Genomic DNA, 271,362 nt, shown 5'->3' on the forward strand with positions numbered 1-271,362 from the left:
CATGGCAGAAAGCAGGTGAACTCAAATCCAAAACACCTTTTAGACCACATCCAGATTTAACACAAAACACAATTTAAAGAAACCGGTAATATTACAGTTTTTAAAAATCAGGTCATCGATAGATCATGTTGTGTCCCTTGAAAAGACAGCACAACAGATTGAGAAGGCATCAATAACTAACTGAGTACATCCAGTAGGTCATTGTTTTACTGACCGTTCCCCTCCGCTTGCTTCACTAAAGAGGTAACTTTGAACTGCAAAGTCAATTTGAATGTCCAACAAATCAATGATACAAAAGGCCAGGCCGTGACTGATTGAGAGAAAGAATTGCCACACGTGTGCTATGCAAACATTTTTGTTTATTCTTTTAAATTTTCTCGCAGGTTCTGTTTCAAGCCTTCATGACTTGAGTGCTCATAACTTCAGTAAGATTGTCTCTGCGTTCATGCACAAGAAAATCGGTGACTTACAATTACTGATACTGTACACCAGAGAACAATCATTAAACAGTACAGCCACACCTGTTAAAGGCATTAATGGAGGAAACAGTACAATGGGCAATCATTCCAAACTGAGCTCTGCCCACTGTACACAACCTAGATCACAAAATATCGAATGCAAACAAATAAAAATGCAGGCTCAAAATGTTAGTCCTTTCTTTGACGAGCAGGCAAATATATCATTAGAGTAAAGAAATCTACCTTAAAAAAGCTGAGTCAGGTAACAGACATCAAATATCCTCTCAGTTAAACACATTTTTAATAAAGGTAAATAATGTGTGTTTTATAAAGACAAAGACTAATGCAAGACCATTTCCATAATAAACACAAATCAGATATATGGGCAGAGGTATTAAACAAAAACCCATAGGCTTAGATTGCAAACAATGCCCTTCTTGGTAACTCATAGGCACTTGATATACTAAGCTTTGGGTTCATTTGGAGGAGGAATCTTCACATCAGAGGGCTCCACCCCCCAGATCTCTCTAGCATACTGCTTGATGGTTCGATCACTTGAGAACTTGCCAGAGCACGCAATGTTCTTAATTACCGTCTTGGTCCATTCCCTTTGATTCTGTGAACAAATAAAATTGATTTGCAAAACATGACCGGAAAAAAAAACTTGGTAAAATACACAAGTGGGGCTAAGCCAGGGCACAGACGCAATGTAGCCTGACTGAAATGAGGGAAATGTAAAAAGGGCTTTTAACCCCACTTTGCAAAACTCAAAAGTTTACATTTCTTCCCAGAGATAGAATATTGAGCGGTGGAGTGGGTTAAGTGTTCACCTTGGGAAACGGAGTTCAAATCTAGCACTGAGGGAGCTGATTAAAAATCACCTTTGTTAACTATCAAGGTCGTAAATTAAATTAATCTGTACTATTTAAATTCTTTTTTTTTTCTTTTTTTAAATTTAGAGTACCCAATTCATTTTTTCCAATTAAGGGGCAATTTTAGTGTGGCCAATCCACCTACCCTGCACATCTTTGGTTTGTGGGGGTGAAACCCACGCAAACACGGGGAGAATGTGCAAACTCCACACGGACAGTGACCCAGAGCTGGGATCGAACCCTGGGACCTCGGCGCCGTGAGGCAGCAGGGCTAACCCACTGCGCCACCGTGCTGCCCTTACTATTTCAATTCTGATCATAGACTGCACCTGGTGAAGATCCATGTTCCAACACCATTAATCCTCTCTGTGATGAGCACAAACTCAACTGATTAACGCAAATCAAATACCTGATCGGCAGGCATTCTACTGGCATCCCTGCGTGCCTCGTTAGCTGCTTGACTGAGGAACTTCTATTTCTCCTGTCTCTGCTTGGATATAACTTAATTTTCTTCACTTGACCCACCTTTGCTTCCACATTCACATTTAGTTTCCTACTTAGGATGGTGATTTGCCTTTTTTGTTGGTGGTATGATATCTGATGCTAAACCTTAGCCCTCGTTTCTGGGTAGGGCAATACCGGCGATGAACAACCACAGCACTTCCTTTAATAAGTCTGCCCCTAGCATTAGCAGCCATGGATGCAGATTTCAATTCACGCAATGGATATAATGGCTTTAGAGCACAGTAGATTGTGCTCTATCATTGTAGCTATCATGAAAGAATAACTGATGGTCTGGGTGACCAATGGTGGAAGGACGAGGCTGGAGTAGTTGGAAGTCATGCGATGCATGCTTCCATTCGTCTCTGCCCCTCACAATATAGCCCAGAGTTGACAAGTCAAGGAGTGATTCACCAAGTGTATTTGGAGACTGCATTAACCTGACAGCAAGCCCTGTAGAAGCCTCACCTTATAAAGCTCACTAACTTTCTCTTGACTTTTGATGTATGCGCCAAAGTCAGCAAACACTTTAAACCTGAAAGAAATGAAAGTGAAGTTTAAGTGCCCAATACAGAGATCCTGCAAACAACCAGTCCAAAGAGATGGATTAAACAAACCAGTACTGAAAAACACAAATGACAGACAGTTAATTGGAATAAATAATCAGCTTGTATACATATGGCCAGGGTTTCAAATGAGAATTTTAAAAACAAAATGTGTCAAAAAGCATTTAGTATGTTTTCTCTTTTGATACCCCAGCTAAATTAATATCTGCAGAATGGGTGTAAAGCTTGGAGACAGCACTAGCTGACTCTTTATTGGGGTGGAAATTGAGAATCTGGTGGCGAGGAGGAAGGCGGTTTCTCACATCAGACACAAAAAAAAGCTGGTGAATCAGAGGATTCTAAAGTAACATCCAGGGTAAATATTTGGATATCTAATATGTAGGTTCATTGTGTTTGGTATCTCAATGGCTTTTGTTAAGAGGATTAAATCATATCATGGCAGGATAGACCTATTCAAGGCATCTGAACAGAGCTGGGACAAATATCCTTCGGAGCAGGTTAACGTATGCCTTGGAGGATGGTTTAAACTATCTTTGAGGGGTTTGAGAATAAAACTGCAGTATCATAAAGTAAAAACCAGGTGCACAGAGGACTGGGAGAGACTGTGTTAAAAACAATAAAAAGAGTCACGTAGGATCATAGAAAATATAAACAAGTCTAACTAATGTTTGGAGTGCATGTGTGTAAATGAACAAAGTATGGTTAATGGGCTCAGTGTGCTGTTGGCAAAGTAAAGGTAAAGTTGCCATAGTCCCAGATTACCATAGGCTGCTTCCCCCTTGAGGGGAAGAGCCGACTGGTGGTGATTTAACCTGAGGATCACCACACCTCAGGTTAGGGGCAAGGTTGAATAACATCAGCCAGCATGGGAATTGAAAGCGCGCTGCTGGCCTTGCTCTGCATCACAGACCACCTCTCTCGCCAAGTGAGCTAAACCGGTCAAAGTCTGCCAGGCAGAAATGTAGCAGGAAAATGGACAGCCTGTGAAGAGGAGGTAGATTGGGTGCCGTTTAAGTCCATTCCCACTAAAGGTAAAGGAAGGGCTACGAATGCCTGAACATTTTATGATGAAGGCACTAGTGGGTAGGATAAGGTAGAATGTATACTGGTCGTATGATAAATATTAGCTGTGATGAATGCAAGAAATTGTTATATATTAGGTTTCATATTTGTGGCAGTAATGTTATTGATAGAAATCAGATTTTGTGGTTAACTGTAGATAAGATAGATAAAAGGTTCAGTGAAGAAATCCTGGTTGGAAAAATCCTTTAATCCTTAAGAGTAATTAAATAAATCAAAATATATTAACCATGAGAGTGAGGAAAAAGCTGACCAGCTGTGAATTGATCAGATAAGACACACCATTCTCACATTTTGCAAGTTATTTGAAGACTGCTAGCGAATGCAAGGCAAAATAGCAGAAAAGACCCTTTTGTGTTATGGAGAACTGGGCTGACATCCCAGTTCCTTTTCGATGGTCACGGCTAGTCAGCCCGTAGTGATAATTTCTTGTGGGAAACGTGTTTCGCTCAGACCATCATGGAAAATTACGGCAAATCGGTTATCTCTTAAATTTGACAGACACTTTGGTTGAATTAAGTGAATTATAAATTAATTAAAGCCAATCATAGCTGCCAAGAGGACAAAACTTTAAAGATAGTAATCTCCTTAAAAAGTTCAGTTGTCGGGATGAGAAAATACCCTTTTTCTAATCCGGAATCACTCGAACCCATTTTCTGAAACCTGTTCTGCCAGCTTCTGCTAAATCGCCATTTTTCTTTTGTTTAAATCACTCAGTCATTTTTAATAGTGTGTATTTGATTTGAAGAATTACAGAGTTGTATTTTAGAACTCAACCACTTGCTAAAGACAATCGATCTGACTAGCTTGTTGCTGGGCTAGTTGGAACTTCCTAAATTTTGTATTGAAAAATTGACTTTATCAGTAGACACTAAAGCTGACGAATAAAGTTTCAAATAACTTTACCAAGAAGCGCAGTCTGGAATCTCTGTTATTTGGGAACTAAAAAGGGATAACGCATATACAGGGTTCTGAATAGACGCAGAGATCCAGCAGTTATTAAGAACCCTGGTTTAAAATACATACAGGGTGTCTGTGTGCTAAAGCTGTTATTAAGGAGTCGTAAAATGGGAGGTCAGGATTGATTCCAACCACTTACTGGATTACAGATAAAGGGCTAATTGATATTGCTGATTGCTAGAGATTGCCTGGAAAGTAGATAATGTATTATGGGTTGTATTTAGAGCTAGCTAAGCAGGTCATGTGACCTCTTAGTGGGATACAGATAATGTAATTAATGAGAGGAGCCAGGTCTGTCTGTAGTTTTTGAGTTTTCCTAGGATAATAATAATAATCGCTTACTGTCACAAGTAGGCTTCAATTAAGTTACTGTGAAAAGCCCCCAGTTGCCACATTCCGGTGCCTGTTCGGGGAGGCCGGTACAGGAATTGAACACGCGCTGCTGAACAAGCCAGCTGTTTAGCCGACTATGCTAAACCAGCCCCTAATTTGAGATGGACAAGGCTTTAGTTTTACCAAATGCTGCTTGGTTCTGCAGGAGTGTACTGAATCTGCTCTTGAAAGGAACTCTCTCCAAAGGTCTTCACAGCTAAGCAGTTTTGTTACCTTTATTTATAGGTGGATTTGAACTGCAGCCGGTATAGATAGCAAGTTTAAGTTTTTCTTGTGCTTATGAACTGTTTAACAGATAATTGCAAAGCTCTTTCTTTGATGTTAATGTGGTTAATTCTGTGTTTAAATTAATAAAGTTTGCTTTAACATAAAAGATACCTATTAGTCAGAGTTATCGCTCCTGGAGTGAAGTATCCTTTCCTCAACAGTTTTTCAAATTTAAAAAAATAAAATTGTTTGGGGTTCTTGTCTGACTTCCTAACAAATGCTGGAGTCTGATCCGGTATCCTAACACAGCTTAATATGAGGAACAGTCGGGCTGAATATAAAAAGTATGGAGTAGTGAAAATTAATTAAGAGCAAACACACAAGGGGATAGATTGGCAGCTGACATAAAAGGAAATCCAAAAGTCCTCTATCGGCATATTAACAGGAAACAGGTTGCCAGAGCCGCAATGGGGCCAAATGGAGACCTTTTGGTGGAGTAAGAAAACACAGCTGAGCATTTTTCACTGGTGTTTATCAAGTAAGAGGACTTTGTCAAAGCTATGGTAAACAAGGAGGCAGCCAGATAATGAAAACAATAGATTAGGAGGTACTGGAAAGGCTAGCAGTAATTAAAGTAAATATGTCATCTGGTGCAGATGGGATGCATCCTAGTTTCTGAGGGAAGTAAGGATAGAAATGAAGGTGGTTCTGGCCACAATCTTCCAATCCTCCTTTGATGCCAAAGGAATGGAGGGTTGCAGATGTTCAAAAAAGGGGAGAAAAATGAATCTGTAATTTTAGGCCAATCAGCTAAATGTCAGCACTGGGAAATCTTTTAGAAACTACATTTTTGGGAGAAAATGAACAGCCCCTTGGACGAGCAAATAAGACCAACACGGATGTTATGGGCAAGTCCTCACTGTATTTTGAATGTGGAATTAACTAACCTTCTGAGTTAATCACAACAAGAGTTTGCTGTGAGTTGTGAATAAATTGGATTACACAAACCAAGGATTTTGGAAAACATGCCACAGCGTACTTTAAAAATAATTCAAAACACCTTCTGCTAATGGACAATTTGAGAGAGGAATGAAGTGCAGATTGCCTTTCTCTCTGCTGTTCGTAACAGAAATTGGGGGCTCGTCTGGGATTGGGCCCATTACAAGCAAACCAAAAGTTGATCAAACAAGAAAATCTGACCAAAGAATTTGAGCAAAGTCCAAATCTAAGACAACAGTGGAGTCAGATATACAAGGAACCAACTAGACACTACGAGGACAAAAAACAAATCAGTGTATCATGAGAGGGAGATATTAGAAATTTGAGTTCAGAAATGGGCCCAAAAATAAAGACAATTTAAAGATTTAAACAGATTGAAGGAAAATGCAGTTAGCTTGAACTCAAAGGGATATGCCCATACCTGGTTCAGTCACATACTCCCATTCAGGCTTAAAACTTGTTAGGAAATGCACAATGTGATTCACCAAAGATTTATCATCTTTCAGGACATTCCTGCATGACAAGCCATTATCCCATTAACAGAGTCTGATTACCTAATGGCCTATCAGTGGAGGGAAGCTGCATATGAATGGCATAACTCTGGCCTTTTGTGTAAACAGGAATGGACTATCAGCCAAATAGCGAGAATCAATTTAGGTTTGTGGGAGAAGTTGTGTCTGAAGGACTGGGCGGAGCTTAGAGAGAGAGAGAGAGAGAGAGAGAGAGCGAAAGCAAAATATTTTTGGAACTAAGGCAGAAGCAGAAGGACAGCCAAGATGACAGGTCAGGAAACCCAGAGGCAGAAGGCTGTGGAGAGCAGCCAGTCAGGCCATGAAGCCTGCTTGCTTAAAGATGTAAGCAGTCATGGAACAGCTCATGAGAACTGCCACAGGGCGAGAAAGCTTTGAAAAAGGATTCTGAACTAACAGAAGAAAGATTGCTTTCTAAGTGAAAGTGCTGCCGTTGTCTGCATATGTAAGTGGGATGATAGCTGTTTTTTTTAAATTTAGAGTACCCAATTCATTTTTCCAATTAAGGGGCAATTTTTTTTAGTGTGGCCAATCCACCTACCCTGCACATCTTTGGGTTGTGGGGGCGAAACCCACGCAAACACGGGGAGAATGTGCAAACTCCACACGGACAGTGACCCAGAGTCGGGATCGAACCTGGAACCTTGGTGCCGTGAGGCCGCAGTGCTAACCCACTGCGCCACCGTGCCCAGAGAACTGTTTTTTTAATACAAAGTTTTGATTAATGGAACCTCCGGTGTTAAAGTGAAGAAACTGCATTTAATCTGTTATGTTAGAACTGTGAAGTTTGAATGTTTAAACATTCTTTTCTTTTAATAAAGTTTTGATTATAAAATAACAAAGCCCAATTTCTTATATTACCATTCCTGGAACAAATATATCTTTTCTTCACAGTCTTAAAACTTAAAAATGTCATGCGTCTGGTTCAGTATCTTAACCTTTGTTGAGAGCTGACCAGGCGTCTGTAACAAGTGGCTGGCTTTTAAAACCCAAGAAAATTGCCACAGCAAATTCCCTTCATTGAACGCGAAGAAAATGGATAAAACCAAGAGACTGAACACAGCAAAACATTAGCATCCTTAAGCACAGAACAACTTTGAAAGCTGTAGCTAGGGAGATACAATTGGAACCACCTACCCAGCAAGGTGAAAAGAAGTGAACTGATCTAGTTGCAGGTCGAGCATTTGAACCTTACCCATCAACCAGGTTAGGTAGATGGGGAGTTTAACCCCGATTCCAAACCCTTTCCGAGGTGGGAAAACTCAGAATGCAGCTAGAGTTTCAGGTGAGAAAAAAAGAAACTCAGGAGAGAGAAAGAGAGAGAGAGATTGATCAGCTCAGTAAAGAGATTGAGTGAGTGAGGGAGAGAGAATAATTCAAGCTCTGAAAATTAGAAATGCAGTTCGCAGCTCAAAGGGAGAGAAGGATTCCAGACACAGCTGGAAACTTCCAAGGGAAAACCTCTTTCTACCTGGTGTGAGCCCCCATCTGCCTATCCCAAAATGAATCACGAAGGCCCTTAGCTATGCTACATTTATTCCCGGATTTGGAGGTAGTGACGTAGAATCCCTTTTTTGCCATTTTTAAGGAAGTAGCAGAGCTTCTAAAATGGCCATTAGATTTCTGGACCTTTTTAATTCAAGAACAGCTATCAAGGAGACCCCTGACGTGGCCACTAATTATGAACAGACCAAGGCTTCTATCCTATGAGTTAGTTCCGGAGGCTCACTCGTTAGAAACCCATGGAGACCTAGAACCTGAATGGCTGAAGAAAATTATGTTTTTCTGATAGATCCACTATTTAAAACACAGCGCACCAATGAGGGATTATGTGACCGGATAATACTGGAAGAATTTTAAAACTGCTTACCCTCCAAGGGTGCACTTGGAGGAGCAGGGGAACCTCATGGCCAGGAACGTAGTTCCCACAGCAGGTGACTATGACCTCACCCATAGACCTGGAAACTCAGGTCAAACCACTCCTCTATGAGTGGTACCGTCCAAACCCGCAACCGCTACCATATAGAAAGACAAGGGCAAGCGCATGGAATCCCATCCACCTACAAGTTCCCCTCTTAGCCCCACACCATCCCAACTTGGGAACTATATTGCCTGTTGTTACTTTACTGCCGCTGGGTCAAAATCCAAAACTCCTGAACAACACCCCATGGACTGTAGCGGTTCAAGGTGGTAGCTGACCAGTGCCTTCTCATGGGCAATAGGGATGGGCAGCAAATGTTGGCTTTGTCGGCAAAAGTTATTTCCATGAACAAACTTTTAAAAAATGCACTGCATAAAAGAAACAAGAAAACCTATGATACTAGTTAAAGCTTCCCGTCTCATTTGATACAGTGTCAGAACTAGTCATGTGGCTGAGCCAAGCGCAGAAAAATTACAAGGAGCATTATCAAAATATATGCAAGCGTATAGATTGCTTGAATTTCTCACATAACCTAATTTAAATTTAAAGAGAAGGCAGCAGAAATTGTTGAAGATGAAGATGCATAAGAGATACTTCCTCTCTTGGACAGCTGAGGTGTTGTTGGATCTCTAAGGTTCAGTGTTTTGACTGGTCTATTTTGTTTGGTTTCTCATCTCAGAGGTACCGGATGACAACACAAGACCTTTCCTGGACAGGACCCTGTACCAAGCATCAATCCAACTCAGAATCCAAATTATTGGTGCACTGAGTACCATACAACACTTAGCTCTCGCTTAGCACCTTTGACCTGGCTCGGTGAAATGCCATGGGTGATAGCTTAGCGTGAAATTGTAGCCATCATTACTATCATCAGGTGCACATTTTGTAAGACAGTATTAAAAAATTAGTTTGGAATTGTGTTCTGAAATCTGAGATTGGTGCAAAATTCTGTTGGGGAACTTTACAAGAGCTCTGAATTTCAATATATAACAGGGAGGTATAAAAGCTAGGTGTGCACTGCATCCACAAATAGCATATTATTACTGCAATTAATATGGGCATCTCTGGCAAGGTCAGAATTTATTGCCCAAGTCTGGTGTAACCGGGTGCTTTCAGGTCACCTCTGACTGAGAATTAACCACACTGGTGTGGGGCTGGAGTCACATGTAGACCAGACTGGCTAAGGACAACCGATTTCCTTCCCTAAAGGACACTCGTGAACCAGTTGACTTTTTAACACTGTAGTTAGCACTGTAGCTTCACAGCGCCAGGGTCCCAGGTTCGATTCCCCGCTGGATCACTGTCTGTGCGGAGTTTGCACATTCTCCCCATGTCTGTGTGGGTTTCCTCCGGGTGCTCCGGTTTCCTCCCACAGTCCAAAGACGTGCAGGTTAGGTGGACTGGACATGCTAAATTGCCCTTAGTGTCCAAAAACGATAGGAGGGGTTATTGGGTTAAGGGGATAGGGTGGAAGTAAGGGCTTAAAGTGGAACGGTGCAGACCTGATGGGCTGAATGGCCTCCTACGGCACTGTATGTTCTATGTCTATTAACAACAGTTTCATGGCCAGTTTTACCAGATTTTTAAACAATTCAAATTCTCCATCTGCCATGGTTGGTTTTGAACTTGTTTTCTGGATTACTCATCTAATAACATAACAATGGCAGTGGGTAATCCATCAGTGGTTCATCTGTCTGATGCCAGTTACCTGTCATGATGCATCAACATGTTAACTATGTCTTTAAACTGCTCTGGCTCTTTAGGGGAGTAGTATCCACTACTGATCTGATCCATGGCTTGTCTCAGCTCTGGCAGCTTATCGAAGTAGTCTTTGGCATTGTACCTGCACAAGACACAAAATCAAAGAGTAACTTATACACAAACCTTTTTTTCAAAAGTGCAATTAAGGAACTTTAGAAAGATGAGGTCGTCTATCAAACTTTTTCATTCTTTAGTGCTCATCAGCATCTCACCTTTACCCACCTTTTCGCAATAAGTTGCAGATAAACCATTTCCTGGGCTGGCTTTTAGGGCCATTTGAAACAGGCGAGGTACTAAAAGTGCCACAGAGGAAAATAGGAAATACTTTCACTGCAATGCTCTTCCTCTAACCATACAGGAAGAATATTGATGGGACAAGATTTTACTGTGTCATTTTTACAAATACTTTCATGGTATAAGTGGCAGACAGAAAGAGGTGTTGACAAATAAATAAATTCTTGTATTTATTATAGTGCTTTTCACAACCTCAAGGTTTCCCAAAGCATTTTACAACCAAGGAAGCTTTTGAAGTGAAGCCATGTAGGAAACACAGCAGCCAATTTGTGTACAGCACAATCCCACCAATGGCAATGTGGTAATGATCTGCTTTTAGAGGTGCTAATTGAGGGATAAATTCTGGCCAAGGCACTGGGCAGAGTCCCCCCAGCTCTTCTTACTCTATTAGTGCAGGGAGATGGTAGATGGGGAATTTATTTAATGCCCCATCCAAATGATGATGGCACTTCTGACACAGTAACATGCCCTCAGTACTGCAGTGGAGTATCCACTTGTATTTTGTATTCAAGTCTTTGCAGTGGAGCCTGAATCCATGCCCTTCTGACTTAGAGGCAGTGATCAGACTACTGAACCATGGTTCAAAGGGACAGATGGATCTAATCGTTGTGATAAAGCACATTGTCATCTGCTAATTTATTACCAACCCCTTTTTATCAAGTGCCTCGACATCGTCCACTCTCATCCCAAAGATGAAGAGGTTTTCCTCTCCAGCCTCTTCCGCCATTTCTACATTAGCACCATCCATGGTTCCTATTGTCAGGGCTCCATTCAGCATAAACTTCATGTTCCCCGTGCCGGAGGCCTCTGTACCAGCTGTTGAAATTTGTTCGGACAGGTCGGACGCAGGGATCACTGTTACGAGAAATGAAGGGAGAGGGAGAAAAAAAAACAGCAGCTTAGCTTCTATTGTTTAAAAAAGTTGACAATCCTTAATTCCTCTTTTGCTGGGTTCATTCTTTTTAAATAAAGCTCATGCTACAACCACAGCAAATTACATTTATATAGCATCTTCAACATGGTAAAATGCCAGGGTGGCACGGTGGCGCAGTGGATAGCACTGATGCCTCACGGCGCCGAGGACCCAGGTTCGATCCCGTCCTTGGGTCACTGCCTGTGTGGAGTTTGCACATTCTCCCCGTGTCTATGCGGGTGTCTCACTCCCACAACCTAAAGATGTGGAGGGTAGGTGGATTGGCCACGCCTAAATTGCCCCTTAAGTGGAAAAAAAAAAGTATTGGGTAGCTTAAATGTTTTTTTTTAATAAATGGTAAAATGCCCCAAAGTCCTACACAGACATAAATTGACACCATGACATAGGAGATATTACAGCATGACCAAAACCCTGATCCAAGAGGTGGATTTTCAGCAGCATCTAAAAGAGGAGAGAGGTTTAGAGAAGGCCTAGATAGCTGAAGGTACAGCGAAGCACTCAAACTTGGAGAAATACTTGTACCAGTTCTTGTGAGCAGTTGTTTTATTGTCACATTATATATATTTTTCTTACCACATAACATCCAAAAGCATTTTGTAATTATACACAAGGTAGTATTTTTCTTTAATGTTACTGGAAGAAAGGAACAACACCCTCTAGGGGTTCCTTTGATGAAGTGGTTGTGATACATTTTTCCATAAAAGCGAAAGAAAATCACGTTTCATTTTTGTGTTGAAAGTTTGCATTGACTCCTGGAAGGAAAATAACTCTTTATGAGCCACCTGAAAGATTGGTGGAACTAGATTCAATAATAACATTCAAAAGGTTACAGGGTGAATTCAGTGCAGTGGGAATAATTAGATATCTTTATCAAAGAGCTGACAGAGGAAGATGAGCTGAAATGCTTCCATCTCTGCTGTATTATTCAAAGTCAACTTTTCTGCTCTATGGAAACGGCCTTTTTCCCTACAGGGTTGGCGTTGATGGGGCAGAGCCCGCTCTACCCACTGTTTTTAATGGCCTTCAACTTGGTAACAGCCTGGAAACAGATATGGAGCCACCCAACCATAGGACAATGCAATCCCTGCTGCGTGTGTGCACTATGCCCCAGCACAACCTGTGTTCAGGGGCCAGTAACTTTATCTTTAGGGATATCACCCAGCTCTGCCTCTGTCCATCTGCTCTTGATAACCTGGAAGTCATACATTTCTTGTCTCATCTATTTCTTGGTTGCCCATCCTCCACCGTCTCTGTAAACTAAATCTTCCGAAATAACACAATTCCTTCCCTAAACCCATCTGCCTCTAGCTTTCTCTCCTCCTTTAATACACGCCAAACATCTGTTTACCTGCCTCAATATCTCAAGAATCATTTTTTGTCCGACAATGCTCCTGTATATCACAGTGCACTGAAAAGTACATTTAAAGGTGTTTTACGAATAGGTTGTTGTGGTTTACGTTTCCAGTCAATGCAAAGTGTTCACAATTTCTCAGTAGTATTTGAGCAGGGCCAGAAATGTTATTCTAATTTTTTATTGGTCACCTGTGCAGCCAGATTTAGAATATTGTCGTGAGCATTTGACACACTATTGTCACAACACCCTGGATTACTGCGCGGTCAATTCCAGCCACACTTCACCCGGAGTCGCAACACAGGTGAAATTGGATTTTATTTAAAACACCCGAGGGCCTTGATTGAACCCAATAAACTACAGCCACCAGTATTATGTACAATATTATAATTAAATGGACAGAAAATGTAACTGACCCCCCCCCCCCACTTTTCTAACTCGCCCCACTTTCTACACGCAAAAGGGAACAAAGGTGGAGAATATTACAGGGCAGACTGTAGCGCTAGCAAGAACTAGGAGACCAGAGATAAACACTGCTGTGGGAGCAGGTGTGGAGAATTAGGAAGGTGAGAGATGAGCAGGGTTTCTATCTATGGCGAAGATCACCCCATTTTCATCAAATGATGTACCCAAATGCCTAACTATTTTAAGGGCCACGGGTGCTACGCAGGCCTCTTAGTAGATAAGGATTTGGGTTTTCTCTACTTATGGAGAGTTAGTTCAATGAAAGCTTCTTAAAAATAAATTTAGAGTACCCAATTAAGGGGGAAATGTGGCCAATCCACATCATTTTTGGTTGTGAGGCTGAGACACACGCAACCACGGGGAGAATCTGCAAACTCTACACAGATAGTGACCCCGGGGCCAGGATGGAACCCGGGTCCTCGGCTCCGTGGAGCATCAATACTGACCACTGTGTCACCGTGTTGCCCGTAGTTTCATGAAAGCTAAGGTGTGAATGGGATAAATTGAGATTATAGACGGGATTCTCCATTCTGGAGACTAAGTGCTCCCACCAGCAGAAAATCGGGACTGGTCTCCGCTGGCGTTAGGAGCAGGAACCAAGTGAGAGTCTCACTCCTGAACCATGCAAACGTATGCATCGCAGAGAGCTCACTGGATTCCATGGGGATCTCGGTATCAGGCCATTTTGAACGGGCGACTCAATTACAGTATAGCGGCAGGACCCCTCCTCCCATAATGCAAATCCTGACACCACTCCCTGCTGGGGGGGGGGGGGGGGGGGGGGGGGGGTGGCATAGTAGTTAGCACTGCTCGCTCACAGCGCCAGGGGTCCGGGTTCCATTCCGACCTCGGGTGACTGTGTGGAGTTTGCACATTCTCTCTGTGTTTGCGTGGGTTTCCTCCAGGTGCTCAGGTTTCCTCCCGCAGTCCAAAAATGTGCAGGTTAGGTCAACTGCCATGCTATATTGCCCCATAAGTGTCCAAAGGTTAGGTGGGGTTAGGATGGGGAATTGGGCCTAGGAAGGGTGCTGTATTGGTGGGTCAGTGCAGACTCAATGGGCCAAATGGCCCCGATTCTATGACAAGGAGGCCCCCCCCCCAACCGGAATAATGGATCAAGCCCCCCCCCCAACACCACACTCCCATGAGTGTGCCCACCCCCCGCACCCCAGGTTCCACCCATCAGTCACCCCCTTCAGTCACTGCCCCCTGACATTGGTACTGCACAAATATCGTAGGAAAACACAGTGGGTGGTACATGAGATACCAATGACACTACAGCTGTGAATTTGGAAAACTCAGGCAGAAGTCAACAGACATTTGTCCTGGCCAGAACTGCGTAAGAATATAGTTCAATTCTGTAGAACCTGTCATACACGTCAGGTACTAGGTAAACCACAACATGTATTTAGACTTTGGAAATGAAAGGAATGCACTCTCTCTCTCCTGCTTGAAGTGAAAGAACTGCTCCATTGTTCTGAAAGCAGCGATTGCCTGACACATCCTTTGCTATGAAGTGAAAAGATGCAGAGTCTGCAGAGAAAGTAGACAACCTTGCCAGAGAAAACCACCTCAAGCTGAGAAGTACCTCCAAAATAACGGGCTGAGAGAGAGTGTGAGAGTAAGAGAGAGAGAGAGAGAGAGAGAGAGAGAGAACGAGAGTTGGGAAAGGAGTAGTCGATAGTCAGTTACATTTTCTGTCCATTTAATTATAATTCTGCACTTAATGAAAGGTGAAAGGTGTTTTAAAATTACAGACAGGGGGCGGGATTCTCCAAAATGGAGGCAGAGTGTCCATGCCGTCGCGTTTTACGACGGCATGAACAGGCCGCTCCCACGTCGGATTCTGGCCCCTACAGAAAAAAGAGAGGCCAGCTCGCCGATCCCTGATTACGGGCCAGACCCCATCGGAGGCCCCCCCCCCCCCCCCCCCCCGGGAACGGAGCCCCCCTTCCTCCCCCACAGGCCCCCCCCCCCAAGCCTTCGCGGTGAGTACCCACCGGCAGCGACCAGGTGTGGACGGCGTCGGCGGGACTAGGCCGTTTACGCCTGGAGAATCGGTGGCCCAGCCGCAGATAGCGACCGGTGCCGTGCCAGCGTCGATTCGCTGCACCTCGGAGAATCGCGCGCCGGCGTCAGACCGCCGTCACGCGAAAAAATGGCACGACCGCCGATTCTCGCAGCCGGCGCGGCTTCGGAGAATCCCGCCCCTGGTGTCTGCAGTTTATTGGGCTCAACCAAGGACCTTGGGTATTTTAAATAAAATCAAATTTCACTTGTATTGCGACTCCGGGTCTAGTGAGGCTAGAATTGACTGTGGACTAACCCAGGGTGTCGTGACACTACTTCAAATGACACTAATGCACCGGAGAATTAAGGCTTAAAAAAAAAAACTGACATGAAACAATCCAGGCGTAGGTCTCTAAACTACAAACAAAGAATCACCAGAGCTGAAACTGCTTTCACAGAATGGATTCAATAATTCATATGCAAATGGCCTACATATATTACCCAAGAGCTGCGATCAAAGAACATAGGTTTGAGGTTGGCAAGCCTCAGACAATATTAAAAATTCCATGCTCCCCTGCAGGACCTCCTCCCCAATCCGGTAAATAAATACTCTTTAAAATAGTATTTGATGTTGATTCCCTCGCTCTTCAGATTACAAGCACCAAGAGTGCATTGGTAACTATGAACCTCCATATTAATATTGTCCTCAAGGCGTGGATCATTTTCGTTAGTGCCACATGCATCCAGTTTGCAAGGTTCTTTAAAAAGATTGTTTTTTTTATTAAACCTCAATCTCCTTTACCATTGATCTTTCCCATCAGCATCCAGATTTTCTAAATCATGATTTCTTATTATGTGCCTAAGAAATTCCAACTGTCTCTTCCTGATTTTGATCAGCAGAGTTCATTTGGTCTCAGATTTTACTCTGGCACATCTTCATCAAAGTGTGACTTTTCCAAGATATCTTCACTTTTTGCCTCAAAAACCACAACCCTGCAGTCTCAATTATTTTCTGCGTTGTTTCATTAATCTTCCAGCACTCGTTTCCACATTGATGTGATGTAGTATTCCAGGATTCACAGCATTGTTTCCATTGTTAATTTTGAGTTGATCATCTTCATTTTTTGAAGCACTTGCTATCTGATGGTCTGATGTTAACATACTTCCTAGATAACAACATTTGTGCACCCCTTCGAACTTTTCTTTTTCAAGGTCATCTTATTTTCTTGTATGATTTTCTTGTTGGACACTGCTGGACATTTTATTTTCTTATAATTTATGCTCAGCTCTTTCTTCTCACTTTCACTCAGTGCTCTATTCAAAACCTTTTGCAATAAGAGTGGTGTCATCAGTGTAACTTATATTACTAAGGTTGTAAAAGTAAAGTTGCCATAGTCCAAGATGACCATAGGCTGCTTTTCCCTTAGAGGGGGAGAGCTGACTGGTGGTGATTTAACCTGAGGATCACCACACCTCAGGCGAGGGGCAAGGTTGAGAAGACAGGGCCTTCATGAATAACCTTAGCCAATATGGGAATTGAATTCACGCTGTTGACCTTGCTCTGCATCACAAACCAGCTGTCCGGCCAACAGAGCTAAATTGGCCTTTGTAACCTCCAACTAATAATCGAAGAAGGTCTTCAATCTCTAAGAACATTTTCATTATAGAAAATGAATAAATCGGAGGAGAAAACACCACCTGTCTGATCCTCTTTCAATCTTCATAAAATTAGATCATTTTTAACTTGCACAGCTTTAGTTTGTTCCCAATAAAGATATTTTATCACTCTTAAGATCTTTGTCATCAAGAGTCCAACATGCTCATCAGTTCTTCATGTTTTACTTGGTAAAATGCCTTACCGTAATCCATATAACACATGCATATATCTGATAGCATGCATACCATGAAGGTAGCATTTCTCAATCCTGTATCTTGTACAAAACTTTGTGCAAGAGCTAAAATTTATGGCCTGATCTTGATCCTGGCCCAATTCATCCGTACCCAAAGAAGGATTTAGTAATGGGTGGCATAGTGATATTGTCACTGGACTAGCAAACCAGAGACCTAAAATAATGCTGTGGGTACGCAAGTTCAAATCCCACCACTGCAGATGGTGAAATTTGAATTCAATTAAAAACAAAATCTGGAAACACAAGTCTAGTGATGACCATGAAACCATTGTCGATTGTTGTAAAACCCATCTGATTCACTAATGCCCCGGTATGGCCTACATGTGACTCCAGATCCACAGTAACATGGTTGAAGGTTAACTGCCCCCTCAAGGGCGATCAGGGATGGGCAATAAATGCTGGTCTAACCTGCGATGCCCCCATCTCATGAATGAATTTTTTAAAAAATCATCAGACCGATAAGTGTGATGAATTCACATTCAATTGCTCCGGGCCTTTTAGGGGGCACAATAAATATTGATTTACATAATTCTTATGGGATTTCTCTTGTATCGTAAATTTCATTAGAGATGAGAATCAGCTTGTCTATTCCAAAGGCTTCTAAACTTTTAATTGATTTGGTCACTATTGGCTTTATTGTTTTTCACTTTATTTACTGCTGATCTTACTTCATCTTTCACAATCTTTGAACCAATGTTGTTTTTTCTTTGTTGTCCTCAAATAAGTCTGCTATGTATTCAGTCCACCCTGCAAGCACTATGTCCACGATGACTTCCTCAGGTCTCCTTTCGATGTACTCGACTTTTCCTGTGATTTTCCTATGTCTTTATGCATTGTCCTTGACACTCTGCTTTGAACATTTCTCATGTTGACTGGTGTCCTTGGTCTTCAATTTGTTCAAATCATTTTGAACTTCCACTTTTTTTTATTTTAAATTGAGCTCTCTGTATTGAATAGTTTAATCTAGACTCTTAAACGTCCCTGTTTTTTTTCCCAACTTCAGCTTTATTTTAATAATGCAAACTACAGGTACATGGTCACTTCCGCAGTCTGTGCCCGGGTAGGACTTTGTTGAACAATGTTTATTACTTTCTTCAAAAATGTGCAGATGAATATCTGATTGAGGATGGGATCACTGATTATATATCTGCGATAATAAATAATGGTGTGTTTAAAGCTAATTCTCATTTAATCATTTATTGTCCATCTCCATGAGAAGTTGGTGATGTAGCTTCTACCTGTTTGGTACAACTGAGTGGCTTGCTAGGTTACTTGAAAGGGCAGTTAAGAACCGACACATTGGTGTGGGACTGGAGTCAAATACAGGTCAGACCAAGTAAGGACCTCAAAACCCTATAAGGACATGAGTGACGCTGGGCTTTTCTGACAATCTGAGAGTTTCATGGCCACTTCCATGGATTAAAGCTGGTTATTTACATTGCTTTTAAAAACTGCATTTCTACTCATGTTGTACTGATTATGAGTCCAAGGTTCTTTTTGGATTATTAGCTGTAACAATGTCAGCAGAAGTTGCCGTTGGGCAGAGAAGTGAGGTGGATGAAGTTCCGAAGAGGAGTCATTTGGAACTCAAAATATTAACTCTGCATCTCTCTTCACAGATGCTGCCAGACCTGCTGTGTTTTCCTAGCATTTTCTGCTTTTATTTCAGATTTCCAGCAACTACGGTATTTTGCTTTTATTTCTATTGAGCAGGAGGAATGTTCTGTCCCGGATTTGTCTCTCGAGATCAGGGAGCATTTACACAGAACATTTCCTTGGGAGACTAAATAGACAGGATAGGGTCCACAATTGGATAGTTTGAAGCTAGACTGTGGAAAAAGCAGGATAAGAATGTTGAAGGGCCGCCCCGATGGGGGAGGTTAAGCGCAAATGGGAGGAGGAGCTGGGAAGGGAGGTGCGGGCCGGGATGTGGGTAGAAGCATGGCGGAGGGCGAACGCGTCCTTGTCGTGTGAGAGGTTGAGCCTCATTCAGTTTAAGGTGGTGCATAAGACCCCATGACGGTGATGAGATTGAGCCAGTTCTTTCCTGAGGTGGAAGATAGGCCTGGGCAGTATGCGTGGAGATTCTGGCAGGGGTTCTTGGATGTTATGTCCAAGATTCTGGGTGTGGGGGTAGCTCAGAGTCTGCAGGTGGCGATATTTGATGTTTTGGAAAATCCGGGAGTCCAGGTGGGAGAGAAGCCGATGTCTTCGCCTTTGCCTCCCTGATAGCCCGGAGACGGATTTTGTTGCGTTGGCGGGACTCGGAGCCGCCGAATGCGGAGGGTACGGGTGAGTGACCAGGCAGAATTCTGCGGTTATAGAAGGTCAAGCTCGCTTTGTGGGAGTCAGAAGGATTCACCCGGAGGTGGAAACCATTCATTGATTTCTTCAAGGAGGATTGAAGCATCAGTGGGGGGGGGGCGGGGCTGCTGATTTGTGGTTGTTTGTTCAGGTTGAGGTTTTTGGTCTTCTGATATTTGTGTATATATGTAAAAAGCCTTGAATAAAAATATTTCTAAAAATAAGAACATTGAAGGACTTTTCTCATTCATACTTTGCTCTTGAGAGTTGAAGATTTTCCAAACAACTGTATTAGATGTCTTCCCTTAATCTATTTCCTCTAGTGGGGAGTCTAGAGCAAGTGGGCATAACCTTAAAATTATAGAGCTAGGCCACTGAGAAGTGATGTCAGGAAGTAATTTGTCACAAAAAGGGTAGACAATATCTGGAAATATTTCCCCTCCATCCCAAAAGCTCTGTTCTTTTAAAAATGTGTTCATGGGATGAGAGCCTAACTGGCTGGGCCAGCATTTATTGCCCCTCCTAAGGACACGTAAGAGTCACCCACATTGTTGTTGTATCTGGGGTCACATGTCGGCCAGACCAGGTAAGAATGACAGATTTCCCTTCCTAAAAGGACATAAATGAACTAGATGGGTTTTTACGACAATTGACAATGGTTTCATGGTCATCATTAGAGCTTTAATTCCTGATTGTTACTGAATTCAAATTCCACTATCTGCCCTGATGGGATTCAAACCCAGGTCCCCAGAGCATTTCCTTTGGTTTTTAAGAGTACTAGTCCAGCAACAATACCACTACGCCACTGCAGCCCCTACTGAGATTAGGTCAGTTCAAAATGTCAAAAGTGAGATTGATGGTCTTTGGGTTGTAGGGCTTGATGCACGATCAATGACCACTACAGAGAGGTTGTAGTCCAACTGAAGGTTTTAATAAGCTAGATGTTTCCCCCAGCAGCTCAGGTACAGAATGAAGGCTGCTGGGGCGGCACGGGCTCTTATACCCCGCCTAGCAGGACGGAGCTACCATACAGCTTGACCAATAGGAAGCATACAATTTCTACCAATGGTGTTCCAGCATTACCAGGTACCGTAATACCTCTACTACCACATTCACCCCCTGTTAAAAAAAAAAGAGTCCGGCGGGGGTGGTAGCCTGATACTACAAACATGGCAACGTGGTAGAATTAGTTATGGAGGTACCGTAATACCTCCGTACAGTGTTTTGTAACTATTTACAATTCTAGTAACTATTTACAATTTAGGATTTAAATTTACAATTTAAAATGAAGCAATCAGTCGATCGGGGGCCTTGGTCGTCCTCTGTGATCGTCGGAGCTTCGATGGTGACTCCGGTGGAGGCTCAGGCGCCTGTGACTCTGGGTGCGTGTCCTCGATCTCTGTGGCAGCTTTGACACCCCTAGACGGCGCTGGTGGGGAAAATGGTTGACCTGGGAAGGGAGCGCCTGTGGGGTGTGTCGGTGGGTGGGGGGGCCTAGACGGCGGAAGGACCGATCCTCCTGTAAGGTGCCCTGGTGGCGGGGAGGGTGGGACTGGTGGCTAAGGTGTGCGTGGGGCTCCGGCGGGCGTCGCTCATAAAGGAGGACCCCCCTATCACTATGTATGTAGGCGGGGAACCCGAACAGTGCAAAGATACTACGGAGGGCCTTGATGATGGTGGTTGCGGCCATGTCGGGGCAGGGGATGGCGAATGGGAACCGGGAGTACTCATCAATCACGTTCAGGAAGTACGTATTGCGGTCGGTGGAGGGGAGGGGCCCTTTGAAGTCCATGCTGAGCCGTTCAAAGGGACGGGAAGCCTTTATCAGGTGCGCTTTCTCTGGCCAGTAGAAGTGCGGTTTGCACTCCGCGCAGATTTGGCAGTCCCTGGTGGCTGTCCTGACCTCCTCGATGGAGTAGGGCAGGTTGTGGGTCTTGACGAAATGGAAAAAGCGAGTGACCCCCGGGTGGCAGCGGTCCTCGTGGAGGGCTCGGAGGCGGTCCACTTGTGCGGTGGCACATGTGCCGCGGGACAGGGCATCAGGAGGCTCGTTTAGCTTCCCGGGACGATACAAGATCTCGTAGTTGTAGGTGGAGAGTTTGATCCTCAACCGCAAGATCTTATCGTTGTTTTTATCTTGCCCCGCTGTGCATTATTGAACACGAAAGCAACCGACCGTTGGTCAGTGAGGAGAGTGAATCTCCTGCCGGCCAGGTAATGCCTCCAATGTCGCACAGCTTCTACTATGGCCTGGGCCTCCATTTCGACTGAGGAGTGGCGGATTTCGGAAGCATGGAGGGTACGTGAGAAGAAAGCCACAGGTCTGCCCGCTTGGTTGAGGGTGGCTGCCAGAGCTATGTCAGACGCGTCGCTCTCGACCTGGAAGGGGAGGGACCCGTCGATGACATGCATTGTGGCTTTTGCAATGTCGGTGTTGATGCGGCCGAAGGCCTGGCGGGCCTCTATCGACAGGGGAAAAGCTATGGATTGGATCAGGGGACGGGCCTTGTCCGCATAGTTGGGGACCCACTGGGTAGTAACTGAAAAACCCTAGATGTGCTTCAGGGCCGTGGAGCAGTGAGGGAGGGGGAACTCCATAAGGAGGCGCATGTATGCAGGGTTGGGGCATATAACTCCATTTCGCATTACGTAGCCGAGGATGGCTAGGCGGTCGGTGCTAAACACGTATTTATCCTCGTTGTATGTAAGGTTAAGGATCTTTGCGGTCTGGAGGAATTTTCGGAGGTTGGTGCCGTGGTCCTGCTGGTCGTGGCCACAGATGGTGACATTATCGAGATACGGAAATATTGCCCGTAAACCGTACCGGTCAACCATTCAGTCCATCTCGTGCTGGAAGACCGAGATCCCGTTGGTGATAGAGCCGCCCATCTGCCTCGAAGGCAGTATATTTGTGGTCACTAGTGCGGATGGGGAGCTGGTGGTAGGCGGACTTGAGATCCACCGTGGAGAAGACCTTGTAATGCGCTATCCTGTTTACCAGGTCAGATATGCGGGGGAGAGGGTACGCGCCCAGCTGCGTAAACCTGTTGATGGTCTGACTGTAGTCGATGACCATCCTTTGCTTCTCCCCGGTCTTTACCACTACTACTTGAGCTCTCCAGGGACTGTTGCTAGCTTCAATGACTCCTTCCCTCAGTAGTCTTTGGACATCTGACCTAATAAAGATCCGGTCCTGGGCACTGTACCGTCTGCTCCTTGTGGCGACGGGTTTGCAATCCGGGGTGAGGGTCGCAAACAGGGAAGGCGGGTCGACCTTGAGGGTCGCGAGGCCGCAGACAGGGAAGGGGGGGGGTATAGGGCCACCGAATTTGAAAGTTAGACTTTGGAGATTACACTGGAAGTCTAAACCTAGGAGTGTGGCCGGGCCGAGGTGGGGAAGGACGTAGAGCCGGTAATTTTTAAACTCCCTTCCCTGGACTGTGAGGTTTGCTACACAAAACCCCTTTATCTCTACAGAGTGGGAACCGGAGGCCAGGGAGATTTTTTGATTAACGGGGTGGACGAGGAGAGAACAGCGCCCTACCATGTCAGGGTGTATGAAGCTCTCAGAGTGCTCCCAGAGTCGATTAGGCAGGATGTCTCGTGCCCGTTGATAAATACAGTCGTTGTAGCAGTTGAGAGTGTTCGAGGCCGGGACTGATCCAGAGTCACCGAGACTAATTGCAGCAGTTGAGAGTTCTCTTCGGGCAGTGTGTGGTCAGCCGAGCTGGGGTCCTGGGGGTCCATCCAAGATGGCGGCTCCCATCGGTCGCACATGGCTGGGGTGCACAAAATGGCGGCGCCCATTCATCTAACGTGGCGTCCTCAGGACAAGATGGCGGGGCCCGGGTACCGCATGTGGCCCTGGATTAGGAAGATGGCGGCGCCGGCTGGCCGCACGGGGACCGTGGAGCGATTTGTGGTGGCGGTCCGCATTTGCCGCCGGAGACCGCGGCAACCACACGGGCCTGGCATACCACCACGAAATGGCCCTTTTTACCGCATCCCTTGCAGGTGGATGAATGGGCCAGGCAGCGCTGGCAGGGGTGCTTGGCCTGCCTGCAAAAGTAGCAGCGGGGCCCCTTGGGGTTGCCAGGCCGCCTTGCAGCGCAAGCTTGTGGGGGGATGGGGGATGTCTCGGGGTCGGGTGCGGAGGGGTTTCACGCTGCCCAGGGGGCTGCTGCGCAGTCGGGAACGCAAGCGCGGGCGTTTCTGGAGGCCACATCCAGGGAGCCTGCGAAGGCCCGTGCCTCCTTGAGACCTAGAGTGTCTTTTTCCAGTAATTGCTGGCGGATTTGGGGGGACAGCATACCTGCCACCAAAGCGACCCGGACCAAGAGTTCAGTGTGTTCGCTCACCGAAACTTGCGGGCAGCTGCAGTTTCTTCCCAACACCAGGAGTGCACGGTAGAATTCTTCCAGCGATTCCCCAGGGATTTGTCGCCTCGTCGCTAGCAGATGTCGGGCGTAGACCTGGTTTACCGGGCGAATATAATGTCCTTTTAGCAGCTCTATTGCCGCATCGAAGTCTTCCGCTTCCTCAATGAGGGTGTAAATCTCCATGCTCACCCTCGAGTGCAGGACTTGCATTTTCTGTTCTCCCGTGGGTGTGTTTTCGGCTGTCCCTAGATATCCTTTAAAACACGCCAGCCAGTGCTTCAAGATTGCCGCTGAGTTCGCCACGTGGGGGCTGAGTTGCAGACACTCCGGCTTGATTCGGAGCTCCATCCTTTTAAATCTAGCTTATTAAATTGATGCACGATCAATGGCCACTAAAGCGAGGTTGTAGTCCAACTGAAGGCTGTAATAAGCTAGATGTTTCCCTCAGCAGCTCAGGTACAGAATGAAGGCTGCTGGGGGCGGCACGGGCTCTTATACCCTGCCTAGCAGGGCGGAGCTACCATACAGCTTGACCAATAGGAAGCATACAATTTCTACCAATGGTGTTCCAGCATTACCAGGTACCGTAATACCTCTACTACCACAGGGCTAAAGTGGGTAGATGGAGTTAAAATACAGATCACAATGTTCTAACTGATATGTAGAAATTTGTTAGGACTAAATGGCATATTTCTTGTTCCTACATTGCTCTTCCACTATACCGTTATATACATTTATGGCCAGGAGTTTCCAAAAACTGGCTTGGCAGAACCTGTTCTTAGTTTTTGTTCTCTCCCTGGCACCAGCCAACAGATTTCAATACATGCACAACAGGGTATGATTCCTGTGGCTCTTGTCGGCAGTACCTTTCTCAGCCAGTGACACCCGGTAGTTCTCCAGGAAGATGACCTTCAGTCGATCACCCACAATGGGGTCATTGTTAACAACATTCCCAACAGAAGTGATGAGTTTGATAATCATCTTGGCCATGTGATAGCCTGGAGCTGCCTGTAAAGAACAAGGGAAATACATTAAGCAATGGGGCAGCCTGTGGAACAATCTTCACGTGCGTGCAAACCAAGATGCTTGGTACACCGATAAGCCTGCCAGACATCGACTCGTCACTGTCAAGGAAGATGGAGAAATCCAGCTCGAACATGGTACAGAACAGCCCAAGGAGCTTGGAATCTATCCATTCCACTGTGGAAGTGTTGGCCAATACCTTGGGGACCCAACCAGAATGCAGGATCTGTTGGCTGCCCTCTCAGCCAATTGGAAACCACTTAACATTGCAGTGGAAGCTCAGATGGAATATATCAGATTCATTCTTACTGCCATGCAGAGTGCTGTCATCATGGCGACGGATCTGAGTGTTCAAAGGGGGACAGCAAACTTTCACAGCACTCCAGCAATAGATTACTAAGATTGCGGAGATATTATTGCCATGGGCGAGTATGAGGTCATTCACTTTGCTCGCAAGAATAGAAAAGCAGAATTTATTATAATAAAAAAGCATGAAACTTGCAAATGTTGATTTTCAGAGATCCTTGGGTGTGTTCTTACCAGGATCTCAAAGTTAGCATGCAGGTTCAGGAAGCAGTTAGGAAGGAAAATGGCTTGCTGGTCTTTACCGCATAGGGAATAGAGTATGAGAACTGCCTTGTTACAATTGTACCAGACTTTGGTGAGACAATTCCTGGAATACTGCTTGCAGTTTTGGTCTCCATATTTGTGGAAGGACATGGGTGGCATGGTGGTTAGCACTGCTGCCTCACAGTGTCAGGGACCCGGGTTCAATTCTTCCCTTAGGTCACTGTCTGTGTGGGGTTTGTATGTTCTCCCGTGTCTGCGTGGATCTCCTCCGTGTGCTCCGGTTTCCTCCCACAGTCCAAAGATGTACAGGTTAGGTGGATTGGCCATGTTAAATTGCTCCTTAATGCGCAGGTTAGGTTACGGGGATAGGGCGGGGGTAGCCCCTTCAAAATGATCAGTGCAAACTCGATGGGCCGAATGACCTCCTTCTGCACTGTAGGGAGTCTATGGTATCCCTGCCTTGGATAGTACAGCAAAGGTTGGTGCCTGGGACGACAGGCTAAATAAATTGGGCCTAGATTCTATGAAGTTTAGAAGAATGAGAGGTTATCTTATCCAAATAAACATGATTCTGGAGGGGCTTGACATGGTAGACACTGAGGGGTTTATGCTGGTTGACAAATCTAGAATGGGGTGCAAAGTTGAGATGAGGAACAATTTCTTTATTCATAGTGTTGTTAACTTTTGGAATGAACGTTATGGATGCTCCATCATTGAATATATTTAAGTTTGGGTAGACAATTTTGATCTGTCAGGGAAGCAAGAGATATGGGGAGTAGGCTCCTGCCTGTGGAGTTGCAGCTCAGGGTTGCACTGAATGGTGAATAGCTACGATTTGCCAGCTGTGTCGCATCCCAAGTCAGACCCGATACGGCTGCTAGATCACGCCCAAGATCTCTTGGTCTTTTGCTTTTCCTTACCTTCCCTCCGATGAGGACTGTCCTTGGCACAAAGGTTTTATTTGGGTCTTTTTTGATACCTGAAAGAAAAGAGAGATCATTCCAAAGTAAAATGCTATTGTTGGTATCTTTGATCTTGTGTTTACAATTAATATGAGAGCATCTATGATTATTAATTAAAATTATTATTAACTCAGCATTGCCGAACTTTAAAAATCCATTTTTGGCATTACTGGCAAAGTCAACAATAATTGGCAATCGCTAGGTGTCCTTCAGGAGCTGATGGTGAACTGCCTAGTGCTCCTGCAGTCCAGGACTGTGGCCCAACCACGATGAAGGATTGGTGATAAATGTTCCAGTCATGATGTGATGTGACTGACCAATGTATAGAGGACACAGAATTCTTAAAATATGTTCAGGAGAACCTTTTTTAAGCTATCATGTAGTAAGCCCAACATGGAGCAGTTCTGGACTTAAAGAAATGCAGCTGAGCAGGTGGACGGAGCATCAATGGCGAGCATTTTGATGATAATGATCATAATTCAGTTACCATAGCTGTGAGAAAAAGGCAAAGGCAGACTAAAAGTAAACGTTTTCAATGAGAGAAACGGCCAATTTTGAAAAGCTGAGAGATGCTATGGTAAAAGCAGATTGGGGATGGTTAACTGAGGGTAAATCAGTGAAATCAGTGTCAGAACAGTGTGAGGCATTCGAGGACTTGATAGAGAGAGAGGTCAGAACAAATATTTTCCTGGAAAGAAAAGGGGTGTGACTCTCAAATAAAATACCCACGGATGTCGAAGAGCAGAGTACAATAAGGCAGCAGAACAAATAAGAATGAACCCAGCAGCTCAAGATTTGGTACCATAAGACGTAGGAGCAGAAATAGGCCGCTCAGCCCAATGCGACTGCTCTGCCATTCAATGAGATCATGGTTGATCTGATATAATCCTCAACTCCAACTCCACTTTCCCACCTTATAGATAAGATCTTATTATAAGACCATAAGATATAGGAGCAGAATTAGGCCATTCGGACTATTGATCATGGCTGATATGTTTCTCATCCCATTCTCCTACCTTCTCCCCATAACCCCTGATCGCTTTATTAAATAAGAACCTATCTAGGTCTTAAAGACACTCAGTGACTTGGCCTTCACAGTTTTCCATGGCAATGAGTTCCACAGATTCACCACCCTCTGGCAAAAAAATTCTTCCTCATCTCAGTTTTACAGGCTTGTCCCTTCAGTCGGAGGCTGTGCCCTCAGGTTCTCCATGTCCACTCTATTCAGGCCTCTCAGTATCCTGCAAGTTTCAATAAGATGCCCCCATATCCTTCTAAACTCCATAGAGTACGGACCCAGAGTCCTCAACCGCTCCTCCACATGACAAGCCTTTCATTCCCGGGATCATTCCCGTGAAACTCCTCTGGACCCACTCCAAAGCCAGTACATCTTTCCTTAGATATGGGGTCCAAAACCACTCTTAATCTTCCGAATGGGTCTGACCAGAGCCTTATACAGCCTCAGCAATACATCCCTGCTCTTGTATTCCAGCTCTCTCAAAATGAATGCTAACATTGCATTTGCCTTCCTAACTGCCAACTGAATCTGCATGTTAACCTTAAGGGAACTCTGAACTAGGACTCCTAAGTCCCTTTGTGCTCCAGATTTACAAAGCCTTTCCCCATTTAGAAAATAGTCTATGCCTCTATTCTTCCTACCAAGGTGCATAGCCTCACACTCTTCCACATTGTATTCCATCTGCCACTTCTTTGCCCATTCTCCTAGCCTGTCAAAGTCCTTCTGCAGCCCCCCTGCTTCCTCAATACTACCTGCACCTTCTCCTCCTCTACTCTTGGCAACCAGCCCATCCAAGAACGTCTCAAACCCTCCTCCCAAGTCGGAGACTCCGATTTATACAGCCTTGGCTAGAAGGCCTGAAAGACCCCATTCACCCCCCGTGGCTCCAACACCACCATGCCTCTCTCGTCCCTCATCCTTCCAATCTCTCTCACTGCCTGCTTCCTGAACTGATGCGTCAACATCCTGTTCGCTTTTCCCCCCGATACTCATAAACCGCCCCTCTGGCGCTCCGCAGCTGCCATACCGCCTTTCCCATGCACTCCAGTACAAATAAATCTACCCGGGAGTGTACATGTGAAAAGTACAAAAACTCCTTCATCCTCGGCCTCCCAAACCGCCACTGGTCCGCCCCTCCCATACGTTCCATGAACCCCATAAACTCTTTCGTCGTAGCCGAAACCTTCAGGGACCTTGGGCACGGCCGGTCTAACTTAGGATTCAGAACTGTATTTAAATCTCCCCCCATAATCAGCCGATGCGTGAGGCCTCCTTCCTCTGTTGCTGGAACTTGTTGTTCATGAGCTGCTCTGCAGACCACTGGGCAGGCAACGATGCTCCAGCGCCTTCTGCCTTTCCATGTCACACCTAGACTATTCTCGTGGTCAAGTTGCTGCTTATTATTTGGTAAACTCCTCGTCTGGTAAGCCATATACCGGCCGCACCAGTGGAATATTGCAATTCTTCAGTCCTTATGCACCAGCAAAACACCCCTCAAGTTGGGTGGGGAAGGACCAGAAAATTCCACCTCGAGCGGGAGCCACCAAATGTGCGACCACTCACTCCATGGCCGCCACCAGAAGCCCCTTCCAGATCGTTAATGTATATCATGAATAGTTGTGGTCCCAACATGGACCTCTGTAGAAGACCACCAATCACCAGTTGCATCCTGAAAAACACCACTTTATCCCCACTCTCTGCTTTCTGCCAGTCAGCCAATCCTCTATCCATGCCAACACCTTGCCCCGAACACCATGGGCTCTTTTAAAAAAAATTTTTTAGCAGCCTCCTGTACGACTCCTTGTCAAAGGCCTTCTACAAATCCAAATAGATCACATCCAGACCCATAGGCTCTTATCTTATTAAAGTAGCCTTTTGTGTGGTGCCTTACCAAACGCTTTTTGGAAATCCAAGTATATTACACCTACCTGGTTCCCCTTCATCTACCCTGCTCGTTGTGACTTCAAAGTATTCTAACCATCTTCAGCTGCTTCTTCCATGACCTTCCCTCCATCACAAGGTCAAATGATTGCACAGTGTTCAGTACCTATTGAGAGTCCTGATATATTGAATCAGTCAGTGCCCGCATGGAGCATGATTTGGATAACGTTCAGGTTTGAGCTGATAACTGGCAAGTAACATGCACACCATTAAAGTGCCAGGCAGTGACTATCTCCAACAAGAGAACCTAACCATCTTCCCATGCTGTTCAGCAGCATTACCATCACTGAATCCCCACCATCAACATCCTCAGCATTACCATTCACAGAAACTTCACTACAACAACACACCATGGCTCCTTCAACAGCACCTTAGAGGCCACATAAATACAACAGAAGGTCAGAAGCTCACCTCCTGACTTCCCAAAGTCTGTCCACTATTTACAAGACAGGAGTGTGACAGAATACACTCTACTTGCCTGGATGAGTACAGTTCCAACAATGCAAAATGCTAGACACCATCCAGGGCAAAGAATCCCATTTAATTAGTACCTCATTCACCACGTTAAACAGTCACTTCCTCCAGCAGCAGTGCAATGGTAGCAGTGTGCAGCATCTGCAAGATGCACTACAACAACTCACCAAGGCTCCTTCAGCAGCACCTTATATTCATGAGGCTATGTTATTTGTGGAATATGGGGCTTAATTTCCCTTTATAGCATCTGACAGACAAGGTCATGTTTTTTAAGGATCATTACAATGTGAAGTACCCTCTCCTCTACCATCACAAGTTAAAACAACAAAATGTACTGCACCGTTGAGGCATTTTCCATTTTCTTCATTAGTTATTCCCATGGCTAGAGTGAGATTGTCAAGTTGGACCAATTTTACACTGCAGCATTTTCATGAAAGATCAAACTCATAGGGCTCTTATCAGAGCTTAATTGTCCTCCCAAATGTCAAAACAGTATGTATAACAGTACTATCTCCCCATACCACCAACTTATAGCAGATGGCAACTAGCAGTAGCTATGCAAGTAAGGGGCTGAATGTGAAGTCTTTAGTCTCCTCTCAGCAAACCAATGTTTCATCATTGACAAAGAATGCATCATGGATGTGACGCTATATGAACCATTCGCAGATTGTGACTTACGGTTGTAGAGAGTGATAACATGTAAACAGTTCAATAGCTGCCTCTTATACTCATGGATCCGCTTCACATGGACATCGAAGATAGAGGAAGGGTTTATTTTGACCTTGTACTCATTTTCCAAATAAGCGGCAAATTTCAGTTTGTTTTCCTGAAATAAAACAATGTCACCTCACCAAATAATTCATTATATTGCATATGTAAGTGCAGTCACTGTTATAATGCAGGAAACACAACAGATAATTTGCACAGAGTAAGGTCCAACAATGATGAGGCAAGTGTTTTACGGATGTTGGTTCAAGGACAAATATTGGAGAGGACACCGGGGAGAATGCCCTTCCTTTCCTTCAAAAATATGCCAGGGTATCATGTACATTCATCCAAGGGAAAAGAAAGAGCCTCAGTTTAACGTCTCATCTGAAAGACAGCAAAGATAGTAAGTCTCTAGAACAGGATTTGAACCCACAATCTTCTGACTCAGCAGAGTGCTACCATTGAGCCAAGGGTGATACCTAAGGATGTGTTGATGACACCTTGCAATGTGTGATCTACAATTTCACACAACTCAAACTACAGGAAAACAGCTCATTTAATTGTTAATTGCACCTGTTTAACATTGGCCACATCTCTAATGAAAGCTTCATTGTTAACGTGTTTCAACAATTCCTTCAGCTGGTCCAGGTCTGTGATGAAACTCTCTCCGATCCTCTGTGGGGAAAAAGATTATGTTATTCTCACTGGCTAAATACAAAGTAGACTGAGACAAAGCAGGGCTTTTTGCAAAGGGCACGCTTCCTCACATTGTAATAACTGTAATATACTAATGAAAGTCATTAATATTGGAAAGCATCCCAAGGTGCTTCGCAGGAGATTATTGATTAAAAAAAAAGGCACCATGTTACACACTCATGTATTAGGGCAGATGACCAAAAGTCTTGTCAAAGAGATAGGTTTTGAAGAATGTATCAAAATAAGAAAAGGGTAGGGGGTACTGGGATGGTTAAAATCACAAGGCAACAACAAAAGTTATTTTTCGTCAAAACTGCTCCAATATCTTTTAAGCTCTGCAAATCTACAGTTGTCAAGAGGACCTATGGATTGAATGATCAAGAGAGAGTAGAGAACTGTCATTGCTCCCAATATATTCCTATTTCTTTCCTAGGGTTCCTCCTAGGAATCTCCTAGGTTATTCATGAAGGCCCGCCTTCTCAACCTTGTCCCTCGCCTGTGGTGTGATGATCCTCAGGTTAAATATTTTTTTTAAAATTCAGAGTATGGCCAATCCACCTAACCTGCACATCTTTGGGTTGTGGGGGCAAAACCCACGCAGACACGGGGAGAATGTGCAAACTCCACACAGACAGTGACCCAGGGCCGGGATTCAAACCCGGGTCCTCAGTGCCGTAGTCCCAGTGCTAACCACTGTGCCACCTTAGATCCTCAGGTTAAATGACCACCAGTCAGCTTTCCCTGTCAAAGGGGAAAGCAGCTTATGGTCAACTGGGACTATGGTGACTTTTAATTCCTAATTTTAGAGACAGTTTCCAAGGCTTGATTGGAAACGCAACTTATACAGAAAATGAAGTTGGTAAAATAACTTAGAGGGTTAAACTATGAGGCCAGGCAACATAAACTACACTAATTTTCCCTTGATTATAGGAGACTGAGGGGTAATCTAAATGAAGTGTTTAAAATTATGAAAGGATTTAATAGGGCAGAAACAGAGAAAACTTGGGAAGATAGGTTTAAATTTAGATCTAGGTTATGGAGGAGAGATAGCAGGATATAAAAGGGGGGGTGGCACGGTGGTTAGCACTGCTGCCGAATGGGGCCGAGGACCCAGGCACAATCCCAACCCTGGGTCACTGTGCATGTGGAGTTTGCACATTCTCCCCAAGTCTGCGTGGGTCTCACCTCCACAACCCAAAGATGTGCAGGGTAGGTGGATTGGCCACGCTAAATTGCCCTTAATTGTAAAAAAAAATTATTTTTTATTTTTTTAAAAAAAGGAAATAGAAAGGGTAGTAGGAATTTGGAACACACTCCACCAAAATGTTCTCTTGTTCCGATATCTCTCTGCCCTTCCAATTCACTACAACCTTTTAACACTAATCTTTATTAGTGTCACAAGTAGGCTTACATTAACACTGCAATGAAGTTACTGTGAAAATCCCCTAGTCGCCACATTCCTGCGCCTGTTCGGGTACATGGAGGGAGAATTCAGAATGTCCCAATTCCCCGAACAAGCAGGTCTTTCAGGAGGAAACTGGAGCGTCCGGGGGAAATGCACGCAGAAACGGGGAGAACGTGCAGACTCCGCACAGAGAGTGACCCAAGCTGGGAATCGAACCTGGGACCCTAGGACTGTGAAGCAACAGTGCTAACCACTGTGCTAACAACCCACTGTTAATTTAACTTCTATCCCAATCTCTGCCAGGCAAAGATTTCTTACCTCAGCTATGATATCTGCAAGGCCAGGGTTGCATAACAATAGCCAACGTCTTGGAGTGATCCCATTTGTCTTATTCTGGAACTTATCTGGTTCAACTTCATAGAAATCCTTGAAACTGGAAAATAAAACCAAAGATTAAAATAAGGAGAGGTATTATTTTCATGTTTGCATGGCTAACCTGATTTTGTGGTGACAGAATAGAGTGGAAGATGTGACAAAATAAAATGCTTAGAAGTAAATTGCATCCTGTCGCACAGATTGTTTTGGTAGGTTATTCAAAATGAGAAAAAAAAGACATAAGAACATAAGAACTAGGAGCAGGAGTAGGCCATCTGGCCCCTCGAGCCTGCTCCACCATTCAATGAGATCATGGCTGATCTTTTGTGGACTCAGCTCCACTTTCCGGCCCGAACACCATAACCCTTAATCCCTTTATTCTTCAAAAAACTATCAAAAAACTAACATGCATTTATATATCTCTTTTCATGACTTTAGTACAGCCAAAAACACTTCACAACCAATGGATTAATTTCAAAGAGTACACACTGTTGCAACGTAGGGCTAAAATGGTGCTAAATTCAGGGCTAGGATTGCAGCAATAAGCGGACAATAGAATTATTATATCTTTTTAAAATCTGCTTTCTATTTGTAGTGCAGCGTTTTAAACATAGTTGGATGATTATTTCCTCCACAATCAAGCATAAGGAAATTGGAATGAGGATAATATGTAGTTAATTCTCAATTTACTTTGTTGCATAATAATAACCCGATTATTTCAAATTAAATTGTAATATCAACAAAAGCAAGTATCATAAATAGCTCATTCATGTAACAACATTCACCCATACCAGTTTTTAAATGGACTGTCACAAGTAGAATCTGAACCATATTCTATATATAAACTGCCCAACCATTATCCCACAAATAATTCATTTAAAAGAGGGTTGCAACTTAACATTGATGGTACAATGTAGCATCAATTTATAACATGTAAAAATGGATCTAAATAAGTGCCATGCCAGTCATAAAAATTGAAGCAATTTTTAAAATGTTTAAATTTAGATCTAGATCATAAGAAGAAAATTTAAAATTAAAAGCACTCTGAAGTTACAGAAATGTTACATTTAACAAGTGCAAGTTTATTTCCCAAAAGTAGATTTGCGAATGTCATCTTTAAACCATGATAAAAACAAAGGTAAATTTCACTTTACTTTATGCTCTATACTTAGGCTTTATCAGTTCGCATTTACCCAATGCATCAGACTGAAATACAATTGTCTAATTGTACGAAAGGTTCACCAATAGCTGAGACTTAAAATAAATGTTTATCTATACAAACACAGACTTCCTGTTGCGGCTATGCGGAGCTAAGCCGCACGATTCGGCAGCTCCCGCGAACACGGACTTTTGGGCTCGATAGAAGAGCCCCAACGGAACATTTTTTACAGCCAACCCGTGGGGAAGAGAGGAGAGAGGTCCCCTACTAACTTGTATGGACCGGACCCGCAGCGAAACGGCCAAAAAAGTGGTATTGGAGCAGCGGGAGAAGAGGGAAAACAAGCAAAATGGCGGCGGCCGGGGACAAAGAGGAGATGCAGGAATTCATCAAGCGCTGCTTCGAGGAGCTGCGGAAGGAGATGGTGGCGCCTATGTTGGCAATAATTGAAGGACTTGGGGCAACCCAGAAAGCCCACGAGGTGAAGATCCAGGAGATCCAGGACAAAGTGAGTGAGAATGAGGACGAGCTCTTGGGCCTGGCGGTGAAAGTGGAGCGGCACGAGGCGCTACACAAGACGTGGGCGGGAAGACTCGAAGACCTGGATAACAGGTCGAGGAGAAATAATCTGAGGATCCTGGGTCTCCCAGAAGGAGTGGAGGGGGCCGACGCCGCGGCATATGCGGGCACAATGATCGGGTCGCTGATGGGCGTGGAGGCCCCCCGAGGTTGCTGGAGCTGGAAGGGGCGCACCGGGTGCTGGCGAGGAAGCCCAAGGCAAATGAGCCGCCAAGGGCGATGGTGGTGAATTTCACCGGTTTACGGACAGAGAGAGGGTCCTGAAATGGGCCAAGAAGGAGCGGAGCAGCAAGTGGGACAATGCAGAGATCAGAATATACCCGGACTGGAGCATGGAGGTCGCTAAGCGGAGAGAGGGTTTCAACCGGGCCAAAGCGGTGCTGCATCGGAAAGGAGTGAAATTTGGAATGTTGCAGCCAGCGCAACTGTCACATAATGGCCAACACCACTACTTTGAAACGCCCGAAGAGGCGTGGACCTTTATACTAACTGAAAAGTTGGACTCTAATTGAGGGTTTGTGAGGGTGGGGGGTGTTTGAGGGTTGAAGTATGATGGTTGTTGTATATAGGGGGTCAACCACGCGCAGGGAATGTTATATGGGCTGGGGGAGAGAGACAAGGCTGCAACAGGAGCTGCGCCAGAGGGGGCGGGGCAGGCGTTGGAAAGCGCGGGGTTCCTTTCCCGCGTGCGGGAAGAAAGGCGGGAAGGGGAACGAAGGAACGTATATTGATGCGGAGACTCCCATACAGGGGGGGTCAAAGGGATGGCGGGGGAAGCCGGGGTCAGCTGACTTACGAGAGTGATATGGGGGGAGCAAAAAAGCTAGACAGGGATCTAGCGGGGGGGGGGGGGGGGGGGGGGGGGGGGGGGGGGGGGGTGAAGAGGGGGGAAAAAGGGTTGCTGCTGCACTGGCCGAAAGGGAATGGGACACAGAAGAGGTGGTCGGGACGGAGGTCCCCCGGCTGGGGGACTGGAGACGCGGACACGGGATTGGCCCAGAAAAGGAGATGGCTAGTCGGGGGGGGGGGGGGGGGGGGGGAGGTACAGTGCTGGATCCAGCACTGGACCGCTCCAGATCAAGGACGGGAAAGAGGCCGGCGGCGGCCAAGGTGCTCAGGGGGTTTATGGATCAGATGGGGGGAGTGGAGATGGAGGTTTGCAAGACCGCAGGCCAGGGAATTTTCTTTCTTTTCCCACGTGCACAAGATCTACTCCCGGATAGATTTCTTTGTTCTGGGCAGGGCGCTCATCCCGAGGGTGGAGGGGACGGAGTATTCGGCCATAGCCGTTTCGGACCATGCCCCGCACTGGGTGGAAATGGGGCTGGGAGAGGAGAGGGACCAACGCCTGCTGTGGCGGCTGGACGTGGGACTGCTGGCAGATGAGGTGGTATGTGGGAAGGTGAGGACGTGTATCGAAAGGTACTTGGAGGCCAACGACAACGGGGAGGTGCGAGTGGGGGTGGTATGGGACGCGTTGAAGGCGGTGGTCAGGAGAGAGCTAATCTCCATCAGGGCTCACAGGGAGAAGACAGAGGAGAAGACAGAAAGGGAGAGGTTAGTGGGGGAGATTTTGCGAGTGGACAGGAGATACGCAGAGGCCCCGGAGGAAAGATTACTTGGGGAAAGACGACGGCTCCAGATGGAGTTTGACCTGTTGACCACGGGGAAGGCGGAGGTACAGTGGAGGAAGGCGCAGGGGGCGACCTACGAGTACGGGGAAAAGGCCAGTCGGATGATGGGAGGGAAATAGGGGGAATCAAAGATGGAGGGGGAGCCACGGTTCAGAGTGCAACAAAAATAAACAAGGTATTCAAGGCCTTCTATGAAGAGCTGTACAGATCCCAGCCCCCAGGGGCTGGGGGGGGGGGGGGGGGGGGGGGGGGGGGGGGAGAGAGAGAGAGAAGAGGGGATGAGACGATTCCTAGACCAACTGCGGCTCCCGAGGGTGGCGGAGCAAGAGGCGGCTGGTTTGGGGGCACCAATCGGGTTGGAGGAGCTGATTAAGGGTTTGGGGAGTATGCAGGCGGGGAAGGCCCCGGGGCCGGACGGGTTCCCGGTGGAGTTCTATAGAAAGTACGTGGATCTGTTGGCCCCGCTACTAGTGAGGACCTTTAACGAGGCAAGAGAGGAGGGGACCCTGCCCCCGACAATGTCGGAGGCGACAATTTCCTTGATTCTGAAGCGAGACAAGGACCAACTGCAATGTGGATCGTACAGGCCGATTTCGCTCCTCAATGTGGACGCTAAGTTATTGGCAAAAGTGCTGGCCACGAGGATTGAGGACTGTGTCCCGGGGGTGATTCATAAGGACCAGACGGGATTCATAAAGGGCAGGCAATTAAATACTAATGTGCGGCGGCTCTTAAACGTGATAATGATGACATCGGAGGAGGGAGAGGCGGAGATAGTGGCAGCTATGGACGCGGAAAAGGCCTTTGACCAAGTAGAGTGGGAGTACCTCTGGGAGGTGTTGCATCGGTTTGGGTTCGGGGGAGGGTTTATTAGCTGGGTTAAGCTCCTGTACAGCGCCCCGGTGGCGAGTGTGACGACGAACCGGCGGAGGTCGGAGTACTTTCGGCTGTACCGAGGAACGAGGCGGGGGTGCCCGCTGTCCCCCCTGTTGTTTGCATTGGCGATCGAACCCTTGGCCATGTCACTGAGGGAGTCTAATAAATGGAGGGGGGTGGTCCGAGGGAATGAGAGATTGTTTGAGGGGATGGAGGAGCAGGAGATAACATGGAGGGTGGGGGAAACTGGCACGTGCGGGCGAGAGCCAGTGTATAAAACTATGTAAATATACCATTTTGCCATGTATATATCTTGCTCAGTGTGATTTTGTGTTATTTTGTTACAGGGGAGGGGGGGGTTATTGTTTGTAAGGGGAAAATATTGTGTTGTTAAAAAACTTTAATAAATATATATTTTTTTTAAAAATCTATACAAACACACATTTATCTACTTTGACATATGCATATATATCCATACCGCATAGCTAGAGAGACAATTTGCTTTGCCCTGGTATAAAATTGAGCTTATTTTCTTCGTTCACTCCCTCCTCTCCTGTAAAACGATTTTCACCAAAATCTCTAATTTCTGCATCTTTTGATCACATTCTTAGGATGTGGGTGTCACTGGCAAGGCCAGCATTTATTGCCCATCCCAAGTACTTATGAGGGCAGCACAGTAGCACAATTGCTTCACAGCTCCAGGGTCCCAGGTTCGATTCCCGGCTTGGGTCACTGTCTGTGAGGAGTCTGCATGTTCTCCCCGTGTGTGCGTGGGTTCTCACCTGTGTATCAGTGGTGGAGGGAGTGAATATCTGTGAATGGGGTGCCAATCAAGTGAGCTGCTTTGTCCGGAATGCTATTGAGCATCTCAAGTGTCGCTGCAGCTTTGTCCATGCTGATGAGTGGAGAGTAATCCATCACATTCCTGACCTGCACCTCGTAGATGGTGGAGAGGCTTTGGCAACTCAGGAGGAGAGTTACTCACCAGAATGCACAGCTTCTGAGTTACATAGAAACATGCATAGGAAATAAAAGGAGGCAATTTGGCCCTTCGAGCCGAGCCTGCTCCGCCATTCAGCTGATCATAAGAGGTCAATTCCCTGATCCCGCCTTCCCCTCATATGGCTTGATCCCGTTAGCCCCAAGAGCTATATCTAATTCCTTCTTGAAATTACACAAATGTTTTCATCTCAACTACTTTTTGTGGCAGCGAATTCCAGATTCACCACTCTCTGGTGAAGACCTTTCTCCTCACCTCAGTCCTAAAAGGTTGACCCCTTATCGCCAAACTATGACCCCTAGTTCTGGACTCCCCCACCATCGGGAACATTTTTTCTGAATCTATCCGGTCTAATCCGGTTATAAATAATTTTATAGGTTTCTAAGAGACTTGCTTTAATAGCTTGTGTAGCTGGTCAATGGCAACCCTTTTTTCTAATGCCTTGTTATCACTCACCCGCTTTATTGAATTACAAAAGTAGTAATGGTTGGTAAAACTACATCACTTTCATAAGACATAGGAGCACAGTTAGGCCATTGGGCCCATTTGGTTTGCTCCGCCATTCAATCATGGCTGATATGTTTCTCATCCCCATTCTCCTGCCTTCTCCCCATAACCCCTGATCCCCATACAAATCAAGAACCCATCTATCTCTATCTTTTTAAAAAAATTATAAATTTAGAGTGCCCAATTCATTTTTTCCAATTAAGGGGCAATTTTAGTGCGGCCAGTCCACCTACCCTGCACATCTTTTGGGTTGTGGAGGCGAACCCCACACAAATAAGGGGAGAATGTGCAAACTCCACATGGACAGTGACCCAGAGCCAGGATCGAACCTGGGACCTCGGCGCCATGAGGTAGCAGGGCTAACCCACTGCGCCGCCCTCTATCTCTATCTTAAAGACACTCAGTAACTTGGCCTCTATAACCTTCTGAGTTCCACAGATTCCCCACCCTCTAGCTGAAGAAATTCCTCCTCATCTCGGTTTTAAAGGATCATCCCTTCAGTCTGAGGTTGTGCCCTCAGATTCTCCTACCAGTGGAAACTCCGCATTCACTCTAGCTAGGCCTCTTAGTATTCTGCAAGTTTCAATGAGATCCTTCTGAATTTCATCAAGTACAGACCCAGAGTCCTCAACTGCTCCTCATATGACAACAGCCTCAACAGGCTTAAGCATTCTATAAAATGCATCCCTTCATGAAACCGACTGTTTAGTCTGACACACTGATTTCCGTGCTCCAAAGATCCTCCAACTATGCAAACGTGGAGATGGTGATGAACAGGCCTTCAGCCAAATCATCACATCTTAGCTATGACAAGATCATTGAAAGTGATTTGCTACGATGAATAAATATGTCAAAACCTTGTTTGGTACTCGGTAGTGACGAGGTTTGATGTTTGCCTCAAGTGGCAAGAATTTTTTTTATTTTTTTTAAATTGACTTTTTTCTTTGGCGATGCTGAACATTTGATTTTTATCGTTTCATTAAAAACAATCCCAAAGCAATTACAAGCCTTTAAATCGCTGCCCAAGTGCAATAATTATGCATGAATGAACTCTTAATACACAGGGCAGCATTATCAATTTTTGCTCAGCGTCTATCACCCCATCAAAACAGTCAATCATGGTGGAAGGTTTAAAACAGAAAAAGTTAAGATTACAGCTTACAACAGAGGTTCAACTAGAAATGCAACTGCAGCGCCTGGCTACTTCAGCTGCAAAGAAGACATCAGTTGCCCTTTTCATAAACCAAAGGTGTGGCATCAAAAGGAGAGGGTCTTTAGCTCCAAAGCACTTCAGGGATATTTAGCCAGATTTATGAAGGATATCCTACTTAAAATTAAAATAAATGACAAAAGTATTTTATTATAAGGACTAAGTATACAAGTTTGATACGGTGATACAGTAAGGGACATAGAAAGATGAAGGGAGAAGGAAAGATTTCTTCTGGTTCCGGTTTGGATATACGCCTTTGTTTCGGTGGACGAGGGAAATTGGTTTGCATACTTGATAGTATTCTGAATATTTTGTCTGGAAATCAGGAGGTGCAAAACTAATTTAAATAAACAAATGGAATGCTAATCCTCATCTTAAGTGTCTGAAGTATTAAGAGGTGGAAGTTAGACTTCAGCTATATACAGCATTGTGCAGACACCATCTAGAGAGAGAGTGCTGTGTTCAGTTTTAGACATCACACTTCAGGAAAGGTATAATGGCCTTGGAGGTTTGTTCATCAGAATAACGCTGGGGCTAAAAGGGCTAAATTATGAAGAATATAGGAAATTAAGGGGTGATCTAATTGAGATTTTAAAAATGATTAAAGATTTGATAGGGGGCAGAAAGGTCAATGTTTTCTGTGGTGGAGGCAGCCAGGACAATTGGCATAACTTTCAAATTACAGCAGGGCGTTCAGATGCAATGTCAGGAAACATTTCTTCACAACAGGAATTATGGAAATCTGGAACTCTTTCAAAACATTGTTGAGGCCATAACAGACATTAATAAGATAATAGAAAGCCAAGAGAACCAAAGCAGTAGGGAACCAAAGAAGGTAACGGGAGTTAAGATACAGATTAACCATAATCTAACTGAATGGCGGAACAAGCTCGAGGAGAGGAATGGTCTACTGCTGTTCCTATATTCCTCACTGCCGAGAGATATGTGGTATCTCTCAAGGCTGAGCAAACAAAGAACTTGTGGCCTTTGCTGAACCACGTTATCAGCTAAAACACTGTGCATTTAGTAAGAGGGATTCCAGTCAGCCAATGTGACCAAAAACTCACTTAAAAGCTAAAGTTAACTCTTCCTTTAAACAAGGACAACCATTTATCTGTTGCTTAGACATCACTTACACTGTGCTTTTCACAATTTCGGAGTGGATTTGTGCAACGCCATTCACAGCATGCGATCCAACAACGCTCAGGTGCGCCATGTTAATCCTCTTGGGATCTCCCTCTTCAATTAATGACATGCGTGCCAGGCGGTCCATATCACCAGGATACAGTGCAGCAATATTCTAGAACAGAGAGTGAGTACTTGGGTCAATCTGAACTGGTAAACATTAAAAGATTATTTTAGTCCTTTATCCTAATGAAAGAGCTGAATGGGTTATAACAAGGGACATCTAAATAGCAGAGAGTAGGGAATGATACACAACCTTAGAAAAACCCTATAAGCTGGCAAACAACGTAGTTAACATTGAATCTTAGGTTACTATGTTCTCCGCTACACTCCGAAAACATGTTTAAAAACTGACCATGCCCAAGAACAGCTTCAGCAAGACAACTAGGACTGATGGTGTGAACAGACTTTGATCTTATTAACAATTATAATATGGGTGCAAGTGTTGCTGGATTTAACTTTTTCCAACTGACTGTAAAAAAGCTACGAACAGTTACATTTTCCACCAAATTTTTAAAGGGATAAAGCACCATTCTTTAAATATACAATGTTTTGACAAAAATAAGTGTTTAAAATACAACAGAGCCATGACCGAAATATGGGTGTAATCAATTTTGAAGCGAGGGACCCTGCTGTCCTGGATTGGTGCTCAATCTGTAGAAGATGATCCATATCCATTACATATCCTGGAGTAAATCTTCACCTTAATTGCATGATTGACAATTTAAACCCAATTGTCACTCCACTAACATAGATAGAACTTTATATTGCACCTTTTCTGACAGGATGTTCCAAAGTGATTTACAGCTAAAAAAAATACTTTTGAAGTGTGGTTATTGTTGTAATGTAGAGAAAACAAGTCAACTGTCTCACAAAGTCCCACAAACAGCAACGTGATAATGACCAGATCACTCTCTCGCTCTCTCCCCCCCTCGTAGCTCTAAGAATATTTCAAGGCGTCACTGTGGTGGAATGGTGAGGTTGGCTGAGACTGGAGTGCATGATGTAGGTCATGAAGTAAGCAAAGAGTTTGCGGTGTAAGGAGATCAGAGTGGATTATGAAGTACGAGTGTGCAAACAAGGTAGCCTCTCATTGTCTCAGCCATTTGTTTCAGCCTCAAGGCTTGGGCTGCCTTTTCTTCTTGCCTTTTATGTTTTTACTGCTACATCTTCCTTCTTACCAAAGTGTCAGTTGCGCCACCTTGGGGAATTTTAACTGTTTGAAATGCTTGGATATGGGGTGGGGGAGTGCAGTAGAATACAGAAAACCCAGGAGTCTGAATTCTCCCATATGTTGTAAAGTGTTAACTCCATCACTGATAAGTTCCCTGCCCAAAGGTTGACTTCCAGTTAGGCAGAGAATACTGGAGAAGAGGCCGCAGAACTAGGTAGGTCTGATCGCGAACCCAGGGGATAACATATTTAAAATACCAACACCTCTTCTGGGAGTGGGTTGTGTTCTGCCGGAGTAAAAGCCAAACGTTGGTGGGTTAGAGCCAGCTTCCTGACATGTTTCCATTATCTTAGCCATTTAAATCACACTTGCGCCCAATCTGACCCCCTCACCCATGTTATAACTGTCTCCAAAGGCTGCCTCTTCTTACTGTATTGTGATAGTGATTTATTTCCTATTCACCCCTTCACATATCTGTTAACCTACAGGATACCGCGAGGCCTGGATAGAGTGGACGTGGAGAGGATGTTTCCACTTGTAGGAAAAACTAGAACCAGAGGACACATCTCAGATTAAAGGGTCGATTCTTTAAAACCGAGATGAGGACGAATTTCTTCAGCCAGAGGGTGGTGAATCTGTGGAACTCTTTGCCGCAGAAGGCTGTGGAGGTCAAATCATGGAGTGTCTTTAAGACAGAGGTAGATAGGTTCTTGATTAATAAGGGGATCAGGGGTTATGGGGAGAAGGCAGGAGAATGGGGATGAGAAAATATTAGCCATGATTGAATGGCGGAGCAGGCTTGATGGGCCGAGTGGCCTAATTCTGCTCCTATGTCTTATGGTCTAATAGGGCTCGAAAGCTGGGAAATAGGGTGTTATTCAACACAAATTGGAAACCAGCTGTTTGCTCAGTCTCAAGAGTCCAACAGGTTACTTCCTGAATTCCTTAGAAGGAAGAAGGACTTCACACGATCAGAGACCCAGTATTATCTTTGTTCATGTACAGGCCAAACTTCAATTCATCCAATTCTCTGTATCTTATCCCGCTGGCCCATCGCCCCATCTCATTCTTGTCCCCCAATTCCTAAAGTAAAATTCTCATCCTCACTTTTTGCTCCTACAGATCTATGCCTTGTCTCATCTCTGTAAAAGATGGGATAAAGGGGGTAGGGATGCACAAGAGGCCTTCATTGGAGGAATGCAAAGTACTTGGTGAGTTCTAAAGCTGGAGAACCCGAGAAAGATGGAGGGATGAGGCTGTGAAAGGTTTTAAATACAAGAATGAGAATTGGGCGGGATGGACAGTCAATTTAGGTCATGGAGATGAGTGAACAGGATACGATGTAGGATTGAACGTAGCCTGTTGATGAGTCGAAGGTTTTAAGGGGTCTGCCAAATAAAAAAAAGAACATGTAGAATAAGGGTTTTGTGCAATCTACCGATGCCTCACTTACCCCATCTCCTGAAAGAATTTTTCACAATCTTTTAATTCAGCCAACGGTCATTTCATAGAATTTACAGTGCAGAAGGAGGCCATTCGGCCCATCAAGTCTGCACCGGCTCTTGGAAAGAGCAACCTACCTAAGGTCCACACCTCCACCCTATCCCCATAACCCAGCAACCCCACCCAACACTATGGGCAATTTTGGACACTAAGGGCAATTTATCATGGCCAATCCACCTAACCTGCACATCTTTGGACTGTGGGAGGAAACCGGAGCACCCGGAGGAAACCCACGCACACACGGGGAGGATATGCAGACTCCGCACAGACAGTGATCCAAGCCGGAATCGAACCTGGGACCCTGGAGCTGTGAAGCAATTGTGCTATCCACAATGCTACCGTGCTGCCCTACGTGCCATTAACTGGGCTCTGCCATTCATGCAGACGCAAGACAGCTTGTGCTGTATTTCCTCTCTACACCCTGAATCGGAACCCCCATTGGTGCCAATTCCCCTCATTCGAGCTTTGATCTGATGCCAGCAATAAGTTTCACAAAGAAATGTAACATCTGATGAGGGTACTTTCAGTAGAGTGCATACTTCTGCCAAGCTGTGTTAATTCAACGTTATTACAATTACGCAGCTCTTCATTGAGATTTTTCCCTGCCTGGAAGATGCTCTGTAGCTATAGAACTGAATTAAATTTTTTTTTCCATTTCATAGGAGGTTTCAGGCCAATCTACTGACTGAAAATTCTGCTCATGTTTTGGCAGCTGTGACAAATTCCAAAACAGCAGCACAGACAATACACAATCTTTTAAATTAAAAAAAAACCCTCAACAGCTACTTAAAAACTCAATCTGCCCCATTTCTCAAGTTTCCTGGAAATTCCAAGATCTGGATCCACATCTTTGCCAAGAACGAATCAATTCTTCCTTGGGCCATACCCAGTGTACTATGCTTTGTTGAAATTTGTCCCTTAGGTTTTGAGATAAGCAGCTCACAGACAAACTGACGAGGAGCAAAAACATTACCTCTGCCCAGCTTCACTGGCAGAGGTAATAATAAATATATAAAGTTTAATTGTACAACTAATTTTCATAACAAACATACTTGTGCTTTGGTTTTTTTAAAAATTTAGGGTAGCCAATTATTTTTTCCAATTAAGGGGCAATTTAGCGTGGCCAATCCACCTAACCTGCACATTTTTGGGTTGTGGGGGTGAAACCCACGCAGACACAGGGAGAACGTGTAAACTCCACATGGACAGTGACCCAGGGCCGGGATTCGAACCCGGGTCCTCAGCGGCGTAGGCAGCAATGCTAATCACTGTGCTGCCCTTACTTGTGCTTTGTTATTGGAGTCTTTAGAACTCTTAAAAGGCTCATGCTTCCCTTCCCATCTCATTTCTGAGTGATGTTCTGATTTGAAAACACGGAGTCAAGTCTCCCTAGACAACAAAGCACTTAGGCAGTAGAATGAAGCCGGAAGGTGACGATACCAACTTGATAAGAAAAGGGAGAACCAGGTGGAATATAAAAACTGTATAGTAAGTACAAAGTGGAAGTAAAACAAGTAATAAGAGGGTAAAGACACAATACGTGAACAGATTGTGGACCATCATAAAAGGGAAACTAAAAGCCCTTTTCTGTTAATCGGCCTGTAGGAGAAGCTGTGGTGAAAATTAAAAAGAGCAAAATGGATATCTATTGGTGGAGGCAGAAGGCATGGCTGAAGTATTGAAGGCGTACTTTGCATCAGTGTTTCCCAACCTAAAGGACTTTATCAAAGCTTCAGATATGAGGAGGTTGCCAGGGTACTGGATGAGTGTAAAATAAAAAAGTTGCAAATGTTGCCAGTCTTTCTGGTACACAATTAGTAGGACATCTGACTGAGGGAACTGTAGAAATGCAGAGGTGCTGGCTCAATCCTCCTTGGATATGGGGCTCGTGCCAAAGGACTGGAGGATAAACCTGCCAATTACCGGTTTAAAGCTGGTAGGGGAGGTTTTTGGAATTGATATTCCAGGGGAAAATTAACAGCCTTTTGGACAAACACATACTAATAGAGGGCAACCAGCATAAATTTGGTATGAACAAATGGTGTTTGACTTGACAGAGTTTTTGGTGAGCAGCAACAATGGACGAGGACAGTGCAATTGAGGTGTAAAAGAACTTCTCTGCGATAAAGTAACACATATTAGGTTTTTTAACAAAATTGAAGCCCATGGGATAAAAGATACAACAGGAGCTTGGATACAAAATTAGCTAAGAAATAGAAAGCAAAGTATGGTGGTGAATGAATGCTTTTTGGATTGGAGGGAGGTCTAAAATGACAATCACCATGGTTCAGTACTGGGACTACTGCTGTCTTTGGTGTACACAAATCACTTGACCCTGGGGGCACATGGCAATTTCAAAATTTGACGATGATATAAAATTTGTGGTAAGCGTCGAGGAGGATTGTAATAAACTTCAAATAGACACAGCAGGCGTCTGGAATGGTGGATACATGACAGATGAAATTTAATGCTGTACAAAATTTTGGCAGAAAGAGTGAAGAGAGATAATACACGCTAAGTGGTACCATCTCCGGAGCTTCTGCTCAAAACCTTGGAGGTGGCAGGTCAGGATAGCAAAGCAGTTAATAATGAATTCAATGAGAATGGGGGACCTGTTCATCGATGGGACGTTTGCGAGCCTAGGGGCGCTGGAGGAGAAGTTTGGGCTACCCCCGGGAAATGCTTTCAGGTACATGCAAGTGACGGCGTTTGTGAGGCGACAGGTGAGGGAATTCCCGTTGCTCCCGGCACAGGGGATTCAGGACAGGGTGATTTCGGGTGTATGGGTCGGAGAGGGCAAGGTGTCGGCGATATATCAGGAGATGAAAGAAGAGGAGGAGACTTTGGTAGAGGAGCTGAAGGGCAAATGGGAGGAGGAGTTGGGGGAGGAGATTGAAGAGGGTCTGTGGGCTGATGCCCTAAGTAGGGTTAATTCCTCTTCCTCGTGTGTCAGGCTTAGCCTGATACAGTTTAAGGTTATTCACAGAGCGCATATGACAGGGGCAAGGCTGAGTAGGTTCTTTGGGGTGGAGGACAGATGTGGGAGGTGCTCAGGAGGCCCGGCGAACCACGCCCATATGTTCTGGTCATGCCCGGCACTGGATGAGTTCTGGAGGTGTGTTGCGAGGACTATGTCTAAGGTGGTGAAAGTCCAGGTCAAGCCAAGTTGGGGGCTAGCACTATTTGGAATGACGGACGGGCCGGGTGTGCAGGAGGCGAAAGAGGCCGGTATCCTGGCCTTTGCGTCCCTGGTAGCCCGGCGGATGATCTTGCTATTGTGGAAAGACGCGAAACCCCCCAGTGTGGAAGCCTGGATAAATGACATGGCAGGGTTCATCAAGCTGGAGAGGATAAAGTTTGCCTTGAGAGGGTCTGCGCAGGGGTTCTTCAGGCGGTGGCAACCATTCCTAGACTATCTCGCGGAGCGTTAGATGGAGGTCGGTCAGCAGCAGCAGCAACCCAGGGAGGGAGGGGGGTCTCTTTCGGGGGGGGGGGTATAAGGGTGGGCGGGGAAAGAGGTTTTTCCTAGGGGCACTTGAGAAAGGAAAAACAAAGATATGGGAAAGTCAATATGTGCGGGAGGAACCCATTGTACAAGTTCTGTATTATGTTGGATTGATATGTTTATGTCTTGTTCTGTTACTTTTCTTTTCTTTTTTGTTACGGGGCGGGTTTGAATGGTTGAAAACTTTTGTTGAAAAATTCTGAATAAACATATTTAAAAATTTTAAAAAATAATGAATTCAATGGAAAGTAATATTGGGTGCGGTGTAAAGGCAGTGTGTGACCCATTGAATTAGATCAAAATGATCCCCTGTGCCATCAGCGGACAGGTGGCAGCGCTCAGGCCCTTGCCAATAGCCATTTTGGATTCTGTTGTTGGGAGTTGGGAAGTGGGCAGACAAAATCACAAACCTCAGCTAAAGGAGAGCACCCATTCAAATTGCCCTTTCACCCTTGAACTAACTTTTTGGCCTCTTCTGGGTCCTCTCCAGTGGTAGTTTCCTGAATGACAGAATAACTTGATGGGGCATGTGGCCTATCCTTGTCTGATATTCTTATTAAGTTAATCATGAACAATTTTAAGGTGAATGATAGTTCCAGCTACTACATTTCCTCCATGGCAGATGCACCTTTGTATTGCAATGTTTTCAGAAAATAAATGTATTTGTTTTAAGAACCTCAAATATGAGACAACTGTATTAAGTGACAAGTTAATTCTTGTAAAGATTTGTAAATCCAAATGATTTCTTACTCTGCTTTTTTCCCCTCCAAAATAAAGAGCTCCTGAAACACTCTTCCTCCAAAGGCTGTGGATGCTAGGAAACACTTAAATCTTTCAAGGCATATCAGTAAGACATATATGGGACAAGGCAGATGTTGAGGTAGAGATCAGACATAATCTAATTGACTAGAGAACTGGTTAGATGGGCTGAATTGTCTAATCAAGGCCTATAGTGTAGAAGACCTCCGAGATTGGATAAAATAAGACAAGGAATCAATAATCAGGCGAAGCTAAACCTGGGTAATAAAAGCCAGAAAGTGTAGAGGATAGAAGAACATAAGTGATAGGAGGAAAAGACCATATGACCAATCAGTCTACTCCAGCCGTAAATATATTCAACGGTGGGCCATCCACAACCCCCTGGGGCAGGGAATTCTAAAGATTCACAACACAGAGTGAAGAAATATCTCATTTAAATCCTGAACAATCGTCACCTTATCTCAAAATGGTGCCCCCTTGTTCTAGATTCCCAAGCCAGAGAAACAACCTCGCTGTATCCACCCCATCAAGCCCCTTCAGAATCCCTCGGATTCTTCTAAACAACAAAAGGGATAAAAAGTTATTTTTCGGAATCGCAACCGGTGACGAGTGGTGTCCCGCAGGGTTCAGTGTTGGGGCCACAGCTGTTCTCTTTATATATTAACGATCTAGATGACGGGACTGGGGGCATTCTGGCTAAGTTTGCTGATGATACAAAGATAGGTGGAGGGGCAGGTAGTATGGAGGAGGTGGGGAGACTGCAGAAAGATTTAGACAGTTTAGGAGAGTGGTCCAAGAAATAGCTGATGAAATTCAACGTGGGCAAGTGCGAGGTCTTGCACTTTGGAAAAAAGAATAGAGGCATAGACTATTTTCGAAACGGTGACAAAATTCATAATGCTGAAGTGCAAAGGGACTTGGGAGCCCTAGTCCAGGATTCTCTAAAGGTAAACTTGCAGGTTGAGTCCGTAATTAAGAAAGCAAATGCAATGTTGTCATTCATCTCAAGAGGCTTGGAATATAAAAGCAGGGATGTACTTCTGAAGCTTTATAAAGCATTAGTTAGGCCCCATTTAGAATACTGTGAGCAATTTTGGGCCCCACACCTCAGGAAGGACATACTGGCACTGGAGCGGGTCCAGTGGAGATTCACACGGATGATCCCAGGAATGGTAGGCCTAACATACGATGAACGTCTGAGGATCCTGGGATTATATTCATTGGAGTTTAGGAGGTTGAGGGGAGATCTAATAGAAACTTACAAGATAATGAATGGCTTAGATAGGGTGGATGTAGGGAAGTTGTTTCCATTAGCAGGGGAGACTAGGACCCGGGGGCACAGCCTTAGAATAAAAGGGAGTCACTTTAGAACAGAGATGAGGAGAAATTTCTTCAGCCAGAGAGTGGTGGGTCTGTGGAATTCATTGCCTCAGAGGGCGGTGGAGGCCGGGACGTTGAGTGTCTTTAAGACAGAAGTTGATAAATTCTTGATTTCTCGAGGAATTAAGGGCTATGGAGAGAGAGCGGGTAAATGGAGTTGAAATCAGCCATGATTGAATGGTGGAGTGGACTCGATGGGCCGAATGGCCTTACGTCCGCTCCTATGTCTTATGGTCTTATGGTCTAACAAAGAATACAGGTCCAATCAATTCAGCCTCTCATCATAGGGCAACACTCATCCCAGGAAATGGAAAACTGAATCAGACAATGATTTCTCAGTGAGGGAAGCAAGGGAAAGTGAAGGCGAGTATGTGGAAATTAATATTTCATACTTCCAAATGTTTCTGGTTGATTGAATAGATGATTTGTAAGTGTCTCGGCAGAAGGTGCTCGAACATCTGAACTGGCCAGCGTTCCAGAGCCTCAGGCAGCACCGTATGGTTGGTATAAGCACAGGTCCGTTTGGTTATATCCCAGGCCTTTCAAGAGAAAAGGAAAAAAGAAATCATACAATGTAAGAGTTACTTGAGGCACAATAGATCATAGAATTTACAGTGCTGAAGGAGGCCATTCCGCCCATCAAGACTGCAACCGCCCATGGAAAGAGCACCCCACCCAAGCCCACACCTCCACCCTATCCCCACAACCCAGCAACCCACCTAACCTTTTTGGACACCAAGGGCAATTTAGCATGGCCAATTCACCTAACCCGCACATCTTTGGACTGTGTGAGGAAACAGGAGCACCCGGAGGAAACCCACGCACACACGGGGAGAATGTGCAGACGCCGCACAGACAGTGACCCAAGCCGGGAATCGAACCTGGGAACCTGGAGCTGTGAAACAACTGTGCTACCCACTATGCTACCGTGCTGCAATAAGTGTAACATGCTTTGGTGATTCAGGTAACTTTGGTCCTATGATTCCCAAACCTCTCTACCATTAGTGCTTTCCTCATCTCATGTCTGCGTACGTTTTGGACTAATTGGTAGAGATTAATTGCTATGATTAGTCAACAATGCAGCTAGCAGCATGGTAGACGATGAACTAGATGGCCTATGTACACAGTCGGCATTTTTATGTTAAATGATTCCTTAGGCAATCATCTTGCCATTCTCACACAATAGATTCCAGTCCTTTCTAAATAAAAAGGGCAAATTAGTAGTATCCCCCAAATAAGTGGTGACCACTGGCAAAAAATTAATCACAAATGACTGAGTGGAGCCTCCGCTTATGTGGAATAATTAGGAATACAAAAATCACCTCTTTAGTTAAGTTGTATCATTTCAGAATCACTCATCGAGATGAAAGTCTTCCTTAGTTAAAGCAGTCTGTTTTAGGCTAGTAAAACCCAACTGCTTCACTTATGTCCTTTCAGGGAAGGAAACCTGCTGTCCTTATGCAGTCCAGTTTATATGCATCTCTTAATCCCACATTAATATGGTTGACTCTTAACTGCCCTCTCAAGTGGCCTAGTTAGCCATTTATTTGTGTCAGCCCACTATCCAACCCAGGCAGTAGCAGTTAAAGATGAAGGCTCACCACCATCTTTTCAGGGCAACAAGAAATGGACAATAATTGCCAGTGACGTTTTTATCCCAAGAATGAATAAGAGTGAAAACTATTGTAGATTACAGATGAGCAACACTGTAACAGATGTCTCACACCAAAAGGTTTTCTTGACATAAATAATTAATGGATTTCTTTCCTAATTCATAGAGTCCCTCCGTGCAAACCGACCCTCTGAAAAAGGTGCACTTCCCCTCCCTCTCCCCGTAACCTCACCTACCCTGCACATCTTTAGGCTGAGAGGAAACTGGAGCACCCAGAGGAAACCCGTGCAGACACAGGGAGAATGTGCAAAAGCCACACAGTCACCAAAGTTCGGAATTGAACCCGGGTCCCTGGTGCTGTGATGCAGCCGTGCTAACCACTGTGCAGCCGTGCCGCCCCAATCAATTCAATTAAAAGTGCACTGTCGAAAAAAAAGGATGGTGCAAGTTGTGTCAGACACAATGTGATGATGTACTTCCTCACTATGCTGTTAACTATTTTCTCCCTTTTCAAACAAAAACAAATACTCTTAACTGTCTCTAATGGTTGCATGTTATTGATGGCAGCTGTGTTTTCAATTTCAGATGAATTTAAGTATTTTGTTTTGAATGGTTGTTTTTAAGGATTCAATCTCTGGATGCCCTGATAAAGTTTTATACAATTGAGTAATCACGAGGAGACTTCAAAGGATAATATTGTTCTGGAATTGGATTCGCATGTAGGCCAGAGCAGGTAAGGATACAGGTTTCATTCTCCAAGAACATTAGTGAACCAATTGGGTTTTACTGGCCAAAAACTAGCTGGTTTCAGCAGGAAGACCATTGGTGCAATAGCACAGCGACGAGGCTGCCTCTCTGCTTTGAACCCAAAAGTGGCATTTGTCAGAACACTCAGCGCATGGAATTTCGAGCAATAGGTTAGGTCACAACCAGACCAGATCCAACAAGGAAATATTCACTCATGTAAACTAAATTTTGTTTTAAGATTCCTGTACAGAACATTAACTAAAGATTCAATAGGATGGACAGTCAGCACCGCAAACTGAATTAAACGTCTTGCTTATGAAATATATACGAAACCCATTTCCCTTTGGTTACTTTTCCTAATATTTCTTTTTGATGGACAATGTTCCTGAGAAACATCTTTGGATGTTTTACTACATTAAAGCGACTATATAAACACGTGCTGCTGTTGTTGCAAAGTGCCAAGGATGGTGTTTATTTGTTTGAAAATGAGAAATAGAAATTATTTGTCAAACCCATACCTTTTCCCAATCCAGCTTCTCCACATCTACTAGGATTCTCATCAGCTCAGGAATGGCCAGTGCTGGATGGGTGTCATTGAGCTGAATGGCCACCTGTGAACAAAGAAACACCAACTTTAATACCTTTTAATGAATCATAGGATCATCAGGCTTACTGAAGAGTGAAGTGGGAAGTGAAGTAACAAATGCAACTTTTCATTACGAGTTTGACTCCAAGTCAGTCCGTTTATGGGACAATGCGATAGGACTGTTCATTCTCTAACTTGTCGGTTGGCAGCATTACTTCCTCTACTTATATGCAAGTCATTTCAGTATTACCTTGAGGCTCAGTGGTGACTACCACTTTTGCCTCAAGAGTCAGAAGGTTGTCGTTTCAAGATCCACTCCAGAGACTTGAGCACGTAACCTCCACTGGCACACCCGGTAGGATACTAAGGAAGTTCTTCAGTGTCGAAAGTGTAATTTTTCAGAGGCATCAGTCCTCAATGGATGCAAAAAGGTTCTACAGCGTTATTTTGAAGAGCAGAGGCATTTTCCGTGATGGTCAATATTTATTCCTCAACATCACCAAGAAAACAAATGATCTGATCACCATCCCAACATGGTTTGTGGGAACTTGCTGCGTGGAAATTGGCTTCCATGTTTCCTACATTACAACAGTAACCGCATTTCAAAAGTACTTCATTTTATAGCACCTTGGTACAGCCTACAGTCATGGAAGACACTATATAAATGCAAGAGTTTTTTTATTTACATTCTGCACGAGTCTTCTCCATCATGAAATGTGCCCTGCTACAAAAAGAACACATTTTACATCCTGAAGTGTGAGGTGTTTTATTTTGGTGAGAAGAAACAGAGGCAATATAAAATAAAAATACAATTCTAAAGTGTAGGACCAGAGGACCCCAAGGGCACACATGCACAAATCACTGAAGAATTGTAGGGCAGGCTGAGGAAGCTTCTAATATAGCAGACAAGATTTAGGGCTTTATAAGTAGGGTTTTAGAGTACAAAAGCAAGGAAGTTACAATAAACCCGTATAAACACTAGTTCGACCTTAACTGGAGTATGGTGTCCAGATGTTAGGAAGAATATCAAGTCATTGGACAGGATGCAGAAAAGATTCATGAGAATAGTTCCAGGAATGTGGAGCTTCAGTGATGTGGATAGACTGGAGAAGATGGGATTTTTTCTTTTTATACACTTTTTAACTAATGCCTGTATGATTATATTTTATGATGGCGGTAGAGCCAAAAACAGATCTCCACTTTTGTGTGGGCAATAAAGTTCTATTCTATTCTCCCATGAAGAAGAAAAGATTAAGACGAGATTTAATAGAGGTGCTGAAAATAGAGTCTGGACAAAGTTGATGAGGATAAAATTAACTGTTGTCATTGGCAGAAAGATTGAGAACTAGAATGTACCGATTTGACCCGAGGGCAAAACCTCAGACCGAAGGAACGATCCGTTAAAACAGAGAAGAGGAGGAATTTCTTCAGCCAGAGGGTGGTGAATCTGTGGAACACTTTGCCGCAGAAGGCTGTGGAGGCCAAATCACTGAGAGTCTTTAAGACAGAGATAAATAGGTTCTTGATTAATAAGGGGATCAGAGGTTATGGGGAGAAAGCAGGAGAATGGGGATGAGAAAAATATGATTGAATGGCGGAGCAGACTCAATGGGCCTAATGGCCTAATTCTGCTCCTGTGTCTTATGATCATAGGTGATTGGCAAAAGAAGTAACCATGACATGAGGAATTATATTTTTTTAGTGCAGTGAGTAATTAGGTTTCTGCTCTGCCTGAGACTATGCTGGGAACAGATTCAATCATGGCTATCAAAAGAGAATTGGACAGTTATCTGGAAGAGAAAAAAAATTACAGGGTTATAGGAGAAAAACACAGGCAAGTGGGACCGGTGGTGTTTTTTTCTTTAATATTTTCATGGGATTTGGGCATCTCCTTTGTAGCCCATCCTAATTGTCCTTGAACAGGCACGGTGGCTTAGTGCTTTGCACTGCTGCCTCACGGTGCTGAGGACCCGGGTTCGATCCTGGCACCGGGTCACTGTCCGTATGGAGTTTGCACATTCTCCCAGTGTCTGCGTGGGTCTCAGCCCCACAACCAAAAGATGTGCTGGGTATGTGGATTGGCCACGCTACATTACTCCTTAATTGGGGGGGAAAAAAAGAATTGGGCACTTCAAAACGGAGTGGCTTGCTAATTTCATTTTAAATTCCACCATCTGCCGTGGTGGGATTCAAACCCGGGTGTGCAGTGCATTACCCTGGGTCTCTGGATTACTAGTCCTGTGACAATACCAATACGCCACTGCCTGGTAGAGAGCCAGCACAGCCAAAACAGGCCAAATGATCCCCTTCTGGGCTGCAGCCATTCCATGAATCTATAAACTTGCTGCCAATTGCAGGCACACAGCTCACAACTCTCATTAATTTAATCTGCCCTTCCTGCTTGGCAGAGCAATCAGTGCCATTAGCAATCGAAGTCCATCGATTGTGGCATCAAAACAATTGCTTATTTATGTACTTTGTTCATCCTGTTGAGTCACCTACACCAGTGCAGCTGTTTACTTTTTAAATATCAGGAATAAAGCCAGCTTCATTGACTGGGAAGAGGAAAAAGAGAATGAAAGAGACACAGACAAACAGGTGGATGGAATAGAAGGACAGAGAAGAAACAGAGAAACATATTGTGTGGGGCATTGAGCCACAGCGGCACTGAAGAAATCCATTTGGTCCATTAAGTTCCATCCCAGCTCTCAAGAGCAATGTAGTCAGTCTCATCCCTGCTCTATCCACGTAGCCGTGCAAGTTTATTTCCCTCAAGTGCACAACAAACCTTCTTTCGAAATCAATTATTGATCATTTGTGCCTCCACAACTTCCATAAGCAGTGAGTTCTAGGTCATTACCACTCTGCATAAAATTGTTCGTCCTCACATTTTCCCTGTGCTTCTTGCCCAAAACCTGAAATTTGTGTCCCCTCATCCTTTTTCAAAAAAAAAATAAAATTTAGAGTACCCAATTATTTTTTTCCCAAAAATTAATTGATGAGGGAAAGGCAGTGAATGTCATCTGCATGGACCTTAGTAAGGCGTTTGACAAGGTCCCCATCATGGCAGACTGGTACAAAAGTCACATGGGACTAGGAGTGAGCTAGCTAGGTGGATAAAGAACTGGCTTGCCAACAGGAGACAGAGTTAAAGTGGAAGGGAGGTTTTCAAAATGGAGATCTGTAACTAGTGGTATTCCATAGGGATCAGTGCTGAATCTATGCAAATGACGGGTTTGTATGGACCTGCCAGTGCAGGGTGCAAACATTGATATCGCTGCCAATGAGGAACCGAGCATGGCGTCGGAATTGGCACAAACCTCGATTTTATAATTCCCCCTGATTCTCTGCTCGATCGCGATTCCAGCATTGCGAAGCCAACATGTTTGGTTGTGGTATGAACACACTTTCCTTAGCCATCAAATCCTGGAGTGCGACTCAAACCCAGAGTTTCTGCGTCAGAGGCAGGAACGTCACGGAGTATGCCACAAAACCGCCACATCTTCTTCCTACTCCTGTAAATTTGACTGCAGGACTTTTGAACCTTCCTCTTTAGATCACCGGAACTGACATGCACCACAACTTCTGGCTCACTCACTTCTCATTGAAGAATGTTCTGCATTCTTTGTGATCTCCTTTACCTTGGCACCAGAGAGGCAACACACCCTGCGGGACTCATGATGACTGTCCCAAAAATATCCATCTGTCCCCCTAACTATGGAATCGCCGATAATAACTGCATCTCACTCTTTGCTGTTTACCCCTGTGGAGCCCATTCCCCATAGACATCATGAGCTGGACTGCAATACTTCAAGGTGTCATCATTCCCAGCAGTCTGCAATGCGGAGTACTGGTTTACACATGAACTAGGAGCAGGAGTAGGCCATCTGGCCCCTCGAGCTTGCTCCGCCATTCAATAAGATCATGGCTGATCTTCTTGTGGACTCAGATCTATTTACTTGCCGGCTCACCATAACCCTCAATTCCTTTACTGTTTGGAAAGTGGTACACTCCCCAAAGACACCTGAACTTCCTGACTCTTATGGATGGCGCTCCATCCACTATCCTGCTTCATAAAGCAGCTGCAGACACTCCTATATTGATCATGGGGGACCATTATTTTTTTTTTTAAATGTTTTATTTTTCCAATTAAGGGTACATTTAGCATGGCCAATCCGCCTACCCTGCATATCTTTGGGTTGTGGGGCTGAGACCCATGCAGACAGGGGGGGAATGTACAAACATCACACGGACAGTGATCCAGGGCTGGGATCGAACCTGGGTCCTCGGTGCTGTGAGGCAGCAGTGCTAACCACTGTCAGTGTGGAGTTTGCACTTTCTTCCCGCGTGTGTGTGGATTTCCTCTGGATGTTCCGGTTTCCTACCACAGTCCAAAGACGTGCGGGTTAAGTGGATTGGCCAAGCTAAATTGGCCCATAATAATTGACAGGGTCACAGGGATAGGGTGGTGGAGAGGGTCGGTTTAGACTCGATAGGCCGAATGGCCTCCTTCGGCATTGGAGGGGTTCTATGGTGTCCCCTAGTTCTACACTCACCAGCCAAGGGAAACATCCCATCGACATCAACCCTGTCACAACTTCTTCTAACTGTAACCATTCTATGTTTACTGGAAATATTAGTGGCTTTTGAAGATTATGTTTTTTAAATACTTGCATTTATATAGCACCTTTTATATCCTCATAACACCCCAATAGTGCAGTAACTGTTACAACGCGAAAATTTCAGGAGCCAATTTGCACAGAACAGAGCAAACAGCAAAGTGATAATGATCAAATGATTTGTTTTAGTGATGTTGAGATGAATATTGTCTTATTTTTTCATAATAGTGGGTCTTTTAAAAATATGAATCTTATTTAGTCTGCGCATACAATTGGAGAGAATTCCTGACTTGTGCCTTGCAGTGTGAAAGGCATTAGGGAGTCAAGAGGTGAGTAACACAGTGTTGAATTCCCAGCCTCTGACCGGCCCAGTACTTATGTAGCAGGTACCATTACATTTTTGGCGAGTGGTAACCGTCAGGATATTGATGGTGATATACTACAAAGTAGATTCAATTATGCTCCACATAAATTCTGCTAATGCATCATCCTTGGGAAGCTTACCTTGTCTGGGAAAGTTTCAAATGAAGTTCGGACTGGATCCCGACAACCAAACTTTGAAGACTTGAAGCGACGGATAATGTCCTGGAGTGAGGCAGCTACCACAAAGTATTCTTGCTTTAAACGGAGCTCTTTACCTTCAAAGAACTAAATGATGAGATTTAACATTGTAACTTTCAGTCAGAAAGCCAACTACAAACTTAAGACAAATGTACTAAAACAGCGATATGGTCCCAATCATTTTGTGGGGGGTGGGATGGGGGAGGAGAGCAGGAGGAAAGCGGGGTTACTAAAGGTGGGACGGATGGCCCTGTCTTACCGCCAGATATTACATAATTATTATTTCAGACAGAAGACGACGACATTCGATCCATCTATCTCCCGTAATCAAGCAAGTCGCTTGGCTCATTTCGCTTAACCCTGAATCCAACTTGTCCACAAGAGTACATTCAGTAGCTTCTTGAAACCCATAAGGGCTTTTTTTTGTCCCACCTCTCATGCCAGTTCCCCATACTTACAATCCTCCTGGTTTAAAAAAAAAATTCCTCTTGCATTTCCAATTTTCTTTTGTAAACATGACCCACTATGCTTAAATTCTGCATACAGCAGAAAAGCTTACTCGGATTAAAGCTGTCCAAACTGTTCAAAATATCACACATTTCTATCATATTCTCTCTCAGTTTTTTTTTCAGGTTAGTTTGCGTTTAGAAAAATCTTCCCTCAGAGAACCTTAAAATTGCTTCAGGGTTACTTGCATTGATCTTGATTTTTCTGTTCCAGATTTTAAAAACGGAATTCAAGTTTTCAAACTGCCAATTTTGCATTTCTCTGGATTACTAATCTAGGCCCCTAAATTATTAGTCCAATGATTTACCATGTGCTGTAACATGGTAATTGAGGTTGCACCAATTTTGACTACTTACCTCAAGTGCTCAAGGTCAGATTTTCCAAGACCACAACAGTGATCAGCTAGCATGTGCTGCTTTATGGAGTGGCCATCACGAAGGCCTGGATTTTCAGAATGATGTACAGCTCCGCCGCCATTGAGAAAATGGTGGAAGAGGCTGAAATACAGAAACTGATACCCGAACACATCACCTCTCAATTTCACAGGGGCAGGTCAAGATTTGCACATGCGCATTCCATGGGGGCACGTGTCCATATAAAACAGCAGCTGCCTCTAGTGAGGTCTGAGTTTCATTAGCATGCGCAGATTAGATCTGGCAGTAGATCTGGCAGTAGCAGGTCTAAACTTTATAAAGTCCTTTGGATAAATGGGGCACCCTTTGGATATGGTCGCAGGACACCTTTAGAGGAGGTCATGTGGGAGAGGCGAGGTGCCCTTTGGACATGAAAACAGCGTAAAAATGCACAAACTCCTTCCTTTTAAATCTTTGAAAAAAACCATGGTGGTAAAAAAAAAATTGTTTGCTATTTAATTGTTTAATTTAGCCGAAGCCTGAGGGAGCTATAATTGCTGGATTAGTGCTGTATGACTGATTTCACAACCTACCATTGTCACAGCAGTTTTCTAAGAGATTTTGTAGTTGAAGGAATGTAAAGATAGTGAATGTTTTTTTAAAAATGACTTGTTATTTTAAAATATAAAGTCTGCAACAGACACATAGAACTTTATTTTATTCAATCTCAGCATAGGTCCTGAGGTCTGTTCATGATGGATACTATAAGAGTCGGCATGTAGGGTGTAAAGGGTGGTTGGGGTGGGGCGCATGGATTGGCACGAGTTGGAACTATGCTGGTATAGGAATTATAAAGAACACAGCAGCAAAAAATCAGGCCTAAAATAAAGTGTCCGCTCTTTTCCTTAGAATTGCATAAAATGGAAGGAAACAGGGTATTGAGCTCCTCCCACATCTCTTAATTTAACCCTTTCAGCATATTCTCCTAGTCTTTTCCCCTTCATATGCTTAGCTAGTTTCTCTTTAAATATATCGATGTTATTCGCCTCAATCTCTCATCGAGGTAGCAAGTCTTGTAGTTTTGCCTGGATTCCCCAAATGGAAATATCTTCTCTAAAGCTACCCCATCAAACCCTTTCATAATTTTTCAGACTTCTATCAGGTCACTTTTCAGCCTCTCCTTTTCTGGAGAGCATTTGAAATACAGGAAGTACTTAAAAAGGGAACAACTGGAGAGCTATGGAGAAAGAATAGAACGGGACTAACTGGTCAGCACATTGAAAAAGCTACCCATGCACAATGGGCCAAATAGCCTTCTTGTGTTCTTTAATATTCTACGATTTCCCGCACTGAGAACAATGTCATCTTTCTTTCATCAGCCAAGGTTACATCCTCCTCCACCCCAGTCTTTCCTTTTCTCAATCTCGGACAGGTAAAGGAAGGGCACAGGTACTTTACTAAAACATTTCTCAAAGCGACAATGTAATTCTTCTAGGATAGCTGGCACCATCCTGAGACAGGAATTAGTACAGTGGCTTTCAGGGCACACCTTGGTGTTGGTGGTTTCTAGTAGTGTAACTGATTAGAATTTAATGGAGCCTGCCAGAGCGGGCATGATGGCAGGGGCACATGGAGAAACAGGTGGGAATACCCACATCCAATTCCCGGCGTCAGGAGAATTTAGTTTGGGGGGGGGGGGGGGGGGGGGGGGGGGGGGCGGCAGCCCCGAGAAGGACCAGGTATGGAAATTCTGCCCACTGGTAGCAGGACGTCAATTAGGGTCATGAATGAGCCACTTAAGAAGCAACCATCCCAGAGCCTGTTGGATTTAATTGTGGATCAGGGATTTAACGGGACTCGCAGTTTTCTGTGCCAGCCAATCTGAAAATCCTGTTCGGTCAAGGGACCCAACATCGGGAAGGGGATGGCCACTGAAAAAGCCACCCCATTTCCTTTGCATCAAAACCCCCCTGCTCCCCACTCATTGGGATCCAGTAATAATTCATTGTGAAGGCTGCAGAATTATTGGCACCTGGTGGTGCTGCAGGCAATGGAGTGCTGCTGGTCTCTGACTGGAAGCTCCTGGGGCCTTGATCGCGTTGAAGGTAGATGCTGGCCGGTTAATTGTCCAACTACACTTTAATAGTGCCGAGACACCCAGTCAGAAGCAGCATGGGGTTGCCATCAGTTCTCATTGCCTACCAAAGTGGGGGAGGGATGTGCGGCCCACAGAAAAGTTTGGAACTGCCTTGATAAAAGCAGAAGTTTAAGCTGGCATACTTACATTGTCATTGGGATACAGCACTCGGGATATATTCTCAGCCAGGTTTCGATCCAACACAGCCTGGATATAGTCACCAACATTAACTATAAAACAAAACGTTTCCCCATTTAATACCACCAGAAATTGAAGATAATTTCAACACAGGAAAAGCAAAACTCCTGTCAGGGTTTTGACCTGTCCGCAGAACTATAGAAAGGTTACGATGCAGCAAGAGGACATTCGCGCCTGCGCTGGCCAAAAAAATAAACTAACCATCTTACCACTATGTCAGGACTGTATTCCCTTTGCCACCGCCTCTTCTGGATCTGGCCTGCTGGTTGTGCAGGAGACAGGACATATCCATGGATGGTGTTGGAAGTGTCTGGGACATTGCCTCCAAAATCTGATTCTGAGTACACGACTATGTTGGGATATTGCTAGACTAGCATGCGAGACAGCTCTCCCAATTTTGGCACAAGGGCCCAGATGTTAGTGAGGAGAACTCATCAGTGTCACCAGGGCTGGGTGTGCCTTCACAGTGCTTGGGGCCCAGGTCAGTGCTGCGTGGTGGGTCTGGTTTTATTTTAATTTTATGGTTCTCTCACTGTTCAATACAACTGAGTGGATTGCTAGGCTACTGCAGAGTGCAGTTAAGAGTCAACCACACTATTGTGGGCCTGGAGTCACATGAAGGCCAAAGTGGGAAAGGGCAGTATATTTTCTTCCCTGAAGGAATTAGCAAACCCGATGGGCTTTTATCGCAATCCAGTCATTTCATGGTCAGTGCTACTGAAATTAGCTCTTTATTCCACATTTATTTAATTGAATTTAAATTCCGGTAGCTGCCATGGTGGGATGTCTATGTAACATTAGTCCAGACCTCTGGATTACCTGGTCAGAAACATTGACACATCAGATCCCCTTAGTCTACCACATGAGTATTTACAACAATTCAACAATGTCCCAGTTACTTTTACAGGTACCAGTTTTAAAATCATATTTAAATTCTCAATCCGGGATTCAATTCATGGGACTGGATTTTCCCTTTAGAGGTTGATGTGTTGGGTGCTCTGGATCCGTGGAACACATACAGGCCACCAACACTTAAAATAGTGCAACACTATTTTATTAAGTTAGAAACTGTTGAACATACTTTCACTGTGGGTTGACACGATGTTCGATTAAACTAAAGACCTATGCCTGTCCGAACCAGTCTCTGCACTCAATACATGGTGAGGATCTGTGCTGTAAGCTCTGTCCTTGTAGGAGGCTGCATCCCGAATGAGCGGGAACTCTGATGCCCCCTGTCTTTATAGTGGGTGTGCTCTAACTGGTGATTGGCTGCGGTGTTGTGTGTGTTTGAACATAGAAAATACAGCACAGAACAGGCCCTTCGGCCCACGATGTTGTGCCGAACCTTTGTCCTAGATTAATCATAGATTATCATTGAATTTACAGTGCAGAAGGAGGCCATTCGGCCCTTTGAGTCTGCACCGGCTCTTGGAAAGAGCACCCTACCCAAACTCAACACCTCCACCCAACACCAAGGGCAATTTTGGACACTAAGGGCAATTTATCATGGCCAATCCACCTAACCTGCACATCTTTGGACTGTGGGAGGAAACCGGAGCACCCGGAGAAAACCCACGCAGACACGGGGAGGACTGTTGATTGGTCTTGCTGTGTGTCCATCAGTATGTGTGTATCTGCACCATGATATACTGGTGTATATTATGACAGAGGTGAGAATTGTTCTGCTTTAACTTACTTTTAAAATTTGAAGCAACTGGAAACTGACAGGTTCGGAGGAGTGGGAGGGAGATGCAGTGTAACTGATCGGAAGCTCCAGGCGCATGCAAATCCTATAGTCTTGTGCAAAGCTTTCTGTTCTTGCCAAATTCCCCTCCAATAAAGCAGCAACTTCAGAAATAAAGGAATCAAACTAGGTTGCATGGGAGAGGTTGGGTAATGCAGAGCAGGTACAACATCCTTGCATGCACTTATGTACACTAGATACCACGCATTGTGCAAGGGTCCTACCAGTGCTCATGGCTTCCCTATAAGTATGGATATTTGTACATATACAGGGCTGAAGTAAAACTGCCTTGGCTAAGACTTGGAAAGATGTATCTCCACTTCTACATTTGGTAGTCAGCTAAAACCTGTTATCAAGGGAATTCAGTAGCACAACAACAAAATGTTACACATCCTACCCATTCCTAGGTTTTATTTCATGTTGATAGTACTCAAATATCAAAAAGGTCCTTGTTTCAAGCCCTATTCCAGAGACTCGAATACAGGCCCTCTAGGCCTGCACTGCAACAAGAGGACAGCACGGGCGGCACAGTGGTTAGCACTGCTGCCTCACAGTGCCAGGGACCCAGGTTCAATTCCGAACTTGGGTGACTGTCTGCGTGGAGTTTGTACGTTCTCCCTGTGACTGTGTGGATTTCCTCGAGTGCGCCAGTTTCCTCCCACAGTCCAGAGATGTGCAGGTTAGGTGGATTGGCCGTTAGTTTCCAAACATGTGCAGATTAACTGAGGTTACGTGTGACAAGGCTTAGTTAGAGTGCTCTTTTGAAGAGTTGGTGCAGGCTAGGTGGGTCAAATGGCCTCTGCTTACACTATAGGGATTCTATGAATCTAGTTGAAGAAAGAGTTCTTGCAGTTCCTGGCCAACATTTATTGCTGTTAGTGGCTCATAAACATAGAACTCCCCCTTCTAATTGCAGTGTGCATGCGCCGACAATGCATCGACTGCCGTGGTTCCAGGCGGCGGCTCACCAGCACCTTCTCAAGGGCAGTTAGGGATGGGCAACTAGTGCTGGCCTCATTAGTGATGCTCACATCCCATGAAAGAATTTAAAAGGTACTGAGGTAATGCAGTTCTGCTGGAGATCAGGGGCAAAATTCTCCGACCCCCCGCCGGGTAGGAGAATCGCCGGGGGCTGGCGTGAATCCCTGCCGGAGACTTCGGCAACCGGCGGGGGCGGGAATCGCGCCGCGCCGGTTGGCTGGCCCCCCTGCTCGATTCTCCGGCCCGGATGGGCCGAAGTCCCGCCGCTAAAATGCCTGTCCCGCCGGCGTAAATTAAATCACCAACCTTACCGGCGGGACAAGGCGGCGCGGGCGGGCTCAGGGGGGGGGGGGGGGGGGGTCGCGGGGCGATCTGGCCCCGGGGGGGGTGCCCCCCACGGTGGCCTGGCCCACGATCGGGGCCTACCGTTCCGCGGGCGGGCCTGTGCCGTGGGGGCACTCTTTCCCTTCCACCTCCGCCACGGTCTCCACCATGGCGGAGGCGGAAGAGACTCCCTCCACTGCGCATGCGCGGGAATGCTGTCAGCGGCCGCTGACGCTCCCACGCATGCGCCGCCCGGAGATGTCATTTCCGCGCCAGCTGGCAGGGCACCAAAGGCCTTTTCCGCCAGCTGGCGGGGCGGAAATTCGTCCGGCGCGGGCCTAGCCCCTCAATGTTGGGGCTCGGCCCCCAAAGATGCGGAGCATTCCGCACCTTTAGGGCGGCGCGATGCCAGTCTGATTTGTGCCGTTTTGGGTGCCAGTCAGCGGACTGCCATTTCTGGAGAATTTCGCCCCAGTTTCTCAGATGGGATGTCATACTCAAGCCCCATCTGCCCTCCCAGGTGAATGTAAAAGATCCCATGGAATTATTGGAAGCATAGCAAGTCACATTATTGTTTGTGGGAGCTTGCTGTGTGCTATTTGGCTATGTTTCCATAAATTACAACAGTGATTACACTTCAAAAGTACTTCATTGGCTGCGTTGTACTTTGCGACATCATATAACAGTGCTCCCTCTAATTTCCCTTCAAACGCACGTGACTACCGCACATCCTTTGTGCGGTAGAGCATGCGCCCATCTTAAAAAGGAGCATTGCTTGTGCGCGTCCTGTTCCTTATGTCGCTCCTGATTCTGCAGGGCCATGCACCCACACAGCTTAGAGGGATCAAGGTTATCAATGCAAGTCCTTTCTTTGGGAGTAAACAGCCTTTGTTCTGATGCGGTGCACCCAAGATATTTTTATTTTAAAAATCAACACGCTGAGGAATCTTTAATTGATTCACATATTGCCTCCATGTTATTATGTTCAAACTGTGAAGACCAGGGGCGTCATTCTCCGACCCCCCAGAGGGTCGGAGAATGGCCGTTGGTCGCCGTGAATCCCGCCCCCGCCGGTTGCCGAAGTCTCCGAAGGGAGAAAAGTCGGCGGGGCGTTAATGGCGCCGCTGCCGCGGAGAATGTCACGGGTCTGCGCAAGGCAGCCGATTTTCGGCCTGCCGATATTCTCCCTTCCGGATGGGCCGAAGTCCCGTCGACGTGATGACCGCTCACGTCGACGTGAATCAAACCTCCTTTTCATCGGCGTGACCCGGTGCTCCAGGCTCACGCCGACCAGCGTGGAGGTGAGTGACGGCCTGGGGGGTTGGCTCTGGGCAGGCAATGGCGTGGCCGCAGTCTGATTGCGTGAGGAGAGGTGTGTCTCGGGTTGTGTGTGCGTGTGCGCGGCGGGGGGGGGGGGGGGGGGGGGGGGGGGGTGGTGGTGGTTAGAGTAGGCTGGGCTCCGGGGGAGTGCCGGGAGGGGGTCCGTGCCGGGGTGGAGGCTGGTGGGGGGGGGGGGGTTTGTGCCGGGGTGGAGGTTGGGGGGGGTCCGTGCTGGGGTGGAAATTGGGGGGGGGGGGGGGGGTCCGTGCTGGGGTGGAGGTTGGGGGGGGGGGGATTCCGTGCCGTGCCGGGGTGGAGGTTGGGGGGGGGGGTCCGTGCCGGGGTGGAGGTTGGGGGGGGGGGGGTCCGTGCTGGGGTGGAGGTTGGGGGGTCCGTGCTGGGGTGGAGGGTGGGGGGGGGTCCGTGCTGGGGTGGAGGTTGGGGGGGGGGGGGGGGGTCCGTGCTGGGGTGGAGGTTGGGGGGGGGGTCTGTGCCGTGTCGGGGTGGAGGTTGGGGGGGGGTCCGTGCCGGGGTGGAGGTTGGGGGTTGGGTCCGTGCTGGGTGGAGGTTGGGGGGGGGGGGGGGGGGGTCCGTGCCTGGGTGGTGGTTGGGGGGGGGGGGGGGGGGGGGGGGTCCGTGCTGGGGTGGAGGTTGGGGGGGGGGGGTCCGTGCCGAGGAGGTGGATGGGAGGGCAAGTGAGTTGGTCCACCTGGCCAGGTGCCAGCCTCCAACAGTTGGACCCATGCGGTCCATACCACCTGGCTGGGGGGGGGGGGGGGGGAGGAGGGGATATGGGCAATGATGACATGTCGTCGTTCCCCTCCCCCCCACCAGGCCGTCATGTTTTCAGATCATCCAGCGATGTTGGCCGCCGTGGTGGCAGCTGCTCATGTCTATGTTGCCCTGGATGAGGAGGAGGAGGAGGAGGAGCGTGCCAGAGAGGCGGCGCAGGCTGCCGCAGAGGGGCAGGCGGCAGCCGCCCAGGCTGGAGGGACACCTGACCGACAGGACGAGGAGGGGGAGGAGGACGTCGCGGCCCCACGGCAACGGAGGCACCCGAGGGCACCCCGTGTGTACTGGCCCCAGCAGTCATACCAGGACCTCACGGACCGGGAATGCAGGAGGAGACTCCGGATGAGCCGTGGCACACATCTGCCACCTGCTGGCACACCTGTCACCGCGTGGCACTGGCGGGGGGGACCCTCTCCCCGTGTCCGTCAAGGTTACGGTGGCCCTGAACCTTTATGCAACGGGGTCATTCCAGGCACCGAGTGGGGACCTGTCCGGCATATCGCAGACATCGGTGCACCGGTGCATCCGGGCAGTGACAGATGCCCTATATGCCATGGCACACCACTACATCCGCTTCCCCGTGGACCGGGCCAGCCAAGATGCCCGGGCCGTGGGCTTCTCTGCCGTTGCCGGGTTCCCCATGGTCCAGGGCGCGATCGATGGGATGCACATCGCCGTGCGGCCACCTGCAGATAACAGGGCCGTGTTCACTAATAGGAAGGGGACCTATTCGATGAACGTACAGGTGGTCTGCGACCACCGCATGATGATCCTGCACGTCTGCGCCCGTCACCCAGGCAGTGTACACGACTCATTCGTGTTGTCGCGGTCATCCATCCCCGGCATGTACGAGGGACGCCATCCCCGGCTGAGGGGCTGGTTGCTGGGCGACAGGGGCTACTCATTGCGATCGTGGCTGATGACGCCTATACGGAGGCCACGCAATGAGGCGGAGAACCGCTACAATGATGCCCATGTAGCGACAAGGGGAGTGATTGAGAGGTGCTTTGGTGTGCTGAAGATGCGTTTCAGGTGCCTGGACCTCTCTGGGGGCGCCCTCCAGTATCGGTCAGATAGGGTCGGCCGCATCATTGTGGTGTGCTGCGTCCTGCACAACATAGCCCAGCAGAGGGGCGATGTGCCGCAGGCAGAGGACGGCGGAGTGGAGGAGCAGCAGGAAGAGGCCCAGTCCTCCCCAGATGAGGGGGATGGGGGCAATGGTCAGGGCAGACGGGGTAGACACAGGCGGGTGGCTGTCCACCGTTACCGGCTGGCCCAGCGGGCACGGGACTGACTGATAGACACCCGCTTCACTGACTAGATGGGCGTGGGAATCGGGTAGTATGGCCACAGACCGCACACCATGGCAACAGCCGACCACCCACACCCCCCACCCAGCACCCTCACCCCCCTCCCCAACCCCACCCGCATGCACACCACCCCCCCGCCCCCCCCATTGCCGATCCACCTGCGGCACAACGGGCCGGGCTCACACAGTTGCGGGTGGACGCGTGTCTATCGCAGGCCATGGAGGATGATGACAACCCGCCCTGCGATGAGCTCCTGGCTCTACATCGTTGGACTATGTCTGACCCATGGCCACAGTACCACCATCCACCCGGACCATCCCTGCATGCGGCTGTGACACTGCAGCGCACGGTCCCGTCCTCTGCCCGGGGGATGTTGATGGCGGCCCAGGGGGAAGGGGGCAGACTCACCTGGGGCTGAGGTAAGACCACCCCTCACACACACACACTTGCGCTCAACGTACATGACACCCCCGCACACTTTGGACAGAGCACAAAGGCAGCTTCGGTAGGTGTAACATTGACTTTAATAACCAAAGGAGTTCATGCACGTGCCCTAGCCCCTAAAACTCATCTGTGCCCTGCACCCGTGCCAACTTACTCAGTGTCTCATTGTTTGGCCTTACGGGCCCTTTGACTACGTCTACGTGGTTCCCCAGACGGTACAGCAGAACTGGAGGTGGACCCCTGTGATTCCTGCCCTCTGACACTGGATCCCTTTGGCGGCCGTTTCCTGGGGCGTCCTGGCCTAGATGGGCCAGGCTGCGGCCCGGGCGACTGGGATGGCGAGCTGCCAGCCTGTCCTGCCCGTTGCCCATACGATGCACCTGGGACGGAAGGCGGGGGGGGGGGGGGGGGGGGGGAAGAGTCCGAGGTGTCGCGGTGTACTGGGACCTCCCCTACAGAGGGAGCCGGGACGGACCACAAAACCTCCTCCTCCCTCGGGGTGCCCGATGGCCCCCAGGCCTCTACATGGGTGGGGGATGCGAACGGACTGGCCATCCGACGCCCCCCCCGACATCTGGCGCTGCCAGTCCTGGAGGCCCGTGCAGGTATCGACAGGGGTCTGCAGGTTTGCAGCCATGGAGCCCAGGGGGTTGGCAAACCCTGTCTGTGACAGTGCGACGCCGGCTCGCACATGGCCACTGGCGCCGATGCCCTCAGCGATGGCCTGCAGAGACTGGGCCATGGCCTGCTGAGACTGGGCCATGGCCTGCTGAGACTGGGCCATGGCCTGCTGAGACTGGGCCATGGCCTGCTGAGACTGGGCCATGGCCTGCAGAGACTGGGCCATGGCCTGCAGAGACTGGGCCATGGCCTGCAGAGACTGGGCCATGGCCTGCAGAGACTGGGCCATGGCCTGCAGAGACTGGGCCATGGCCTGCAGAGACTGGGCCATGGCCTGCAGAGACTGGGCCATGGCCTGCAGAGACTGGGCCATGGCCTGCAGAGACTGGGCTATGGCCTGCAGAGACTGGGCTATGGCGTTGAGCGCCTCTGCCATCTGGCGCTGGCTCATGGCCTCCTGTGAGAGGGCAGCCATTTCCTGGGCCACAGACGCCGCCTGCACGGAAGGCCCCAGGCCTCGCAAACCGTTCCCCATGTCTGACACCGTCGCACCCATTGCCTCCACCGCGGACGCCACCCGTGCGGTGTCAGCCTGGGTGGCAGGCATGACCGGCACCATTCCCAGCTCCTGGACGCGGGTGGACTCCTCCACCTGCGACCGCAGCCGCCGCAAGCCGCCCGTCACCCTCTTCGCTCGTCTCCGGGTCGGTGGGTGCATCGGATCTATGTGTGGGTGTGGTAACTGCAGGAACCCGGGATCCATCTGGGCGGCAGATGTTCGCTTGGGCTGGGCTGCCCTCCGACCGCCCGGTCCCTCTGCTGCTCCTACCTCCACCTGCTGTACCGGGACGGCTGTGTTGTGCGCACCAGTGAGTGTACCAGACGCCTCATCACTCAAGTGCCCAACCGTGGTGAGTGTTTCTGCGATGGTGGAGGGTGTTGGTGACAGCAGTGGCGTTGTGTCGTGCTCTTCGTCCCACTCTGAGTCCATGGCACTTTGGGGTGGGGGTTCGTCTCCACCCATCCACTCTGTGTCACTGTCCGGTATTTCGTCTTCCTGGGTAGTGCTGTCCCGGGTAGGGGTGTCCTGGGTAGTGCTGTCCCGGGTAGGGGTGTCCTGGGTAGTGGTGTCCTGGGTAGTGGTGTCCTGGGTAGTGGTGTCCTGGGTAGTGGTGTCCTGGCTCAGATGTGACGGGGGCCTGTGGCTGCCCCCCTCATCGCTGGGTGGTCGCTCCCGCACGTGACGGGGGTGTCGTCTCCCTGTTGCTCCAGGTCTCTCTGTCTCCCGTGGCGTGCGAGGGGCATCCTGCGGGCGTCGCATGCTGGAGGGTCCGCGTCTCTCAGTCTCCCGTGGTCTCCGAGGGGCATCCTGCGGGCGTCGCATGCTGGAGGGTCCGGGTCTCTCTGTCTCCCGTGGTCTCCGAGGGGCATCCTGCGGGCGTCGCATGCTGGAGGGTCCGGGTCTCTCCGTCTCCTGTGGTCTCCGAGGGGCATCCTGCGGGCGGTCTGCATCTGCGGGGATGGGTGCCTGGACGTTTGGTCCTGCGATACACAATGAAGCATGCATGGTTAGACATCAGGCAGTGATCAGGTGATACGGGGAGGGGGATATAGGGGAGGGGGGATATGGGGACGGGCTGTCGGTGGCTCACTCGCTAGTACGCCCCCGACCTCTGCATCAGCAACCTCCCGGTCCTCAGGTCCGCCAGCCAGTTCCAGGGCCCTTTCCTCGTGTACGGTCAGTGGCCTCTCATCAGCGGGCCCTCCTCCAGTCCTCACATGCTCCCTATTGTTGTGTGCGCGCTTCTCCTGTGGGGGGGGGCAGGCGTAAAAGGCAACAGTGTTCGGCAGGTATATGAATGCACGCCATCGGTTGCGCGTGCATTGCAGAGGTTAAGGTTAGGGCTGGATTCACTTGGGGATATGGGGGAGGGGGGATATGGGGGAGGGGGGATATGGGGGAGGGGGGGATATGGGGGAGGGGGGGATATGGGGGAGGGGGGGATATGGGGGAGGGGGGGATATGGGGGAGGGGGGATATGGGGGAGGGGGGATATGGGGGAGGGGGGATATGGGGGAGGGGGGATATGGGGGAGGGGGGATATGGGGGAGGGGGGATATGGGGGAGGGGGGATATGGGGGAGGGGGGATATGGGGGAGGGGGGATATGGGGGAGGGGGGATATGGGGGAGGGGGGATATGGGGGAGGGGGGATATGGGGGAGGGGGGATATGGGGGAGGGGGGATATGGGGGAGGGGGGATATGGGGGAGGGGGGATATGGGGGAGGGGGGATATGGGGGAGGGGGGATATGGGGGAGGGGGGATATGGGGGAGGGGGGATATGGGGGAGGGGGATATGGGGGAGGGGGGATATGGGGGAGGGGGGATATGGGGGAGGGGGGATATGGGGGAGGGGGGATATGGGGGAGGGGGGATATGGGGGAGGGGGGATATGGGGGAGGGGGGATATGGGGGAGGGGGGATATGGGGGAGGGGGGATATGGGGGAGGGGGGATATGGGGGAGGGGGGATATGGGGGAGGGGGGATATGGGGGAGGGGGGATATGGGGGAGGGGGATATGGGGGAGGGGGATATGGGGGAGGGGGATATGGGGAGGGGGGATATGGGGAGGGGGAGATATGGGGAGGGGGGATATGGGGGAGGCTCACCCTGCCTGCTCTGACGAGGTCGTTCACCTTCTTGTGGCACTGGGTGCCTGTCCGTGGTGTCAGGGCCACAGCGGTGACGGCCTCTGCCACTTCCCTCCACAGACGCCGGCTGTGGCGTGGGGCAACTCTGCGGCCGTGCCCGGGATACAGGGCATCCCTCCTCTGCTCCACCGCGTCCAGGAGCGCCTCCACATCGCGTGACTCGAACCTCGGGGCTGAACGACGGCCAGCCATCCAGTCGGGTGTTGCGGTCGGGTGTTCCGGTCGGGGTGGGGGGGGGAGCAGCGCGGCCTTAAGAGCCGTCACGCCGTGCAGCGTGTATGACGCTGCACGGCGTGAACCACTGCGCAAGCGCGGATCCCGTTACGTCGCTGCTAGCCCATTTCGGGCCGGAGACTATCGACCCATTTTTCCGACGTGACGCAAGTCGGATTTGCGCCGTTTTTTGCGCCGATCGGCGGACTTTCCGCCGATAACGGAGAATTTTGCCCATAGTCTCCATTTCGGAGAATCGCGCCCTAAGTGCTCGCGCTGTCGTGAACAGGCAGTCGGCACGGCGCTGGGAGGTTCACGCCGCTCCAGCCTCCCCCTTCCCGGCGCCAAATGGGTGCCGCGCCAACCCGCGCATGCGCGGGGGACTTCTTCAGCGCACCGGCCCCAACGCAACATGGCGTGGAGGTTCAGGGGCCAGCGCAACAAAGTAGGCCAGGGGGGCTGGGGAAGAGGCCTGCCCACCGATCAGTGGGCCTCGATCACGGGCCAGACCCCATCGGAGCCCCCCCCCCCCCCCCCCGCCGGTGAAGGAGCACTCTTTCCCACCCCACAGGCCGCCCCCCCCCCCCGACGGTACGCGCAGCGTTCCCGCCGGCTGCGAGCAGGGGTGAACGGCGCCGGCGGGACTCTGCCCTTTCCGTGCGGCCGCTCGGCAAATCCGGGCCAGAGAATCGGCGGCCCGGCCGCGGACAGCGGCCTGCGCCAAATGCGGCGGTGCAAATGCAGACGATTCTCCGCACCTCAGAGAATCACGCGCCGGCGTCGGGGCGGCGTGGCACGGTTGCAGCGATTCTCCGGCCCGGCGCGGGGCTGGGAGAATCGCACCCTAGATGTCACAACAAACAGTTCATAGCACAGTGCCAAAAGTTCTCAAGTTTACAATCTATTCAGTGGAGACTCTCAGCACTTCAGGGAGCATGTCACTCACCAATACTTACAGCACCATATAAAGGAGAAGAATGGTCAAGCTTTTAACTACCTCACTTCTGTACTGGAAACTAACAGCAATTCAATTTGCTATCACTAAGACTGGATAAAGTGTGTAGATTAGTTCTCCTTGCTGGAAATTTATGTTTTAAAGCCAGTACAACAAGAGCTAACTTTTATCTAGCATCATAACCAAGCAAAAATATGCTATGGCACTTCAAAGAGTGTAAATCAGATGACAATTGATAGCAAACCCAAGAAAATACGATCAGGATGAGATGACTAAAAGCTTGGTCAAAGTGATTTATGGAGTATCATGAAGGAGAAGAGCAAACTAGAGAGGCAGAGGGTTTTAGGGAGAAAAGTCCAGAGCTCAGGACCCAGATGGCCAAGGGCACTGCCACTAAGGGAAGAAAAGGAATTGGGAGATAGACCAGGGGTCAGAGTTGAAGGAAGTTGTTGGTCTGCTGTAGGCCTGGAAAAGTTCAGGGTGACAGAGAAGAGCAAAAATCAAGGAGGGATTTGAAAACGAGGCTGATAATTTTGAAGATCGTGATGTGGACATAAACAATCCCGTGGCAACTATTTAAAGAGGAGCGGGGGATGTTTTGCAGTGCCCTGGCCAACATCTATCCCTCAACCAACAACGAAAATAAATTAATTTTCCAGTTATTTGTCAGGAGGCCACCGGAAATGCGATCAAAGTGGGAATATTGGTGCAAACCAAAATGGAGAAGGCTCATTCAGGAAGGCACTGAACACAGAAAAATACTTTTTCAGGAATGTGCAGAGGCAAAGTCAAGGCATCAGAGAGAACGCTCAAACTCATCTATCCAACCCTTCAAGCATCACCCGCCCCACCTGTGATAGGGTCTGCAGGTCACACATTGGATTTATCAACCATCTCAGAATCCATCTAACCGGTATAGAAGCAGGTCATCCCCACCCCGGAGAAACTGCCTAAGGAGGAGGAAGAGGATTGGTGCAGCAGCAGAAAATTCAGAATAATGAACTATAACCTTCTAGGATTGTTAACCATTTGGAATTGTTCAGCTATCTCCTGCAATGAAAGATTATTGTCCTAGATACAGTTGAAAGCAATTTTGTTTCTTGTTGTAAAAACATTGGAGATGGGGCAAAAAAGGCCAGTTGAGTGTGAGTAAGAGTTATGAATCAGCCAATCAGATAACGAAGATGGAGTTCACTTTTCAATTGACATGGAAAGTAGGGTGCCAATAGAACGGACACGCAGTGGCAGGTGTTGGGACAGTGCAGTTGGAGGTCATTAGATGACAGTTTCTGGAATTAAGAGTTTCCCAGCGTGGTGACCCACCAAGGGTTCACGAGCAAATGTTATTTATTTGTTGCCCTACAGGCCAAGTTCGCCACATTTTAGTGTCTTTGAAAGGAATGTCAGTTAGCACACGCCTTGAAATAGAATGTGACTTGACACAAATCAGGATTGAGTAACAGGAATGGAATCTGTTTCACTCTTTGTTTAAGCAGCATTGTTGGCTCTACACCAACACCCATCAACGATGGGCTTGTTTAATAGAGTGCAATCCTGCTTCCGAGGCTGCAACCGTCATGGTGTTGTCTCCAACAATTCTGTGGTCAGAATCTGCAGATCTTGGTGAAGGCTGGCAGCCAGTGGTTGAGGAAGATCTTTTAGAAGCTCGGGAAGCTATTCAGACCGGTTTTAATTTAATGGATTGACTTCACAAACACAATGGAACAACACTCGTCACAGCTTTTATTCAGCAGCTTGCCTGCTTGGTGGTGACCTCAAGCATCAACTGATGTTGGCAGGTGACATTCCAGTGCAGTACTAAGGAAAGCTATCCTGTCAGAAGTACACATTTCCAGATGGATGTAAAAATCTTCCCTCTCTGGTACACATAAATGATTACATATTTCAAAGAACATCAAAAGCATTCTCCCTGGTATAATCGCAAATATTTATCCATCAACCCAAGCTAAACAGATTAATCGGTCATTTATTTTATTGTTATTAGTGGGATATTACTATTTATAAATTGGCTGAAGTATATTTTTATCCAAATAAACAAGGTTCCTTTCAGTCACTGGCTGTAACGCACATTGGAATGTCCCGAATTGATGAAAAGGCACTGCATAAATGCAAGTTTTTCTTTTTAAACCAATTTGATTTCATGTGTTGGACCAAAGGTTTGTCTTTTCTGGTTTAGGCTACATTTAGGAGTCCATGATAAAAATCTAACTCAACAGTTCTACACAAGTATGAGCTACCATTTGTTTGTATTATAAAGTTTACAGGAGTGCTTTATCTGGGATGTAACAACAGCATGCAGCCCATGGATTGAAGTTAAGACTGGTGACGGCATAGTTGTACAAGTGTGTTTAAAGAGGTCACCCTGGTTACTCCTCAACCAACACCACTAAAACAGATTATATCATCCAAACACTAAAGCAAAATACTGCAGTTGTTGGAAACCCTAAAACACACAATGCTGGAAATATTCAACATATTCACTATATTTAGAGAGAGAGAAACAGAGTTAATATTGCAAGTCTATGAGCTTTCATTCTATCTGGTCAGCAACATATGGTTGCAAGATCTTGCAGTGCACAACTTGGCTACATCTTTTCCGATGTTGCAACAGTGATTACACTACAGAAGTACTTCATTGACAATGAAGATTTTGAGACTCTCTAAGACGGTGACTGTCCTTTCTTTCCTCAAGACTTAGCTCTTCAATGCTGGAGGATCTGCACGGATTATTTGACCTTGTCCACCTTGGTGAACATTGCTCACATTTGTGTTCAAATCAATCAGGGAGAAATATTATAAAGGCAATAAAAAAAATTCTTTCTTTTTTTATTAATTCTATATATTTTTGTTTAAATTAGAGATGGGGATAATAGCTGTTTGAGTGGAGTGGTTAGAGGTTGTGTGCAGTAACTTGCTGGAACAAGTCAACACGAGTTGGCAATCCATAAGAAACACAATGTGCTGAATTTACTGCTGCAGCAAAACTGGAGGAGGGGGTCACCACTCCATTCCCATTGGACTCTGGATGTCAACCTAGAATTCCGAGGCCTGAACTCATGGGGGCTGGGAATGCAACTAACAGCATAAAAGATTTGATTCTCAGCCAACTGTTCCTCTGTACTTATTTTAAAAATAGATCTGAAACTTGCTAGTTGTACAACACTCAGTTTCATGCAAATAAACAAGGTCTTTTACAGTTCTTCTGTAGCCGTATATTGTTATTCAGGTGAAGGAACAGTTATTTACACTTGGCATTAACTGGCAATCATGTCCTAAATCTACAGCCCTGCATCTTTCTATTACCACCCAGTTTGACCCATTCCCTGCCTTCAGATAGTTGAAAGTAATTAGCAACCCTTCCCCTCCCTACACTGTGGATGCCTCATAGTTCAAAAAGGCTTTAGCACCTTCCTTATACATAATGCATTCAATATTTCCAAACACTTTTAGAGATAATGCCTCCTTCTCACACGCATGGTGCCTCAGATAGTTCAAACTCTCTATACTGACAAATCTGCTTAAACACAGGGGCCGTGATTCTCTGCCGGCGGGATTCTCCCTTATGCCGGCACCCGGGAGTTTCCCGACGGCGTGGGGCTGCCCCACAATGGGAAACCCCATTGACCGGCTGGCGTAACGGAGAATCCCGCTGGCCGGTCAGGGGAGAGGTGTGGCACGTCGGGACGGAGAATCCCGACCATGGTGCCTCAAGTGGTTCTAAGAGTCTGGGGAGGGTTAAATTTAATCAGGCGAGATGGTGGTGGGTGGGTCCCCATCACCTCCATTGTGGGAAGACCTATGGACTGCTTTTCTGTCCTGCCCCAATTGAAGCCCTTAAGTGGGCAATTAAGGCCCCATTAGGCGCCTCAACCCACTATATCTGATATTACACCAGTAACAGACAGGCCTGTCGCCATGCGGAATCGCGGAAACATGAAAAGCAAATAGTGAAAACTGCTTGTGGTCTCTGAGGATGCATCTCTTATTTAAAGGGACTCATGCCCGACAAAGGGTCTCGACACTGGGCAGTGGGCCATTGAGAGCCATCCTCTGTCCTTATTGCTGACCCCCGGCACCAGGCATTGTCAAACTCGGGGACGCGACCCGGTGGGTCGAGGGCGGGTGTCGGGAGGGTCGCGGTGCTCCCGATCGCGCAACTCTGTGTGCAACAGCCGCAGAAGCCGGCTGTTAATAACGCCGGCTGCAAGCGGCCTTCAAAATGGCCTTGAACATGTAAAAAAAATGCAGCCGCATTGCATGTACGTGCCAGATCATCGGCGCGCATGCGCAGTGCAGCCGCTTTTTTTTTTTAAATGGCCACAGCTTTTAGTTTTACAAATTCGGGGCAGTTTTATTCATTTATTTTATTCTTTTTTTTTTTTACAAGTTCAGGGGGGGTTTTATTTGATAACATTTTATGTGAAAAAAATGCAGAACTTTGGACAGATGGAGACTCAATACTTTCCGACACCAGAAGGCTTCATCTTCATCCAACACGTTCCATTGGAGGAGCGTGTACGAGGGCCAAAGGGACCCAAAACCATTTCCTCCATTTTTGTCAGCAGCAAACAAGGTAAGAGAAAATGGTGGTCGCCGCGAAGGTCGGCCGGGTTGGGTCCCGAAGGTTGGCCGGTTGGTAAAAATGGGTCCCCGGAAAAAAGGTTTGAAGAACACTGCCCTACACCATACCAATCCCCCATGACACCAGCAGAAACCCAACCCCACCATCACTTACCTCTGGCCTGGGTCTCTCTGTAATCCTGGGCCTCCTGTGGCTGTATTTCCCTCAATGGCCAATGCCTTCCCAGTGGTGTTGCCGAGCAAATGAACTGCTGGCCACTGAATGGTTGGTTGCTCTCTGCAGGTCTTCCCGCTCTAGGTCCTGATCGCATAAAAAGCTCACCAATGGCCTATTAATTGCCTGATTGGGGAAGGCCTACCAAATTAAAAGCCATTGGAGGAAATCTGGGTCAGTGGCGGTGAGCCCAGTTACCACAATAAAATTCCCATAATGGGTGGAGAATTAAAACCCAAGAAAAACAATCAGGTTTGAATCAGGTGGGAGGTTCAAAGTCTGATATAGCACTTTCCCAATCCTAACCTACCACTGAGGCTGGATGGCGAGCAGGTAATCAACACGCTCCTAGAAGGTAGGTTAGTACCTGAAATGTGATAATGAGCTTATATGTGGTAGCTTTATCAAGATGACAACTTGGTGGATTCAGGAGTTGAGTGCCTTCACACCTACCTCCCAGATCCACATGCCTACCTGCAAACTGGCATCTCCCAACAACCTTCGCTCTAGAATCTCAGACCACCAGGCCCCCCAAATTCCTACCCCATCAATCCCTGGAGCTCTCCAATTCCCCACCCCTCCTACAAGCCCAACCTCTCCATTCACAGGATCAACAGTTCATCTGATTGGCCTCACCACCTCTGCTCCAATCAACTCCCTCCTCAGTCCAGCCCTCCTCCTCCAGCGCTTACTTATCTGCTCCTGTGGCCTTCACTGCCCAGCTCCTCTCACGACTGAAAGCCATCCATCAATGAGGCCGTCAGCCAAGCTAATTCATGGATACATGTAGAGTTAAACTCCATAGTGTGGAGAAAATCCCCAATCACAGGTTCCACTCTACTTTCTGACTAAGCCATTCCCTACAAGTAAGAATTCCCCCAAACATCTCACAGATAGTTCAAACAGCCATTTGAGAATATCTCACTTACTCTTTACACATAGAGCCTCAGATACCTGCAACAGTAACGCTCCGCCAGGTGCATCGAAGACAACGGGACGAGGGAAGCAGCTGTCTGCCTCCACCTCTGATGTGCATCTTGGGAAACACCAAGACGTAGTGGTAGAGCTAGGAGGGCGAAGCACGTTGACGATCACTGAGGGCATAGGGGAGGGCGGTACCATCGGGAGTGGGGTATTATACGACACATTAAACACCTTTTTGCACAACCATTATGGTGCCTCTGTCACTTTCTTCTGCAATGCGTGCTGACCCCTGGACCCTTTGCCCATCTCTCCATGCATCCCCCCCCCCCCCCCCACTCTCCCTGTGCACCCACCCTCCGGCCATAGGCACGCCCCCGGAGCTGTGTCCCATCCCCTGGGTGTTCAGATGTTGCATGTGCAGTTGTGCCTCCCACAGTGTTCAAGCACAGTGTTCAGGCATCAACGTGTGATTGTAACGCTAGGCAATGACTCCCACTTGAGGAAGCCTCTAACACTTCAGCAGCTGCTGCTTTAAACACTTGTCCTGAGGCAAGTGAAAATGCAGTGATGTTTCACTCAGATGCTTGGGCTGCTCTTCAGCTTTTAGGCAGGGCTGGCTGGGGTGGTGGCCCCTGTCTGGGGGGAGGGGGTGCCTGTCCAGGGATGAACCATTATTCCCATGGTGCTGAGGGGGAGGATGCCCTTACTTGTCATGGGACAGGGTTGGTTGATCAGCTAGTCCTTTCCAGACCATCAATTGTACCCATATGCAATTCTTGTTGGGATATGGCAAGTCACTTTTAGACTACTATTGGCTGGCCAGCCTGCAAGATTAATGTCACTCTGAATATTGCCTCTCTAAATCCCCTCTTTGATTAAAAACTGAGGAGCAGTCTATCAAAACTGCAAATGTTGACCAGCTCGTTAGCATTGTAAGGACTCCAGTTTAGAAACATACTTCCCAAACTAGGATATCCATTGGTGCATTACATCTAACACCATAATCACTCACATACTTGTATGATTATTTTTCAATCAGCATTCATAAAATGTGCTAAATAGATTCTGACCCTGGGAAACATTTCAGATGCGTGTTGCAGTGACTTGTTTGGCCTGGCCTGCATTGAAGAACAACACATGACACACCGGTTTTCCTCCCTTGCACACAAAGAGAGGTAAAAAAACCTTCACAATTCCATCTTCAATTTGACTAAGTGCCATGGAAACCATCCAGAACTCAGAACAGATGAATAGAGCCATTGCTTTAAGTTGGCAGAATCAACCACTTACAATTGAACAAAAAAAGGCCACAAATGATTTGCTGTTATTGTCTCTTTATAGCTGGGGGAGGTACTTTAAGAACTGGGTCAACTGCTACACCAACCGGCAACCCCCCCCCCCCCCGCCTCCCATTCTTTTTCACTGCTCTCTTCAATAATATAAGTTTACCATTCGAAAAAGGGAATACCAATACTGTCACCTATAATTTATTATACTTTGTTACTGTTCAGAGGAGGAGGAAAAAATAAAAAAAACTGATACAAAGTTGGCGAGGCAAGAAATGGAGGCCTGACTGTAGCAATCAGTTAGGAATTCAACGAACAAGGAAACAAGCCTCCTTTCATTTAACTATGCCAGCAAATGTTCACCTGATAGCAAATAACAATGAACGACTTCTCCAGAAAGCTAGTGCAGGCATTAAGATTCATCCTCTCATTTTGCAAATACTTAATGAAGAGGCCCACACCAAAAGTATCTTTTAAATGTTCAAATGGATTCAAGTAAATGCTTGTCAGGGCGGCACAGTGGTGCAGTGGTTAGCACTGCTGCCTCACGGCACTGAGGACCCAGGTTCGGTCCCGGCCCCGGGTCACTGTCCATGTAGAGTTTGCACATTCTCCCCGTGTTTGCGTGGGTCTCAACTCTGCAACCCAAAGGTGTGCAGGTACGTGGATTAACCATGCTAAATTGCTCTTCAATTGGAAAAAATTATTGGGTACACACATTTATTTTAAAAAAGAACAAAGAAAAGTACAGCACAGGAACAGGCCCTTCGGCCCTCCAAGCCTGCATCGACCATGCTGCCCGTCTAAACTAAAGTCTTCTACACTTCCGGGGCCCGTATCCCTCTATTCCCATCCTATTCATGTATTTATCAAGATACCCCTTAAACATCATTATCATCCCTGCTTCCACCACCTTCTCCGGCAGCGAGTTCCAGGCATCCACTTCCCTCTGTGTAAAAAAAACCTGCTTTGTACATCTCCTCTAAACCTTGCCCCTCGCACCTTAAACCTATAACCCCAAGTAATTGACCACTCTACCCTGGGAAACAGTCTTTGACTATCCACTCTGTCTATGCTCCTCATAATTTTGTAGACCTTTATCAGGTCGCCCTCAACCTCCGTCGTTCCAGTGAGAACAAACCGAGTTTATTCAACCTCTCCTCATAGCTAATGCCCTCCATACCAGGCACATCCTGGTAAATCTCTTTTGCACGCTCTCTAAAGCCTCAACATCCTTCTGGTAGTGTGGCGACCAGAATTGAACACTATACTCCAAGTGTGGCCTAACTAAGGTTCTATACAACTGCAACATGACTTGCCAATTTTTATACTCAATGCCCCGGCCAATGAAGGCAAGTAAATGACTGTCTTAAAAAATGTTAACCTGACTTTAGGTTTTATGATTTATCATACTGTATGATCACATATAATTTTATCATACTGTGAGGCAGTAGTTAGCACTACAGCCTCATGGCCAGGGATCCGGGTTCAATTCCTGCCTCGGGTGACTGTGTGGAGTTTGCACATTCTCCCCGTGTCTGAGTGGGTTTCCTCCAGGTGCTCCGGTTTCCTTCCATTGTCCAAGGATGTGCGGGTTAGGTGGATTGGCCATGCTAGATTGCCCCTTAGTGTCCAGGGATGTGCAGGTTAGGCTGTGGGGATAGGGTGGGGTGAATGGGGGAAGTGGACCTGGGTAGAGTGCTCTTTGAAGGTTGGTGCAGACTCGATGGGCCAAATAGCCTTCTTCTGTACTGTAGGGATTCTATTCCGATTCATTGTTCTAATATCAACACTTTTGAAACAAGATTTATTGGACGTTTTCATTGTTTTAACAATTCATTGTACAAATCAGATACACCCACTAAAATGTCAGCATGAAACCTTTAAGTTTGGTAAATTTTGGGTGGGATTTTCCACCCCCAGGCGTGTGTGCCTCAGCAGCCTGCTGTTCGCTGGTGGAGTGATTCTCTACTCCCACTGCTTGTCAATGGGATTTCCCACTGACGCCACTGGGAAACCCGCGGACGGGGGTGGGAAAAGAGAATCCAAATGGATGGAGAATTCCGGACCTTGGTGAAAAGCAAAATCTATTGGTTTTTGAAGCGTGATTTATAAGGATTTCCAAATTTTTTAATGGATGTATGATTTACCTGACTTCCTAGAAGTACTTATGCAAATGGTTAATCAAAATTATTGTACTTACTTTAAAATATTCAATTTCTTTAAATGAATTATTTCAAATAAATCCAATTTAATCCTTTGCTCCAGTGCCTTTTCACTTTAGCCGCCCACACCTGCCTACGAGTTTCACTTGCACTATACAGTGCAATTGGGTCTTACTGTAGCTGATGCTGAGAGAGAATCTTTCCTGCTTCAAAATGAAATTTTCACCATGGGTTTCCTGGTAGGTAGTTGATAAATTGATTTGAAGTCCACAGCAAGTGCTGCCCCCCCCCCGCGCGCCCCCCCCCGCCCCCCCCCCCCGCGCCCCCCCCGCGCCCCCCCCCCGCGCCCCCCCCCCCCGCGCCCCCCCCCCCGCGCCCCCGCTCCGGCCCCGCCCCCAAAATCCAGCCCCTAGTTTTCTTTTCAGTTCAGAGCACAAATCCATGTCTGGCGGGTCACTAAGATCGAATCTCTCCTCTGGAACATGTTTAAAACTCAACCACATCCCTCAGGATGCTGAGAACCTCACCCATGAACAAATAACTGCTCAGGAATCAAATGCAGTGAATATTCTTCCCTGGCCTCCCCATCTGCACACTTCACAACTCCAGATATTCCAGAACACTGTGAAGAAGGGGACATTGGTCACAAAGTCCACCCACACTTAGTCTTCCCTAAATTACACCATCACCTGGAAGTTTCTCTCCAAGCCACCCACCATCCTGACTTGAAAACATATCGCCGTTCCTTCACTGTGGCTGGTTCAAAATCCTGGAACTCACTCCCTAACAGCACTGCAGGTGTACCTTCACCACATGGTCTGCAGAGGTTCAAGGAGGCAGCTCACTACCACCTTCCCAAGGGAAATAACTGCTGGTCTAGCCAGTGACGCCCACATTCCATGAATGAATAAAACATGTAAGGACCAGATAATCTGTTGGGAGTAATGATGGTTGAGGGATAAAGATTGTTCAGAACACAGAAGAAAACTCCCCAGCTGTTACCTTGTAACAATGCTGTGTTCTTCTTTACATCCAACCGAGATGGAGATTCAGTTTAATGTGCCATCTGAAAAATGAAACCTCCCAGCAATACAGCACTCCCTCAGTGCTGCATAGAGTGTATCAGGCCAAATTTATCAAGTCTCTGGACTGAGATTTGTACCCACAACCTTTGAGTCAGAGTGCTACCACAGCATGTCTTTTCCAACCAGTTTCCACAACTCCTCTTGTTTGTACCTTTATGCATCTGTTCCCTCATTGAGGCTGGATCCCACAGCCATTAAAAAAACATCCTTTCTTCTCATTATTTCTCTTCAAAAACCTCCTGCAAACATTTTCAAAATCATGGCTTTGATCTCTCCTCTCGTCCCTTCAATCCCTGCTTAGATGCATTCTTTCACACAAGGACCACTAAATATGTACATGATGGCAAAACGCAAGCCATTCATTGTACAATGCATACAATAGTTATATTAGCTTGTATGATACCAGGGACAAGCTTTTCACAACGGCAGTGAAGTTTTCTAACAACTTACAGTCTTTCAGATTGAAGTCGTTGGGAGCCTTGGCAGACCACAGCCTCATGGTATTGACAGTGTTGTTCTTGAATCCTGGCACTGGAGTGTCATAGGGCATGGCAAGGACAACCTGTTTTCATTAACACAAGGTCATTATTTGGCACAGAGAACTCCTAACCAGCAGCAAAGATGCAATACTCCCCTTAGAAACAGGAGTCGATGATTCAGCCCTTTGAATCTGCTCTACCTTTCAATGAGATTGTGGCTGATTTGCCCCTCAACTCCAGTTACCCTCCATTGTTCTATTCCCTTAGCTAACAAAACCCTATTGATTTCAACCTTGAAACTCCATTTGCCTCCCAGCATCTACAGCCTTTGATTATAGATCATAGAATCACTACATTCTTTGATTTAGTTAATTAACTTAAAAGTTGCTGTTTGGTTTAGAAGAAGGTGAATTTTCAATCAGCTTTAAACAGGCTTCTACTTGTAGGCACTTGCAGCTGGAGCTTGTTAATTAGTTAATTGGATTAGGCCAGTTTTCAGAGGCTAGATTCACAGTATAAAAGTGATCCCCTACAGTGCAGACTTTGTTTGCACTGAGTGCTGAATTTGGTGCTTTTTGAGTGCTATAGTAAGAGTTTGGTGACCGAGGGAGTTAGGTGAGGAGGTGCTCCTTTCATTTTGTTTCCGACATTTCCGCAAAGAGTGCGAAGAGAGCCAGGAGTTTACAGAAAGTGTAGCTGACTGGGAGCAGAGTCGGAGGGCGGAGATCTAGTTAGTCCACACGGCAGCTATATTCTGTAAGGTAAGAGGGGATGGAGGCTAGGCCAGTTGCATGCTCCTCCTGTAGGATGTGGGTGGTGAGGGATACCACCGGTGTCCCCGCTGACTATACCTGCGGGAAGTGCACCCAACTTCAGCTCCTCAAAGACCGTGTTAGGGAACTGGAGCTGAAGCTGGATGAACTTCGGATCATCCGGGAGGCAGAGGGGGTGATTGAGAAGAGTTACAAGGAGGTAACCACACCCAAGGTACAGGACAAGAATAGCTGGGTTACAGTCAGGGGGGAAAAAACCAAACAGGCAGACAGTGCAGGGATCCCTCGTGGCCGTTCCCCTTCAAAACAAGTATACCGTTTTGGATGCTGTTGGGGGGGGATGACCTACCGGGGGAAGGCCTTAGCGGCCAGGTCTCTGGCACTGAGTCTGGCTCTGGGGCTCAGAAGGGAAGGGGGGAGAATAGAAAAGCAATAGTTGTAGGAGATTCAATGGTTAGGGGAATAGATAGGAGATTCTGTGGTATCGAGCGAGACTCCCGGAAGGTATGTTGCCTCCCGGGTGCCAGGGCCAGGGATGTCTCGGATCGTGTCTTCAGGATCCTTAAGGGGGAGGGGGAGCAGCCAGAAGTCGTGGTGCACGTTGGTACCAACGACAGAGGTAGGAAAAGGGGTGTGGAGGTAATAAACAAGTTTAGGGAGTTAGGCTGGAAGTTAAAAGCCAGGACAGACAGAGTTGTCATCTCTGGTTTGTTGCCGGTGCCACGTGATAGCGAGGCTAGGGATAGGGAGAGAGTGCAGTTGAACACGTGGCTGCAGGAATGGTGTAGGAGGGAGGGCTTCAGGTATTTGGATAATTGGAGCGCATTCTGGGGAAGGTGGGACCTGTACAAGCAGGACGGGTTGCATCTGAACCAGAGGGGCACCAATATCCTGGGAGGGAGGTTTTCTAGTACTCTTCGGGAGGGTTTAAACTAATTTGGCAGGGGAATGGGAACCGGATTTGTAGCCCAGCAACTAAGGTAGCCGATATTCAGGACGCCAAAGCATGTAGTGAGGCAGTGGGGAAGGGAACACTGACAAAGGAGAGTACTTGCAGGCACGGAGATGGGTTGAAGTGTATATACTTCAATGAAAGAAGCATCAGGAATAAGGTGGGTGAACTTAAGGCATGGATCGGTACTTGGGACCACGATGTGGTGGCCATCACGGAAACTTGGATAGAAGAGGGGCAGAAATGGTTGTTGGAGGTCCCTGGTTATAGATGTTTCAATAAGATTAGGGAGGGTGGTAAAAGAGGTGGGGGGGGTGGCATTATTAATTAGAGATAGTATAACAGCTGCAGAAAGGCAGTTCGAGGAGTATCACCCTATTGAGGTAGTATGGGTTGAAGTCAGAAATAGGAAAGGAGCAGTCACCTTAGGAGTTTTCTATAGGCCCCCCAATAGTAGCAGAGATGTGGAGGAACAGATTGGGAAACAGATTTTGGAAAGGTGCAGAAGTCATAGGGTAGTAGTCATGGGCGACTTTAACTTCCCAAATATTGAGTGGAAACTCTTTAGGTCAAATAGTTTGGATGGGGTGGTGTTTGTGCAGTGTGTCCAGGAAGCTTTTCTAACACAGTATGTAGATTGCCCGACCAGAGGAGGGGCAATATTGGATTTAGTACTGGGTAACGAACCAGGGCAAGTGATAGATGTGTTAGTGGGGGAGCATTTTGGAGATAGTGACCACAATTCTGTGACTTTCACTTTAGTAATGGAGAGGGATAGGTACGTGCAACAGGGCAAGGTTTACAATTGGGGGAAGGGTAAATACGATGTTGTCAGACAAGAATTGAAGTGCATAAGTTGGGAACATAGGCTGTCAGGGAGGGACACAAGTGAAATGTGGAACTTGTTCAAGGAACAGGTGCTACGTGTCCTTGATATGTATGTCCCTGTCAGGCAGGGAAGAGATGGTCGAGTGAGGGAACCATGGTTGACAAGAGAGGTTGAATGTCTTGTTAAGAGGAAAAAGGAGACTTATGTAAGGCTGAGGAAACAAGGTTCAGACAGGGCATTGGAGGGATACAAGATAGCCAGGAGGGAACTGAAGAAAGGGATTAGGAGAGCTAAGAGAGGGCATGAACAATCTTTGGCGGGTAGGATCAAGGAAAACCCCAAGGCCTTTTACACATATATGTGAGAAATATGAGAATGACTAGAGCGAGGGTAGGTCCGATCAAGGACAGTAGCGGGAGATTGTGTATTGAGTCTGAAGAGATAGGAGAGGTCTTGAACGAGTACTTTTCTTCTGTATTTACAAATGAGAGGGGCGATAGATATTGTTGGAGAGGACAGTGTGAAACAGATTGGTAAGCTCGAGGAAATACTTGTTAGGAAGGAAGATGTGTTGGGCATTTTGAAAAACTTGAGGATAGACAAGTCCCCCGGGCCTGACGGGATATATCCAAGGATTCTATGGGAAGCAAGAGATGAAATTGCAGAGCCGTTGGCAATGATCTTTTCGTCCTCACTGTCAACAGGGGTGGTACCAGGGGATTGGAGAGTGGCGAATGTCGTGCCCCTGTTAAAAAAAGGGACTAGGGATAACCCTGGGAATTACAGGCCAGTTAGTCTTACTTCGGTGGTAGGCAAAGTAATGGAAAGGGTACTTAAGGATAGGATTTCTGAGCATCTGGAAAGACACTGCTTGATTAGGGATAGTCAGCACGGATTTGTGAGGGGTAGGTCTTGCCTTACAAGTCTTATTGAATTCTTTGAGGAGGTGACCAAGCATGTGGATGAAGGTAAAGCAGTGGATATAGTGTACATGGATTTTAGTAAGGCATTTGATAAGGTTCCCCATGGTAGGCTTATGCAGAAAGTAAGGAGGCATGGGATAGTGGGAAATTTGGCCAGTTGGATAACAAACTGGCTAACCGATAGAAGTCAGAGAGTGGTGGTGGATGGTAAATATTCAGCCTGGATCCCAGTTACCAGTGGCGTACCGCAGGGATCAGTTCTGGGTCCTCTGCTGTTTGTGATTTTCATTAATGACTTGGATGAGGGAGTTGAAGGGTGGGTCAGTAAATTTGCAGACGATACGAAGATTGTTGGAGTTGTGGATAGTGAGGAGGGCTGTTGTCGGCTGCAAAGAGACATAGATAGGATGCAGAGCTGGGCTGAGAAGTGGCAGATGGAGTTTAACCCTGAAAAGTGTGAGGTTGTCCATTTTGGAAGGACAAATATGAATGCGGAATACAGGGTTAACGGTAGAGTACTTGGCAATGTGGAGGAGCAGAGAGATCTTGGGGTCTATGTTCATGCATCTTTGAAAGTTGCCACTCAAGTGGATAGAGCTGTGAAGAAGGCCTATGGTGTGCTCGCGTTCATTAACAGAGGGATTGAATTTAAGAGCCGTGAGGTGATGATGCAACTGTACAAAACTTTGGTAAGGCCACATTTGGAGTACTGTGTACAGTTCTGGTCACCTCATTTTAGGAAGGATGTGGAAGCTTTGGAAAAGGTGCAAAGAAGATTTACCAGGATGTTGCCTGGAATGGAGAGTAGGTCTTACGAGGAAAGGTTGAGGGTGCTAGGCCTTTTCTCATTAGAACGGAGAAGGATGAGGGGCGACTTGATAGAGGTTTATAAGATGATCAGGGGAATAGATAGAGTAGACAGTCAGAGACTTTTTCCCCGGGTGGAACAAACCATTACAAGGGGACATAAATTTAAGGTGAAAGGTGGAAGATATAGGAGGGATATCAGAGGTAGGTTCTTTACCCAGAGAGTAGTGGGGGCATGGAATGCACTGCCTGTGGAAGTAGTTGAGTCGGAAACATTAGGGACCTTCAAGCAGCTATTGGATAGGTACATGGATTACGGTAAAATGATATAGTGTAGATTTATTTGTTCTTAAGGGCAGCACGGTAGCATTGTGGATAGCACAATGCTTCACAGCTCCAGGGTCCCAGGTTCGATTCCGGCTTGGGTCACTGTCTGTGCGGAGTCTGCACGTCCTCCCCGTGTCTGCGTGGGTTTCTTCCGGGTGCTCCGGTTTCCTCCCACAGTCCAAAGATGTGCAGGTTAGGTGAATTGACCAATGATAAATTGCCCTTAATGTCCAAAATTGCCCTTGGTGTTGGGTGGAGGTGTTGAGTTTGGGTAGGGTGCTCTTTCCAGGAGCCGGTGCAGACTCGGGGGGCCGAATGGCCTCCTTCTGCACTGTGGATTCAATGATAATCTATGATTAATCTAGGACAAAGGTTCGGCACAACATCGTGGGCCGAAGGGCCTGTTCTGTGCTGTATTTTCTATGTTCTATGTACAGTGCAGAAGGAAGTCATTCGGCCAATCGAGTCTGCACCGGCCCTCTGAAAAAGAATCTTATTTGACAATAAGCGATTATTATTACCTAGGCCCATTCCGCCCATCCTAACCCTGTAACCCAGTAACCCCACCTAACCTTTTGGAAATTAAGGGGAAATTTTGCAAGGCCAATCTACCTAACCTGCACATCTTTGGACTGTGGGAGGAAACAGGAGCACCCGGAGGAAACCCACGCAGACACGGGGAGAACATGCAAACTCCACACAGTCACCCAAGGTCGGAATTGAACCTGGGTCCCTGGCGCTGTGAGGCAGCAGTGCTAACCACTGTGCCCCCATGCCACCGGGTGGAAAGAATTCCAGATTTCCATTGTCTCTCGCAAATCATCCCTCAATCTTCTAAACTCAAGCGAATTTAAGTCATATCCGCAACCTGAATTTACAATTTAATCCTCCAAGTCTCACGATTTTGACATATCGGCACGGTATACTCTCCAAAACCAATATATCCTTCCTGAGGTACAGTGCCCAGAACCAAACGCTGTACTCCAGGTGGAGCCTGACCAAAGCTCTGTACAATGGCAGGATGACTTGCTTCCTTTTGTATTCCAGGCCCTTCAGGTACAAAAAGGAATGTTGGCCTTCATCTTGCTGGGAATTGGCCAGTGGTGGAAAATTATTTTGCTTTCCCTGGAAAGTAACTTTTTTTTAAAAATGTACTGCATTTTCTTCCTGCGCCATCAGTTAAAGACAAAATCTCTTTGTCTTCAGACTTACAATGCTTAGTTACCTACCCAAGGTATAAACACCTTTAAAGCATTTCAACATACTGACTGTTCACAAGTTAATAGCACTAACACCTTTTTTCTGGCAAGAATTGAGTGTTGTATCATAGAATGGTAAGTTATAGATTTGCGGGAATGAAATTAGTTTTCCTGTCTCGACATGAAGTATCTTGCTTTCTCTCATCAACTTCTCTGGTGGCACAAAGATCATTCATGCAACAAAGGCATGAGCACAAACTGGTTAACTTACCACCCCATGCCACTCTACTCCACACCAATACATTGCTTTCCCTCTCCTTTTCCTGCCAGGAGTCATCTTAAAGAGACAACTATCTGAAAAATGCAGTAGATACAGATTCCATATAGGGTCAGGCTGACAAGGCACTTAGGCCACGAACAGAAACTGTCACGAGGCCCTGGCTGCAAACAAAACTGACCATCTGCAAGAGCACTCAAGTCAACACAAACTCGTTATCGCTATATGGGTTTTGTGATTACCCACTCTGTTTACACAAAAGAACAAGATCATACTATGAATATGTAATGAACTTCTAGACACAGGTGATCAACTTTGCAGCAGGACTAAGGACAGACAAAAGAAGAATCAGACTCCATAAGGGGCTGATGGCTGGTCAGACGAGGGTGTTTCAGAGGACAATGGGTCTTGATTGAATCAACCTGGATAAACAGGGGTATCCTGTTTTCCCCATTAAAGTGTTGGGGTATTAAATGGCATTGGAGGAAGTTCAGAGGAGGTTCACTAGGTTGATTCCAGGGATGAGGGGTTTGTCAAATGGAGAGAGATTGAACAGTTTAGGCCTATCCTCTCTAGAGTTTAGAAGAATGATGGAAGAGAAAATTGAGATATACAAGATGATAAAAGGTATGGACAAAGTAGACGTGGAGCGGATGCTTCCTCTTGTGGGGCATTCTAAAACAAGAGGTCATAGTCTTAGGATAAGAGGTAGCAAACTTAAAACGGAGTTGAGGAGAAACTACTTCTTCCAAAGGGTTGTGAATCTGTGGAATTCACTACCCCAGAGTGCGGTGGATGCTGGGACAGTGAGTAAATTTAAGGAGGAGTTAGACAAATTTTTATTTGGTAATGGGTTGAAGGATTATGGCAGGATGGTGGACTTAAGGCCAGGATGAGATCAGCCATGAGCAAATGGCAGAGCAAACTCGATGGGCCAAATGGCCTAATTCTGCTCCTAGACCTTATGAACTTATGGGAAAATGGCCGGTTGTGGCCGGAGACCTATGACTCAAGCTAGCATACTAGTACAAAGGAAGGAACATTTGGAACAGATCTTTAGTGGTAACCTGGGAGTCCCAGGCACAAACATCGCAAGAAGAAGGGACCTTGGGTTTCGAAGTCCAGAGAAGACATCAACATCAAGTGACTGTAGCCTGGCCAGCCTCCTTCACTAAGTGCGGGAGACATTGCTCAGCTGTGCGTCGGAGTCATACTTGTTGAGTGAGAGAATTGTGAATAAAATTGAATTAAGGCGTGTACCTGTTTTATTCTTTGTTCATCTCGCAAATAAGGGCACCGGTGTAAAACTTGATTAATACACTGGTCGAAGTTTCTGAATTGGACAGATACACCACATAGTAATTTTCAAAAGGGATATGTAATTGAAAAGGAAAAATCTGCAAAATTATGGGGAGAAAACAGCCAAATTGGGACTAACTAGATAGATCTTTCAGAGAACTGACATTGGAATTATGTTTTTCCTGTGTGGTTTGATTCTATGAATACTTTTCTCAGTTTTTCCACAAAAAAGGTAGTGAATATCTGGAACATTCGCCCCAAGAAAGCTATGATGATTCGAGGAGCTGAAATGACGGATTCCTATTCTTTTGGCAGAAAGTTCCCACGTTGGTAGAGTCAGCTGCTTTGATGGTGTGACTGCAATCTATCATTCTCCCCTAAAAATTCTACAATTTGCAGTTTAAGCAGTACATACCTGAGTATCAACCCATTTGTTGTCATCTGCGGAATGCTCAACCCGCCCATAGAAATGAACAGGGAGCATGTATTCCGGCCGTGCCTTTTCCCAAGGGTTACCATAGCGCAGCCAATCATCAGCTTCTTCCACCTTTAAATTAATAAAAGTAAATAAAACAAACAAATCAATGGAATGGAATGGCTACAATTTATCTCCTACGGATCTCTGCCCTAAGGAAAGCAAAGTTTTATCTTTGGGACTGCCCCAAAGAAAGCAATGATAAACCTGTGGGCAGCAGGGTAGCATTGTGGATAGCACAATTGCTTCACAGCTCCAGGGTCCCAGGTTCGATTCCAGCTTGAGTCACTGTGCGGAGTCTGCACATCCTCCCCGTGTGTACGTGGGTTTCCTTCGGGTGCTCCGGTTTCCTCCCACAGTCCAAAGATGTGCAGGTTAGGTGGATTGGCCATGATAAATTGCCCATAGTGTCCAAAATTGCCCTTAGTGTTGGGTGGGGTTACTGGGTTATAGGGATAGGGTGGAGGTGTTGACCTTGGGTAGGGTGCTCTTTCCAAGAACCGGTGCAGACTCGATGAGCCGAATGGCCTCCTTCTGCACTGTAAATTCTATATATCATATCTATATCAAACCATTCATGCTGCAGAGCAGGGGTTTGGGATTTCAGACCTCTCTGCGGGTACAATTTATCTGGAATTCTCCGATTGGGGACAGATGGTCTCCCTGGTAAATGGTAAAAATGGGCAACAGTTTGTAGAAAAATTATGGATACCTACAACTTTGCAGACCCTACTGGAGGTAGCAATATGGCCTCAGAGCTCATTGCATTCGGCCATGTTCATTGGACCAAGGCAAGAAAAATCATTTGCGTGCATGTGAAGGGACTAGGAACCAAGCCATTGGCAGTCCCAGCAGAGTCTCTGCTCCAGAGTCACTGTTGCACTCTTAGAACTCATGACCTCAGTTGCTTATCCTGTGACTCCACTGGAGGTCGCAACCCACTGTTTGGGAATCCCTGGTCTAGTCTCATACCTTTGTAAATCCACTGTGCAAATGTTATTTCTGAGAGCCAGCTGTGGCTCTGTGGTAGCACTCTCTCACCTCTGGGAGAGGAAGGTTGTGGATCAAAGCCTACTCCAGAGACCTGAGCAAAGTCATAGCTAATAATTACTCCTCAAACGAGATCACTGACCATTATCACATGCCTGTTTGTGGGGCCTTACTGTGCACCAATCTGGTCAATGCCAGTGAAGAGTACAACATGAATTTAGCACTGGATTTTAATAAGGGACCTGGGTGGGAGGGGGTATTCTAATTTAGGGGCAGCACGATGGCACAGTGGTTAGAACTGCTGCATCACAACTCCAGGGTCCCAGGTTCAATTCCGGCCTCGGGTGATGGTCTGTTTGGAGTTTGCACTTCCCCGCCCCCAGGTCTGTGGGGGTGCTCTGGTTTCTTCCCACAGTCCAAAGATGTGCAGGTTAGGTGGATCGGCCATGCTAAATTGTGCCTTTGTGTCCACAAGGTGAGGTTACTGGGTTATGGGGATAGGGTGGAGGCGTGAGCTTGGGTAGGGTGCACTTTCCAAGGCCGGTGCAGACTCGATAGGCCGAATGGTTTCTTTCTGCATTGTAAATTCTATGATCTAAATTGGGTAATTACTGAAAATTGATGCAGGGCTTGCAATGTGTGATCAACCCACACACATTCATTGCCATACGGACAGGACACCACTTGAACTTCATTTTCCTTAATTAATATGGTGCTGTGTAAGAAATAATAATGACTTGCTAATTGTACATTAATTGTTTCTAATTGTAAGCAGAGTGTTTTCAAAAGCTATATTGGCACTCTGAGTGGAGGGGATTACTTCTTGTACCTAACTACTACATTTTAATGACTTGTATGCATGAGCCCCTGAAACACTTTGACCCTCCACATTGCCTAACTTTTCCCTCAGTGATAATCAGATTGATCCTATTTTCATCTAAAATGGATGACCTCACACCAAGTTTACTTGCTCAATTTAAAGATGCCTCGGGGATTACATTTTCAGAAATTTTCAGCACTAGATGAGCTGGGACAGGGGCAAAGTCAAGTGATGGCACAAGTTTGAGGTCAGACGTTTATCTCAAGATCAATGAGCAGCTCGGTAACACAGTGGTTAGCACTGTTGCTTCACAGCGCCAGGGTCCCAATTCCGATTCCCGGCTTGGGTCACTGTCTGTGCAGTCTGCACGTTCTCCTCATGTCTACGTGGGCTTCCTCCGGGTGCTCCAGTTTCCTCCCACAAGTCCCCAAAGACGTGCTTGTTAGGCAAATTGGACATTCTGAATTCTCCCTCAGTGTACCCGAACAGCCGCTGGAATGTGGCGACTAGGGGCTTTTCACAATAACCTCATTGCAGTGTTAATATAAGCCTACTTCTGACAATAAAAATTAAATTAACCAGCGTCGAAATCCACCTGCCACAGTTTAATACACTTCCTTAATCCATCAATCCCTCTGTAATCTTACGCTCTTGGATTACTTGCTACACTTTTAAAAAATAAATTTAGAGTACCCAATTTTGTTTTCCAATTAAAGGGCAATTTAGTGTGGCCAATCCACCTAACCTGCACATCTTTGGGTTGTGGGGGTGAAACCCACGCAGACACGGGGAGAATGTGCAAACTCCACACAGACAGTGACTCGGGGCCGGGATCAAACCCGGGTCCTCAGCGCTGTAGGCAGCAATGCTAACCACTGCGCCACTATGCCGCCCATTACTTGCCACACTAACCAATTTTCTGTCCTCGGCAAACTTAAGATACATGGCTCTCTATTTTGTGACCCAAAGATAAAATTAAAGTTGAGGCCCCATTAGGGACACTGATCTCCTCTTTCCAATTAAAGTTATTATCTAGTAAACCTTCTCTGTCTTTGATCGATCACCTAACCAGTTCAATGATTTTCTTCATTCCAGGAGCTTTAATTTTAGCTGTCAGCAAGCTAGACTGCAATGTTAATTGTGTATCAGTTCAGTTTTAATTATTTTTTATTTTAACTTTTTTCTAAATTTAGAATACCCATTCATTTTTTCCAATTTAGCGTGGCCAATCCACCTGCACATCTTTGGGTTGTGAGGGCGAAACCCACGCAAACACGCGGAGAATGTGGAAACTCCACACGGACAGTGACCCAGGACCAGGATCAAACCTGGGACCTCGGCGCCGTGAGGCAGCAGTGCTAACCACTCCGCCACCACGCTGCCCTATCAGTTCGGTTTTAATTGTATTCAGGTGGTGAGTGTTAATTTTGGACTCACCTGTGCTCATGCATATAGAAACAGAATGAAAGATTGTTGGTTGGTGTTGTACCATAGTGTGTGTTTCTCGGTGTATAAAAGCTTATAAGTGCATAAAGGTTAGGCTTCAGTGTTCTTTCCTTCACCAGCTAGATACAGCCTGTTAGTGGGCAGATAGCTGTATGTGAAGTAGTCAAACATCAATAACAAATACACTTATTTTTTACTCTTTTGTTCAATAGATCATTTAATCATTCCAGCAAACTCACCTGCCAACCATTATGAATCTTCTGATTAAAAATACCAAATTCATAGCGAATTCCATAGCCATATGCTGCCAAACCCAGGGTGGCCAATGAATCAAGGAAGCAGGCTAAATGCAAAAATAAAAACAATCAGCAAAAGTGCCAGCATTGGTTTATCGGTATATTAACTTTTCAACGGTAGGTCACGGTGTTACAAACAGAACATAGACCATACAGTGCAGGAGGCCATTCGGCCCATCGAGTCTGCACAGACCCACTTAAGCCCTCACTTCCACCCTATCCCCGTAACACAAATAATCCCTCCTAACCTTTTGGGACACTAAGGGCAATTTAGCATGGCCAATCCGCCTAACCTGCACGTCTTTGGACTGTGGAGAAAAAACGGTGCACCCGGAGGAAACCCACGCAGACACGGGGAGAACGTGCAGACTCCGCACAGACAGTGACCCAGAATTGAATCGAACCTGGGATCCAGGCGCTGTGAAGCCACAGTGCTAACCACTATGCTACCGTGCTGCCCAAGGAACAGCTTCCAATCTGTTGTGCTTGTTTTTTTTGCAGTACAATTTACCTGAAATTGTACAACCCATCGCAAAAAGTCTGAAGAATTGAAACTGCAAGTTGCACCCATTGAGTTTGTGAGATCTTTTGAGCTGGTTTAAATAAAAACTGTGCAAGAAGATGGCCCCACCCACAAAACTGGCCACATACTGGCTTGAAAAAATTTACAATTTTTCCAATTAAGGGGCAATTTAGTGTGGCCAATACACCTACCCTACACATCTTTGGGCTGTGGGGGTGAGACCCACGCAGACACGAGGAGAATGTGCAAACTCCACACGAACAGTGACCTGGGGCCTGGATCGAACCAGAGTCCTTGGCGCCGTGAGGCAGTAGTGCTAACCACTGCGCCACCGTGCCGCTCCCTCAAAAAAAAATATGACCAAAAAGTAATTTGAGATAACCGGAGGTTGTGAAAGACTCTATACGTATGAAAAATGTCCCGAATGTTTTTCCAACAATGTATTAGGACAACTACAAGAAAATGGCTGCTGCCTGGCTGTCCCAAACAACTGCTAGGAGAGATTTCCTCTCCTCCTCCAGCACCCCCCCCCCCGCCCCCCCCCCCCGCCAAATAAAAGGCCCATTTAAAAAAAAAAGGCTATTACAATGCTCACTCCACATTTAAGCCACTCTCGTTTGCACCTTGGGAGCCAGACTTGGACACATTGCTGCCAACTGGAAGGGGCATGGGAGATAGCACAGTGGTTAGCACTGTTGCTTCACAGTGTCAGGGTCCCTGGTTCGATTCCCGGCTTGGGTCACTGTCTGTACGTTCTCCCCGTGTCTGCGTGGCTTTCCTCCGGGTGCTCCGGTTTCCTCCCACAAGTCCTGAAAGACGTGCTGTTAGGTAATTTGGACATTCTGAATTCTCCCTTTGTGTACCCGAATAGGTGCCGGAATGTGGTGTCTAGGGGCTTTTCACAGTAACTTCATTGCAGTGGTAATGTAAGCCTACTTGTGACAATAAAGATTATTATTAAATAGACACATTGGCAACAACTCACTCAATCCCAGATTTCCCACAGTGAGTTACAGTATTAAAGCAAAGTCCACATTGGGTTTGAACATAGCTCCCAGAGGTTTACACACATAAATGTAAGGGAACAGCAGAGAAAGAAATAGAATTCAAATAAATATGTCTTAAACCAAATTCTAAAATATTTTGTTTTGTGTGTGGGCAGAAAACACAGGTGGAAATAGATCTTATAGACTCTTGTTAAATGAGAACTCTGACTACCTGCCAATCGACCAAGACCTCCATTGCCAAGTCCAGCGTCTTCTTCAATTTCTTCCAGTTCTTCAATGTCTAAACCCAGCTAGAAGTTAGGAGGAGGGAAGAATAGAAGTTTCATCAAATAAGGATCAATCTTTGCTAATATTTCCTGTTCACACAAAGGCAAAATACTGCAGATGGTGGAAATCCAAAAAGAAACAGAAAATGTTGGAAACACACAAGTAACAGAGTTAATATTTCAGGTTGATGATCCTTCATCAGAACTACTCCACCAAGTTTTATTTTCATTCCCCTTTTTCTGTTCATCTCGAGTTACAATTGGTTCAAGGGTAAAACATAACTGCAGACCTGCCCTAGCTTTCCTCTGTCCAAATTCTTACCAGAATTCTGCATCAAGACAATTTTGCTACTGCAACTCAAAGATGCTATTGCACATTTTGCAATTTCCCCCATTCATCAGGCGTAGCTATTTTGTCTCTCATGCTGGCCTAGCCAGTGAAGCCCACATTCCGGAAGTAAATTTAAAAAATGCCTATGTCAGTGCTTTGCTGGGACAATTTAATAGAAGTGTTCAAAGTTGTGAAGAGTTTCAACAGAAGAGATGGGACGAAATGGTTTCAACTGTTAGGAGGGCATGGGTAGGGATGGTCAGTAACCAGTGGGCACAGATCGAATATAATTGGGAAAAGAACCAAGGTGGAGATTAGCAGAATTTTTTTTTTTTTAAATGAGCAAGTTAAAAAAAAAAAATCAAGCATCTGCTAGCTGAAAGGGTGGTGGAAGCTGATTCAGTCGTAACTTCCAAAGGTAACTGAATATTTGCTTGATGAACATAAAAACAAGGAGCAGGAGTAGGCCATCTGGCCCTTCGAGCCTGCTCCGCCATTCAATGAGATCATGGCTGATCTTTTGTGGGCTCAGCTCCACTTTACCGCCCGAACACCATAACCCTTTATTCTTCAAATAACTATGTATCTTTATCTTGAAAATATTTAATGAAGGAGCCTCAACTGCTTCACTGGGCAAGGAATTCCATAGATACACAACCCTTTGAGTGAAGAAGTTCCTCCCAAACTCAGTCCTAAATCTACTTCCCCTTATTTTGATGCTCTGCCTCCTAGTTCTGCTTTCTCCCGCCAGTGGAAACAACCTCCCTGCATCTATCCTATCTATTCCCTTCATAATTTTATATGTTTCTATAAGATCCCCCCTCATCCTTCTAAATTCCAACGAGTACAGTCCCAGTCTACACAACCTCGCCTCGTAATCCAACCCCTTCAGCTCTGGGATTAACCTAGTGAATCTCCTCTGCACACCCTCCAGCGCCAGTATGTCCTTTCTCAGGTAAGGAGACCAAAACTGAACAATACTCCAGGTGTGGCCTCACTAACACCGTATACAGTTGCAGCATAACCTCCCTAGTCTTAAACTCCATCCCTCTAGCAATGAAGGACAAAACTCCATTCACCTTTTAATCACCTATAAACCAACCTTTTGCAACTCTTGCACTAGGACACCCAGGTCCCGCTGCACAGCAGCATATTTTAATATTTTATCATTTCAATAATAATTCCTTTTGCGGTTATTCCTACCAAAATGGATAATCTCACATTAGTCAACATTGTATTCCATCTGCCAGGCCCTAGCCCATTCACTTAAACTATCCAAATCTCTCTGCAGACTTCCAGTATCCTCTGCACTTTTTGCTTTACCGCTCTTCTTGGTGTCGTCTGCAAATTTGGACACATTGCACTTGGTCCCCAACTTCAAATTATCTATGTAAATTGTGACCAATTGTGGGCCCAACACTGATCCCTGAGGGACACCACTAGCTACTGATTGCCAACCAGAGAAACACCCATTAATTCCGACTCTTTGCTTCTATTAATTAACCAATCCTCTACTTTACCCTTAACGCCATGCACCATTATCTTATGCTGCAACCTTTTCAAAAGGCACCTTGTCAAAAGCTTTCTGGAAATCCAGATATACCACATCCATTGGTTCCCCGTTGTCTACCGCACTGGTAACGTCCTCAAAAAATTCCACTAAATTAGTTAGGCATGACCTGCCCTTTATGAACCCATGCTGTGCCTGTCCAATGGGACAATTTTCATCCAGATGCCTCGCTATTTCTTCTTTGATGATAGATTCCAGCATCTTCCCTACTACCGAAGTTAAGCCAACTGGCCTATAATTACCCGCTTTCTGCCTACCTCCTTTTTTAAAACAGTGGTGTCACGTTTGCTAATTTCAAATCCGCCAGGATCACCCCAGAGTCTAGTGAATTTTGGTAAATTATCACGAGTGCATTTGCGATTTCCCTCTTTTAGTACCCTAGGATGCATTCCATCAGGGCCAGGAGACTTGTCTACCTTTAGCCCCATTAGTTTGCCCATCACTACCTTCTTAGTGATTACAATCGTCTCAAGGTCCTCATCTGTCATAGCCTCATTTCCATCAGTCACTGGAATGTTATTTGTGTCTTCCACTGTGAAGACCGACCCAAAAAACCTGTTCAGTTTCTCAGCCATTTCTTCATTTCCCATTGATAAGAAGGAATGTGCAGATATATGGAGAAAAAGCAGAGGAAATTGGAAGAATTGGATAACCCTTTCAGAGGGATGGTCCAAATAACATCCTCTTGTGCTTTATGATTCAATTGGAGGTGCAGTCCAATGCAGTCTCTCTGTTCATTAGCTAGAATGACTGCTCTTGGCTCATGAAACTGTGTGCTGAATGTCAATGTTTTAGATGTCGCATAAATCAATATAACGTCCCAAGTAATGAACATATGGTGCAGCAATAAAATCCTCTTTAGGTTGAAGTAGTGTGCTCATTGCTGCTAGGAAACTGCGCTTGGCAAGAAAATATTGAAGGACGCCGAAGCATATTACTGCAAGCTGCAATGAGGTATAAAACAGAAAGACGATTACCACCTGTGCAATTGTAGATTACCGGTACATTAATTTGTTTCATTTATATGTTTCAAAATGGGATTTTTATAGCACTATGGTCAAAGGGAGCTAAAAAGCAATCTTTGGAGCGAGTACCAAAACCAACATAATTTTAAAGTTGTACAATAATTTTATTAAGTTATGAGCAGAAACACATACCTAAAAGCAAAAATGAAAAATATTCAGCTTCAATGTTAAACTAATCCACCTAGTAAGAACAGTGACTTGCCTTCCATAAATTTAAGCTCATACTCACTTGCTGACCTACAGTGACTCCTGGTCCAATTGAGACATGATCTAAAAATTCTCATCTTTCATTCCCTCGCTCCTTCCTCCCTTACCCTGCAACAAACTTGAGCCCCACAAACCTCTGAGAACTTGGAGTTCCTCTTAGGTTGGGCACTTGTGGGCGGTACACTGGCGCAGGGTCACTGTCCGTGTGGAGTTTGCACATTTTCCCTGTGTTTGTTTGGGTCTCACCCCCACAACACAAAGATGTGCAGGGTAGGTGGATTAGCCAGGCTAAATTGCCCCTTAAATGGGAAAAAAAGCATTGAGTACTCTAAATTTATTTTTTAAAAAGTTGGGCACTTGTGCATCCCCCACTCCCTTCACTCCAACATTTTCAACTGTCTATGCCCTTTGTTCTAGAATTCTCTCCACTGCTCTTCCTTTCAGACGTTTCTCAAAATCGACTGCTTTGAACAAGCATTTTAGTCACCGGTCCGAAGATGTCTTTCTTCAGGCTCAGTGTCACTTTTTGTCTGATTTACACTCCTGAAAAGTGGCCTGCGGTGTTTTACTATTTTAAAGGCAAGTTGTTATTTTTAAAAATAAATTTAGAGTACCCGCAGCATGGTGGCGCAGTGGTTAGCACTGCTGCCTCACGGTGCCGAGGTCCCGGGTTCGCTCCTGGCTCTGGGTCACTGTCCGTGTGGAATTTGCACATTCTCCCTGTGTTTGCGTGGGTTTCGCCCCCACAACCCAAAGATGTGCAGGGTAGGTGGATTGGCCACACTAAATTGCCCCTTAATTGGAAAAATGAATTGGGTACTCTAAAGTTATAAAAAAATAAATTTAGAGTACCCAATCATTTTTTCCCAATTGAGGAGCAGATTGTAGCATGGGCAATCCACCTACCCTGCACATCTTTGGGTTGTGGGGGTGAAGCCCACGGACAGTGACCCGGGGCCGGCATCGAAACTGGTCCTCAGCACCATAGGCAACAGTGCTAATAACTGTGCCACTGTGCCGCCCGGCAAGTTGTTATTAACATAGAACGTCACTTCACAGAAACAAAACAGATCCTGAGCAGTGGATGACCAATAGTAGGGTGAGAGAAAATGCATGAGTTTTGAAATATGGAATTAGAAAAGGAAGAAGTTTTCAGAAAGGGATTTCCAGAGAATTGGGCCACGGTGGCTGAAATCTAAAAATAGCTCAGATGGAAGGGATACACAGGAGGACAGTGAACCACAGGGTAAAGGCTGGGGAGAGGAAGAGATTGCAGAGGAATGCATGATGCCGATAAGAAATTCCAATTAAATATTCTAGTAGAAAGGAGCATATGGATAATAAGAGACCCTGATGAGGGTTTTGGAGTCATGAAGTCCGAAGGCCAAAAACCTGAAAGAGAGACAATATTGAGAAACAGTTGTCTCGGTGATGTATGGTGTTTGAAGGTCAAAAGTTGAATGTAACAGAGAAGTGATCGAGAGATAGAAAGTAGGCTTTCCACAGTAACTTCTACTTGTGACAATAAAAGATTATTATTATTAAACAGGTGGGGGAATAGGAATGGAGAGAAAAAAACATTTATCAAACTAAGGACATACACAGAAACATACATACATAGAAAATAGAAGCAGGAAGAGGCCATTCGGCCCTGTTCCGCCATTCATTTAAAAAAAAACTTTTATTGGCATTTTCAAAATTATATACTTGCTGTTCGTTTTCATTTATTGTACAGCCACAAAAGGTTCCTTCTTAGATTTCTCTACTTACAGTCTACTGTTGCCGTCTGGCTTGCTCAGCCTACAATCCTCCCTATCCCGCTGCCCCCCCCCCCCCCCCCCCCCCCCCCCCCCCGGGGCTCCTCTCTTCTTGACCACCCCACCCTTGCTTCGCCTCTTTTTCACTACTGTTCCCCATTTTTTCTTGCTGGGTTTTGCTATCTCGCCTTGCTCCCCTCCCTGCCACTCCCCGGTCCTTCCTCGCTTTCCTCTTTCTATCTTGTCCTGGCTATTTCCCCCTGGCTACTGGCTATTTATTTATTTATTTATTGGCCACAAACAGGTCTCGGAACAGTCGGGTGAATGGCTCCCATGTTTTGTGGAAGCCCTCTTCCGACCCACGGATGGCGAATTTGATTTTCTCCATTTGGAGAAATTCCGATAGGTCGGACAGCCAGTCTGCAGCTTTAGGTGATGCTTCTGATCACCACCAAGCAGGATTCTACAGCGGGCGATCAGGGAGGCAAAGGTAAGGGCGTCCGCCCTCCTCCCCATGAAGAGATCTGGCTGGTCTGATACCCCGAAGACCGCCACCTTCGGGCATGGCTCCACCCTCATCCCCACCACTTTGTACATTGCCTCGAAGAAGGCTGTCCAGTACCCGGCAGGTCTGGGGCAAGACCAAAACATGTGAGGTGGTTGGCCGGACCTCCTTGGCACCATTTGCATCTATTCTCCACCTCTGGGAAGAACCTACTCATTCGGGTTCTGGTCAAGTGGGCTCTATGTACCACTTTTAGCTGCATTAGGTTGAGCCTCGCGCATGTGGAGGTAGAGTTGACCCTGAGCAGTGCTTCGCTCCAGAGACCCCACCCTATTTCGGACCCCAAGTCTTCCTCCCATTTCCTCTTTGTCGTGTCCAGTTCGGTGTTGGCCCTGTCTAGCAGTCGATCGTACATGTACGAACCTCGTACATGTCACTGCTCCGCCATTCATTATCATGGCTGATCATAAGAGTTCAATTCCCTGATCCTGCCTTCCCCCCATATGCCTTGATCCCTTTAGCCCCAAGAGCTATGTCTAATTCCTTCTTGAAATTGCACAATGTTTTCGCCTCAACTACTTTCGGTGGCAGTGAATTCCACAGATTCACCACTCTCTGGGTGAAGAAATTTCTCCTCACCTCAGTCCTAAAAGGTTCCCCCCCTTATCCTCAAACTATGACCCCTAGTTTTGGACAACCCACCATCGCAAATACTATTTCTGAATCTACCCTGTCTAATAATCCTGTTAGAATTTTATAAATTACTCTGAGATCTCCCCTCACTCTTCTAAACATTAATCAATATAATCCTAACAGTTTTAGTCTCTCCTCGTATGACAGTTCTGCCATCCCAGGAATCAGCCTGGTAACACTTTGCTGCGCTCTCTCCAAAGCAAGAACATCCTCCATTAGGACACCAAAACTGCACACAATACTCCGGGTGTGGCCTCACCAATGCCCTATACAATTATAGTGAAACATTTCTATTCCCAAACTCAAATCCTCTCACTATGAAGGCCAACATACCATTTGACTTCTTTACTGCCTGCTGTACGCTTATTTTCAGTGACTGATCCACAAGGACACCAAGGTCTCACAGAGTATCTGCTAGCTTACTTTCGTAATCAATCCTTTGGTCTGCCTTATCTGAATTTGAAACTGTTCCTAATCCTCTGGTCTATTACTTTTTCTTGTTAACTTATATGCCTCTTCTTTGAATCTATTACTACCTCTAATTTCCCTTATAAGCCATGGTTTGGACACAGTTCCCTTTCTACTCTTGCACCAAATAGGAATAAACAACTTTTGGAGTTCACCTATTTGTTCTTTAAATGCCTGCCATTGCCTATCCATTGTCCTTCCTTTCGGTAATGTTTCCCAGTTCGTCATAGCAAACTCATGCCTCATACCATCATAGTTACCTTATTGAGATTTTGGAATCGTTTTAGAATCAACTACCTCATTATCCACCATGATAAAGAATTCTATCATATTATGGTCAAAAATCCCCAAGGGTCCTGTCACAACTAGGTTGCCAACTAATCCTATCTCATTGTGCAACATCTAGTCCAAGATGGCCTGTTCTCTTGTTGGTTCCTCAACATATTGATCCAGGAAACCATTCCGTATACACTCCAGAAATTCCCGCTCTGTTGTACTGTGACGAATTTGATTTACCAACCTACATGCAGATTAAAGCCACCCATAATCACAGATGTTCCTTTGAAACATGCATCTCTGATTTCCTGTCTAATGCTATTCCCAACATTACCACTACAGTTTGGTGGGCTGTGTACCACCTCTACGAATGGTGTTTCTTGACTCAACCCATACAGATTCCATATCGTCTTTGCTAATATCATTCTTCAATATTGTATCAATATTTTCTTTAATCAACAATGCAACTCCACCACCTTTTCCTTTCTGTCTGTCCTTCCTAAAAACTGAATAGCCCTCAATATTTAGTTCCCATCCTTGGCCATCACGGAGCCATGTCTCCATAATCCCAAATATATCATACCCCTTTACATCTATATGCGCAACTAATTCATCTATTTTATTTTGAATGCTCTGCGCATTCAGGTACAAAACCTTAAGGCTAGTCCTTTCCTTGACAAGTCCCTACTATTTTTTAACAGTATCATTATCTGATAGTGGCCCTTGGTTTCTCTGCCTATTATTTTTCTTATTCTCCTTGCTGTGATTTTTCTCTTGTTCTTGATTCCCTCTTTTCGGTATCCTTACATAGGTTCCTATCCCGCTATCCCCCTTCCATATTTTTTTAAAATTTAAATTTAAACCCTCCCCATCCGCTCTAGCAAGTGCCCCCCACACACAAGCAAATAATCAAAAACAGAATAGATTCACTTTAATGAGATTTTGCTCCTGTTCAGTTGGCCAGTTTGAATGTATGTAGAATGTCATAAGACGCCTAAGCAGTGGAATTAAAAACCATATGACAATATGATAATTAAACAACACTGTGAAAAGAAAAATTACAGCACCATTACCCTTCATTATATAATTCTAAAGTAGCTTGAACATGCCTCAACCTAACCAATAATAGGCTCTTTTAATTCCACATTGGCCTATCATGTCTATGCATCAAATTGCTGAATATGAACTAGGTAATATTATACTGCAATCCAGACGAGGTAACAGAATACTACAATCCAGCCAGCTGCACTGTTGTTAGGCACCATACCTGATACATGGCCTCATCACTGGCATTCTCCAGCCCCAGGTTCACCATAGTGTTCTGCAAGGTTCGGCCCATGTAAAACTCAAGAGACAGGTAGTAGATACGCTGCAATAAGAAGGGGAAAACAGTTTATTATAGCAGTGAAGAAAGGTGATAATAAAAGGGTTACATTTATATTGCACCTTGTGTGATCTGAGGGAACACTGAAACATTTTACAGTGAGAAGTACTGTGGGGAAAGGCGGCAGTTAGCTTGTGCACCAGAAAGCCTGAAAAACAGCAGTGAGATAAAGGCCAGATGATCTTTTTATCGATGCTGATTAAAGTTTTAAACATCTGTAGTAGAATCATGGCATAGTGAAACCCATTCCGGGAACAGAAATGACTTTCAAAACTTCAAATGACAATGACATTTGACTCCAAGAAGTGACTACTCAAACAGCACTGGATACAGAACATAGTGGCAATGATTCTGTAATCCAGAGATCTGCATTAATAATCTGGAAAACATGGGTTTAAATTTAGTTTCAGATCCCAAAACTTGGATGAATTCTAGGACAGGAATCTGGAGGACACCATGAAGGGACCATGAAGGAGATTTGAGCAGGCGGTCAATGAAAAGGACGCCTCCAAGTGCCCCATCCAATTAAGGACAGCAGGCAGCCTCCACGACCAGGAGGGCCAATAGGAGCAACTAAGATTCTGGATGGCTGACAGCCACACTGGGAGATGTGTGTTGCCTCTTTAGATAGGAGGTCATAAGGACACCTCAAGATGTAAGTGGTCTCTGAAGACTTGTAAATAATACAAAATATGCTGTGGCTGCAGCTTGTCAGACCATCATAGCAGAGGGGGGAATCCTTACTCAGCAATACATTCTGTGGCCCTCCTAGTGTTGCAGGATGTGCCGCTGGCATGTCACTTGGTGGCTTTCCTCCTATGGGCTCCAGCCATATAAATGGGCCCAAGTGGCTGCTCGGGCGTACTTTTCTCAGTCACTTCACAAGCAAACACCAAGCCCAGTTCAAATGATGTGTCCTGTATGCCAAAAAACACATGTGAAGTAAATTCCTAAAGGGTCAATTAATCATATCCTTTGTTAAGTGGCCACCGTCTTACTTATTTTTAGACCAAAAGCATTCAGTTTAGTTTGGTCACATGATAGCTCGAGTAACATAAAATGAAATATTGCTTTTTAAAAAATCAGTATCTAAACAGCTTTCTATCAAAAAGGACATGCTCCATGATTGTGGTGAACTATCCCAACTTGTGCTTCATGACCAGTCTGCAGCTTTTCACATTGTTGATCACATTATCCTTCTCAGATGTTTTTCTTTGTTGTCTAGCTGGGGATGAGAGTATGGGGGGCGGGGGTGGGAGCGAGGGATGGTGCTGTACTCACCTTATTGAATTCTTATCTGTTCCGTTGCAGCCACGCAATCATTGCAATAGCTTCTCTTGACACTGCCCTATCTATCTATCCTTCGTCCCCCATCCTATGTTGTCCCACGGTGATATAATCTTTTTTTTTATAAAATAAATTTAGGGTATCCAATTCGTTTTTCCAATTAAGGGGCAATTTAGCGTGGCCAATTCACCTACCCTGCACATCTTTGGGTTGTGGGGGTGAAACCCACGCAAACACGGGGAGAATGTGCAAAACTCCACACGGACAGTGACCCAGGGCCGGATCGAAACTCGGATCTCGGTGTCGCGAGGCAACGGTGCTAACCACTTGCGCCACCGTGCTGCCCTTCGGTGATATAATCTGATCACAAATTAAAATTTCATTTGTAATCTGTACCTCATGACTACATCTCTCGACATTTCCACCACCTCTTAAGTTGTCAGGGTGCTCATCAATTATCCAGTCCTGGATAAGTAGAAATTTCATCCAACTAATATTGGGAAGGCAAACCCAATGCCTTTGGTCTCTATTACAAACTCAATTTCTCTCTTGGCAACCACCTGGCACTGAGTCAGACTGTTCAAACCTTGGCATTGTATTTGATCAAAGATGAGTTTACAATCACATTCCAGGGCATTACTAGGACCACCCAGTTCTGTAATATCACTAACTCTGCTCCTTCCCTCAACTAATCTGTTGATGAAACCTTGATCCATGCCTTTGTTATCCCCAGGCCTGACTATTCCAATGCACTCCTGGCCAGTTTCCCATTTTCCATACAAAATTCTTCTGCCCATATCCTAACTCACATCAAGTCCCACTCAGCAATCACCCATGTTTTCCGACCCACACTTGTTGAGCAAGGTCTTCATTTTAAAATTCTCATCCTTATTTTCAAATTCCTTCATGATCTCGCCGTCATGAACCTGCAGTAGACAGTATTCAAAAGGGTCTTAATTGGTATGCATCTCCCGGTAACGAGGTTCGAACGGCAGTTTATATAATAATCAAGTGTGAACAGTTTATGGAGAAGAAACAGATTATACACGATTGGGAGTTTTACATATGTTAATGTATAGTCAAGGAAGTTAATGGGGACAGACATCTGAATACACAGAAGGCATAATCAAAGAACAACAAAGGTATAATTGACCAGGCTCCGTGAAGAATGGGAGGCAGTTACCATCTAGCAGTTTCAGAAACCGGACAGGTCAGTTTCCAGTCACCAAGCCTGAAGGCCAACTTTACTGCAAACAAACTTCTAAATCTTAGAGTCAAGGCAGTGTTGAAAACCTTCATAACAAGTTTTAAAATATCTTCAGTGGACCAAGAAAAAGACGATTCTCAGATTTGAACATTCTCCCTGTACTGTGTTGTAACTATGGCTGGCTATTCAATTTGGATGTTGTTTGGGAACAGGGGAAGTCTCAGAGTTCAGGTATCGTATGTTCTATAGAAACAGTGTGTGTTTAATAATTCATAAATCTTAAATTGCGCAAGAGTAGAGTAGACTGGTTTGTGTGTATATCACTTTTCTTTACTTTAATAAACAGTCTTTAATAATGGTTACCCGCCGACTAGGCTAATTATTCTCACTGGGGTTTCAACTTGCGGCTTCATAACAAAATTTAAAAAAAACTATACACCCCTCCTCCTCCACACCAAAATAACCCCCCCCCCCCCGAACCAGTGTTCCAAGTTGGGATACCCTCACAGATGTTTTGTTTTTTTTTTAATTTAGAGAACCCAGATTATTTATTTTTTCCAATTAAGGGGCAATTTAGCATGGCCAATCCACCAACACTGCACATTTTTGGGTTGTGGGGGTGAAACCCACGCAGACACGGGGAGAATGTGCAAACTCCACACGAACAGTGACCCAGGGCCGTGATTTGAACCCGGGTCCTCAGAGCCGTAGGCAGCAATGCTAACCACTGTGCCACGTACCTGGGATAACCCTCACAGATAACATCAGTGTGCTCTGTGATATTGCTTCCTTCCTATTTCTGAAATCGCGTGCAGCCCCATAAATCCATCGAGGTACATTCCTCCAAAGCCTCTTGTGCATCCTGATTTTGTGCTCCACCAGTCGCAGTCGTGCCGTGAGATGTCGGAACCTTAAAAGTTTTGTAATTCCTTCATTAAACCTCGCTACCTCTTTCCTCCTTTTAGATGCTTCTTACAACCTAACTTTACACCTCCTCAATGCCTAATACATCCAATAACTATTCCTCATCATTTTCTACTCATGTCTGGAGCATGAAAGGGACAAACCAAACATATTTATCCATCTGGCAAAGAATGAGAACATGTCAAAGAAAATAGTATCACTATATTTATATGTTTGGATATCCAATGACACAAAGATAGATGGCATTGTAGGCAGTAAAATTATAAGATTAAAAGTGAATGGCGAAAACTGTGGCAAATGGATTTTTATGTAGGCAAATTTGAGGTCATCAGCCTTGAACCCAAAACAGATAGGTCAGGTACGCTTTAAAATGGGAAAAAACTTAGAAACCGTGGAAGTCCAAAGTGGTTTAGAATCTGGTTAATGGATGATAATATCTTAGAAAGGGTCAGAAAATAATCAAAAAAGCCAACAAAATGCTGGTCTCCACATTTAGAAAAGTAGAATACAATGGGTTAGATGTTATGCTCCAGCTATGCAAAGTCCTGGTTAAACCACACAGCTGGAGAACCTGGAAACAGTTCTGGGCCCCACACCCAAGGAAGGATATATGGAGGGAGTGCAGTGTAGGTTTACCAGAATAGGACAAAATTACATAAGTGATTACACAAACTGGATTGGATTCTTCGGCCGCACACGCCGCGGACGGGACGTGGACCATGTTAACCTCGGGGAGGAATTTCCGGTCGGTTTTCGCTTCATTGCTATCTACCTCATTTCTGCTGTTTAGAAAGTCTAACACTAGGGAGGATACCTAAAAAAAATATGCAACCTTCCAGGAGTAAAATGTGGAAATACCTTCACACACAAGGGTGGTTGAGGTTGGAGGCTCTCTTTCACAAACAGCAATTAGTGGCATATCAATTGCTAATTTTAAAATCAGAGAGTTTGTTAATCCAAAGTATTATGGGATATGGGACAAGGTGCGTAAATGGAGTTAGGCACCAGATCAGATATGACCTCTTTGAATGGTGGAATATGGTCAAGGACCAAATGGTCTATTCCTGATCCCATAAAATATTTTTGAGTTCCGATGAAAGATCTTAAACTATCATGTTTCTCGCTATATTTGGTTATACCCATTGGCGTTTAGAAGAATGAATGAAAGATAATCTTATTGAAATGTGCAAGATCCTGAAGGGACTTGATAGGCAGGATACCAGGAGGATGTTTCCTCATGTGGGGTAGTCTGGAACTAGGGGATCCAGTTTAAGGATAGAGGTCTCCCTTTTAAGGTGGAGATGAGGAGACTTTCATCTCTCTCAGAGGGCCGTTAGTCTATGGGAATTCTCTTCCCAGAAAGCAGTGAAGGCTGGGTCACTGAATTAATTCAAGGCTGAATAGTTAGATTTTTGATCAACAAGAAATCAAGGGTTATGGGGAAAAGAGAGAAAAGGGAAGTTGAAACCACAAATAGATCAATCATGATCTTATTGAATGGCAGAGCAGAAGCTTGAAGGATTGAATGACCTACTCCTGCTCCAAAGGTCTATAGTCCTTATGTTTAATTTGGATAAGAAGTGCAGTAAGTTACGATAAGTGATCAGCACAATTCTGTATTTGTCAGGTTGAAAATATTTGGGGCGGAATTTACCGGCTGTTCATGCCGGCAGGATACCGATGTCGCACCCCCTCCTCAGGTTTCCCAGTGATAAGGTGTGCATTGAACGGGGAGTCCCGTTGACAACGACGGGATCAGAAAATCACATTTGCGGGCTGCCTCCTCCGCCGAAAAATGCGCAATGGGTTGCTCAGTAAATCTCGCCCTTCGTTGCCCAAACACACATTGGGTGCCAGGGCACCCTACAAGCACATGAATCTACACTGGTATCATACCTTTAAAATTGGTCATAGTTTTCCTATTTATAGTGAGTTTATAATATTTAACTTCTACAGGTGAAAATAATAGTTATCACGAGATAAAGCACAGTAGGGCAGCAGGGTGGCACAGTGGTTAGCACTGCTGCCTCATGGTGCCTAGGTCCCAGGTTCGACCCCGGCTGTGGGTCACTGTCTGTGTGGAGTTTGCACATTCTCCCAGTGTCTACGTGGGTTTCGCCTCCACAACCCAAAGATGTGCAGTATAGGTGGATTGGTCATGCAAAATTTCCCCTTTATTGGAAAAAATGAATTGGGTACTAAATTTTTTTATTTTTTTAAATTGGCACCAGTGACCCACATAGGCAGGAAAACAGAAGGCAATTACTTAGGTGCCTGTTCCTAAGCACTATCCAATCCTTCCAATTGGACGCTGCATGTGTATGGCGGTGTTGGGTAAGGACAGGACAGGGCTAATCAACTTGCATTTAAATAGAGCTTTTAACATAGCAAAATATCAATAAAATTGTGTTTTAAAAGAATGTTATCAGCGACAAATTGACAAGGAGCCACAGAAGCAGAACGCCACGGGTTAGCCGTGTAGAACGGAAAAATCCATTGACCTCGGGTGGGATTCGCCCGTCGCTGGGCGAATGCGGCTGGAGATTTGAGAATGAAAAAAAGAGAAAGGCTGAAAGTTTGGGGAGAGAATTACAAATCTTAGGACCCAGATGAGTGATAGCATGACGGTCAGTGTTGGACTATGGATAATATGTTAGAATTGGAATTACTGAGCTCTGACGGTTGTACGGTTGATGGAGTTTACAGAGCTGGGAAGGTTGAAGGATATCAACAATTATTTTTGGAAGTCAAGATGCTGGCAGACTAGGAGCCAATGTAGGTTGGTGCGCACAGTGCTGATGGGTAAATGGTGCAGGTAATGACGTATGCTGCAAACAGGAGGCTGCTCAGCTGTGACAGTCCTCCAAAGTCAACAGTCTATTAACACATAAAGGAAGGCAGTTGCACAGTGATATTGCCATTGGACTATTAATCTAGAGACCCACAGTAATGCTCTGACGATCCAGGTTTGAGTCCTACCACAGCAGATGGTGAAGTTTGAATTCAATTTTTGTTTCAGTGTGGAATGTCTAGTGAGGACCATGAAACTATTGCCAATTGTTGGAAAGGCCCATCTGGTTCACTCCTGTCCTTTAGGTGAGGAAATCTGCCATCCTTACATGGTCTGGCCTACATGTGACTCCAGATCCTACTGCCCTCTGAAAATGGCCTCGGCGTTCAGTTCATGGGCAGTTAGTGATGAACGATTAATTTAAAAAAAAAATCAATTTAGAGTACCCAATTTATTTTTTCCAATTAAGGGGCAATTTAGTGTGGCCAATCCACCTAGCCTGCACATCTTTTTTGGTTGAGGGGGCGAAACCCACACAAACACGGGGAGAATGTGCAAACTCCACAGACAGTGACCCAGAGCCGGGATCGAACCTGTGACCTCGGCGCCGTGAGGCAACAGGGCTAACCCACTGCACCACCGTGCTGCCCTAGTGATGAACAATTAATGTGGCTAATGATGTCCACATCCATGAAAGAATGGTAAAAAAATACTAGGGATGGACTTTCACCTCCGCAGCCCCCCCCCCCCCCCCACCCCCCACCCGCACCACCACTGCAATCAGGCTCTAGGCGCACAATTTACATAAAGCCCACCCAGTCATAATGTGCACAGTTGCAAGCAGGCCCAGGGGATGCAGACAGCCATAGCAGCCAGACCCAGGTAAGCCCTGAATTTTGAACAAGTAGAGATCAGGGAGCTAGAAAATGGGGTGAGGCCTGTGAAGACAGTGATGTGGGTGGACTTTTGAAGAGTGGGATAATATTGTGTGTGTTGGAGGGGTGGGGGGGGGGGGGGGGGGGGGGGGAGGGGGAGTGAGAAATGTGCACCCTGAGGCGCCCCCTGACTGAAGTGCACCCCCTTTCTTCCTGCCTTGTTCACAAAGTTTAAGAACAAAAAATGGCCTTCTCGCTCCTGCCCACGCCAACTATATTATGCTCTGGGCAGTGTAATATTTGGGTCAAATGGCTTGATAATAAAGCAATGAATGTGCCATTGTGGTTGGGGCCATTGTGACTGACACGCAGTCTATTTGTTGCCAACTGGAAGCTGAAAATTAAGCTGCTTTATTATTTTAAAGCTGAGCTATGTTTGAATGAGTATCAAAGCAGAAAGAAAGAAGGAGGAACTTGTGTTTATATAGCACTTTTTATATTCAAACTGCTTATAGACAATTAAATACTTTTTTATAGTGCAGTCACTACACTACAAAAGTATTTCACAGACTGTAAAATGCTTAAGGTGTTGTGAAAGCATTATAAAAATGCAAGTTCTTTCTTCTTAAACAAAAGCAAATTATCCACCCCATTATTCAAACATAAAAGCTGTTCAAAATGATCAACTGACTAGCTTTGCCGTGTCTGCGTGGGTCTCACTCCACAACCCAAAGATGTGGAGGGTAGGTGGATTGGCCACGCTAAATTGCCCCTTGATTGGAAAAAAAGTATTGGGTACTTTAAATTTATAAAAGAAAAAAAAGACTAACTCTGAAAGAATATGCACTGTCTCGGCAATCCAGCACAGTGTCTTAAAGAGGTGGTCAAATAGAAATATCAGGTGGTATTTTAGCAAACTGTTTTTAAAATATTTTTATTCAACGCATTTTCACATACACAAAAAGAATCAGAAGAACAAAACAATTCAATAAACAACCACATCCCACCTACTCCCTGATGCCAACCCCACCTCGCATCCTGCCTTCCCCATTCTGACCCCGTAACGCCCCCCCACACCAGCTGACCCTTCAAACCTCCTTAAATAAATCAATAACGGCTTCCACCTCCAGGTGACCTCTACCGACCCCATCAAAGCGAACTTGACCTTCTCCAGGCTCAGGAATTCCGCCAGGTCGCTCACCCACACTCCCGCTTTCGGCAGTTCTGAATCCCAGCACCCTAGCAAAATCTGTCTCCGGGTTATTAGGAAGGCAAAGGCCAAACATCGGCCTCTCTCAACCCCTGGAATCCCAGACACCCCAAATTATGCCACCTCTGGACTCGGAACCACCTCCACACCCAGCACCTCGGACAAGGGTCAGAGAACCCCTGTCAGAACCCCCTCAATCTCGGACACGTCCAGAACATGTGGATGTGATTCGCGGGCCTCCCCACACACCACCCACACTATCCTCTACTCTCACAAACAACGTACTCATCCTCGCCACTGTCATATGAGCCCTCTGCACCTCTCTGAACGGGATGAGGCTTAATCTTGCACATGACGAGGACACGTTCACCCTCCACACACATCTCGGCCCTCCGCTCCCCTCCCAGCTCCTCCTCCTATTTACGCTTAATATCCCCCACCAGGGCTCCCTCCCACTCCATCAACTCCTGATAGACATCCGACACCTTCCCCTCCTCTATTTCGTCCTTCGACAGCACCTCGTCCTGCAACCCCAGGGTCGGCAGCTCAGGCATGGATGGCGCCTCTTTCCTTACAAAGTCCTGAACCTGCAGGTACCTAATGTCACTCCCTCTGGGCAACTCATACATTTCCTCCAGCCCTGCGAATTTGCCCCACATAAAAAGTCGCCAAAGCGCTCAATCACTGCCTGCCATCACTCCCTCATCCTCGCATCCAGCCCCATCGGAGCAAACCTATGGTTATTACAGATCGGCGCCCACACAAAGGCACTCTCCAGACCCAAATGTTGCCTCTACTGCCCCCACACACAGCCTGAGGGCCGACACCACTGTTGGGCTCATGGAGTACCTGGCCGGCTGTGGTGGTATGTATTAGGGGTAGTACGGTACCCAGTGATGCCGAGAGGCTATTGGTGGATAGATACTGGGTCCTGATTGGATCTACCACCTGCTGGCTCCTCCCAGTAAGGCAGAGTACAAGAACCCGGGTTCTCCCAGCAGCCGCATTCTGTAACCGAGCTGCTGGGGAACAAGTCTGCGTAATAAAGCCATCGATTGACTTCATCTCTTCTTGCCTCGTGAGTGATTGATTGTGCTACACCGGCAAGAACGGTAAAGGCGCCAACAACAAAGCCCTCAAACACCTACTTCCTGCACGATACTGCCTCCACCGTGCCCCCACAACGACCCCTCCCCCTCGGCCCATTTCCTAACCATACCAATGTTCACTGCCCAATAATAGTTCATCATATTCGGCAATGCCAGCCACCAGTCCCCTCTCAAGAAAGCCCGCCGGACCCACGGGGTCTTCCCCGCCCACACAAACCCAGATACCAGCCCATTGACCTACCTAAAAAACGACTTGGGAAGACTGGGAGGTCCTGAAATACAAACAGAAACTCTGGCAGCACTGTCATTTTCACTGTCTGCACCCACCCTGCCAGCGATAGCGGCAGCTCATCCACCTCTTCATCTTCATCCCCTCCACCAGTCAAGCAAAGTTCAGTCTGTGCACCCAATTTTGCGCCATCTGGAAGCCCAAATACCTGAAACTCATCCCCACCACCCTAAACTGCATTCCCCATGTCTCCTTTCCTGCCCTCAATCAGGAACACCTCGCTCTTTCCCATATTCAATTTGTATCCCGAAAGCCGGCCAAATTCCCCCAGGATCTCCATGATGCCTCCGATGCTGCTCACTGGGTCTGAAATATATAACAACAGGCCGTCCGCATACAATGAGACCCAGTGCTCGAGGCCCCCCACCCCCGCTCAATCTTTCTCCAGGCCCTCGACACCCTACGTGCCATTGCCAGCGGCTCTATCGCCAAGGCAAAAAGCTTCAGGGAGAGCGGGCACCCCTGCCTCGTCCCGTGATGCAGCCCGAAGTACCCCAAGCTCACTTGATTCGCCCACAAGCTCGCAACCGCCGCTGTAAAAAGCAGCTGGATCCAATCCACAAACCCCTGCCCAAAACCGAACTGACCTAGCACCTCCAGCAAATATGCTGACTCCATCCTTCTCCGCATCCATCGCCACCACTACCTCCACCTCCTGCCCCTCCGAAGGCACCATAATTACATTGAGTAGCCTCCTCACATTCGCCGACAACTGCCTCCCCTTCTCAAAACCCGTCTGATCCTCACCTATCACCCCCCGCGACACAGTCCTCAATTCGCGATGCCATCACCTTCACCAATAACCTGGCATCCACATTCAGTAGTGATATCGGGCGGTACGACCCACACTGCTCTGGGTCCTTGTCCTTCTTCAAAATCAGAGAGATGGAAGCCGGCGACAATGTAGGGGGGAGTTACCCCCTTCTCCCTCGTTGCATTATGCATCCTCACAGCAGTGGCCCCAGGTCTGCCCTAAATCTTTTATAAAACACTACTGGGAACCCGTCCAGTCCCAGAGCCTTCCCTGCCCGAATCGTCCCCATACCATCCATCACCTGCCGCAGCTCAATTGGGGCCCCCAGTCCCTGAATCAGCCCCTCTTCCACTTGGATTGGATTTGTTTATTGTCACGTGTACCGAGGTACAGTGAAAAGTATTTTTCTGCGAGCAGCTCAACTGATCATTAAGTACATGGGAAGAAAAGGGAATAAAAGAAAATACATAATAGGGCAACTTTGGGAAACTCAAACCCATCAAGGAGCCACTGCATCCCCTCCCATCTGGCTGGGGGCCCCGTCTTGTAGAACCTCCTATAGAATGCCTCGAACACCCCATTCACCCCCTCCGGGTCCATCACCACCTTGTCCTTATCATCCCTAACCCTACCCATCTCCCTCGCCACCTCTTGTTTTCTCAGCCGATAGGCCAACATCCTGCTCACCTTTTCCCCACGCTCATACCGCTTTCTCTGTAGAAACTAGCCCATCTCCATCTGAGTCACTGCATCTCCTTCAACTGCCTTGCCTCCGAGACCTCAGAATATCTCCTGTCCACCCTCAAAATCTCATCCAATTGTCTTGCCCTCTCCTTCCGCTCCCTTTTCTGCCTATGCGCCCAAATTGATATGAACTCCCCCCTAACTACAGCCTGGAGTGCCTCCCACAGCGTGGCAGCTGTGACCTCCATGTCGTTCAGCTCCAAGTTGCCCCGAATGGCAGCCCTCATCCACTCACACACATCCTCATCTGCCAGCAACCCCACATCCAGCCTCCACTGCGGGCACTGCCACCCCGCTACCCGCAAATCCACCCAGTGCAGCGCGTGGCCGTAAATCACAATCGCGAATACTCCGAGGCGGCCATCCTGCCAGCGACGTTTTGTCCAACACAATCTGTGAGTACACCCGGGGAGTACACCCGGTGCACATAGGAAAAGTATGAAAGCTACTTCGCCCTCGGCCTCCCAAATCTCCACGCGTCCAACCCACCCCCCCGTGATCCATAAACCCCCACAACTCCTTCATCACTGCCAAAATCCTAAATGACTTGGGACCTGACCGATCCAAGGGCGTATCTATGACTGTGTTAAAATCTCTCTTTCCCCCACCCCCCCCGCGACCGTTTGACCGGCCCATTCACCCCCCTCACGTTCTACGTACCGCGTCACGTGACCCTCAGGCCCACCCTGATGTCTACCGCCATCAATCCCTTCCCAACTGCCCCACACCAACCACATCCATGTCAGCAACCCTCCCCTCAAACAAAGAACAAACTCCATCCCCCATCCCCCCACACACACACACACCTTCTTCCTGGCAAATCCCCAATTCACTCCCGTTAACAAGCCTCCAATCATCCTTTCTCCCTCCAGTCATCGCCACCCCCCCCCCCCCCCCCGCCCCAACCGTCAACTCATAAAGACTAACAAAAAGGCTCATCTACCATCGTTGCTCCCCCATTGGAACCTGGCAGTGATTCTCCAGATCCTTCAACTTCTCCCACATGGCCCCCACCACCGACATACACACAGACCGACACACCAACATACAACCTTAAAATTAGAACTAGATCCGATGCCAGGAATCATAAAGGGAAGTGGAAAGATGGAACGTCTCTCTCCTCCAAACAGTTCTTGAGGTAAGGCCAATTGAAAATTTCAAGACGGAGATTGACAAGAGTTTTGTTAGGCAAAATAGTGTTACGGAATCGTGATAAATAACTGGAGTTAAGATACAGATTAATTATGATCTAACTGAATGGTGGAATGGATTGAAGGGTCTGAACAGCCTATCCCAGTTACTATGTTTGTTCTTTTGTCTGTTGCTTTGAACAGAGATATCCATTCCAGTCCTGTCGCTCTTTATTCACAAAGATCTATATTTGAATGAAACTTTTCAAATACCCAAACCATGCCACATTGTATCCTAGAAACATTTGCCAGCTTGATTCAGTAACATTACATACCTGAATGCCACAGCTGCAAAGATAAATCCAGCACCTCTGCCAAGAGGATACACCGTGCAAAATTAGCAAAACTTGCGAGGAACAAGCCTCAGTTTTCTAAATTGCCAAATGAAGTTCACAGGTGACTGCATCACTTAGTTCCTTCTTGAATGTGTCCTTTTTCTCAATACATTTATGAAAACTTTTGATGAGTGTTGCTTTAATATCAGCCCAAAGAATTTTTAAAAATGTAAATCATTTGAGTATCGCAAAGTCGAGCTCAGTGATAGCGCACTCACCCTTAATTCTGAGATGGTCATGAGTTCAGATTTCCACCCCAGAGACTTGAGCACATAATCCAGCCTGAGACTCGGGTGCAGTATTGAGAAGGTGCCAACTTTCAGATGAGACATTTAGCACACAGAGGCTGCCCCATTTGGTGGGCATAAAAGATCCCACAGCACAATTTGAAGAGGAGAGTACTGTGCCTTGAATAATAATTGGCATTAACCAATACCACAAAACCTGCATTCGTAGAACTACATTAACCACAGTGCAAAAGTATGTTATTATCTGTGCTGCAATTTGGGATGCCCTGAGGTTATGAAAGTGATTCAAGTCCAAGTCTCTTTTCTAAAAACTGACTCTTCTCTACCATGCGCCCAGAGTTGCCAAGTTGAAGTGCAGCAATACACTGACGGATAGCAATTAAATCAGCACAGACAGGGCAGCACGGTGGCGCAGTAGGTCAGCCCTGCTGCCTCACACGCCGAGGTCCCAGGTTTGATCCTGGCTCTGGGTCACTGTCCGTGTGCAGTTTGCACATTCTCCCCGTGTTTGCGTGGGTGGGTTTCGCCCCCACAACCAAAAGATGTGCAGTGTAGGTGGATTGGCCACGTTAAATTGCCCCTTAATTGGAAAAATGAATTGGGTACTCTAAATTTATTTATTTATTTATTTTTAAATCAGCACAGACAAGCCAAATGAAGTCAAGACCTAGCTGTTCTCATAACGGAAAGTGCGCCAGCGCAGTCTCTCTCAATGCAAATCCAACTTTAACTCCCTAAGCATTTTATCATTTTAATAACTTGGTTATAATTGAGTTTCCAAATTTCAGTAATGCATTACACTGCTCATTCAGTAAGTGAGATATTTTGAGTTGGTAGAGAAGTTGTGAAAATCATATTTCAAACAGAAGTCATATCATATTTCTGAGACAGCTTCTTCAATCATTACGTCAACTTGGCATATTAAACTGGCGACCATAAAACAGAAGTGTATCAGAAAGGAAATAATTTGAGCTCTATAACCTGTAGTTTGCAAAACTTGAAAAAAGTGCCAGGACATAGGGTTCAGCATTTTAAAATGTTTACACGAAGATGCTAGTCAATTAGTGCAAAGGTGGAGTTTATCTAACAGTACATGGCACATCATACAATAATGCAAACAAACGTTCAGAGACAGAAGATTTTGTTAATCAGTTCAAGGATAAGAAACACATGAATACAGCAGCATACTTAAATAATTAAATCTGCCTGGACATCAGGCTCTCTCCTGCACGTAAGCATTTCTAGTTTCTGCAATTTATTCAGGTTGAATCTCATGTGTGGTTAGTTTTGAGGCCAGATTTAGATTAAGACCATTTAAGGCAAATAGTTTTGTTCTTCCACTCCACAATGATTCAGCAACAGTTGCAATAATAATTTAGTGTCAGCCTTAGTTCAGAGGTAGCCCTGTGTCAAGAGTTCAACCTCACTCCAGACACTTGAGCACAACATCCAGCCGAGCACCCCTGGTGCAGTATTGAGGGAATGCTAAAGGTCCCCTCTAAACAGTGGCCATGTCTACCTCCTACGGTGAACATAAAAGGTCCAACTGCACTATTTAAAGAGAAGGGGGGGGGGGGGGGGGCAGGGGCTGGAGGGTCAGGTAGGGGAAAAAGGAAGGTCAAGGGATTGATTAAAGGGCGGGAGAGATTAAATGACAAAGATGTCATGGACAAAATGCAACGGCAATGGTTATAGTAAACAAAGTATTGGTCCGGAGTAGGTGTTAGTGGTAGAATAAAAAACAGCTCTCTGTGAATACAAAACATTAAGAAGTCTTACAACACCATGTTAAAGTCCAACAGGTTTGTTTCAAATCACTAGTTTTCGGAGCACTGCTCCTTCCTCAGGTGAATGAAGAGGTAGGTTCCAGAAACATATATATAGACAAAGTCAAAGATGCAAGACAATACTTTGAATGCGAGCATTTGCAGGTAATTAAGTCTTTACAGATCCAGTGAGAGGGGGAATCCAGGTTAAAGAGGTGTGAATTGTCTCAAGCCAGGACAGTTGGTAGGATTTCACAAGCCCAGGCCAGATGGTGGGGGATGAATGTCATGCGACATGAATCCACGGTCCCAGTTGAGGCCGTACTCATGTGTGCGGAACTTGGCTATAAGTTACTGCTTGGCGATTCTGCGTTGTCGCCCGTCCTGAAGGCTGCCTTGGAGAACGCTTACCCGGAGATCAGAGGGTAAGCGTTCTCCAAGGCGGCCTTCAGGATGCGCGACAACGCAGAATCGCCGAGCAGAAACTTATAGCCAAGTTCCGCACACATGAGTACGGCCTCAACTGGGACCGTGGATTCATGTCGCATTACATTCACCCCTCACCACCTGGCCTGGGCTTGCAAAATCCTACCAACTGTCCTGGCTTGAGACAATTCACACCTCTTCAACCGGGGATTACCCCTCTCTCTGGATCTGTAAAGACTTAGTTGCCTGCAAATGCTCGCATTCAAAGTATCGTCTTGCATCTTTGACTTTGTCTATATATATGTTTCTGGAACCTGCCTCTTCATTCACCTGAGGAAGGAGCAGTGCTCCGAAAGCTAGCGATTTGAAACAACCTGTTGGACTTTAACCTGGTGTTGAAAGACTTCTTACTGTGCTCGCCCCAGTCCAACGCTGGCATCGCCACATCATGAATACAAAACATGAAAGACAAGGTACAGATTGGCACTTGGCAAAAGACAAAACAAAATGGGAGTACAGATTTCACAGCCTGAAGTTGTTGAACTCAAATGTTGAGTCCAAAGGTTGTAAAGTGCTTAATCAGAGGATCAGTGTTGTTCCTCACTGGGCTTCAATGGAACATTGCAGCAGGCCAAAGACAGAAACATGAGCATGAGAGCAAGGTGGTGAATTATTTTCCCCTAGAAAAAGAGCCATATTGGTCTTGAAATATTAATTTGGTTTCTCTTCACATAGATGCTGAGTTTTTCCAGTACTTTGTTTTTCGTTCAAATTTTCAGCATCCACAGTATTTAGCTTTTAATAATAATCTTTATTATCACAAGCAGGCTTACATCAACACTGCAATGAAATTACTGTGAAAAGCCCCTAGTTGCCACATCCAGCGCCTGGTCGGGTACATGGGAGAGAGAATTCAGAATGTCCAAATTACCTACCAGCGTGTCTTTCGGAACTTGTGGGAGGAAACCGGAGGAACCCACGCAGAGACAGGGAGAACGTGCAGACTCCGCACAGACAGTGACCCAAGCCAGAATCGAACCTGGCACTGTGAAGCAATAGTGCTAACCACTGTGCTACCCATGCTAACACAACCATATCAAACCTGCTGAAAAGTGTGGTGCTGTTGCTGTCTGGCATACTGACCTCTACCTAGCAGAAAATGAACTCCAACTCTCCAAATCTTCCTCCTACCCTACTCCCTCCAGACCATGACCCCACCTTAGAACATCAAAGTATTGATTCCAGGACTGTCAGTGACTCATCTCCTCATGAGACTTTCTCTCCACAGCCCCCAACCTCAGTCCCCTGTCCAAGCTAAGCCCAATTCTACCTCCTTCTCCATGCGCGCAATTCTACCTCCTTCTCCATATGCACAAACAGGATTATCCTGGTAAACATATTGTTTCAGCCAACTCCTGCCACATTGAACTGATTTCTTCCTATTTGACTATATTTTTACTCCTCTTGTCCATTCTTCACCCCATCTACATCCGTGGCTTTTCAGCGATTTGACAGTTTCCAATTTCCTGGCCATAAGCCAGCAGCTCTTCACCATGGGAACCCTGTCCCCTGCAACCCCAACCCCCATCAAGACAGGCTGAATGGTCTCTGCTTCTTCCTTGAAAGACGGTCCAACCAGTTTCCATCCAGCACTAGCCTCCGCTATCTGACCTAACTCGTTCTCTCATTAAATGTCTTTTAACTCATTTCACTTCCTCCAAATAAAAAGTGTTGCTATAGGGACAGTACCCACATGAGTCTTGTTTATGCTTTTCTGTTTTTGGCATATGTGGAACATTCCTTGTTCCAGTCCTATTTGGCGCCCCTTCCCCCAACTCTTCTTCCAGTATATTGATAACTGCATTGGTGCCATTTCCTGCTCGTCCCGAATTGGAAAACTTCAACTTTGCTTCCAATTTCCATCCTTCTCTCACCTTTACATGGTCAGTCTCCAATTTTTCACTTCTATTTCTCGACTTCTCTGGCTCCATTTCTGGGGATATTCAACCAATATTGATTATAAACCCAGTGACTCCCACAGCTACCATGAGTACATATGCTCACACCCTGGAAGGATTCCATTCAAGTCTCTCAGTTTCTCCACTGCACCGGTTCTGACGATGCGATCTTCCATACCAGCACTCTGATGTGTCCTCTTTTCCTTAACTGAGGGTTCCCCACCCCCCAACCATATTTGAGAGGGCTCTCAAACGTATCCGGCCCCAGTTCCAACACTTCTGCTCTCACCCTTTCTCCTCTCTCCTAGAACTACAATACAGTTCCCCTTGTCCTCACCTTTCACCCCATCAGCCTTCATTTTCAATTGATCAGCTTCTGCCGTTTTTGCCAGCTTTGATTTTAAATTTTCCATTTAATTCACCACCTTGGCCTCATGTGACATCTGCCCTCAGCCTAGTGCAGAGTTCCAGTGAAGCTCAACAAGCTCGTGGAACAGCACCACATATTTTGGTTTGTGGCAGAAGGAATACCATGTGGAAAAGTGAGGTTATGCACTTTGATAGGAAGAATGGAGACATAGACTATTTTTTTAAAATGGGAAAATGCTTAGGAAATCAGAAACACAAAGGTACTTCAGAGTCCTAGTTCAAGATTCTCTTACGGTGAACATGCAGGTTCAGTCGGCATTTAGCATTCAAGTCGAGATGGCTCAAATACAAGAGCAGCGATGTACTTCTGAGGCTCTACAAGGCTCTGGTCAGATCCTATTTGGAGTATAACAAAGAACAAAGAAAAGTATAGCACAGGAACAGGCCCTTCGGCCCTCCAAGCCTGCGCCGACCATGCTGCCCGTCTAAACTAAAATCTTCTACACTTCCGGGGCCCGTATCCCTCTATTCCCTTCCTATTCATGTATTTGTCAAGATGCCCCTTAAATGTCACTATCATCCCTGCTTCCACCACCTCCTCCAGCAGCAAGTTCCAGGCACCCACTACCCTCTGTGTAAAAAAACCTGCCTCGTACATCTCCTCTAAACCTTGCTCCTTGCACCTTAAACCTATGCCCCCTAGTAATTGACCACACTACCCTGGGAAAAAGCCTCTGACTATCCACTCTGTCTATGCCCCTCATAAGTTTTGTAGACCTCTATCAGGTCACCCCTCAACCTCCGTCGTTCCAGTGAGAACAAACCGAGTGTATACTTAAAAAATATATATATATTTATTAAGAGTTTTTTAACAAAATTTTCAACCATACAAACAAACCCCCCCCCCCCCCCCCCCCCCCCCCCCACCACGTAACAAAAGAGAAAGAAAGCTCACATAGCAAGACATGAACATGGCAAGTCAATATAATACAGAACTTTTGTACGGGAGGAATCCAATGTACATGTCAGTTTTCCAGATCGTTCATGTGTTTTCTTGCTCAAATGCCCCCCAGAAACAACCCCCCCCCCCCCCGTTGCTGTTGCTGCTGTCCGACCTTCATCTAAAGCTCCGCGAGAAAGTCTAGGAACGGTTGCCACCGCCTGTAGAACCCCTGCGCAGACCCTCTCAAGGCAAACTTTATCCTCTCCAACTTGATGAACCCTGCCATATCATTTATCCAGGCCTCCACGCTGGGGGGCTTCGCCTCTTTCCACATTAACAAGATCCTTTGCCGGGCTACTAGGGACGCAAAGGCCAGAATGCCGGCCTCTTTCACCTCCTGCACTCCCGGCTCATCCACTACTCCAAATAGTGCGAGTCCCCAGCTTGGCTTGACCCGGAATTTCACCACCTTAGATACTGTTCCCGCCACTCCCCTCCAGAACCCCTCCAGTGCCGGGCATGACCAAAACATATGGACATGGTTCGCCGCACTTCCTGAGCACCTCCCACATCTGTCCTCGACTCCAAAGAACCTACTCAGCCTCGCCCCCGTCATATGCGCTCTGTGCACTACCTTAAACTGTATCAGGCTAAGCCTGGCACACGAGGAAGAGGAATTAACCCTACTTAGGGCATCAGCCGACAGCCCCTCCTCAATCTCCTCCCCCAGCTCCTCCTCCCATTTACCTTGCAGCTCCTCTACCAAAGCCTCACCCTCTTCTTTCATCTCCTGCTATATCGCCGACACCTTGCCCTCCCTGACCCATACGCCCAAAATCACCCTGTCTTGAATCCCCTGTGCCGGGAGCAGCGGGAATTCCCTCACCTGCCGCCTCACAAACGCCCGCACTTGCATGTACCTGAAGGCATTTCCCGGGGGTAGACCAAATTTCTCCTCCAGCGCCCCTAAGCTCGCAAACGTCCCATCGATGAACAGGTCCTCCATTCTTCTAATCCCTGCCCGATGCCAGCTCTGAAACCCCCTGTCCATCCTTCCTGGGACAAACCGATGGTTATCCCTAATCGGGGACATCACCGAGGCTCCCAGCGCTCCAGTGTCGTCTCCACTGCCCCCAGGTCTTTAGCGTTGCCGCCACCACCGGGCTCGTGGTGTACCTTGTCGGCGAGAGCGGCAGCGATGCCATCACCAGCGCCCCCAAGCTCATTCCTTTGCAGGACGCCATCTCCAACCTCTTCCACACCGCCCCCCTCTCCCTCCATCACCCACTTACGGATCATCGCCACGTTGGCTGCCCAGTAATAGCCACCCAAATTCGGCAACGTCTACCCTCCTCTATCCCTGCTACGCTCCAGGAACCCCCTCCTTGCCCTCGGGGTCTTGCTCTCCCACACAAAACTCGTAATGCTCCTGCCTACCCTCTTAAAAAAGGCCTTGGTGATCACGATTGGAAGGCACTGGAACACAAAAAGAAACCTTGGGAGGACCACCATTTTAATCGACTGTACCCTGCCCGCCAACGAGAGTGGCAACATGTCCCACCTTTTAAAATCCTCCTCCATCTGTTCCACCAGCCACGTCAAATTAAGTTTGTGCAGTGCCCCCCAGCTCCTAGCCACCTGAATCCCCAAGTATCGAAAGCTCCTTTCCGCCCTCCTTAACGGTAGGTCGTCTATCCCTCTTCCCTGATCCCCCGGATGCACCACAAAGAGCTCACTCTTTCCCATGTTGAGCTTATAGCCCGAAAGATCTCCAAACTCCCTTAGGAGTGCATGACCTCAACCATTCCCTCCACTGGATCCGCCACATACAGCAACAGGTCGTCTGCGTACAGCGACACTCGATGTTCCTCTCCCCCTCGGACCATCCCCTTCCATTTCCCCGACTCCCTTAACGCCATGGCCAAAGGTTCAATTGCCAATGCAAACAGCAGAGGGAACAGGGGGCACCCCTGCCTCGTCCCTCGATACAGCCGGAAATACCCCGACCTCCGCCGGTTCGTGACCACACTCGCCACCGGGGCTCTATACAGGGGCTTGACCCAACTAATAAACCCCTCCCCAAACCCAAACCTCCTCAATACTTCCCAGAGGTACTCCCACTCTACTTGGTCAAAGGCCTTCTCCGCGTCCATGGCTGCCACTATCTCCGCCTCTCCCTCCACCGATGGCATCATTATCACATTTAGGAGCCTTCGCACATTGGTATTTAGCTGCCTACCCTTTACAAATCCCGTCTGGTACTCGCGAATCACCCCCGGGTCACAGTCCTCAATCCTCATGGCCAACATTCTTGCCAGCAACTTAGCATCTACGTTAAGGAGCGAGATCGGTCTATACGACCCACATTGCAGTGGGTCCTTATCCCGCTTCAAGATCAAAGAGATCGTCGCCTCCGACATTGTCGGGGGCAGGGTCCCCCCTCCCTTGCTTCATTGAAGGTCCTTACCGGCAACGGGGCCAATAGGTCCACAAACTTCCTATAAAACTCCACCGGAAACCCATCCGGCCCTGGGGCCTTCCCTGCCTGCATGCTCCCCAGTCCTTTAACCAGCTCCTCCACCCCAATTGGCGCCCCCAAACCAGCCACCTCCTGCTCCTCCACCCTCGGGAACCCCAGTTGGTCCAAGAATCGTCGCGTCCCCTCTTTTCCCCCTGGGGGCTGGGACCTATACAGCTCCTTGTAAAAGGCCTTGAATGCCTCATTCACTTTCATCGCACTCCGCACCGTAGTTCCCCTGCCATCCTTGATTCCACCTATTTCCCTCGCTGCCATCCTCTTATGGAGCTGATGTGCCAGCATCTGACTGCCTTCTCCCCATATTCATATATCGTCCCCTGTGACTTCCTCCACTGTGGCTCTGCCTTCCCTGTGGTCAACAGGTCGAACTCCGTCTGGAGACTTTGTCTCTCCCGGAGTAGTCCCTCATCAGGAGCCTCTGCATATCTCCGGTCCACCCTTAAAATCTCCCCCGCTAACCTCGCCCTTTCCCTGCCCTCTCTCTTCACCCGATGAGCCCTGATGGAGATTAACTCTCCCCTGACCACCGCCTTCAGCGCCTCCCATACTACTCCCACCTGCACCTCCCCGTTGTCGTTGGCCTCCAGATACCTTTCGATGCACCCCCGCACCCTCCCACACACTTCGTCTGCCAGCAGTCCCACATCCAACCGCCACAGCGGGCGTTGGTCCCTCTCCTCCCCCAGCTCTAGCTCCACCCAATGCGGGGCATGGTCTGAAATGGCTATGGCCGAATACTCCGTTCCCTCCACTTTCGGGATCAATGCCCTGCCCAGAACAAAAAAATCTATCCGGGAGTAGGCCTTATGTACGTGGGAGAAAAAAGAAAATTCTCTGGCCAAAGGCCTGGCAAATCTCCACGGATCTACTCCCCCCATCTGATCCATAAACCCCCTAAGCACCTTGGCCGCAGCCGGTCTCTTCCCCGTCCTAGATCTGGAACAATCTAATGCTGGGTCCAGCACCGTGTTAAAATCCCTACCCATTATCAAGCTCCCTACCTCCAAGACTGGAATACGCCCCGTCATCCGTTTCATGAATCCAGCATCGTCCCAGTTCGGGGCATATACATTCACCAGTACCACCTCTGTCCCCTGCAACCTACCGCTCACCATCACGTATCGGCCTCCATTGTCCGCTACTATGTTCTTGGCCTCAAACGACACCCGCTTCCCCACCAATATTGCCACCCCTCTATTCTTCGCATCCAGCCCCGAATGGAACACCTGTCCTACCCATCCCTTCCTTAACCTGACCTGATCTGCCACCTTCAGATGTGTCTCCTGAAGCATGGCCACGTCTGCCTTCAGTCCATTCAGGTGTGCGAACACTCGGGCCCTCTTAAACGGCCCATTTAGGCCTCTCACATTCCACGTGATCAGCCGGATTGGGGGGCTACCCTACACCCCCCCCCCCCTCTCCCCCCGGCCGACTAGCCATCTCCTATCTTAGGCCAGTCCCGTGCCCGCACCTCCCGCACCCTCCAGTCCCCCCGACGGGGAACCCCCGCCCCGACCATCTCTTCCATGTTCAGTTCCCCCTCGGACAGTGCAGCAGCAACCCTAATGTCCCCCCTTCTCCCCCCCTCCCCGCTAGATCCGCATCTACCACTTTTGCTCCCCCCATATTGCTTCCGTGAGTCAGCTAACTTCTGCTGACCCCTGCTTCCCCCGCCTTCTCGTTGATCTCCCCCGTGTGGGAGTCCCTCTTCCTCCTTACCTTCCTCCTTCCCCCAGCACGGGAAAAAGCTTGCGCTTTCCTGAGCCAGCCCCGCCCCCTGTGGCGCAGCTCCTGTCGCGGTCATTGTCCCAGTTCCCCCATCCCCGAGTCTCACCTCCCTCCAGCACCGACGCCCACATTCCCCACCATCTCGTCTACAGAAAAAAAAAGACTTTTAACCAGAACTCTACCCACATCCCCATCCATCATCCCACCCACGAAATATTCTTTACCCATATTTACAACCCCATATACAACCGACCCCCCCCCCAACAACCACATCCCCTCAGTTCGAGTCCAGTTTTTCCATCTGAATAAAGGTCCAAGCCTCTTCTGGCGTTTCAAAATAATGGTGTCGGTCCTGATAAGTGACCCACAGTCGCGCAGGCTGCAGCATGCCGAACCGGACTCTTTTTTTTAAATGCAGCACCGCCTTGGCCCGGTTGAAGCCAGCTCTCCTCTTCGCCACCTCCGCGCTCCAATCCTGGTAGACCCGGATCACCGCATTCTCCCATCTACTGCTCCGCACCTTCTTGGCCCATCTCAGAACACTTTCTTTGTCCGCGAAGCGATGGAACTTTGCCACTATCGCCCTTGGCGGCTCATCAGCCTTGGGTCTCCTCGCCAGGACCCGGTGTTGATAGAGTTGATGTAGAGAGGATGTTTTCACTGGTAGGAGAGACTAGAATCTGAGGCCATAGCCTCAGACTGATGATCCTTGAAAACCAAGGTGAAGAATTTCTTCAGCCAGAGGGTGGTGAATCTGTGGAACTCTTTGCCGCCGAAGGCGGTGGAGGCCAAATCACAGTGTCTTTGTGACAGAGATTGATAGGGGATCAGGGGAGAAGGCAGGAGAATGGGGATGCTAAACACATCAGCCATGATTGAATGGCAGAACAGATTTGATGGGCCAAAAGGCCTCATTCTGCTTCAGTGTCTTATGGTGTGGTACTTTGTAGCCTCCTATTGAGCCCAACAATTGAGCCCAACAATTTCAGATCATAATCTCTGCCCCACCATGGCCTTTTCTTCTCTGCAGATTTTGTTATCTTGCTTTTCTCATTTTATTCTTTTGGGACAGCAGCTATTCATTATTCCACCATTTACACCTCATTTGGGCCCATCATTGTTTTTTTACTTGTCCCACTAACATTCCCTTTGACTATGTGCATCATTTCTCACATATTTAATGTCTCCCATCTTCTGCCCAATCACATCCACCTTTTCCCATTTCATCTCCTTATAAGCCATTACATTTCTTAACAGTTTTGATGAAAGGTCATGACCTGAAATGTTAGTTCTGTTTCTTGCACCACAGATGCTGCTTGACTTGCTAAGTATTTTCAGCATTTTCTGATTTTTTGATAAATGGAAATGTTTAACTCACTTGATTGAATTTCACTGATTAAGTAACAGGGAGGGTTGATGAGCGTATTATGTTTGAGGTGTTTATGGACTTCCAAAAGGCATTGATAAAGTATCACATAGGCTTGCTTACAAAGTTGAAGCCCATTGAATAAAAGGGAGAGTTGTAGCATGGATACAAAGTTGGCTGAGTGACGTGAAACAGAGTATTAGCAATAGTTGTCCCCCTCCCGCCCCGCCATCTGGAAGAAGGTATAAAATACGGTTCCCAGGGATCAGTGCTAGGCTCCTTATTTTTATTGATCTATATTAATGATGCAGACTTGGGCGTACAGTGCACAAATTCAAAATTTGCAGATGACACAATATTTGTGCTTGGCGAGGGGGATGGTGATGGACTTCAAAAGGACGTAGAAAGACTAATGGAATGGGTGGACACAATGATGGATGACACAATGCAGAGAATTGTGAAGTGATACATTTTGAAGAAAGACAATGTGAACTAGGCAATGCAAACTAAAATGATACCATTTTAAGGGGATGGTTGTACACATTAATCTGAAGTGGCAGGGCAGGTTAAGGCATTCAGGATCCTGTGTTTTATAGAGGCACAGAATACAAAAGCAAGCAAGCAAAGATGAACATTTATAAAACACTTTTCACCTCAACTGGAGTATTGTGTGCAATTCTAGGTACCACTCCTTTGGGAAGATAGTGAAGGCTGGAGAGATGATTTCAGAGATGCAAGGGACTTCAGTTAATTAGGCAGATTGGAGAAAATGAGGTTGTTCCCCTTCAACAGAAAGTGGAGAGGTGATTCAATAGAAATATTCAAAATCATGAAGGAGGGCAGATAAGAGCAAAAATTAGTTTCTAGCGGCAGGAGGGTTGGGAATCAGAGGACACCGATACAATGGCGAACAGCAAAAGAACCAATGGCAACACGAGGAAAAACATTTTACATGGAATGGTTAGGTTTAGAATGCACTACCTCAGAGTCTGGTGAAGGCAGATTCAATTATGGCTTTCATAAATAAATTGGACCAAGCACCTTGAAGAGAAGGCAGGGCTACAGAGAAAGGACTGGGGCTAGCTGATCTGCTCTTGCACAGAACCAGAATGGCCTCCTTCTAAACTGTAGCCATTCTGAGATTCTAATCAGAGTCAGGGTAAATGAAGCGGAGTACCTTTCTAAATGCGTTTCTGCTATGGGGCATTCATTTAAAGATTTACTGTATAACCAAACTAGACCAAACCCACACACGGCAAATTCAGGTCAAATCCATGCCAGTTCCGATATAAACAACCCTCAAACTACAAACCCAAGAGAATTTCACAGTATTTAAGGACTGCATTTGACTGGATTACAACGGGGTACGTGGGGGGGGGGGGGGGGGGGGGACTTGTTTCGCCAATAAGTCGAAGGCTTCCTGTAAATATTTTTAAACATAGTCATCGAGTTCACTACAACTCTCCAAATTATATTTTGTACTGCAAGAAGAGGATTTAAAACAAAAACCACAGAACATGTTGATTGTAAAGTAGAATGTGAAAAAAATATATTCAAAAGCTTTTTAGATCCACATTCACCCGTTTTAAAACTAATTTGACCATGAGCCTGAGGGCGTTGTTGCATAGCCATTATATAAAGTTCCTCATTCTCACACACTTTAATTGCAAGAGGGGTCCATTTCCAATGCAGTGTTGTGCAAGCAGTATGTCAACGGTGGAATAAGCGGAAGGTGTAATGATCCCCGTCCGAGATGGGACGTGACTGGTGGATTATAGTCCATTACCCACCTTAGGGTCCTTCTCGTAGTAGTACTGCTGGGTGCGGATCCACCGTCCAACCAGGTGGTCGCGGATGGTGTGAGCCAGGGCGAAGTAGTAATCCCGAGGGGTGGCGACATTTCTGTCCTTGACCAGTGTGAAATGCAGATGCCTGTTGAAGCTTTTCTTCAACTCCACCACGTCCCCGAGCTCGGCGATCCCCCTCACGCTTATTTGCTTCCTCTTATCAAAGTCTGTCAGTGGGGTGGCCATGGTATCCTGTTGAGTGGGTGGTGGTGCTGGGACTGCAGTGCGAGGCAGCAAGGTCTGCAGAGGACTGCGGCTCAGCTCAGACTGAGCACAATAGTTGGCTGCGCCTCGTCCTTCCTGCTCCGAGACGTGCTGAGTACGTACGGCTCTGGGCACAGGAAGGGGGAGGAGGAAAGGCAGAACATGGAAAACGATTGCGAGCCGAACGCATTAATGCGTGGAGTGACAAATGCATGATCGCAGAGAGCGAGATTACAGATTGCGCCTCGCCAAAGATGAAACAGAGGGAACGCCCTATAACAACCGATTGAGACAGAATGTGCCTCAACTGAAGCAGATTGCCCCCCCCCCCCCCCATATGGGTATGGGTACCAGAGTATGGGTGGAGTGGGGAGGAGAGAGCCCCGGGGGGTATGGGCATAGCTGAGGGGTTCGGCCGCTATTGGTTGTATACCCATCACAGGGGCAACTTCACCGAACACCCTCAGGGCAGAGTCCCGTGGTAATATGGTGAAGGTCACTTTAACCCCCACTGACCATGCCGGCCTCTGGCTGCACAGCTGAAAGCTATTGCTAATAGGGATTTGCCCATGTTAGTAATGGGAGCACTTCACCACTCCCAGTGGTGTTTTATGTGTGCTCCTGCTTTTGGCTGCAGAAGCCAAAGGCCTAGTTTTTATTTGCTGCTGCCTCTCCTGCTTCCAGAAGACACAGGGAGGCAGGCCTTCTACTAGTCTACAGAAGGGGAAGGGGTGCTAATTTAACTCTTCTGCTATGCGCTGTGTGGCTTTCAGGTAATGATTGTTCCTTTCTTGAGAGTGCTGCTGGGAGCTGCCAGAGGGGGAGAGAGGAGGTGTGCCTGACTGCTGTTGCTGCCACTTGGAAACTGTGTGTCATCTTGCTGCCACCTCTTTTGCTTCTGTTGCCTGGAGTGATGAAGGGGAGTGAGATTCAGCTACTGCCAGTGCTGTCGAAGGGAAAGGGTGGCAGCTGATTCAACTGAGCAGCTTGCTGCAGGTATGAAGAACTGCTTTGCAGCATGCTAGTGCTTTTATTGTACTGCTAACTGTTCAATGTTTCATGTCTGGAAGCCGTGTGTTCCTTGCTACTGCCTCTTTTACTTCTGTGGCCTGGACCAATGATTGGGTGGAGATGGTGACCAGATACCATATTACAGGAGTGGAGGGGGGTGGCTCGATTCGACTGCGCAATTTGCTGAAGGATTAAGGGTTTGCTCTTGCAGCTTGCTGGTGCTTTGTTGTACTACAGACTGTTTCATGTTTGGAAGTGTCTGTTGCTTGCTGCCTCCTTTACTTCTGTGGCTTGGAGCAAAGACTGTGTGGAGTTGATGACCAGATGCTGGTGTTGCTAACTTTTGGTTGGCTCTTAAATGTTGCCCGTTGTATGTTTAATTTGCTCTGCTTCTATAACCTTTGCTCTAGAGTCGCCAGGTATCTTTATGATACCGCCCCGAGGTTCAAGTTCAAGTACTGATCAATAACTCAACACACCAATTAGTAAGATTCAAATCAAAACACATTTATTATACACAGTAAATCACTACTCATGCATAAACTCTACTTTCTAGACTATTCTCTATCACTAAAAGGCCTATACTTAGCTTCGGAATTGGCCCACCAGGTCAGGGGAACAAATGGCCTTTCGTTCGATCTGAGTCAGCAGGATTCAAAAGCTGGTATGGACTGGTAGCTAGGAGCGCCTATCTCGTAGCGTGCGTTGACTGGAGACTTACTTGGTTGATGCGACAACTTGGGCAGTTCACTCTCAAGGGTTGATTCGCTGCTGAGTGACCCTGCCAAGAAGGACGATTTGAACTTGGGGACTCTATTTTATAGTCCCCAGGGGCTTCCCGTCCCTTTGGGCGGACCCCGTACCTGGTTCCAAGTGATTGGACAACGTTCCGATCACTTGGATCGATTTCTCCAATACTGGAGTTGTTCCCTTTGTCTTGGTTCCTGCTGGCGCCGAGGAGTCTGGCTTGGCCTTATTCATCTTAAATGTTTCGATTGTTCCCGGGGATCGCTCATTAGTATGCAGATGGCTGTGCATTTCAGTGCTGTCTGGGCTTTTGCAAGTTCCAATTCACAGGATTTCTGCAGTTGCTAGTTTTTGCCTGTGTTGGCTGAATTTCCCTGTAGCTTTTGCGGACCTCCATTTTAAGTTGGGAAGTGGCCAACCCAGGTGGCTACACTCGCTCCTTGTGATCCCTAATGCGAAGAGTGAAGGATCACAGAACTGCGTTGTCTTCATTCCCTGACCCAGCGAGCACTCTTCCGTGGCCTCTACACTGACCGTAACTATGCAATGAAAATGTTAACTAACATTCTAAGTGGTGCTATGTCAAAACAGGGACATGCATTACAACATTAAAAAAAACGGTATCTCTAACTATCTCTCATAAACTACACTCACTCAAACATCCAATCATACTAACTTCCTAACAATACACAAATAGTAGCAGCATTCACATTTTTCCTCTGGCCTGGCAGTCAAGCACAGGGGGGTACAATATTTTCGTTGTAAACGAAACACATTTCTTTATTTACAAAAAGAACGCAAACGAATGTCCTTTATTGTAGATCATGGGGTTCGGGGTCCTGGTGATAACCGAAAATAGGGGATCTTATCCTGTATACCGGGGTGCGAGAGCGGTAGGCTCTCCTTCGCCATTTCCTCATGCGGATAGTCTGCACGATGCTGCAGAGTATCGCCAATACTAGAAGGGATTCAATTACGTATGATAGTGAATACCAGGTTATGAACGTATCACACCACGTCGGTGTATCGGTGACTATCTCGGGGTTAACTATTTCAGGGTGTAGTGTATGGTAGGGATGGGAATCATTCACGGCCTGTGTGGTAGGGGTCAGGGGGTTCGCATTCGCGCGGAACCGGATACAAAGTACAATAACGACAAAAAACAAGTATGACGTCTTCATTGTTGTCTTTCCTTTTCGTCTCTTCCTTTCCGTTTCTTCTCTCTTCCTGGAGCTTCTGGAATTCTGTGGATCAAGCATAGTTTCTGTTACTATCTTGGTTAATATCTCGTGCGTTAGCATGTCTGTCTTGTAGTGCCAATTTCCCTTTATAATTTGTCACCATGTGTGACTCCCTCTTTTTTTTTTTTGTTTAAACCGAAAATTTGGACTGGACATCTAAGAAAAAAAAATACTGAAACAGTGCGAGCCGTCTCGCAGGCTGTGCGATTTACCATCCAAATGTTTGAGGATGTAAATAGCATAAGGATGGCAACCTAAGGGTTGCCCGAAAACAAAACAAAACTTTTTGAACCAAGAGTGCCGAAATGAGGTGCGTATGGGCCGCAACGGGTAAGATTTGGATGGAATCCCCGGGTAGGACGGTGATCAATGCCGTATGTGCTCTACCCGAGCGTAGCTGACCAGAGGGGGGGTCCTCAGGCAGGGCAGAGACCAATGCCATTTCTCCACTGCCTGAGCAACCGGCAAGAACGGGCAAAAAAATGTAGTCATCGTGGGGGTTGCTGTAAAGGTTCTACCGTCGAACCAGAAGAGTAGTTATGAACGGGGGCTGGCAAGCTCTCAGCGGTTTCTGCCGATAAGCGTGCTGGCAAGTTCTCATAGGTTTCTGCCGACAAATATGGCATGTGGCCGTACAAACAACACTTAACAATAACACTAACAAACAACACTGAACAACATGCTGCAGGTTCCATCAGAAAGGACACCGTTTCTCCCAAGTGGTTCCTTTTAAACCATCATCTGGACACCTCAGTTATCAGTTGTGAACAGGGTCGCAAAGGGGTTCTCGTTTTGGGAGTCAGACTCAAAGTCATCCTCTTCACCCGGATGCCACACTCTGGAATGGATGAGGGTTGATAAAGCTGCATGGTGTGACTTAGGGTCCATCTTGTCGTTTCGGACGAGCCTGTATGAATTATCGCGGTGCCAAAAAGTTGTGTCTAATTCTGTGGGGACGGAGTCAGGGTCGTCATCATAGGGCGGTGGTCTTTGGTGGTGTTTATTGAGGAATGTGACGAGGAAGGGATCACTCGAATCATGTTCAGATTCGCTGGGTGTGGGTCCTGTTGCATGGGGATAGTAGGGAGGCGTGCTGTGGCTATTGTCTGTGTCACAGTCTCTGTCTCTGCTGCTGTCTGTGGGCGTTCCAGGGCGGAGTCTAGAGTTCGGGGGTGGAGTCGAGGGCGAGTCCGTGGATGTGGTGGGCATGTTGGGGGAGGGTAGGGATTCGTTAGGTGTGGGTGGGGTGTGGTCTGCTGCATCGAGCATGACGTGGTGTGCGTGGTTGGACTGTGGACCATATGCCTTAAGCTGGTTAATATGGAACCACGCAGTCTTTCCGTTGGGTTACTTAATTTTATAGACGGAGGGGCTTACTTTGTTCGCAATGGAGTACGGACCCGAATACTTCGGTGACAGGAATGTGCTGGGGTTGTAAATGGAGAGCATGACCTGCTGTCCTACCCCAAACTCAGTCGCATGCACTGTCTTGTCAAAACAGGCGTTGCTCTGTTTCTTTCTAGTGCCTAATCTTACTGCGGCTGCTAGCTGAGCCGTTTTTACATTTTCAACTAACTTTTACTACGTTCTTGTGTGTGAGGGCCGTCACTTCGGGGCTGGTCAAGTCAAGTCCTAATAAAAATTCTGTGCCTTTCATGGGGCGTCCGGTCATGAGAGTGTGTGGGGTGTATCCTGTGAATGTCGAAACAGTATTTCTCAAAAACATCAGCGCAAAAGGGAGGACTGAATCCCAAGTGGTGCTGTTTTGTTAGACCATTTTTCTGAGGGTTGCTTTTAGGGTCCGATTCATTTGCTCCACGATACCACTTGACTGGGGGCGGTATGCGATGTGGAACTTTTGGGTAATGCCAAATATCGTGAGGACGTTCTTCATGACACATCCCGTAAAATGGGAACCTTGGTCGGATTCAAAGCTGCGGGGGAGTCCCCATCTCGTAAAGATGTGGTGGGTTAAGATCTTGGCTGTGGTCTTTGCCATGTTAGTTTTGGATGGGAATGCCTCTACCCATTTTGTAAAAGTGTCTATGATGACTAATACGTACTTGTAACCATTCGTGCAAGGGGGCAATGGTCCTATAAAATTAATCTGGAGGTCAGTCCAGGGGCCAATAACAGGGCGGGTGTGGCTAACTTGAGCTTTCTTTGCATATCTGTCCGGATTGCTTTGGGCACAGATAAGGCAATTCTCAATGTAGTGCGTTACGTCTTCTTTTAAGCTTGACCACCACAAAGCTGCCTGAGGTGGGCTGTAGTGGGATCAATTCCCTGATACCCATGACAGTCATGGAACAAACAAATAAGCTGATTCCTGTCCTGTTCAGGAACCACATAAAGGGTGTCTTTTAGGACCACACCGTCATGTGTGGTTAGTGCGTTTTTAAATCTTAACGTAAGGGGCTGGAAAGCTTCCTTTTAAAATCTCCCTGAGATTACTGTCTTGCTTCTGGGCCTGCACTAAACCCTCGATATTAATCTGTGAGACCTGAACTGCATTCTCTGGGGCGCTTTCGGGGGGGTTCCAAAATTATCCCTGCCTGGAACCTGGAGCCAGTGTGTCGGCTTTTACATTTCCATGTGGGGAGGAACGGTGGTGACTTCGAACTTTAACAATTCTGAAAATCCTGTCCTGTGCTTTATCTAAAATGTGCCTGAGCAATGGGGCTGAAGGGAGGGGTTTTCCGTCTGTGGAAACAAATCCTCCTTGCTTTCCACAGGGGTAGGAATTCTGTAAGGCTGTTGCAGACATAGAGGCTGTCCGAGTATATGTCCGCTGGGCTGGAGAAGGAATCTGGGTGATCCACAATGTACGCAACGGCTGCTAGTTCTGCCGCCTGCGCGCCTAAGTGTCCTGGTAGTTTTAAGGAGATTTCTTCTAGGGCATGTCCCTGCGCGTCCTCGACATAAATGCCGCATCCTGTAATGGGCTTCCCTTCTAATACAGTGGAAGAACCATCCACATATATCCTTAAGGGTTCGCACGTGTCTGTGTGCTGGGGGCTCTGGGGTGAACTACCTATCTTTTTGGGGGGGTGTTTTTGCGATAAAGGGGCCTGTGTTGTGGTGCGGTGAGATGATTTCACATTCGTGGGGGGTGCCTGGGTACTGAAGGTTGTCAGCTAGGAAAGTGTGGGTCTTGGTCCTTTCAACAGTGATGTCCCGTCTCTGCAAAAGAAGGGTCATCTGGCTGCTCTAATCTGGCTTACTGTACCATCCTTAAGTCGTCTGTCTAGTAAGAGTTGGGTGGGGGTGTGTTCCGTGAGGATTGTGATGGGGTTTAGTCCGGTTATGTCGGAAAAATACTGAACCGCCCAGAAAACTGCGAGCAGGTGCCTTTCACAGGCCGAAAATCCCTGCTCCACAGGATCTAAAAGTCTGGAGGCGTAAGCCACCAGTCTTTACTGTTCGTGCCGTTCCTGGAGGAGCACGGCTGAAAGGGTGCCGTCAGTGCTAGCTATCTCTATAGTATAGGGGAAAGCGGGTCTGGAACCTGTAGTGCGGGGGGTGCAATGAGGGCTCTTTTCAAAGCATCCACAGCATCCGTATGCTGCGGAAGCCATTCCCAAGGGGCTCCTTTCTTTAGGAGTTCCGAGAGGGGTGCTGCCTTGGTGGCGAAACCGTCAATGTGGTTTCGGCAGTAGCCAACCAGTCCTAAAAACGACCGGAGGGCTGAAACATTCTGGGGAAGGGGCAATTTGACAATCGAGTCAATTCTTTTATGCTTGATCTCGCGTTTACCATGCGTGATAATCGTACCCAAATACATCACTTTGTTTTCCAAAATTTGGGCCTTTTTGGGGTTTACTTTACAACCAATCTGCTGTAGGAGTTCCAGGAGTTCGGACAGAAGCTCGATGTGCTCTGCCTTGGTGTCTGTCTGCAGTAATAGGTCGTCCACACACTGGACCAGACATTCGGGGCGAGAAAATTTTGATAATCCATTTGCCAGCTGGCGGTGGAAAATGGAGGGGGAGTTGTGGAATCCTTGTGGAAGGCATGTCCACGTGTACTGCTGACCTTTAAAACTGAAGGCAAATTTGTATTGGCACGCTTTTGCCAATGGAATGGACCAGAATCCGTTACTGATGTCCAAAACCGTAAAATATCGTGAGTTGAGTCCCTGTTTAAGCATGGTCTCGGTACTTGGGGCCTGCTGTGGGGGTGATTTTGTTGAGTTCCCGGTAATCGACGGTCAGTCCCCATGATCCATCGGGCTTTCTCACTGGCCAAATCGGGGCATTATTAGTAGAGGCTACTGATCTAAGTATGCCCTGCTCTAATAAGCTATCGATAACTATTGAGATTTCTCCCTCTGCCTCTTGGGGAAATCCGTATTGCTTTTGGGGTCTAGGGTCAGGTCCTGTGATTTGAACGGAACCAGTCATCCGGCCACAGTCATGTTTGTGGGTCGCGAATGCTGTCCTGTGCTTCTCAGAACTACCCTAACCTGCTTGTCTGTGCTAATCGTGGTCGGGTCAAACCAGAAATCGCCAACTGCGCTAATCTTGTTTGCATACTCACCTACTGTGAGCGTTGCGGAGGCTCTTGCCATTTTCCAGACACATTGGTTTACTGGATCAAATGAAAGGTGGTGGGAGTTCATAAAATCAAGGCCCAAAATGTGTTCTGCTGTGTGGGGTAGATCGACTAAAACTATGGGGTATCTTGTCGTAATATTGCCAATTTGAATGGGTACAGGGGCTGTGATGTGTCCCTGCTGTGAGTGGCCTGTGAAGCCGCTGAGGGTATTGTGGCTGTAGTGGGCCACGTGTCTTTTTGGAATATGGTGGAGGAATTAATCGTGGTGCGGGACCCTCCTGTGTCCCAGAGAAATTCGATGGGCTGTCCCCATACTTTTGCTGCAACTACTGATCGGCCGGACCTATCCCAAAGGGTGTCACAGACCCAGGTGGGGAAGCCAGAATACCGTCAGTCAGTTCCGTTCATGTCTGTCTGGTCTGAACGAGTGCTCACACTATGTATGGGCTCTGTCCTATTCTTATTCAGAGTGCCTGCCGGCTGGGCTCTCTGTGGCTTTCGTGGGGCATTGCATTCTCTTGCAAAGTGTCCCAACTGTCCACAGTTGTAACACTACTGTGGCTTTTGTGGGGGGCTGTTCCTGCCATCGTTCACCCTTGCGGGGTTCTGGTACGTTTTCACCGCTTGGATGTCTGCTTCTGCCTGCTGTTCCTCGGGTTTCCTAACTGCGGGTGTGTTTTGGACAAATTGCTCCCAGGCACGGGACAATCTCTTTAAAACCCATTTCTCATTATGCGCTTCTTCTGAGGGGTCATAGTTGGTACAGGCTTTTTGTCCTGCCTCTGTGGCATGGGAGATAAGGGTGCGGGTCCATTTGGCCATACCTTCTTGGGACAAATGGGCGCGTTCCAGATTACCAAAAACGGCTGTGAAATGGATCCACAGGCATCCAGCAAACATTGTGGGGTATTCTGTCTTTTTCTGCCTGCACTTATTCAGGCCTTCTACTGGGTCACCTCTGTTGTAGCCGATCACATCTAGGATCGCTGTGTGCATTTCTGCGAGGGTGCCTCCTCCTACATTCTGTGGGTCAGGAAGGGCTGCTACGACCGAAGGGTCTAAACTCAAAACTGTGAGCTTCACTTGCTCTCGCTCATCCAGGCCATACATGGTCGCCTGCTGCTTTACTCTAGCAAAGAACTGGTGGGGGTCTGAGGTGGGGAGGAACGGTGTGATCTTTTCGCACGCGTCCCGTAATTGGGTCACGGTTAAGGGGGTGGTGTAAAGAAATTCTGCGTCTCCTTCCGATGTGACTCTGCGGTGGGTAGTGACTGGATTCATGGGAACCTGATCTATTTGCTCTGTGGGGGATTGGGGTGCTTTTCTCCTTTGGGGCTTTCCTTATGCACATGTTCCCTGAACATATCTATGCGTGGTTTCATTTAATTCTTGCCAATCAGGGCCGTCTTCCTCATCTAATTGGGATCCAAAGGTGCTCTGAAACCCATTCTGTACTGAGAGCAAAGACTGCAGTTCCGCAATCTGCTTCCTGCATTTCGCATGATCTAATGAGCTTTGTCTGTGCTCTGTGGTGGCAGCATAGAGTGCTCTTAACGCTGACTTTAAATCGCTGCACTGCCTTTGCAATGCCTCTACCTGTTTCTCTGTCTCTTCTCTTACCAGGACTGCATGTTGCATGTCCTATAGGCCTTCTCATATTGAGTTTGGAAGCTGCTCAGATGCGCTTGACAAGACTGGTGTGCCCACTTGACGTCATCCACCTCTCCGTCCTTTGCTGCCAACTTCCTTCTTAACTCTATATTCTTTTTCTCGATCTCGCTAACATCGACCTTGCTCATTCGAGGTGCCTCCTCTATCTCTCTGCGGAGCATCCGAACGACTCCCTCTGTGCCTCGCAATTGTGCCAAACAGGACACGATTGCCATTGGCTTGCGAGCTTTCCCTAAGATTTTCTTATGGATCTCTGACATGTTCTCCCACCAAGTATGTCCTATACTCCCGGGTCCTGTTTCCTCATTATCTCAGAATTCACTCCAAAGGGGCCATCCTTTCCCTGTGAGATATTTTCTGATCTCTTCTTCCCAAACGGGACACTGTCCTTCTCTGCTGCTGGTTGCTGCGACCACAAATTCTTCAGGGTTCATGAGGCGTTGCATTGCCTGCATTTCCATCTTTCCTCTCTAAATACTCTCTTAAAATTTGGAACGAGGGGTACTAAGGCGGTGCAGTAATTACGGATACGGCTTTCTCTATTTTCCAGAATACAAACTCCCGACAGTTTTTCGCAACAAAAATCTATCAGTTTTATCTTAGAGCCCTGTTAGTTATGCATGCATTAACACACTTCCGAATTATGAGGATTGATCAGAACTGCTTGAACACTTGTGGTTTTTCTGTTCCCAATTGGATTCTAATTCAAATTTTTGGGTTCTCCCGGAGTGGTTATGCCACTTCTAAGTTGGGTTCCATCAGGATGTCGCCAGTAATATGTTGCTAACCTTTGGTTGGCTCCTAAATGTTGCCCGTTGTATCTTTAATTTGTTCTGTTTCTATAACCTTTGCTCTAGAATCGCCAGGTATCTTTATGGTACCGCCACGAGGTTCAAGTTCAAGTACTGATCAATAACTCAACACACCAATTAGTAAAATTCAAATCAAAACACATTTATTATACACAGAAAATCACTACTCATGCATAAACTCTACTTTCTAGACTATTCTCTATCACTAAAAGTCCTATACTTAGCTTCGGAATTGGCCCACCAGGTCAGGGGAACAAATGGCCTTTTGTTCGATCTGAGTCAGCAGGATTCAAAAGCTGGTATGGACTGGTAGCTAGGAGCGCCTGTCTTGTAGCGTGCGTTGACTGGAGACTTACTTGGTTGATGCGGCAGCTTGGGCAGTTCGCTGCTGAGTGACCCTGCCAAGAAGGACGATTTGAACTTGGGGACTCTATTTTATAGTCCCCAGGGGCTTCCCGCCCCTTTGGGCAGACCCCGTACCTGGTTCCAAGTGATTGGACTACGTTCCGATCACTTGGATCGATTTCTCCAATACTGGAGTTGTTCCCTGGGCGGTCCTTGAGTGTCCGTTGGCCTTCCTTTGTCTTGGCTCCTGCTGGCGCCGAGGAGTCTGGCTTGGCCTTATTTATCTTAAATGTTTCGATTGTTCTGGGGGATCGCTCATTAGTATGCAGATGGTTGTGAGTTTCAGTGCTGTCTGGGCTTTTGCAAGTTCCAATACACAGGATTTCTGCACTTGCTAGTTTTTGCCTGTGTTGGCTGAATTTCCCTGTAGCTTTTGCGGTTCTCCATTTTAAATCGGGAAGTGGCCAACCCAGGTGGCTACACTGGTACTACAGGAGGGGAAGAGTGGTGGCTCGCTTAAGCTGAGCAACTTGAAGATTGTGAAAAAATGCTCTTGAAGATTGTTGGTGGCTTATTGTGCTGGTGACTCTTTACTATTTCAGTTTGGATTGCATGCAAATTTCTGGTGCCTTTTTGTACTGTTTCTTGTTTACATTTAATGTTTAGAAGCTGTTATAATGCCTGGAGGCGGTGGGCTTGTTTGCTGCAGCCCCCTTTGCTTCAGTGGCCTGGAGTCTGGTACCTCTGCCAGTGCTGGAAAGAGGTAGGGGGTGTTCTCTTGTTTTCCCGCTGCGCTCTGTGTCGGTGTGACTTTTCCAGTGCATTTGCTCATTCCTGATCGACTTTCCACTGAAGTGGGTTTACTGCTGGAGCTGGGGATGGGGAGGTCTTGGGGATGGGTCACGGGAGTGGCGGGGGGAGGGGGCACGAGGGAAGAATTCTTGGACTGTTGCCTCTTTGTAATTTAATGTTTGGAGGCAGTGTGTTTGTCTGCTGCAGCCCCTGTTATCCATGGCAGGAGTCCGGAAAGGGCTGCTCTCTCATTCTTCTGCCATGCTCTGTATCAGTGTGACTTTCTGGTTCATAAGCTCATTAAAAAAGGAGCAGAATTAGGCCATTTGGCCCATGAGTGTCTGCTCCGCCATTCGATCTCCTCCGACCTGCCTTCAAGCCATTCAACATAAATCGAGTGAGAGATAGTGACCCCCATACCCAGTGAGATAGACTGCACCAATTAAAATGTCTTACTCCTCCTTAAGTTTACGCACTGTCCCAGCATCCACCGCACTCTGGGTAGCGAATTCAGATTCTCAACCCGTTAGAAGTAATTTCTCCTCAACTCTGTTTTAAATTAATGCCTCTTATCCTAAGACTCGGACCTCTCATTCAGGAATGCCCCACAAGAGGAAGCATCGCTCCACATATCCTTTATCCATTCCTTTTATCATCTTGTATACCTCAATTTGATCTTCCCTCATTCTTCTAAACTCTAGAAAGTATAGACCTAAACTGTTCAATCTCTGGTTAGTCTGCTGCTGAGAGCTGTGGGAGGGGGAGGGAGGATTAGGTTATTTCAGAAACTGATAACTTCTTTGTACTGTTGATTGTTCATGTTTAATATGTATTTAGTTTCTTTGTATAACTACACTGTTGTGGCTTTGTGTTTGTACTGATATTTTGTAGTGAACAGGTGCCTGTGTGTAGGGTACGGTGCCTTTTCTTGTTGGTTCATGGTTAATATAATAAGTGGACTGTTGTTTGTTTTTATCTTTTGGATATTGTTGACTGCTAATAAACAAAATATTCCCAAATGGATTCCTCTGGGTACACGTGCCATGTCAAAGGCGGGTGTTACTGCTTCAATTACACTGTGAGGCCTGGACACTAGAAGCTTCAAAACCACAGGAGCAGCAGCCAACAATCGAACATCCAAGAGATGGGCCGCAGCACTGGGGACCAGAGGGGAGGTATGTGGATCGTGGAAGGGGTATCCGAGTCCAGTCCCAATGCTGTTCCTGGCGGGATTCTGAGGTCCGGTGCCCAGGGGCCCCTGCTATGGCCGGGGATACACGTGCAGGGTTGGGACCCCCAGCACAACCGGGTCATTAGATGGCACCATGAGAAATAGGAGAGAATGTCAGGGTGGGGGAGGCTTGAGGGATTCAAGGTTAACTGGGTGGAAGCCATAACTGATTGTCGGTCGGCGCCGAGGTCCCAGGTTCGATCCCGGCTCTGGGTCACTGTCCGTGTGGAGTTTGCACATTCTCCCCGTGTTTGCGTGGGTTTCGCCCCACAACCCAAACATGTGCAAGCTAGGTGGATTGGCCACGCTAAATTGTCCCTTAATTGGAAAAACTGAATTGGGTACTCTCAATTTATATTTTAAAAAATAACTGATTGTTGGTCTCGCACCCGCTCCAATTTCTTCTAGACGTCACAGTATGGACGATATTGTGGACCTTGTAGCAACTGCCCTCACGATGGCAGTCCAGGCAGCGGCGGCGTCATCAGAGACTCAACATGGCAGCCGATGTGTAGGGGTCCGTCCCACACCCTGAGGACCCTGCCACCCACCAGGCCAGGGGGAGACTGGCAACAGCCCAAGGTGTACAGGCATTGCTGGTCATTTGAAGAGACAGCATATGCCGCAGGAGGCTTCGCCTCAACAAGGGGACAGTGCGGCACCTGTGTCATGTCCTTGCAGTCTGGCATCATGGGAGGAGGATTCTCGCTCCCGGTGGCTGTCAAGGTCACCGCAGCCCTGAACGTTTAAGCCTCGGGATGATTCCAGGGCTCCAACGGGGACTTGGGTGGCATTTTACAGGCAACAGCCCACAAGTACATCCATGAAGTCACAGATGCCCTGTTTGCCCGGGTAGCTGACTACATAAGCTTTGAACTGGATCAGGACCATCAAGACGCCTGGGCAGCAGGATTCTTCATCATCGTCGGGGTGCCCCAGGTCCTGGGATAATAGGTGGCATTCATGTCGCACGTCATAGGACGTGGCTTCATTTGTCTTCTCACACTCTTTCCTTCCATCCCCCTTCCCCCCAACTCATCCTTGTTCGCTTCTCATAGGATATGGCTTCATTCGTCTTCTCACGCCCCACGCCCCCCACACACACACACACACCATGTCTGTCTTACATTACCCCAGGGTGATGGGCTTGTGTTGGCACTGTCAGTGGATCAATATACAAGACAGGAGGATGATGATAACCCACTGAGGTGAGCTCTGATGATCCTCAATCTATGCCACAGTCTGACTCCTGACTGCGGACAGCGCGCTCACACCATGGTGTGCCTTGAGGAGGGGGGGAGGGGGGCGGCAGATCTAGGACCACTATGGATGGGGGCTGGGCCTCAGTGCTCTTCTGCTATGTCTAGGTATGTCCCCAGGATGCACATCAGAGGTGGAGGCAGCCTGCTGATTACCACGTCCTGTGGCCTGTTGAGGGCCGGGGCTGGAGGGCCCGCTGACCCCAAGGATCGCTGTTGTCAGTAGAGAAGGACCCGATGAGAGGTGTTGACTGCCTTTGACTCCCTGTAGGACGGCTCTGGGTCAGCCTCCAGTGCTCCCTCGTCCCAGTCAGTGCTCATAGAGCCCTAGGGGTCACCTTGAGATGGAAGGGCAGCTTGATTGAGCTCCAGCGATCCCTATGCTATCTGGCTCTGCCAGCCCTGGCAGCTCCTCATTGTCGGTACCGTGGTATCGATGATCCGTGACCGGGCCACACTCCACAACGCCTCAGCCAGGTCCACCAGAGTCTGGGACATGGAATCATGGAGGCTATTCGGATCATCGAGTCTGCACTGGCACCCACTGAAACCCACACCTCCACCACATCCCAGTAACCCCACCTAGCCCAAGGGCAATTTAGCATGGCCAATCCTAACTTGCACTTCTTTGGACTATGGGAGGAAACCGGAGCACCGGGAGGAAACCCACCCAGACACTGGGAGAACGTGCAGACTCTGCACAGACAGTGACCAAAGCCGGGAATTGAACCTGGAACCCTGGAGCTGTAAAGCAACTGTGCTAACCACAATGCTACCGTGCCGCCCATGCTTTGGCGCACCTTGACAATGTCCACCTGAGACCGGGACATGCTGTCCATGCCCTAAGTCATGGTCGTCACTGACTGAGCAACTCCTTGGACATCACAACTCATGCTGCTGACGTCATGCTCCAGGCTTTCCACTGTGGTCACCACTCTAGAAGTGTTGGCATTGACGGCACTATCTCCTGCACCCATAGCCTTTGGGTCTCCTCCAATCAGCTATTCACTCACTTGAATGTCACTGACATCCCCCTCTGAATTTCACCACCGCACCTTGGTGTCTGCATCAGCTCCGGGATAAGCTTGTCCAGAGGCTCAACATCAGATTGGGACCTTGCTCACCCAAGAAGGACAGGCACCATCGGATGGAGATCCTGTGGGAGCATGGTCAGTGGGAGGGAAGATAACTATGTCTGGCATGAACAACACAGGTCATCCGGGTAGGGGCCAGTGGATACTCACCTCTGCGGCCCAGACCAAGATCGATGTTGGTGACCAATCTGTCCTTGGCCACCCCCGCAACCTCCAAGGCATGTTCCTCATAAGGGGATGAGGACTTGGATGTTCGACACCCTGCCGCCCATCTGGGCCCTGTCCCGTGTTGTAGACCAATTTGTCCTGCGGAGAGGTGCGCAGGTGGGTGCCAGGGTGTGCTGGGGCACTGGCACGGTACCAACCGCAGGGCCTTCAGGGGGTGCCTGGGGTGGCAGGCGGGACCGGTGCCAGGGGGCAGTTTTCAACTCTCATATGTGGGCTGGGGGAGGTAGTTTAGATTCTTACAACATTGGGTGGTGGTCCTCCTGCATCCCAGGTAGCACTGCGGCTGACCCTCTGGGGAGAACAGGGTTCCGTCTGGACTCCACCGTGTCCAGAGTCAAGCCCGGTTGGTATCACTGGGTTGGTCTGCGCAGAGGTATGGCTGTGGTTTGTTCTGAGGGATCGGTTTAAGAGTTGCTCCTCGTTAGCGGGGAGGTGCCAAACACGGTCCAGGCAAATCAGCTGGCGGGACAGTCATTTCGGCAAAAAGACCATGGTGCATCATTAAATGCCCTTATTAGGGTTAGATACTGGTGAAGATTCGGCAGGTCTGCCGTCGGGGGCAGTGGAGCTTCAGAAGCAAAAGATTTGAGAACCTTTGTTTTTCTACCGCATCAGGAGATCAATGATTAAGGTTAATCTTGTGTGGGCAAATCCAATTATTTTTCACATTACTGCAGCTTCCAAATACTGAAGTAGTTGCATACCTTTTGCGATAAATTACTATCAGAGCTGTCGTTAAGAGGCTAAAAAATTCAGCAGTCTCAGTAAGAAGACAAGGCATTAAATTAATAAAATGGGGCATGAGGTGTGATGATTCAGGAAAGGATAGGCTCAAATGCAGCCAGGGAAATGGCACAACTTTAGAGTAGAGCAGCGTTTGGGGTAAAAAATTAAAAGTGAGTCAAGAATGGGCAGTGAGGTTGACAGCGGTAATAGGGTATCAGTGACTAAGGTCCTTCAGAAAAATTTGGAACAAAATCAAAGCACCAGTGGGAGCACATGGGATAGGAGGCAATATACTGTCATGGATTTGAGGATTGGCAACCGGCAGAAGACAGAGAGAAGGAATAAACTGGTCATTCTCACGTTGACAGACTGTGAATAGTGGGCTACTGCAAGGATCAGTACCCAGCGGAACATGGGAGGGTAATACCTGGGTGGGTGGGTGGGGGGGGCTCTAATTTGGCCAGGGGACTCATTAACAAGGGAGCCCTCCGCCGCCAACCTGCGCAGGGAAACCTGTCAGGCTGACCAATTGGCATTGGCTTCTCATTGTCAGTGAAATCCTCAATTGGCTACCGGTGCACGACACTAACCCTGCTGGATTTGACCCCCCGCTTCCCCATCTACCTTCAAGCCAACCACTATATCTGAATGCATGAAGCATTTGCATTATATCAAATTAATAGCAAAGGTAGAAAATAATAGGTTCTATGTAACAACAATTACAAAAACAGAGTTGCGAAATGGCTAAGTTTGCGATCTAAATATTCCAAGATAGTTAGTTTTGAAGAGGTTGGGGAAGTAACAAAAATAAACATATGCTGAGACTGCTGAATTTTTTAGCCTCTAAACGACAGCTCTGATGGTAATTTATCGCAAAAGGTATGCAGACTACTTCAGTATTTGGAAGCTGCAGTAATGTGAAAAATAATTGGATTTGCCTACACAAGATTAACCTTAAGAGGCAGAGCCAGGTAAAATTATAAAGAGGAAATAAGGAAATAGCAGGGACATAAACTTGTGCCTCATATCTGTCTTCATAGTAGAACCTACAAATTACGTACATATAAAAACATTGCGGAAATAATGAGGAAACATGTATCTATTCAAAATGATGAACATAAAGAAATCATTATAAGCAAAGAAATTGTACTGGAAACATAATGTGGCTAAGTGGCAAATAATCCGCTTGACATAATGATCTGCATCATAGGGTTTTAGAAAAGGTGGCTGCAGAGATAGTGGAATCAATGGTTTTGATTTTCCAGGCTTTCTTAGATTCTAAAACAGTTCACAAGATTGGAAGATATAAAACATTTCCCTGTTGATTAAGAAAAAAGGAAGAGAAAAAACAGTAAACTATAAAGCCAATCAACCTAACACCTGCAGTCGGCAAAATTCCAGGATGTATCTGTACAAGGTACTCCTAATATGATTAAATAAAGTCAACAAGAATTTCTGAAAGGGGAACTATGTGCACAATCTGTTTCTTTTTTAAGGATGTAACTGGTAGGTTGGATAAAAGGAAAATGGAAGTAATGTATTTGGATTTTCAAAAAGTGGTTGATAACTCCACAAAATTAGGATTCATAGAATAAATATGGTTGAGGATTAGTTCAATCCATAGAATCCTTACAGTGCAGAAGGAGGCCATTCAGCCCATCAAGTCTGCACCGACCCTCTAAATGAGCACTCTTATCTTGGCCCACTCCTCCGCCCTATCCCCGTAACTCTGCACATTGATCATTGCCAATCCACCTAGCCTGCACATCTTTGGATTGTGGGAGGAAATCGGAGCACCAGGAGGAAACCCACGCAGACACTGGGAGAACGTACAGACTCCGCACAGTTACCCAAGGCCAGAATCGAACCCAGGTCCCTGGCGCTGTGAGGCAGTAGTGCTAACGGCACTGTGATGCAGTAGTGCTAACACCGCTGCCACTGTCCATTAATGAATAGAAAGCAGAAATAAATGGGACATTTTTGGATTGGCTGGCTGTATGAGGGAATAGGTGATGCTGATGCCCATCAAGACCTTATGGTCTTATCTAATAATTAAGGGCTATGGAGAGAGAGCGGGTAAATGGAGCTGAAATCAGCCATGATTGAATGGTGGAGTGGACTCGATGGGCCGAATGGCCTTACTTCCGCTCCTATGTCTTATGGTCTTATGGTGCAAAGTTAGGTGGGGTAATCAAATTCCTCTGGTATGTACAGCCAGCAAGGATTTTTAAGAATTGTTCTTTGGCAATTCTTTTTTTTAAATTATAAATTTAGAGTACCCAATTATTTTTTTCCAATTGAGGGGCAATTTAGCATGGCCAATCCACCTAGCTTGCGCAATTTTGGGTTGTGGGGGCGAAACCCACGCAAACACAGGGAGAATGTGCAAACTCCACACGGACAGTGACCCAGAGCCGGGATCAAACCTGGGACCTCAGCGCCGTGAGGCTGCAGTGCTAACCCACTGCGCTACTGTGCTGCCCTTTCTTCAGCAATTCTAAGCAGCGATTGGAAGTGTATCCTGAAAGTCTGCAAGAGCTGGGCCCCTTTCTCTTGGAAGCATTGAGCATGAATATTTCAGAGAACCATCTAAGAAGAGGAATCTATTACAAATCAAGATCTTTTAGGATTAAAACATAAGAATCTGCTCTGCACAGCTACACCGAGGAAGACAACTAAATAAAATGGTTGCAACATAGAATCACCGCATCAAGACCAGCCAAATGCCAGTTAAGTGTATATCACTTTTGATTCTTTATTTTCATTACGAAGTGTAAAATGTCTTATTCTCCCATTGTTACTAGTATGTATGTACAGGTCCGAAGGAATGTATTTGTGCATAAACAGTGGTTGCAATTGACTTCCGGGTGCGGCGATGACCAGCTAAGTCGCACGTTTCGGCAGCTCCCGGTGGAACGGACTTTTGGGCTCTTAATAAGAGCCCCAACGGCAATTTTAACGGCTAAAAGCACTGTGCGGTAAACCAGAAGGGAATCCCCCCTGGATACGGATGGAAAAAGGAGAGGAAAGTGGCCGGATTGCGGTGGATCCTTTAGAGCAGCGGCAAGGAAGGCAAGCAAAAACCAAGATGGCGTTGGAAGGTGGCATTTTAATATGGGGCCCTGAACAACACGAGTTTTTGAAACGCTGCGTGGAAGAGCTTAAAAAGGAGATGAAGAAGGAGCTGTTGGCCCCGATATAAGAACATAAGAACTAGGAGCAGGAGTAGGCCATCTGGCCCCTCGAGCCTGCTCCGCCATTCAATGAGATCATGGCTGATCTTTTGTGGACTCAGCTCCACTTTCCAGCCCGAACACCATAACCCTTAATCCCTTTATTCTTCAAAAAACTATCTATCTTTATCTTAAAAACATTTAATGAAGGTGCCTCTACTGCTTCACTGTATTACAGGCGATCGAAGGGCTAAAGGATGAGCAAAAGACCCAGGAGCGGGAGCTTCGGGTCGTGAAGGCAAAGGCTGCCGAGAACGAGGACGATATACAGGGCCTGGTGGTGAAGACGGAGATGCACGAGGCACACCATAAACGATGTGTGGAAAGATTGGAGGTGCTGGAGAATAACGCGAGGAGGAATAATTTAAGGATTCTTGGTTTTCCTGATGGTGCAGAAGGAGCAGACGTCGGGGCATATGTGAGCACGATGCTGCACTCGTTAATGGGAGCGGAGGCCCCGGCGGGTCCGCTGGAGGTGGAGGGAGCATACCGAGTGATGGCGCGAGGACCGAGAGCAGGAGAAATTCCTAGAGCCATAGTGATGAGATTCCTCCGTTTTAAGGACAAAGAGATGGTCCTTAGATGGGCAAAGAAAACTCTGAGCAGTAGGTGGGAGAACGCGGTGATCCGCGTATATCAAGACTGGAGTGCGGAGGTGGCGAGAAGGAGGGCGAGCTTTAATCGGGCCAAGGCGGTGCTTCACAAAAAGAAGATAAAATTTGGAATGCTACAACCGGCAAGACTGTGGGTCACATATCAAGGGAGGCACCACTACTTTGAGACGGCGGATGAGGCGTGGACTTTTATTGTGGAAGAAAAACTGGAATAAGCGGGTTACTAAAAAAGAACGTTTGAAACAAAGTGGTGGGGCGCGTATGGGGGGCGAAGAGGGGGGAAAAAGGGGGGGAAAGATGAGTTTTATGTTATTAATCCTGCGATGCGGTAACTTTTCTCTCTTCCACAGGTGGTGGTGGAGGGAGGAAGGGAGGTGGAGGAGATGGGGAGTTGGCCATGGGGGGCGGGGCCAAAAGGGAAGCGCGGGCTTTGTTCCCACGCTATGATAATCATGGCGGGAATAGGGAAGCAGGAAGGAGGGGGCGTCGCGCGGTGCGAGCCGAGGTCACGGGGGAAGCCGAGGTCGGCCAGAGTTTGCTGACTTCTGGGAGCAACATGGGGGGTCTAGCGGGGGTGGGGTGGGAGGGGGTAGTTACTGGGTTGCTGCTGCTGGGGAGAGGGGGAGCCGGAATGGGGTGGGGTGGGCGGGGGGGGCGCCGCCTGGGGGGGACACAGCTGCGTGGGAACCGGGTAAGGAGCTGGGAAAAAGGGGATGGCTAATCGACAAGGGGGGGGGGTAAAAAGCCCCCCAACCCGGTTGATCACGTGGAATGTGAGAGGGCTGAACGGGCCGATAAAGAGGGCACGAGTACTCGCACACCTTAAGAAACTTAAGGCAGACGTGGTTATGTTACAAGAGACGCACTTGAAACTTATAGACCAGGTTAGATTACGCAAAGGATGGGTGGGGCAGGTGTTTCATTCGGGGCTAGATGCGAAAAACAGGGGGGTGGCTATACTAGTGGGGAAGCGGGTTATGTTTGAGGCAAAGACCATAGTGGCGGATAGCGGGGGCAGATACGTGATGGTGAGTGGCAAATTACAGGGGGAGGCGGTGGTCTTGGTAAACGTATATGCCCGAACTGGGATGATGCCAATTTTATGAGGCGTATGCTAGGACGCATCCCGGACCTAGAGGTGGGAAAGTTGGTAATGGGGGGAGATTTTAATACGGTGCTGGAGCCAGGGCTGGACAGGTCGAGATCCAGGACTGGAAGGAGGCCGGCTGCAGCCAAGGTGCTTAAAGATTTTATGGAGTAGTTGGGAGGAGTAGACCCGTGGAGATTTAGCAGACCTAGGAGTAAGGAGTTTTCGTTTTTCTCCTATGTCCACAAAGTTTATTCGTGAATAGACTTTTTTGTCTTGGGAAAGGCGTTGATCCCGAAGGTGAGGGGGACGGAGTATACGGCTATAGCCATTTCGGATCACGCTCCACATTGGGTAGACTTGGAGATAGGGGAGGAAACAGAAGGGCGTCCACCCTGGAGAATGGACATGGGACTAATGGCAGATGAAGGGGTGTGTCTAAGGGTGAGGGGGTGCATTGAAAAATACTTGGAACTCAATGATAACGGGGAGTTCCAGGTGGGAGTGGTCTGGGAGGCGCTGAAGGCAGTGGTTAGAGGGGAGCTGATATCAATAAGGGCACATAAAGGAAAGCAGGAGAGTAGGGAACGGGAGCGGTTGCTGCAAGAACTTCTGAGGGTGGACAGGCAATATGCGGAGGCACCGGAGGAGGGACTGTACAGGGAAAGGCAAAGGTTACACGTAGAATTTGACTTGCTGACAACGGGTACTGCAGAAGCACAGTGGCGGAAGGCACAGGGTGTACAGTATGAGTATGGGGAGAAGGCGAGCAGGTTGCTGGCCCATCAATTGAGGAAAAGGGGAGCAGCGAGGGAAATAGGGGGAGTGAGGGATGAGGAAGGAGAGATAGAGCGGGGAGCGGAGAGAGTGAATGGAGTGTTCAAGGCATTCTATAAAAGATTATACGAAGCTCGGCCCCCGGATGGGAAGGAGAGAATGATGTGCTTCCTGGACCGGCTGGAATTTCCTAAGGTGGAGGAGCAGGAGAGGGTGGGACTGGGAGCACAGATCGAGATAGAGGAAGTAGTGAAAGGAATTAGGAGTATGCAGGCGGGGAAGGCTCCGGGACCGGATGGATTTCCAGTCGAATTTTATCGGAAATATGTGGACTTGCTTGCCCCGATACTGATGAGAATCTTTAATGAGGCGAAGGAAAGGGGACAGCTGCCCCCGACTATGTCGGAGGCAACGATATCTCTTCTCCTAAAGAAGGAAAAAGACCCGCTGCAATGCGGGTCCTATAGACCTATTTCCCTCCTAAATGTAGACGCTAAGATTCTGGCCAAGGTAATGGCAATGAGGATAGAGGATTGTGTCCCGGGGGTAGTCCATGAGGACCAAACTGGGTTTGTGAAGGGGAGACAGCTGAATACGAATATACGGAGGCTGCTAGGGGTAATGATGATGCCCCCACCAGAGGGGGAAGCGGAGATAGTGGTGGCGATGGATGCCGAGAAAGCATTTGATAGAGTGGAGTGGGATTTTTTGTGGGAGGTGTTGAGGAGATTTGGCTTTGGAGATGAGTATATTAGATGGGTACAGCTGCTGTATAGGGCCCCGATGGCGAGCGTGGTCACGAATGGACGGGGGTCTGCGTATTTTCGGCTCCATAGAGGGACGAGGCAGGGATGTCCTCTGTCCCCATTATTGTTTGCACTGGCGATTGAGCCACTGGCAATAGCATTGAGGGGTTCCAGGAAGTGGAGGGGTGTACTCAGGGGAGGAGAGGAACACCGGGTATCTCTTTACGCGGACGATTTATTGGTATATGTGGCGGACCCGGCGGAGGGGATGCCAGAGATAATGCGGATACTTGGGGAGTTTGGAGAATTTTCAGGATATAAGCTGAACATGGGGAAAAGTGAGCTGTTTGTGGTGCATCCAGGGGAGCAGAGCAGAGAAATAGAGGACTTACCGCTGAGGAAGGTAACAAGGGACTTTCGCTACTTGGGGATCCAGATAGCCAAGAATTGGGGTACATTGCATAGGTTAAACTGAACGCGGTTGGTGGAACAGATGGAGGAGGACTTCAAGAGATGGGACATGGTATCCCTGTCACTGGCAGGGAGGGTACAAGCGGTTAAAATGGTGGTCCTCCCGAGATTCCTCTTTGTGTTTCAGTGCCTCCCGGTGGTGATCACGAAGGCTTTTTTCAAAAGGATTGAGAAGAGTATCATGAGTTTTGTGTGGGCCGGGAAGACCCCGAGAGTGAGGAAGGGATTTTTGCAGCGTAGTTGGGATAGGGGGGGGCTGGCGCTACCGAGCCTGAGTGATTACTACTGGGCTGCCAACATCTCAATGGTATGTAAGTGGATGGGAGAAGAGGAGGGAGCGGCGTGGAAGAGATTGGAGAAGACGTCCTGTAGGGGGACTTGCCTACAAGCCATGGTGACGGCGCCGTTGCCATTCTCACCGAAGAAATACACCACAAGCCCGGTGGTGGTGGCTACTCTGAAAATTTGGGGGCAATGGAGACGGCATAGGGGAAAGACGGGAGCCTCGGTGTGGTCCCCGATAAGAAACAATCATAGGTTTGCTCCGGGGAGAATGGATGGGGGATTTGGAACATGGCAAAGAGCAGGAGTAACACAATTGAGAGATCTGTTTGTAGATGGGACGTTTGCAAGTCTGGGAGCGCTGGCCGAAAAATATGGGTTGCCCCAAGGGAATGCATTCCGGTATATGCAACTGAGGGCTTTTGCGAGGCAACAGGTGAGGGAATTCCCGCAGCTCCCGACGCAGGAGGTGCAGGACAGAGTGATCTCAAAGACATGGGTGGGGGACGGTAAGGTATCAGACATATATAGGGAAATAAGGGACGAGGGGGAGATTATGGCAGACGAGCTGAAAGGGAAATGAGAAGAAGAGCTGGGGGAGGAGATTGAGGAGGGGCTGTGGGCTGATGCCCTAAGTAGGGTAAACTCATCGTCCTCGTGTGCCAGGCTAAGCCTGATACAATTTAAGGTGTTACACAGGGCGCATATGACTGGAGCACGGCTCAGTAAATTTTTTGGAGTAGAGGATAGGTGTGCGAGATGCTCGAGAAGCCCAGCGAATCACACCCACATGTTCTGGTCATGCCCGGCACTACAGGGGTTTTGGGTGGGGGTGACAAAGGTGCTTTCGAAGGTGGTGGGGGTCCAGGTCGAACCAAGCTGGGGGTTGGCTATATTCGGGGTTGCAGAAGAGCTGGGAGTGCAGGAGGCGAAAGAGACTGATGTTTTGGCCTTTGCGTCCCTAGTAGCCCGGCGCAGGATACTGTTGATGTGGAAGGAAGCCAAGCTCCCGGGTGTGGAGACCTGGATAAATGACATGGCAGGGTTTATAAAGCTGGAACGGATTAAGTTCGTCCTAAGGGGATCGGCTCAAGGGTTCACCAGGCGGTGGCAACCGTTCGTCGAATACCTCACAAAGATAGAGGGAATGGAAAAGAAGACAGCAGCAGCAACCCTGGGGGGGGGGTTGGAACCAGAGGGATTCTCAGGGATGTTAATATATAAGTATAATATGTATAGGTTGTTGTTATAGATAATTGTATATTGGACGGTTAAAACATATTTTTGGAGAATATTTATTTGGGACAAGGCAGTTGCCATTTAGTTTTGTTTTTGTTTATATATTATTTATTTCTTGTTTATAAAACTGGCCATTGTTATTTTTAATGTGATATTACTGAGTAAAGGATACACAATATACTGTGATGGTTGGCCAAAAATTTTCAATAAAATATTTTTTTTTAAAAACAGTGGTTACAATTTACCTAGTTTGTTGAATTCAGGAAGTAGCTACGATAAACTTTTTAAATTCTGTATTCGAGGCATTTTCACATATATACACACCGAATCAGAAGAACAACAGAACAATTCAATAAACAATAAAGAACCACACCCCACCTGCTCCCCTGATGCCAACCCCACCTCGCTTCCCGTCTTCCCCATTTTAACCCCCTTACCCCACATGACAGTGGCCCGGATGAGTAGATTCTTTGGGGTAGAGGACGGGTGTGTAAAATGTGCGGGTGGACCATGTCCACATGTTCTGGGCGTGTCCAAAATTTAGGGGATATTGGCAGGGGTTTGCGGACGTCATGAAAACAAGGGTGGCAATGAGTCCAGAGGTGGTGATTTTTGGGGTGTCGGAAGACCCGGGAATCCAGGAGGAGAAAGAGGCAGATGTTCTGGCCTTTGCTTCCCTGGTACTCCGGAGACGGATAGTATTAGCTTGGAGGGACTCAAAGCCCCCGAAGTCGGAGACCTGGTTAACCGACATGGCAAGCTTTCTCGGCCCAGAGAAGATGAAGTTCGCCTTGCGAGGGTCATTCTTAGGGTTCGCCCGGAGGTGGCAATCATTCATCGACTTCTTCGCAGAGAATTTATCGACAGCGGGGGGGGGGGGGGGGGGGGGGGGGGGGCGCGGCTAGGGTAGCGTAGAATAGAGGGTTAAATAGGCGGGTCTCGGAGAGATGGGAGTCGGTGATTGCACTATGTTTATTGTTCTTTGACCATTGTTTTTATACGGTTGCTGTTTGTAATGCCAAAAGTACCTCATTAAAATTGTTTACAAAAAACCTTGCACATGACGAGGACACGTTCACCCTCCACAAGGCCCCCCCCCCCAAGTCTCGCCCCACCTCCCCTCTTAGCTCCCTGTCTTATTTACGCTTAATGTCCCCCACCAGAGCTCCCTCCCACTCCATCAGCTCCTTTTTAAAAAAAATATATATTTTATTGAAACTGTTTTCCAAACAACAATTTTTCCCTCTTACAAAGCAAACGAAACAATAACAAAACAGAAATTTTTAACAATACACAGGTAACAAAACCCCATTGTCTATTGACCTAAACTAAACTAAACCCCCCCCCCCCTCCCCCTGGGTTGCTGCTGCTGGTCATCTGTCTTCCCTCTAACGTTCCCCTAGGTAGCTGAGAAATGGCTGCCACCGCCTGGTGAACCCTTGAGCCGATCCTCTCAGGGCAAACTTTATCTGCTCCAGTTTAATGAACCCCGCCATATCATTTACACGGGCCTCCAGTCCGGGGGGTTTCGCCTCCTTCCACATGAGTAGGATCCTGCGCCGGGCTACTAGGGACGCAAAGGCCACGACATCGGCCTCTTTCGCCTCCTGCATACCCGGCTCTTCCGCAACTCCAAATAGAGCTAACCCTCAGCCTGGTTTGACCCGGGCCTTCACCACCTGCGAAATCACTCCCGTCACTCCCTTCCAATACCCTTCCAGTGCTGGGCACGCCCAAAACATATGTGCGTGGTTTGCCGGGCTCCCGCCACACCTCCCACATTTGTCCTCCACTCCAAAGAACCTGATCAATCTTGCCCCCGTTATGTGTGCTCTATGTAGCACCTTAAATTGAATCAGGCTAAGCCTGGCGCATGAGGAAGAGGAATTTACCCTGCTTAGGGCATCAGCCCACATACCCTCCTCTATCTCCTCCCCTAATTCTTCTTCCCACTTTCCTTTTAGTTCGCCCACCGACTCCTCCCCCTCTTCCCTCATCTCTCTATAAATCTCTGACACATTGCCCTCTCCGACCCACACCCCTGAAAGCACCCTGTCCTGTATCCCCTGTGTCGGGAGCAACGGAAATTCCCTCACCTGTTGTCTAGTAAACGCCCTCACCTGCATATATCGCAAGAAATTTCCCCGGGGCAACTTATACTTTTCCTCCAATGCTCCCAAGCTCGCAAAAGTCCCATCTATAAATAAATCTCCCACCTTCCTAATTCCCAACTGGTACCAGCTCTGAAATCCTCCATCCATTCTTCCTGGGGCGAACCTATGGTTGTTCCTGATAGGGGACCCCACCAGGGCTCCTCGCACCCCTCTCTGTCGCCTCCACTGTCCCCAGATATTCAGTGTTGCCGCCACCACCGGGTTCGTGGTAAACTTTTTAGGTGAGAACGGTAGCGGCGCCGTCACCAGCGCCTCTAAACTCGTCTCTTTACAGGACTTTCTCTCCAGTCTTTTCCACGCCGCTCCCTCACCCTCCATCATCCATCTACGTATCATTGCCACATTGGCGGCCCAATAGTAATCACCCAAGTTCGGTAGTGCCAGTCCTCCTCTGTCCCTACTACGCTGAAGGAACCCCCTCCTTACTCTCGGAACTTTCCCTGCCCACACGAAGCTCGTGATGCTCCTATCTATTTTATTAAAAAAGGTCTTGGTGATTAATATAGGGAGACATTGAAATACAAATAAGAACCTCGGGAGGACCATCATCTTAATTGCTTGCACCCTGCCCGCCAGCGATAGAGGCTGCATGTCCCACCTCTTGAAGTCCTCCTCCATTTGTTCTACCAGCCGTGTCAGATTAAGTCTGTGCAAGGTTCCCCAGCTCCTAGCGATCTGAATCCCCAGGTATCGGAAATTTCTTTCCACTTTCCTTAGCGGTAAGCCTTCTATCTCTCTACTCTGGTCCCCTGGATGTATCACAAATAATTCACTCTTCTCCATGTTTAGCCTATACCCCGAGAATTCCCCGAACCCCCTCAAAATTTGCATAACCTCTATCATCCCCCCCGCTGGGTCCGACACGTATAACAATAGGTCACTCCATCAGCTCCTTATAGACATCTGACACCTTCCCCTCCTTTATTTCGTCCTTCAACGGCATCTTGTTCTGCAACCCCAGGGGTGGCAACCCAGGAAAGGATGGCACCTCTCTCCTGAACCTGCAGGTACTTAAAGCTATTCCCCCTGGGCTACTCATACACTTTGTCCAGCCCGCGAATTTGCCCCCTAATAAACAAAGTGCTCAATCCCTGCCACCCCGCCAGCCCCTAAACTTCACATACCGCCCGCCGGAGCAAACCTATGATTATAGTCAGCGCCCACACCAAAGCACCCACCAGCCCCAAATGCTGCCTCCAATGCCCCCATACCCTGAGGGCTGATGCCACCACTGGGATCACCGAGTGCCTGGCTGATGAGAACAGTAAAAGCGCCAACAAAGCCCTCAAACACATACCCCTGCACGATGCCACCTCCGCCCGCCCCCGCACTGACCCCCTCCCCATGGCCCATTTCCTAACCAAGCAATATCCGCCATCCGATAATAATTCATCATGTTCGGCAACATGTTCGGCCACACACCTTCCTTGCCTCGCTCCAAGAAAGCCCGCCGGACCTGCGGGGTCTTCCCTGCCCACACAAACCCAAAGATTAGCCCATTGAAAAATGACTTTGGGACAAAGATTGGGAGATTCTAAAATAAAGAAATACCTCAGCAGCACCATCATTTTCACTGTCTGTACCCGCCCTGCCAGCAACAGCATATCCCACCTCTGGTCCGCCTTCAACCCCTCCACCAATCGAGCCAAGTTCAGTTTATGCAACTGCACCCAAATACCTGAAACTCGCCCCCACCACCCTAAACAGCAGCTCCCCTGGTCTCCCTTCCTGCTTTCTATTGGGAACATCTTGCTCTTTCCCATATTCAATTTGTATCCCGAAACAGGCCAAATTCCTCCAGGATCTCTAAGATGACTTGAATGCTGCCCATCGGGTCCGAAATATATAACAACAGGTCGTCTGCATACAATGAGACCCTATGCTCGATGCACCCCCACTCTATCCCTCTTCATTTCCTCGATGCCCTAAGTACCATTGGCGCTATTGCTAAGGTGAAAGCGAAGGGGAGAGCGGGCACACCTGCCTCGTCCCACGATGCAGCCCGGAATACCCGAAACTCACTTGGTTCATCCGCACGCTCGCGACTGCCGCTTAATACAGCAACCGGACCCAATCTACAAATCCCTTCCCGAACTGCCCAGCACCTCCAACAAATCTGCCCACTCCACCTGATTGCCACAACTATCTACACCTCCTGCCCCTCTGAAGGCATCATGATTACATTGAGTAGCCTCCTCACATTCGCTGACAACTGCCTGCCCTTCACAAAACCCATCTGGTCCTCACCAATCACGCCTGGCACACAGTCCTCAATTTGTGACGCCATCACCTTCACCAATAACTTGGCATCCAAATTCAGTTGCGATATCGGGCGGTACGACCCACACTGCTCCGGGTCGTTGCCCCTCTTCAAAATCAGGGAGATAGAAGCCTGAGACAATGTAGTGGGAAGTTCCCCCTCCCCCTTCCTTCTACGCCCTCACCAGCACTGGCCCCAGGTACGCCCCAAACCTTTTATAAAACTCTACCGGGAACCCATCTGGCCCAGGGGCCTTCCCATCTGCATCGTCCCTATATCACTCATCACTTCCCTCAGCCCAATTAGGGCCCCCAGTCCCTGAACCAGCCCGTCCTCCACTTTGGGAAACAACCTATCCAGGAACCGCCACATCCCCTCCTCCCTGGTTGGGGCCTCCGACACATAGAGCCTCCTGTAAAAGGCTTTGAATACCTATTCTCCCGCACGGCATCCATCAACACATTGCTCTTATCGTCGCCATGCCAACTCGACCGATCTCCTTCATCGCATCCTGCTTTCTTAACTAATGGGCCAACATCCTACTCGCCTTTTCCCCTATTCATACACTGCCCCTCTGGCCCTCCACAGCTGCTACACCACCTTCCCCATAGAAACTAGCCCACACTCCATCTGGAGCCCCTGCATCTCCTTCAACAATCCTGCCTCCAAATACCTCAAAGTCTCATCCACCAGCCTTGCCCTCTCCTCCCATTCCGTTTGCTCCCCCCTGTCTACAGCCTAGAGTGCCTCCCACAGCTTGGCAGCTGTGATCTCCCCCATGCCGTTCAGCTCCACGTAGCCCCGAATGGCAGCACTCACCCGCTCACATATCTCATCACACAGTAACCCCACATCCAGCCTCCACTGTGGGCGCCGGCCCCCGGGGCTACCTGCAAATCCGCCCAATGCAGAGTGTGGTCGGAAACCACAATTGGCGAATAATCCGAGTCATCCACCCCCGCCCATGGGTGGGAGTGTGGGAGTCACAAGATCGGAGCACTCTTTCAAAATGGCAACCCGATCTCGGAGTTCAGCTCCCCAGTGCTAAAAAAGATTCTGCGTCGGCTAAACTGGTGAGAAACTCCCCAGGGCTAAAAAAAAAGTGTCTTAAGTGTCATTGAATCGTGGTGGGGAACTCGCTAGCAGAGCTGGCAGGAAACTCCCTGAAAAGCCTGCCACAAGTTAACTTAAGAATTTTTGGGGGAGAATTGCACCCACAATGTTTATATGGCTAGTGCAGTTAAATTTTTGGTCTATGCTATCTGAGTCGGCAAACCGGACTTCGGTTCATTGTCTCACCCAGAATACAACAACTGCGATAAGGCAGCATTCCCTCAATAATTACTGAAATAACAGCCTTCATTAAGTATTCAAGTGTTCAAGCCTGGGACTGGAATTCACAAATCTTCTGACTCAGGGATGGAAGTGCCACCAACTGAGCCACTTTGTTAGATATTTAGTTTGTGATCGCAAATCAGTCATACATGCACAGCATGATCTTGCATCAAAAGCCTGAAATCATTTTGAATCGCTACAGAAAAGGGTGTCAATTTTGCTGAATGGCCTAATCCTGTTCCAATGTCAGTTGCAGTTTCACACAAGACTTGCGTACACGGTTTATCATCAGCAGATTTTACAAATGGAATCTTGGAGCTCTGGAGATCATTCAGCTCATCAAACCCATTGCCATCAGATGAGTCCCACTCGCACACCCTTGATCCATGACCTTTGGCTTTTTCCTTTTTAGGTATATCCAATTCAGGTTTAAAAAATTAACACAATCTGATCGCACCAGTTTTTCATGAATATTTCAAGAAACAATACTAGATGCATTACATAAAGTGCACCTTCAACCTATCAAAATATATTCTTGCCAAAGGTCTTATGCCTTGCAATCACTTTGAAAGTCATTTAATTACTTTACCCAGGGAGTTTCAGGACAAATTTTGCATTGGCATAAAATGGGTGAATCTTGCTGCAAGTAAATGAAACATTATGAATCAATCTATAGTGCTACTAAATTAGAAATCCATCCTGTCATGATATCCGTATTAACATATCATGGTGCAATCACACATACACACTGATGGACAGGTAGATGGACCAGCCAACACACACACAACATCACAGCCAATCACCAGTGAGAGCACACGCATTATAAAACAGGGAACACCACAGTTCCCGCTGATTCTACCAGGAGATAGCTCAGAGCACAGAGCTCACAGCGTGCCACTCAGACATACACCATGTGCTGAGTGCCTCACTAAGATAGTGCTAGGGCTGGGTCCACAGGCTAGCTGGTGAAGTACGAACCACAGCCAGAAGTTATTAGTTATTATTGTACAGAATAATAAAACAGAGTTGTACCATCTACAACCGTGTTGGTTCGTTTGTGTATCGGAACACCCAACACGACATGATACCAGGACTGGAAACTCGCCAGCGACTGTGAGACCTTCCTGCACCTCTTCAGAGATCTGCCATCCTGTGCCATGGACGCCATCAGCCCGCCGCAGCCGCTCCAAATCGCTGGAAATCTCGGCATCAACTGGAAGCTGTTTAAACAGCGCTTCCAGATCTTCCTAGAAGCCACAGACAGGGACACCAGGAAGATCGCCCTCCTCTCCACGGCGGGGCAACATGCCATCCACATATACAACTCCCTGGCATTCGCGGAAGGCGAAGACAAGACGGTCCTTCTAAAATTTGAGGAACACTTCAGCGTGGAAGTTAATGAGAGCTTCGAGAGGTACCACTTCCAGCAGCGCCTGCAGGGTAAGGATGAGCCTTTTTAATCTTATTTGACACACCTCCGTATCCTCGCGCAGTCCTGCGGCTATGAAGCCACCTCCGACTCCATGATTCGGGATCAGATAGTTTTTGGGGCGACCTCGGACACCCTACGCCAGCAGCTCCTCAAAATAAAGCGCCTCACCCTAGCCACCGCCGTCGAAACCTGCGTCCTCCACGAAAACCCGACCAGCCGGTACTCCCAATTCCAGGCGGCCGAATCGGCACGGCAGGAGTCCTACGAGGCCGAGCGGGTCCAGTCGATCGAGTTCCTCCCGGAGGCCTTTCCGAGGCCTCCCGCGCTTGTACGCACCAAAAGAGGGGACATCGACGCAGAGGGACGTGATGCACAGGCGCATGCACGGTGGCGCAACGAACGCCATGACGTCACGATGAGCGGCAACTATGGATCTGCACACTTAAAAGCGTCAACGTCCAGTCAAAAAGCGACAATGCCCCAGCTGTGGCAGGATGGGCCACTACGCTGCCTGCTGTCGAGCAGCTCAACCTGCCAACTCTCCGCAATTCCGCCAGCCTCGCAGGGACGTGCGGTCCATTCAGCCCCCATACACCGAGTCATACCCTGATGACGTGCAGACCGGTGATACCGACGACTGGGAACCCTTCCGCGTTACGGTAATAGACAGGAACCGGATGTCCCCATGTAGGACCCACCAGCCGATGCCAGTGCACAGCATTAATCCGGGCGATGAATGGTGTGTCACTCTAACGGTCAACCGATCACCAATCACATTCCGCTTAGACACTGGTCCTCCGCCAATCTCATTGCATGGTCAGCCTTCCACACCTTTTTAAGGTTAAACCACCGATTCAGCCATCCCACTGTCAGCTGGTTGATTACAACGGGAACGTTATCCCGGCCATGGGGTTCTGCCAACTCGAGGTTGCACACAATTCATACACAGCCACACTGTCTTTTGAGATAGTTGGATCCTCGAAGGACTCTCTGTTAGGCGCACAGGCGTGCAAGATCCTCCACCTCGTTCAGCGGGTACACACTCTGTCTCCAGAAAGCACGTCCGATTTCCCGGATGCAGACTTTAGGGCGCAGCTCCACTCGCTCCTCGCCCACAACCAGGAGGTTTTCGAGGGCATGGGCACACTGACCTACACTTACAGAATACGGCTCAAACTGGACGCCACCCCGGTCATTCACGCACCTCGTAGACTCCCAGCACCACTCAAGGACCGCCTCAAGCAGCAGCTGCAGGATCTGCAGGACCAAGGAGTGCTTTCCCGGGTCATGGAGCCAACGCCATGGGTCAGCTCCATGGTGTGCGTAAAAAAGCCCTCTGGCGAGCTCCGGATCTGCATCGACCTGAAAGACCTGAACAATAACATCATGAGGGAACACTACCCCATACCCAAACGGGAAGAAATCACGAGCGAAATGGCCTGGGCTAAAGTTTTCACCAAGCTTGTGCCTCAAAGGATTTTTGGCAGATTCAACTGGATCAGTCCAGCAGGAAGCTGTGCACGTTCAACACTCCCTTTGGCAGATACTGGTACAATAGGATGCCGTTTGGCATCATCTCGGCATCCGAGGTGTTTCATCGCATCATAGAACAGATGATGGAGGGCATCGAAGGGGTGCACGTCTATGTTGATGACATCATCATCTGGTCCACCACACCACAGGAGCACATCAGTCGTCTCCAGCGTGTCTTTGCACGGATACGAGATCACGGCCTGCGCCTCAACCGAGCCAAGTGCTCTTTTGGCCAAACTGAGCTCAAGTTTCTGGGGGACCACATATCCCGGTCAGGGGTGCGTCCGGATGCTGACAAAGTGGCAGCTATAGCAGCCATGCCGCAGCCGGCAGACAAGAAGGCAGTGCTACGCTTTCTCGGGATGGTCAACTTCCTGGGGAAGTTTATTCCCAACCTTGCCTCGCACACATCGGCTCTTCGCCACCTGGTCAAGAAGACAACGGAATTCCAGTGGCTGCCCGCACACCAGAAGGAATGGGAGGAGCTCAAGATCAAGCTCACCACCGCCCCGGTATTGGCGTTCTTCGACACTACTCGGGACACAAAGATCTCGACTGATACCAGCCAGTCCGGCATTGGGGCGGTACTCCTGCAACGGGACGACACTGCATCATGGGCCTCGGTCACCTATGCCTCGCGGGCCATGACCCCACAGAACAGCGCTATGCGCAGATTGAAAAGGAGTGCCTGGGTTTGTTGACCGGCATCGACAAATTCCACGACTATGTGTATGGTCTTCCGCAGTTCACTGTGGAGACCGACCATCGGCCCCTGGTCGGCATCATTCAGAAGTACCTCAATGAGATGACCCCTTACCTCCAGCGCATTCTGCTCAAGCTCTGGAGGTACGATTTCCAACTTGTCTACACCTCGAGAAAGGACCTCATCATCGCGGATGCCCTGTCCAGAGCAGTGAGCACACCGCCCGAATCGGAGGGGTTCGTTTGTCAGGTCGACGCACGAGTAGCCTTCACATCGGCCAATCTGCCGGCTACTGATGCACGTCTGGCCCACATTCGCCGTGGGACTGCGGCTGACCCCCTTCTGATGCGCCACATGACGGAAGGGTGGCTCAAGGGGCAGTGCCCACAATTCTACAATGTCCGGGACGACTTGGCCGTCATTGATGGTGTCCTCCTAACGTTGGACCGGATTGTGATCCCACACAGCATGCACCGGCTTGTCCTCGAACAATTGCACGAAGGTCATCTCGGGGTTGAAAAGTGCAGGCGGAGGGCCCGAGAAGCTGTGTACTGGTCGGGCATCAGCGACGACATCGCCAACATGGTGCTCAACTGCCCCACCTGCCAAAGGTTTCAGCCGGCGCCTGTGACACTTCAGCCCCATGAGTTGGTAACGTCCCCCTGGGCAAAGGTGGGTGTGGACCTCTTTCATGCGCTCGGCAGGGACTACGTCAATATAATTGACTATTTTTCCAATTATCCGGAGGTCATACGCCTGCACGACTTGACATCATCAGCTGTCATCAGAGCATGGAAAGGAACCTTCGCTCGCCATGGAATTCCGCTCACCGTCATGTCTGACAACGGGTCCTGTTTTGCGAGCCAAGAATGGTCTCTTGCCGCTTCATACGGCTTCACACACGTGATGTCCAGCCCTTTGCATCCCCAGTCGAATGGCAAGGCGGAAAAGGGCGTCCATATCGTGAAGTGGCTCCTCTGCAAGGCTGCTGATGCCGGACTGGACTTCTGTTCAGTCCTGCTGGCCTATCGCTCGGCCCCACTGTCCACAGGCCTCTCGCCAGCCCAGCTGTTGATGGGTCGCACTTTCAGGACCACTGTGCCGTCCATTCATGTTCCTAAACCCGACAATGCTCCAGTACTGCAAAGGATGCGACAGCAGCGTGTTCAGCAGAAGGTGGCACATGATGCTCGGGCAACTGATCTTCCTGCCCTCGCGCCTGGAGACAACGTCCGCATACACCTACTGGAGGGTGGCTGGTCAGCAACTGCCGGGGTTCTCCGCCGCGTGGCTCCCTGCTCGTTTCTGGTTCGCATGCCTGATGGCTCCATTCGCCAGCGTAATCGGCGGGCCCTTCGGCTGCCCCCACGCTCGCTACGTGATCATGCACCGGTGCCATGCCCTCCTGTTGTCCCTGATGTCGACTTCGTGGAGCTTCCTGCCACTCTGCCTATTCCTCTCTAGCCCGTGGCCTGGCCCATTCCTCAGCCGGTGGATCCTGACCCACCCTTGAGGTGGTCAACCCGAATTCGTCGCCCACCTAATAGACTGGACTTTTGAGCCTGTTTGCACATTGGACTCACTGAATTGTTGTGCAATAATGTGAACGTGTTTCTTTCTTGTCGTTCCAGTTCTCTTTCGATATTTGATGATAGCACTTGTTTTGTTTGTGGTACAACCTCGTTGCTCAGTTGCACTTGACACCTTCCTATGTATATAGTTTAGCCTCCTGTACATGTTGTAAATATTGCACACACATACTCAGTACACACCAATATTTATTACCATGTAGGCACATGGCCTTGTGAAAAGGGGGATATCATGATATCCATATTAACATGTCATGGTGCAATCACACACACACACTGATGGACAGGTAGATGGGGCCAACCACCACACACACATCACAGCGAATCACCAGTGAGAGCACACGCACTATAAAACAGGGAACACCACAGTTCCCGCTCATTCTACCAGGAGATAGCTCAGAGCACAGAGCTCACAGCGCGCCACTCAGACATAGACCATGCGCTGAGTGCCTCACAAAGATAGTGTTAGGGCTGGGTCCACAGGTTAGCTGGTGAAGTACGAACCACAGCCAGAAGTTAATAGTTATTACTGTACAGAATAATAAAACAGAGTTGTACCATCTACAACGGTGTTGGTTTGTTTGTGTATCGGAACACCCAACACGACACATCCCAAGCTGCTCACAGGAGCGGAATCAGACAAAAAAATCCAACCAAAGGAATATTAGGACAGGTGACCAAAAGCTTAATCAAGGTTTTAATGAGTCGAATGAAAGTGGGAGGCACACAGGAGGAGGTTTAGGAGGGGAATGCCAGAGCTGGGTGTGGGGAATAGAGAAGTTGGAGGAGGGTTGCAAAACTGGACAGAACGACAGAGATTGGGATTTGTAACCTCGTCATCTATTGGAGTCATGCCTGTTAAAGTTACACCTTTCGGCCCAGACATTTTTTCACGATCCCACTTTTGTTCTCGCCAAAACCGCTGCATTTGGCGCCTTCTACAAAGGCGCTCGGTTGATGACCGCCGAGCAAACACGTTCCTGCCATTGTGCGCTGCCCGAGGGGGTGGGGTCACGACCCCGGCGAAGGTGCAGGCGGGAAGCCGGTCGCGAGCGTTTGGCCGGCGTCCGTTGGGCGGGAAGCACGCGCGAGTGAGCGAGCGGGCAAAGTCGTTGGCCGGTCGCGTGGTGAGTCCTCCTGCCTTTGGCCTTGACCAGTCCCCCCCCCCCAAACAGCAGCAAGGCGACGGAGGGCCCGGGAGCCTCGAGGGTGGCAACGGGCGAGTCGGTGGGGATGAAGGGCCAACAACAGGGGGAAAGGAGCGGCGATGAACCAGGATTGGGGAGAGAGGAGGGAACGCGAGAGAGGGGCAGCGGGAATGGGCTGAGGGAGGCTTTGCGAGGGACATTGGGGCCTCAGAGCCGGATCAGAATGGAGGAGAGTGGTCAGAGGGAGGCAAGGAACACCCCTGACTGACAAACCTTCATAAATCCTCGTGCTTCCTTGTTTAGAAACCCAACCCCACAGCAAGTGATAATTAATTCATAAATTCAGACTCAATTTAACCCAGGATAGGCTTTGTTTCAATCTGCCATTTGGCGCAGTTAGGTAATTGGATAACCTGTTAATTGAACACTGGGCACTGAATCAAAACCTATCTGAAACTGGGCAGCGGCCATTAGAGGAATATAACTTTAAATATATATTTTTAATCATAAAATATTTTCATGATAACAAAGCAACAACAATACTGCAGACCCCAAAACAAACTGCACCCCCATCCCCCCCAGCCCCAGTCCACCCTCCTCAGATGTCCATAAAGAAAGCAGAACCTTAACAAAAAGACAACCCCCCCCCCCAAACAGCGGACAGTAACCAGTTCCCCAAAAGAGTAAATAAAAGGTTCGAGTAGAAAAGAACCATTCCACCGACCCCCCTCATGGTATACTTGGTCAGAGGAAAAATAACTTATGAGCTATTCATTGCAAATTGTTATTTTCACTATCAACCTTTTTTTGACTGTTACATATTCGGTTCTGCCTTGAGCAGTCTGGGATAATTATTTGAGTTGCCGATATCTGTCCTATATCCCGCTGTACATTTGAATATTTCCGGACATATCTTTTTATTAAAACAGTAAACAATATATAACTCTTGTTAGTTCAAATCGTTTTCCAATTACTTCAGAAGTGGAATCATTAAACAATTGGGTGAGGCAAGGCCAGCTGAATGTCATTACACTTTTTTGTTTCAGAAAGCTTGTTTCTATCTTTCTATTCCCTTTTCACAGAGAGGCAGGGATCAAAAGGTCTTTCCAACACAATGGACATTATATGTTTATTCCTTTAGGAAGGACATGGAGGGTTTGTAGAATGGTGTAAAACAGAAAAGCTGGAAATACTCAGATCTGGCAGCATCTTTGGGGTGAGAAACCGTGTTTCAGGTCGACCTTTCATCAGAACCTGAAAAAGTTAATGATGCTACAGGTTTTAAGCAAGTACAAAGGAAAGGAAAGTGAGGCGAGGAAAGGACATAAGGATAGGTCTGTTATCGCACCAAAGGCAAGAGATATTAAATGACAAAAAGGGTGATGGTGAAAGCCGGAAGGATGTGATAATGGGACAAGTAAAGAAACACCTGACTTCCTCTGACTCCATTTCTGGGCTATGAAACCATTGAATTCCGCAGCTTCCTTGACTACACTTCCTCACAGCATGCTTCTTGTACGGACCCTATTCCATTTTCCAAGTTCTTTCCGTCACATCAAGCGACTTAACGTTCCATATCAATTCTTCTGATATATCTTCCTTTTCGGCAGCCAAGGATATTCCCAGCATGGTTGAGGGGGCCCTTTACTTTATCTGTTTAATTTCCCCCCTTCTGACCTCACCCCTTCTCTCATCTCCAAGAATCATGACAGGGTTCCCCTTGTTCTCACCTTCCACCCCACTCGATTCCATATTCAATGTATTAGCTTCTGCTACCTCCAACATGATGCCACCACCAAACACACCTTCCCCATGCCTCCTAAGTGGACTGGTTTCTCTGGCACCCTGGTACATCCCAAATAACTCCCTCCCTTTCTCACAGTATATTCAAATACTTGAGATGTAAAACCTGCCCTTTATCTCCTACAATTTCATTCCCACCACACTCCTAGGTGAAACAGTAATTTGCTTGTACTTCCAATTTGGTATACTGTATTTACTACACATGGTATGATCTCCTGGACATTGGATAGATCAAATTCAGAATAGATGTCCACTTTGTAGAACATCTCCATATGGTCCGCAAGGGTGACTGACCCTGACTTTTCAGTTACATACCATTTTCATCAGCCTCCTACACTGTTCCAATAAAGCTCGATATAATCTTGTAGATCAACTTTTCAACGTCCGTTAGGCACTTTACAACTGTCTTTTAAAAAAAATAAATTTAAAGTACTCAATTCACTTTTTCCAATTAAGGGGAAATTTAGCATGGCCAATCCACCTACCCTGCACATCTTTGGGTTGTGGAGGCGAAACCCACGCAAACACGGGGCGAATGCGTAAACTCCACATGGACAGTGACCCAGAGCCAGGATCGAACCTGGGACCTCGTTGTCATGAGGCGGCAGTGCTAACCACTGCGCCACTGTGCTGCACCGCTTTACAACCTTCTGAACTCCACGCTGAATTCAACAATTTCAGATCATAACCTCTGGCCACATCTTTTTGGGACTGCTATTGGTGATGATTTTGCTCTCAGTTTGAAACATGCCATGCCCAGTAAAAGGCATGTTGTAATCTGTAAACATGGTTTGTGCACATATATAAACCTCTGGAACTGCCTTTATTTATTTACAATGGACACTGATGAACAGTTAAGATGGCTGTCAAATGGGTCAGGTGACCGTTGCAACTTCAACACTAACTCTCTAGCTTCTGCAAAGTCCAGAATTTAATCATACTGGATGGCAGTGTCCCCCTTGAATGGACATGCCTAGACATCATTTCTTTGTGCAATTCATACCTGCCATTGTTTGAAGCTTACAGCAAAATATAGTCAGTGGACTCCTAAACTCCATGTCTTCAGGTTCGCAATATAACAAAGACCAGTCATCCAAAAGTTAATTGCATATCAATGGCTGTTGACCATGTGACTGAAACTGGATGTCTCACACTGAAATCCTTTTACCCCAAAACTCAAAAGAGTCCGGTGGGGGGGGGTGGGGAGGGGAGATGCTCTCTGCAAAAGGACAGTGATAAGTCAACAGCTGCAGAGAAGCACAATGGGACCATTGCCTCTTAAGAACTCATATGCTTAAAAATGTTTTAGAAAAGCCTCCCAGCCTGATTCCAAAGTTCTGAATTCACCTGTAAAGAAATTGGACTTCCTGACACAATGGACGCCGGACTTCATGATCTGCTGAAGAGTCTTCTCGCTGAAGGAACCCTGTAGCAACCCTGATATCTGACTCCCAGCTATCTGTACTTACCTGAACTACAATTCACAGTAGGAAAAAGCATTCTTCTTCACTGGACCTGTAAAGACTCATGAACTATTAACTATTTATTTTGGTTTAATACTTGTAGAAGGGCATTCTCTTTAACTATATCTTTCTTGAATGTGTGGTGTGCGATTGATGTCGTATTTAGATCTTTTGGGTGAGCATGAATAAATAATCCTCTTTGTTTAATCCCATGAAAGTTTGCTGGTGGTACTTTTAACATTGACCACACCCTAACATTGACCACACCCTAACAGGTGTTTAGAAGCCACATACATATCTATCTTGGCCTGGAAAGGGCCAAGAATATGCTTTGGGTGAGGGACTTCAATTTCCATCACGAAGAATGTCTCGGTAGTCCCACCACAGACCGAGCTGGCCAGGTCCTTAAGGACATAATTGCTAGACTGGGACTGCAGCAGGTGGTGTGGGAATCAAATAGGGCCAAAAACATACTTGACCTCACCCTCACCAACCTGCCTGCTGCAGATGCATCGGTCCATGACCATATCGGTAGAAGGAAGTGACCACTGCAAGGTGCTTGTGGAGAGAAACTCCCGTCTTCACATTGAGGATACGCTCCATCGTGTTGTGTGGCACTACCACTGTGCTAAATGGGATCGACTTCAAACAGATTCAACCACAATCTGTAACCTCTTGGCCTGGCATAAGCCCCAATCTACCATTACCACCAAGCCAGGGATCAACCATTATTTAATGAACAGTGCAGGAGGGCATGCCGGAGCAACATCAGGCATACAGAAAAATGAGGTGTCAACCTGCTGAAGCTACAACACAGGACTACCTGTGTGCCAAACAGCATAAGCAACAAGTAATAGAGCTAACCAATTTTGCAAAAATGCATCAGATCTAAGCTCTGCAGCTTGCCACATCCAGTCATGAATAGTGATGGTCAATTAAACAACTCACTAGAAGAGGAGGCTCCACAAATATCCTCATCCTCAATGTTGGAGGAGCCCAGCACATATATGCAAAAGATAAGGCTGAGGCACTTGCACCAGTTTTCAGGCAGAAGTGCTGAGTGGATGTTCCACCTCGGTCTCCTCCGGAGATCCCCAGCATTGCAGAAAGCAGTCTTCAGCCAATATGATTCACTCCACGTGATATCAATAAACGGCTGAAGACAACCGGTGGCAACCTTGGAGTGAGCGGTCGCGCACACGGCAGCTCTGGCTCAAAGGCGTTGGTTTAGGCACTTCATACCCGTAAGTGGAGTAACTCCGGCAGTAAAGTGGTGCAAAAGATGTAGAGGGAGACGTTCTCTCCAAGATTGTTATGTCTACTGGCTACCAGACTAGGCAAAAACAAAGACGTGGCTAAGAGGCCGGCACAGTGGTCAGTGGTTAGCACTGCTGCCTCACAGCGCCGAGGACCCAGGTTCGATCCCGGCCCCAGGTCACTTGTCTGTGTGGAGTTTGCACATTCTCCCGTGTCTGCGTGGGTCTCACCCCCACAACCCAAAAGATGTGTAGGATTGGTCATGCTCAATTGGCCCGTAATTGGAAAAAACGAATTGGGCATTCTAAATTCAAAATAAAACAAATTTTAAAAAAAGTTCATGTTAAAAAAATTGCCCTTAATTGGAAGAAATACTTGGGTACTCTAAATTATTTTTTTTAAAAGACCTGGCTACAGAGGCAGCAGGGGGGGTTGGCGTTGCCGAACTTGCTTCATTATTATTGGGCGCGAATGTGGACAAGGTGCGGCGATGGTGGGAAGGAGAAGGGATAGAGTGGGTTAGGATGGAGGAGAAATCTTGTAAGGGGTCTAGTTTGAGGGCTATGGTAATGGCAGCGTTGCCAATGGCTTTGAGTAGATATTCAGGGAGCCCAGTGGTGCAGTCCACAGTGAAGATATGGAATCAGTTGAGGAGGTATTTTAGGGTGGAAGGGATGTCGGTGCTAACGCTGCTGTGCGAGAATCATGAGTTTGAGCCGGGGGGGGGGGGGGGGGGGGGGGGGGATATGGATAGTGTATACAGGAGGTGGAGGGAAGTGGGGCTGGTCAGGGTGAGGGATCTGTATTTGGAGGAAGGGTTCGCCAAACTAGGAGCTAAGGGTTGAGGGTAGAGCTGCCGAGGATATGCTCCATCAGATAACTCAGGTGAGTTCAGGTATCTGCAGGTTAGGGACTTTGCGCAAAAGGTCTGGAGGTGGTTCCCTCGGTTGCTAGGAAACATCCTGCTGGTGCGACTGCTGCTCCTGGATGTGGATGGGGAGGGAAGAATTGAGGATATATACAAGTGGCTGGGAGAGCAGGGAGGTGAGGGTTGGTGAAGATCAAGGAGAAATGGGAAGCGGAGTTTGGAGGGGAGATCAATTGGGGAGCATGGAGTGAGGCACTGCATTGGGTAAACAGGACCTCCTTATGTGCAAGGATGAGCCTGATACAGTTTAAGGTGCTGCATAGGGTGCACATAACTCGGGCGAGAATGAGTGGGTTCTTTCAGGGGGTAGATGAGTGTGAGAGGAGTGAGTGGGGGCCAGCGAATCACGTGTGCATGTTTTGGGGTTGTGAAAATTTGGGAAGATTCTGGGTGGAAGTCTTAGCCAGGATAGTGAAGGAGGAGGTGGACTCGGACCCTTTGGTGATATTTGGGGTTTCGGAGAAGCCGGAGCTCATGGAGAGGACGAAGGCCGATTTCTTGGCCTTCGCCTCTCTGATTGCATGGCGGCAAATTTTGCTGGAGTGGTGGTCGGCATCGCCACCAGGGGTAGCGGCTTGGTTGGGCAAGCTGTACTACTTCCTGCGATTAGAGAAGATAAAGTATGAGTTAAGGGGCTCTTCAGGGGGGTTTGAGGAAAGGTGGAGGATGTTTGTGACTGTTTTTGAGGGGCTGTTCGTCACGGGGGGGGGGGGGGGGGTGAAAAGGGAGTGTATAGACTGTATAGTTGATTGTTGGGACGTATGTTTCCTGTGGTGTTTGTTCGCTGTAACCTGTTTTGACACATGTTTGTAATAAAATACATTGGGAAAATTCTTCCCACATCCAATCTCATCAAGATTTAAAAAAAAATTTAAAATTAAAATATGTTTTTATTAAGAATTTTTCAACAATATTTTCCACCATATAAACAACCCCACCGCCTGCTGTACCCGATGCCAACCTTCAGCGACTGTGCCACCATGACACCCAGGTCTCGTTTACTTCCCCTTTTCCTAAACTGCCACCATTCAGATAATAATCTGCCTTCCTGTTTTTGCCGCCCAAGTGGATAACCGCACATTAACCCACTATATTGCATTTGCCAAGTATTTGGCCACTCAGCCAGCCTGTCCCAAGTCATAAGGGGTGAAGATATGAGAGGTGGAGACGTTGGTGTCTGACCAAAGCAACCGGATCGTGTCCCTGGTGGCAGAGGTGGGGGCCTGGGAGACTTGTGCAAGTTGCTGAGGGTGAAGGTGAGGAGCGAGAAAACAGGTCCAGGCGGCAGAACCTACTGATTGCGGGGCTGCTAGAAGATGTGGAAGGAATGAGCGTCACAAAATATGTGTCACGGATTTTGGCTTGCTGGAACAGGGAGTGCTGGACAAAGCCCCAGAGGTGGACAGGGCTCATAGGTCTGTAAGGCAGAGTCTGAGAGCAGGGGAGCCGCTGTGGGCAGTTGTGGTGCGGGTGAACAAATATGTGGAGAAGGAAAAGAACTTGTGATGTGCCAGTGGGAAGCGAGACTGCGAATGGGAGAGGAACCATGTTCGAATATATCAGGATATTGGTGCGGAGCTGGCAAAGAAACGTGCAGGATTCAACATGGCCAAGGTGGTGTTGTACCGAAGTAAGATTCAGTTTGGGGTGCTGTACTCTGCGAAACTGTGGGTCACAGTCGAAGGCCAGGAGCACTATTTCAAAATGCCAGAAGAGGCAAATGACTTTACAAGGGACCATAAACTGGGGGAGAACTGAGAGTTGGTGGGAGATGGAGGAGCTGCATCTGTAAAGGTTGGAGGGTATGATTGATGATTGTTGCCGGAGGGTAGGGTTTTTTCCCCCTTCTGTTTTTTTGTTGCTATTGTACTATGGGGAGTTGTACGTTTGTATGGGGGAAGCCCCCACCTCCGTCTGTGGTGTTTTTCATTTGGAGGGGATGGATTGTGACTTGGTTGTTTTTTATCTGCTGTTGGGGGGGGTGGGGGGTGGTGGGGGGCTTTGAGCGGGAGCTGCCATGCTGGCAGGTAATGCTGGTGAACGGAGGTGAGGTGGGGAAGGAGGCAAAGAACTGGGAGGAGGGGCGGGGAGGGGGGATTGTGATGTGGCAGAGTTGGAGACAGCATGATCGTGGATGGAAAGGGGGGCCATCTTGGGTGGCCCTATATAGGGCGGTTTTTAGAGGAGGCAGAACCAGAGGGGGATGATGGCGGATGGTAGAGGGAGTGCAGGCGTAAGCCTCCGGTAAGAATTGTAACGTGGAACGTCTGGGGGTTAAAGGGGCCGGTTAAAAGGTCCCAGGCTTTTGCACACCTGAGGAGTTTGAAGGCAGAGGTGTTCTTCTTACAGGAGACACACCTCTGTATGAAGAACCCAGTTAGGCTGAGGAAAGGATGGGTGGGGCAGGTATTCCATTCGGGGTTTGACTCAAAGTCGTGGGGAGTGGCCATTTTGTTGAACAAATAACGGGACTTGTGGGGGCCAAGGAAATACGGGACCCGGAGGGAGGATATGTGATAGTGAATGGGGTGTTGGAGGGGTTGCCGGTGGTGCTAGTTAATGTGTACGTGCTGAATTGGGATGATGTTGGATTTGTGAGGAGTTTGCTGGGATTGATCCCAGAACTGCATATGCACCAATTGATTATGGGTGGAGATTTTAATTGCATGATGGAACCAAGGTGGACAGGTTGAGCCCCAAGTCAATGTGAAGGTTGAGGATGGCTCAGGAGTTGAGAAGGTTTATGGAGTGGATGGGAATGATTGACCCGTGGACGTTTAAGAACCGGGGGAGGAGTACTCCTTCTCACATGTATGTAAGGTGTACTCGAGAATTGATTTCTTTGTGGTGAGCCGGGCGGTGCTGTTGGGGGTGGTGAGGGTGGAGTATGCATTTATTTTTTAAATAAATCTAGAGTACCCAATTCCTTTTTTCCAATTAAGGGGCAATTTAGCGTGGCCAATCCACCTACCCTGCACATGTTTTGGGTTGTGGGGCAAAACCCATGCATACATGTGGAGAATGTGCAAACTCCAAATTGTTTTTAAAATTTAGAGTATCCAAATCTTTTTTTTCCAATTAGGGGTAATTTAGCGTGGCCAATCCACTTACCCTGCACATATTTGGGTTGTTGGGATGAGACCCACGCAGACATGAGGAGAATGTGCAAACTCCACACGCACAGTGACCCGGGGCCGGATCGAATCCGGGTCCTTGGTGCCGTGAGGCAGCAGTGCTAACCACTGCAGCACCGTGCCGTCCTGTACACGCTGCATGGCTGGAGGTGAGGCTCAGCGAGAGTAAGACGCAGAGGCCAGGAGGAGGCTAGATTAGGGTTTGTTGGTGGACAAGAGGTTCTGAAAAAGTGAGGTCGGCAATCGGGGAGTACGTGGAAATCAATCAGAACGGCGGCCATATTCTGGGAGGCGTTGAAGGCGGTGGTCTGAGGGGAGATTATCTTGTTCAAGGCACCGGGGGACAGGAGGAGGAGTTTGGATGGCTGGTGGATGAGTTTGTTGAGGTGAACAGGAGATACCCTACCAAAGATTTGCTCACGGAGAAGAAGAGGTTGCAGGGGCAGTTTGATAGGTTGACAACGGGGAAGGCAGTGGGGCAGTTAAGGAGGGCGAGTTGGGGTTCAATATGAATATGGGGCGAAGGCAATGCGCATGCAGGCCCATCAGTTGAGGAGTCAGGCTGCATCCAGGGAAATTTCAAAGGTGAGAACAGAGAGGGGGGATGCGAAGGTAGTGTCAGAGCCAGGGGAGATAAATGAGGTGTTCCGAGGGTACTATGAGAAGTTATGTAGGGTGAAGCCAGGTAGAGAGGAAGGCCATATGGGATGGTTCCTGGACGGATTGGAGTTTCCAAGGTTGGAGGAGCAGAGGAGCCAGGCATTGGAGGAGCCGCTGGGGCTAAGGGAGGTGATTCACAGTATTATGGGGGATGAAGTCAGGGAAGGTTCCAGGCCAGGATGGCTTTCTGGCAGAGTTCTATAAGGCGTTTGCAATGGAGTTAGCACTACATTTGTTGGGGATATTCAGTGAGGCATTGGAGAAGGGGGAGCTGCCAGAGACACTGACGCAGGCGTCGATTTGTTAATCCCGAAGAAGGGTAATGAACCGTTGAATTGTGGGTCATATAAGTCCATTCCATTGCTGAACACTGACATGTAGGTGCTGGTTAGGTTGGTGGCGGGGAAGGATGGAGGGGTGTGTGCCACGGGTGGGGGCGGTGGACCAACAGGGTTTTGTAAAGGGCAGGCTGCTCTCCAGCGATATCAGGAAGCTGTTAAATGTAGTTATGCTGTTGGTGGGGTGGGTGCCAGAGGTTATTGTCACTACAGATACAGAGAAGGCTTTTGATCGGATGGAGGTATTTATTTGAGATCTTGGGTAGGTTTGTGTTTGGCCCGAAGTTCATGGTGTGGGTGCGCTTGTTTTATGTAGCTACAGTGGCATATGCAGTTATGAATGCAACGGGTTCAGGGAGTTTTGGGTTGCACAGAGGTGCGAGACAGGGGTATCCGCTGTCGCCATTGATGTTCGCACTAGTCATTGAGCCCTTGGCAATGGTCCTCAGGAGGTCAGTGGAGTGGCAGGAGATGGCGAGGGGGATCAGGGAGCACCGGGTGTTGCTGTACGCGGACGATTTGTTGTTTGTATCGGATCCGTTGGAGAGTGTGGGTAGGGTCATGGGAACATTGCAGAGGTTTGGGGCCTGAGCTGGGTACAAGTTGAATGTCGGGAAGAGCGAGGTGTTCCCGGTGAATGCGACAGGGTCGAGGGCCAATTTGGAGATGTTTCCATTTAAGGTAGCTAGGGAAAGGTTCAGGTGTTTGGGGATGCAGGTGATGAGGGAATGGGCTACGATGCAGAAGTGGAATTTGACAACTTTGGTGAAGGAGATTAGGTGGGATTTTAAGAGATGGGACATCTGACGCAGACTACACCTGACGCTGGCAGGGAGGGTGCAGGACATGAAAATGAATATGCTACCAAGGTTTCTGTTTGTTTTCCAGATCGTTCCGATCTTTCTCCCAAAGGCCTTCTTTCGGAAATTGGAGACGGTGAACTCAGAGTTTGTATGGGCGGGGAAGGTGCCAAAGGTAAAGAGGGCCCTGCTACAGAGGCAAAAAAGGGGGTTGCCGTGCCCGAACCTGCTACATTATTATTCAACAGCGAATGTGGAGAAGGTGAGGAGATGGATGGGATGTACGGGAAGTGGAGGGAGGCGGGACTGGAATTTACGGGATTGGACGAGTTGCGGGAGAGGTTTGAGTTACCAATTTAGGCATATGCAGGTGTGGGACTTCAGAAGATTGCCGGGGTATACTCTAGTGGAGCAATTGCTGCTCCCAGATAGGTCGGGAGAGGGGAGAATTGTGGTGGGGGGTGCAAGTGGTGAGGATCAAGTGTAAATGAGAGGAGGAGTTGGGGGGGAATAGACTGGGATTTGTAGTGCGAGGCGGTGCGCAGGATGAAAATCTTTTGCTTACGGATCAGCTTGATTCAGTTCAAAGGGTGCATATGACTTGGACAAAAGATAAGTGGGTTCTTTCAAGGGATGGCCGACGAGTGCGAGAAGTGAGGGCGAGGACCGGTGAACCATGCGTCATGTTCTGGGGTTGTGAGAAGTTCCTACAAGAGAGGATCTAACCATCGCCCCTCGACATTCAATGGCATTGCCATCGCTGATCCCCCACAAATCAACATCCTGGGGGTTACCATTGATCAGAAACTGGGGGTTACCATTGATCCTACAGCGAGTAACTCACCTCCTGCCCCCCCGCAAAAGCCTGTCCATCATCTAGACATAGACATAGACATAGAACATACAGTGCAGAAGGAGGCCATTCGGCCCATCGAGTCTGCACCGGCCCACATTAATCCCTCACTTCCACCTTATCCCCGCAACCCAATAACCCCTCCCAACCCTTATGGACACTACGGGTAATTTAGCATGGCCAATCCACCTAACCTGCACGTCTTTGGACTGTGGGAGGAAACCGGAGCACCCGGAGGAAACCCACGCGGACACGGGGAGAACGTGCAAACTCCGCACAGACAGTGACCCAGCGGGGAATCGAACCTGGGACCCTGGCGCTGTGAAGCCACAGTGCTAATCACTTGTGCTACCGTGCTGCCCTACAAGGCACAAGTCAGGAGTGTAATGGAATACTCTCCATTTGCCTGGATGAGTGCAGCACCAACAACACTCAAGAAGCTTAACACCATCCAGAGCAAAGCAACTTGATTGCTCTCCCTTCCACAAACATTCAAACCCTTCACCACTAATGAACTGCAGAGCCTTGTGTATCATCTACAAGATGCACTGCAGTAACTCACCAAGATTCCTCACAACACCTCACCTTCCAAAAACCCCGACCACTACCATCTAGAACAGGCATTTTCAGGGTCAGGTGTCGGGATGGTCGCGGAGCTGTCCGTCGCAGCGCTCCCGATTGCACAAATTTGCGCGCAACGGCCGCAGCAGCCGGTTTTTAACATTGCTGGCTGCGAGCGGCTTGCAAAAAGTCCGCGACCATATAAAAAGAATGCGGCTGCACTGCGCATGCATGCCCGCTCATCGGTGCGTATGCGCAGATGTTTGCGCAATCGGGAGCACCGCGATAGACGGAGAGGCTTAAAGCAAGTGAGAGAGAGTTAAAGAGGCAGGGTGGTTTAAGGAAGATTTTCCAGAGTTTAGGGCAATAGCAGTCGACAGTACAGCCGCCAATTGTGGAGCAAAGGAAATAATGCACAATAAGCCAGAATTGGGAATACAACAAAAGAAGGTTAAAAGCCGGCTGCTGCGGCTGTTGCCCGCAAATTTGCGCAATCGGAGACGCAGAAGATTTTAAAAAAAATAATAATTCTATGTAAACCTCCTGCCTGAAGGGAGGCAGAGAGCACGTCACGTGAATGTAAGAGAATGTCGACATCACTTGCTTTGGGCACGATTGCTTTTCCTCCATTTTGTCAGCAGCAAACAAGGTAAGAGAAAAGGTCGTGAAGGCCGGCCGGCGTGGGTCCCGAAGGTTGGCCGGCATGGGTCCTGAAGGTTGGCCGGTTGGTAAAAATGGGTCCCTGGAAAAAAGTTTGAAAAACAATGGCTGGAGAAGAGCAAAAGGAGGTGCCCCTCCAAGGCACTCACCACCTTGACTTGGAAATATATCGCCGTTCCTTCACTGTTGCTGGGTCAAAATCCTGGAACTCCCTCCCTAATAGCACAGTGGGTGTACATACACCTAAGGGACTGCAGGGGTTCAAGAAGGCAGCTCACCGCCACCTTCTGTAGGGCAACTAGGGATGGACAGTAAATGCTGGCCGAACCAGCGACGCCCACATCCCATAAATGAATTTTTAAAAAACACACTAATTACGGACAGAAGGAAAGGGAATTTGGGGTATCTCTCTTCCCCTGTCTGTAACAAGCGTGAACTCCATTTTCTCTCTCCACAGATGTTGTTGAAAAATTGCTGAGTATTTCCAACATCAGCAGTACATTGCCTTTTTTTTTTACTATTGGTGCGCAATCAGCTATTCTCGAGACAAGGTGAGTCATAACTAATAGGCTTTAATCTGCTAGAACTGTTCCCCAGCAGCTTCGATACAGAAAGTGAAGGCTGCTGGGATGGCATTGCTTCTTGAGAGGCGGAGCTATGTACATCAGCCAATGGTAGACTCCTGGGTCTAGCCAATGGTCATCCACCTCTCAGGTACCGCAATACTTGGTATTACCACAACTATTACGATTCCATGAATAGAACAAAGAGAACAGAATTGTTCCTTGAGGAGAGAAGGCTAAGAAGAGATTTGATAGACGTATTTCAAATGATGAAGGGGTTAGAGTAAATTAAAAGAAGTCAATTCTGATAGCTGACGTATTGATAAGCTGAGAGCACCAATTTGGGGTCTGACAAAGAACCAGGAGCGACATGAGGACTACATTTTTTACCCAATGTATGGTTAGGATTTGTAATGAACAAAAGAACAAAGAAAATTACAGAACAGGAACTAAATTCCCCTATCCTTCTGGGGTTAATATCCCTCTATTTCCATTCTATTGATGCATTTGTCAAGACACCCCTTAAAAGTCACTACCGTGGGCAGCACGATGGTGCAGTGGTTAGCACTGCTGCCTCACGGCGCCAAGGTCCCAGGTTCGATCCCGGCTCTGGGTCACTGTCCGTTTGAAGTTTGCACATTCGCCCCGTGTTTGCGTGGGTTTCACCCCCCACAACCAAAAGATGTGCAGGGCGGGCGGATTGGCCTCGCTAAATTGTCCCTTAATTGGAAAAAAATTAATTGGGTACTCTAAATTTTAAAAATAATTTAAAAATAATCACTTAAATAGTTATTAGATTAAGTCACGATTAACTATGTGGTCCCTGGCGCTAGATTTTTACTGTAAAATTTAAATACTTAATACTAATCTCTGCCCTTAGGTTTAGTTACTCCTCTAACTAGTTAAGTAATTAGTTTTTTCAATGTTTTAATTTCAAATTTAACACATTCCCTACCAGCCAATCAGGTCACAGATTTACTGTGACGTCACTTTGTTTCCCCCCCCCCAAATTTTCACAATTTAAAAACACAGTGGGACACAGACACAAATACCACTTACCTCCTCAGACTGCAGTCCCGATATGAAGGACTCACCAATCAGTTCTCTCCCCTGTTGTCACCTGCAGCAGACAAGGCCACTCCCTGTAAATATGTGCAACAAATCAAGGGATAACCTTTTGGCTAAGATCAAGTGTAGTAGCCTTTTGGCTCAGATCTGGTGTGTCTCTTTTGTGGGGACCATGAATTGGATTCAGTTTGAATTTGAATTGGTTTTTGGAGCAGGCAAGAAGCTGGATTAGGAGTTTGCCCCTGACCACACTCCGAGCCCTGGCTTTGTAACTCAGAAAAAGTAATTTTAAAAAAGGCACCTCCTCCCACCATCGGCGAATTCCCACCTATCAAATTCCCAAACTCACTCTTCGATGAGTCTCACTCCAGTTGTGTCTTCTCTGTCTCACTGGGAGTGAATTTAAAAAAAAAAATTTTTTTTTTAGAGTACCCAATTCATTTTTTCCAACTAAAGAGCAATTTAACGAGGCCAATCCACCAAGCCTGCACATCTTTGGGTTGTGGGGGCGAAACCCACGCAAACACGGGGAGAATGTGAAAACTACACACGGACAGTGACCCAGAGCCGGGATCGAACTTGGGACCACGGTGCCGTGAGCCAGAAGTGCTAACCACTGTGCCACCATGCTGCCCTCCTGGGAATGAATTCTGAATTGCTCTTTTAAATAGGTACAGTAAGAAGTCTTACAACACCAGGTTAAATTTTAAATAGGCCTGAGATGACTCTTCTCTTCACCCCCTTCCCCCCCAAAAAAAACTGGTACTTTAGATCAAAGCAGTTCCAATCAGTGCCTTTAGGTCAATGTTTTTCAAACTTTTTTTTCCCGGGACCCACTTTTGCCAACGGGTCAACCTTCGGGATCCCTGAGTCTAGGCTATGATTGGGACACTAAAGCTTCCTTTCCCCAGACAAGGGAGAGAAAGAAAATCATCTAGTTTTCCTGTTCTCAATCACTAGTAACCCCTGGTGCAATAAACTTAGGTCAACATTTGAGTGAGGACAGGATAATTGAGCTAACGGACCCCCAGAATGCAAAGTACCTGAATTTAAAACAGACAATACTGGAAATAGTCAGCAGATCAGTCAGCGCTTGATGGCTGTGATGGAAGGCCATCGACCTGAAACGTTTAGCCATTTCTTTTTTATCACTGAACTTGGAAACGCTGTTCAAAGCTAAAATGAAGGGTGAGAGAAAGTAAAGGTATATCCTTATTCAGTCATCCTGTCTCTCCTTTCTCAGCGACATGGTGCCTTCCATATTCCACGTGTTGAAACCGCTGAGAGTTATATGAGCTGTCTGAGTTGTGTGATTGAATACATCCGCCTTCACAGAGACGTGAAATCAGCAGAAGCGGGCAGGCATTTAATTAAAATAGAGTGAGAAGGGAATGACAGTTTTTGTGGTCAGTGGTATGGAGGGATTTAAAACATGTGCAGAATCACAAAACAGTCTGAATCCCATTTGCAGATCTTTCTAAACAGTTCCAATGGTCAATTCTATTCAGCAATTAGAACAGAATTTCGATAGGACCATATAAATTTGCCTCCGAGCCAACGAGCTCGGTGATGAGGATAGTGAGAAAGAGCGTCAAAGTCGAAGGCTTGGTGGGAATCTATTGAACTATGTCCAAGCATTGCCAAGGTTTGATGAGAAGGAGGTAGAAGCCTTTTTCATTTCATTTGAGAAGGTAGCTAAACAAATGAAATGGCCACAGGACATGTGGGTATTACTGATTCAAACAAAGCTGGAAGGGAGAGCTAGTGAAGTGTTTGCATCACTACCGGAGGAGGTATCTGGAACGTATGAGGCTGTCAAAAATTCCATCTTAGGTGCATATGAACTGGTGCCTGAAGTCTACAAAGGTTTAGAAATTTAAGGAAAGAATTTGCTCAACATACATGGGAGTTTGAAAGGTTAAAACAGAGTAATTTTGATAGGTGGATAAGGGCTTTGAAAATAGACCAAACGTATGAAGCTCTCAGAGAAATTATACTTTTGGAGGAGTTTAAAAATTCAATTCCTGATGTAGTGAGAATTCATGTGGAAGAGCAGAGGGTTAAAACTGCGAAGTTAGCAGCAGAAATGGTAGATGATTATGAATTAGTTCATAAATCAAAGTTTGGTTTCCGACATCAGTTTCAGCCTGTGAGGGATAGAAACTGGGGACATGAGAAATACTCAAGTGGTAAAGGTAAAGGTGATCTGATGGGAGATAATAAGGAGAGTGTACCTCAGATTTAAAAAATCCAGGAGGGTGGAAAAGAAATGAAAAATTTCAAATGTTTTCACTGTAATAAACTAGGTCTTGTCAAGTCACAGTGTTCGTGGTTGAAGGAAAGCACTGGAAAGGCTGATGTGGTAAAACAGGATAAGACCGTGGGGTTTGTTAAAGTGGTAAAGGAAAGCCCAAGTGAAGCGAAGGAGGTGCAAAAGATTTTACAGCCTGATCAAGAGGTGATTGATAAGAAGGTGCCAGATGTCTTTAAAGAATTTACTTGTGTTGGGGAGTTTGGGGATTTTTCAGGGTATAAATTGAACATGGGGAAAAGTGAGTTGTTTGTGATGCATCCAGGGGAGCAGAGTAGAGAAATAGAGGACCTACCGTTGAGGAAGGTAACAAGGGACTTTCGTTACCTGGGGATCCAGATAGCTAAGAATTGGGGCACATTGCATAGGTTAAATTTAACGCGGTTGGTGGAACAGATGGAGGAGGATTTCAAGAGATGGGATTGTCTCACGTGCTTTTACAATTTGGTAGGTTAATCAAATGCCACCTTAAACATCCTCACTGATCAGCGTCCAGCTTTATCACACTTCCAGACAGAAATGCTGAGCACAAATTAGGGAAGGATTTTAAGCTATGAAGCCCAGCTCTGTTCTCACTAACAGATACACGGCCACTTCCCCTCAGTTGTATTCATTCTAGCATTACCTTCCTTTCTTAAAATAAATTTAGAGCACCCAATTCTTTTTTTCCAATTAAGGTGCAATTTAGTGTGGCCAATCCACCTACCCTGCACATCTTTGGATTGTGGGGGCGAAACCCACGCAAACACTGGGAGAATGTGCAAACTCCACACTGACAGTGACCCAGGGCCGGGATCGAACCTGAGAGCTCTGCGCCGTGAGGCAGCAGCACTAACGACTGCGCCACGGTGCTGCCCTCCAACATGATCTTCCTGATAAATGTACGTCTATCAGCTCCTATGTCCCCGAAACGAATTACATTGCACTGAAATTACTTCTTTAAAATAATTAAAGGGGCAAAATTGATAAGCATGAATCTGATACATCAATTGTAATCCCCTATTAGACAGTGCGACCTCGAATATCACCATCAGTAAGAGCGAAAATAAACTCTAGCCAAATTGGGAGAAAAATTGAATGTCTTGCATTTACATATTGCCTTTCACAACCACCAGTATATCCCAAAGAGATTTACAGCAAGTTAAGTACATTTGATCAGAGCTGGAAAGTTACAGGGATTTATTCCAATTGGCAAAGTTGAGTGCAGCTGGAAGAGCGGTCAATCTAAGCGTAGTTGGACTAGATGCCACAAAATTGCTGCAGACAAGCTACAGTGGATGTGTGAGGATGGCACAAAACAGACAAGTGTGACATACCATGATAGCCGGTCGCCTGGTAGGAGTAGCAATACTGTAGTCATTGTTGTAACATTAAAAATGTAATGGTCAATTTATGTACAGCAACTTCCCAAAATAAGATAATGACTTTTTTTGTGTTGTTGATTTGAGGAATAAACATTGGCAGGATAATTACTGGAGAGAATTCTTCGAGACAGGATCTACTCCCAATTGGAAGCAAATGGACGTATTAGCGAGAGGCAGCACGGTTTTGTGAAGGGGAGGTCGTGACTCACTAACTTGATAGAAGGGCCTGTACTTTTCTTTGTTCTTTGATATCAGAGGTAACTCCCCTGCTCTTGAAAATATTCATTCAGGGCCCCAGTTCAGTGTGTTGTTTAAAACTTGGCACATTGACAGCATAGCACTCCCTCAGTACTGCACTGAAGTATCTGTCTTGATTTTGTATTTAAGTCCTGGCCGGGGACTTGAACCCAGAACCTCCTGATTGAAAGTGAGAATAATATCAAATTAGCTGTCGGAAAATCTAGCATATTTTCTGACCAACTTGATAAACTTCACTAACCCATAGGTTCCTTCAGGAAATTTCCAAGATGTAAAAGAGTTTAACATAGCCACATTTACTAGTTCCATGTGAACCTGTTTCAAAGGGCAGAAATCTTCTGGGAAAATAAATATCTGTCATTTTACCTGACTATCTGCCTAAATAATTTATAGACATGATGTCGGGTCCAGCTATATTTGTCTTCAAGGTCCAGAACTTCTGTTCCAGGAGTCGGACCCTGGAGTTACCCCAGAAGATGTGCTTGGGGATGCCCCACAGAAGTGCCCATGTAAGGACGGCACGGGAATTGTCCAGGAGTTTAAACATCCATTGGGCAATTACCATGCACCTGGAACCATCTGAAACTCCGATTTAAATTGGAGTCTTTGGACGGTTCTGACTCTTGGCAGAATAGTTACCCAGGAAAAATTGGAAGGATTAAAACTACTTCCAAGTCTTGGGTATCTATCTATACTATTGACCACTCCCCTGCTCTGACTCCTGTTGCTCGTTTTAGCCTTAGTTTACTTATTCTTATTCTGTCACCTTTGCTCATGAGTCGCCAGGTATCTTTCTGATACCGCCACGTGGTTCAAGTCCAAGTAATGATTAATAATGCAACGCACCGCTTAGTAAGAGTTAAATCAACGCTCATTTATTGTATACAGCAATTAATACTTATACAATAATCCTACTTCTAGACTACTACCTACCACTAAAGGCCAATACTTAACTTTGGAAATGGCCCACCAGGTCAGGGAAACGAATAGTCTTTCGAATTGGTTCTGAGCCTGCGGGATTCAAAAGCTGGTACAAGTCGATAGTCAGGAGTGCCTATCTGGTAGCGATCGCTGGAGTAAAACCTACGGTTTCTTGTAGCAGGGTCTCGAAGGTTGCGAGCAGGAAAAGAAGGGTCGATTTGAACTGGGCCCCTATTCCTATAGACCCCAGGGGCTTCCCGCCTCTCGGGGCGGACCTTGTACCTGGTTCCAAGTGATTGGACTTGGTTCCAATCACTTGGTTCGATATGCTCCAATACTGGAGCGATTCCTTTATTGGGGGGTGGTCGTTTACCTTTCTTTGTGTTAGCCCCTGCTGGCGCCGAAAGGTCTGGGTCGGCTTTATGTTGCTAATTTGTAGCAATTGTTCCCGGGGATGGCTGCTTAATATGCAGATGGCTGGGTTGTTGTGATGTTGATGGCTGCAGGTATTGGTCTGGACTGACTTCCCCGGAGGCGAATACACTGTTTTACCTGCAGCTGTCCGTTTGAGTCCTGTTGGCTGATTTTCCCATCAGCCTCTTCCGTTCGCCATTTTAAATCGGGGTTTGACCATTCTAATCGGGAGTCAGCCATTTTACATGGCTACACTCCCTTCTGGACTACACTCCCAACACCCTCCTAATTACCTTCCACATCCGACTACCCTCTCTGACCTGCAGACTTCCCATGACCACCCTCCCCACCGCCAGACACCCCCCTGACTATCCTCCCCACACCCCCTGACCACCCTCCACCCACCCCCCCGACTACTGTCTCAACTCTCCTCAACTACCTTCCTAACATCCCCTTCCCAATGCTCCGACCACCCTCTTGACAGCCCCAACTCCCCCACCCATTGACTACCCTCCTGGCCGCCCCACTTCGTCCTCCTGACCCTCCTCCCTCAACCATCTGAGCCACCAGAATCTCATCCCTGAACTCCCTAACCCCTCACCCACTTACCTTCACACTTACCTTTTCCCTGGTTTCTCAGTGACTAGGACCTTTAAATGTAACTACTTTGGTGTATCAATAGAGGGTGTGACTTCACATCCCCTAATGTGCTGCACTGCACATTTCTCGCCAGGAAGGAAGATTGTGTGAGAAATGGGCAGCTCCCAACCTGGGTAAATCAAAAGGAGCAGAGTAGCAATCCGATGCTGATTGCAACTCAAGGAATTTCTGGCCCCAAATATCTTATCAAATCTACGGTATCCAATGATTGCATAATTTTAGAAGCTTGATCATATGTCATGAGTCTACTTTTGACACTAACCTTCTAAATATACCCTTGTAGTTGAGAGCCTCATGCTAGTTTCTCGGCATTCTCTGTAAAGCCTCAATAAGATTCACCAGAGGTGAGGATTAGGGTTGGCTACAATGCAGCAAATGACAAAAGCCAAAGTTTTACATAACCCAAGTGCAGTGATTATAATAAAATCAAAATACAGAAGATACTGAAAATCTGAAATAAAACAGAAAATGCTGGAAAGACTCAGCAAGTCTGGAAGCAGCTGTGGAAAGAAACAGAGTTTTTCAAGTCCGTCTGACTTCTTCAGAACTGAAGCGGGGTAGAAATGTGATGGATTATATAGTTGGAGAGGAGGGCGGAGAAAGTGGAGCAGAATAGAAGGTCAGGGCTAGGTAGGAGCTCAGTATAACTATTGCTTACTGTCATCAACAGGTTTAAAGCTCTGTACAATGATTTCAACATCACACAAGCACAGGAATTTTGTTTCTGAACCAATGGGGAATAAGTCAGTTTCCTCCTTGGCTGGTATTGGAACAACACTTGGAAGAAAACTGGAAGAGCAAGGCTTTGATAAGGTAACACACTTTGATAGAAGTTTGCAACATACTCCTTGGAAATTGTCTAAATGGGATAGAGAAATTGAACCTGTGTTCTGGCTCAAAAACCTGTTACATCTCTAACTTTCTCCAGTTTTTATGAAAGATCATCAACCTGAAACTTTAACTTTGTTTCTTTCTCCACAGTTGCTGACTGATCTGCTGAGTATTTCCAGCTTTTCGGTTTAGGAATCCTTATGGACCCTGACAATGCCTTTTTGTTGTAGGTTGCATGGGTCATTCTTTGTTCTAGTTTTAACTCGTTCCCCCTGCTCCTCATTGACGTATCTGTCCCACTTTCTAGTCTCACCTGAAACTAGAAAATCTAATCAACTTTGCTTCACATTTCCACCCCCTCTCCCTGATCCATCTCCGACTTTTCATTTTCTCAACTTCTCTATCATTTCTGTGGATAGACTATCGGCGCAATGATTCCCATAATCATCAGGCAGACCTGATCGGGGAACTTAAGGTGAAGGAACCCTTGGGGGCAGTGACCATAATATGATTGAATTTACCCTGAATTTACCCTGCAGTTTGAGAGGGAGAAGCTAGAATCAGATGTAACGGTTTTACAATTGAATAAAGGCAACTACAAAGACATGAGGGGGGAGCTGGCCAGACTGGATTGGAAGGGAAGCCTAGAAGGGAAGACAGTGGAACAGCAATGGCAGGAGCTTTGGGGAGTTATTCAGGAGGCACAACAGAAATTCATCCCAAGGAGAAGGAAGCCTGCTAAGGGAAGAATGAGGCATCCATGGCTGACAAGAGAGGTCTGGGACAGCATAAAAGAAAACGCATACAAGGTGGTGAGGATTAGTGGGAAGCCAGAGGATTGAGAAGCCTTTAAAAGCAAGCAGAGAACTACTAAAAAAGCAATAAGGGGGGAGAAGATGAAATATGCGTGTAAGTTAGCTAGTAATATAAAAGAAGATAGCAAGGAGTTTTTTCAATATATAAAAGGTAGGGGAGAGGCAGGAATAGACATTGAACCACTGGAAAATGAGGCTGGAGAAGTAGTAATAAGAAACCAAGAAATGGCAGAGGAACTCAACAATTACTTTGCGTCAGTCTTCACAGTGGAAGACACCAGTGGGATACGAGAACTTCAGGGGAATCTGGGCAGAGGTGAGTGTAGTAGTCAATACTAAGGAGACTGTTCTGGGGAAAATGAAAGGTCTGAAGGTGGATAAATCACCTGGACTGCATGGACTACACCCCAGGATTCTAAAGGAGATAGCTGAGGAGATTGTGGAGGCTTGGTGGTGATCTTTCAGGAATCACTGGAGGCAGGGAGGGTCCCAGAAGACTGGAAAATGGCTAATGTAACACCCCTGTTTAAAAAGGGAGGGAAGTAGAAGACTCAGGCCAGTTAGCCTGACTTCGGTCATTGGTAAGATTTTAGAGTCCATTATTAAAGATGAGATTGCGGAGTACTTGGAAGTACATGATAAAATAGGACTAAGTCAGCACAGCTTCATCAAGGGGAGGTCATGTCTGACAAATCTGTTTGAATTCTTTGGGGCGGTAACAAGGAAGTTGGACAAAGGAGAACCAGTGGATGTGATCTATTCAGATTTCCAAAAGGCCTTTGACAAGGTGCCGTATAGGAGGTTGTTAAATAGGTTAAGAGTGCATGGTGTTAAGGGTAAGATACTGGCATGGATAGAGGATTGACAGACTGGCAGAAGGCAGAAAGCGGGAATACAGGGGTCTTTTTCAGGAGTGCAGCCGATGACTAGTGGTATGCTTCAGGGGTCGGTGTTGGGGCCACAGCCTTTCACAGCATACATTAATGATCTAGAAGAAGGAAGTGAGGGCACTGTTGCTAAGTTTGCAGATGATACAAAGATTTGCAGAGGGACAGGCAGTTTTGAGGAAGCAGGGGGGCTGCAGAAGGACTTGGACAAGTTAGGAGAGTGGGCAAAGTGGCAGATGGAATATACTATAGAAAAGTGAGTTTTATTTTTAGAATTTACAGTGCAGAAGGAGGCCATTCGGCCCACCGAGTCTGCACCGACCCTTGGAAAGAACACCCTACACCTATCCCAGTAACACAATCTAACCTTTTTGCACACTATGGGAATTTAACGTGGCCAATCTACCTAACCTGGAGGACTTCCGGTGGGGGCCATGGAAGAGTAGGTCGCACATTTGATAGCTCCCGCCTGTGATGGACTTTTGGACCTTTTTCTCCCGTTTTTTTCCTGGATTTTATTAGATAAATTGGTGAAGAGTGAGACAGTGAGGAGAAATCCCCCTCCATTGTATGGAGAATTGGGCCAAAAGTGGTCGTGTGAGAAGACAAAGTTCTACAAGGAAGACGCGAGTAGAGCTGGTAACGTGGGAAAGCATGGCGGAGAAGCAGGGCCGCGGGGAGACGGCACAGTGATCGACGGAGCAACTGGTGAAATTTTTTGAAGATTGCTTTGCCAAGCTTGAGAAGGGCACGCTGAACCCGATCAAGGCTTTGATTGATCAGGTAGTGCAGAATCAAGAAACCCACGGATGTGCAATCCAGGAGGTGGAGAAAAAGGTGTCCGAGCACGAGGAATACCTAACCATGCTGGAGACCAAGGTGGAGATGATGAATGACCGCCAGAAAAGAATGCAGGAGAAGCTGGAGGACCTGAGAATCGTCGGCCTCCCTGAAGGCAGTGAAAGATCGGATGCGAGGGTCTATGTGACGAACATGCTGGAGAAGTTGATGGGGGCTGAGGCGTTCCCTCGGCCCCTGGAAGTGGATAGAGCGCACAGAGCCTTCGCGAAGAAGCCCCGAGTGAACAAGCCACCGAGGGCGATGGTGGTACGTTTGCACCGATTCCTGGACAAGGAACACGTTCTGCGGAGGGCCAAGAAAGAACGGAGCAGCAGGTGGGAGAATTGTGAGCTGCGCATTTATCAAGACCTGGGCGCGGATTTGGCCAAGAGGCGAGCTGGGTTTAATGGGGCAAAAGCGGCCCTCTTTAAGAACTGGGTGAAGTTCGGGATATTGTACCCAGCCCGTCTGTGGGTCACATATGAGGAACGGCATTTTTACTTCGAAACACCAGACGATGTATTGACTTTCATCAAGGAGAAAAGACGGGATGTGAACTAAAGACACTGAATCCTTGGAGAGTATTGTAGTGGCGATTTGTTGACAATCATTCTTGTGCTGGTTTAATAAGTATTGTGATGTGCAATAAGGGGCTGTTTTGATGGCTAAAGTTAACTTTGTCTTACTGGCTTACTTGCTAGAGCTGTTGGGGAGACTTTAAACTAATGTGGCAGGGGGATGGGAACCGATGCAGGAAGTTGGAAGGTAGTAAAACAGGGACAGAAATAAAAGGCAGTAAGGGGGAAAGTGTAAGGCAGAGAAGCCATAGTCAAAAATCAAAAAGGGCGACAGTACAAGGTACAGTGACTGAGGGGAGCTCAGTGAATAGGACCAGGAATACTAAAAGAAATAAAACGGGATGGGGCACATTGCACAGGCTAAATTTAACGCGGTTGGTGGAACAGATGGAGGAAGATTTCAAGAGATGGGATATGGTAGCACTGTCAATGGCAGGGAGGGTGCAGGCGGTTAAGATGGTGGTCCTCCCGAGATTCCTCTTTGTGTTTCAGTGCCTCCCGGTGGTGATCACGAAGGCTTTTTTTAAAAGGATAGAAAAGAGCATCATGGGTTTTGTTTGGGCCGGGAAGACTCCGAGAGTGAGGAAGGGATTCTTACAGCGTAGTAGGGATAGGGGGGGGGCTGGCACTACCGAGCCTAAGTGAGTATTATTGGGCCGCTAATATTTCAATGGTGAGTAAGTGGATGGGAGAGGAGGAGGGAGCGGCGTGGAAGAGATTAGAGAGGGCGTCCTGTAGGGGGACCAGCCTGCAGGCTATGGTGACAGCCCCATTGCCGTTCTCACCGAGGAACTACACCACGAGCCCGGTGGTGGTAGCTACACTGAAGATTTGGGGACAGTGGAGACGACATAGGGGAAAGACCGGAGCATTGGGGGGGTCCCCGATAAGAAACAACCATAGGTTTGCCCCGGGGGGAATGGATGGGGGATATGGAATGTGGCAAAGAGCAGGAATAACGCAACTGAAAGATCTATTTGTGGACGGGAAGTTCGCAAGTCTGGGAGCGCTGACCGAGAAATATGGGTTGCCCCAAGGGAATGCATTCAGGTACATGCAATTGAGGGCTTTTGCGAGGCAACAGGTGAGGGAATTCCCGCAGCTCCCGACACAAGAGGTGCAGGACAGAGTCATCTCAAAGAAATGGGTGGGGGATGGTAAGGTGTCGGATATATATAGGGAAATGAGGGATGAAGGGGAGACTATGGTGGACGAACTAAAAGGGAAATGGGAAGAAGAGCTAGGGGAGGAGATCGAGGAGGGGCTGTGGGCAGATGCCCTAAACAGGGTAAACTCGTCGTCCTCGTGCGCCAGGCTAAGCCTGATTCAGTTTAAGGTATTACACAGGGCACATATGACTGGAACACGGCTCAGTAAATTTCTTGGGGTGGAGGATAGGTGTGCGAGGTGCTCGAGAAGCCCAGCGAATCATACCCATATGTTTTGGTCATGCCCGGCACTACAGGGGTTTTGGGTGGGGGTGACAAAGGCGCTTTCAAAAGTAGTAGGAGTCCGGGTCGAACCAAGCTGGGGGTTGGCTATATTTGGGGTTGCACAAGAGCCGGGAGTGCAGGAGGCGAGAGAGGCCGATGTTTTGGCCTTTGCGTCCCTAGTAGCCCGGCGCAGGATATTGCTAATGTGGAAAGATGCCAAGCCCCCGGGGGTGGAGACCTGGATAAATGATATGGCGGGGTTCATAAAGCTAGAGCGGATTAAGTTCGTCCTAAGGGGGTCGGCTCAAGGGTTCACCAGGCGGTGGCAACCGTTCGTCGAATATCTTGCGGAAAGATAGATGGGGGAAAAAAGAAGGCAGCAGCAGCAGCCCAGGACTTGGGGGGGGGGGGGGGGGGGAGGAGGGATGGGGGTGGGGGGGGGGGGTATAGCCTGTGACAAGGCAGTTGCCAATTAGGGCTAGTTTTCATTTTTGTTATTTAATATTTATTTATTTGTTGTTTTTTGTTTATAAAAAAAAGGTCATTATTATCTGTATTGTTATAATGTTGTGTAAAGGATGCACAATGTACTGTGTTGGTTGACCAAAAATTTTCAATAAAATATTTATTAAAAAAAAAAGAAATAAAACGGGAAGTGACATGCGATGCGGCAGGTTGTTACAGGAAGATGTGGGTTCGACGACAAGGAAAATTAGGAGAAAGGTTAAGAGGAAATATAACTTAGGAGAGGTTACTGATCGAGGTGTTAAGATTCAGAACAGAGGTAAAAAAGCCAACATAAGTGTACTTTACCTGAATGCTCGTAGTATTCGGAATAAGGTAAATGAGTTGATGGCGCAAATCATCGTGAATGACTATGATTTAGTGGCCATTACTGAAACATGGTTAAAGGATGGTCACGACTGGGAGTTAAATATCCGAGGGTATCAAACTTTTCGGAAGGACAGAGTGGATGGTAAGGGAGGTGGTGTAGATCTGTTATTTAAGGATGACATCCGGGCAACATCGGTGCTATGGAGGATAAGGTTGAATCCATTTGGGTGGAAATCAGGAATAGTAAGGCGAAAAAGTCACTGATAGGAGTAATCTATAGGCCACCAAATAGTAACATTATGGTGGGGCAGGCAATAAACAAAGAAATAACAGATGCATGTAGAAATGGTACAGCAGTTATCATGGGGGATTTTAATCTACATGTTGATTGGTTTAACCAGGTCGGTCAAGGCAGCCTTGAGGAGGAGTTTATAGAATGTATCCGCGATAGTTTCCTTGAACAGTATGTAATGGAACCTACGAGGGAACAAGCGGTCCTAGATCTGGTCCTGTGTAATGAGACAGGATTGATTCAGGATCTCATAGTTAGGGATCCTCTCGGAAGGAGCGATCACAATATGGTGGAATTTAAAATACAGATGGAGGGTGAGAAGGTAAAATCAAGCACTAGTGTTTTGTGCTTAAACAAAGGAGATTACAATGGGATGAGAGAAGAACTAGCTAAGGTAGACTGGGAGCAAAGACTTTATGGTGAAACAGTTGAGGAACAGTGGAGAACCTTCCAAGTGATTTTTCACAGTGCCCAGCAAAGGTTTATACCAACAAAAAGGAAGGACGGTAAAAAGAGGGAAAATCGACCGTGGATATCTAAGGAAATAAGGGAGAGTATCAAATTGAAGGAAAAAACATACAAAGTAGCAAAGATCAGTGGGAGACTAGAGGACTGGGAAATCTTTAGGGGGCAACAGAAAGCTACTAAAAAAGCTATAAAGAAGAGTAAGATAGATTATGAGAGTAAACTTGCTCAGAATATAAAAACAGATTGTAAAAGTTTCTACAAATATATAAAACAAAAAAGAGTGGCTAAGGTAAATATTGGTCCTTTAGAGGATGAGAAGGGAGATTTAATAATGGGAGATGAGGAAATGGCTGAGGAACTGAACAGGTTTTTTGGTCGGTCTTCACAGTGAAAGACACAAATAACATGCCAGTGAAATGAGGCTATGACAGGTGAGGACCTTGAGAGGATTGATATCACCAAGGAGGTAGTGATGGGCAAGCTAATGGGGCTAAAGGTAGACAAGTCTCCTGGCCCTGATGGATTGCATCCCAGAGTGCTAAAAGAGATGGCTAGGGAAATTGCAAATGCACTAGTGATAATTTACCAAAATTCACTAGACTCTGGGGTGGTCCCGGCGGATTGGAAATTAGCAAACGTGACACCACTGTTTAAAAAAGGAGGTAGGCAGAAAGTGGGTAATTATAGGCCAGTGAGCTTAACTTCGGTAGTAGGGAAGATGCTGGAATCTATCATCAAGGAAGAAATAGCGAGGCATCTGGATGGAAATTGTCCCATTGGACAGACGCAGCATGGGTTCATAAAGGGCAGGTCGTGCCTAACTAATTTAGTGGAATTTTTTGAGGACATTAACAGTGCGGTAGATAACGGGGAGCCAATGGATGTGGTATATCTGGATTTCCAGAAAGCCTTTGACAAGGTGCCACACAAAAGGTTGTTGCATAAGATAAAGATGCATGGCATTAAGGGGAAAGTAGGAGCATGGATAGAGGATTGGTTAATTAATAGAAGGCAAAGAGTGGGGATTAATGGGTGTTTCTCTGGTTGGCAATCAGTAGCTAGTGGTGTCCCTCAGGGATCAGTGTTGGGCCCACAACTGTTCACAATTTACATAGATGATTTGGAGTTGGGGACCAAGGGCAATGTGTCCAAGTTTGCAGACGACACTAAGATAAGTGGTAAAGCAAAAAGTGCAGAGGATACTGGAAGTCTGCAGAGGGATTTGGACAGGCTAAGTGAATGGGCTAGGGTCTGGCAGATGGAATACAATGTTGACAAATGTGAGGTTATCCATTTTGGTAAGAATAACGGCACAAGGGATTATTATTTAAATGATAAAAAATTAAAACATGCTGCTGTGCAGAGAGATCTGGGTGTGCTAGTGCATGAGTCGCAGAAAGTTGGTTTTCAGGTGCAACAGGTGATTAAGAAGGCAAATGGAATTTTGTCCTTCATTGCTAGAGGAATGGAGTTTAAGACTAGGGAGGTTATGCTGCAATTGTATAAGGTGTTAGTGAGGCCACACCTGGAGTATTGTGTTCAGTTTTGGTCTCCTTACCTGAGAAAGGACGTACTGGCACTGGAGGGTGTGCAGAGGAGATTCACTAGGTTAATCCCAGAGCTGAAGGGGTTGGATTACGAGGAGAGGTTGAGTAGACTGGGACTGTACTCGTTGGAATTTAGAAGGATGAGGGGGGATCTTATAGAAACATATAAGATTATGAAGGGAATAGATAGGATAGATGCGGGCAGGTTGTTTCCACTGGCGGGTGAAAGCAGAACTAGGGGGCATAGCCTCAAAATAAGGGGAAGTAGATTTAGGACTGAGTTTAGGAGGAACTTCTTCACCCAAAGGGTTGTGAATCTATGGAATTCCTTGCCCAGTGAAGCAGTAGAGGCTCCTTCATTAAATGTTTTTAAGATAAAGATAGATAGTTTTTTGAAGAATAAAGGGATTAAGGGTTATGGTGTTCTGGCCGGAAAGTGGAGCTGAGTCCACAAAAGATCAGCCATGATCTCATTGAATGGCAGAGCAGGCTCGAGGGGCCAGATGGCCTACTCCTGCTCCTAGTTCTTATGTTCTTATGTACTGGGAGTTGGTTGGAGGGGGGGTGGTTTCTGTGTTTTTTTCTGTTGTTGTTTTTCCACAGTTTTTTCTGATGTTTGTTTACTGGGGAATGTGACACTTTGAATATATTTGTCCAAGTGGGGGGAGAGAACAATGGGGAGACGGACTGTTTGGTGCCATGGCTGGGAGCTATCAAGTCAGCTTGATCAGCTGACTCACCGAAGCACAGTGGGGGGTGAGCAGGTGTTAAGCTGGAGCTTGATATGGGGGGTTGGGTTTCGGGTGCTGTTACCCGGGGGCGGGGAGCTGCTTTGCTGACGGGAGGAATTGTTACTAGGGGACAAATGGGAGGTCGGGGACGGCGAATGCCTGAGGGGGTGCTCGAGGAGGCCGGTGGTGCGAGTTGGAGGCTGGCCTAAAAAGGGTGATGGCTAGTTGGCTCACGTGTTTGCGCATTTGAGGGGGTTGAAGGCGGACGTGGAAATGTTAAAAGAGACACACCTAAACCAGACTAGATTGAGAAAGGGGTGGGTTGGCCAAGTATTCCACTCGGGGCTGGACTCAAAGACCAGGGGGATAGCGATCTTGATCAGCAAACGTGTGGCATTCGAGGCAGGGAGAATCGTGTCAGTCAAGGGGGAGTAGATACATAATGGTGAGTGGGAAGCTGGAGGGGGTGCGGGTGGTACTCGTGAACGTATATGCTCCGAATTGGGACGATGTGGAATTTATGAGGCGGGTGTTAGGTAACATCCCAGACTAAGAGTCACATAACCTGATTATGGGAGGAGATTTTAACACAGTCATTGATCCGGAATTGGACCGGTCAAAATCCAGGACAGGGAGGGTGCCAGCCACGGCAAAGGAATTGAAGGGGTTTATGGAACAGATGGTGGGGGAGTAGACCCATGGAGGTTTGCATGGCCAAGGGCGAAGAAGTTTCCTTTTTTCTCCCATGTCCACAAGGTATACTCTCACATCGACTTTTTTGTTCTGAGCAGGGCTCTAATACCGGGGGTGGTCTCTAATACCAGGGGTGGTGGATACTGAATACTCGGCAATCGCAGTGTCAGATCATGCCCCACATTGGGTGGATCTACGGGTTAGTTTGGAGAGAGGACAACGCCCGCTATAGAGGCTGGATGTCGGGTTGTTAGCGGACAAAGCGATCTGTGGGCGGGTGAACAAGTCCATTCAAAACTACCTGGAAACAAATGACATGGGGGAGGTCTCTGCAGCAACTGTTTGGGAAGCTCTGAAGGCAGTGGTCAGAGGGGAATTAATCTCGATACGGGCCCACAGAGAAAAGGTGGAACGGGCTGAGAGAGATAGGTTAGTTGAGGAGATACTCCATGTGGACAGGAAATGCTCGGAGGCCCCGGACACGGTGCTACTGAGGGAGCGGCGGAGGTTACAGGTGGAATTTGGGCTGTTGATTGCAGGGAAAGCGGTGGAACAGCTGAGAAAGGCAAGGGGGACGATTTATGAGAATGGGGAAAAGGCAAGCAGAATGTTAGCGCACCAGCTCAGAAAAAGGGAGGCGGCCAGGGAGATGGGGAGAGTAAAGAGTAGAGGTGGGATTACGGTGCTGGACCCAGTGGGGGTGAATGAGGTGTTTCGGGACTTTTACAGCAAATTATATGAGTCGGAACCCCCCCGGCTGGGGTGAAAGGGATGAGGCAGTTTTGGGGTCAGTTGAGGTTCCTGAGGGTGGATGAGGATCTGGTGGCAGGGTTGGGAGCCCCAGTTGAAATTGAGGAAATAATCAAGGAGCTGGAGGTCATGCAGTCGGGCAAAGCTCCGGGGCCGGACGGCGACCCGGTGGAATTCTACAAGATGTTTTCAGAGCTATTGAGCCCACTGCTGGTGAGGACATTTGATGAAGCAAGATAGAAGGGAGTCCTCCCCCCAACAATGTCGCAGGCCTTGATTTCATTGACACTGAAACGGGAGAAGGATCCGGAGCAATGCGGGTCATACAGAACAATTTCTCTACTGAATGTGGACGCCAAACTGGCCGCAGGTACTGGCCACAAGGATAGGGGACTGTGTTCCGGGGGTGATAAGGGAAGACTAAACAGGATTTGTAAAGGGCAGGCAACTTACAGCCAATATTCAAAGGCTTTTAAATGTTATTATGATGCCCTCAGAAGGAGGGGAGGTGGAGGTGGTGGTAGCGATGGATGCGGCGAAGGCTTTTGATCGGGTGGAGTGGGATTCCCTGTGGGAGGCGCTGGGAAGGTTTGGGTTTGGTGAGGGCTTCATTGACGGGGACCCAATCAGGCACCAGTAGCGAGTGTGCGTACGAACCGGCTGAGGTTGGGGTATTTTAAACTACACCGAGGGACGAGGCAAGGGTACCCCCTCTTCCCGCCACTGTTTGCTCTGGCCATAGAGCTATTGGCCATGTCGTTAAGAGCCTCTAGGAACTGAAAAGGGCTGGTTCGGGGGGGGGGGGGGGGGGGGGGGCGTGCCCGGGTCTCGCTTTACGCAGATGACCTGCTCTTGTATATTTCAGACCCGTTGGAGGGGATGGGGAAGGTTATGCGGATCCTCGGAGAATTTGGTCATTTTTCGGGGTATAAATTGAACATGGGGAAAAGCGAGATGTTCGCGATCCAGGCAAGATAGCAGGAGAAGAGACTGGAAGAGCTGCCGTTTAGAATGGTAGGAAGGAGCTTTCGATATCTGGGAATCCAGGTGGCCCGGGAACGGGAGGCACTGCACTAGTTAAACCTATCCCGGCTTGTAGAACAAAAGAAAGGGGACTTTAAGAGATGCGACATGCTCCCGCTGTCACTGGCGGAGAGGGTACAGATTGTGAAAATGACGGTCCTCTCCAGATTTCTGTTTGTCTTTCAGTGCCTCCCCATCTTCAACCCAAAGGCCTTTTTCAAGTGGGTGATTAAGGTTATTTCAGGCTTTATGTGGGCGGGTAAAACCCCGCGAGTGAAGAAAGTGTGACTCGAGCGCAGTTGGGGGGAGGGTGGGTTGGCGCTGCCGAACGTCTGCAATTACTACTGGGTGGCTAATATAGCCATAATTAGGAAGTGGGTAGTGGGGGAGGGGTCAGTGTGGGAGTGGATGGAGGCGGCGTCATGTAAAGACACAAGTTTGGGAGCACTGATAACGGCACCTCTTCTGTTATCGCCGGCTCGATGCTCGATAAGTCCGGGGGTGGTGGCGGCTCTGAGAATCTGGGGGTAGTGGAGGAGATATAAGAGAGTGGAGGGAGCATCGGTTTGGATGTTGATTTATAATGATCATCGGTTTGTACCGGGTAGACTGGATGGTGGGTTCCGGAGATGGCAAAGGTCAGGAATTAGGAGGATGGGGAATCTATTTATAGATGGGAGCTTCCCCAGCTTGAAAGCCTTGGAGGACAAGTTTGAATTGCCAGCAAGGAATGGGTTTAGGTATCTGCAGGTGCGAGACTTCTTGAGAAGGCAGGTTCCGGCTTTCCCGCTGCTGCCGCCACAAGGGATACAGGACAGAGTCGTCTCCAGTACCTGGGTGGGAGAGTGGAAGGTAGCAGATATTTACCAGGAACTTTTGGAATCGGAGGAAACTCCGGTGGAGGAGCTTAAGGGCAAGTGGGAAGACGAGCTAGGAGGAGAGATAGAGGCGGGTCTGTGGGCGGATGCCCTAAGCAGGGTTAATACATCCTCATCATGTGCCAGGCTTAGCCTGATACAATTCAAGGTAGTCCACCGGGCACACATGACGGTGGCCTGGATGAGCAAGTATTTTTTGTGTAGAGGTCAGGTGTGCGAGGTGCGCGGGAAGCCCAGCAAATCATGTCCACATGTTTTGGGCATGTCCGAAGCTTAGAGGGTTTTGGCAGGGTTTCGCTGAGGCAATGTCCACAGTACTCAAAACACCGGTGGTGCCGAGTCCGGAGCTGTCGATCTTTGGAATGTTGGAAGAGCCGGGAGTTCAGGGGGCGAAAGAGGGCGTCGTCTTGGCCTTTGCCTCCCTGGTAGCCTGGAGACGGGTCTTATTAATGTGGAGAGACTCGAAGCCACCGAGTATAGAGACCTGGGTTAGTGACATGGCTGGATTTCTCAGTCTCGAGAAAATAAAGTTCTCCTTAAGAGGATCAATGGTTGGGTTCACCCGGAGGTGGCAGTCGTTCGTCGACTTTCTCGGGGAAAATTAAAATGTCAGCAGAAGCAGAATTCCAAAGTGGGGCCGGATTGTTGTTTTATGGTTGGGGTGTGTGAAGATCGTGATGGGGGTGGAAATTTTTATTGTACCATGTTTATGTCGCTGTTATTATTATTATAAAAACTTCCAAATACCCTAATAAAAATATGTTTTTAAAAAAATCTACCTAACCTGCACATCTTTGGACTGTGGGAGGAAACCGGAGCACCCGGAGGAAACCCACACAGACACTATTTTCTAAATGGGAAAAGGCTTAGGAAATCAGAAACACAAAGGGACTTAGGAGTCCTATTTCAAAATTCTCATAAGGTTAATGTGCCGATTCAGTTGGTAGTTAGGAAGGCAAATGCATTGTTGGCATTAATATTGAGAGGGCTAGAATACAAGAGCAGGGATGTACTGTTTTGAGGCTGTACAAGGCTCTGGTCAGACCCCATTTGGAGTATTGTGAGCAGTTTTGGGCCCCGTATCAAAGGAAGGATGTGCTGGCCTTGGAAAGGATCCAGAGGAGGCTCACAAGAATGATCACTGGAATGAAGAGCTCATCATATGAGGAGTGGTTATGGACTCTGGGTCTGTACACGTTGGAGTTTAGAAGGATGAGGGAGTCTTATTGAAACTTACAGGATACTGAGAAGCCTAGATAGCGTGGACATGGAGAGGATGTATCCACTAGTAGGAAAAACTAGAACCCGAGGTCACAGCCTCAGACTGAAGGGACTATTCTTTAAAACTGAGACGAGGAGGAATTTCTTCACCAGAGGGTAGTGAATCTGTGGAACTCATTGCCGCAGAAGGCTGTGGAGGCAAGTCACTTTAAGACAGAGATATACAGGTCCTTGATTAAAAAGGGGATCAGGGGTTATGGGGAAAATGAGGATGAGAAACATGCAAGTCATGATTGAGTGGCGGAGCAGACTTGATGGGCCGAATGGTCTAATTCTGCTCCTCTGACTTATGGTCTTATAATTCCCTGTAAGGAGTCTATTCCGTACTCCCAGTTTCTTTGTCTCCATTGCATCTTTCTGACAATACCACCTTCAACTCCAAAGCCTCAGAAATGCCCTCCTTTTTCCTTAATAGAGAATTTCCTTCCACCCTGGTTGGTAGGATCGTTATCAATGTCCCATTTCCTGCACTTCTGCCCTCTCCTCTTTCCACCCTCCGAGAACTACAGTATGGTTCCCCTTGTCCTCACTTTCCAACCCACATTAAACAAATCATTCTCTACCATTTTTGTCACCACCTACCTGGTGCCACCATGAATTACACCTTCCCCTCCCCTTTCAGCATTTGGAAGGGACCCTTCCTTTCACTTGACCCACAGTTCCATCACACACAAAACCTGAACCTCTTCCAATGCAAGCAAAAGAGAAGGAACACTTGCCCGTTTCACCACCTTCTTTCCCATAATGTGGAGTCCCAAACACTCCTTCCAGGTGCAACAATGATTTGCTTGTACTTCTTTCAATTTAGTCTCCTATATTTACTTGTAAAAATGTCGTTTCTACACTGGAGAGAGCAAATGCTGATTGGACGTTCATTTTGCTGAACATTTTCTGCAGTCCGCTAGAATGACCCTGAGCTCCATTTCAATTCTCCGTCCCACTCTGACCATTCTCTTCTCCACTTCCTACAATGTTCCAATAGCAACAACTTGTAACTATATAGCATTTATAATACAGTAGAATGTCTCTCACTCCACCCCTATACTGCCTCCCAACTAATATTTGGGCCATTAACTGTTTCTTTTTCACTGATATTGTCTGGAGTGCCGCGTATTTCTAGAATCCGCAGTATTTTGCCTTTGTTAAGGAGCAGTAGGATCTGGGGTACAGATTTGCAAGCAGCAATGTAGATTAATAAGATATAAAAGAAAGCAAAGGCATTCATTTCTCTAAGGATAGAATTGAAAAGCAGAGAAGGTGTGTTAAACTTGTATAAAATGTTGGTTAGACTACACTTGGAGTACTGTGATTAGTTCTGGACTCCACATTATACAAAGATTTAGGGAAACTGGTGAAGGTACAAAAAACTATTTACCAGAATGATACCAAAACTAAGAAGTTACTACTATTAGGAAAGATTGAACAGGCTGGGCTCTTTTCTCTAGAAAAGCAAAGACAGATAAAAATCCTTAAGATTATGAAAGAGTTTGATAGGTTAAAGAGTGAAAATGGTTTTACTTGCAGGCAAGAGCAGAATGGGGATAAGAAATATAAGTTAGTCACCAACAGATTGAATAAGGATTTTTGGGGAAACCCCTTTACCCATAGTGGTTAAAATGGAACTTGCGACTACAAGGGGTAGTAGAGTGAAGAGAATAGATGCACTATAGAAGAGCTAAAGAAGTGCATAAGGAAGCAGTAATAAAATAATATGTTTATGAGGTTATATGAAGAAGGGTGGAAGGTGGCTTGTGGGTGCAAGCACCACCATATGCCTGTTGGGCTAAATAACTCATTTCTGTGCAGTATGTACATAAAACATTTATGTACAGAGATATTCATGGTTACAATTGTTACTGCAACTTGCTATGACAGTATCATGCATATTGGTTTTTGTCTGTACCTTTCATACACAGACATTAAACTCCCCATAAATTTAACCGTAATGCACTTATTGTAAGAAATTTACTATTTTTCTTTTCTCTTTTTCAGGCATATGTAGTGTTAGGCCAGTTCCTTGTTTTGAGAAAGGATGACGAATTGTTTAAAGATTGGTTGAAAGACATCTGTGGAGCCAACAGCAAACAAGCTGGACAGTGCACCACTTGTTTACAAGAATGGTGCAATGCCTTCCTGTAGTTAATATTTTTGTCCAAAGCATGTATCGATCTAGGTTAAAGAAATGTGTTGCAGACTAACACCAATTTTCCCATGCTTGCCAAAGCATGTCTAAAGCTTATCTTAAGCATATTTCACAACTTACGATCCAGTTTAAATAATTGTTTTGTAGACAAATCAATTCTACATGCAATATCAGTCCTCTGATACAAGCTTCAATAAATGCTTATGGCCAAACTTGTCTGTGTGCCCTTGCTCTTATAAAGAAAATAAGGAAAAAAAGCTCAGCATAAATTGACCATAAAACTAGTAATCTAAAAAAAGGTTAAGGGAATAGTGAGATACTATAAATGAAAATAACCTGTTTTTCAATGAGGAACATTGACTTTTAACCATCATTGTGTATATTTTTAAAATAAATTTAAAGTGTCCAATTATTTTGTTTCCCAATTAAGCGGTAATTTAGCGTGGCCAATCCACCTAACCTGCACATCTTTGGGTTGTGGGGGTGAAACCCACGCAAACACGGGGAGAATGTGCAAACCCCACATGGACAGTGACCCAGGGCCTGGATTGTCCTCAGGGCCGTGAGGCAGCAATACTCACCACTGTGCCACCCGTCATCATTATGTATTTTAAATAGTTAGGGCAGAATCCATCCTTCACAAAAGGAAAGTATACAGTTTAAAATCTTTAGAATTTCACCCCAGCTTTACATCTAACATCAAAGTTTCACAAATCAAAGTTTAAAAAAATGAGTATACTGAGCAAAAAACGTTGGAGGAATTTGGGAGGGTCAGAGAATTAAGTTTGCCTGAAGAAGTATTTTTTTAAATAAATTTAGAGTACCCAATTAATTTTTTCCAATTAAGGGGCACTTTAGTGTGGCCAATCCACCTACCCTGCATATCTTTGGGTTGTGGGGGCGAAACCCACGGAACACGGGGAGAATGTGCAAACTCCACACGCACAGTGACCCATAGCCGGGATCGAACCTGGGACTTTGGCGCCGTGAGGCAGCAGTGCTATCCACTGCGCCACCGTGCTGCTCTTTGCCTGAAGATGTATGCATCATACTCACAAATTCTATGTTCTCTACTCTTGTTTCTGACATAGCACATTAGCATATGTTCATCTTTACTGATTAAAAAGATATTTCCTGCAATAATTACATTACTCCAGGAGTGTCAGTTCTGGAGGGTGTGGCCTCCACACAAAGACTATTGCTTTTAGATGGGGGACCCGGGAGAGCTTTCAGTACAGAATAATAGGTACCCATTATATTTAGCAGCTGCCGCTACTGCAGAGCATCTGTACGGTTGAGAGCTTTGTGGACTGTACTTTTACAGGTGTGGTCACCCACAGCTTAAGAATATGTATAGAGGGGAGGGAATGAGTGACTGTCATAGACAGTTAAGAAGGACCAGGCAGGTAGTGCAAGTGTCTGCACAGTGCATATCAGTCTCCAACCAGGATTCAATTCTAAATACTAATTGAAGTAATTTTTAAGGTGGAGAATGCAGCCTGAGACAAGTCAATGCCATCATGGCTGGCTCTGCTGAACGGGCGGGGTTGGGGGTGGCACGAAAACGACAGGAACAGCAATAGTGATAGGAGAACAGACAGACATTTATGTGGATAAAGGCATGAATCCAGGGAATGGCGTGTTGCCTCCTGGTATCAGGGTCAAACATGTCACTGAATGGCTGCAGAGCACCTTGAGGAGGGAGGATGAATAAAAAGCAGAAGTAGTTCACATCAGTACCAACATAGATAGAAAAGGGTAATATGGTCCTGCAGTCAGAATTCAGAGAGCTAGGTCGGAAATTAGTAAGCAAGACCTCAAAAGTAATAATCTCCGGATTTCTCCTGACACCACGTGCAAATATAGAAATAGGATGGAGCAGATGAATATATAATTGGAGAGATGATGAAGGAAGGCTTTAGATTTTTGGGACATTGAGATCAGTCCTGGGGGAGATGACCTGTACAGGCCATGTGGGTTTTACTTAAGCAGAGTTGGGACCTGTTTCCTTGGGCGATTTGCTATTGGAAACTAACTTGGCAAGGGTATGGAAACCAGGAGGTAATACTAGGAAGGGATACCAAGGTGTTAAAGAATATTGGGAGAGACAGATCGTACTTGAGTAAAAAATAGTAAGGTATTAGGTAGATTCGGCATACGAGGGAATCAAATAGTTTAAATTAGGGTTACAGTAGATGTTTGTGAATGCACAGAATGTGTTAAATAAGATTGGTGAGCTACAGATAGTCACACGGAAATAAGATGTAATAACAGAGACCTGACTCAAAGAAAGGCAGGATTGGTATTAAGTATTCTTGGATGAGGGGGCAGGCAAATGATACAGGCGTGGGAATAGCAGCTTTTCTACGGGCTACAATGCCATTCATTTTTTAATCCATCTTTTATCCTGTTTGTCCGGCACATGCTTGCCTAATCCGAAAACTGATACTTGGTAGCATGTCCCTGGAAGACCTTTTGATAAGTATTGGAGAGAAAATGTCAAAAACCGCAAAGAAGCCTGGTGATAAAAGGGTGCATTCAGATTCAGCATGGGTGGAGCCACCTTTTCAATATGGCGACTTGAACCTCGAGCAGTCTCTTGACCTGGCACTCGCAAACATTATCCGAATAATAGATCAGAGACTTGGAAAATTTGAGTGCTCTTGAGGCCGAGCAATAGAATACTAATAAGGGGCCTGATGAAACAGAGGAAAGAATCCTGAACGTCGAGAATGTTGCTTTTTCAGCTGAAGCTCATAGCCAATCCTTGGAAAACCAGCTATGTGGCATGTCAGAAAACCTGGAAGATTTGGAGAATCGAGGACAGAAAAAGAACATCCAGATCGTCAGTCTGTCAGAAGGAATGGAGGGTGAGGCTCTTGTTAGGTTCTTTGAGAACTGACTGCCACGTTTTCTTAAGCTAGATGTGAAGGCTGGGCATTTCAAATTAGAAAGGGCAAACCATCTTGTCTTCGAGGCTGAGGGACAATCAACACCCTAGACCTATAACCATTCACTTCCACAATTTTGAAGATCGCCAGAGGATCCTGGAGACGCTGAAGTGTGGTGGGACCTGGCTCCATGAGGGGATGAGGATTTCTTTTTACCAGAACTTTTCGGCGGTGATGCAACTAAGGTGTCAAGGCTTCAACGAAATTCGAAGGCAACTTGAAGCAGCTGGAATGAATAATGTCATGCATTATCCAGCGACCCTGAAAATGTTATCCGGTGAGTCCTTTAAGTCTTTCAATTATCCAGGAGAGGCACAGTGGTTAGCACTGCTGCCTCACGGCGCCGAGGACCCAAGTTTGATCCCGCCCCGGGTCACTGTCCTTGTGTAGTCTGCACATTCAACCCAAAAAGATGTGCTGGGTAGGTTAACTGACCACACTAAATTGCCCCTTAATTGGGAAAAAAGGAATTGGGTACTCTAATTTTGAAAAAAAAGTCGTTCAATGATCTGACTAGTACCTTGGACTTCATTAAATCCATAGCAGACAAGGTAATCTGCAGCCCGGAAAAAGTGAAATCCAGATTTTCTCCCTGTCTCGTTTGCCTGATTTCATTATCATATGCCCTGCTTAATGGGACGTGTTAATATCTGAGCACTGTAATGAATGACCGTTTCTTGTCTTTACGTGTTCTAGAGACTTTTATTATTTGTGAACCACGTACTAATTATCCATTGTCTTTTCATATTATATCTTCTCCTTAATCATGTCAGAACCAAGTGGCGCTGTTGCTGAGAGGTAACAGGAGGGTGCAAGTTTTTATGGGTGGGTTCAAAATGCTGGTGGGCATTTGGCTCCTATTGCCTTGTTGGATTTTCTCCTCTCCTTGTTGAAGCGGTTGTTTCCTGATGGTAGTGACAGTATGGCCATAGGGTTAGCCCAGCAGTCCTCTTTTTTGTTGAGGAATGTCCCCTTAGAACAATTGTAGTTGCGATTCTTCTGCATTTTTGTTATGCTGATGTTTCTATGTTGTTGACTATATCCTGTGTTGGTACAGATAGGTCTTTTATCCGAGAGAAAAACATGTTATGAGTATTCTGGTGTCTGATATTCCTTCAGATGGGGAGGGGTGTTATGGGCACACACCCAAATGTGACATGTAGAAGGCGGTCACACGCAAGGTAGCTCCTGCTAGAGTCCTTGGTTTTTGGTCTTTTTCACCTGGTTCCCGGGGGTAATTGGTGGACAGGTTTATCCCAGTTGAGAGCCATTTGTAAGAGGATGTCAAAAAACGCAAGAAAGAATATTGGGAAGAACATGTGCAAATATATAAATGCCTCAATAAAATAGTTTAAAAAAAAGAATATTGGGAGGAAAGAAGTGAGAAATAGCCCTCATGAGGAGCTGAACAAAGTGTAGAGTCCAGTTGGATCGAAGATGGTGGATGATGAGTTGTAGGATAAAGTAGACGTGGAGCAAATGTTTCCTCTTGTGGAACATTCTAGAACGAGAGGTAGCAAATTTGAAAGGGTTGAGGAAAAACTACTTCTCCCAAAAGGTTGTGAATCTGGAACTCGCTACCCAAGAGTGCGATGGATGCTGGGACAGTTAGTGAATTTAAGGAGGAGTTAGATTTTTAATTGGTAATGGGTTGAAGGGTAGTGAAGAACGGGCAGGACAGTGGAGTTGAGGCCAGGTTGAGATCAGCCATGATTGAATGGCGGAGCAGACCCGATGAGCCAAATGGTCTAATTCTGCTGCTATATCTGATGAACTTACATTTGGTGGTTTGGGTTTTGGTTTCTTTCTTTTGTTGTTTATTTACGTGAATTGGGCACTGGGGAGGGGGGGGGGGGGGGGGGGGGCGGCACCTTGCTAGCAGGCTGAGGTTGGCTAGTGAACAGGAGTGAGGTGGGGTGAGGGGCTGCGACTTGCTGGACCCTTTTAACCAGGTTTCGATGAGCCTAAAACATGTGAATGGTTTGGAGGGGGGGGGGGGGGGAATGGAGGAGAGATGTTGGTTTGAGAGGAAGTTGCTGGGGGATTTCTGGGATCGTGAAGGAGGGGTAGATTGCTGACAGTGACTGGGGGCTATTCGTTGTCCCATTCGCTGGGCGCCATCGTGTGTGAGCTCTGCTTTCAGGAATATGGGAGATGGAGGGGATACTCCCTCCCGGGGGAAATGGCTGACTTAATAATAATCTTTATTGTCACAAGTAGGCTTACGTTAATACTGCAATGAAACCCAGGCAGACACGGAGAACGTGCAGACTCCGCACAGACAGTGATCCAAGCCGGAAATCGAACATGGGACCCTGGTGCTGTGAAGCAACAGTGCTAACCACTGTGCTAACATGCTGACTTGAGGGGGGAGGTGGATGAAAGACCCCCAATTCGATTGGTTATGTGAAATGTGTGGGGTTTGGGAGACCCAGTGAAGCGGGCGAGAGCTTTCTCTCATTTGAAGAGTTGAGGGCTGATGCATTGTTTTTGCAGGAGACCCACATGTGAGTGAGGGACCAAATTAGGCTCTGTAAAGGTTGGGTGAGTCAGGTGTTCCACTCAGGCTTTGATAGCAGAGTCCGGGGTGGTGGCAATACTATTTTAAAAAGAAAAAATATATTGGCAGTACTAATTAATAAAAGCGTTCCGTTTCAGATGAGGAAGGTGGTAGCAGACCAGAGTTGTAGGTATGTCATAGTTATGGGAACGTTGGAAGGAAAGTCAGTGGTTTTGGTGATTGGTGATTTAAGCTTCAAATTGAAGAGGATGTTGGCTGAAATACCAGACTTGGATACGTACCAGTTGGTCTTGGAGGGAGATTTGAACTGTGTTTTGAATCCTAAGTTGGATTAGTCTGAGCCAAAGACGCTGACCTCTTCCAGAATAGCAAAGGTACTGACATGGGTGGAGCTGATCCATGGCGGCTTGTACATCCTGAGAGTAGGAAATTCTCCTTTTTTGTCTCTGGTGGTTAAAGTGTATTCGCGGATTGACTTTTTCATGATGGGGACGTCTCTGTTGCCAGGGGTGAGGAAAGCGGAACATTCCTTGATAGTTATTTCAGATCATGCTCCGCATGTGGTAGATGTGGTTTTGGAGACGGGGCCGGTTCATGGAGTTTGAATGTGGGTTTGTTGCCCGATTGTGGATTTTATGTGAAGATGGCACGGTGATTGGGGTTTAACAAAAATGGGGAGGTTTCGTCCTCGATACTGTGGGAGACCCTGAAAGCAGTGGTGAGAGGGGAGATAATCTCATATAAGTTGCTGGTGGGTAGGGTGGCAAGGGAGGGATACCAAAGGTTGGTGGATGAGATCTGAGGTAGCTGGTAGGTATTAGAGTGACCCTACTCCAGAGCTCCTGGAAGTTGCAGAAGCAGTTTGATCTATTATCCACTGATAAGGAGGTGCGCCAGTTGCTGCGCTCGATGGGAGTAATGTACGAATATGGGGAGAAGACTCTGGCAGACGGCCTCCTGAGAGATTGTTCAGTTCGGGATTTGGGTGGTGGACTAGTGTCTGCGCCAGATAAGTACCCAATTATTTTTTTCCAATCAAGGGACAATTTAACGTGGCTAATCCACCTACCCTGCACACCTTTGGATTGTGGGAGTGAGACCCACGCAGACACTGGAGAATGTGTAAACTCCACACGGACAGTTGAGGAAGTCCGGACAGCTATTTGGCGAGTGCAGACTAGCAAGGCGCCGGGGCCGGATGGGTTCCCGGTGGAATTTTATTTATTTACTTATTTTAAAAAAACATTTTTTTAGTGTATCCAATTAATTTTTTTTCCCAATTAAGGGGCAATTTAGTGTGTCCAATCCACCTAGCCTGCACATCTTTGGGTTGTGGGGGTGAAACCCACGCAAACACGGGGAGAATGTGCAAACTCCACATGGACAGTGACCCAGAGCCGGGATCGAACCTGGGACCTCGGCGCCGTGAGGCAACAGGGCTAACCACTGCACCACCGTGCTGTGGAATTTTATAAAAGGTTTGCTGATCGTCTGGTTCGTGGAGATGATTGAATATTCAATAGCACGGGGATCTATTCTGGAAACAATGATGCAAGCGTCCACCTTACTTCTGTTAAAAATGGATAAGGACCCGGTGCCGATACGGCCCGGAGCATGTCCGGGGCCGCGCAAGCGCACGGCGGCGCCCTGCAGCGGCAGCGCCACGCCATGCGGACCGCAAAAATAGCCCTCCTCTTCGGCCGCTTGCACGCCCAGACCGCCCCCCCACAGTGCCCCCAACCACGATTGAACCCTCCCCCTGCCCGTGGATCGGCCCTCCCCCGACTGGCGGCGCTGGACTGAGTCTGCAGCTGCCACGCTGAGTTCACGACGGGTGAGACCACATGTGTCCCATGTTGTCGGGAACTCGGCCGGTCGGGGACAGAGCATTGCGGGTTGGACCTCGGGCAATGGCCTGAGGCCGTGGATACAGTGTGCGGCCTTGAGTACCTAGCGGTACTCCAAGAGTGCGCTGCTTTTCAGGTGGCGGAGCATCGGGGATTCTCTCGCCCGCCGAATGCAGTTTCGGCTTCGGGGATTGGAGAATCCATCCCCTGGTGTGGCATGTGTCAGGACTCTCCGTTTCGCCGGCTGGTCAATGGGGTTTCCCATTGTGGGGCAGCCCCATGCCGTCAGGAAACTTCCGGGCTGCCAACAAAACGGGGGATCCCAACGGCGGAGATTTCAGCTCTAAGTGTTGACACCAACAGAGAATCCTTGGACTTTCATGACAGAAAACTCGGTGCCACACCTTGCATCGATTCCGCTACCACTAATGGGCTAGCAGCGGCGCCATGTGGAACACAATCAATTCTAAATAAAAATGATGCCGGATTCGCCGGGTTAGTGATGGATACTCAGGAGGCTGACAAGCTGCAGCCGCAAATAAACAATTCTCCCCTCACACACACCATCACAGCCAACAAGATGGCTGCAAGGAGAGCGGCCCCAAGATTTACCGACACCGAGCAGGAGACCCTCTTTGACGTGGTGGAGGAGAGGCGGATGACCCTATACCCCGGCCCAGGAAGGAGGCTGCCAGGCGCCGCCGTCCAATGTGCCTGGGAGCAGGTGGCAGAGCCAGTCAGCGCTGTGGGCAGCGTCGCCCGGTCCGGCATGCAGTGGCAAAAATAATTGTACAACCTCCTCAGGGTGAGTTGGCAGCACTGTGCCCTTGGCACCGACCCCCCCCCCCCCCCTCCCCCCCCCCCCCGGGGACGGCCGAATCCCCACCCTGCCCCGCATGCCAGCACCCATATCAGCTCGGACACCAGCTCTCTGCCCAAGACTTAGGACACCCCGGAGCTCGTGTCGGTGGATTACTGATTTCCGTCACAGCTGTCTCCAATCCCCTTCACCATCTCAGAGGCTATCACCTCGGTTGGGCACTTTAGTGAAGAAGCTCCTGGGACACTATCTGCTACCACACCGCTGATCCGGTACAGCAGGTGGAGGTAGGAGCAGCTGAGAAGCCGGATGGTCGGAGGGCAGGCCGACCCCAGGAACAAGCTGCCGTCCAGATGAGTCCTGGGCTTCTGGAACATCCAGTCCCAACCACAGTGCAGATGTAGTCAGAGAGCCAGGGACCACATGAGTGGATGAGCAGGAGGTAGTGCCGACCATGCGTGCCACCCAGGCCGATACCGCACGGGCGGCGTCGGCGGTGGAGGCATTGGGGGCGACGGTTTCGGCTTTGGATCAGCATGTCCAAGGCTTTGGGAATTCTGTGCATACGCTGGCCGAGGCCCAGGACACTGCTCCCCTCTCGCAGGCAACCATGTGTCAGAGCTACCTGGACATTGCAGCGGCATTCTTCAGCGTGGCCCAGTCACAGCGGGGTATCGCTGAGAACGTCCAGAAGCGGTCTCCAGGACTGACAGTGCCAGATGGCGGGGTAGTCTCAGGGGATGGCTCAGCTTGCACCCCCGTCCCATGGAGTAGCCAACGGACACCCCGAAGGATGAGGTGATGGGCCTGTGCCGGTAACTCTGCAGGGGAGGTGCCGGAACACCGCAGCACCTCGGACTCCGCCACCCCCTCCTGTCCCTGCCACTGGTGGGCAGAACAGGGTGGCACTAGCGGTCGGGGGGGTGCGGAATGGTGCAGGCCTTGTGGGTGGCCCGTGCTCCCCAACCTCTACTGCCTCCCCAGGGTTTTAGTGCGACCGTGCGATAGAATGGCCAGCCCGCATGCAGATCACCAAGGTGGAAACTGCTACCTTGGGCATGATTCAGACATTTGTCACACGATGAAGAGCACAAGGGCTCATCGCAGAGCGGGTTGTCATCACCCTCCATCCCATGGACCAGGTGTGTATCATGGAGGGGGTACAAGCGGGGGGGGTGGGGTTGGCGGGGTGGGAAGTGAAGGGGTGTGGGGGAGGGATGTGGTGCCTGTGCCCCTGGCCGGCCCCCCCTCTCAAACTGCACCCCCCCACCCCCTCCCATCCTAGTCGGTGAACCTGGAGGCAATCAGAGCTTCCCGTGCACGTTAGCCCTGGCACACATTGTGCAGCCTCCTGTGCCTGCCTGGTCCCATTTTCTGCCCATCCACCCCGTCCCCCGCATCCTCCTCGTCGGACGAGGCCTGCCGTTCATCCTTATTCTCCTCGTCCAGCACGTCGCTCCTCTGCCGCGCAATGTTGTGAAGGATGCAGCAGACTGCCACGATGCAGCCAACACTCCCAGCATCATACTGGAGGGCCTCTCCAAAACGGACCAGGCATCTGAACTGCGTCTTCAGGAGGCCAAAGCACCGCTTGATCACACTCCTGGTCGCTGTATGGGTGTCGTAGCGGGTCTCCGCGTCGGCCTGTGGCCTCCAGATAGGTGTCATCAGCCACGGCCGCAGCGGGTAACCCAGGCGGCAACCCCTCAGCTGGCCGGGGACCTCTCAAACATGTCAGGAATTGCCGAGTGTGCCAGGATGAGGTCATCGTGTACACTGCCCGGGTATCGGGTGCAGAGGTGTGCCATCATCTGGTATACCTGGCTCACCAGAGAGTGTCCCAGGAGCCTCTTCACTAAAGTGCTGAACCGAGGTGAGTGTCTCTGGGATGGTGGAGGGTGTTGGAGACCCGCCCCATCCCCAGCAGGTTCTGCAAGACAAGATGCATGATTAGACCGTGGGCCAGGAGGGAGTAGTGGTGAGAGTGTTGTGGGGTAAGGGTGGTGTTGGGTTGAGGGCGAGTGTGGTGTGGGGGGTCAGGGGTGTGTGGGTTTGACACACATGTCACAGGGAACTGCAACTCAGCAGCGTCTCACTTCCTTGTCTGCGCTGACCTCCACCCCGACGACCTCCCTTTCCCCTGGGCCACTGACCACATCAAGGGCCCTCTGCTCTGCCACGTCATGACTGGTCTCCTGGGGCGGGAGGGAACAGAAAATGATAGTGTTAGACATTGTTAGTTTGTGGCCTCTGGCCAGGGCACCTGGACATGGCAGCCCGTATGGTTTTGGCCACCCTCTGGGTTGTGTGTGGGTGTGTGTGTGTGTGGGGTGGGGGGGGGGGTGGTTAGGGCAGGGCTACGGGTGTGTGGGACGCAGGTTAGTGCCCAGAGCACAGTGCTGCTTACTCATCCTGGCCGCCCTGGGGAGGTCGTGCAGTTTTCTTTCTGGCACTGCTGGCCAGTATGGACATTGTTGCTGACGGCGCTCACTACCTCTGTCCGGGTATGGTGAATAGCGGCAGCTGGCAGCTTCCCAGGCCAATGTACAGGGTCAACTGCCTTTTCTCCACTGTGTCCAGGATGGTCTCCAGCTTGGTCTCTGTGAATTTCAAGGCCGATCTCCTTGCTGCCATCTTGTTGGCTGGGATGGTGTGCGCGGGGAGTGAAGTGTGTATATGCGGCTGCAGCTTGTCAGCTTCCTGACTGTCAATCGCGAAACCGGCGAATCCGGCACCCTTTTTCATTGGAACCGATTGTGTTCCACCTGGTGACGGTGCTAGCCCCTTAACAGTAGCAGAATCTGTCCAGGTGCAGCGCCAGGTTTGCTGTCGTGGAACTCCACGAATCCTGCTTCAGCGTCAACACTTAGTCTCAGAAATGGAGAACTCCGCTGCCGTTTGTTTCTTAAGAAGGAGATAGTGGGCAAAGCCTTGTTACAGGAGACTCATTTGCATGATGAGGAGCACTTAATGTTAAGGTGGGAATGGGTGGGAGAGGTTTTTTTGCTTCTCAATGAGCAGCAGGGATGTGGCAATTTTGGTCAAAAAGAATGTCCTGAGACTTCCGGTTGCGGCTATGTGGAGCTGAGCCGCACGATTCGGCAGCTCCCGCTACCACGGACTTTTGGGCTCGTTAGAAGAGCCCCAACGGAACTTTTTTTGATACCAACCCGTGGAGAAGGTAAGAGGGAGGTCCCCCTCCAACTTTTATGAAACGGACTCGAAGTGTAACGGCCACAAAAGTGGCATTGAAGCAACAGGAAAAACCGGGGAAAAAAGACAAAATGGCGGCGGCCAGAGACAAAGTGGAGCTGCAGGAGTTTATCAAGCACTGCTTCGAGGAGCAGCGCGAGGAGATGCGTAAGGAAATGCTGGCGTCTATGCTTTCGGCAATCAAAGGACTAGGGATCACCCAGAAGGCCCACGAGGTTCAGATCCAGGAGGTACAAAAAAAGAGTTGGTCAGAACGAGGACGAGATCTCGGGCCTGGTGGTGAGAGTGGAGCAGAATGAGGCGCTACACAGGAGGTGGGCGGGAAGACTCGAAGACCTGGAGAACAGGTCGAGGAGAAAGAATCTGCGGATACTGGGTCTCCCTGAAGGAGCGGAGGGGGCCGATGCCGGGGCATACGCGAGCACGATGCTCGCGATGATGGGCACGAAGGCCCCTTCGAGGCCGCTGGAGTTGGACGGGGCACACCGGGTGCTGTCAAGGAGGCCCCGGGCAAATGAGCCGCCAAGGGCGATGGTGGTGAGGTTCCACCGGTTCACGGACAGAGAGTGGGTCCTGAGATGGGCCAAGGAGGAGCGGAGCAGTAAGTGGGACAATGCAGAGATCCGAATATACCCGGACTGGAGCACGGAGGTTGCAAAGCGGAGAGCGGGTTTCAACCGGGCCAAAGCGCGTTGCACCGGAAAGAAGTGAAATTCAGAATGCTGCAGCCAGCGCTACTGTGGGTCACATAGAAGGGCCAACACTATTACTTCGAAACGCCTGAAGAGGCGTGGACGTTTATACAAACCGAAAAGTTGGACTCTAACTGAGGGTTTGTGAGGGTGGGGGGGATATTTGAGGTTTGATGTGTGATGATTGTTGTATATAGGGGGTCAATCACAATCACGCGCAGGAAAAGTTACATGGGCTGGGGGAGAGAGACAAGGAGCTGCGCCAGAGGGGGCGGAGCGGGCTTTGGAAAGCGCGGGGTTTTTTGTTTTTCCCGCATGCAGGAAGAAAGGTGGGAGGGGGAACTCCCACACGGGGAGGTCAATGGGATAGTGGGGGTAGCCGGGGTCAGCAGGTGTCAGCTGACTTACGGGAGTGACATGGGGGGAGCAAAAAAGCTAGACGGGTCTAGAGGGAAGGGGGGGGGGAAAGGGTTGCTGCTGCACTGGCCGAAAGGGAATGGAACATAGAAGAGGTGGTCGGGACAGGGGTCCCCCGTCTGGGGGACTGGAGGGTGAGGGAGACGTGGACACGGGACTGGCCCAAAAAAGGAGATGGCTAGTCGGCGGGGTGGGGGGGGGGGGGGGGGGGGGTGAGAGCCCCTCCAAGTCGGCTGATAACGTGGAACGTGAGGGGCAGAATGGGCCGGCGAAGAGGGCTCGAGTGTTCGCGCACTTAAAGGGACTGAAGGCAGACGTGGTCATGCTCCAAGAGACACACCTGAAGGTGGCGGACCAGGTCAGGTTAAGAAAGGGATGGGTAGGACAGATATTCCACTCGGGACTGGACGCGAAGAAGAGGGGTGGCAATATTGGTGGGAAAACGGGTGTTATTTGAGGCCAAGACTATTGTAATGGACAATGGAGGGCGATATGTAATGGTGAGTGGTAGGTTGCAAGGGACGCGCGTGGTGTTGGTAAACGTATACGCCCCGAACTGGGATGATGCAGGATTCATGAAGCGCATGTTGGGGCGCATTCCGGACCTGGAGATAGGAGGCCTGATAATGGGAGGGGACTTCAATACAGTGTTGGATCCAGCACTGGACCGCTCCAAATCAAGGACTGGAAAGAGGCCGACGGCGGCCAAGATGCTCAGGGGGTTTATGGATCAGATGGGGGGAGTGGACCCATGGCGGTTTGCAAGGCCGCAGGCCAGGGAATTTTCTTTCTTCTCCCATGTACACAAAGCCTACTCCAGGATAGATTTTTTTGTTCTGGGCAGGGCGCTCATCCCGAGGGTGGAGGGGACGGAGTATTCAGCCATAGCCGTTTTGGACCATGCCCCGCACTGGGTGGAACTGACGCTGGGAGAGGAGAGGGACCAACGCCCGTTGTGGCGGCTGGATGTGGGACTGCTGGTGGACGAGGTGGTGTGTGGGAAGGTGAGGGGGTGTATCGAAAGGTACTTGGAGGCCAATGACAACGGGGAGGTGTGGGTGGGGGTGGTATGGGAGGCGTTGAAGGCGGTGATCAGGGGAGAGCTAATCTCCATTAGGGCTCATAGGGAGAAGACAGGGTATGGAAAGGGAGAGGTTAGTGGGGGAGATTTTGAGAGTGGCCCGGAGATACGCAGAGGCCCCGGAGGAAAGATTACTTGGGGAAAGACGACGGCTCCAGACGGAGTTTGACCTGTTGACCACAGGGAAGGCGGAGGCACAGTGGAGGAAAGCGCAGGGGGCCATCTACGAGTATGGGGAAAAGGCTAGTCGGATGCTGGCACACCAGCTCCGTAAGAGGATGGCAGCGAGGGAAATAGGGGGAGTCAAAGATGGAAGGGAAGCCACGGTTCGGAGTGCGACAAAACTAAACGAGGTATTTAAGGACTTCTATGAAGAGCTGTACAGATCCCAGCCCCCAGCGGGGGAAGAGGGGATGAGACGATTCCTAGACCAACTGAGATTCCAGAGGGTGGAAGAGCAGGAGGTGGCTGGCTTGGGGGCACCAATTGGGTTGGGGGAGCTGAGCAAGGGTTTTGGGAGTATGCAGGCGGGGAAGTCCCCGGGACCGGACGGGTTCCCGGTGGAGTTCTACAGGAAGTATGTAGACCTGTTGGCCCCGTTACTAGTGAGGACCTTTAATGAGGCAAGAGAGGAGGGGACCCTGCCCCAGACATTGTCGGAAGCAACAATTTCTTTGATCTTAAAGCGGGACAAGGACCCACTGCAATGTGGATCGTACAGGCCGATCTCGCTCCTCAGTGTGAATGCAAAGTTGCTGGCAAAAGTGCTGGCCACGAGGATCGAGGACTGTGTCCCGGGGGTGATCCATGAAGACCAGACGGGATTTGTAAAGGGCAGGCAATTAAACACAAACGTGCGATGGCTTTTAAACGTGATGATGCCGCCATCGGAGGAGGGAGAGGCGGAGATAGTGGCAGCTATGGACGCGGAGAAGGCCTTTGACCGAGTAGAGTGGGAGTACCTCTGGGAGGCGCTGCGTAGGTTTGGGTTCGGGGGCGGGTTTATTAGTTGGGTTAAGCTCTTTTACAGCGCCCCGATGGCGAGTGTAGTGACGAACCGGCCGAGGTCGGAGTACTTTCGACTACCGAGGGACGAGGCAGGGGTGCCCCCTGTCCCCCCTGTTGTTCGCATTGGCGATCGAACCATTGGCCATGTCATTGAGGGAGTCTAATAAATGGAGGGGGGTGGTCCGAGGGGGAGAAGAGCATCGGGTGTCGCTATATGTGGATGACCTGTTGCTGTATGTGGCGGACCCAATGGAGGGGCTGGTGGAGGTCATGCAGAGTCTAAGGGAGTTTGGGGAGTTTTCGGGCTATAAGCTCAATGTAGGGAAGAGTGAGCTCTTCGTATTACAGGCAGGGGACCAGGAAAGAGGGATAGGGGACCTACCGCTGAGGAGGGTGGAGGGGAGCTTTTGGTATCTGGGGATCCAGATAGCCAGGAGTTGGGGGGCCAAACTGAACCTGACGAGATTGGTGGAGCAAATTGAGGGGGACTTCAAAATGATGGGACATGTTACCGCTCTCGCTGGCGGGTAGAGTGCAGTCGGTCAAAATGGTGGTCCTCCCGAGGTTTCTGTTTGTGTTTCAGTGCCTTCCCATCGTGATCACCAAGGCCTTTTTTAAGAGAGTAGGCAGGAGTATTATGGGGTTTGTGTGGGCGAATAAGACACCGAGGGTAAGGAGAGGGTTCCTGGAACGCAGTAGGGACCGAGGACGGTTGGCGCTGCCAAATCTAGGGAGCTACTACTGGGCAGCAAATGTGGCGATGATCCGCAAGTGGGTTATGGAAGGAGAGGGAGCGGCATGGAAGAGGATGGAGATGGCGGCCTGTAAAGGAACGAGCCTGGGGGCGTTGGTGACGGCACCGCTGCCGCTCTCGCCGACAAAGTATACCACGAGCCCGGTGGTGGCGGCAATGTTAAGGATCTGGAGCCAGTGGAGACGGCACCGGGGCGCAATGGGAGCATCGGAATGGTCCCCGATCAGAGGTAACCACCGGTTTGTTCCGGGGAAGATGGACGGGGGGTTCCAGAGCTGGCATCGGGCGGGTATTAGAAGAATGGGGGACCTGTTCATTGACGGGACGTTTGCGAGCTTAGGGGCACTGGAGAAGTTTGTGTTACCCCCGGAAAATGCCTTTAGATATATGCAGGTGAGGGCTTTTGTGAGGAGACAGGTGAGGGAATTCCCGTTGCTCCCGGCACAAAAAATTCAAGACAGGGTGATCTCGGGTGCATGGGTCGGGGAGGGCAAGGTGTCGGTAATACACCAGGAGATGAAAGAAGAGGGGGAAGCGCTGGTAGAAGAGTTGAAGGGTAAATGGGAGGAGGAGCTGGGGGAGGAGATCGAGGAAGGCCTGTGGACTGATGCCCTGGGTAGGGTTAATTCCTCCTCCTCGTGTGCCAGGCTCAGCCTGATACAATTTAAGGTGGTTCACAGAGCTCACTTGACGGGGGCGAGGTTGAGCAGGTTCTTTGGGATAGAGGACAGATGTGGAAGGTGCTCAGGGAGCCCGGCGAACTATGTCCATATGTTTTGGTCATGCCCGGCACTGGAGGGGTTCTGGAGAGGAGTGGCGGGAGCAATATCTCAGGTGGTGAAAGTCCGGGTCAAGCCAAGCTGGGGGCTAGCAATATTCGGAGTAGTGGATGAACCGGGAGTGCAGGAGGCGAAAGAGGCCGGTATTTTGGCCTTTGTGTCCCTAGTAGCCCGGCGAAGGATCTTGCTAATGTGGAAGGAGGCGAAGCCCCCCAGCATGGAGGCCTGGATAAACGATATGGCTGGGTTCATAAAGTTGGAGAGGATTAAGCTCGCCTTGAGAGGGTCTGCGCAAGGGTTCTACAGGCGGTGGCAACCGTTCCTAGACTATCTCGTGGAGCGTTAGAGGAAGGTCGGTCAGCAGCAGCAGCAACCTTGGGGGGGGGGGGGGGGGAGCTGCCTGGGGGGGTGGATGAGCAAGAGATAACATGAAGAGTTGGGGAAACTGGCACGTACGGGAGAGCCAGTGTACAAAGCTATGTAAATATACTATTTTGCCATGTATATATCTTGCTCCGCGCGATTTCTCGTTTTTTTTTGTTACGGGGGGTTATTTGTAAGGGAGAAAAATTGTGTTAAAAACTTGAATATATATATTTTTTTAAAAAGAATGTCCTCTTCAAAGTGGAGAATTATGTTCAGGTTAAGGGAGGCAGGTTTGTGATTGTCAAGGGGTCAGTACATGGAGAAACTGTCTTAATAATAAATGATGTGGAGATACTGGCGTTGGGCTGGGGTGAGCACAGTAAGAAGTCTTACAACACCAGGTTAAAGTCCAACAGGTTTGTTTCAAACACTAGCTTTCGGAGTACTGCTCCTTCCTCAGGTAATGAGTCTGGCTTCATTACCTTGATGTTTCTCATGGGATTCAGCATTTTTACTGTCATGCTTGAAATGTGGGTTTTTTAACAAACCATTTAAAAAAATAAAAATTTAGAGTACCCAATTCATTTTTTCCAATTAAGGGGCAATTTAGCGTGGCCAATCCACCTACCCTGCACATCTTTGTGGTTGTGGGGGCGAAACCCACGCAAACATGGGGAGAATGTGCAAACTACACACGGACAGTGACCCAGAGCTGGGATCGAACCTGGGACCTCGGCGCCACCGTGCTGCCCTTTAACAAACCATTTTAAGAAGCCATTTTAAATCTTGGGCCATTTATTCCTTTACACTTGTTATATACTAAAAAGGTAGATTTATACTAAAAAGGAGGACGTTGCATCCCAGAGATAGAAATTTTTCTTTTTTCTCAGCCCCCATCTGAATTGACTGTGCCTAGAACTATCCTACCGTGAGTGTTTGAGTGTCCCCTTGCTCTATGGGAAGCATTGTAATCTCTGACCATGCTCCTGTCTTCCTGGAAGTTTTTCTTGAGGACCCCCCCCCCGGCCCGGCATGGCAGTTTGATGCCACTCTGCTTAGGGATAAATCCTTTACTACATATTTTAAGAAGCAGTTTGAGATTTTTTTATTCGGTCAATTCCCCTTCTGATGTCACTCCTTCCTGGGAGACCTGCAAGGCCTATGCTGTGGGGTTGGTTATTCCCTACACAGCTAGCAACAGGCAGAGAATGCTTGAGAGCCAATGCCAGTTGGAGGTTTGTTAGAGGAGAAGTACAGGTGGGCTCCGAGCAAACAATTGCCGAAGGTGATTAATGTAGCTGGGGTGGCCCTCGATTCTTTACTGACTCAGCAGGCTGAGAGAAGTTTAAGGTTCATTCAAGCAAAAGCTGCGTGAGTTTGGGATAAGCAGAGTAAATATTTGGCCTTTTGATTAGGAAGAGGGCAGACTCCAGGGCTCACCCTCTGTGCAGAACTCAGGGGGGGCGGGGGGGTGCTGGGTGTTGGTATGAAGTTAATTAAAATTGACTATATTAACAGGGCATTTAGGGATTTCTATGCTGAATTGTACAAATCTGTTGGCATGCATGGAGTGCTTTCCCCTCAATCTCCCTGTGGTTTCGGACGATCAGCACTTGGCCCTTAGTGCTCCTATCTCTAAAAATGAAGTGGCCATTAAGGAGCTTCAGCGGGGAAGGCCCCGGGGCCAGACGGTTTTGGGTGTGAGTTTTACAGGGAGTTTAAGGATTTTTTAATGGAGCATTTGGTTGGTATGTACTGTCACCCTCTGAGGCAGGTCTGCTGCCAGCAACGCTTCGGGAGGAAAAACATCCTCCTGATTTTGAAGATGGGCAAGGACTCTGAGAAATGCTCCTCCTGCAGGCCAATCTCACTTCTGCGTTTTGATTTGAAGTGGTTGTCTAAGGTATTGGCGAGGCAGTTAGAGAGGGTTTTACCGATGATTGTCCGGGGGCACCAGACTGTGTTCATAAAGGGTAAGGTTTCCAGTTTCTGTGTTAGAAGGCTATTGAATGTGATCCAGGTTTTCCAGAAGCCCGCACTAGATGGGCTGGTGATCTCCTTCGATTCGGAGAAAGCCTTTGACCGGGTGGAGTGGAATCTGATGTACACGCTGTTGAGATCTGGGTTGGATGAGGAGGATTCAGACGCTGTACCATAGCTCCTTAGCGGCAGTACTTACAAATGATTTTGGGTCTGAGAACTTTGGGTTGCAGAGAGGGACCAGGCAGGGGTGTCCCCTGTCCTGCTTGCCTTTAGCGTTAGCCATAGAGCCGTTTGCGGTCGCTATTAGGTGGGACCCCTTGATATCGGGGTACGGTTGTGGGGTAAAGCACTATCAGATTACACTTCGAACATAAGACATAGAAGCGGAAGTAAGGCCATTCGGCCCATCGAGTCCACTCCACCATTCAATCATGGCTGATTTCAACTCCATTTACCCGCTCTCTCTCCATAGCCCTTAATTCCTCGAGAAATCAAGAATTTATCAACTTCTGTCTTAAAGACATTCAACGCCCCGGCCTCCACCGCCCTCTGTGGCAATGAATTCCACAGGCCCACCACTCTCCTAATCTCTGTTCTAAAGTGACTCCCTTTTATTCTCAGGCTGTGCTCCTGGGTCCTAGTCTCCCCTACTAATGGAAACAACTTCCCTACGTCCTATCTAAGCCATTCATTATCTTGTAAGTTTCTATTAGATCTCCCCTCAACCTCCTAAACCCCAATGAATATAATCCCAGGATCCTCAGACGTTCATCGTATGTTAGGCCTACCATTCCTGGGATCATCCGTGTGAATCTCCGCTGGACCCGCTCCAGTGCCAGTATGTCCTTCCTGAGGTGTGGGGCCCAAAATTGCTCACAGTATTCTAAATGGGGCCTAACTAATGCTTTATAAAGCTTCAGAAGTACATCCCTGCTTTTATATTCCAAGCCTCTTGAGATAAATGACAACATTGCATTTGCTTTCTTAATTACAAGTTTACCGTTAGAGAATCCTGGACTAGGACTCCCAAGTCCCTTTGCACTTCAGCATTATGAATTTTGTCACCATTTAGAAAATAGTCCATGCCTCTATTCTTTTTTCCAAAGTGCAAGACCTCGCACTTGCCCACGTTGAATTTCATCAGCCATTTCTTGGACCACTCTCCTAAACTGTCTAAATCTTTCTGCAGCCTCCCCACCTCCTCCATACTACCAGCCCCTCCACCTATCTTTGTATCACCAGCAAACTTCGCCAGAATGCCCCCAGTCCCATCATCTAGATCGTTAATATATAAAGAGAACAGCTGTGGCCCCAACACTGAACCCTGCGGGACACCACTCGTCACCAGTTGCCATTCCGAAAAAGAACCTTTTATCCCAACTCTCTGCCTTCTGCCTGATAGCCAATCGTCAATCCATGTTAGTACCTTGCCTCGAATACCATGGGCCCTTATTTTACTCAGCAGTCTCCCGTGAGGCACCGTATCAAAGGCCTTTTGGAAGTCAAGATAGATAACATCCATTGGCTCTCCTTGGTCTAACCTATTTGTTATCTCTTCAAAGAACTCTAACAGGTTTGTCAGGCACGACAACCCAATTGGTGCCCCCAAACCAGCCACCTCTTGCTCCTCCACCCTCGGGAATCTCAATTGGTCTAGGAATCGTCTCATCCTCTCTTCCCCCGCTGGGGACTGGGATCTGTACAGCTCCTCATAGAAGGCCTTGAATGCCTCGTTTATTTTCGTCGCACTCGGCACTGTGGCTCCCCTTCCATCCTTGACTCCCCCTATTTCCCTCGCTGCCATCCTCTTATGGAGCTGGTGTGCCAGCATCCGACTCGCCTTCTCCCCATCATCGTAGGTCGCCCCCTGCGCCTTCCTCCACTATGCCTCTGCCTTCCCTGTGGTCAACAGATCAAACCCCGTCTGGAGACGTCGCCTTTCCCCAAGTAATCCCTCCTCAGGGGCCTCTGCGTATCTCCTGTCCACTCTTAAAATCTCCCCCACTAACCTCTCCCTTTCCATTCCCTCTATCTTCTCCCTATGAGCCCTAATGGAGATTAGCTCTCCCCTGATCACCGCCTTCAGCGCCTCCTATACCACCCTCACCCACCCCTCCCCTTTGTGGTTGACCTCCAAGTACCTTTCGATGCACCCCCTCACCCACACACCACCTCATCTGCCAGCAGTCCCACATCCAACCGCCACAGCGGGCGTTGGTCCCTCTCCTCTCCCAACTCCAGTTCCACCCAGTGCGGGGCGTGATCTGAAACGGCTATGGCCGAATACTCCGTTCCCTCCACTTTCGGGATCAGCGCCCTGCCCAGAACAAAAAAAACTATCCGGGAGTAGGCTTTGTGCACGTGGGAGAAAAAAGAAAATTCCCTGGCCTGCGGCCTGGCAAACCTCCACGGGTCCACTCCCCCCATCTGATCCATAAACCCCCTGAGCACCTTGGCCGCCGCCGGCCTCTTTCCAGTCCTCGATCTGGAGCGATCCAGTGCTGGGTCCAACACCGTATTGAAATCCCCTCCCATTATCAGGCCTCCTACCCCCAGGTCCGGAATGCGCCCCAACATGCGTTTATGAATCCGGCATCATCCCAGTTCGGGGCATATACATTTACCAATACCACCCACGTCCCCTGCAACTTACCGCTCACCATCACATATCGCCCTCCATTGTCCACTACGATATTCTTGGCCTCAAACGATACCCGCTTCCCCACCAATATTGCCACCCCTCTATTCTTCGCCTCCAGCCCCGAATGGAATACCTGTCCTACCCACCCCTTTCTTAACCTGACCTGATCCACCACCTTCAAATATGTCTCTTGGAGCATGACCACGTCTGCCTTCAGTCCCTTTAAGTGCGCGAACACTCGGGTCCTCTTTACCGGCCCATTCAGGCCCCTCACATTCCACGTTATCAGCCGGATTGGGGGGGCTCTCTCCCCGCCCCCCCCCCCCCCCCCCCCCCCGCCGACTAGCCATTTCCTTTTCTAGGCCAGTCCCGTGTCCGAGCCGCCCTCACCATCCAGCCCCCGAGCCGGGAGACCCCCGCCCCGACCACCTCGTGTCCCATTCCCCTTCGGCCAGTGCAGCAGCAACCCTTCCCCCCCCCCCAAATCACCCGTGTCTAGCTTTTTTGCTCCCCCCATATCACTCCCGTAAGTCAGCTGACCCCGGCTTCCCCCGCCGTCCCATTGACCTCCCCGTGTGGGAATCTCCCAATCAGTGTGCGTTCCTCCATTCCCCCTCCCGCCTTTCTTCCCTAGCGCGGGAAAGAAAACGGCGCTTTCCTAAGCCTACCCCGCCCCCTCTGGCGCAGCTCCTGTCGCGGCCTTGTCTCTTTTCCCCCATCGCAATCCCCCTCTCTCCCCCAGCCCATGTAACATTTCCTGCGCGTGATTAACACCCTATATACAACAAACATCCCCCCAGCCTCACAAACCCTCAATTTGAGTCCAACTTTTCGGTTTAATAAAGGTCCACGCCTCTTCAGGCGTTTCAAAATAATGGTGCTGATCCTTGTATGTGACCCACAATCGCGCTGGCTGCAGCATTCCGAATCTCACTCCTTTCCGGTGCAACACCGCCTTGGCCCGGTTGAAACCCGCTCTCCTCTTTGCAACCTGTGCGCTCCAGTCCGGGTATATTCGGATCTCCGCATTGTCCTGCCTGCTGCTCCGCTCCTTCTTGGCCCATTTCAAGACCCTCTCTCTGTCCGTGAAACCTCACCACAATCGCCCTTGGCGGCTCGTTAGCCTTGGGCCTCCTCGCCAGCACCCGGTGTGCCCCATCCAGCTCCAGAGGCCTCGAAGGGGCCTCCGCGCCCATCATCGCCTCGAGCATCGTGCTCGCATATGCCCTGGCATCGGCCCCCTCCACTCCTTCAGGGAGACCCAGGATCCGCAAGTTCTTTCTCCTCGACCTGTTCTCCAGGTCTTCGAATCTTCCCGCCCACCGCTTGTGCAGCGCCTCGTGCTCCTCCACTCTCACCGCCAGGCCTAAGATCTCATCCTCATTCTCACTGTCTTTTTTTCTGCACCTCCTGGATCTTTACCTCGTGGGCCTTCTGGGTCATCCCTAGTCCTTCAATCGCCGACAACATAGGCGCCAGCATCTCCTTCCGCAGCTCCTCGAAGCAGCGCTTGATGAACTCCTGCAGCTCCGGCCCGCATTCCGCTTTGTCCGCGGCCACCGCCATTTTGCGTTTTTTCCCTCGCTTCTCCCGCTGCTCCAATGCCGTTTTTTTGGCCGTTTCACTTCTGGTCCGGTCCATAAAGTGAAGGGGGACCTTGCTCTTCCCTTCCCCACGGATCGTCTTCAAAAAAAATTCCCGTTGGGGCTCCTCTAAAGAGCCCGAAAGTCCGTGATAGTGGGAGCTGCCGAATCGTGCGGCTTAGCTCCGCATAGCCGCAACCGGAAGTCGCAAGTGTAAGTATTAGGATCAACTGGACTGCTCTACAAAGGAGCCAGCATAAACCTCTTGTGCTGTTCAATGCTGCAAAAAAAATGTAACTATCGAAGAACACTTGGTTCTCCATGAGAAGCCCAATAAGTGACAAAATTTTCACCTTTCTGTTCAAAAGTTCAACATCAACAATAATGCATAATATGCTTAAACAATTGCTAAAGCTACAAGTTGTACACCAAAAATTAAAATTTATTTACACCATATTTGGGAGAGATGTTTATTTGCAAATTCAGATTCTACTTTCAATTTTTAAACATCGTGCACGGGTTACATAGCAATATGTATTTATTTAAAAAGTACAAATAAACCCACTTGTAATCAGGCGGGGAAGGAAGAATGGGTGTTTCAATCTCATTGGATGAACAAGGCTGAATGAAACAATGGTACAATCACAGTGGTTGCTACGGAAATTCTTAGCTTTCATGGGGAGAAATCGGAGGAAGAGTGGAATTTCTGTCCACTCTCTGGATGCACCCTTATCTTGGTCTTAAATCCCAGGAGCATTAGCTCATTTTCAGTGGATACCAATGTCACTTACACTTCTACCAAAGCAAAACATTGCGATACTGGAATCAAAAACTGTAAATATTGCGCAGACCTTTTTCCATTCTCCATGTTTCCCCATTACATCTGTTCCGATGATATTACCCTCCATGCTAATGTTACCAATGTTTTCCCTTTTCCTCAACTGAGGGTTTCCTCCGCACACCCCCACCTCCTTCGTCATGGTTTTTAAAAAAATATTTTTATTCTCCTTTTTCACATTTTCTTCCAAATTTACACCCACCAATAAACAATAATCAGTAACAAATATGTCAATCCCCATATCAATAACAACGATCCCATCCTCCCACCAAACCCCAAACATTAGCCCGCATGTTCACATAAACAAATGACAAAAAGGAATTAGGGATCACCCTTAGTCGCCATTAACACACACCGCCACCCTCCCACCCACACGCCCCAACTAATGTTTGATGTTATCCAGTTCTTGAAAGTGCATAATGAATAATGCCCATGAATTATAGAACCCCTCCATCTTTCCCCTCAGTTCAAACTTAACCTTCTCAAGAGTCAAGAATTCCAACAGGTCCCCCAGCCACGCCAGGGATCCTTCGTCATGGTTGACTGAACTCTGAACCCCCACACTTCTGCTATAATTTTTCCCCATTTCCTCTCAGAAGCGCCACAGGATTCCTTGACCCACCCCTTTCAAACAACTAGCCTTCATATTTAATGGACCATTATCTGCCACGACAGTGAAGAAATCTTTCAGCACTCCAGAAGGGTCATTGCCTCAGCAAAACCCTGAGCTACTCTTTCAGCCCCGTCCCTTCCCATGCAATTGCAAGAGATGCAATACATGCCCTTTTAGCTCCTCCCTTCCTGCCATCCAAGGCCTCAAACACCATCCGAGCAAAACAGCAATTTATTACCTCTTTCAGTTTAATTTGCTCTTCACGATGCTGTCTCTTTTACACTGGGAAGACTCAATGCAGATTGAGAAAATGCTTTGCAGAGCACACCCACAAAGCATGACGCTGGGTTTTTGATTACCTATCGTTGAAAACTTTTTCTGGCCTACCACCACTCCGGGTTCTTAGTCTTGGCCTCCTACACTGTTCCAATGAAGTTCAATACAAGGAACAGCACTGTTTCTTTCATTGGGCATTTTACGAACTCCTAGACTTAACATGGAATTCAACAATTTCAGATCATAGACTAATTTTTTGGGTGGCAGATGCAGCTATTGATTCTGCTATTCCCACTTACACCTTTTGTTTCTTACTCGTCCCATTACCATCACCTTTTGCTTTGCACCAACATCTCTTTTAATTTAATCTCTTCTGCCTTCGCTCTCATCACAGGCCTACCCTTTTATTCTCTCCCCTTCATTGCCTCTGTAATTGCTGAAAACCTGTTATATCCTTAATTTTTTCAGAACTGAAAAACGGTCATCAACTTGAAACATTAAGCCTATTTCTCCATCTACAGATGCTGCCTGGCTTACTTGGTAGTCCCAGCATTTCAGATCCTAATTTCATTTTCAGTGCTACTTGGCACTTGCTTCACAGATCAGCTGGGGATATATCACTGCAGCATTCCACCACAGGAAAATTAGATTGACTGTGTTAGGTGAAGATATAGAAAAGACATTACAAAACCATTTCATTTAGCACTTTCCCTCAATGGCATCTATAAGGAAACTGGAAAAATGATAATGGATGTAGTCCTCCTTTGAAAGGAAACCAGAATTAGGTCATCATGCAGACAAGCAATGTTGGGAACAGGGTCATAAGGGTTCCAGAGTCACCCATTTCCATTTCAGACAGGACTTTGGATAATCTAATAAGGAGGCAGAGACTAGGGAAAGCCAAGATTCTCCTCAAATATTTCCTCCACTCTCCCAAATAATGGTGATCTTTTGATAACAGATACCATCACCGTTTTGTCTTTCAGTTATAGTGGAGTGCTAGATCAAAATTGCTAGTGATAGCTAACAGCTTTTATCTACATACAAATGGAGTTCAAATAATCAACTCCTTATTTTCCACAAAAACAAGAATTTTACCTTCATGGCTAGGAAAGGGAATCATGAAAAGCAGTTAACTGAAATTCTGATCTGTGAAAATTTGTTTTTGGGCATGGACCAACTTGCACTGTAGGTCTTCCAAAATACAAACACCGACACTATTTAATCACAATAAGCCCATCCCGTAGTCTCTTCTAATTCAAGTAGTTATGCTATTGTCTCCTACAAACATTTGTCAATTAAAATCAGTTATTGTAACTAAAAATATTTCTCTCTCGTCACTTTGGTTGGTAAATCTGTGCAAAATGACTGCCAAGATGTTGGAGCATTGCACCAATTCGTAACCTTATGATTCATTAGATTAAACATCACATATCACATCATGGTGCAGACATTAGCAGTTTAATAATTCACAATGCCCAGACCCACATTTGAAAATTTTGAAGCTCCCCACACAGGGGAAGCAATATTATATACAATGAGTTCAATCCTGATTGAAATTTTCTATAACATAAACATTTGTTAATTGTTCACATTAGTTTCTGTGAAGAGAGTCAATATAATGGAACGTGGCTCCCAGTGCCCAACTGCTTTCAACGCCATCGATCTTCCTGGCAAGCTGTAATGAGAGCCACAAATGGTAAGATACCATCTATGAATTACAACATGAATGCTAAACAAAAGTAGTCAACTTTATTAAGACATTGGAAATTACCTTCAAGACTGCATCTTTCTGAAAACCAAGTTCTTCGAGCAGTACTGTTATGTATATAAGATCCATGCAAAGAAACGGTTTATCTGTTGATTTAGATTCCATACTTTGACATACTAAATCAAAATAAAAACAGATTTTTATTTATTGTAGAACTACCTGAAAAAGATTTAAACTTGTCACGTTAGATCATATACATGGCAACTTTCAAATTTCACCAGCACAAAGGTTATCCGAGATTAGTGTTGAATGACAGCACAAAGGAGGCTGTACTGGGCAAAAAAAGACAAATTACTCTTAGGATAGCTGAAACAGGATCCATGTCAGAGAAATAAAAACAGGAAATGCTGGAAAACGCAGCAGGTCTGACAGCATATGTAGAGAGAGAAACAGAATTAGTGTTTCACCTCCGTATGTCTCGTCTTTAGATATAAAGAGAGTGAGAAATGTGATGTGACGTTTCTCACTCTTTAGCTCTGAAGTCATACAGAGTCGAAACATTAACTCTGTTTCCCTCTCCACAGCTGCTGCCAGACCCTGCTGCATTGTTCCAACATTACCTGTTTTTATTTCCAAATTCCAGCATCTGCAGTAGTTTGCTTTTATTATCTATGTTATAGGAGTACCACAAGAACAAGATTAGGTTAGTATATAGAGATGAAAAAGGTTCCTACAGTTGTGAATAATTAAAGTAGAAAATTAATTGTATATATGCCGAGTAATTCACAAAGAAAGATCGATCTTTGCTTTTGCCATTTACAAAGTAAAAGGGGCAGGTAAAATTTCTGGTACTCCTTTCCCTCTAGCCATTTCCAACAGTTGCTCTCTAATATTTAAAGAAAAATGGAAATTTTGTTTCCCCCCCTCCTCATGTCAATGTTTCTCCACATGGACACTAGATACTCCCTCTTTATTGCATGTGTGTGTAAACCATAGTAGTAAAGATCAGTGGGTTATTCGACTACAGGACGCATTGTACTAGAGTTCAAACCTATCCCCAATGAATGTTCGCACATGTGTACTTCCTGCAGGAACACAAATGGGCTAAAGGCTGACAAGTCCCTTAGTTCTAATGGCCTGCATCCTGCAGTCTTAAAATAAGTGGCTGTAGAGATCGTGAATGCATTGGCTGTCTGCCATTTTCCAAAATTCTCTAAGTTTTGGAGAGGTCCCAGCGGATTGCAAAATTGAAAATTTAACACCTCAATTCAAGGAAGGAGGGAGACAGAAAGCAAGAAACTATAGGTCTATTCGCCTAACATCTGTCTTTGGGGAAAATGCTAGAATTCATTAGAGCCATAGGGCTGGATTCTTCCACCCTTCCCGCTGCAAGAACACCACGAGCGAGATGCAGACAATGGAGAAGTCCATTGGCCTCGGGCGGGATTCGCTGTCGCCAGGCTGACGCAGCCAGAGAATCCTGCCCAAAGAGTTTTACAGCACAGATAGAGTCCCTTCCGCCATCAAGAACCTTTCAATTCCAATCTCATTTTCCAGCACTTGGTCCATAACCTTGTATGCTATGATGTTTCAAGTACTCATGTAAATACTTCTTAAATGTTGTGGGGGTTCCTGCCTTACCACCCTTTCAGACAGTGAGTTTCAGATTCCCACCACCCTCTGGGTGAAAATGTTTTTCCCCAAATCCCTTCTAAATCTCCTGCCCCTTATCGCCCTCAGCCTTCGCTGCTCTAAGGAGAACAGTCCCAGTCTAACCAGCCTCTCTTCATAGCTGACAGGAAGTAGCAGCAGGGCATTTACAAAATCGTTATACAATCAGGCAGAGTCAACATGGTTTTGTAAAAGGCAAATAGTGTTTCAATATATCAGAGTTCTTTGAGGATGTAACAAGAAGTGTGGATAAATGGGCACCAGTAAATATACTGTATTTGGATTTCCAGAAGTCATTTAATAGTTTCACATAAAAGGTGTCTACACAAGGGCTTATGGTGTTGAGGGTGATATAACCGCATGGATAGAGGATTGGCTAACCGACAGGAAACACAAGAGTCAGGATACATGGGTAATTTTCAAGTTGGCAAACTTACTAGTGGAGTGCCACAGGGATCAGTGCTGGGGCTTTAACTATTTTCCGTCTATATTAATAACTTGGATGAAAGGACCAAATGTATTGTCGACAAATTTTCAGATGATACAAAGATAGGTAGGAAAGCAAGTTGTGAGGAGGATACAATGTGTCTGAAAATGGATATCGATAACTTAAGTGTACAGGCAAAACTTCGGCAGATGTAGCATAATGTGGGGAAATATGAAGTTGTCCACTTGGACCGAAGAGATATATTTGCATTGGAATGAAATGAAAAGCGCTTATTGTGACAAGTAGGTTTCAAATGAAGTTACTGTGAAAAGCCCCTAGTCACCACATTCCAGCGCCTGTTCGGGGAGGCTGGTACGGGAAAGGCGGTTGGAGAAGGTTTACTCGGTTGACTTATGATGAAAGGTTGAACAGGTTGGGCATATATTCATTGGAGTTTAGGTGAATGAGATGTGATCGTATAGAAATAAGATTCTGAGGGGGCTTGACAGGGTAAATGCTGAGAAAATGTTTTCCCTCATGGGGAACCTAGCAATATGAGGCACAGTTTAAAAATAAGGCAACTCCCACTTAAGACTGAGATGAGGAGGAATTTCTTCTTTCAGCAGATTGTTGGTCTTTGGAATTCTCTTCCTTAGCGGTTGCGTGACTGAATATATTCAAGGCTAGGGCAGCACGGTGGCGCAGTGGTAGCACTGCAGTCTCACGGCGCCGACTCCCAGGTTTGATCCCGGCTCTGGGTCACTGTCCGTGTGGAGTTTGCACATTCTCCCCGTGTTTGCGTGGGTTTCACCCCCACAACCCAAAGAGGTGCAAGGTAGGTGGATTGGACATGCTAAATTGCCCCTTAATTGGAAAAAATGAATTGGGTACTCTAAATTTAAAAAAAATTTTTTTTTTTTTTTTTAAAGGCTCAGTTTGACAGATTGTTGCTCGACAAGTGAGTCGAGCTTTATGGGGAAGGCAGGAAAGTGGAGCTAAGATCAGCCATTATCCTACTGAATAGTGGAGCAAGCTTGACAGGCTGAATGGCCTGCTCCTATTCCTAGATTTAATGAAATTGTGAAGAATGGAATTTTTCTTCTCCTTAATCTATTGTGTATGAAAACCAATTCAAGAAGCCTGGCTGAGGTCAGCTAGTTCAACCCAAGCCAGGGATCAAAAATAGGATCTTCTTAATCTGAGTACACAAGTCATTCACTGGATAAATTATTGAGGCAATCATAATGGCGTAGGTCAATTAATGCTTTATAATGGACCATATTAAAGGCAGATCCAAAAAACATTTATAATAACCGAGGAAACATAATAACAGAAGAAATGTATTTATAATTTAGGATTTACCTATATTGGCTTTCTCTTCCACTCAAAATTAATTTTAAACTACAAAAGGATAATCTTAGTTTTGTTCCTGGAGAAAAACATTTCCTTTCGGATGATCAACTCCTGACCCAGGACAATGTTTGTTTTATAATACCACTATGTGCAACTTTAACTTTCTTATTGTGCAAGGTCTATTTAGAGTAACTCAAATTCTTCTAGTGCCTAGCAAGACCAGAGAATGGGCATAAAGCACCATGCTTTCATCCCTCAAACATCTAATTAATTTATTCCCTCGTTAGATCAAACAGCACACCCTCGGTGAAGGGGTCAAGAAGGCCTGCCGATTAATCCTTTCAATTGAGAAGAGCCAGAAAAGATAATAAAAACAAAAATCACCAAGCTGAGAGGCACCTAGGAACAGAAGTAGGCCATTCAACCCCTCGAGCCTGCTCCGCCATTCAATGAGATCATGGCCTAACTCCAGATACCTGCCTTTGGCACCCATATCCCTTAATACCTTTTCTTAACAAAAGTCTATCTATCTCAAATTTGAAATCAATAACTGATATAGCAGCAATTGCGTTTGTGGAAGAGAGTTCCAACCTCTACAACCCTTTAGTGTAGAAGTAGGTTCCGAATATCTCTCCTGAATGATTTTAGACCATGCCCCCCCGAATTCTAGAGTCTACAGCCAGCGGAAAGAGTTTATCTTTATCTATTCTGTCTTTTCCTGTTAATATCTTGAAGACTTTGATCAGAACAATGCAAACCACCTCCTCCAAGAGCCAAAATGAGAACCAGCTATGGTGGAAATCAAGGTATAAAATCATTAACTCAGTGTTCCACTTGGCACATGATGGGAGGGCCTAAATCACCGAGATAGCATTCACATGCTGCATCTCGAATGAGATGGGTTCCAAAATGCAAAGAGAAATTAGGAATCGCTAGTTAGCATTTAGTTTATGGCAATAGTACATAGGAGTGCGAATGGGTGAATGGAGTGAACAAAGATTCACCTGCTCAGAATGAGCTAGTATATTTTTGTTGTATCTAGAATTTCTATTTTAACAGCAAGAAAGGACTCTGGTATGGAACTGTCCTTCGCAAAGTAGCTTACTGAAATCCAGCTGCATAGATTAAGACCTTTTCAAATCAAGGATACACACAATTTAGGTAATTTTATCAGTAGCAGAAAAGCTCATGCTGCTAGCTAATTTTGTAGCTCTTACCGCGTTTGGCTTCTCTTCTATAATCCTCAACTTTTAAAGTGCCTCCTTTCTCTGCATCTACAAGAAAAATAGGTTTTATTAAACCAGGATATCTGCAAGAGATTAGTATTTAAAATATATTTAAACTCAGATTTCTACTACTTCCTTAGCCACGTGCTTTTTTCCTTGGTAGAGAAGTCGTTAGTGTGGTCTTGTAGATTACGCCAGACTATCGGTTCTACACCTCAGTGAGCCCAAGGGGGCTGTATCTCTCTGGACTGGCACAGGACCCGCTGTTTAATTCCATAAAATGTTTTTACTTTGCTTGCTTGGAATTCGCCAATATAAGGCAAGCAGGTGAGATCCCACCTTCAACAATATACAGATTTTTAGAAAGGAGAAATACTACTATATCATTCTACCCCTTGAAGGCTACAACTCTTGCTGGAATTGGGTGGGAACAGTTCACACACACTGACACTTTGGTGCCACATTCTTGTTGGGAGTGTTGGTGGACGACATAAACAGAGGAAAACCCACTCTTATACAATATTTACAGATCGTCATTTTTCAGTAAACATCTCTGGGTACCTATAAATGAGTACACTCCTTCAATAATTCCCCTTCTTCCTAACTTAGGGGCACTGAGACCAGGATTTTAATATTTATAGGAAAGGGGTGGGAGAACACAATAGCCAAGCATGGGAACTTGGAAACCAAACAGATGTGTTAGGAAATCATCATTTACTTTTATTCTGCTTTCCAGCAAACGGCTGGCCACATTGACAGCCTGTCCAGTTGGTGGGCAGGAAAGCCTGTGGCAAAACACCACTAGCAATTGTCCCTGGCAACCAGGAAATATTGCGGTTTTGGGTTGGCTGGGCCACTCAGTCCTCCGATCTGGAGTGATACAAGATTATGGGGGTGGGGGCGAATTAGACTGGCAATCGAGGGAGGGAAAGATTGCAGGTTGAAGCAAGGTTGCCGGGCAGGAGGCTGGGGATTGTGTGTCAGCAGATGACGAGGAAAGGCCATATTCAGCAGATTTACTTGAGGGGCGGGGAAGGCATGGTCAGCCCACAAGGGGTGCTATAAAAAGCACTTATTTTCTGAAGCTAGCTGCTCCAGTCTCCATTTAGCTGCTTGGTTTCCCGAGCAGCTGTTGGGAACCTTGCTGTTAGTTGTTAAATTTATATCAGGCTCTCAACTGCATTGTGGGAGTCTGATTTCAATGTTATACCTCTATACCTGACACCTTTACAAAACAGGATATAGGCATCCCATGTTATCCACCATTACAAAATTGCTGCAAGCACCTTTACCCAGTCTGGAGGTCACATTTTGGAGTTGGGGGTTATGTATTGTACAAAGATAAATAAGATGTCAACAACAATTTTCTACAACTAAAGGTATCTGAGAGTTAAATAGAAGGAAAAGCTAAAGAAATCAAAGGCTGCTATTCGATCAGCTAACAGAAAAATAATCGTAGATCATTGCAGAAAAAGCTTTTTCAATTATATGAGGAATCAGAATTGGACAACTGAAGGATCTCAAGAACAGGTCACAGAGGACTCACTGGGGGTGTTATATTTGCTTTTAAATTCTATCCCTCTCTTATCAATCAAAGTAACCCAAGTTGTTTTTAATCAACTGATCAACTTGCCCTACCTCCTTTAAGGATGTGTATGTGGCACCAAGGTCTCCCTACTCAGTCCCAACCCATACTGTTCAAAATCATGCTATTTATAGTTTACGGTCTTTCTATATTCTTCCTCCCAAGTGCAAACGTCACTGCCATGCTTCTGCCCATTTCACTATCCAATGTCATCCTGAACTATGTAACTATCCACTTCATTATCTACTACTTTGCAAGTTTTATATGACCTGTGAACTTCATGTTGTTGTTCCCTACACCCAAGTCTATAACAATTAAAAAGAGTAATAGAACCAATCCAACAATCGGGGAACCCCATCCCAGTGTGAAAACATCAAATCAGTATTTTCAGTACTCCAGATATAATCCTACCATTGTAACCAAACTTCCCAACTTCTATATTCCATTACCCTTGCCACAAACACCAGCATTCCATTTGCTTCCCGAATCACTTGCTGTACCTACGTGCCTACGTGTGATTCATGTACCAGGACAACTAGATCTGTTGTGTATTGCAGAGTTCTGCTATCCCTCTCCATTTTAGTATAGTGCTTTTCTATTCTTCCTGCCAAAGTGAACAAATGCACATTTTCCATCATTATACTCCATCTGTCAAATTTTTGCCCATTCGCTTACTCTATTTATACTCCTTTGCAGACTCCTAGGCCCTCTTCACAACCTACTCTCCTACCTATCCTTGAATCATCAGCAAATTTATAATTCATTCCTTCATCCAAGTCATTGCATAGATTGTAAATAGTTGAGGCCCGAGGCACTGATCTCTGTGGCACTCCAATATTGCCAATGTGAAAATGACCCATTATCCCTACTCTCTGCTTCCTGTTAGCTAACCATTCCTCTATCCATGCTGCTATGTTACCTCCGAACACCATGATCGCTTATTTTGAGTTGTAACCATTGATGCGGCACCTTAGCAATTGCCTTTTGGAAATCAAAGTACACCACATCGACAGGTTCCCCTTTATCCACATCGCGTGGTACTTTCTCAAAAGAATGCTAATAATTTAGTCAAATACAATTTTGCTTTCACAAGACCATGTTGACTCTGTTTGATTGCTTTAAGATTTTCTAAGTACCCTGCTATAATAGATTGTAGCATTTTCCAAATGACAGATGTTAGGCTAATTGGCCTGTAGTTTCCGGTGTTCTGTAATTGTTTTTACATAGAACATAGAACAGTACGGCACAGTACAGGCCCTTCAGCCCACGATATTGTGCCGACCATTTATCCTAATCTAAGATCAACCTAACCTACACCCCTTCAATTTACTGCTGTCCATGTGCCTGTATAAGAGTCGCTTAAATGTCCCGAATGACTCTTAGACTCCACCACTTCTGCTGACAGTGCATTCCACACCCCCACCACTCTCTGTGTAAAGAACCGACCTTTGACATCTCCCCTATACCTTCCACCAATCACTTTGAAATTATGTCCCCTCGTGACAACCATTTCCACCCTGGGGAAAAGTCTCTGGCTATCCACGCCTCTCATCACCTTGTACACCTCTATCCCACATCCAAGTCACTTATAAAAAACACAAAGATCAGAGGTCCCAGAACAGATCCTTGCGGGACACCACTGGTCACTGACCTCCAGGCGGAATACTTTCCATCCACTACCACTCGCTGTCTTCTTTCGGCCAGCCAATTCTGTATCCAGACAGCCAAATTTCCCTGTATCCCATGCTTCCTAACTTTCTGAATGAGCCTACCATGGGGAACCTTATCAAATGCCTTACTGAAATCCATATACACCTCATCCACTGCCCGGCTTTCATCAATGTGTCGCCTTACATCCTCAAAGAATTCAATGAGGCTTGTGAGGCATGACCTGCCCCTCACAAAGCCATGCTGACTATCTTTAATCAAACTATGTTTTTCTAAATAATCATAAATCCTATCTCTCAGAATCCTTTCCAATATTTTGCTCACCACAGACACAAGACTGATGGGTCTGTAATTCCCAGGGATATCCCTATTCTCTTTCTTGAACAGGGGAACAACATTCGCCTCCCTCCAATCATCCGGTACTACTCCAGTGGAGAAGTACCGGATGATTGGAGGAATGTTGTTCCCCTGTTCAAAGATCATCGCCAACTGCATAGCAATCTCCTCCCTCGCTTCCCGTACTAACCTTGGGCATATCCCGTCAGGCCCAGGGGACTTATCTATCCTGATGCTTTTCAAAATTTCCAGCACATCCGCCTTCTTAATATCAACTTGTTAGAGTCTATTAACCTGGTTCACACTGTTCTCATGAGCAACAAGGTCCCTCTCTCTAGTGGATACTGAAGCAAAATATTCATTTACGGCCTCCCCCATCTCCTCAGACTCTAGGCACAAGTTCCCTCCACTATCCCTGATTGGCCCTACTCTCACTCTGATCATCCTCTTCTTTCGCACATAAGTGTAGAAAGCCCTGGGGTTTTCCCCAATCCTTCCCGCCAGGGCTTTTTCAGGGCCTCCTTCTAGCTCTCTTCAGTCCATTTTTGAGTACCTTCCTGGCTATCCTTCTTCACAGACTTGCTGCATACTATTTTGGCCTGTTCAACAGCTACCCTATCCTCTGATCAATAGCTCTGATTCCCACCCCCCTGCCAAACTAGTTTAAACCCTCCCGAAGAGCTCTAGCAAACCTCCCACCCAAGATATTGGTGCCCCTCCAGTTCAGGTGCAATCCGTCCTTCATGTACAGTCCCATCTTCCCCAGAAGATATCCCAATGATCCACATAGCTGAAGCCTTCCCTCCTGTACCAGCCCTGTAGCCACATGTTCAGCTGCACTTGCGCTCTGTTCCTTGCCTCACTTGCACGTGGCACCGGTAGCAATCCTGAGATCACTACTCTGCTTGTCCTGCTCTTTAGCTTCCAACCCAACTCCCTAAAATCACTTTCTAGATCCTCATCCCTTTTCTTAGCTATGTCGTTGGTGCCTATGGACACCATGACTTTTGGTTGTTCCCCCTTAAGAATCCTGAAGACTCGATTTATTTAAGTTTAAAACACTAGTCTTATTCCTTCTCAAAATTCTACCATGTTATGAGCACTGATACAGAGAAGCTCCTTCATTGAGGCAATTAATTAATCCCATCTAATTGCACAGGTCTAGAATGGTCTACTCTGGATGGCTCTAGAACGTGCTGCTGTAAGAAATTGTCTCGAAAACACTATAGGCTGTCTTTACCAATCTGATTTACATGTAGGTCCAGAACAGCCTAAGGATAAGGGATGAGCCAGGACTGAGATGAGGAAGAACTTCTTCTCGCAGAGAGTTGCGAACTTGTGGAATTCTCTACCACAGAAAGCTGCTGGGGCCAGTTTGTTGGATATATTCAAGAGGGAGCTGGACGTGGCCCTTGCGGTTAAAGTGGTCAAGGAGAACTTTTCCTGCCATATTTTCCAACATATTGCCAGAATAAATGCTGGAGGGGGGTCTCATGCAGTCATACTGGCAGGGAGAACCTACCCCGCTGGCCTTCCACAGATCATGACGTCTTTTGACACTTCCGATGGCGACCATGGAGTAGGTCGCACATTCGATAGCTCCCGCCTGAAAAGGACTTTCGGACCTTTTTTCCCTGGAGTTTTGTGGACTTTATGAAATAAATTGGTGGAGTGAGCAATAGTAAGGAGAATTCCCCCCCGATGTATGGATAGCTGGACCAGAAGTGGCTGTGTGAAACGAATTAGTCCCGATAGAGGGAAGCGAGTGTGGTGAAGCATGGCAGACGGTAAGGACCAGGGAGCGGCGGCTCACTGGCTGAAGGAGCAGCAGATGGAGTTTTTCCAAGAGTTGCTTTGCTGAGCTAAAAAGGGATACGCTTGACCCAATAAAAGCATCGATCGACCAAATGGTTGTGACTCAGGCGGCCCAGGCGAAACTGATTCAGGAGATCAAGTTAAAACTTTCCAACCAAGAGGATGAGATAACTGTACTGGAGCATACGGTGGAAGTGCTAGATGACCGCCACAAGAAGATGCAGGAGAAGCTGGAGGAGCTGGAGAGCAGGGCCAGGAGGCAGAATTTAAGAATCCTTGGCCTTCCTGAAGGCATTGAGGGACCAGATGCGGGAGCATATGTGTCGGGTATGCTGCAGTCGTTGATGGGAGCGGGGGCATTCCCTCGACCAGTGGAGCTGGACGGAGCGCACAGAGCCCTCGCAAGCAAGCCCAAGGCGAATGACCACCCGAGGGCCATGTTGGTTCGTTTTCACCGTTTTTCAGATAAGGAGCGTGTCTTGCAGTGGGCCAAGAAGGAACGGAGCAGCAAGTGGGAGAACAGTGAGGTGCGCATCAGGACCTGGGAGCGGAGCTGACCAAGAGACGTGCGGGGTTCAACCGGGCAAAGGCGACACTCTTTAAGAAGGGGGTGAAGTTTGGGGTGTTATACCCAGCGAGGCTGTGGGTAACGCATGAAGATCGACACTACTATTTTGAGTCACCAGATGATGTTTGGACATTTATTAAAGAGAAGTAGGATTTGGGTTAAAAGACACTCAAGCTTCGAAGATGGGATGTGGCGGTGGTTTGTAATTGTGTTCTGTTTTAAACAAGATTGTATTTTGTCTTGGGCGAGAGAGTGGGCAGGCGGGATGATTGGAGGGCGCTTTGTTTAGCAGGGAGTTGATTCGTGGGGGGGTGCCCTTGAAGTTAGCATTATCCTTCAGGAGACTGGGTTTTGTTTTAAGTGAGTGTGTCTGTTCTGCTTTATGGTTATGTTAATGTCTTCTTGAGAGCTGCTGTTTACTTACTGGGGAATGTGATCCTGTAAATAGTTTTTTTCTATGTGGGGAGAGGGGTCCGAACAATAAGGTGATAGTCTGATCGGCGCCAGGGGCAGGGGTTATTGGGGTCAGCATGGGTCAGCTGACTCTCGGAAGCGTGGTGGGGGGTGAGCTGGTGTTGAGTTGGTGTCTGACTTGGGAGATTAGGTTTCTGGTGCTAGGGTGGGAGGGGGTGGTTGCTTTGCTGGCAAGGGAGAAATCATTTTCAGGGAATAAATGGGAGGTCGGGGGCGACTGCAGCTTAAGGGGATGCTCGGGGAAGCGGGGGGCGCGGGCTCGGGGCTGGCCTAAAAAGGGTGATGGCTAGTCGGCCGGGGGGGGTAGCCCCCCGTTCAGGCTGATTACGTGGAACGTGAGAGGTCTGAATGGGCCAGTTAAGAGAGGACGCGTTTTCGCGCATTTAGGAGGTCCGAGTGGTGCTCGTGAATGTCTACGCCCCAAACTGGGACGACGTGGATTTTAGGAGGCGCGTGTTAGGCAAAATCCCGGACCTTGAGTCACACAACTTGATTATTTTGGGGGGGGGGGGGGGAAAATGGACGGACGGACTTCAATACGGTTATTGAACCTGAATTGGACCGCTCAAAATTCAGGACAGGGAAGAGGCCGGCGGCGGCAAAGGAATTGAGGAGCTTTATGGAGCAGATGGGGGCGGGTAGATGCCTGGACATTTACACGGCCGAGGGTAAAGGAGTTTTCCTTTTTCTCCCACGTCCACAAAAGTTTATTCCCGTATTGACTTTTTTGTTCTGGGCAGGGCGTTGATCCCGAAGGTGGCGGCGACGGAATACTCGGCAGTCACAGTCTCGGACCATGCCCGGACTGGGTGGATTTGCAGCTTAGGGAGGAGAGAGGGCAGCGTCTGCTGTGGTTTCTGGATGTGGGGTTGTTAGCGGAAGAGGTGGTTTGCGGGCGGGTAAATAAGAGTATCCAGAACTACCTGGAAACAAACAACATGGGAGAGGTATCAGCAGCGACGGTCTGGGAAGCCCTGAAGGCAGTTGTTAGGGGGGAACTAATATCGATCCGGTCTCATAGAGAAAAGAGGGAAAGGGCGGAAAGGGAGAGATTAGTGGAGGAGATACTCTGGGTGAATAGGAGCTTTGCGGAGGCCGCGGAGCTCCTGAGGGAGTGACATAAGCTACAGACGGAGTTCGAATTGTTGACCACAGGGAAAGTGGTAGAACAGCTGAGAAAGAGAGGCAGTCAGGGATGGTGGGGTAAGGAATAAGGAGGGTAACTTGGTCTTGGACCCAGAGGGGGTGAATTGAGTTTTTAAGGAATTCTATGAGTCGGAACCCCCGGCGAGAGCGGAAGGGATGAGACAGTTTCTGGACCAGTTGAGGTTCCCGAGGTTGGTGGAGGGCCTGGTGGAGGGGCTGAGAGCCCCGATCGAGATAGAAGAAATAATTAAGGGGCTGGAGGGCATGCAGTCAGGCAAGGCTCTGGAGCCGGATGGCTATTTTTAAAGAAATCTTCAGAAACCTTGAGCCCAATGCTGATGATGACCTTTAATGAGGCTAGAGAGAAGGGAATCCCCCCCTTACAATGTTGCAGGCCTCAATCTCACTCATTCTTAAACGGAAAGAGAGGAAGCAGAGGTTGTGGCCACCATGGATGCAGAGAAAGCTTTCGATCGGGTGGAGTGGGAGTACCTGTGGGAGGCGCTAGGTAGGTTTGGATTTGGTGAGGACTTTATTCGGTGGGTGCGATTGCTCTACCAGGTGCCAGTGGCAAGCGTGTGTACGAACCGGCTTAGGTCGGGGTATTTTAAATTGCACCGGGGGACGAGGCAAGGGTGTCTCCTCTCCCTGTTATTATTTGCTCTAGCCATTGAGCCGCTAGCCATGGCGCTGAGAGCCTCAAGGAACTGGCAGGGGCTGGTCCGGGGGGGGGGGGGGGGGGGGTGGGGGGGGGGTGAAGCACTAGGTCTCGCTCTACGCGGATGATCTCCTCCTGTATATTTCAGACCCCCTGGAGGGGATGGGGGTGATGCGGATCTTGAGGGAATTTGGCAGTTTTTCGGGGTATAAACTGAATGTGGGGAAGAGCGAGTTGTTTGTGATCCAGGCTAAAGGGCAGGAGAAGAGACTGAGTGAGCTGCCGCTGAGGAGGGTAGAGAAAAGCTTTCGCTACCTGGGAATACAGGTGGCTCGGAAGTGGGATTCGTTGCAGAAGCTTAATTTGACCCGGCTGGTGGAACAAATGGACGGGGACTTTAAAAGATGGGACATGCGACTTCCAGGTGTGGCTATGCAGAGCTAGGTCGCATATTTGGTAGCTCCCGCTTGGAACGGACTTTTGGGCTCTTTTACAGGGCCCCCACGGCATTTGTTTGACATTTCCCGGTGTGGGAAGACGACTGCAGCATTCCCCTGACAGTGTCCCCCAGGAATGTTATGTCTTTTGGCTACCAGACCTGGCAGAAACAGTAAAAGATTTGGCTGCAACAGGATAAACAGGGCCTCTTCCAGCATGCAGGCGGGGGAAGGGCAAGCTTAAAGCTGCAATCTGACTTGACTCTATCAAAGGTGAATTCTAGCAGCAGAGGGAACAACTGAAAAGATCTACCAAGGCCATTGAAGAAGCAGGGACGAGGCTTCCGGTGGCGGCCATGGAGGAGTAGGTCGCGCATTCGGCAGCTCCCGTCTGGAACGGACTCCCAGACCTTTTTCAGGAGTTTCCATAGACTTTTTGGGGCAGACTGGTGAAGCGAACACTGCCAAAAGGATTCCCTCTCGACTTCCGGTTGCGGCTATGCGGAGCTAAGCCGCATGATTCAGCAGCTCCCGCTACCACGGACTTTCGGGCTCGGTAGAGGAGCCCCAACGGAACTTTTTATTTTTTTTGACGCAGCCCGTGGGGAAGGGAAGAGAGAGGTCCCCCTCCAACTTCTATGAAACGGACCAGAAGTGTAACGGCCAAAGGAGCGGCACTGGAGCAACGGGAGAAGCGAGGGGAAGGAAACAAAATGGCGGCGGCCAGGGACAAAGGGGAGCTGCAGGAGTTAATCAAGCACTGCTTCGAGGAGCAGCGCGAGGAGATGCGCAAGGAGATGTTGGCGCCTATGCTTTCGGCAATTGAAGGACTCGGGATCACCCAGAAGGCCCACGAAGCTAAGATCCAGGAGGTACAGAAAAGAGTCAGTCAGAACGAGGACGAGCTCGTGGGCCTGGCGGTGAGACTGGAGCGGAACGAGGCGCTACACAAGAGGTGGGCGGGAAGACTCGAAGACCTGGAGAACAGGTCGTGGAGAAAGAATCTGCGAATCCTGGGTCTCCCTGAGGGAGTGGAGGGGGCTGATGCCGGGGCATACACGAGCACGATGCTCGAGGCGATGATGGGCACGAAGACCCCTTTGAGACCGGAGTTGGACGGGGCACATCGGGTTCTGGCGAAGAAGCCCCAGGCAAATGAGCCGCCAAGGGCGATGGTGGTGAGGTTCCACCGGTTCACGGACAGAGAGTGGGTCCTGAGATGGGCCAAGAAGGAGCGGAGCAGTAAGTGGGACAATGCAGAGATCCGAATATACCCGGACTGGAGCACGGAGGTTGCAAAGCGGAGAGCGGGTTTCAACCGGGCCAAAGCGGCGTTGTACCGGAAAGAAGTGAAATTCGGAATGCTGCAGCCAGCGCGACTGTGGGTCACATACAAGGGCCAACACTATTACTTTGAAACGGCTGAAGAGGCGTGGATCTTTGTACAAGCCGAAAAGTTGGACTCTAACTGAGGGTTTGAGAGGGTGGGGGGGGGGTTTGGGGTTTGATGTGTCATGGTTGTTGTATATAGGGGGTCAATCACGCGCAGGAAATGTTACATGGGCTGGGGGAGAGAGACAAGGCCGTGACAGGAGCTGCGCCAGAGGGGGCGGAGCGAGCTTTGGAAAGGCGGGAAGGGGAACGAAGGAATGCATATGGATTGGGAGACTCCCACGCGGGGAGGCCAATGGGACGGCGGGGGAAGCCGGGGTCAGCAGGCGTCAGCTGACTTACGGGAGTGACATGGGGGGAGCAAAAAAGCTAGACAGGGGTCTAGCGGGGGGGGAGGGGAGGGGGGGGGGAAGGGGTGGGAAAAGGGTTGCTGCTGTACTGGCCGAAAGGGAATGGGACACACCGGTCGGGACGGGGGTCCCCCCTCTGGGGGACTGGAGGGTGAGGGAGGCGTGGACACGGGACTGGCCCAAAAAAAGGGATGGCTAGTCGGCAGGGCGTGGGGGGGGTGGGGGGGGTGAGAGCCCCTCCAATCAGGCTGATAACGTGGAATGTGAGGGGCCTGAATGGGCCGGTGAAGAGAGCTCGAGTGTTCGCGCACTTAAAGGGACTGAAGGCAGACGTGGCCATGCTCCAAGAGACACACCTGAAGGTGGCGGACCAGGTCAGGCTAAGAAAGGGATGGGTAGGACAGGTATTCCACTCGGGACTGGACGCGAAGAATAGAGGGGTGGCAATATTGGTGGGAAAGCGGGAGTCATTTGAGGCCAAGACTATTGTAGCGGACAATGGAGGGCAATATGTAATGGTGAGCAGTAGGCTGCAAGGGACATGGGTGGTGTTGGTAAACGTATACGCCCCGAACTGGGATGATGCAGGATTCATGAAACGCATGTTGGGGCGCATTCTGGACCTGGAGATTGGAGGCCTGATAATGGGAGGGGACTTCAATACAGTGTTGGATCCAGCACAGGACCGCTCCAAATCAAGGACTGGAAAGAGGCCGGCGGCGGCCAAGGTACTTAGGGGGTTTATGGATCAAATGGGGGGAGTGGACCCATGGCGGTTTGCAAGGCCGCAGGCCAGGGAATTTTCTTTCTTCTCCCATGTACACAAAGCCTACTCCCGGATAGATTTCTTTGTTCTGGGTAGGGCGCTCATCCCGAGGGTGGAGGGGACGGAGTATTCGGCTATAGCCGTTTCGGACCATGCCCCACACTGGGTGGAACTGGAGCTGGGAGAGGAGAGGGACCAACGCCCGTTGTGGTGGCTGGATGTGGGACTGTTGGCGGACGAGGTGGTGTGTGGGAAGGTGAGGGGGTGTATCGAAAGGTACTTGGAGGCCAACGACAAGGGGGAGGTGCAGGTGGGGGTGGTACGGGAGGCGTTGAAGGCGGTGATCAGGGGAGAGCTAATTTCCATTTGGGCTCATAGGGAGAAGATAGAGGGTATGGAAAGGGAGAGGTTAGTGGAGGAGATTTTGAGAGTGGACCGGAGATACGCAGAGGCCCCGGAGGAAAGATTACTTGGGGAAAGACGACGGCTCCAGACGGAGTTTGACCTGTTGATCACAGGGAAGGCGGAGGCACAGTGGAGGAAAGAGCAGGGGGCGACCTACGAGTGTGGGGAAAAGGCTAGTCGGATGCTGGCACACCAGCTCCTTAAGAGGATGGCAGCGAGGGAAATAGGGGGAGTCAAAGATGGAAGGGGAGCCACGGTTCGGAGTGCGACGAAAATAAACAAGGTATTCAAGGCCTTTTATGAAGAGCTGTACAGATCCCAGCCCCCAGCGGGGGAAGAGGGGATGAGACGATTCCTAGATCAGCTGAGATTCCCGAGGGTGGAGGAGCAAGAGATGGCTGGTTTGGGGGCACCAATTGGGTTGGAGGAGCTGAGCAAGGGTTTGGGGAGCATGCAGGCGGGGAAGGCCCCGGGACCGGACGTATTCCCGGTGGAGTTCTACAGGAAGTACGCAGACCTGTTGGCCCCGTTACTAGTGAGGACCTTTAACGAGGCAAGAGAGGAGGGGACCCTGCCCTCGACATTGTCGGAAGCGACAATTTCTTTGATCCTAAAGCGGGACAAGGACCCACTGCAATGTGGATCGTACAGGCCGATCTCGCTCCTCAATGTGGATGCAAAGTTGCTGGCAAAAGTGCTGGCCACGAGGATCGAGGACTGTGTACCGGGGGTAATCCACGAGGACCAGACGGGATTTGTAAAGGGCAGGCAACTAAACACCAATGTGCGGCGGCTCTTAAACGTGATAATGATGCCATCGGAGGAGGGAGAGGCGGAGATAGTGGCAGCTATGGACGCGGAGAAGGCCTTTGACCGAGTAGAGTGGGAGTACCTCTGGGAGGTGCTGCGTATGTTTGGGTTCGGGGTAGGGTTTATCAATTGGGTTAAGCTCCTTTACAGAGCCCCGATGGCGAGTGTAGTGACAAACCGGCGGAGGTCGGAGTACTTTCAACTGTACCGAGGGACGAGGCAGGGGTGCCCCCTGTTGTTCGCATTGGCGATCGAACCATTGGCCATGTCATTGAGGGATTCTAATAAATGGAGGGGGGTGGTCCGAGGGGGAGAAGAGCATCGGGTGTCGCTATATGCGGATGACCTGTTGCTGTACGTGGCGGATCCAATGGAGGGGATGGTGGAGGTCATGCAGACTCTAAGGGAGTTTGGGGAGTTTTCGGGCTATAAGCTCAATGTAGGGAAGAGTGAGCTCTTTGTATTACAGGCGGGGGACCAAGAAAGAGGGATAGGGGACCTACCGCTGAGGAGGGCGGAGGGGAGCTTTCGGTATCTGGGGATCCAGATAGCCAGGAGTTGGGGGACCCTACATAAACTTAAACGGACAAGGTTGGTGGAGCAAATGGAGGAGGATTTCAAAAGATGGGACATGTTACCGCTCTCGCTGGCGGGCAGAGTGCAGTCGGTCAAAATGGTCCTTCCGAGGTTTCTGTTTGTGTTTCAGTGCCTTCCCATCGTGATCACTGAGGCCTTTTTTAAGAGAGTAGGCAGGAGTATTATGGGGTATGTGTGGGCGAATAAGACCCCGAGAGTAAGGAGAGGGTTCCTGGAACACAGTAGGGACCGAGGAGGGTTGGCGCTGCCAAACCTGGGGAGCTACTACTGGGCAGCAAATGTGGTGATGATCTGCAAGTGGGTTATGGAGGGAGAGGGGGCGGCATGGAAGAGGATGGAGATGGCGTCCTATAAAGGAACGAGCCTGGGGGCGTTGGTGACGGCACCGCTGCCGCTCTCGCCGACAAAGTATACCACGAGCCCGGTGGTGGTGGCAACGCTAAGGATCTGGGGCCAGCGGGGACGGCACCGGGGTGCAATGGGAGCATCGGTGTGGTCCCCGATCAGGGGTAACCACCGGTTTGTCCCGGGGAAGATGGACGGGGGGTTCCAGAGCTGGCATCGGGCGGGGATTGGAAGAATGGGGGACCTGTTCATCGACGGGACGTTTGCGAGCCTAGGGGCACTGGAGGAGAAGTTCGAGTTACTCCCGGGAAATGCCTTTAGATATATGCAGGTGAGGACTTTTGTGAGGCGACAGGTGAGGGAATTCCCGTTGCTCCCGGCACAAGAAGTTCAAGACAGGGTGATCTCGGGTGTATGGGTCGGGGAGGGCAAGGTGTCGGAAATAAACCAGGAGTTGAAAGAAGAGGGGGAAGCGCTGGTAGAAGAGTTGAAGGGTAAATGGGAGGAGGAGCTGGGGGAGGAGATCGAGGAAGGTCTGTGGGCTGATGCCCTAGGTAGGGTTAATTCCTCCTCCTCGTGTGCCAGGTTCAGCCTGATACAATTTAAGGTGGTCCACAGAACGTACTTGACGGGGGCGAGGTTGAGTAGGTTCTTTGGGGTAAAGGACAGATGTGGAAGGTGCTCAGGGAGCCCGGCAAACCATGTCCATATGTTTTGGTCATGCCCGGCACTGGAGGGGTTCTGGAGAGGAGTGGCGGGAGCAATATCTCAGGTGGTTAAAGTCCGGGTCAAGCCAAGCTGGGGGCTAGCAATATTTGGAGTAGTGGACGAACCGGGAGTGCAGGAGGCGAAAGAGGCTGGCATTCTGGCCTTTGCGTCCCTAGTAGCCCGGCGAAGGATCTTGCTAATGTGGAAGGAGGCGAAGCCCCCCAGCCTGGAGGCCTGGATAAATGATATGGCTGGGTTCATAAAGTTGGAGAGGATTACGTTCGCCTTGAGAGGGTCTGCGCAGGGGTTCTACAGGCGGTGGCAACCGTTCCTGGACTATCTCGCGGAGCGTTAGAGGAAGGTCGGTCAGCAGCAGCAACCTTTGGGAGGGGGGGGGGGGGGGGGGAGTGGAGGGGACGTCCTGGGAGGGGGGGGGGGGGGGGAGGGGGGACTGCCTGGGAGGGTGGATGAGCAAGAGATAACATGAAGGGTTGGGGAAACTGGCACGTACGGGTGAGGGCCAGTGTACAAAGCTGTGTAAATATATCATTTTGCCATGTATATATCTTGCTCTGCGCGATTTCTCGTTTTTTTTTGTTACGAGGGGGGGGGGGGTTATTGTTTGTAAGGGAGAAAAATTGTGTTAAAAAACTTTAATAAATATATATATTTTTTAAAAAGATGGGGCATGCTCCCCACTGTCACTGGCGGGGAGGGTACAGACTGTGAAAATGACGGTCCTCCCCAGATTTCTATTTGTATTTCAGTGCCTCCCCATCTTCATCCCCAAGGCCTTTTTCAAGCGGGTGAATAAGATCATCTCGGGATTTGTGTGGGCGAATAAGACCCCGCGAGTAAAGAGAGAGCTGCTGGAAAGCAGTCGGGGGGAGGGTGGGCTGGCTTTGCCGAACTTTTGCAACTACTACTGGACGGCCAATATAGCCATGATTAAGACGTGGGTAGTGGGGGAGGGGTTGGCATGGGAGCAGTTGGAGGCGGGTCATGTAAAGGCACCAGTTTGGGAGCGCTGGTAATGGCACCTCTGCCATTCTCGCCGGCCCGTTACTCCACAAGTCCGATGGTGGTGGTGGCGGCACTGAAGATCTGGGGGCAGTGGAGGAGACACATGAGGGTGGAAGGCGCGTCGGTCTGGACCCCGATATGTAATAACCACAGGTTTCTACCGGGCACGATGGACGGTGGGTTCCAGAGCTGGCAGAGGGCAGGTATCAAAAGGATGGGTGACCTGTTTATAGATGGGGGCTTTCCCAGCCTGCAGGCGCTGGAGGACAAATTTAAACTGCCGCCAGGGAACGGCTTTAGATACTTACAAGTGCAGGCCTTCCTGAGAAAACAGGTGGTGGCCTTCACGCATGTGCCGTCACGGGGGATGCAGGATAGAGTAGTTTCCGGTACCTGGGTGGGGGACGGGAAGGTGTTGGACATCTACCAGGAACTGCTGGAAGCGGAGGAAACCCCAGTGGAGGAATTTAAGGGCAAATGGGAGGAGGAGTTAGGAGGAGAGTTAGAGCCCTAAGTAGGGTCAATTCCTCCTCATGTGCTCAGCTCAGTTTAATCCAGTTTAAGGTGGTCCACCGGGCACACATGACGGCGGCGAGGATGAGCAAGTTTTTCAGGGTAGAAGACAGATGTGCGAGGTGTGCAGAAAGCCGAGCAAACCATGTCCATATGTTTTGGGCATGCCCGAAGCTTGAAGGGTTCTGGCAGGGGTTTGCCAAGGCAATTTCCACGGTGCTAGGTACGCGTGTGGTGACGAGTCCAGAGGTGGCGATCTTTGGAGTGTCAGAAGACCCAGGAGTTCAGGGAGTGAAAGAGGCCGACGTTCTGGCCTTTGCCTCCCTGGTAGCCCGGAGACGGATCCTTTTACTGTGGAAGGACTCGAAACCCCCGAGTGTAGAGACCTGGGTCAATGACATGGCTGGGTTTCTCAGCCTCGAGAAAATAAAGTTTGCCTTAAGAGGATCAATGCTAGGGTTCTCCTGGAGGTGGCAGTCGTTCGTCGACTTTCTTGGAAAAATTTAAAATGCCGGCTATAGCGGCTTTCCGAGGGGTTTGGGGGGGGGGGAGGAGGAGAGGGTTGTTTTATGTTATTTCATGTGGCCTGTGAAGATAGAGCCGGTCGGGGAAATGTCTACTTTTTTCACCATGTTAATGTTTGATGTTTACTGTTCTTTTTCTGTTTTGTTATAAAATTTTACAAATACTTCAATAAAAATTTTTTTTTTTTAAACGATCATGCCGTCTTTTTTAAAGGATACCCCGATCTAACAGAATGCAAAATAAAAACAAAGATGCATGCCACCTCCTTACCAGCACTGCCTCCTGGCAGTACACAGTCACTTCCCTTTTGCCACAGGGTAGTGCCAGAGTATTGTCTGGGCCTGTCCCTCTAACCCCTGGGTGTTCTACCTATCTGTGCACCCCCAGTGGGTTCTCTTCGCCATGTTCACAATACTCCAGACCTGTTATAAACATTGCTAAAGTGATGTCATGTCAGCAAGGGGGGAGATCCGAATGTGGGAGGACGATAAGTGGGGAAGCCCGCTAATGATATGGTAATGTCTTTAAATGAGGTTTCTTTTATTGCATGGTGGCAACTCCATTGCATCACTGGCGGGAGGTGGGGATGATCATGTTGCAAGGTGCTGCTGATGCAAATCTTGATTTTGGCCTCACTCGAGATTTTGAGCCCCCTTGTCATTTACACCTGTGGCAAGGGGGGTGTAAATCCCGGCCTATATCTTGATCGTTAGAACCACATCATACCGATGACATTACAGAGCCAATCCACCACCTTTTCCTGGCTTTCTGTCCTTCCAAAACACGCCAAACGTCCGAGCCTTGGTCACCTTGCAGCTACATCTCTGTAATATTTATTTCTATTAGAGAAGTTTTGTTCCAAATGCTACACGAATTCAGCTACAGAGCCTTTAGTTCTACCTTTTTACTATTATTTCCAACTCTGGCCTTATTTGCTAACCCAGATTTGTACACCCTGTCTATTTCTGATCATTACCCTTGTTATCTTACTCTAGAGCTACCTTGTTTTATTGTCCTGCCCTTTCCCTTTAATCTACCACACCTTCCACCCACTATTTAGTTTAAAGCCCTCCCTACTGCCCAGAGTATACGATTCGCCTGAACACTGGCCCTCAGCATGGCTCAGATGAAGACTGTCCCAATGGTACAGTTCCCACTTTCCCCAGTACAGATGCCAGTGCCCCATGAATCAAAACCCATTCTCTCCTTACTATAACTTGAGCCATGTATTCAACTCCCTATTCTTACTTACCCCACTCCAATTTGCCCCCCCAACTGGCTTGGGCTCGTGAAGGGTATATAATGTGATACAATACCACAATAATGTAGGTCAGGCTGGATGGACCACAATCATTATTTTCTGCAATCAATGTTCAGATTTTATATCTTTATTCTCCTCCACCCATCATGGGAGTGGCAGTGGGAGGGGGTGGCAGGGTGGAGTTTAATATCTCTGATCCAGATCGTTTAATTCAGCATTAAAACCTTCTTATCTGCATTGCGATCTCACTGCTGACTTCACTCACGCTAGACCATCAAGACAACTAAACTTCAATTAGTCCCAAACACTTACCAATAAGTCCAACATCAACCGCTCTGTCATAGTAGTAGGAGAATGCATAAAATGATAAGTTCCCCACTTCTTCAGGCTTATGCACTTTTTTATGGAGTATTTTTTCTATCCTTGCATAACAAGAATCATAGAGAGGTTCTCCTAGAACATAGACAGACAGGGGAATAAAAAAAATAGCTCAGATTTTTATCAGCTTCAGATTTTCACACAAAACTAGGAATTAAAGAATACCTCCAGTTACACAGTTTCATTTGGTGCAGCAGAAAATGAAAATCAAATGCTTCAACATGGAGAAGCCACTTAACCACATAATTAATTGGAGCATGATAAAATAATAAACCATGTTTATTTTCCTTAGAAAAGTGATCAGGAAAATCTGAAATTTGGCTGCAGAATGGTCATTATGCCCCAAATTGCATGATGGATGAAAAAATATGTAAAATTCAGATCAGGAGCACTTTACTCTCTCTGTTGGCCAGTCTAATTCACATTTTAAGGGATGTTTGTGCTGAAGGTTCAGCTATTATTGAACACTCAGCGCAAGTCTAGGTGCCCAAACAGAAGGATGTGATTGGTATTCTATTCACAATAATAAAGGACATTTGCTTTACTGGCTAAGCACAATCAATCCAGGCACAACTATCAGGTGAACTGCAGAGCAGCATCAACATTTATGGAGAGATAAAAAACATCAATACACCTTTCTTCTGTGCACCTACCAATCAACTACACCACAACAATTATGAGCACAAGTGTTTGGCCCAATGGAGTGAGCTGAGCTGCAAATGTGAGATAGAGATAATAGTGTGATGAAAAAAAAAATCACTAATTAATGAAGGTGCAACTGAGACATATTAAACCATCTCTTGATGCATTCACAAGTATGTAGGAACAGGAGTAAGACATTTGGTACCTCGAGCCAGCTCAGCCATTCAATTAGATCTCGGCTGGCCTATTTCTTAGAGCAATTTACCCACCTTGCTTCATTATTTGGGGAAAGCTCAGGGGAGAGGTGTTAATGTTGAAATTATGCTGCAATAGAATACATGCGTTAAGTTGGAAATTGAGCGCATTTGGGGAAGGATTAGGGAATCATTGCAAGACTATATGAACCAGTTTGCTCTGGGTATATGGGAGGAACCGGGAGAGTCTGTGACTTTACTTTGCTGTCTTGGATATAGGCCTGTATTACGATACAGACTAGCTTCAGATACATTCTTCATCAACATGTTACAATTATTGTAATTAACAAGTGGCACAAATTTGATAGTTCTAAAAATGAGCTGGCCCAGGCACAATGAGCCAAATGGTCTTTGTGCTGTAAAATGCTGTGCATTATTCGAGTGATTTACCACTGTGTCAGGAGATTGACAAGTTAAAAGCGGATGTCATTTAAATAGGCTGTTACCTGCTTTCTGTCCTTTAATGCTGTAAACAATTTCAGCATGCTTCCATTCTGCTTTATAGTCTGGTGATAAGCAAGGACTTACCAGCTCTTGTCCTTTCTCAACTGTAAGTGAACAATAAAAGGACAGTATAATTACAAAGTCAGAATGCTGGTTAGAATTGAACTTCCCTTTTTGCTCAGAACATTTTAGAATTAAAATAATTGCTAAAGTGATCTAGAAAATAGAATTAATTTCTCTAGACTTAATTTTATTCAATCTGTCCATTAAGACGAGTCAGGATGGTTAAAAAATAATACAACAATCCACAGCTTTCTATGCTTTTACAGAACATTATTCTAATTCCCATGCAAACTTATGTAGACAAGCAAGATTACAACACAAAAAGGTTAATGCTCCAATCAGCACTGTCTTTTGCCAGTTTTAAAAGAATGTCCCTTCCATGAGCTGTTCCAAGTTGTGGGCTAAGGTGGAAAAATTAACAGGGAACAGGTAACTTGAACATATTATATTCAGAAGGGTGGACTGACCTACAAGCATATGATGTTGCCAAATGATGTTGCCAACCTTTTAAAGCCCTCGTCTTAATTTCATGCACAACCTATCCTTGCTACTCAAAAAACAAAATATTGCAGATGTTGGAAATCTGAAATACAACCAGAATGGTGGAAATATTCAGCAGGCCATGCAGCAGCTGTGGAGAGAGAAAGAGTTAATATTTCAGGTTGATGACCTTTCAGAGATGTAATAGTATTTGAGCAAGGGGTAGATGGAACAAGGAAGTTGTTCCTTGACATGAACAAGGAAGAACAATATGAACGGAAGTTCTGAGATAGAGTGGAGGATAGGAGAAACTGAATGACATCAGCCTTACAGAGTCAAAGGGAATGGTGATGGGGCAAGAAAGAACGTTAATTGCCTAATCAAAAAAAAAGGCGCTGTTCCTCAAGCTTATTTTGAGCTTTGCAGCCCAAGGATAGAGATCTCAGCATGACAGCTAGGCGGAGAATCAAAATGACAGGGCATCGAATATTAAAAGATATTAAAAGGTATAAATCAAATTGCACTGACACAGGGAGGGGAAACTGTGGCATAGTGGTAATGTCAGTGGACTAGTAATCCAGTGGCTAATGCTCCGGAGACACGGGGTTCAAATCCCACCAATGCAACTGGTTGAATTTAACTTCTGTTAATAAATCTGGATTTCTTTTGTTGATTAGCAATGTTGGATTTTGATTTTGTTTTTGTCACGTGTAGCAAGGTACAGTGAATAGTATTTTTCTGCAGGCAGCTCAACAGATCATTAAGTACATGAAAAGAAAAGGAAATAAAAGAAAATACATAGTAGGGCAACACAGGTACACAATGTAACTACATAACACCGGCATCGGGTGAAGCAAACAGGGGTATAGTGTTAACAAGGTCAATCCATAAGAGGGTCGTTTAGGAGTTTGGTAACAGCGGGGAAGAAGCTGTTGTTGGCATCGTTGGCTAGGCCAGCAATTATTGCCCATCTATAGTGGTCCTTGAGAAGGTGGTGGCGAGCTGCTTCCTTGAACCGTTGCCATCCCTTGTGTCGGCACACTTGCATGGCTGATAGGGAGTTCCAGAAATCTGACCCCGAGACAGTGTCGGAATGGTGACGTATTTCCAAGTCAGGATGGCGAGTGACTGATTAGGACTGGAACAAGGAATGTTCCACATATCCCATAAAAAGACAGGCACGGCTAGGACCCATATGGCTACCCATAGCAACAGCTTTTTATTTGAAGTTAGAGGAGTTAAAGGAGAAATTGTTCAGATAACAAGTACAGCAGAGGAGGGTGGTGGTCAATGTAAATTAGTCGGACCTCTGTTCAAGGAAGAAGTGGAGTGCCCTTAGATAAGTCCTGGTGGAGGTGTGGAGAGATTGGACATCCATGATGTAGAGACGATGGTTAGGGCCAGGAAATTGAAAACTTTAAAGTGATGGAGGATATCAAAAGAGTCACAAATGTAGTTAGGGAGAGCCTTGAAAAGGGGAGATAAAATTGAGTCAATTCTTGAAGAAAACAGTTCAGTTGGGCAGGAACAGGCTGAAATGGTAGGGCTACCAGGGCAGTCCTGTTTCTGGATCTTGGGCAGGAGGTAAGGTAGATGCTGATCATTTTAATTCTCCACCTTGCTCACTTGCTAGTACATCTGTCCTTGGTCTGCTGCACTAACCTATTGAAGCTGAATGTAAGGGCGAGGAACAGCATCCCATCTTTCAATCAAGCAATTTACAGCCGTCCAAACTCAATGTTGAGTTCAACAATTTTAGATTGAAAATCTGACTCTTCATCTGTTTCCTTTCTTTGCATGCTTTGTTTTTTTCTTATTTTTGCTTACAGGCAGCAGCACAACTTCTCTAGGCCCATCTAATGCTTCTTTGTTACCCCCTTCACCATTCCACTTGGCCCTGGAAGATTAACTCTTCTGTCATTCGATCTCTTCTGTCTTCCATCCTTTCACAGATCTTCCTTTGTCCTTGTCTCATTCATACCCAAGAGTAATCCATCTGGCCCCTCTAGCCTGCTCCACCATTCAATGTCATGGATGATCTTTTAAAAAAAAAAATTAAAAAAAATTTAGCGTACCCAATTCATTTTTTCCAATTAAGGGGCAATTTAGCATGGCCAATGCTAAATTAGCCTGCACATCTTTGAGTTGTGGGGGCGAAACCCACACAAACACGGGGAGAATGTGCAAACTCCACACGGACAGTGACCCAGAGCCGGGATCAAACCTGGGACCTCGGTGCCGTGATCATGGATGATCTTTATCCGCTCCACTTCTCTGCCCGCTCACCGGAACCATTTATTCCTTTTCTGTTCAAAAATCTATCTATCTTTGCTGTAAAAACATTTAATGAGGTAGCCTCAAATGCTTCACTGGGCAGACAATTCCAGAGATTCACGACCCTTTGGGTGAAGATGTTCCTCAACTCAGTCCTAAATCTGCTCCCCCTTATTTTGAGGCTATGCCCCCTAGTTCTAGTTTCACCCGTCAGTGGAAACAACCTCCCAGCTTCTATCTTATCTATTCCCTTCATAATTTTATATGTTTCTATAAGACCCCCCCTCATTCTTCTAAATTCCAATGAATATAATCCCAGTCTACTTAGTCTCTCCTCATAAGATAATCCTCTCAACTCCGGAATCAACCTGGTGAATCGCTTCTGCCCACCCTCCAGTGCCAGTACATCCTTTCTCAAGTAAGGAGACCAAAACTGTACACAGTACTTCAGGTGTAGCCTCGCCAGCACCATATACAGTTGCAACATAACCTCCCTGCCTTTAAACTCCATCCCTCCAGCGATGAAGGACAACATTCCATTTGCTTTCTTAATTATCTGCTGCACCTGCAAACCAACTTTTTGCAATTCATGCACAAGGACACCCAGGTCTCTCTGCACAGCACCATGCTGCAATTTTGTATCATTTAAATAATAGTTCATTTTGCTGTTATTCCTACCAAAATGGATGACCTCACATTTACCAACATTGTACTCCATCTGCCAAATCCTTGCCCACTCACTTAAACTATCTATTTAAAAAAAAAAATAGAATTTACAGTGCAGGAGGAGGCCATTCGGCCCATCGAGTCTGCACCGGCTCTTAGAAACAGCACCTTACCCAACCGCACACCTCCACCCTATCCCCATAACCCCACCCAACACTAAAGGCAATTTAGGACACGAAGGGCAATTTAGCACGACCAATCCACCTAACCTGCACATCTTTGGACTGTGGGAGGAAACCGGAGCACCCGGAGGAAACCCACGCATACACGGGGAGAATGTGCAGACTCCGCACAGACAGTGACCCAAGCCGGGAATCAAACCTGGGACCCTGGAGCTGTGAAGCAATTGTGCTAATCACTATGCTACCGTGCTGCCCTCTGCATACTTTGTGTCCTCTGCACACTTGGCTCCACCACTCATCTTAGTGTCATCTACGAACTTTGACACATTACACTTGGTCCCCAACTTCAGATCATCTGTGTAAATTGTAAACAATTGCAGACGCAACACTTATCCTTGAGGCACACCACAAACCACTGATCGCCAACCAGAAAAACACCCATTTATTCCCACTCTTTGCTTTCTGTCAGTTAACCAATATTCTATCCATGCAAATACATTGCCCGTAATGCCATGCACCGTTATCTTATGCAGCAGCCTTTTGTGCGGCACTTTGTCGAATGCCTTCTGGAAATCCAGATACACTGCCTCCATCGGATCCCCGTTGGCCATGCTCATAATATCCTCAAAGAATTCCACTAAATTAGTCAAATACGACCTGCCTTTCATGAACCCATGCTGCGTCCGCAGATGTCTCGCTTCACCCCTTGCACAAATCCAATTATATCCCTTACTTTTTAAAAAATAAATTTAGAATACCCAATTCTTTATTTCCAATAAAGGGGCAATTTATTGTGGCCAATTCACCTACCCTGCACATCTTTGGGTTGTGTGGGTGAGACCCACGCAGACACGGGGAGAATGTGCAAACTCCACACGGACAGTGACCCGGGGCCAGGATCGAACCCGGGTCCATGGTGCTGTGAAGCACCAGTGCTAACCACTGCACCACTGTGCCTCCCCTTACATTTCCCAGTTCTGATGAAAGATCATCAACCTGAAATTTGACTCTGTTTCTTCCTCCACAGATACTGCCTGACTTGCTGAGTATTTCCAGCATTTTCTATTCTTGCCACTGTTGTTTCTGGCTCATGTCCACCTCCAATACAAATGATACAACCTATTGTCCTTGTTACTGCTACTTTATAATACAGAATCCTATCATTAAAGAGGTTCTGCCAGTACAGCTGGCCCCACTGTTGCCAAATTGTCCATTTACACTTTGGGGCAGGTATAGCAATATTATATGTATATTAACAAGCTTCGTACATGGATTACAAATGTGATTTACAAGCAGCTTTGAAAACAATTCATTCTCAGAATGTGAGCATCGCCGGCAAGACCAGCATCTGCTGCCCATTTCTCAACACTCCAGAGAAGGTGAGTCACCTTCTTGAAACACAGTCACCTTCTTGAAACACAGTCTAAGTGCTGAAGATACTCCGTCAGTGCTGCTAGATGCAGAATTCTATAACTTTGGCCCAGCAATGACAACGGATTAGAGATATAGTCCAAGTTGAAATGGCATGACTTAAAGATGGTGAGGTCCCCATGAGTCTGATAAATGTGCAAATTTCATGCATTGTTCAATCGTGTTGAGGAAGGGGAAGAAAGAAGAGAAGATGACTGCATCAGAGGGAGTATTACTTAGCTTTGCAGCTTCCAGCATTCCCACTAAAGGAGTATAATAAGCTTAAGTAGTCGCACTCTTAAGCAGGTGACAGGGTGTGCACCTCGAAGTAGAAAAAATAATGGCCAGTCTGCTAACTTACATGGTCTACCTTCAGTTCCCCCTAAAATTTCCAGTCTTGCTGACATCAAACCGAATCCTAGGTAACTAAAAATTGAAAGCAATATTAGTGAAATGTAGGAGACTGAATTGGTAACCAAAATAAAAATCAGTTATTACATTCCAACAGATTCTAATGAGTTATATGGCAGGTACCTAAATCATGAAGCTTGGATGAATTCTATACATTTAAAGCAGATGACAATCATGTGAATTTGGACTGTGCATTGAAACTGACATTCCACCGAAAGTGTGTGCAGTTGTATTAATTGAAAACTAAACTATTTAAAAATAATAGTAGGAAAATAAGCTATTAAGCCAAGAAATGAATTTTAAAAATATATATTTTTATTTGTTTTTTACATTTATACATGAAACAAAATAACCCCAACAAAAAGAACCCTCCCTACCAACCAACCCTCATATAACTCAAAAGCCCATATATAACCAACCCTCATATAACTCAAATGGGGACCTCACCATTCCAACCCTCTCCCGAAACCACCTCCATAACAGCTGGCAGTAACCAACTCTATAAAGTGAAGAATAAGTAGACCTCAATCGCCACCCCCCTCAAGGTGAACTTCATTGTTTCGAGATACAGGAACTCCATTAGGACCCAGCCACACTGAGGCACAGGGCAGAGATGCTGACCTCCACCCCAAAAGGACCCACCTGTAAGCAATCAGCGAGGCGAAGGTTAAAACATTCGCCCCCGTCCCCAGCTCCGACACCCCAAATATGGCCCCCAGGACTCCAGGCTCTAAGTGCAAGATCGCTGACATGGTGCTGAAGGAAGAACCCTAAAACTTCTCTAACATCAGGCAGGACCAGAACACATGTATATGGTGGGCCAGGCCCCTCCCACACCACTCGCAAGAGTCCCTCCACCTCCTCAAACAACAGGCTCATCCTTGACCTCATCATGTACGCCCTGAGATGACCCCCCCCCCCCAATCCCCTGACAGCACCCCTCCAACAATGAGGGCAGTTCACCAAAAATGTAGGAAAACCTTCCTTGCAAAATCCCACACCTGCATAGGCACTCCTCGCGGAATTCCAAACTTCTTTGTCAACTCCTCCAACTTGCAAACTGCCCTTCCAAGAATAAATCTTTAATTTCCACCACCATCCGCTCCGCCCATCCCAGAAACCTAGCATCCAATCTCGACGGCTCAAACACATGACTCTCTCGGATCTTCATCAGCCTCGACCCTGCCCCTAACTTAAAATGTTGCCGAAAGTGCCTCCATATCTTCACCACCGTGGCCACCACTACCAGACTACCCAAATATTTCCCCAGGACAATTGGAAGTGGTGCCTTTGCCAGCGCCCGCAACCCCGACAAGAGCCTGCCCCATCATCACCCACATTGCCTCCGACTCCCTACCCCAGCCCTGCATGTTCTCAGCGTTCGCTGCCCAATAATAATACAGCAGGTCTGGCAGAGCCAAACTCCTTGCCTGTTGCCCTCTCTGAAGCATTGTCTTCCGAATGCTCACTACCTTGCCTGCCCAGACAAACAACAAAAACAAAACAACCGTTCCACCCCCATAAAAAATGCTTTTGGCAAGACCACCAGTAAACACCAGGAACAACAAAAACTGCGGCAAAATATTCATCTTTATTGCCTGCACCCTGCCTGCCAATGATAGGGGGAGACTATCACACCTCATCAAATCTGCCTTGACACTGCCTGCCAGGCTTGTAAAATTCAATTTACCGAGCCGGGCTCAATCCCGAGCCACCTGCACCCCTAGATACCTGAAATGGGTAGTCGCCACACAAAATGGCAATCCCCCCCAATCCAGCTCCCATCCCTGGAGGGGAGACCAAAAAGCACTCGCTCTTCTCCAAATTCAATTTATATCCTGAAAAATCCCCAAATCGCTTAAGCAACCCCATTATGCCCCCCACTGTGGGAACTGAGGAAGAATTCAGAATGCCCAATTCACCGAACAAGCACTTATTTCGGGACCTGTGGGAGAAAACCGGAACACCCGGAGGAAACCCACGCAGACACGGGGAGAACGTGCAGACTCCGCACAGACAGTGACCCAAGCTGGGAATCGAACCTGGGTCCCTGGCTCTGTTAAGCAACAGTGCTAACCACTGTGCTACCGTGCCACCCACAGTACAGTAGAGACTTGAGTTTTGTTTCTTTTTTTAAAGTTGAAGATTTATGTTATAGCAAAAAAGTGTTGCGTTTTAAGAATTATTTTAAAAATATGTATCAAAACTATTGTATGAAAAAAGAATTGCGATCTTACTGATTAAGTGGTTAATTCAGCAGAGAAAGAAACATGATCGGGATTCTGTGAAATTTATTTCACAAAATTGTCTGTGTAATTATTAGATAATTCTACATATTCAATATTTTAGGCTTGGAGCCAAAATTAAAATGAGCATATTGACAAAATTGTCCACTTGATTGACAACCGGCACATGTCATTGCCACACGGTCTTTGTCATTGCTGGGTTAAAATCCCAGACCTGTCTACCCAACAGCACAGCAGCTGTACCTTCAAAACAAGGACTGCAGCGTTTAGGAATGTAACCAGCCACCATTGCCTTCCCAATGGTGACTAGGAATGTGCAACAAATGCTGGCCTTGTTCGCGATGTTCATTTCTCAAGAAACAATTTTCAAAATTACTATGCAAATCTTAACACTCAATGTTACAACATTATCTACGGGGTGAAAAATCTCAAAAGCATCTAGAGTCTTTACTGGCATCTCTTTGTCAAAAGGATTCCACCTGTGTTAAAGCAGAAGCTGGGCCAGGAATTATAAACCAATGCTCAAAAAGAAAAATCTGAATCTTATGAATCAACTTTGAAAATACAAGATTCAGTAGACACCACCTCATTCAATATTCTCCACTCCTTAATCTAATTGGTGGCACTTTTGTAACATCCAAAGTTGTGACTTAAGGTTAGCTTCTATGGTCAAAGTCCAACAATCTGTTCTCCATGATGTTTTGAATTCGGTAGGCTGGCTTTTGAGGTGTTGCCTGGAGAATCCAGCACCTATTGAGGCAATTGCTTTAAGCAGCAATTGTGAACAAAGGACCTTGATAGGTTTGGTGCTGAAAAAATACCTTTGCAACTGGCACAAATTGAGAAAAATGCAAAATGAGGACTGTAGGCATGTATGAAATACCTGGGTGTCCACATGTAACAACATCTTGCAGAGGGAAGAAAAAAAGGTTAACGTCATTGATGACAAATAGGTTCCGATGTTCAAACAAGTATGCTGACTGGTCAGCGAATCTCTGACAGAACAATTTCTGATGTAGAAATGTTTTCAACAGGGCCCTCATCAGGACTGAAATAGTAGGCATGAACTCACAGCAGGATTTGAGCGTTCACCTGGTTTTGGGGACACCCACAACCCAATAAAACATGTCTTTGATCTGTGCTGACATTGGTTTCATGAAGGATATATTCACATTTGATCTCTAAAGTGACTTCAATGCTAGGGGAGAACAAATTAAGACGTATAAACTCCACCTGAAATTTTGCATAATTTAAACGTGATTTCAAAAGTTAACCAGGTTTGTTTTTCTAACTGCTTAGATTTAAAGTTTGTTATATACACAGTTTTTGTTTGTATAATCATGACATTGTCCAGTAGAATTAGAAAGGGAAATTCTACTAACCTGTGTGAATAGAGTGTGTAAGTGCGATTGAACATCTGAATTGAGGTAATATAGTTAATAGGAGAGTTCTGGAGTGTCATCTGTGGGGAAAAACCAAAAAGTACATTCAAAGTTAGTGCCGTTCAGAAGGATGAGACTAAAAACAGAAGCACGATATCACACAATATCTTACCATAGTATTAAATGTGTAATATAAAATTAAACAACTGACATTTTCAACAACAAAGGCTAAAGATATTAAAGAGTATACATAAAATTGCACATCTTAAAATCCACTGACATAGGGGGAGATGACAATGGTACAGTGATAATATCAGCAGTCCAGAGGTTACTGCTCTGGGTTCAAATCCCATTGCAACAGCTAGTGGAATTTAAATTCAATAAATAAATCTGGAATTGAAAGCTAGTTTTAGTAACGGTGACCATTAGCTCAGTTGGCTAGACAGCTGGTTCGTGATGCAGGGCGAGGCCAGCAGTGCAGGTTCAATTCCTGTACCCACTGAGGTTATTCATGAAGGTCCACCTTCTCAACCTTGCCCCTCACCTGAGGTGTGGTGATCCTCAGGTTAAAGCACCACCAGTCAGCTCTCCCCCTCAAAGCGGAAAGCAGCCTACGGCCATCTGGGATTATGGTGACTTTACCTTTAAGGCAACAGTAAAAGGTATAAATACGTAAATCTGCAAGATGAAGCTTTCTCGTTAACAAATTGCAAGTAAAATGAATGTTTCTACTTTTCACAAGCATGATTCCCTTGCTGACACAAGCGGGGCCACCAGCTTATAGCAGTATCACAAGGCCAGCAAGAGCACCCATGTGCACTGCACATTTCTTTGAAGGTCAGCTGACAATAGGAAATCCTGGAAAAGATCCTGCATGCTGCCACACTGCAGCGAAAATGCTTCAATGAGCTGCTTCAATGAACTACTTCATTGGGCTCCTTCCAATTTCAGTACATTTAACTGAGCAATTTACTTTAACCCAGGGATTCTCAAAGTGTGGGTTGCGACCCACGGATGTGTCATGGGCTGGTGTCAGAAGGGTCACGGAGCTAACGGTCTCAGCACCGGATTTCTAGGTTGTTCTCGTTTCCTGTCGTAGAACTTAAAGTAAAGTTTTAATTAAAGGATTTGTTTTGCAAGTACCTCCCTAGTTTTCCTCATGGTCAAGCAAGAATTTTAACTGCAGCCACCAGGTTTTTGGGTTGGAGCCCAGTCACCAGTCCATCTCTCATTCTGTTATAAGTGGTCCCATGGCGCTGTGCTGAAGACACATGAACAGTGGGATTATCACCCCGAGCACTAGTTGAAATTTGTCTGGAAATTGCAGTTTGGATAGGACATGTTAATTATTTTCAGCATTTACTCTCCCAATGTCTGCGTGGGTCTCACCCCCACAACCCATAAGACGTGGAGGGTAGGTAAATTGGCCACGCTAAATTGCCCCTTAACTGGGAAAAAAAGAATTAGATACTCTAAATTAAAGAAACAAAAAAATTCTCAGCATTCACTGGGAGCTGAGTTGTATGTGGAATTCGATTTTGATTTGATTTATTGTAACATGTACCGAAGTACAGTGAAAAGTATTTTTCTGCGGCCGAGGGAACGTACACAGTACATACATAGTAGACAAAAGAATAATCAAGAGAGAACATTGACAAATGGTACATCGACAAACAGTGATTGTTACAGTGCGGAACAAGGGGCCAAACAAAGCAAACACATGAGCAAGAGCAGCATAGGGCTTCGTGAATAGTGTTCTTACAGGAAACAGATCAGTCCGAGGGGGAGCCGTTGAGAAGTCTTGTAGCTGTGGGGAAGAAGCTGTTCCTATGTCTGGATGTGCGAGTTTTCAGACTTCTATACCTTCTGCCTGATGGCAGGGTCTGGAAGAGGCAATGCCTGGGTGGGAAGAGTCTCGGATAATGCTGTCTGCCTTCCTGAGGCAGCGGGAGATGTCTATAGAATCAATGTGGGGGTGGCAAGTTTGTGTGATGCGTTGGGCTGAGTTCAACACAGTCTGCAGTTTCTTGTGATCTTGGACTGAGCAGTTGCCATACCAGGCTGTGATGCAGCCGGATAGGATGCTCTCTATCGCACATCTGTAGACGTTTGTGGGAGTCGATGCAGATATGCCAAATTTGTTTAGCTTCTAGTTCAGGACCAGAGATTGTCATTCGTGAAAGAATAATGGTCTCAGCAAAACAATGACACCTCATTTCTGCTCTCAGACTTAGTCCAAAAAGAAAATGCTGGAAAATCTCAGCAGGTCTGGCAGCATCAGTAGGGAGAGAAAAGAGCTAACATTTCGAGTGCAGAGGAGTCACCTGGACTCGAAAAACAGATTCAGATTCCAGCATCCACAGTAATTTGCTTTTATCTCAGACTTGGTTCTTCTTTATGAAGAGGGGATAATGGAATTAACTTTAACAGGCAACATGTACAGACAGTGAGAATTTGAAAACCTGTTCAGTCCAAGATAAGGAAGATTGGAATGTAGATACAGAAATAAATTATTCTTCCTCATGTCGGTTCTGCCATTTAATGAGATCATGACTGGTCTGTATTTTATTCCCATCTACTCAACTTTGTTTTAGAATCCTTAAAATATTTACTAAACAAAAGCTATCAATTCCAGTTTGGATATTTGCTGTTAACCCACAGTTTTAACAGTTGTTTGAGGGAGTTCAATATTTCCACCATCCCACTAGAATGGCAAGGGTTGGGAACGTAAGCAGAGGGACATGGCTAAGAAAAACAAGGACAGTAATAAAAAATGAAAAAAGAAAATAAGAAGAATAAGAACAGTAAAATGCAAAAATGGTAAACATCATAATCAAGGGAGAGAGGCAAATAGGGTCACAGTACAAAGAAACGTTCAGAGGATTAAAAATGGATGAAGGGCACGCCTAAAAGGCTCTGCATCTTAATGCATGAAGCATTTGGAATAAGAGGAGTCCCGAAGGTCGGTCGGCGTGGGTCCTGAAGGTCTGCCAGTTGGGAAAAGTGGGTCCCAGGAAAAGAAGTTTGACAAACAATGCTTTAATTGTTTGGAAAAGGCAGATTTTGAGGAAAGCCAAAAAGCACAGGCTTGTTGCATTCAATCTTCAATTCACAAGAGGAAACTCGTCCGTTCTTGCATCTGGAACTTAGCCCAATATAACAGAAAAGGTCCCGGTTGGCACGTCAACTGCTGCTGAGTTTCCTGTTTGTGGTTAACTTGGCTCCGCAAAATAATTTGTCAGAAGACTGTCGCAAAACAAGCAGAATAGAACAATTTTTACGTTGATTCAAGGTACCACAATGTGTAACAAAGCAATCCCATATGCATTAATGGCAGTGAAAGGAACTCCCACTAGATGGCAATAGAACGAAGATCTTGCAACAAGAATTTTTAGGTTTGGGCAATGAAAAACTAATAGTCATTCAGTTAAATATTGTAGCAACTGAAATTGTGAAACATGAAAGTTCTCAGTCGTTAGGTGCATGTTGTCAAATATCATCAGCACAAACAAGTATTGAAACCAATTAACTTACTCAAATTCTCAACAATACACCAAGGAGGGAATTAAGGTTTAACTGTTTTCCCTTTGCAGTGCTTTTCAAAATAATTCTTGAGCTCAGGATTTGATCACTACCCCCATCTTTAACAGTAGCATCAGATAATCCCAGACAAGGTATGCAAAGTCATAGAAGTCTACAGCCCAGAAAAGGCTCTTCAGCCCAGCGCACCTGTGCAGGTCAAAAACAACCACTTAACCATTCTAATCCCATTTCCAGGAATTATAGCCTTGTAGGTCTTGCCATTGCAAATGCACACTAAATACTTCTAAAATATTATTAGGGTCTCTGCCTCTAACCTTTCAGTCACTGCGTTCCAGACTCCCACCAACCTCTGGGTGAAAAGGTTTATCCGCACATTCCCTCTGAACCTCCAGCCCCTTACCGTAAATCTATGTCCCCTGGTCATTGATCCTTCCACCAAGGGCAAAACAGTTTCTTCCTGTCTACTCTGACTATGTCCGTCATAATTTTATAGATTTCAACCATGTCCCCCCTCAGTCTTCTCTGCTCCAAGGAAAATAAACCTAGTCTATCCAAACTCTATTCGTAACTAAAACTCTCAAGCCCAGACAACATCCTGGAAAATCCCCAGTGCTATCACATCCCTCGTACAATGTGGATTTCAGAGCTGCACACAATACTCTACCTGTGGCCTAACCAACGTTTTATACAGTTCCAGCATAACTTTCCTTGATGAATGTAAGAATTTCAGATGTATTTCATTATAGGTATTTAGTGCAGTAAGGGTTAAAAGCCTCAGTGTGGTTGACTGCTGCAGTCATGCTTTAAAAGAAATCCTAGTTCAAAAGACAACTAAGGTTTTGGGTACCAGGGTGTAATTAACCTTTGTAAAAAAGCTTGTGCTAATGCAGTTTTGCTTGGATGAAGGGTATCCTTCATCTCCTCCACTCCCTTTGGAGTTAATTAGGTTTTAGCTTGGTAAGATGATGTCGTTACTGGGTGGAGATAAGATATCAGGCATTTTGTAGAGAAAAGTTTGGTTGGGAGTTGGGTGAAGCTGTGAACAGAAGTCAAGCAGTTTATCATGATAATCATTATTGTCATAAGTAGGCTTACATTAACACTGCAATGAAGTTACTGTGAAAATCCCATAGTCTCCACACTCCGGCGCCTGTTCGGAGGGAGAATTCAGAATGTCCAAATTACCTGACAGCACGTCTTTCAGGACTTGTGGGAGGAAACCGGAACACCCGGAGAGACCCAACGCAGACACAGGGAGAACGTGCAGACTCCGCACAGACAGTGACCCAAGCCAGGAATCGAACCTGGGACACTGGCGCTGTGAAGCCACAGTGCTAACCACTGTGCTACCATGCTGTGCTCTGTTCAGTTAAACATAATTCTGCAGACAGATTAGCATTTTTTCCAAGCAGATCAGACTTATCGGATCAGAAAGTGAAAAGAAGCAGCTTCTGAAGAGATACAACCAGAGTTTCTGCATGGTTCTGACAGGGTTCAGAACTTTTTTTTACAGCAGCGGCACAAGATCTTTTTTTCTCCAAGAACATCTCTGTACAGCAGGTATTCCTGGGTGCTAATGGTATCTTAACAGTGGATTGAAAGCAGAGATGGGTTTTCCTTGTTATTTGAGTGGGAATAAAGATAGCAGTTAAGGGTAGTGTATGCACTGTATCTTTCTTTTTTAGAAAATATTTTATCAAGGCATTTATAATTTAAAATGTTTTAAACAAAGTGATCCAACAAACCCAAAACCCCACAATAACAACCATATCATCATTTCCGCCCCCCCCCCCCCCCCCAAGCATAAACCCAAACTATCCTGGGCCATGCAACTACTCCATCTCACGGTTCTCCCTTCATTGGTTTCCTACTCTTATTCGTCACTTCCATGCCTCCCCTCCCCCCCCCAACCCCCCCCCAAAGCTGATGGCCTAATTATCCTTGAAGAGGTCGATGAACGGCTGCCACCTCCGAGCAAACCCCTGTAATGAACCCCTTAAGGCAAATTTGATTTTCTCCAACCTGAGAAACTCCGCCATGTCGCTGACCCAAACCCCCGACTTTGGAGGCTCACAATCCCCCCATCCCAATAGAATCCATCTCCGGGCCACCAGGGAGGCAAAGGCCAAAATGTCGACCTCTCTCTTCCCCCGCCACCCCCCCCCCCCCGGCTCCCAGATCTTCCGACACTCCAAATATTGCCACCTCTGGACTTGGAGGCACCCTCCCTTCCAGGACCTCAGACAAGACATCAGCGAATCCCTGTTAAAATCCCGTCAACCTCGGACACACCAGAACATATGCACATGATTCGCAGGACCTCCCCCATACAGCCCACACCGGTCCTCCACCTCCTCAAAAAACCTGCTCATCTGGGCCAGTCATATGAGCCCTGTGGACCACCTTGAATTGGATCAGGCTAAGCCTGGCACACGACGAGGATGCATTGACTCTCCTCCGGGCCTCCTCCCATAACCTGACTTTAACTCTCTTCCCAACTCTTCCTTCCACTTCCTCAACACCTCCCCTATTGGAACCCCTTCCCACTCTATCAGTTCCTTATATATTTCCGACACCTTCCCCTCCCCAACCCATGTTCTTGACATCACCTTGTCCTGTAGCCCCCTTAGTGGGAGGCGCGGGAAGCCTGGGACCTGCCTCCAAACAAAATCTCGCACTTGCAAGTACCGGAGCCCATTCCCACCTGGCAATTCAAACTCCTCCTCTAGCTCCTCCAAACTCGGGAAATCCTCCTCAATAAAAAGATCTCTGAAGCTCTCGCTCCCTGCCCGCTGCCACCTCCTGAAGCCCCCCCCCACCCCCCCGGACAGAACCGGTGGTCGTCACAGATCAGTGACCACACCGACGCCCCCTCCAGCCCCATGTGCTGTCTCCACTGCCCCCACACCCTCAGGGCTGCCACTACCACCGGGCTTGTGGAGTACAGAGCCGGCGAGAACGGCAGAGGTACCGTCAACAAAGTTTTCAGACTCCTGCCCTTACAAGGTGCCACCTCTACCCTCCCCCATTATCCACTTCCTAACCATCGATACGTTAGCCGCCCACTAATAGTTGATAAAGTTCGGAAGGGCCAAGCCCCCCAACCCGCGCCCCAGCTCAAGTAGGATCTTCTTCACCCGCGGGGCTTTCCCGGCCCAAATAAAACCCGAGATCGTCACATTCATCTTCCTAAAAAACGCCTTGGGGATGAAGATTGGGAGACACTGAAAAATGAACAGCAATCTCTGGAGGACTGTCATTTGCAGTCTGTACCCTCCCCGCTAATGACAGCGGGAGCACGTTCCATCTTCTGAAGTCCCCTTTCATCTGCTCTTATCAACCTGCCCAAATTTAATTTGTTAAGCTGACCGCAGTCCTGTGCCACTTGAATACCCAGGTACCCAAAATTCGCTTCCACCACCTTGAATGGCATCCCCCTCAATCTCTTCTCCTGTCCCCTTGCCTGGATCGCAAAAACCTCGCTCTTGCCCATATTCAATTAATAACCTGAGAAATTCCCCCAGTAACCCCATAATTCCTGCAATCCCCGCCACCCCCCCCCCCCCCCCCCCACGGGTTTTTTTATATAAAGGAGCAAATCGTCCGCATAGAGCGAGACCCTGTGTTTCACCCAGCTCAAAACAAAAGTAAAACCCACACAATGACATCACTAAAGCCATGTGATAATACAAAACATTTCTTAAAGGGACACTTCCATGACAATAGCAACCAGACCCAATCAACAAATCCCAGCCCGAACACAAACCTTCCCAGGACCTCCCTCAGATATTTCCATTCCACCTGAATAAATGCCTTTTCTGCATCAATGGCCCCCACCATCTCGACCTCGCGTCCCTCAGCAGACATCATTCCTTTTTTTTTTTTTAAATTTAGAGTACCCAATTATTTTTTTCTCCTAATTAAGGGGCAATTTAGCATGGCCAATCCACCTGCTCTGCACATCTTTGGGTTGTGGGGGCGAAACCCAATTGACGTGGACTGTTCCTCATGCTCCCCCGCCAGCTCCTGCAACCTCTGGATCACCTGCCCCTGGGCTGCCAGTCTCGTCTCAACGCGGTCAACCACCGCCTTGATCGAGTCCACAGCCCAGGCCCTTCAAACTTTCCTTCCGCTGCTGGATGAACTTCTCATTCAAGAAGCTCACCAACTGCACTATTGACCACTGAGCTGGCAGGGCTGGACCCTGCCCATCCGCCATCGCTGCATGCATTGCCAGCACCTCACCCGCCTCAGACAACTGGTTTGCTTCTTTCTGGGCACTTCTGGCCCGCCGCTCCATAAATTAGGGGGTCACTCTCTTCTGCTTCTACACCTTTTTCCTCCAATATTCCTACTACAAACCGGGGCAAAGGCCACTAAAAGACCACCACGTGCAGGAGCTACCAAATATGCAACCACTCACTCCATGGCCGCCACCGGAAGTTGTATTCACTGTATTGAGTAGCATTGTTTAAGGGGCCATTGTAAGCTATTTTCTGGTGTGATGTTAAAGATATTTTAATAGTGTCAATAAGAAAGCCTGTTTTAATGTACAAAATTGCTATATCTTTGTGCAATCACTCCTGGAGCGAGGTATCCTTTCCACAGTCTTACAAATTTGAAATAAAATATTGGGGTTTCTGTTCAACATCTTAGCCACTGTTAGGTCTGGTCTGGGATCATAACATCCCATAATGGCTAATAAAGGCAAGTATACCATATGCCTTCTTAAACACTTTATCCACCCACTCTGTCAGCTTCAGGCAGTATTCTCCCCCTCCCCTCCCCCTCCCATCTCCCCCCCCTCCCCCCTCTCCCACTCCCCCCCTCCCACTCCCCCTCCCACTCCCCCCCCCACTCCCCCTCCCCCCTCCCACTCCCTCCCACTCCCCCCCCCTCCCACTCCCCCCCCCCACTCCCACTCCCCCCCCCCTCCCACTCCCCCCACTCCCACTCCCCCCACTCCCACTCCCCCCACTCCCACTCCCCCCACTCCCACTCCCCCCACTCCCACTCCCCCCTCCCTCCTCCCCCATCTCCCCCCCCATCTTCTCCCCCCCCCCCCCCATCTCCTCCTTCCCCCCCGCCCTCCCATGATCTCACTCCATTAAGGTTCACGGGAAGAGAAGGCAATGCGCATAACAGATGCTGAGTTCAGCCGGTTCAGCTGGATACTCTTGGGAGATGCAACTCCAGAATACTGACAGCCTCACGGACTTTTAATGTGTTTTTAATGTGGTATTATAGGTCATTTACAGCAGCTTAGTCTTTTCATTTGGAGTCAGCTTTAACTTCAAAACTGACTTTGGGCTCTCAACCTCAAAATTAATTTTTCACCCACCAGTTCTCTCCCAAAATCTGAAAATTCTCCTCGCATTTGCCAGTACCTCCTTGCATTTAACACACAAGGCTTTGCATCCTTATTTTCATTGGCACAATTGACAAACCCATACCTTAAGAAATCATCTTTCTACTGCTTTGTTCCCGAGTTAAGTTTCTTCTTTGTAGACTTAACCAGAGGCCCTGGAGCTTTGTACAGAGCTAAAACTAGCACTGCTCTGCCTGCCCTGGACAATCCTGAGCATCTCTCTCCAGAAGATTCAGATGTGAGATCTTGGCCAGTAGGTACATTGCCTATGTGCGTCTCTGGCCATCTCTTAACTGTAAGGGAACGATTCATCTGCACAGTCCTCTCATCTTGTTTGCCAGCAACTGGAAACTAGAAGACACTCTCCTCTGTGATTTGGTACCTAAAGCACATACATGACTTCTGGTGATAGGATGTGCTGAGCGGACGTAAGAAAGGTGGCTCTCCCCCCAAGAACCCGAAATTAGGCTCTTTTGCCCATAACAGTCCACAAGAACAGGGAAAAAAGCACCCCCCTCACCCTC

At 47.5% G+C, this 271,362-nt stretch overlaps 3 protein-coding genes across 4 annotated transcripts in view; 1 reads left to right on the top strand and 2 right to left on the bottom strand.

Moving 5' to 3' along the window:
• Positions 1-339: 339 nt before the first annotated feature.
• On the bottom strand, positions 340-130,671 carry pygb (phosphorylase, glycogen; brain). The gene is made up of 20 exons (XM_072504542.1): positions 130,305-130,671; positions 104,340-104,441; positions 96,186-96,264; positions 94,388-94,491; positions 90,833-90,964; positions 83,003-83,114; positions 60,808-60,890; positions 57,607-57,750; positions 52,416-52,508; positions 49,931-50,077; positions 41,169-41,332; positions 33,011-33,125; positions 31,165-31,266; positions 30,562-30,709; positions 26,409-26,467; positions 24,762-24,903; positions 11,190-11,397; positions 10,196-10,330; positions 2,300-2,366; positions 340-1,074 (listed from the first exon to the last, which is right to left on the bottom strand). The coding sequence occupies exons 1-20, from the start codon at positions 130,545-130,547 to the stop codon at positions 922-924; spliced, it is 2,532 nt and encodes an 843-aa protein (XP_072360643.1). The 5' UTR covers positions 130,548-130,671; the 3' UTR covers positions 340-921.
• Positions 130,672-131,235: 564 nt separating this feature from the next.
• LOC140420555 (barrier-to-autointegration factor-like) lies at positions 131,236-203,154 on the top strand. Of its 2 annotated transcripts, none has more exons than XM_072504559.1 (4): positions 131,236-131,561; positions 177,374-177,547; positions 187,589-187,731; positions 202,792-203,154. In XM_072504559.1, exons 2-4 carry the CDS (start codon positions 177,439-177,441, stop codon positions 202,936-202,938), a joined length of 399 nt encoding a protein of 132 aa, XP_072360660.1. In that variant the 5' UTR covers positions 131,236-131,561; positions 177,374-177,438; the 3' UTR covers positions 202,939-203,154. The 2 variants fall into 2 exon arrangements, with proteins under 2 accessions (XP_072360660.1, XP_072360652.1); XM_072504551.1 differs by lacking the exon at positions 131,236-131,561 and adding an exon at positions 166,774-166,881.
• Positions 203,155-226,054: 22,900 nt separating this feature from the next.
• Positions 226,055-271,362, bottom strand: part of entpd6 (ectonucleoside triphosphate diphosphohydrolase 6) — a 78,091-nt gene continuing 32,783 nt past the window's right edge. Inside the window, exons 7-13 of the mRNA XM_072503526.1 lie at positions 261,928-262,007; positions 258,250-258,314; positions 252,816-252,917; positions 251,408-251,548; positions 233,705-233,761; positions 229,100-229,212; positions 226,055-229,003 (exon numbers count right to left, since the gene is read on the bottom strand). Of these exons, the coding sequence (XP_072359627.1) occupies positions 228,920-229,003; positions 229,100-229,212; positions 233,705-233,761; positions 251,408-251,548; positions 252,816-252,917; positions 258,250-258,314; positions 261,928-262,007 (642 nt within the window). The 3' untranslated portion in view covers positions 226,055-228,919. The remainder of the gene's footprint in view (positions 229,004-229,099; positions 229,213-233,704; positions 233,762-251,407; positions 251,549-252,815; positions 252,918-258,249; positions 258,315-261,927; positions 262,008-271,362) is intronic.

This window comes from Scyliorhinus torazame, chromosome 1 (genome assembly GCF_047496885.1).
Source record: "Scyliorhinus torazame isolate Kashiwa2021f chromosome 1, sScyTor2.1, whole genome shotgun sequence".
Classification (NCBI taxonomy): domain Eukaryota; kingdom Metazoa; phylum Chordata; class Chondrichthyes; order Carcharhiniformes; family Scyliorhinidae; genus Scyliorhinus; species Scyliorhinus torazame.

What these genes read in the sequence shown, in the direction of transcription:
- pygb (XM_072504542.1), bottom strand. Translation starts at nt 130,547, where the DNA reads ATGGCCACCCCACTGACAGACTTTGATAAGAGGAAGCAAATAAGCGTG. An exon ending in TCAACCAGAAACATTTGGAA is followed by an intron (nt 41,333 to 49,930) that starts GTATGAAATATT and finishes TCTCTGTTCTAG; the next exon opens with AATATTGCTGCACTGTATCC. An exon ending in GAGGCACTTGATAAAAAGGG is followed by an intron (nt 10,331 to 11,189) that starts GTTGGTAATAAA and finishes TGTCTTGTGCAG; the next exon opens with GTACAATGCCAAAGACTACT.
- LOC140420555 (XM_072504559.1), top strand. Translation starts at nt 177,439, where the DNA reads ATGGGCGGGGAAGGTGCCAAAGGTAAAGAGGGCCCTGCTACAGAGGCA. An exon ending in CAACAGCGAATGTGGAGAAG is followed by an intron (nt 177,548 to 187,588) that starts GTGAGGAGATGG and finishes TGTCATCAACAG; the next exon opens with GTTTAAAGCTCTGTACAATG. An exon ending in AAGAGCAAGGCTTTGATAAG is followed by an intron (nt 187,732 to 202,791) that starts GTAACACACTTT and finishes TCTCTTTTTCAG; the next exon opens with GCATATGTAGTGTTAGGCCA.